The sequence below is a fragment of the Myxine glutinosa genome, chromosome 3 (genome assembly GCF_964187855.1).
Source record: "Myxine glutinosa chromosome 3, kmMyxGlut1.1, whole genome shotgun sequence".
NCBI lineage: Eukaryota > Metazoa > Chordata > Myxini > Myxiniformes > Myxinidae > Myxine > Myxine glutinosa.
The window spans coordinates 106,654,705-106,943,062 of NC_136263.1; the positions used below are offsets into that span (position 1 = coordinate 106,654,705).

Genomic DNA, 288,358 nt, shown 5'->3' on the forward strand with positions numbered 1-288,358 from the left:
ACGCGTACGGGTCGCACGTTGGGCCGCGCGCGCGTTGCAAACCGCGCTTGGTTTTGCCCCGTCTACAAGGACGCGTACGGGTCGCACGTTGGGCTTCGCACGCGTTGCAAACCGCGCTTGGTTTTGCCCCGTCTACAAGGACGCGTACGGGTCGCACTTTGGGGCCTCGCGCGCGTTGGAAGCCGCGCTGGGTTTTGCCCCGTGGCTTGGCAAGGAGGTGTGCGCTGCAGCAGCTGTCCCCGGTACGAGACGGCACGTTTGGAGCACGTCCGCCCGGGGTTCGTTCAACCGCCCGTGTGCGGAGAAGAGAGACATTGTGAGAGACATTGACCACGGAGGGAGTCAGGAGTGGGGCTCACGTGAGGAATGTATAAGATGGCCATCTTAGAGTATTGTAGATGAGTTTACATCTTTGTGATATTGATTGTTGATTGTTGATGGTTGATTGCTCGGGGAATATATCATTGATTATTCCGGATCCTTGGTGTGGGGTTTCCTTTTGATTGGAATTCCTATTGATTGCGTTACGAAAGCTCATATATATAATACTACTTGCTGGCGAAGGTCCTCTCACGGTCCGGGGGTCACCGAGACCAGGTAGTCACCGAGGGGACCACGTAACAATGATCAAAACATTCTTGTTCAAAACAGAAGTTATTATACAGAAAGATTATCAGTGACTTTTTGGAAAGACCATAGCACAAAAGAAACGATTTCAATCAGCAAACTTGATAGCACATCCAGACCTCCAGCTGGAATGAACCAGAGAGGTGTCTTCTTAGAATCCACCACATCCTTCTTAGAAAGATCCCTCACCCACTTAAAAAGTTTTTTCGGCTTTAAGCACCAGCGTTTCTTCTCTTCTCCAAGTGACCTGCTTCCAAAGTTAAGTAAACCGTTACGGTCGTGAACGATCGCAAGCGACTAGTAGTTCACTCACTGCCAATGAGTAGCTCACATTAAAACGTGGATAAAAATTTGTAAAAATACATAAATTAAAGTTACTTATATGGTGCAAGCAGCCTCGAATTTGGAATCATCCCATTTGAGTCAATAGGTGTCCTATATATGGAACTTCGGGACATCAAGGCTTGCATTTTTGCATGTCAAATTGAAATGTTAGCTTGTGGCTCTGTTGACATTTTTTAATTTTCAAACCTTTGTCATTGTGATCATTGTCTCAAACCGAATGGAAGAAGCCACACCATCAGAACCTCCCAATGGGGGTGTTGAACGTTGTGAGAAATGAGGAGTGGTCATCCAACTTTATTTGTAAGAACCTACTCTTGATGTCTAAAATGGAGAATAGTTTGGAATCGGGGATGCTACCTATTATCGTTCACATAGGCCATAGGGTAATGCTCTCCCTTGATTACCTTGTTCAGATCACTCGGGTCAAGACGATTTTGATTATGCCATTATGAATAGACACAATTTTAATGCCAAACCCACTTAGTGGGCCTCACCATTTTCACGATGAACCCATTTTATTTTTATTTTTTTTCGTATACAGAATCGAGGCTCGTGAAAGAGCTAACATTTATCACAAAAAGAAATCAAAGGGACAAACAAACAAAGTATATAAAAAGGGGAGCGGTCGACAAGATGGGGAGAGAAGGGGAAGCACATAAACACAACATTTGAGAGCAGGGACATCGGGAATGTGTGGGAGGGAGAGGGATTGGGGGAAGGTGGCGTGGGAAGGGGGGGTGGTGGGAGAAGTATAAACACAGTACACCAAGGACTTCCAGGAAAGAAGTTGGTATTTCAAAAAAGTGGATTTTGGGTGAAATTAGCAGGGGTAGAAAAGATCAAGATTTTGGATGGGGGATGATGGTGAACAGCTGTTTTAAAGACCTGGAGGGAGGAGTGGGATTGAAGAGAGTGAGGGAGTTTGTTCCAGAGGCGGGAGAAAATAGGAATGAAGGAGTGAAGGTGAGCAGAGAGTCTTGATTTTGGCAGTTTAACCATAAGAGGGTTGCAGGCAGATCTTGTGCGACCTGTAGGAATATTTCGGGGACAGAGCCCAGAGAGAGCTGGAGGAGCAAGGCCGGAGGAGTCGGTAGACAGAAAGACCACCAACCTGCCTGCGGTGAGTAAGTGAAAGGCCCTCGGAGGTAGCTTCATCGCTGGAGATTCCAATGATTCTGAAGGCATTCTGAAGGCATTTTCAGGAATTTCATTCAATTTCTTGATGATCCGTTTTTTAAAGATGCTGGCTGTCAATGGGCAGCATGCATTAATCATTTGGCATTGAATTCCAACTTGGGTGTAGGTACCCGGTAGTGTACCAGTTGTTTTACTTCGTTCTGGGAACTTGTCCAGCTGTTCTGGGAGTGCTTCCCTCTTCACAGATGACAGCCACACAAACAAGCCATGAGCGTCAGCTGTGCTTCCGGAGAGAACATTCTCTTCATGGATATTGATGATTTCAAAAGTCATAACATATTGTTACGTTTGTGGGAGGTAGGCATTACCTTATTCCAGGTAGAATTGCATAGCTAGTGTGCTCTGACTGCCGTGAAGAAGAAGAAACCCCATGTCTCATAAGTAGAGATCCGGGAGACCATATGTCATGGAACAGTGTATCTTTGTTCCCATCACGAGGGGTGGGGTTATGTTCATTAGTTAGGGATTATGGGTAGTTAATCCCCTGTATGTAATGGCCTCTGTTATTTTTCCTCTGTTCCTTATCACACCAGCACCACACACACCTAGACAGAAATCGCGCATTTATAGCACTAAATAAAAGTGACCGGAACCGGGACATTCAACTACCGCTGGCGCCGCAGCCGTCACATCGCAACACCAGCAGGCAGATCCGGGAGGCCACGCCCCGAAAAGCAGTGATTGGTCCGGGATTGATTGGCCCAACGACTGCCAAGATGGGACTATGGGATTGGTGGAGCAGGCACGGATGATGTCAGAGCCTTGAGTATAAAAGAACGCTCTCCCCGACATTTTGTCCTCTTGACTGCCTCTCTTGACTGTCCTTTTTGGCTGTCCCTCTTGACTTCCTCGCATCTTCTGGCTTTGGTGGTGAACAGTCACGATTTCATGTCTCGCTCTGCTTCAGGATTTCACAGCGAGCGGTCGGAGTTCATAGCGCTCCTGGGCGAGGGGAATTCATTGACGAGCAGAGACGAGTGGACGGGCGCGGCCTGCTTGCTGCACGCTTGACAGATAGAGGAGCGAACTGTGCACGGAAGCCTGGTTTCCGCTCGCGAGCTGCGCGGCAAAGCGTGCTGTTCCCGCTAAGGACGTGGGGGGATTTGACGATTCCTGACGAGGTTCAAGAGCAGCTGGGAGCTAAGTGTCCACAAAACAAACACACATTTTTTTTACTTTTGTTCTTTTATATTTCCCTTTGTATGTATATGAGTCTGTGTGGGGCCGCTCCAATTAGGAATTTAGTTTTACCATGCATTCTGTTGTTACTGGCATTTTCTTCAATAAAGCCGGTATTTTTGTACATTTTAATTCCGTGTCGGGTTTGAGTTGATTTATCGCAGGTTTGAAGACGTCGGGTGGAAGCCGTCCAGGTAAGTTCGTCATTCTCCTTTCCCTCACGTGTAAAGAATACCGTCATCATTGGATTGAACATCTTGGAGTTAAAGCACGTTTGGTTATCCGTGTCGCCCTGTGGCATTCACTACAGGGCAGACACACGACAATATGAAATGTCATTGCATTTCACAGGCAAATCAACAGCTCCTGTATGTCTGATTTTGTGATTGGAGTAGGTTGTGAGAAGTTTTGTGGATTTTCAGAGCTCTCCTGTACACACTCATTTTGACAATCAGACAAATTGAGTGTATTGCATTGAGCTCCAGTGTCAATACAGAATTTCACTATTGTGATTTTCCAGCACATGAACTATCTGTGTCCATTTGTCGTTTGATGCTGCATTATTGACAATGCGTGCTGAGTGTATGTTGAGAATTACATGATCATCTGGCTCACTGTCTAACCCAACATCCACCGAATGCAGGCCTTTCAGACGGCGATGACCCACTGCCAACCAGTGGTTGGGGCTTTTTGTAGTATAAACAGGTAGACCTAGCTCCATGAGTGTTGTGGGTTTTTAACCACAAATCGGGAAGAATTTTGGTTGGTTCAGCTATTGAAGGTTGCTTGCTGGTGAAACGTGTTTTTGGTTTTGACTCTCGACATGCGTTGCTTTTGTTCGACACAAGTGTCCTCATCATGCACAATATGGACCTGACTATGTGAGAGCTCCTACTACTGGCCTATTTATAGTGCCTTGACAAGTGACAGACATTCACCCCTGTCCAGAAGTCTTTATTGGACTGTTCATAAATACCATTGACAATAGCATCGATTAAAATGTCATCAGGATTTTCATATAAACAGTCCAGGAGAATGAGATGCAAATTTAGGAAAATAGCCGAAACACTCATTGCTGCCTTCATTGTGTTGTTTTAGCCTGCGTCGAGCTATGGGTTTTGCGTCTCATGGGCAGACACAAGCTACAAATTTATCAATACCTTTTTGAGGGTAGCCTCCTCATTGCTGCATTTGTATTGATTCTTTGTTTCATGTGCTCATTGCTGTGTCTTTTGCATGGCCGTTTGGTTATTTTGATCTTGTGTGGCTGCCTCAGTTAGTTGGTCCTACCCATTTCCTCAATGCCCCCACCCCCACTTCCCTACCTTGCAGACCACCTCCTCCAATAGTTTCTCAAGCACAATTCACACCCTCCCTCTAACTCCTTCCTTATACCTTCCATATTAAATTTAAAATCAACAAAAGGCCCTTTTTTGGAGTTTTTTGATTGTTTGTTTTTGATGGTCCATCCTGTTCCTTGTTGGCCACATGTTAGACAGGGCTGCTTCCTTATTTACTCCTTCTCAAACATCATCTTTCGTCAAACTTGTCCATTTCCACTCTGCCTCAAAACCATTTACTCGTTTCCTTCTCAAAACTGCCACAAATGATAACCTTAAAATCATTAATCATTCTTTCTGAGCTCATTCCTCAAGTCATTCAGTACCAAAACTATTTTTTTAATCTCCCCTTTTTGTCCTCCTCCTCCTAGCTAACTCTGTCAACTCTAATTTTTTAAATAACAATTTATAAAAATTTTCATCTGACCACAATCTCATTTCGAAATGTCCTTCTCCAATACTACTTCCTCATCTTCCCTTCCCTTTCTGTTTTATTCCTCGATCACTCGTAAATCCATGCCATGTCTTTACTTACTGTCTTTCTTCATCTCCTTAATTATCAGGGGTGGATCCGGGGGGTGGGTGGGCACAACCGGTGTGCACCTCACCCAAAACTTCCACTCCCATCAGAAGCTATCGCTTTTTTTTCACATGTATTCAGGTGTACATAACCAAAGACGTGGTCTCAGAATGTGGGAAACTGTCTTGTGAAGTAAAAATTTTCAAAGGATTTCAACTGTAAAGACTAAATATATAATAAGGTAGGTAAGCCTACCTAATATTGCATGGCGTTTCAAAAATTTCAACGTAACATCTGCAATGATTACATGACGAGAACAGCACTCAGCAGAGTTTCAGCACCTCTGCCAGGCTGAACAGTTTACGTTTTGTATCCCACTGATAAGCTGGATCTGAATCCGGACCTCCAAAATCTAATCGACTTGCTCGTCACCAAACCAACTCACCCACCAAGTTTCCTCTGAATCCAACAACAACAACAACAACAACAACAACAACAACAACAACAACAACAACAACAACATGCATTTTAAGGCCATTTTCCCTGCTACAGCGGGGGTTAGCCTTGCGGTCCCCATGACAATCTTTCCCATTTTGCCCTATTTTCTGCATCTCTCCTTGTTAACCCCCTTGCCCGCATTTCTTCTTCCACCATCTTTAGCCAAGTCTTTCTCGGTCTTCCCCGTCCTCTACTTCCTTCTACATTCATCTCCATCACTCTTCTCAACCAGTGACTTTCATCCTTCCTCAACACATGACCAAACCATCTCAACCTGTTCCTCTTCACAGCATCAATCACAGGCTCTATTCCCATCATCTTTCGCAATTCATCATTTGTCTTCCTCTCTCTCTCAACGATACTCCGCACATCCACCGAACCATTCGCATTTCCACCCTTTCCAGCCTTCGTTGCTGCTCTACGTTCATTACCCATGTCCCGCTCCCATAAATCATAACACTTCTCACACATGCAGCATACACCTTTCCCTTCAGCTTCAACGACACTCCCCTCCTCATCAGCACGCCACTCAGTTCCCGAAACTTCTTCCATGCACATCTCACTCTTGCAACCGTTGCCGAGTCTGATCCACCTGCTCCATTCAGCATGTCTCCGAGGTAGCAAAATGTTTTCACACCTTCCAGCTTCACGCCGTCTCCAAGATCCAACTCAACATTTCCTCCATCTGCAGCTCCCTCTGTGCACACAATACATTTGAATGTAGCTGCCCCACTGGTTAATGACCCTCTCAGACCACTACATTTTTGATGAACCCACTCAGCGCACATTGTACATTGAATGGAGTTCACTCCGACACCCTTCCTGCACACAGCACATGGCCACTTCCCAGTTCTTTCCACCTCACCACATGCTTTACCACTTGCCATCACCTCCGTCTTTCCTATATTCACCTTCAGACCTTTTGTCTCCATACATTCCTTCCACTTGTTCATCTTTTCCTTCAGTCCATCCATACTTTCCGCAATCAACGCCAGATCATCTGCATACAACAACTCCCACGGTATACCCTCCTTTACGTTCTGAGCCAGCACCTCCATCACAGCTACAAATAGTAGTGCCCTTAGTACCGACCCCTGATGCACTCCCACCTTCACCTCAAACTCACCACTGTTCCCGTCCTTCGTCCTTACAGCTGTGTGCGCTCTTTTGTACATTGCCATCACAACTCTGATCAACCATTCCTCCACTCCTAACTTCCTCAATGCCCATGTCAATACTTCGCGTGGAACCCTATCGAATGCTTTCTCCAGATCAACAAACCCAAGAAACAACTTCTTCCTCTTCTCCACGTACTTCTCCTGCAACTGCCTCACAATAAAGAGCGTGTCTGAATTCATTCACTACGCACTAATTTCCTCTGAATCCATCCACTACTTTTTGGGATGTCATGCTATATATCGTTTTTGGCCCTATATCTCTCAAAAGATCTCTCTTTTTGGCCCTATCTCAAAACATAACCTCTGCCCCTCCTTCAACGGCGGAGGTAAAAATTCAAAAAAATAAAATGCACCTGCCTTACACTTTGCATATGCTGAAGCTGTGTAAAGCAAGTCCTTCAAAAGCATTGGAATCCACACGTTGAAGCTGTCTCTGGACCTGTTACTCGAGCATTGTAGACAGGTCAGTGGCCTCTCTGTCTTATACCACCTTATTTGGTCTTCTACCACCTAGGTCTTGCACCCTCTACCCTTTCCTTGCTGTCGTCACTCCCCCTTTCCCCCCCCCCCCCCCACACCCCCTTCCCCCGCCCCCAACAAATGCACGATGTTCTTTTCTCTCTTACATTCTGGCGCATTTTGTGTTCTAGCTCTTCCACGAGCCTCTACTTTGGATACACAAAATGCCCTGCCCTTCTACAATGGTGGTATGGTCCCTGAAAATGCATGTAGTGTAATAAATTTCTTTCCAAACTGCCTGGACCCCATCTGCAATCGCTATTTTGGCTGGCAGTCTTGAAATGCTTGTCAGCAACACGTACCCAGGGGCCAGGGATGGGCGGAGCAAGATGTGTACGCCAAATAAACAATAGATGCATATCTGGAACCATTCATGCCAATGTGTACTCCCACCCACCTCCTTCCCTCTCTCCCCCAACTACACCCACCCACAGCTCCCAGTTAATGTCCAATCTCACTCACAAGTGCCTATTCTGAATTTACCTTGTACCCTGCTCCCTATATATAAATTCAAACAAGAGCTATGACATTACAATGACTCACCGCTTCTGTGTGGATAGGATGCACGGCAAAGAGAGCAGCAGCAAAGCGTGCTGCATGTGTTGGCACAAGTATGTAGCAGGTGGCCAGGTAGAGCAGACACACAAGCCAGTGCAGCACACAGTTTGCCAAGTGGTAAGGTGCTGGATTCAGTCCACTAAACAGGTAGTTGAGTCGGAATGTGAGCACTGTCATAGGTCGGTAAGACTTATGGCTGCGTTCCTGAGTAAAAGAAAGCATAGACAAAGGTATAGAATATGATAAGGAGCATCAAAATTCCTTATGCAATTGCTGCAGACAGCTCAGATTTATATATATTTATATGTATATTAACATATAATTTAGTGCTCCAACCTATGACTGAACGCTGTGACGTCACCGCCACAATGTCCACCCTGTCTGCGAAACTCCAAAAGTGCCATCCCGCAGTGCTACATCATAAACATGTTATTTCAGATGCTGTCACAAGTGCATGGAAAACTCATATACCAACCTCATTTCACCCTTATTGTGGCATCATCAGGGCAACGCAATGAGCTTCCACACACTTGTGACTGAAAACCTTTCGGTTATATACCAGTACTTATGCGACTCCATATTGTGAGTGAAGAAAGCGCCAGTAAGGTTTCCCATACAGCCCTTGCTGCACCTTACCAGGAGTGATAAGCACCACCTGCCACGCGGAACATTACCTCTCGCTTCCACCAAGCACACATGGTCATAGGTTGGAGCACTAAATTATACATTAATTCATTACTCCCAACCACATCCAGGCTGACTCCTCAATACAATGTATGTAAGGCCACAATAAACATGGGATCCATACTTGTATATAGATGATAAGATTGCCAAAAGTGATGAGGAAGTACTTTATGTGGAAATACGATTTACATCGTCTTCAGTTGATTTGGGGAGTTTGAGGTTATAAAATTAATTCTGAAACAAATGATCTCTATCACTAGTTTGGCTTCTACCCCAGTCGCTAAGGTCATGCTGTTGCTTCTGTTGGAAATGGTCAGAGGCCCAAAATCTAAAATAACAGTTTCAGAACCATCTCGCTGGACACGTCTCAAACATTCAACATTGTTGGCCATTCTGCTTTGCTGGCCAAGCTCACTGAGTGGAGTGTACAAAGCCGCCTTCATGACCTTCTCCAATCATGCAATTAATGCATTGCTATTACGAGATTAATCTCTTCTCCTTCCACTCCGCTACCAGTGAAAGCAGGAGTGCCCCAAAACTACACCTTAGTTCCAGTCTTGGTACTAATATACTGTTGTAGCTCTGGGTCGTCTCAGTTGCCTGGTATGAATCATGGTGGGCCACTCTAACAGCTGCTAACTGGGCAGGCTGGATTAGAGAGCTTTCCACTCCGATACCATGTCAAATGTGGGGAATGTCAAATCAGCCAATATTCTATGCCAAATGGTACCTCAAGCCCGGTCTCCAATGAACGAGTGAGCCAAGGAGATGCAGTCTGGATATATGTACAATCTGGATATACGGTGTTGATTGCCGTTGCCAATTAGTCCTCACCGGACTTTCTCCAATTGCAAATGAGGATCACCGTGGTTCAACTTCACCCCCCAGACCAGGTATATTTAATTACAGCCATACACGGGAAAAGGAAATACAAGAGGCAATGCAATGAATGAACAATAAAAACCACTTAACCCAACTTTATTTTTTTGCAAGGTCCGAATTCCGGGCACCCATTTTATGTTCGCTGTCAAGCGCTCAGCGTGGCATTACTCTGTGCCATTGTTGACTACTGTGCATCAGAGAAACAGGGAACAGAGAAAATCAGCGGGTTTATTTCAGTTAAGCGGTCAAAGTTTATCAACATTTTAAAAACATTGCACAACCCAACTGCCAACACATCGATGGTGTCTTGTTCAAAGTCAGAAAATGAACCATGGATAGACAATCTCGACCTGACGACAGAAGTCATGGCTGCGGTGCAGACATTTGGTGCTGGTTTTGTTCACTTAAAGTGCCGATGTGGTCACCAAGACACACAAGATGTCAGACCCATGAGGTCTGCATTTGACATACTTATGTCTGGCAAAAAACGGCTACCACCAAAAAAAAAAAAAAAACTAAAAGGTATGTTGTGAAGAGGAAGAAACTAATTGTGAACACAGGTCTAAAATCGAAAATACAACACACAACAACAGGCATTTTAAGGCCATTTTCCCTGCAAGAGTGGGGGTTAGCCTTGCGGTCCCCATGACAATCTTCTCCATTTTGCCCTATTTTCTGCACCTCCCCTTGTTAACCCCCTTGCCCGCATTTCTTCTTCGACCATCTTTAGCCAAGTCTTTCTCGGTCTTCCCCGTCCTCTACTTCCTTCTACATTCATTTCCATCACTCTTCTCAACCAGTCACTTTCATCCTTCCTCAACACATCACCAAACCATCTCAAACTGTTTCTCTTCAGAGCATCAATCACAGGCTCTATTCCCATCATCTTTCGCAATTCATCATTTGTCTTCCTCTCTCTCAACGATACTCCACACATCCAACGAACCATTCGCATTTCCACCCTTTCCAGCCTTGCTTGCTGCTCTACGTTCATTACCCATGTCTCGCTCCCATAAATCATAACACTTCTCACACATGCAGCATACACCTTTCCCTTCAGCGTCAACGACACTCCCCTCCTCGTCAGCACGCCACTCAGTTCCCGAAACTTCTTCCATGCACATCTCACTCGAGCAACCGTTGCCGAGTCTGATCCACCTTCTCCATTCAGCATGTCTCCTAGGTAACAAAATGTTTTCACACCTTCCAGCTTCACGCCGTCTCCAAGATCCAACTCAACATTTCCTCCATCTGCAGCTCACTCTGTACACACCTTACACTTGAATGTAGCTGGAACACTGGTTAATGACCCTCTCAAACCACTACATTTTTGATGAACCCACTCAGTGCAAATTGTACATTGAATGGAATTCACTCTGACACCCTGCCTGCAAACAGCACACGGCCACTTCCCAGTTCTTTCCACCTCACCACATGCTTTACCATTTGCTATCACCTTCATTTTTCCGATATTCACCTTCAGACCTTTTGTCTCCATACATTCCTTCCACTTGTTCATCTTCTCCTTCAGTCCATCCATACTTTCTGCAATCAACACCAGATCATCTGCATACAACAACTCCCACGGTAAACCCTCCTTTACGTTCTGAGCCAGCACCTCCATCACAGCTACAAATAATAGTGGACGTAGTACCGACCCCTGGTCCACTCCCACCTTCACCTCAAACTCACCACTGTTCCCGTCCTTCATCCTTACAGCTGTGCGCGCTCTTTTGTACATTGCCATCACTACTCTGATCAACCATTCCTCCACTCCTAACGTCCTCAATGCCCATGTCACTACTTCACGTGGAACCCTATCGAATGCTTTCTCCAGATCAACAAACCCAAGAAACAACTTCTTCCTCTTCTCCACGTACTTCTCCTGCAACTGCCTCACAATAAAAAGCGCATCTGTCATTCCTCTTCCTGGCATAAATCCAAACTGCATTTCGTCAATCTTCACTTTCTTCCTTATCTTCCTCTCCAACTCCCTTTCCAATACCTTCATTCCAGGCTCCAATAACTTTATCGCTCGATACGAGCCACAGTCCAGAGGGTCACCTTTCCCCTTGTATAGAGGGACGAGGGTACTCAGTTCCCAATCCACTGGAATGCGGCCTTCTTTCACCACCAGATTACAGATCTCTGTCATTCTCTTCACACCCCAAATTCCTGCTGCATTTAGCATATCTCCCACAACTCTCGTCGGCCCTCCCGCTTTTCTACTCTTCATTGCTTTTATAGCTTCCTCAACTTCCTTCTCAGTTATCTTCTCTGCCGGTCCTAAAACTGGGTTACTCTCGATGTTGACATCCCATTCATTCTCTGCATTCAACAGTATTTCCATATATCCCTTCCATCTTCCTTTAATTCCTAAATTTCTAAATTCCTAAATTATTTATTATTTTAATTCCTAAATTAATTCCTAATAGTACATTAATTCCTAAATTCCTAAATTCCTAAATTTAATTCCAAAGGTCTAAAATCGAAAATGAAGTGTAAATATTCGTTCTGAATATTTAAAAATACATAACTGAATTTCTTGAAAATTATTTTAAGTAAGAAAAAATTAAGTTCCAAAGTATGGAAAAATGCAAGATCTTGTCGTTTTCTCAGTTTTGTGTGTGTCTTATAGAGGGTACTGTACTTTGTTGGGGGAGGGGTGTATAAGGCCTTGGATAGGCCTGTTTATACTCCGCAAACAGTACTCATTTTATTTTATACTGGCAAATACCACTTGCCGTTTCGCTTCGTTGACAGAAATACAGGGGAAGAGGGGCAAGGGGGCTGGAGGGGTGGGGGTTGAGGAGGAGTGGGGGGGGAGGGGGGGAGCAAGTATTAAAGTTTCTCATTTTGAGGAGTATATATTTTATGGATGCCCCCAAAGGGCATAATCTAGCATTTTTGTCAACTGAAAGGGCCTAATATCTGGATTTACAAGATTTTCAGGGATGACAAATGGGAGATTAGTATTCTTCAATTCCTTCATATGTCCTGTTGAGCCATGTTAATGATATGCAGTCATTATCACTGCTGAGACCAGCTTCAATGTGTAAAGGAAAACTTACAGAGATACTAAGTTGGTGTCATTTAATCCTCTGACTTGTGTACCAAATACTGTTTTACCCCTAATTTTGTATCTCACGGTGGACAAGTTAAAGTTCATGATTCTATATCTTTCCAACCATAATCATACCGGTTGGAAAGATATAGAATCTGAAATACTGTACTGCTTCGATTTAAACACGTCCAAAAAATCCTCCCGCCCAATAAAATCCCGACCTACCTGCCCTATGCATTGAGCAGCATGTTAACGGAAACCTAACATTTTTGGGGGGACCATATAGGGCCCAATCATTCCACGGTGGAGAGACAAAGGGATTCACAACACACAAAATAGCAGATGCTTCCCGGCAAAACCCCACAGGATCAATCAAGGCACAATCCCAGCTGCTCTGGCTGAAACTGGCTGCTGCTCATAGTAGCTCGGCTCAGGAGGAGAGGCGAGGGTGACTCTGGCCGGGTGGAGCGGGGCTCTGGCACTGCAGTGCAAGCGAAGGTCAAACGTTTCCCCAAAGCTGATCCTGGGCTTCCCTTTGCTTCCATCAATTGCACCTGCTTTTATTGCCACAACCACCCACATCACCTATGACACACCGTGCCCCTCCCCTCTCACTCAGCATTGACCAAGGGTCCCATTTGATGGGTGGCCAAGGGTCCCAAGGGTCCCATTACGACCTGTCACTTGGGCAAGGTCCTCCCCCTTCCTCCTCGAGCAGGACTACAGTGGTTTCTGCACCTAAACTAGCACTGACGGCCTGTCAGATGCTTTAAAATAACATACAAGACAGATTTACAAGAGGTAGAGCATAAAACAAAGACACAGGAGGCTGGCGGTTTCCATCTATTACATGCAAGCAAAGGTACTCGGCATTGCTGGGAAACACGGAGTTGCTTCGCTGATGGGAATATTAAGAGAGGGGGTAGAGAGAGGGGGGGAGGGGGAGAAAAGAGGGGAATGGGAGTTAGAGAAAGAGGGAGAGGGAAGGAGGGAGAGAGGTGTGGGAGGAGAGGGGAGTTAGGAGGGGACAGAGAGAGAGTGAGTGTGGCTGGAGAAAGAGAGGGGAGGAAGAGAGAGAAAGGAGAAGAGAGGAGGGAGGAGAGGAAACAGAGAGAGTGAGAGATAGAGAGAGGTAGAGAGAGATAGAGAGAGATAGAGAGAGATAGAGAGAGATAGAGCGATGGGGACGGGGCAAGGGAGAGAGTGAGAGAGAGAGGGCGGGGGGGGGGGGGGGGAGATGAAAAAAGAAAAAAGAAAGAAAGGTGAGGAGGGAGTTAGCAAAGACAATGATATGTTATGATTAATGACTGCACATGTGCACACACACATATCTCCCGTATAAGCGCTTATGAGTGGACCATTGCAACCAAGGCACCACACGACACCAAAGGCCCCAACGCAGGCAGGTGAGGGTGGGAGATGCCTATGCTCGTCGATCGATGTACTTTCTACTTTTTCACATTTCTCTTTATTCATTCTAATTCTTGGGGCCATCGTGGAAAATCGCATCACATTAAATTGCTTGAATATCGTAATTTGAAAACGATAGTATCTACAAAAGTGATGTATACAGAGATTTGTAGGTATGATGATGAGACATTCGATGATGTGTGAGAAAAGTGAAAAGAAATAATGTTGACCTCAGCACCATCCCCACACACACCACTCAGGACCCAAGCCCTCCACCCTAATCAAAGTTTTAAATGTCTGGGGGCCATGCACCCCTCCCCCACCCCCACACCCCATCATATATCATCATTCATCACCATGTTGCCATAATTTCAGTTCCCCCCAATCATAAAGTTTGATCATTTGCCCCAACCAGGTATATGGCGTAATATATGAACGTTACCTAAAGGGTGTTGAAAGAAACATAACTGCCAAAGCCAAATGGTGTTACATTCTACCTTTCAGAAGTGTAATTGTCAGCTATAAAACTCTCCCAATATGTAGAATAAATATGTGAGAGACATACATACATACGGAGAGACAAACGCTGTAAACACAGGAACCAAACATCTACACCGTAAAAAAAATCGTTTGTTTAATCACGAATTTGCCAATTCTAAAAGCCTCTTTGTGGGTTAGAAGAAGAGGAAGAAGCGCTAATGTATGGTTTGTTCACACAGCAGTTTGAACGGAAACATTTATTATTCTAAGACAGTAGAAACCATTTAGAAGGACACGGAACGAGCATACAAAATTATATATACAACAGTGGTATTTTGCAAAGCAATAGAAAAATATATAAAACTACACAGAAAGAGCACACAAACAACAACAACCAGGGCCATGATAACAATCGAGTGTTATAAAAATATCCTTATTTTCACGTGTTTTACTTAATGTGTTTCACGTGTTTGTTTGTGTTTCACACTGAATAAAAAAACGTAAAGGTGGAGCATGCAGATTGTGATACATGACAGGTTCAAAGATATGTCCGGCCTGAACGTCATAGGAATCAAAATGGCGGTGTGTGGAGTCAGCCGCCGTACCACCGTAATAACATCACATCACCCCTGTCATGTGACCAGAACCTCAGCTCTGATTGGTGGACGTTTGAGGGGACATACATACATCCAAAAAAACCAAAACATACATACATACATACATACATACATACATACATACATACATACATACATACATACATACAGCCAAACTGTTCTACACGGCTTTGCCCTATGGGTTACGCTGTAAAAAAAAAAAAAACTCATGACAAAACTGACAAATTACTTTACGGCCTGAGAATTCAAGTTGTGCCTTCAGGACGAGTTACAAAATTAACCTCGTGAATCAATCACACTTATACGCTTTGACATTTTAGCCACCTAATTTTAATGCAATTCCAGCTCAAATTCTCGCTTCCAGCTCCTCCATGAGCCTCACCTTTGTATTTTTTTTTGTTTTGTTTTTGGAGTTTCCACTTTGTTTTTGGAGCAAAACTCTAAAAAAAAAATGTCAAGGTTTTGCGGTATTACCAGATTTGGTGACGTAATGATAAACTAGAAGGGCATTCGGTAGAGCGCATACCTCCACCAGCCTGAACAGTTTATGTTTTGTATCCCACTGATAGGCCGGATCTGGATTCTGACCTGAACCAAAATGTAATCGGTTTGTTCTTGTCGCCTAACCTAACCAACTCATCCACCAAGTTTTGTCATAACTTGTCCACAACGTTTTGCAATATCTTGCTATATATCGTTTTTGGTCCTATCTCACGATGGTAAAGAATCATTTAAAAGATTTGAAAATTATTGGATCTGGATTTGGATCTTCAAAGTCGAATCGATTCATCCCCATCACACCCAACCTGGCCACTAATTTCCGTCCGAATCCATCCCTAAGCTTTCAAGATGTCCTGCTGACAGACAAACAGACAGGGGTGAAAACAGGCCGGAGAGGAGTCGGTAGAAGACAGAAAGACCACCTACCTGCCTGCGGTGAGTGAGTGAAAGGCCCTCAGAGATAGCTTCATCGCGGGAGATTCCAATAATTCTGAAAGCTTTGGTTTCAACAGCGTGAAGCCGAGCTAGGTGTGAGGCAGGAGCACCGGCCCATAGGGGAGAACAGTATTCCATTGAGCTGCGGATGAAAGCCTTGTATGTGGTGAGGAGCTCAGGTGTGCCGAGGAAGGACTTCGCACGACGGAGGATGCCCAGTCGGCGACTGGCTTTGGAGGCCAGCTTGGAAATGTGGTTTTCCCAAGAAAGGTCATGGCAGATAGTGAGACCCAAAATCTTGAGCGACAGAACTTCTTGGAGAGGATTGTTGAGAAAGTAGATGGGAGGGTTGTCCAGTCGATCTTTTCGGAGAGACGTAGTAAGAGTGTGAGATTTGTCAGGATTGAAAGACATGTTCCACTTGTTTGACCAGTCTGTGATTTTGTCCAGGTCTTCAGAGAGTGAGGAGGCAGCAGACTGCCGATCTGAGGGAAGAGGAATGGAGCGGCAGAGAGTGGAGTCATCAGCAAAGAGATAGAGAGGATTTTCGAGAGAGTCAGAGAGATCATTGATGAAGACCAGAAAAAGCACGGGGCCCAGAACACTGCCTTGGGGAACTCCAGCCTGAACAGGAAGAGGAGATGAGAGAAACCCATTCAGGGCCACACGTTGACGACGACTAGAGAGGAAGTCCGCCAGCCATGCGTGGAGAAAAACTTCCCTGCTAATGTCTGCTGCTCTTCTTCTGCTCCAATCGGTTCTTCTGATCATGTGCTTGTCAAAGTGGACATCTCTCTGGCCATTCTCAGAGAGCCTCCTCAGCGTCGACGAGTCTGGCATTTCACTCAGGCCGACTGGGACGGTCTTCAAGCAGCCATCAATCGTCTGGATTGGTCTCCCATCTCCACTGCCTCTGACATCAATTCTTCCTGGGAATTCTTCCAAAGCAAACTGCTCTCTCTCATGCACAGATTTATCCCATCTCGTCTTCAGTTGTCTTACCCTTCCTCCCGTCCATGGTACACTGAATCTTGTGGTGAGGCAGTTGCCCTGAAACAACTTGCCTTTGCCTCTTGGAAGGCAAATCCAACTGAAGGCAATCTCACTTCCTTCCACCAAGCTCAGAGCAAGTGTGTGTCTACCCTCAGGAGTGCCAGGAAGCACTATCTCTCCACACTCAAGAATGAACTCTCAAACCTGTCTCCTTCCTCCAAATCCTGGTGGCGTCTGGTCAAATCCGTTTCTGGTGTTTGTTCCCACTCCATCCCCTCCCTTACCTCAAATGGCCACACAGTTGACATCGCACGTGACAAAGCCGAATGCCTCAACTCTGTGTTTGCCTCAAAATCTTGTGTCCCAAACCCATCTCTCTCTGTTCCCACCTTTCCCAGTCGAACCCAACTGCTCCTGGACTCTGTGTCCTTCTCTCCTGACAAGGTGGAGGAGTTTTTGTCTAACCTCGACTCTGATTCTGCAACTGGACCAGACGGCATCAGCCCACGGGTCCTAAAATCCTGTTCTTCCACTCTTTCACTCAATCTCTCTGTCCCTTTCACCCTCTCTTTTGCTCAAGGTCATCTGCCAGCATCCTGGAAATCAGCAAACATTACCGCTTTACCCAAAAAAGGTGCAAAAACAGATCCTTGCAACTACAGACCAATCAGCCTGCTCCCAATTATCAGCAAAGTCATGGAATCCATCATTGCTTCGGATATGAAATCTTTCCTCTTCTCCAACGGCTTGATCTCTGATCATCAATTTGGTTTCAGACCAGGTCACTCTACTCTGGACATGCTGCTTCTGCTGTCTCAACAATGGATGGAGGTCCTCAATGCCAAACAGGAAATCAGAGCTGTCTCCCTCGACATATCACGTGCCTTCGATACGGTCTGGCACCCAGCTCTGCTCACCAAACTCTCCTCCTATGGTATCCATGGAAATCTCCATGCATGGCTTGCGGACTTCCTCTCTGGTCGTAGTCAACGTGTGGCCCTGAATGGATTTCTCTCAACTCCCCTTCCTGTTCAGGCTGGAGTTCCCCAAGGCAGTGTTCTGGGCCCTGTGCTTTTTCTGGTCTTTATCAATGATCTCTCCGACTCTCTGTAAAATCCTCTCTATCTCTTTGCTGATGACTCCACTCTCTGCCGCTCCATTCCTCCGCCCTCAGATCGGCAGTCTGCAGCCTCCTCACTCTCTGAAGACTTGGGCAAAATCACAGACTGGTCAAACAAGTGGAACATGTCTTTCAATCCTGACAAATCTCACACTCTTACTATGTCTCTCCGAAAAGATCGACTGGACAACCCTCCCATCTACTTTCTCAACAATCCTCTCCAAGAAGTTCTGTCGCTCAAGCTTTTGGGTCTCACTATCTGCCATGATCTTTCTTGGGAAAACCACATTTCCAAGCTGGCCTCCAAAGCCAGTCGCCGACTGGGCATCCTCCGTCGTGCGAAGTCCTTCCTCGGCACACCTGAGCTCCTCACCACATACAAGGCTTTCATCCGCAGCTCAATGGAATACTGTTCTCCCCTATGGGCCGGTGCTCCTGCCTCACACCTAGCTCGGCTTCACGCTGTCAAAACCAAAGCTTTCAGAATTATTGGAATCTCCCGCGATGAAGCTATCTCTGAGGGCCTTTCACTCACTCACCGCAGGCAGGTAGGTGGTCTTTCTGTCTTCTACCGACTCCTCTCCGGCCTTGCACCCCCAGCTCTCTATGTGCTCTGTCCCCCAAATATTCCTACAGGTCGCACAAGATCTGCCAGCAACCCTCTGATGGTTAAACTGCCGAAATCTCGGCTCTCTGCTCACCTTCACTCTTTCATTCCTCTTTTCTCCCGCCTCTGGAACAAACTCCCTCAACTCCCTTCAATCCCACTCGTCCCTCCAGGTCTTTAAAACAGCTGTTCACCACTATCTCTTATCTTCCCCCATCCAAAACCTTGATCTTTTCTACCCCTGCTAATTCACCCCAGATCCACCTTGTTTGAAATTCCAACTTCTTTCCTGGAAGTCCTGGCAGTGTCCATATGTTTTATACCTCTCCCACCCCCACCCCCTTCCCATGCCCCCTCTCCAATGCCCTCTCCCTCTCACAAATCTCTCGATGTCTCCATGTCTCTCGGTCCCTGCTCTCAAAATAATGTTGTGTTTGTGTCCTTCCTCCTCTCTCCCCATCTTGTCTACCGCTCCCGATGTTATATGTTTTATGTGTCGGTTTGTCTTTCTGTGTGATTAATGTTCGCTCTTTCACGAGCCTCGATCTTATATACAAAAAAAAAAAAAAGAAAAAAAAAAGGTGTTAGCTCTTTCACGAGCCTCGACTCTGTATACAAAAAAAAAAGGAAAAAAAAAGGGACTTCTGACAAAGGCATACATGTGGCAAGGAAGTTATTTCATGTTACACTGGAGTTGCATGCCATACATGGACAGCACATAAAATTTCCCTCCATTGAAAAGCAAGTAAAGCACAGAAAGCCAGCTTCTTAGCACATTCACCAAGCAGGGATGTTTAGAAATGAATTTCCAGTGGGCTCAGAGCTGCTCAACCCACCTCTGACATGGGTGTTCCCCAGAAATCATTTCGAAAGAGGTTGACGAGAGGTGTTGTGGGGCGAAGATCTTTATTATCTTGTATGGCTGAGATGTCATCAAACACAAAGCCACCGAATAAGCTGTTAAAGTAGCAAATTGAGACCAGTGCGGCAAGACACAATGCCTCCTTGAAGGTCACAACTCCCATGATGCACTGCAATGGCAAGAGAAAGAACAGATCAGAGCAAGAGCGCAATGCCATCATAGCATTTATAAAGGGCACTACCAGCCACTAGTGAGCTATAACTGTACATATCAGACCATGGCCCAGCCAGCAATGTCAACAAATGCCAATCCACATGTGAAACATGATACCAAACATGAACTCAACAACTCTCAAGATAACTATTACAAATGTCTATGACGTCAAACAACACATCTCGTCAAGGGTCAAAATGAATCAAACTTTTCCCATATTAAGCTGTCTGGACGTGAACTCGCTTCCTTTGCTTCTCGGATCCGACCAAGGCAGCACGAGGCACTGCACATGCGTCACGTGGAATATTAAGCCGGCTGTCCATTTCCTCTTGTACTTCCTTCTGAACGTTAAACATCAAACCGCGTCTTTCTCAAAGCTGCGGCTTTCGAAGAACCTCGCCCGAATTAGAAAGTTTCTATTTCAGTGAAGGAGCATGGCATTTATTACGTTTGCCTCATACTATTACTAAGACCCTTTGTATTGTGACCAACAACCGCATTGGCGACCCTATAAAGCTAGACCAGGACAGACCTCTTACGATCCCCTACTAAAGTTGATCACATAACTGCGAGATGGTGTTCGAATATCAGTCAGTCTGGCCTTGACTTTGAGTGTCCAGAATAAGGGGCCGACCTGTGCGGAGACTGCTTGAAATGCGAGTACGAACAGTAAGAGCGAGAAACAGGGAGAACTGTCACTGAGGAATGCCGGGTCCAGGCAGAGCCTTGCCTTTCCCGACCGCTGTGCAAGCACAACGCTATCGTTCTGCAGCGCTAGCGCTAGGCCGCAGGAGCATGACGAGCAGCGAGGAGACTTTTGCCAGTTATAAACGCTCCAGGGGCAGCAAAGAGGCGCAACATTTCCGACGAAACATTTTAGCAGCCGCCCTCAGAACTAGTTACTATTATATAAATGAGACATAGACGAATGAGCTTATAAGCTATGACTATGATAATGATCAATGAGCAGTTCAGAAAAATCATGACATTGTTTACAATCAAACGCGGATTTATTAGAAATTTAGACCCAAATGGGAAAGTTAAAAAAATTATTGATGTGAGGCATTTGGAGTAGTCTAGTTTGTGAGGCATTTGGAGTAGTGTAGTTTGTGAGGCATTTGGAGTAGTCTAGTTTGTGAGGCATTTGGAGTAGTCTAGTTTGTGAGGCATTTGGAGTAGTCTAGTTTGTGAGGCATTTGGAGTAGTCTAGTTTGTGAGGCATTTGGAGTAGTCTAGTTTGTGAGGCATTTGGAGTAGTCTAGTTTGTGAGGCATTTGGAGTAGTCTAGTTTGTGAGGCATTTGGAGTAGTCTAGTTTGTGAGGCATTTGGAGTAGTCTAGTTTGTGAGGCATTTGGAGTAGTCTAGTTTGTGAGGCATTTGGAGTAGTCTAGTTTGTGAGGCATTTGGAGTAGTCTAGTTTGTGAGGCATTTGGAGTAGTCTAGTTTGTGAGGCATTTGGAGTAGTCTAGTTTGTGAGGCATTTGGAGTAGTCTAGTTTGTGAGGCATTTGGAGTAGTCTAGTTTGTGAGGCATTTGGAGACGTCTAGTTTGTGAGGCATTTGGAGTAGTCTAGTTTGTGAGGCATTTGGAGACGTCTAGTTTGTGAGGCATTTGGAGTAGTCTAGTTTGTGAGGCATTTGGAGTAGTCTAGTTTGTGAGGCATTTGGAGTAGTCTAGTTTGTGAGGCATTTGGAGACGTCTAGTTTGTGAGGCATTTGGAGACGTCTAGTTTGTGAGGCATTTGGAGTAGTCTAGTTTGTGAGGCATTTGGAGTAGTCTAGTTTGTGAGGCATTTGGAGACGTCTAGTTTGTGAGGCATTTGGAGTAGTCTAGTTTGTGAGGCATTTGGAGTAGTCTAGTTTGTGAGGCATTTGGAGTAGTCTAGTTTGTGAGGCATTTGGAGACGTCTAGTTTGTGAGGCATTTGGAGACGTCTAGTTTGTGAGGCATTTGGAGACGTCTAGTTTGTGAGGCATTTGGAGTAGTCTAGTTTGTGAGGCATTTGGAGTAGTCTAGTTTGTGAGGCATTTGGAGACGTCTAGTTTGTGAGGCATTTGGAGTAGTCTAGTTTGTGAGGCATTTGGAGTAGTCTAGTTTGTGAGGCATTTGGAGTAGTCTAGTTTGTGAGGCATTTGGAGACGTCTAGTTTGTGAGGCATTTGGAGTAGTCTAGTTTGTGAGGCATTTGGAGTAGTCTAGTTTGTGAGGCATTTGGAGTAGTCTAGTTTGTGAGGCATTTGGAGTAGTCTAGTTTGTGAGGCATTTGGAGTAGTCTAGTTTGTGAGGCATTTGGAGTCGTCTAGTTTGTGAGGCATTTGGAGTAGTCTAGTTTGTGAGGCATTTGGAGTAGTCTAGTTTGTGAGGCATTTGGAGTAGTCTAGTTTGTGAGGCATTTGGAGTCGTCTAGTTTGTGAGGCATTTGGAGTAGTCTAGTTTGTGAGGCATTTGGAGACGTCTAGTTTGTGAGGCATTTGGAGACGTCTAGTTTGTGAGGCATTTGGAGTAGTCTAGTTTGTGAGGCATTTGGAGTAGTCTAGTTTGTGAGGCATTTGGAGACGTCTAGTTTGTGAGGCATTTGGAGACGTCTAGTTTGTGAGGCATTTGGAGTAGTCTAGTTTGTGAGGCATTTGGAGACGTCTAGTTTGTGAGGCATTTGGAGTAGTCTAGTTTGTGAGGCATTTGGAGATGTCTAGTTTGTGAGGCATTTGGAGTAGTCTAGTTTGTGAGGCATTTGGAGACGTCTAGTTTGTGAGGCATTTGGAGTAGTCTAGTTTGTGAGGCATTTGGAGACGTCTAGTTTGTGAGGCATTTGGAGTAGTCTAGTTTGTGAGGCATTTGGAGTAGTCTAGTTTGTGAGGCATTTGGAGTAGTCTAGTTTGTGAGGCATTTGGAGTAGTCTAGTTTGTGAGGCATTTGGAGTAGTCTAGTTTGTGAGGCATTTGGAGTAGTCTAGTTTGTGAGGCATTTGGAGTCGTCTAGTTTGTGAGGCATTTGGAGTAGTCTAGTTTGTGAGGCATTTGGAGTAGTCTAGTTTGTGAGGCATTTGGAGTAGTCTAGTTTGTGAGGCATTTGGAGTCGTCTAGTTTGTGAGGCATTTGGAGTAGTCTAGTTTGTGAGGCATTTGGAGACGTCTAGTTTGTGAGGCATTTGGAGACGTCTAGTTTGTGAGGCATTTGGAGTAGTCTAGTTTGTGAGGCATTTGGAGTAGTCTAGTTTGTGAGGCATTTGGAGACGTCTAGTTTGTGAGGCATTTGGAGACGTCTAGTTTGTGAGGCATTTGGAGTAGTCTAGTTTGTGAGGCATTTGGAGACGTCTAGTTTGTGAGGCATTTGGAGTAGTCTAGTTTGTGAGGCATTTGGAGATGTCTAGTTTGTGAGGCATTTGGAGTAGTCTAGTTTGTGAGGCATTTGGAGACGTCTAGTTTGTGAGGCATTTGGAGTAGTCTAGTTTGTGAGGCATTTGGAGACGTCTAGTTTGTGAGGCATTTGGAGTAGTCTAGTTTGTGAGGCATTTGGAGTAGTCTAGTTTGTGAGGCATTTGGAGACGTCTAGTTTGTGAGGCATTTGGAGTAGTCTAGTTTGTGAGGCATTTGGAGACGTCTAGTTTGTGAGGCATTTGGAGTAGTCTAGTTTGTGAGGCATTTGGAGTAGTCTAGTTTGTGAGGCATTTGGAGACGTCTAGTTTGTGAGGCATTTGGAGTAGTCTAGTTTGTGAGGCATTTGGAGTCGTCTAGTTTGTGAGGCATTTGGAGTAGTCTAGTTTGTGAGGCATTTGGAGACGTCTAGTTTGTGAGGCATTTGGAGTAGTCTAGTTTGTGAGGCATTTGGAGACGTCTAGTTTGTGAGGCATTTGGAGTAGTCTAGTTTGTGAGGCATTTGGAGACGTCTAGTTTGTGAGGCATTTGGAGTAGTCTAGTTTGTGAGGCATTTGGAGTAGTCTAGTTTGTGAGGCATTTGGAGTAGTCTAGTTTGTGAGGCATTTGGAGTAGTCTAGTTTGTGAGGCATTTGGAGACGTCTAGTTTGTGAGGCATTTGGAGTAGTCTAGTTTGTGAGGCATTTGGAGTCATCTAGTTTGTGAGGCATTTGGAGTAGTCTAGTTTGTGAGGCATTTGGAGACGTCTAGTTTGTGAGGCATTTGGAGTAGTCTAGTTTGTGAGGCATTTGGAGACGTCTAGTTTGTGAGGCATTTGGAGTAGTCTAGTTTGTGAGGCATTTGGAGACGTCTAGTTTGTGAGGCATTTGGAGTAGTCTAGTTTGTGAGGCATTTGGAGACGTCTAGTTTGTGAGGCATTTGGAGTAGTCTAGTTTGTGAGGCATTTGGAGTAGTCTAGTTTGTGAGGCATTTGGAGACGTCTAGTTTGTGAGGCATTTGGAGTAGTCTAGTTTGTGAGGCATTTGGAGACGTCTAGTTTGTGAGGCATTTGGAGTAGTCTAGTTTGTGAGGCATTTGGAGTAGTCTAGTTTGTGAGGCATTTGGAGTAGTCTAGTTTGTGAGGCATTTGGAGTAGTCTAGTTTGTGAGGCATTTGGAGTAGTCTAGTTTGTGAGGCATTTGGAGTAGTCTAGTTTGTGAGGCATTTGGAGACGTCTAGTTTGTGAGGCATTTGGAGTAGTCTAGTTTGTGAGGCATTTGGAGACGTCTAGTTTGTGAGGCATTTGGAGTAGTCTAGTTTGTGAGGCATTTGGAGACGTCTAGTTTGTGAGGCATTTGGAGTAGTCTAGTTTGTGAGGCATTTGGAGTAGTCTAGTTTGTGAGGCATTTGGAGTAGTCTAGTTTGTGAGGCATTTGGAGTAGTCTAGTTTGTGAGGCATTTGGAGTAGTCTAGTTTGTGAGGCATTTGGAGTAGTCTAGTTTGTGAGGCATTTGGAGTAGTCTAGTTTTCTGTGAGGCATTTGGAGTAGTCTAGTTTGTGAGGCATTTGGAGTAGTCTAGTTTGTGAGGCATTTGGAGTAGTCTAGTTTGTGAGGCATTTGGAGTAGTCTAGTTTGTGAGGCATTTGGAGTAGTCTAGTTTGTGAGGCATTTGGAGTAGTCTAGTTTGTGAGGCATTTGGAGTAGTCTAGTTTGTGAGGCATTTGGAGTAGTCTAGTTTGTGAGGCATTTGGAGTAGTCTAGTTTGTGAGGCATTTGGAGTAGTCTAGTTTGTGAGGCATTTGGAGGAGTCTCGTTTGTGAGGCATTTGGAGTAGTCTAGTTTGTGAGGCATTTGGAGTAGTCTAGTTTGTGAGGCATTTGGAGTACCGTTTTCTGTCTTCTACCGACTCCTCTCTGGCCTTGCCCCCCCAGCTCTCTCTGGGCTCTGTCCTCCAAATATTCCTACAGATCGCACAAGATCTGCCAGCAACCCTCTTATGGTTAAACTGCCAAAATCAACACTCTCTGCTCACCTTCACTCCTTCATTCCTCTTTTCTGCCGCCTCTGGAACAAACTCCCCCACTCCCTTCAATCTCACTCCTCCCTCCAGGTCTTTAAAACAGCTGTTCACCACCATCTCTTATCTTCCCCCATCCAAAACCTTGATCTTTTCTATCCCCATTAAAACACCCCAGATCTGCCTCATTCAATCCCCAACTTATTTTCTGAAATTCCTCGTAGTGTTCATTTGTTTTATACCGTGGAGTCCTCCCTCTTACCTCCCCCCCCCCCCATCCCCCCATTCCTCAATGGCCCTCTCCCTTCCACAGATCTCCCGACGTCCCTGTTCTCTACTGTTGTTGTGCTTGTGTACTTCCCTCTCTCCCCATCTTGTCTCCCACTCCCTTAATTGTATGTTTCATGTGTTTGTGCATGTCTTCATGTTCAATGTGTTAGCTCTTACACAATCCTCGATTCTGTAAAAAAAAAAAAAAAAAATTTTTAAGGCCGCTTCATTGTGTGGTGCTTGCAGAAATGCAAAGTTACAGCTCTTTTAGTGGTCTCACCTTTAGGTGATGAAACTCAGCTTCATGAACATCACTATATTGCTGTAGCCGCGTGAGGTTGTTCCAGTTGCCTGGTGCGGATCCTGGTTGGTCACTCCAACAGCCAACCGAATCGAAGACCCCAAGCCAAATCACATATCCACTGTCATGATACCCGACCAATGGGATCTCTGAGCCGGCCGAGCGTTATGCTGATTGGTACCATGCGCCTCGACTCTAATTGACGGTTGAGCAAGCAAAGCAGATGCGCAGTACGGTCTGGGTGCACGATGTTAATTGCCTGTCCCGATTAATCCTTACACTGACTTATCCAGTCGCAAGAGTGACCAGAAAGACCCAAATTCACCCCGAGACCACGTGTGTTTAATTCTAATAATGAACACAGCTCAGGTAAAACACAACAAGCAACCAGAAAGAGCAATCAGAGATTGCAGACCTTCGCCAGGGACTTGTGAAATGTGAAAATAAATGGAAGAATATATTAAATGAAAGGTCGTTCATTGCAAATTAAAGGTCTAAATGTTCTAGTTGTAAAGATGTCAATGTCTGAAAAGTTGTAAAGGTGAAATGGTCTGAAAGTCTAAAAGTCTCAATGGGTTATAAGGGCTGAAATGGTCTGAAGGTTCTTAAAAGGTCGAAGGGGTCTAAAGGGTGTAATTTAAGGTCTAAAGGGAGGGAATTGTCTAAAGGGTCTTAAAATATCTAAAAAATAGTCTCAACTCTAGAGGTTAAAGGGTTCTCATGGGTAATAACCCTAGACCCGCTAAGACTATTTAAGAACCCTTAGACCCTTCAGAACCCTAAGACCCTTTAGAACCCTAAGAACATTTGAATCCTAAGTAAGACCTGTTAGATCCCTCAGACCCCTGAGACCCTTCGGGCCCCTAACAACCTTTAGACCTCTAAAACCCTAAAAGACCCTATAAACTCCGTTACACCCTTTAAAACCCTAAAACCCTTTAGATCCTGTTAGACCCTTTAGAACCATAGAAGACCCAATATACCCAATGAAACCATTTAGACTCCTTAGACCCCTTTCTACCCTTTTAGACCTTTACACCTTTCAGACCTTTTAAAACGTGTCTTAAAATCTCAAGTGGTCTAAAGGTATTGTCATGTCTGAGGCGCCGTTAACACAGTATACTTCAGTGCCGGGACCTTTAGTTTAGGGATATGGCCAAGCGGTATCTTATTCCACTGCATTCAATAAATTCTACAACTTTATTGTTCCCCAAAGATCATTCAAATGGCCCGAAATTGACGGCCAACACACACGAAAAGCAGATGGCTCAAACACTTTTTCTTACCGTTTAAAGGGTTTATTTGCAAAGAAAAGAACAGGGAACAGGGTTGACAAGATGCTGAAAAAGAACGGTACGAACCAAGCAAATCAAAAGACCCAAAGAGGTAAATGTAAACACTCAAGCTTATGTACAATTATGAGAAATAAAGCACAAATCCTAACCCACACTAGGCGCAACAGAACACATTAATTTTCAACAAGATAAGAATGAAGGAAGGACTTCCCTTTGTCTACGATGTGCAGGGTAGACGCAGGACTCAATCCAGCCCTCTTTGGAAACCAGGTGCGAGATGAGAGCCAGTGACAAATCAGTCCAAAGACGATGTAAAACTGCCACGAGCAGTGCCATCGACGAATAGCACCCAAGGTGCAGAAAGCCAAACAGAGCACAATGAAATGATTCAGCCATGAGGAAGGCCACCGCCGCGTAGCTCCTCAACCAGGCCTCGTGGCACCCTTTGTCCTTTTCAAAACAAGGTCCCCTCGTCTGCACTTCCTCTTGTTATGGTCTGTGACCTTTCTTTTCTTCTTCCTATGGCTGCCTACTCCTTCCTTCTTGTGCTGGCCTAATCTGGTTTTTACCTCTCTTCTTCTTTCTTTGTTTCCTCATTCTTTATGTATAGGAATAGATTTTGATTTTTCTAACCTATAAATAAAGCCGGTTTGATCGAATGCTTGGCTTGGTGTGCTCTTCAGGCCATAACAAATTGGGGGCTCATCCGGGATCTGTATTATATGATACCTGTGTTGGATTTTTTCCTTCTCATTATTAGGGTTTCTCATTGGAAGATAATTTGACTTTTGTTTACGGGGCTGGTACTTCTATATTTACTGCAGCCGTACACCATGGCTGAGGAGATGGATTTGTGGAGAAGGGGCTATCAGTGCAAGATGTAGAACTGTTACGTAAGGTAGAGTTACGAGCTGTAGCTGATCATCTTGATTCTTGGGGTTAGTGGGACATCTGGGAAGAAAAAGGCAGAGATTGTTTTGGCTATTGTCAGTCGCATGGGTTTAGAACCGTGGGTAAAGTTGAGGAGTGAAGCCTTGGAATTAGCCAGGATAGAATCAGAAGAAAGACAGCTCAGACTAAAGTTAGAAGACAAAGAAAAGCAAGGAATTTGAAAGAGAAAAAAAGAAAAGGAAAGGGAAAAAGAAGAAAAGCAAAGAGTTTGAAAGAGAAAAAGCAGAACAGGAAAGGGAATTTGACAGAGAAAAATAATAAAAGCAAAGATGGTTTGAAAGAAAAAAAGAAGAAAAGGAAAGGGAACAAGAAGAGAGCTTGAGTTAAGAAAATTAGAAATAAAGATGGGACAGGCCTAATCGGTTTCTGTTGATTCTGGTGGGGGTCCAAATGATCCTCCCGTTCCTTTGATGTGGCTCGGAACATTAGGCTTGTTCCCAAGTTTAATGATGAGGAGGTGGAAACGTTTTTTCTGTCTTTTGAAAAGATAGCCAAACATCTTCAGTGGCCAGTACAATACTGGACCCTGCTACTACAAAGTGTGTTCCTAGGGAGAGCCCAGGAAGTGTATTCAGTTCTGTCGGAGGATCAGTCGGAAAATTATGAGGCTGTTAAAAGGGCTGTGTTGTCAGCCTATGAGCAAGTTCCAGAAGCATACAGGCAGAAGTTCCGAACCCTGTAAAGACAGGCTGGGCAGACATTTGTTGAATTTGCGAGGGAGAAGGAATTTGAGTTTTGATCAGTGGTATCGTTCTCTGCAAGTGGATAGGACCTATGGTAATCTAAGGGAGGTTATCTTGATGGAAGAGTTTAGGAACAGTATTCCCTTGGACATTAGGACACACCTTAAGGATCATACGGTTGGTGAGTTGAAAAGAGCTGCCGTTGGTGCAGATGATTATGAACTTACCCTTAAGAGAAGCATTGGTCTTCCTCGTTATGGTACAACCTGGTATAACAAGAAGGGGGTTAGTGAGGACCAGTCAGAGGGGGAGTGGACAGATCAAAGGGGTCCATTGGTGTGGCCGTCTCTGGGTAGACAGTTTGAGTGGTCGAATCAGGCATCTCGCATGAGTGGACAGATCAAAGGGGTCCATTGGTGCGGCCGTCTCTGGGTAGACAGTTTGAGTGGTCGAATCAGTTATCTCGCAGGGGAAATGGCCCTAACGTGTTATTAATGTTAATAGAGGGGACATCTGAAGTCGAATTGTTGGAAATTGCAAAGGGAGGAGAAGCAGGGAGACTCCGCTAGACCTATCGCCTTGGTTAAAATCAAAGTGGACAGCCCCAATGATTGTGCCCTTTCAGTTAAGGCTGAGGATACTGCTGACCTTATGAGCCCAGTACTGGACCGTTATGAACCCTTTGGGGCAAGGGGCCAAGTGTCCTGGGATGGTGAAGCTAAGTCCATCGTTATTCTGAGGGATATTGGGGCAGCTCAGTCGTTGATGTTGTCTAATGTCTTACCATTGACTTTGAGTAGTTCGGTGAAAGCGAGTGCCTTAATCCAGGGTCATGCAGGTAGTTATGTCCTGGGCCCCTACATAGGGTGAACCTGAAGTCTGATTTGGTCACAGGACGAGTGATGGTAAGGATAGTCCCCACTCTCCCCATAGAGGGTGTTAGTTTCCTATTGGGAAATGATTTGGCTGGGGATAGGGTATGTGTTTCCCCAGTAGTTTCAATACATCCTATAGTTCAGCAAGAGACTGAGGATTTGCAAGTTCCTCTGGTATTTTACCTGCTTGTGTAGTGACGAGATCCCAAATGCAGAAAGAGAAGTAGGCTAAGACCCAAGCGATTGCCGATTTTCCTGTCCCCACCAATAAGCGAGAATTGCTTCGGCATCTCGGTATGTCCGGGTTCTACAGTAAATTTTGTGTGAATTACAGCTCGCTCATGGTACCCCTAACCAACTTGTTGAAGAAAAATACTAAATTTGTGTGGTCTGATTCCTGTCAAAAGGCTTTTGACAAATTGAAAGCTATTCTGGCCAATGAACCAGTATTGGCCGCTCCCGATTTTGGTAAGCCGTTCAAATTAGCTTTAGATGCAAGCGATGTTGGTGTGGGAGCCGTACTCTTTCAGGATGATGCGTCGGGTATTGAAAAGCCAGTAAGTTACTTCTCCAAAACGCTGAACAAATGTCAAAAGGCTTATGCTACTATTGAGATAGAGGCCTTGAGTCTGATTTTGGCTCTGCAGCATTTTTAAATATATGAAACAAATGGCTCAAGCGATGTTACCCTATATACTGATCACAATCCTCTGGTTTTTCTGGAGAAGTTCAAGATGATGAATCGACGCCTTTTCCGATGGGGGCTTTTAGTACAACCATACCCCTTGAAAATTTACATATTTTGGGTCGAGATACTGCCTTTGCGGCTGCTCTATCTCGAGCTTAAGAGAATGTCATGCACATGCATATTAGCCCTGATGCCTGTAAATGTCACAATGAGATGTGGCTGTTTGTTTACTGCACTGTTTATGCTGTGTTGAGACTAATCTGCCTTTGTAAAGGTGTGTACCTGCCTTTGTAAAAAAACAAACCTTGCTTGGAGTAAATTTTTCTTTATTAAGGGGGGGGGGGGTGTTACGGTCTGTGACCTTTCTTTTCTTCTTCCTCTTCACCCACCCACCCCCCCCCCCCCCCCCCCCCCCACCCCAGAGTTAGACCAAGTCGTTTGGCTCACGAGTAGGTGTAAAGCCTATGATTGGTTGTGGGGCAGGGAAGGGACCTGTGTGACAAACCATTTCCTATGGATGGCATCTTTCAGGGCTCCAAAGTGGTGGAATTCTGACGGAGCAAGATCTGGGCTGTAAAGTGGGTGGTGAAGAACAGTCCATCCGTGTTTTGTTATTGCTTCTTTTGTTTTCAAAGTTGTGTGTGGTCGTGCGTTGTCGTGTTGAAGGGGGATTTCAGCAACATTTTTGTGAGGTCGAACTCTCCTAAAACGCTTCTACAATTTTTTAAGAGTTTGAATGTACAGATCTGAGTTAATGGTTTGACCACGTGGCATAAAGTCTACCAAAATCACCTCTTCTAATACCAAAAAACAGTGGCCATGACTTTTCCTGCTGAAGGGGTAACCTTAAACTTCTTCTTCCGAGGAGAAGTTGGATGCTGCCATTCCATTGACTGTATTTTGGTCTTTGGTTCAAAGTGATGGATCTATGTTTCATCCCCAGTGACGATCCATGACAAAAAGCTTTCACCATCAGCTTCGTAACGGGAGAGCAAATCTGAACACACCTCTTTCCGCAAAGTTTTGTGATCGTCGGTTAGGCTACGTGGAACCCAAAGTGAACATACTTTTGAATATCCTAAGGCATCAATAATGTTGTTCACACTTTCCTTGCATATTGAGAGCTCAGTTGCAAGTCTTCTGGTTGTAATCCGTCGGTCCTTTCAAATGAGTTCATCAGTACGCTGAAGCAACGCTGGAGTGACTGCTGTTGTTGGCCGGCCAGAGCGAGGGGCATCACTGACATCCGCTTGGCCTTTCTCAGAACCTGCAATTCGTGAAGCCCAATGACTAACAGTGCTTTCATCAACAGCATTGGCTCCGCATACATTTTTTAACTGCCTGTGAATGTTTGTTACTGATTCCTTCTCCGCCACAAGAAATTCAATAACAGGCCATTGCTTAAAACGCTCATCACCACACAGCACCATTTTGACGACCCCCTGCGCATGTGCTAGAAAACGTATTGTTCCATGGCGCTGCAGTAGCAAGCGGGACATTCAAAATTAACGACAGAATAAGTTGCAGACATTTCATGTTGATTTTGACTGAAGTATAGAATGTGTTGCAAAACTTTTTGGGCAACCCTTGTATTTATGGGTGTAATGTAATTAATGCACCTACTTCTGTTATTTGCAGACAAACAGACAAACGGATCCAAATGCAATACCCTCTCCTCTGGTGGGGGGTTATAACAATATTCATTTAACAACAAAAACCCCATACCCACAATACCGATACATGCACGTTGAAGTGGTTGCTTGGAGTAAAGTAAAGATTTGAACCAATAATTTTGGGTTCAAATCAATGAACGAATGGGAACCTTAATTACTTCAGTCTTATCTGGGACCATATTCATTCCACAATAGAAAGACAGAAGGAATGACAAGACAGAAATGCTGTGAAGTGTCTTGCGGGGCTCCGCATGATGGTCAATTGGCCCAGACACCCTGGCAGAGACCGTGTAGCCATGTCCCGTTCGTCTGGCCCTGCAGGAGAGGAGAGGGCATGGTTTTGGTGCGGACGTGGTGTGTCTCTAGCCAGGTGCCACGAATGGAGCACATACCATTCTCTCCATTGGATTCTGGGGATCTCCTCAGCTTCTGCTCATCACACATGCTTTTATTGCCTCCACCCCCAATGTCACCAACTCAACATTGGTCAAGGGTCTGTTTGATGGTGAAGGACCACCTCTCTTTTCTTGGATATGACTGGCAGACGTTTTTACATCAAAACTGGTGCTTTGCAATATAAATGCTGTTACTTCTTGATTCAATTTTTTATGCCTCCACCGACGAAGTCGCCAGATGCATTATGTTTTCAGGTTGTCCGTCCGGCTGTCCGTCCATCCGTCCATCCATTCATCCGTGATAGGTTTTCGTTGCCGCGATAACTTGAGAACGGCTAAAGGGATCTTAGTCAAACTTGGCACAGGTATGTATAATGAGGTAAAGATGAACTGATTCGATTTTGGGGGTCACGAGGTCAAATCGCAAACGTCAGAGGTCATGTTTGGTAAAAAAAATACTGTTACCACGATAACTTGTGAACCAGTGATGGGACTCTGACCAAATTTGGTACACTTATGTAGAATGATGTAAAGATGAACTGATTAGATATTGGGGTCTTAGGTCAAAGGTCAAATCTGTAATAGGTCTATAACTTGAGAACGGCTGAAGTGATCTAATTCAAACTTGGTATAGGTATGTATAATGTTGTAAAGATTAACTTATGAGATTTTGGGTTCAAGAGGTCAAAGGTTGAAGGTCAAAGTCTGTAATAGGTCTATAACTTGAGAATTGCTAAAGGTGTCTAATTCAAACTTTGTACAGATATGTATAATGATGTAAAGATTAACTGATTAGATTTTGGGGGTTCTGAGGTCAAAGGTCAGACGTCATGTTAGTTAAAAATGTGAGAACTTGTGAACAGCTAAAGGGATTTCAATTAGAACTTGGTTCAGGTATGTATAATGATGTAAACATGAACTGATTAAATTTTGGGGTCAATAGGTCAAAGGTCAGAGGTCATGCCAGGTAAAAATGTGCTATAAAAATGTGAGAACTTGTGAACAGATAAGGGGATTTAAATTAAAACTTGGTACAGGTATGTATAATGATGTAAACATGAACTAATTACATTTTGGGGTCAATAGGTCAAAGGTCAGAGGTCATGTCAGGTAAAAATGTGCTAACTTGGGCACGGCTGAATGGATTTAAATCAAACTTGATACAAGTATTATAATGATGTAATAATGTGGGTGGAGGCATATCAGTCGACATCGTGACGTCAAAGAGTGCCGTTCTAGTTTCAGAAGTGAAGACAAGAGGTGTGTTTTGGCCTTTTCTAAAATGATGGTTACAGTTTGAATAAAAACATTTCTGGATTTTATTTTGATAATCCATTGTTAGATTGGGACTGGAAGGATAGCCTGGAGGTATGTGCACTCATGTCTGAGCTGTCTAGGTTGGGCTCGCATATCGACCATTTCCAACGAGTATGGTACAGTACATCATCACTGGGTATCAATATTACTTAGCTGTGATAATCCAGAACCTGCTTTCTTTGCGTATGAGTTTTGCAAGTTGTAAAAGCCACCGCATGTTTTATTTCCGTTTGAAAACATTTTTTATTGTGACTCCTATTTTGATGCAAAAAATTGTCATGTAACATGGGTGAGGCAGTCACTCGAGAAAATTTTGTTTGTTTAATATAGAGAAAAACAATAGAGAAAAACACTTAATTGTTTGTTTATTTGGTTAACATAACTACTGCATTATTTTGATTGGAGATCTCGATTAATGCTTTCTTCCATGATGAAAATGTATAAATATAAACTGCATCCTCGGTTGAAATGAGTGTTTGGAACTATAGGAGCTAATAATTATATTTTGAGGTTTATTGGGTGATCTCAATTCATGAGTTTATCTGAACAACCTTTTGAGTGTTAATGTAGCCCGTTTTGTAAACTTAAAATAGTACTGTACCCATGTCTAGAGACTATTTTGTCATTGGACCTTTGTAAGTTTATTTACCATGAAAGCAGCCAAACTCAAGAGACAGGATGTATTCTTTTCTCCATATAAACTTGTTTCCACAACAGCCTCCCAAGAGACAACCAGTAGCTCCTTAGGCTTTTCAAAACAATAGAAAATCTTGCCATTGGAAACCTACTGAACATTATATGATTATTTTTGCTGTAGTAAAATCCTGAAACATAAAGTGTCAGTCAAACAGAACATACTGCTCCAAACATCAGCTTCCCTCATTTCCTGTGGCACTAAACATACACTTATTAACCTTGTGTTGATAAAATCGACAGTTCCAGATGAACCAGTGACATCTATTCATTCAGAGTAAATGCCATCCTTACTGGTTATACTTCTAAAGGCCGCTGCGCACTAGTCGACACAACACAAGACCGTGTGCGACTGTTTAGTCTGTGAAAGTCTTTGATAATACGGGACTTTCAAAATGATGTATGAATGCTAACGAGGCCTTTTGCACATGCGCTGTATTTGCGTTTTCAGTGACTCAGTTCTGCTCGCCGGGCACGTTTAACCTGCTGTTGCTGGCGCAAAATGTGCACTTCAAATTGTCGTTTTAACATAATTTTCAGCATTTAAACAAAAAAGTGGCAATTTCAAAATGATTAATCATAATAATTGTTCTGCTCCTAAATGCAAATCGGACTCACGGAAATATAGGTAACAGGAGAAATATCCGTGGATGAGAGGCGTCAACTGCATATCATTTCCTGTTAATACAAACTAGTTGCAGCAGTGGATATAACACACATACACACCCACACAGATGGACACTTTTCCTTTTACCAATAAATGCAAAAATCTAATATAATTTCTCTTGTGGCCCCGGAACCAAACTATATATATATATATATTGTGGTTTTTGAAATAAAGGCAACCCCACCTTTTAGTTAGTTGCACCACAACATGTAGCCTCGCTTAGCCAGTTATTTCTTATTAAATGTGAAGTATAGTCTCCTTCCCAGTGTTAGTATGCGTTGAGGCAGGTAAGTAAGGGTAGGCCTCATTGGGCCTGGAATGGCATGTGGTGGGCCTAGGACAAGTCGAGGAGGCCCGAGGGAGGAGTCGGAGGGTGTGGCTGGTAAGCAGCAAACAGCCAAAGGGAGCTAAAGGGGAGTGGCCAATAACGACGGCCAATAAGAGCTAAAGAAGAGTGGCCAGTAGCGGGCAGCCAATGGGAACTAATGGGAGTAACTGATGAGGGGCTATCACGACACGTGACCCCCGGCGGCCAGTGGAGGCCCGTGGAACATTCTAGTGGGGCTCCGGGGGGATATAAGACCCGGCCCGGACCCCCCAACTAGCTCTCTGCTGCCCCCCGTTCTCCCTGGCTCTGGTTTCTCTTTTGCCTTCGCTCTCTTGGGATTCAGGCTCTCACAGGACGATCTCTCTCATTGGCCCTGTACTCCGACGATCTCCCTGCCTGGACTCCCTGCACGTGCGCTTTGCCTCGCTGGCTTCCGGACACGCTGCACGGATCCCGTTCGTGTACGACTGAGGTCGACGTCCCTGCCGCGAACATCACCAAGGGGAAACGCCCAACGAGCCGTCCAGGGCGAACTGCACTAAGCGGCCGCGCTTCGTGCACGTCTTCTTCTTCTTCCCCTTCCCCGAGCGAGTCAGAGGGCCCTTGTCTGGGAAAAAGGAAGTAAGGACTGTTAAGTTTCTCTTCTGTGTCCTTTTTCTCTCCCCAAGTGTACATTTGTGAATAAATCTGTGCTTGTTTCCAACTTGGCCGTTTTTGTCCTTTAACCATTGGCCTCGCATTGCACGAGTTAAAACCGCTCGATCGGGTTCATAGTAATTAACGGCACGAGTTATGCGACACGCAAACCGTTCGGCGTTAAAGACCAGCGTGACTCGTGTGAGGTCCAGCCCCCGTCCTCGTGGCGGCGTGTGCATCGAAGGTACTCGGGTTGTGACCGGAAACACTTCCACGCGGTGGCTGTGGGTTTGGCAGCTGGAATTGCTCAGCAAACCGCCCCACGAGTGTAGAGTGGGTAGCGGCCTCGTGGACTCGAAGCTCGAGGGGGAGCAGGGCTTAATCCCCCCTCAGTACGTCGACGGGCTCGAGATCCGCAACAAAATACATATATATATATATATATATATATATATATATATATATATATATATATATATATATATATATATATATTAATCATATTGGTACAGGTACCTGTTGCTCAGCCTATATATGTATATATATATGTAAAATAAAAGACAGTGCCGTCCGTCTGTCTGTCTGTCTCCTCCATAGATCCAAAACCATGAAACCTAGAGGCCCTAAACTTTGCATGCATACACCTGGACCTCCAACAGATTGCAATGATGAAAACTGAGTCTTTTGGTGTGTTATAGCCGCAATAAACGCATACGTATTGTTGAAAACCAGATTATGCTGGATCCCTTGGCTTGAGAATTCCGAAGCTGTGACGCACCAAATCGCTCAATGGAGGCCGCCATCTTGCGGATGCGTTTCTGCTCGAACAGGCTCGTGGCACCGATATAGCCAATCGATCTCCCGGAGCGGCCCAGAAATCTATCACATCTTAGACATTGTGCTCTTGCCTCCGTGGAGCCAAATACAACTGCTTGACATGGGAATTGATCACGTTTTCAAAATTCACCCGTGTCAAGAATTGGAAAATTGGATGCCAGACAGAATCCCTTCATTCACAGCATCTGGTAAAATGTGACGGGCAACATTTGTTGAAGTTTTCTCTTCGGTATTGAAAGAACGGGGAAAGGTCACCCAAGAGACAATTGGTAACAGCTTCACGAAAACTCTTTTCCTATCAAATGATGCTTCAGATGACTCAAATGAAGAAGATGATGATGGCGATGAACCAATGGACCGATAACTGACGGGGGCACACCATCTAGGGGCCAGAACATAAGGTATATGATTCACTTTCTCTTGATATTGCCAGGGATGACGTGAAGCACCCTTGGTTACCTAATTATCCTAAAGATAGCAATGGACGATACTTCAAAGCACATTTGTATGGAAGGTCCAATTGGCTGGAGTATTCTGTCGAGAGAGATGCTGCCTTCTGTTACCCTTGCCAATGTTTTGCTCTCATTGTTTCGTGGCAAAATAACTTTACTCACCCAGGATATAGAGCATGGAAAATGGCAATCGGTGATAAGTCAAAAGGATTTGAGAAGCATGCCAGCACGACGTGTCAAATCTCGGCTATGGCGATATGGGTTGTGAAGAAACAAGGGGTGGAAGGGATCGGTAGCATCTCAACCATGGTGAAAAGAGATGTGCTGCAGAGACGGCGATACTACATCAGAAGTATTGCAGAGGTTATGCAGTTTGTAATGCTCAATGAGCTGCCATTCCATTCCGGGGGTGGGGCTATGATTAGGGCCTACATCAAGAGTCTGACCTTGTTGGTTGATCAAAGATCAACTTTGAAACATTCAGAAGGAGATTCCTCAAAGCTGCGCTTATACCTCACCAGAGATACAAAATGGTGTCATTGCTATCATGGCTGATATAATTACCGAGTCTGTCGCCGAAGATGTCAAGTCAGCCAATGTTCCATTCTCCTCCATAATGGCAGACGGTAGCCGGAACAAAAGGAAAACATATCCACCACCCTTCGATACAGAAAGGATGGGAGCCACACAAGCCATTCATCAAATCGTAAGCACTTGGGGTGCAATGATCGACAGCAAATTGAAATGGAGCAGGAATTCCCAAGTGTTGGCCAGTAAAGCACACCAAAGATTGTACTTTTTAAGAAAAGTGAAAGAGTTTCATGTCGATAATACCATTTTGATTATTTTTTAGCAGTCCTTGGTTCAAAGTATTCTTTCTTTCAAATTACTATGTACATTTGGTAATCTGTCAAAAGGAAATGTGAAGAAACTGGGAAGACCCATGAAGATTGCCGAGCATGTGATACCAACAGATCTTCCGTCAATATGTACCTCGCACAAGAAGCATGCGTGTTGAAGGTCCACCAAATAATGCAAGGCCCATCACACCCAGATCACCAATGTTTTTGTTTTAATTGCAAGAAACATACTCGAGAAAAAAATACCTGCCTTATGTCCGACCGAGTGATGTCATTACCGACCGACCGAACATTGGAGACCGAGTGAACTCATTGATGCAACCCCCTGCCTTCGAAACACCAACCAAACACCAACCTTCAAAACACATCCCAGAGTTTATAGTGAAGTTGAGAATCAAACCCAGACTACACAGCTCAGCAGTAAATGTGCCACCTCTTTGCCATCCTATCGGATGTTAATGGTTGGTCAATATACACGTCCGACTTGCTGGAGCAGAGGAGAGGGAGAGAAGGTACCAAATGGCAGGTGGTAAAACACCAATAAGCCACCAACCTACCTACAATTATAAAACAGTAGCCCTTGAGACTGCTTCTGTCAGGGGAATCCTCAGTAATGTTCATAGGTGGAGAGGTTCATTATTTAAGGAGTGCCCAGTGGGATTTATTTTTGTTTTTTTGTATACAAGATCGAGGCTCGTGTAAAAGCTAACATTAATCACAAAAAAAACAAACGGACACATAAAACATATAATAAAGGGAGCGGGAGACAAGATGGGGAGAGGGGGAAGCACACAAGTACAACAGTAGAGAACAGGGACATCAGGAGATCTGTGGGAAGGAGAGGGCTTGGGGGAAGGAGGCATGGAAAGAGAGGGGGGTGGGAGAGGTATAAAACACGTGGACACTGCTAGGACTTACAGGACAGAAGTCGGAATTTCAAGAAAGTGGATCTGGGGTGAAATTAGCGGGGGTAGAAAAGATCAAGGTTTTGGATGGGGGAAGATAAGAGAGGGTGGTGAACAGCTGTTTTAAAGACCTGGAGGGAGGAGTGGGATTGAAGAGAGTGAGGTAGTTTGTTCCAGGATGAGGGAGTTTGAGGGATGTCAGAGAAACCTCTCAAAGCAAGTTCTTTGCATTGCGATTTTGCAAAGTTGTCCTCCTTTGCATTCTTTTGCATTGCCTAAAGATGCTTTGCATGTTGGGTATAGCTGATGGGTACCAAGGAAGGAGTTGGCCCCGTTTAATTAGAGAGATAAGGCCATGGCTTGTCTATTAATAGCTAAAGAAAGCATCTTCACAAAGCCTTATAGCAGAGCTCAGTGTGAATGTTTATTTCTATATAGAAGAAAACAATGGGATAGAGCGAAACAGGACACTGCGATCAGTAAATACTGCCACCGCATGGTAACAACAGAGAGGTACATATATATACCCATGGACCATGGTTGTGATGTAGGACGGCGGAAGCCCAAAATCTCAAAAAAATGGTTTGAGAGATTTTATGAAAACCCCCATCCACTTTGGGACACGGGCAGGAACCCCGAATGTTGCACAGATAATGTGGTGGGGCTAACCTCAAAACAGTGGAAGTAGTATTGTGTAAAATGAATGTACCTTTAATGATGATGATGATGATGATGATGATGATAACAATGACGATGGTGATTGTGATGGCTGGGAGGTGGGAATGGCTCTTATGTGCCATGATGAAGGAAGTGAGAGAGAAATCGCAAAAAGTGAACGTTTTGTGATGTTGACAAAAAAGTCTATACAGGAAAATGCCGAAACAGGAATGGCAAACCCCCTAATGCGGGTGCAAATGCAAAAATCTCAATTTGATTTTCTCAAATGCTGCATTTCCGCCCTGGGGGTGGAGGGGGGTGAGAGGCGGTGCTAGGGGTAACTGCTGAAGTCTATCTATCCGAGTTCTTATACCGACATCTTTGTTCGTTGTTACTTTCACACTTCTTTCTCCTTTTTCACATTTCTCTATAATCATTATAACTCTTGCTTTTTCTTTATTTCTCTCTTTCTTTATCTATCTGTCCAAGGAGAAGTTAATTCTTGCAGAAAGTTTTCTGGAAGGTTCACTTGGCTGCGCCTTGATGGCTTTGAAGGTTGTGGAGTAGCGGTGAACCCGAATCCTATCCAGGTTCCTCCTGATGACTCCATCTTTACTCTTTGCTTATTCGGGTTCTTTCTGACCACTCCAATGCACTATTTGATCTTCCATTTGATTGTATTGAGATATTACCAAAAACCAGCAAATGTTTCCACATACGGTAAATGGTGAAACTGCTAATGCCGATCCCGTGAATGAGTTTACACGTGGAGAGAGCAGCTTTGTTTCCATCAGGGGGAAACTCAAAATCGTAATTTTATTGAGAAATTTATGAAGCCTCTCACCCACCTTATGACACCTGCTGGGACGACAAAAGGTTCCACAGAAAGTTTGGTTGGGCTAGCCCCAAAACCGATGGAGTATGGTTAATGGGTTGGCAGACAGACAGACAGACACTCCTGCTTTATTATATACACAAGTGGGACACCTGTGGAAAACCCACGGGCAGAGACATGTTTGACATTTGGACATCTTGAGTTAGATGCTACACATAGAGTTTTCCAAATGGGAACTTGTAATTCATCAGATCCAGAAATGGTACAATTTTTTTTACTTCATATAATATGTGAATACATGTCCATGCACATGTGAAATACAGTTTGTTTATACAGTGCCTTTAGAAAGTATTCACACCCCTTGACTTTTTCACATTTTATTGCGTTACAGCCTGAATTTAAAATGGATTAAATTTAATTTTTTTGTCACAGATCTACATAACATACCCCATAATGACAAAGTGAAAACATGTTTTTAGAAATGTTTACGAATTTATTGAAAATGTAAGACAGAAATATCTAATTTACATAAGTATTCAACCCCCTAAGTCAATACTTAATAGAAGTGCCTTTGGCAGCGATTACAGCTTTGAGTCTTCTTGGGTATGTCTGTATTGGCTTTGCACATCTCAATTTGGGGACTTTCTCCCATTCTTCCTTGCAGATTTGCTGAAGCTCTGTTAAGTTGGATGGGGGAACGTCGGTGAACAGCATTGTTCAAGTATTTCCACAGATTCTCAATGGGAATCAAGTCTTGGCTTTGGCTGGGCCACTGAAGGACGTTCTCGTTCTTGTTCAGAAGCCATTCCAGTGTTGCTTTGGCTGTATGCTTGGGTCATTGCCCTGTTGGAACATAAATCTTCACCGCTGTCTAAGGTCCTTGTTAAGGTTATTCATGCTCTTTCAGAGACGCTCACGATACCCTGCCTATAACTTGGCTGATCACCACAAGACGATTTTCAATGCTGCTCTGAAAGATCACTGATGAAGCAGATTTCACATGTTTCATTCGTGTCTTCATTCAATGACCTTTCTTCCACGTAGATTCACTGGAACAAAACAAAATGCACTGCTAAGTTCCACAAACGAGACACACAGGTCAGCATGGCTTACGGGATGCATACAACAACAACAACAACAACAACAACAACAACAGGCATTTTAAGGCCATTTTCCCTGCAAGAGCAGGGGCTAGCCTTGCGGTCCCCATGACAATCTTCTCCATTTTGCCCTATTTTCTGCATCTCCCCTTGTTAACCCCCTTGCCCGCATTTCTTCTTCGACCATCTTTAGCCAAGTCTTTCTCGGTCTTCCCCGTCCTCTACTTCCTTCTACATTCATTTCCATCACTCTTCTCAACCAGTCACTTTCATCCTTCCTCAACACATGACCAAACCATCTCAAACTGTTTCTCTTCACAGCATCTATCACAGGCTCTATTCCCATCATCTTTCGCAATTCATCATTTGTCTTCCTCTCTCTCAACGATACTCTGCACATCCACCGAACCATTCGCATTTCCACCCTTTCCAGCCTTCGTTGCTGCTCTACGTTCATTACCCATGTCTCGCTCCCATAAATCATAACACTTCTCACACATGCAGCATACACCTTTCCCTTCAGCTTCAACGACACTCCCCTCCTCGTCAGCACGCCACTCAGTTCCCGAAACTTCTTCCATGCACATCTCACTCTAGCAACCTTGCCGAGTCTGAGCCACCTTCTCCATTCAGCATGTCTCCGAGGTAGCAAAATGTTTTCACACCTTCCAGCTTCACGCCATCTCCAAGATCCAACTCAACATTTCCTCCATCTGCAGCTCCCTCTGTGCACACCTTACACTTGAATGTAGCTGCCACACTGGTTAATGACCCTCTCAAACCACTACATTTTTGATGAACCCACTCAGCGCACATTGTACATTGAATGGAATTCACTCCGACACCCTTCCAGCACACAGCACACGGCCATTTCCCAGTTCTTTCCACCTCACCACATGCTTTACCACTTGCCATCACCTTCGTTTTTCCGATATTCACCTTCAGACCTTTTGTCTCCATACATTCCTTCCACTTGTTCATCTTCTCCTTCAGTCTATCCATACTTTCTGCAATCAACACCAGATCATCTGCATACAACAACTCCCATGGTAAACCCTCCTTTACGTTCCAATCCAGCACCTCCATCACAGCTACAAATAGTAGTGGACTTAGTACCGACCCCTGATGCACTCCCACCTTCATCTCAAACTCACCACTGTTCCCGTCCTTCGTCCTTACAGCTGTGCGCGCTCTTTTGTACATTGCCATCACTACTCTGATCAACCATTCCTCCACTCCTAACTTCCTCAATGCCCATGTCACGACTTCACGTGGAACTCTATCGAATGCTTTCTCCAGATCAACAAACCCAAGAAACAACTTCTTTCTCTTCTCCATGTACTTCTCCATGCTTATGGGATGCATGTTAATCATAATAATATAGGCACCAAATTCTTCTTCTTCCAAATCACTCATTATTAAATTAACTTACGGACATATGAGACCATTAAGTTGGTAAGCCCCAGGTGGGAGATACACACACTGGTAATGCATAGAACCTTATAATAATGCTCTGCAAATATTAACAGACTCAGTATAATAAAGAACATATCGAAATAAACCTCAGCAGTCACACGAAACGTACTTGCTTGTAACATCAACGGTTTAATCAGAAATTTGCAACCCAGCACAGCATGGCCATTAGGCCTCAAAACTCCGTGTACGCTCAGCTCCTCCCACTCTCCAAACCCACCTCACTTCCGTTTACCACGACGTCCCTACCGTTTCCTCAACATATGAATTATAACATGTGAATTCCAAACATAACATTTCGCTTCCCTTTTTAAAACAATTGGCCAACCACATAATCCTTCATCCATGTCGGCTGTTGCTTAGCCCTTTGAGGTAGCTGAACAACATGAGGAACCGTTGGAGGTGCAGGTGTGTCTGCAAGCCCGTTTTCAATCACTGTTGGCTGCTGCCAGGAAAGAAGAGGAGAAATGCTCCCCTGTCCTTGCCCGACTGGTGACACACGAACCTTTCTCAAGTGATTCGCATGCCATCATGATCCTTCGTGCAGGCGATAAGTGGCTGCTCCCAATCTCTTAATGATTTGCAATGGGTCTGACCATAGAGGATGTAGCTTGTTGCGACGCTGAGGCAGCCAAACACGCACCCAGTCCAGCTCCTGTAATGTCGGTGGTTTAGCCCTTTTGGACTGGCCAAACCTCAACTTCATACGCTGCTGCTGAGTCTCTACCTGCAACCGTGTAGCTGGCGATGTGGGATTTCCTTTGGCAAAGCTAAGCAGATCGAGCGGGAGTTGTAGTTCCCTTCCCAGCATTCGTGACGCTGGAGATACTCCTGTAGTTGTGTGCTTGGAGGCACGGAAGTGTAGGAGTGTTTACAGGAGAGCTTCTATAAACTGCCAACCTTCGGTCAGGTAAGCACGGATGCCGTTCTTTAGCGTCTGGTTGAGGCGCTCCACACCTCTATTAGCTTGAGGATGGTATATTGTTGTTCTAATGTGCTTGATAGCTCTCTCTGCCAGGTAAGTTGTAAAGTCAGTGGAAATGGAATGGGGCCCGTTGTTGTGGTAATGATATCAGGGAGACCCCACTTTGAATGGAGATCATACACCACGAGAAGGTAACGGGCATGGGCTGGTGCACCATGCAGTTCTCCACAGAGGTCCACCTGGAGATGTTTCCAAGGCGCGGATGGCCACTGTATAAGGGATAGAGGGGCAGGAGTTGGCTGAGAGGATTTTCCGCTGAGGAGACATGCAGTGCAATTCTTGACAATCAGTTCGATGTCGTAATCGATGGTAGGCCACCAGACAATGTCCCTGCAGCACTGTTTAACTTTCACTACTCCAAGGTGTCCCTCATGTGCCATTCACAAAACCTGCACTCTAAGAGACGCTGGAATCAAGGTGCGGTGACCCCTAGCGATACAGACATCCTCCCAGCAGGATAATTCTGCCCTCACTCTGTGGTAGGGTAACAACTCCCCTTCCACGTTGGACGGCCACCCCCCTCTGATGTAGGTAGGGAGCATGGTAAACAGAGCGTCATCCTGGGACCCTTTACAAAGCGATTCCATGGAGACGACAGTGGACAGGGGTTCCTGAAGCAGTTGCACTAGATCAAGTTTGGTGTCTGTTACCTGCTGAGCCATTGATGGTGAAACCACCGCTCTTGACAGCAGGTCTGCAACTATGTTCTGGTGGCCTAGCATGAATTCTAACGTAAAATTGTACTGATTCAAATGGTCAGCCTACCTGAGTAGTCATATTGGTTTATGTCCTGAGCTGCTGGTAGTCAATATTGCTGTGAGAGCTTGATGGTCAGTTCGCATCGTGAAGGCTCTGCCGTAGAGGTAAAGATGCCAGCGCTCGCATTCCCAAATGCATGCCAATGCTTCTATCTCACCCACCGAGTACTTTTGTTCAGCTGGAGTGAGGGAATGGGAAGCAAACGCCACTGGCTTCTCAACACTATTATGTAGCTGTGACAGTACAGCACCCAGTGCCACCCCAGAGGCATCACAGGTAACCATTGTGGATGCTGTGAGACTGAAGAGCGCTAGAGTGGGGGCAGAAGTGAGCTGATGCTTAAGCGTCTCTACAGCATGACTACAAGCTGTGGTCCATTCCCATGGCACATATTCTTTTGAGGAGGTGGCGTAGTGGGGCTGTAGTAGAGGAAAACTGTGGCAGGAAGCGGAGGTAATATGTGGCCATACCCAGGAAGGATGCCAGTAGATATACTGACTCTGGCTCCGGAAGGGTATGGATGGCATCAACATGTGATAAGATCGGAGTGATTCCTTGCCCTGAGAGCATGAACTCCCCCCTCCCCTACCCCCACACACAAACTCTAAATCTCTGAAGCCCCAAGGAGGCATTTCGCAGCGTTGACTGTGACGTGATGGGCAGAGAGCTGATGAAGAACCAGTTGTAGTCGAGCATCATGTTGAGGCTGGGTGGCACCATGCACCACGATATTATCCAAGTATATTATCCAAGTAGATTGACACCCTGGGTATGCGAGCTAGGAGAAGAGACATTATTTTCTGAAAACAACTGCGAGCCGAGCAAAGGCCGAAAGGCATACGCTTCTAACGGACCCCCATGTGTGTGACAAAGGCTATGAGGTCTCTGCTGGCTAGTGCCAGGGGCACTTGTAAGTAACCTTGCTTTAAATCCAGTTTGCTGAAAACAGTGGAGCCATGGAAATGTGTAGTGAGTTCTTCTGCGGTGGGCAAGGGATATTTATTTGGAATGATGGCTTTGTTGACTGCCCGGAGGTCGACACACAGTCGCAGTTCCCCAGATTTCATTCCATGCAACGACCAGGTTTGAAATCCCCAGGGGGAGGCATTGATGGATTTTGATGACGTCAGCGTCGCAGAGGCGCTGTAGTTCGGCCGTGACCTGGTCCCGGAGGGACAGAGGCACCCTCCGCAGGGGTTGAATGACCAGTGCAACAGCAGAATTAACTGTAGGCTGGTGTACAAAGTCAGAGATGCACTCCAGGCCTGTAAACAATGCAGGAAACATGTGTTGCCAGGTGGTCGTGACCTGCAGGACGTCTGCACCACAGGAATCGGCAAGCCGAAAGTGAAGACTGTGGAATAAGTCCAGCCCCATCAGATTAGCACCCGTTGTGGTGATGCAGAAAACTGAAGAAGCAGCAGTGTGGTTTTTGTCCCGCATCGGTCGGCTGACCATGTCCAGCACAGTAATGTTGGTATTGCCATAACCCAACAGAGCCACTGAAGTCTCTTTCAGGGGAATGCGTTAAAAATGTTTGTCATAAGTTGCCTAATTTAGAATTGAAACTTTGGTGCCTGTATCAACCAGAAGCAGTTTTAAAATGTCATTGACAGAGCATCCACAGGTTTTGAATGAAGTAACTGGCTGGGACACCAAGTTGATTGCGACTCGTGATTAAGTTGCTGTGTCAGAAGCGGCAGCCGATAGGACGGGTGAAGAGCGGCACCACCAGGCAAAGCGGTGCAGTTTTTGACAATTCCTACAGCGCTGACCATTTGCAGGGCACTCCGGGGACCGGACTGCATGTTTGAATGATCCACAGTTCGTGCAACGCCGGGAGGTATTTTGTACTTTTTGTACAGACGAAGAAGAAAGAAGAGGTGTGAGTGAGAAAAGAGGTTCTGAGTGGAGAAGTGGCGGGACGATATCGACCTGGTGGCAAGTGTGTGAAGGGAAATCTGGTGTACCCTCTCAATCGTTATCCTCAAAGGACTAGACAAGTTGGGCATGGGAAGAACCTTGGTGGGAATTGATACAGAGTAATCAGTAGATACGAGTTGCAGGATCAGGCCTGATCTGGGCTTGGCGTATAAGTATCATGTTTCCCGTGTTTACTGGGACATCGCCATTAGGCAGTTTGTGTGTCACGACTATTACCTGTCAGATGCTGAGGCAGTAGTTGTTCCATCCCCATCGCTGGTTGACAATGCTATGAGGCAATAATGTTTCAGAGGTTGACTGCAGGTACGAATGAATAAAAGTGTTGATTCATTATGTTCAAGTTTATTCCCATATAGTGAAATGCAAATGACTTGGACTTAGTCGAGTTTGCGTAGCTGTCCCTAATCTGTATTGTCAATTAATCTGTAGTGACATTAAATAAGTCAGACAAAGGAAGTTTATGAGATTTCTAGAGGGAAGAGAATACACTCTGGATGTGACGGATAATAAATACTTGAGCAAGACACGATTTGTGAAGAAAATCGATGATTGTTTGAACTTATGGTGTTTCGATACTCTGGCTGTTGCAGACAGGGTTAACAGGGTTATTTTTCCATTATTTTGTTCTAGAATTCCTGAATAAAATCCATATTTGGCAACACCTGGCACCAATACTACTTGATTATTGTCAACCCACCACCCCACGACATTAACTCTACATCTGTTTCAAAGGGCCAGATGCCTCGATCAGCATTTTGATGAACAGACGCCTTCTCCGCCAGTTGAACAAACTGGTCCCCTCAAACTGCTTGTTGATGAACAGATGTCCTCTTCATCAACCGAACAAACTCCTCATCCGGTTGACAAAGCCATGAGATTTTTGGTGTGAGAAAGGAAGAAAACTAGAAGACTAATTGAATAGTGTTGAACCTGTGTAGGTATATGCCAGGAGACTGTTAAATGAAAAATTGTCTCTCGTGATCAATGGGCTGGCATGATGTCCTCGAGATATGCACACTTGCCTCTAAGCCATCTAGTCTGGGTTTGAATCTCAGTCCCGCTACCCCCATGGTGTCATTCGTGAAGAGTAGGTGAGCTATCAGCAGCACCTTGGCCAAATTCTAAATTCCTGCCCTAGCTACTGCTGACAAGGCAATGACAAACCACCCAGTGTAACCTTTGCTCAAGAAGATGCTTCGACGGCGCAACTGCTCTGTGAAGAGTACGGTGCATAAGAGAGAAAGAAATGATAGACTTTCCAGTCATGAACTCTAGTATGGATGATGTGATTTACTACCAAGAGAGTCTTTTAAGGATTACTTTATAGATGAGATAGAAGGAAAAAACAATTTACTTCATGTGATTTTCACTGTAGTGTTTGGTTTTCTTGATTGATGAGTGCTGAGACCCATCATTTTTAAACGTAAACTTTGGCATCGGCCTCTTAAACTTTGGCATAGGCCTCTTAAAATTTGGCTTAGGCCTCTTAAACTTTGGCATCTGTTTTGTACCGAAGTTGATGACGGGTACGATGGGGGTTTGGAGGGCTCTGCACATGCACATTGAAGAGCTTAGGGTGCAAGAATAAACCCACATGATTCACCGTGGCGATTTATCAATTACGCACATAACATATTGTTATGGTTCTCTACGCCGTCCTTAATCCCCTTATCAAGGGGGGATTCATCCCCTTGTCTTTCTGGACTTGGCGGAACCGCGACTTGAGACGTCCCTCTCGGACACATGCGGAGTAGGGTTTCGGGACCACTCCTCGCTCGTACATAATTCCCCGCACTGCCCTGGGAGCGAGGAAACAAGCCTCGCACGAACCACGTGTGATGTGAGTATGCCGAGCGGATAGTGTACACGTGGTCCGCGCAGTTACCTAGATATTGGAACCCGATTGGAGTGATCTTATTCGTGCCACACTTAGTCAAATGAGGAAACCACAGGAACGGACGAATCAGGAAGATAGGAAGAACAAATGGTTTAATTATTTCCAACACGTATATACAAGTTCAAGGACGAAGACACACAGAGCAACCTTAAACAGTCTTAACTTATCCCTTGGACAATGGGCCCGTCTCACACTCACACATGGAATTGCAGATGGGCAGGTGTTCCCCAACGCGTCGAGAGATGGCCCCCGTCCGGCTCTCCACGGCCCCGGTACGTCCCGCGAAGATGGTGGCAGGCGAAGGCAGGGACTCGTAGCGCGTCTCTCGAACAAAGCAGATGTTGGGGCATAACGGCAAAGGGCGGACTTAGCGCGGCTAGCGGTTACTCAGCCATTCTCACTCGTGCGTCTCAAAATGCGTGGTATTCGGTTCAAGCGCGTCTGGCTGTGCCCGCGTATCTGTACCGCTCTCGTGCAAGTGCGTGAAGTTCATCAAGTTCATCAACTGCGGCGAGTTCTCCTTTGCTCTCAGCTTTCCCGCGCTAGTCCTTTATCTTTCTCTCTCGCAGCAAGTCCTGCGTTCCTCTGCGAGTCCTTCGTTTGCCGCAAGTCCTGTCGAGGGCTTTCGCGCAGCGGTTTTATAGCTACATCCCCCGAACCTTCTGGAACTCACTCGAACCTTCTCACCACACCCTCTGATGCCACGCCACCGTCACCACCTCCGAGCTCTGATTGGCGGCTCGTGCTTACCGTCAGCGCTTCTACCGCTCCACCCTCGACTCCGCCCCGACCTTCCAAGGCCTGCCTCGTGTTAACTCGCCCAATGATCAACCAACGTTTAGCAAAATGGATCGAGCCTACGGATGTAGAATGATCGGTAGAAGTAGGGCCTATTCTCCTGGCTCCTACTCAATGCAGAACTAACAAAGGAAAAGGACTAAGCTTACAAATACTAAGACATAACTATACTATCGCGAGCCTACATGTTGCTTGTGTGACTAACTATGGGGGGCAAACTTTAACCTTTATTAGGCTCACTTGACAGACTCAAAGCCGCAACAATATACAATATACATCCTTACAAGCTTCTCATACTGATCAAGATCAAGAAGATCAAGCTGTTCACATGTCATTTGCCCAATACATGTTGGACAATCAAGCAGGGTGACACTTTCAGTGATAATGCAAATCTTTATTTGGATGGCAGCATAAACGAGCATTTCATGCCCATTTCTGAGGAAGTATGGTAAAATTGTCCATGAAGAGGATTTCTCAAAAAGTTATTGACGGATTCGGACGAAATTTGGTGGAAAAGTTGGGTGTGTGACAAGGACGAAATGATTAGATTTTGGTGAAGATCCGAATATGGATCCAGACACGAGAATTTTTTGATTTTTAAGTGATTCTTCACCATTGAGAGGTGGGGCCAAAACAATATATAGCATGATATTTCATAAAGTTGTAGACTAGTTATGCCAAAACTTGGTGGATGAGTTAGTAATTCGACAAGAACAAGCCGATTAGATTTTGGTTGAGGTCCGGATCCAGTCTGGCCTATCAGTGGGATACAAAAGATAAACTGTTCAACCTGGCGGAGGTATGTGCTCTACCGAGTGACGTTTTAGTTTGTCATGTAAAAAAGTAATTTGGCACATTTTCAGTGGATGCTTGTCACCCTCGACTGAGGAGAGGGTATTGCATTTGAGTCCATTTGTTACTTGCCGGAAAAGATTCCGGCAAGTATGTTTGTTGGTTGATTTATCTGTCTGTCTGTTTGTCTGTCTATCTGTTTGTCTGTTTGTGTGCAGTACTACGGATACATCGTTGCACATAGAATCGTCATACTTTACACACATAACTGTTGGTGACATCTTCCCCAATTGTTGGTGACTGTTGGTGACATCTTGCCCTGGAATAGACTGTGCCCAATTTTCAACTCTCTAGGCCCAAGGCCTCCATTATAACGTCATAATTCGATAATTCGACAAGTACAAAACTTCATCCAATCAAGATGCAATTTCTTGAGTGCCATGTTGGCATAAACTGGTGGAGAAAATAAATAAATAATGATGACATCATCGGTCATGTGGTTCGGACGCCATCTTGGAAAAACCGAAAAATTTTGCACCTTTATATCTCCAAAAGTGCTGAATATAAAAAATTGAGACATGGCTCATTGTAAAGAACTCTCCATGGGAAATAAAATATGTTAATGATGATGTCATAGGTGCCTCCGTTATGACGTCATAATTCGACAAGTACAAAACTTCATCCGATCAAGATGAAATTTCTTGAGCATAATGTAGGAATAAATAAAGTTTAGAAAACAAATAATGATGACATCATTGGTCACGTGGTTCGGCCGCCACATTTGTCCAAAATGGCCGATAAAAAAGTACATTCCAGCAAGTCCTCTGTCCTCTGACCGATTTTTCATTTGTTTGTTTGTCTGTTTGTTTGTCCGCACAGAATAAATATGATTTTCTCTGCAACCGTTGATCCGATTGACAGGAAATTTTCATCATAGGTGCAACTCCACCTGTATAATTTTTTTAAATGATAATTATGACGTCATATGTCATGTGTTTGGCCACCATCTTGGAAAAACAGAAAAACTTTGCACCTCTATATCTCCGAAAGCACTGAATAGAAAAAATTGAGACATGGCTCATTGTAAAGAACTCTCCATGGGGAATAAAATATGTTAATGATGATGTCATAGGTGCCTCCATTATGACGTCATAATTCGACAAGTACAAAACTTCATCCGATCAAGATGAAATTTCTTGAGCATAATCTAGGAATAAATTAGTTTGGAAAAAAATAATGACGTCATTGGTTCACGTGGTTTCGCCCGCCATCTTTCTTTTAACACAAAAGCTTTAAAAACCACTGAAAATACATATGGCAAGGTTTTGCAATCTCTGATTGCTCTTTTTCTTGTTTACGATTGTTTATGGCTTCCTCACACTGTGAACCTCCATGACGAATAATTTGGCAACTTTCTCCATTAATTGTAAGCAGGTACTGGGGTAGATACCGGTATCTATCCGACATGTAGACCTAACAAATATAGGTTTTTATGTCTCCGCCGACAAAGTCGCCAGAGGCATTATGTTCTCCAGTTGTCCATCCGGCTGTCCAGTGTCCATGATAGGTTTTCGTTACGCGATAACTTGAGAACAGCTAAAGGGATCTTAGTCAAACTTGATCCAGGTATGTATAATGAGGTAAAGATGAACTGATTAGATTTTGGGGTCACGAGGTCAAAGGGCAAAGGTCAGAGGTCATGTTAGGTAAAAATACTTTTACCGCAATAACTTGTGAACTAGTGATGGGATTCTGACCGAATTTGGTACACTTATGTAGAATGAGGTAAAGATGAACTGTTCGATTTTTGGGTAAAGGTCAAAGGTCAAATCTGTAATAGGTCTATAACTTGAGAATGGCTGAAGTGATCTAATTCAAACTTGATACAGGTGTGTATAATATTGTAAAGATCAAGTGATTAGATTTTGGGGTGAAGAGGTCAAAGGTTAAAGTCTGTAATAGGCCTATAACTTGAGAACTGCTGAAGTGATCCAATTTAAACTTAGTACAGGTATGTATAATGATGTAGATATTAACATATTAGATTTTGGGGTCAAAGGTCCAATCTGTAATAGGTCTTTAACTTGAGAACGGCTGAAGTTATCTAATTCAAACTTGGTGCAGGTATGTATAATGTTGTAAAGATTAAGTGATTAGATTTTGGGGTCATAGGTCAAAGGTCAAAGTTTGTAATAGGTTTATAACTTGAGAATAGCTGGAGTAATCCAATTCAAATTTTGTACAGGTATGTATAATGACTTAAAGATTAACTGATGAGATTTTCGGTTCAAGAGGTTGTTGGAAGAATCAGATCGACAACATTGTCCCAAAAGTAGGTTTAATTCAGAATCGATCTCTAGCAATACCTGTAAGAAACCAACAAGCCACATATCAGTATACAGTAATCATAGAAGTAAGTAATGGTTTGCAATTAGTACAAGCAAGCTTAGAACCTAGAGTAACACGCACCATCTGAGAATGCTCTACATCAACAACAACAACAACAACAACATGCATTTTCAGGCCATTTTCCCTGCTAAGCGGGGGTTAGCCTTGCGGTCCCCATGACAATCTTCTCCATTTTGCCCTATTTTCTGCATCTCTCCTTGTTAACCCCCTTGCGCGCATTTCTTCTTCCACCATTTTAGCCAAGACTTTCTCGGTCTTCCCCGTCCTCCACTTCCTTCTACATTCATTTCCACCACTCTTCTCAACCAGTCACTTTCATCCTTCCTCAACACATGACCCAACCATCTCAACCTGTTCCTCTTCACAGCATCAATCACAGGCTCTATTCCCATCATCTTTCGCAATTCATCATTTGTCTTCCTCTCTCTCAACGATACTCCACGCATCCACCAAACCATTCGCATTTCCACCCTTTCCAGCCTTCGTTGCTCCTCTACATTCATGACCCATGTCTCGCTCCCATAAATCATAACAATTCTCACACATGCAGCATACACCTTTCCCTTCAGCTTCAACGACACTTCCCTCCTCATCAGCATGCCACTAAGTTCCCGAAACTTCTTCCATGCACATCTCACTCTGGCAACCGTTGCCGAGTCTGATCCACCATCTCCATTCAGCATGTCTCCGAGGTAGCAAAATGTTTTCACACCTTCCAGCTTCACGCCATCTCCAAGATCCAACTCAACATTTCCTCCATCTGCAGCTCCCTCTGTGCACACCTTACATTTGAATGTAGCTGCCACACTGGTTAATGACCCTCTCAGACCACTACATTTTTGATGAACCCACTCAGCGCACATTGTACATTGAATGGAGTTCACTCCGACACCCTTCCTGCACACAGCACATGGCCACTTCCCAGTTCTTTACACCTCACCACATGCTTTACCACTTGCCATCACCTTCGCCTTTCCTATATTTACCTTCCGACCTTTTGTCTCCATACATTCCTTCCACTTGTTCATCTTTTCCTTCAGTCCATCCATACTTTCCGCAATCAACACCAGATCATCTGCATACAACAACTCCCATGGTAAACCCTCCTTTACGTTCTGAGCCAGCACCTCCATCACAGCTACAAATAGTAGTGGACTTAGTACCGACCCCTGATGCCCTCCCACCTTCACCTCAAACTCACCACTGTTCCCGTCCTTCGTCCTTACAGCTGTGCGTGCTCTTTTGGACATTGCAATCACTACTCTGATCAACCATTCCTCCACTTCTAACTTCCTCAATGCCCATGTCAATACTTCGCGTGGAAGCCTATCGAATGCTTTCTCCAGATCAACAAACCAAAGAAACAACTTCTCCCTCTTCTCCATGTACTTCTCCTGCAACTGCTTCACAATAAAGAGCGCGTCTGTCGTTCCTCTTCCTGGCATAAATCCAAACTGCATTTCGTCGATCTTCACCTTGTTCCTTATCCTCCTCTCCAACACCCTTTCCAATACCTTCATTCCATGCTCCAATAACTTTATCGCTCGGTACGAGCCACACTCCAAAGAGTCACCTTTCCCCTTGTATAGAGGGACGAGGGTACTCAGTTCCCAATCTACTGGAATGCGGCCTTCTTTCACCACCAGATTACAGATCTCTGTCATTCTCTTCACACCCCAACTTCCTGCTGCCTTCAACATATCTCCCACAACTCCCGTCGGCCCTCCCGCTTTTCTACTCTTCGTTGCTTTTATCGTTTCCTCAACTTCCTTCTCAGTTATCTTCTCTGCCGGTCCTAAAACTGGGTTACTCTCTATGTTGCCATCCCATTCATTCTCTGTATTCAGCAGCTTTTCCATTTATCTTTTCCATCTTCCTTTAATTCCATCTGGGTCCACAACGATTTGTCCCACTTCATCCTTCAAGCAACTCACCCCCATCACATCACACCTCTCTTTCGCTATCTGCTTTGCAATCCTGAATACCGCTTTCTGACCCTCTTCCGAATCCAAGCGTTCTCCGAACATTTTCCTACATGCCTCCTGCGCCTTTGCTACTTCTTTCTTTGCAGCCTTCTTGGCTGCCTTATAACTTTCATGCTCTCCTTTTTCTGCTCCCGTACCCTTCGCCTTCTGCCACTCCTTGAACCTCTTCCTCATCTCATCAATCCTCTTTCCAACTTCATCATCCCACCACCATGTTTTCGAGTGCCTCGGTGGTACTTTTGTCCATCCACATACCTCACCAACGGCTCCCAACAGACTATCTTTCATTGACATCCAACCACGTTCAAGCTCAACCACATCATCCTCTACCCTACTCAGCCTCTCTTTTAATGCCTCCCTTACTGTCACCTCTTTCAACCTCCACACCTTCATTCTCGGTTGGTACTTCACCCGCCGAGCTCTCCTCACACCTTTCACCCTTATGTCGCAGACAACCAAGTGGTGCTGTGAAACAGCCTCCTCCCCCGGGATCACCTTTCAGCAAACTCCAAGATCCTTTCACCTTCTCCATTTCTCACACCATATCCGTAACCCCCATGAACTCCCTCAAAACCGTCCATACTCCTTCCCACATGTCCATTTCGGTCTCCTCCTACCACAACAACTTCCTCATCTTTCACGTTTTCCATCAGCTTCTCTATTGCACACCAGAACCTGTCCTTCTCTTCATCGCTCCGATCAACCTGCGGAGCATATCCCGAGATGACGTTCACCAAGAGCTTTCCAATCATTATTTTCACCATCATCAACCGATCACTCACTCGAGTCACACTCACCACACTGTCTACAAACTCCTCAGAAAACAGGACACCAACACCATTTACGCCCTCCGGGCACCCTTGCCACACAAACTTGTATTTCTGTCCCTGCCTACCCTTCACCATTCTCACACCACTTCCCTTCCATCTCGTCTCTTGCACACAACATATGTCCACTCTTCTTCTGACCAATACTTCCACCACTTCTCCTGATCTCCCTGTCATTGTCCCTACATTCCATGTCGCAAACCTCAGAAACCGATCTCCACTTCGGGCTGTACCCTGCCCATATGTAGTTGTAATTGTCATGGTTCTCTTTTTGAGGCAATGTTTTTATGGCCGGATGCCCTTCCTGACGCCAACCCTCTTTGTCACCTCTTACGACACGCAGGGATACGGTGTACCTATTCTGACCAAGGTACACACCGGGAAGAGAATGCACTACATCACAGAGTAAATGTCACAGGAATCATCGGAGCACTGTCCAGTCCGAATTCTTTCGGAGCCTCTCAGTGGACAGAGTCGGCATAACACCTGGGTTCAGCTTAGACACAATTTCATTACAGAGGTCAAAGGTTAAATGTCAAAGTCTGTAAAAGGTCTATAACTTGAGAATGGCTAAAGGGATCTAATTCAAACTTTGTACAGATATGTATAATGATGTAGATATTAACTGATTAGATTTTGGGGGTCCCGAGGTCAAAGGCCAAAGGTCAGAGGTCACGTCAGGTAAAAATGTGATAACTTTGGCACAGCTGAATGGATTTAAATCAAACTTGATACAAGTATTGTAATGATGTAATAATGTGGGTGGAGGCACAGGCCTATCAGTCGACATCGTGACGTCAAAGAGTGCCGTTCTCGTTTATTATTAAGCAAGTTTGGTACAGACGGGACTCAAACGAACGCCATCGCAGACTAACTATTAAGCACTGATCTCTACAACCACTGGATAGCGCATCGCCCACTGAACGTAACACACACAACTGACGCTGCCGCACACACAGGTCGGCCATCTTAACCACTCGCATCGTATGCGGACGCGTCAGGAGTCAGGGAGTGAGCAACACGTAATTTGTATGCAATTCCCAACTAAGCTCGCTACTTTCCTTCAGATCTGTACTTTATATCAAATCCCTTATACAATAGTTTCAAATTGTATTCTCGTAATAGAGGCCTACATCGACATCAACTTGTTTAATCATCAAAAAAATGTCCCCCACTACACCAAGTCCCAATCATTTGCTTCCTTCTTCAAAACAAAGCAATGCTATTAATGTTGCAGCATTTTGCAGACGAGATCAGCAATGGCGTCCACTAACAGTTCTTATTGAATGGTCATTTGTTTTCTTTGCTGAATAAAAGTAATTTTAAAAAGGTAATTACTTTCTAGTGATTTATTTCCATCATTATTTCTTGTCAGAAGTAAACTCTTTTCAGTAATAAATGAGGGGGGAGGGAGGTGGGGGGGGGCATGAAGGAATCTTAAAAATCATTTAAGGAATACATGTCCTGTTATGGCAATAAAAGGCAATTTGTAAGGCAAAAAGTACAGTTGTGGCAATGTCGAAACAGTAATGACGTATTGCATAGGACAAACTCATCGTCTGCATTACGATTTTAAGGATGAATTTAAATACCATCTTTCCTTTGTCAAAATAATAATTTAAGGAATACATGTGTAGTTGTGGCAATGAAAGGCAATTTGTAATTGATTGTCCTTTGGCAACGTTGGTATTTAAAGGAGTACAATTGTACTGGTACAATGAGCTATCAACTGAGGCTATTGACGTGCCGTGGTGAGGGGTAGCGAGTGCCAGCAGTGGTGAGGGTTAGCGAATGCCAGCCGTGGTGAGTGGGTAGCGAGTGCCAGCAGTGGTGAGTGGGTAGCGAGTGCCAGCAGTGGTGAGTGGGTAGCGAGTGCCAGCAGTGGTGAGTGGGTAGCGAGTGCCAGCAGTCGTGAGGGGTAGCGAGTGCCAGCAGTGGTGAGGGGTAGCGAGTGCCAGCAGTCGTGAGGAGTAGCGAGTGCCAGCAGTCGTGAGGGGTAGCGAGTGCCAGCAGTCGTGAGGGGTAGCGAGTGCCAGCAGTCGTGAGGGGTAGCGAGTGCCAGCAGTCGTGATGGGTAGCGAGTGCCAGCAGTCGTGAGGGGTAGCGAATGCCAGCCGTGGTGAGTGGGTAGCGAGTGCCAGCAGTCGTGAGGGGTAGCGAGTGCCAGCAGTGGTAAGTGGGTAGCAAGTGCATGCAGTGGTGAGTGGGTAGTGAGCACATGCCGTGGTGAGGGGTAGCGAGTGACAGCAGTCGTGAGGGGTAGCGAGTGCCAGCAGTCGTGAGGGGTAGCGAGTGACAGCAGTCGTGAGGGGTAGCGAGTGCCAGCAGTGGTGAGTGGGTAGCGAGTGCCAGCAGTCGTGAGGGGTAGCGAGTGCCAGCAGTGGTAAGTGGGTAGCAAGTGCATGCAGTGGTGAGTGGGTAGTGAGCACATGCCGTGGTGAGGGGTAGCGAGTGACAGCAGTCGTGAGGGGTAGCGAGTGCATGCAGTGGTGAGGGGTAGCGAGTGCCAGCAGTCGTGAGGAGTAGCGAGTGCCAGCAGTCGTGAGGGGTAGCGAGTGCCAGCAGTGGTGAGGGGTAGCGAGTGCCAGCAGTCGTGAGGGGTAGCGAGTGCCAGCAGTCGTGAGGGGTAGCGAGTGCCAGCAGTCGTGAGGGGTAGCGAGTGCCAGCAGTCGTGAGGGGTAGCGAGTGCCAGCAGTCGTGAGGGGTAGCGAGTGCCAGCAGTCGTGAGGGGTAGCGAGTGCCAGCAGTGGTGAGGGGTAGCGAGTGCCAGCAGTCGTGAGGAGTAGCGAGTGCCAGCAGTCGTGAGGGGTAGCGAGTGCCAGCAGTCGTGAGGGGTAGCGAGTGCCAGCAGTCGTGATGGGTAGCGAGTGCCAGCAGTCGTGAGGGGTAGCGAGTGCCAGCAGTGGTGAGTGGGTAGCGAGTGCCAGCAGTCGTGAGGGGTAGCGAGTGCCAGCAGTCGTGAGGGGTAGCGAGTGCCAGCAGTCGTGAGGGGTAGCGAGTGCCAGCAGTCGTGAGGGGTAGCGAGTGCCAGCAGTGGTGAGTGGGTAGCGAGTGCCAGCAATCGTGAGGGGTAGCGAGTGCCAGCAGTGGTGAGGAGTAGCGAGTGCCAGCAGTGGTGAGTGGGTAGCAAGTGCATGCAGTGGTGAGTGGGTAGTGAGCACATGCCGTGGTGAGGGGTAGTGAGCACGTGCCATGGTGAGGGGTAGCGAGTGACAGCAGTCGTGAGGGGTAGCGAGTGCATGCAGTGGTGAGAAGGTAGCGAGTGCATGCAGTGCTGAGTGGGTAGCGAGTGCCAGCAGTGGTGAGGAGTAGCGAGTGCCAGCAGTGGTGAGTGGGTAGCAAGTGCATGCAGTGGTGAGTGGGTAGCAAGTGCATGCAGTGGTGAGTGGGTAGTGAGCACATGTCGTCGTGAGGGGTAGCGAGCACGTGCCGTGGTGAGGGGTAGCGAGTGCCAGCAGTCGTGAGGGGTAGCGAGTGACAGCAGTCGTGAGGGGTAGCGAGTGCCAGCAGTGGTGAGGAGTAGCGAGTGCCAGCAGTGGTGAGTGGGTAGCAAGTGCATGCAGTGGTGAGGGGTAGCGAGTGCATGCAGTGGTGAAGGGTAGCGAGTGCCAGCAGTGGTGAGCACATGCATGTTTACCATCCATATCTGCAGAACAGATCGACGACTCCAAGGGAATCTATATGACAAAACAAAGGGTAACATCAAAATAATTTCTATGTATTATACCGACTTATTCCAGCAAATGTGGCCACAAATGATCAGGCTTCTTTACCACATCCATATGCATATGAATGTTACTGGTTCTACAATGTATGTACATATCTGTTATACAGCTGTCAACATACAATTGATATGCAATTTTATTTAGTAAATTTATTTATTCTCTATCTAAGTATTCCTTTCAGAAATTATAAATCATAACAAGGGAACTGCCTTAGCCCTTTAGCCTTTAAGGAATAAACTACATGCATGTACAATGTACATACAACATACTTTACAGTCATGTAGTGGCAGTGTTGCTTGAGCTCCGAGTCTAGACTCTTCAATGACAAGGTGACTAGATCAAGTCTAGACTCTAGATGTAGTCACATTGTCATTTGTGTAAAACTGTAATCAGATCTAGATCTGATTACAGTTTACACCGTAATTTTGTGCATTTTTTTTTACAGATTTTTATTCTTCACTTACAATTAAGTAATAATTCATACTTAGCTCCACACAAATCTGTGGTTTTGCAAGCTATTTGTTTTAAAGTAGCCTAACTAAAAGTTCGATTGTAATGTAAATCTAAAATATCGAACTTTTTTACACAGCAACGAACAAGGGAATCCACACATGGGTCTGTACAAACATCTAACTCGTTCATGTGTTGCACGCTATTAACTCTAAACAGTCTCATTTACAGTAACTTTATTATACTTACAGATGAAATGTTGGATTGCAACCCTTGAACTGCCTGTTTGTGCAGTTGACCGCAGCACATGAAGGCATCTTGAGTCCATTTATAGTAATAACGAATCAAAATTATATATGTATCGGCAGGAGCGTTAACGCGAGCTTTCTTGGAGAATCAATGCGAGTGGTTAAGATGGCGGCCGGTTCGTACGTTTGGCGTCAGATCGATCAGCCAATGCGCTATCCAGTGGTTGTAGAGATCGGTGCTATAAAGCCACCAAAGCTGGTTACAGTCCATCTATAGTATACAGTATACTCGAAAAGATGCAATTGAGGCTTTCATCAAAATAAACATAAACTGTATATAAAAAAATAAAACAACCTAAATTATTCCAACATGCAACATAAACGTTTATACAGACGGGACATTGAGATTTAGGTCCCCATACAAGCTCAGCATGCTCCGAGATGCAGCACCCCTTCAAAACAGACAACGTGGGCAATCTAACCGGAGTTAAAGAGGTCAACGGCAAGCACGCCACACAATGTCGAACACGGCGGTGGGATACCTGCCATACCCTTTGCTCGTGGACCCGTGGTCCACCTGTCCTTTTGCAGGGTCGTGACATGGCTAATCCTCTGTTCACCTTAACGTTAGCGTTAAATGTTTAGCATATGACTCGGCATTGATGTCAAGGTTAACAAGCGTTACGCCTCGGTCCCCCGTCGGGGAAGTGATGTGAGTTGACAAAGTGGAAGACGCAGAAAACATGCTATGATATGATATTTCGCTCACAAGGTTTAGACATACATGGAGGCGGCCATCTTGGATTTTGACGTGGCGATCCAATTTTCAATAGCGTTCTTCCTTGTGCCGAGATACACCCACACACCAGATTAGAAGTTGGTATTTGGCTTATTTTTCAAGATATTTCGCTCACAAGGTCCAGACATACATGGCGGCGGCCATCTTGGATTTTGACGTGGCGACCCAATTTTCAATAGCATTCTTCCTTGTGCCGAGATACACCCACACACCAGATTAGAAGTTGGTATTTGGCTTATTTTTCAAGATATTCCGCTCACAAGGTTCAGACATACATGGCGGCGGCCATCTTAGATTTTGACGTGGCGACCCAATTTTCAATAGCGTTCTTCCTCTTATGCCGAGATACACCCACACACCAGATTAGAAGTTGGTACTCCGCTTATTTTTCAAGATATTCCGCTCACAAGGTTCAGACATACATGGCGGCGGCCATCTTGGATTTTGACGTGGCGACCCAATTTTAAACAGCGTTCTTCCTTGTGCCGAGATACACCCACACACCAGATTAGAAGTTGGTACTTCGCTTATTTTTCAAGATATTCCGCTCACAAGGTTCAGACATACATGGCGGCGGCCATCTTGGCTTTTGACGTGGCGACCCAATTTTAAACAGCGTTCTTCCTTATGCCGAGATACACCCACACACCAGATTAGAAGTTGGTACTTCGCTTATTTTTCAAGATATTCCGCTCACAAGGTTCAGACATACATGGCGGCGGCCATCTTGGATTTTGACGTGGCGACCCAATTTTAAACAGCGTTCTTCCTTGTGCCGAGATACACCGGTACACCCACACACCAGATTAGAAGTTGGTACTTCGCTTATTTTTCAAGATATTCCGCTCACAAGGTTCAGACATACATGGCATCAGACATACATGGTGGCGGCCATCTTGGATTTTGACGTGGGTTGCACCCACTGAACTATAACACTAGTTCAGTGGTTGCACCCACAAACCAAATTCGAATGCGGTCCTTCGCTTATGCACGCACGCACGCACGCACGCCCGCCCGCACGCACGGACGGACGGACGGACACACGGACGGGAGGGAAAACCATCGTCCCCCTTTCGCTCCGCTGTGCGACGGGGGACAATTACGGCGTTTTAATCTTTTTGAATATGGACACGGCTGGCCTGGTCACTGTACAACCTGCCAGGTTGTACAGTTAGATCTTAGTACAGTATTAGTACAGTTATATCCAGGTCGCCAGCACATTAGATCTGCATGAAATGAGGATATATGTTAATTCAAGTGCGAGTTAAAGGGCCAGCCGCCAGGTACGGGATGTTAAATAAAAAGCAAGCAAATGGTGTATGAAGTTGATGGTTAAGATACAGCACGAGCACCAGCACGAGCGGTTTGCGGACCGCTGAGGCGCTGATCATCGCGGGACTATGTTGTTTCGCGGATGAGGTGGCGGTTGTGTGCCGTGTGGCGGTTGTTTGCCGCTTTGCCGTTTGCGTGCTCACGCGGAGTGGTTTGCCGTTTGCGTGCCCACGCGGAGTGATTTGCCGGTTTGCCGTTTGCGTGCTCACGCGGAGTGATTTTCCGGTGCTGTCGGTGGCGGTGGAGCGGGTTTGTCTCGACTCCTTTTTATCATTTCTTCCTGTTAGAGTAACATCATATTTTGATTTCTCTCGTTGGACTTTTATGTGCACTTGTCGTTCGGTACCTTCTAGGTATATGTCGCGAAGGTAGTTCGTGACGATATGGAACTCGTCATTAGGTTCGACGGTTTAGGCCTAGCTTTAGGATGGTGTTGTTTTTGGCCTATTTTGCGGCGCCTCGAGTTGGAATTTTCCTATAACGTCGATTCTTCAGTAAATGGTTTATCGGGCTGGGAAATATTACACGTGATGTTTAAAGTTTATTTCAACATAACGGGGGTGAAGACCTGAAGTTTAACACGCTGATAATGTGACGAGAAAATAAAGCCTTCGCTGCATTGAGTGTTTGAATCTGAATGTGTACCTGCACTTTAAGGATGACGTAGGCCTTACCTGTCGAACAGGAGGTAAATAAAGAATGCAGGAATAAATAACACGAATAAAAACAAATGTCTCAACAACGAGAACATTTCAACTCAAGTATCAAAGTATAACGAAATAACAATGGATTTGATTAAGCGTTCTGGCTTTCTGAGTTTCTGCAAAAACAACAAGGCTGTGTTCCTTTGACTTTGAGGAATAATATGATTACCTGACAATGTCTTCGGTAATGTAGTGTTTTGGGGGTGAGTGGGGTTCAACCTGATCCCCAAACGGCTCTGCCCTGCTCCCAAAAAGCCAAGATTCCCAGCAGTTGTCAATCGAGACCGTAACAGGTTTTCTCATTTAGTTTGGAGTTGTGACATTTAATATCAAGAGAGAGTGATCGAAGTCTTTTTGGGAGACAAAATTGTGTGTGCGCTCACTCGTGTTCATTCCCGTACACGTCACATGCTGCTACTGCTGGTCTTTTAGGGGGGTCACAAAACTCCTGCCCGCTCTGTGGTCACAGTGTTAACGGCTTGCCTGTGTGCCTCATTTCCACATTGTTAACGGGTTGCCTGTGTCCCTCATTTCCACATTGTTGATGTCTTGCCTGTGTCCATCATTTCCACATTGTTGACGGGTTGCCTGTGTCCCTCATTTCCACATTGTTAACGGGTTGCCTGTGTCCCTCATTTCCTCATTGTTGATGTCTTGCCTGTGTCCCTCATTTCCACATTGTTAACGGGTTGCCTGTGTCCCTCGGTTTGCCTGTGTCCCTCATTTCCTCATTGTTGATGTCTTGCCTGTATCCCTCATTTCCACATTGTTAACGGGTTGCCTGTGTCCCTCATTTCCACATTGTTAACGGGTTGCTTGTGTGCCTCATTTCCACATTGTTAACGGGTTGCCTGTGTCCCTCATTTCCACATTGTTGATGTCTTGCCTGTGTCCATCATTTCCACATTGTTAACGGGTTGCCTGTGTCCCTCATTTCCACATTGTTAACGGGTTGCCTGTGTCCCTCATTTCCTCATTGTTGATGTCTTGCCTGTGTCCATCATTTCCACATTGTTAACGGGTTGCCTGTGTCCCTCATTTCCACATTGTTAACAGGTTGCCTGTGTCCCTCGGGTTGCCTGTGTCCCTCATTTCCTCATTGTTGATGTCTTGCCTGTATCCCTCATTTCCACATTGTTAACGGGTTGCCTGTGTCCCTCATTTCCACATTGTTAACGGGTTGCCTGTGTCCCTCGGGTTGTCTGTGTCCCTCATTTCCACATTGTTAACGTCTTGCCTGTGTCCCTCATTTCCACATCGTTAACGTCTTGCCTGTGATCCTCATTTCCACATTGTTAACGGCTTGCCTGTGTTCCTCATTTCCACATTGTTGATGTCTTGCCTGTGTTCCTCATTTCCACATTGTTGATGTCTTGCCTGTGTCCCTCATTTCCACATTGTTGATGTCTTGCCTGCGTCCCTCATTTCCACATTGTTGATGTCTTGCCTGTGTCCCTCATTTCCACATTGTTGATGTCTTGCCTGTGTCCCTCATTTCCACATTGTTGATGTCTTACCTGTGTCCCTCATTTCCACATTGTTAATGGTTTGCCTGTGTTCCTCATTTCCACATTGTTAACGGGTTGCTGTGTCCCTCATTTCCACATTGTTAACGACTTGCCTGTGTTCCTCATTTCCACATTGTTAACGGGTTGCTGTGTCCCTCATTTCCACATTGTTAACGGCTTGCCTGTGTTCCTCATTTCCACATTGTTAACGGGTTGCTGTGTCCCTCATTTCCACATTGTTAATGGCTTGCCTGTGTTCCTCATTTCCACATTGTTAACGGGTTGCCTGTGTCCCTCATTTCCACATTGTTAACGACTTGTCTGTGTGCCTCATTTCCACATTGTTAACGACCTGCCTTTGTCCCTCATTTCCACATTGTTAACGGCTTGCCTGTGTACCTCATTTCCACATTGTTAACGACTTGCCTGTGTCCCTCATTTCCACATTGTTAACGACTTGCCTGTGTCCCTCATTTCCACATTGTTAACGACCTGCCTGTGTTCCTCATTTCCACATTGTTAACGGCTTGCCTGTGTCCCTCATTTACACATTGTTAACGGCTTGCCTGTGTCCCTCATTTCCACATTGTTAACGACTTGCCTGTGTCCATCATTTCCACATTGTTAACGGCTTGCCTGTGTTCCTCATTTCCACATTGTTAACGACTTGCCTGTGTCCCTCATTTCCACATTGTTAACGACCTGCCTGTGTCCCTCATTTCCACATTGTTAACGGCTTGCCTGTGTTCCTCATTTCCACATTGTTAACGACTTGCCTGTGTCCCTCATTTCCACATTGTTAACGACCTGCCTGTGTCCCTCATTTCCACATTGTTAACGACCTGCCTGTGATCCTCATTTCCACATTGTTCCACAATGGAGGACTTCTGATGCAACAAGGCATGTAATTGGATTAAATAACAGCAGATATACCACAGCAAAGTTTAACATTTAAAATAGTGCTTATATTTGTGAGTATTGCACAGCAAAAATTCCTTTGTGTGGTCATTTCATCATAACCAAGTCAAAAAAAACCCAACTTTAAGTTTAATTGGTTTCCTCACTTCTCCCTCCCCTCATCCTCTTCACTCTCTCCCTCCACTCTCTCCCTCCACTCTCTCCCTCCACTCTCTCCCTTCACTCTCCCCCTCCACTCGTCAACTCTCTCTCTCCTCTTCCCCACACCCTCCCCTTTCTTTATCCTCCCCCCTTTCCTCCAACTTGCGCACCTAAGGTGCAAAGCTGCCCTTCATGTTTCATTGTGGCTCATTGTGGTGGGAAGTATAAATAATGGGCAAGTGTACTCCATTTTAATGTACTGCAGTCGTTTGGTAGGGAGTACTAAAGTTATTGAGTCGTTGATGACCAACATGCATTTGTACATACAATGGTAATGATCCATAAAATGGATAACTTGACTTTGTCTTCTTTCTGTTGCAGTGAGTATCCCAGCAGGAAGTTCTTTTGTTCTGTGTTTGTACATTTTGTGGTGTGATTGGTTCTTTGGGTCCCTCCCTTACTTTTTTTTTTTTCCCTACTCCTCTGTATTTTCTTTCCTCTCATCCTCTGTTGCTTTGAGTTTTTTTTATTTTTGGGGTAGTGGCTTGTCTGTCTGCGCATATGTGCTGTCAGTTTGCTGCACTCTTGTTTGGCCGTGTTGTCCCTTGTATCATACCTTGTACTCTCGAGTCGGAGCCCACAATGATGGAGCATGGCGTGATGGGCGGGTCTCCGAGGGTGGAAGGAAAGATACCAGGAAGACCGTGGTCCAGCACATGCTTCCCTTCATTTGTAGTCCGTTGGCAACTCAAAAGAGGCAAATCACTGCCAAGATTTCCTGGTGTCCTATGTGAATTCAGTCAAGGCAGCAACCAATTTGAATTTGGTGGCAGTTGCAAACTACTACATCCCAAAGATCCTGCTCTCAACCAGAAGGAAGAATTTCGATCCTAATTGAAAGACTGACAGAAAAAGATTTTTGGCCAAGTTCTCAGAATATATCCTGAAGGAGTGTTGGAAAATCCCCCTGCTTTAATTCGGTGATAGCACAATAACGACTCGTTTCATTACAGAGGATGGCTGATTCATCTGGGCAGTGTTTTTTTCAACGTCACTGGTAGTGCAGGAAGGTCATTGGTGATTCAAAGAACTAAGTTTTGATGTGGATGGAATACCTTTACAGTTACAGAAGAGCACTGGATCGTCTCCATCCTCAGGTATGCCTGGGTTAACTTTTATGATATAAATGGGAATTATTTAAACATTGGAATATTTCATTGTGACATTCTACATTTGAGGCTGCTTTGTATATGTCAGAGTGCATGGCAGAAGGTTGAAGCATCATACTCATTGTCACTCACAATGCGGATGTATTAGATCTCAGAATTGTGTGTGTGCAGGTCACACACCACATGGTTACCTTGTGTGTGCTGCATAGTTACCTTAAATTGGCTGCATAGTTGCCTTGAATTTGCTGCACAGTTACCTTGCATATGCTGCAAAGTTACCTTGTGTATGTTGCATAGTTACCTTGCACATACACAAAACCACATGCGTTCCTTGCATATGCTTTGCATAGTTACCATGCGCATGCTGTACATAGTCAGGGTAGGAGCGACACATGTAGAATATTTTTATGATAATTGTGACATCATAGGTCACGTGGTATGGCAGCCATATTGTATTAAACACAAATAATTAAAATATATATTTCCCGGAAACCGCTGAATGGAAAAATTTTAAACTCAGCATATTGTCTTAGCAATAACTTAAATAAATTTTAAAAATCTGAAATTGCATGCACATGATCTATGACCCATTTGTATTGAAATATTAAATTTATGACACCATATATCACATGGTTTGGCAGCCATATTGAATAGAAAAACAAGCCTTATCTGATCAACACAAAACTTCACAAACGTGATCCTCTACCCATACATATGCAGGGCATACATTTTTGATGTCATATGTCACGTGGTTTGGCAGCCATATTAGCTTGAAAGCCGATATAAAAAAAAAAAAAATCCCTTCACCAGTCGATGTGAAACCTGTCATGTCTGGTAAAAATGTGATTTGTGAGAGCAGTTGAAGAGATACCAATCAAACTTGTTTATTTTTAGGACAGTCAGCGAGGGCATCTACCCGTTGTCAAGGGCAGAGACTACACGGAGGCATATTGGCGACGTGGTCGCATGGCTCTCGTTAACTTTTAATTGGCCAGCGGGGGACTCCAACTCACAGTGCATAAAGCACGGTACTGTATATTAGTCTGTATTAACGGCAGAACAGAATGTGTAATGAATTCTATAGAACACCCATTCTCTGCAGTTGTATTGGTTCACGAGTTATCAAGTGACCACTATATTCGTCATGTGTGTGCGACTGTGCGTCTGTCTGTGTGTCTGTCTGTCCACAGCATAACTACCCGATGATATCATCCGATCTTGATGAAACTTGGGTGGGAGGTTGATATCATGATCTAGTTGTGTCCTGCCAAGAGTGGGCCTATTGCGCCCACTGTGGGCGGAGCCACGCCCGAAAAAGATGTCTTTTTAGGGGGTAATCGAGTTCAAGCTACATCTTCTCCGAGGGGTTTGGTGGAATCTGACAGGGGTTTCGATATTTGGTTCGGCGAATGTCATGTGTCCAGCCCCACTGTGCTTGATTTTCCATTTTTTTTTTTTTTTTTCATTTCATTTTTCACCGAATTTTCGGTATTGTGTCACTAACTAACCTCATAACTGATAATACATTATTTTCTATCTCATTTCAAGGTCAGTAACCTTCGTTTTGACATTTCCGTGCCTGGCCTGTCCCGGCCTGTTTCGGTTATAGTCCGTCCTTTGTCATTGAATACCGCTCGATCGTGAACTATCGTCGTCTCCTGACTTGTAAATAATTTAAATGGATCTTCTATCAAACGTGTAATTAATTCTACGAGCAACGTTACCCGCCCAACGGGCGGGGCTTCATTTGGGAAACCGAAATGAAAAGGCAATGGCCTCTCCAATATTGTACCCGTTTGTGACGTTTGTCACATTGTCTCCAGTACCCGTTTGTGAGGATGTTTTCATTGTGACGAAAATATTCGAATTCGAATTTATTTATTCATATTTATTCGAATTGCACGAATATGTTAATTGTGATTGTGTTTCATTGTGATGTTTGTGCGGCGACGGGCGGTGTGTACAAAGGGCAGGGACTTAATCAACACGAGCTGATGACTTGCGCTTACTGGGAATTCCTCGTTCATGGGACACTGTCTCAAGCCCCAGTCCCCATCACGGATGGGGCTCAGCGGTTTACCCGAGCATGATGGCGAAGGGCGAGGTACACACTGACCTGTCCAGTGTAGCGCGTGTGCGGCCCCGAACATCGAAGGGCATTAAATGTTCATTAAAGGATTACGAAACGAAAAACATTACGAAATTACGTTCACACCGTCACGTCAAACACTACCCACGTCAAACACTACCGTGAACACATACATCGTCACAACATCGTCACAATGAAAACATCACAATGAACGTTATGCGAACGCGAATGTTATGCGGGAGTCCAAACCTGAGAATGCTGGAGACCAAAGCTGAAATTTGGAAAACTAAATAGCCTATTTTACTCCTGGAGATCCCAGGATTACCCACCCAAAATATTGTTACGGATCCGGGGGGACGGCACTCCCGTTAGCAAGGGGGGGTTAATCCCCTTGTCCTGTTAAGCTGGCCGTCCGACCGGTCCTGGGGGTATGACGTCACTTCCGGTCGGTGGTGAGCAGTGTTGTAAGCCCAACCCGTCTTACTACCTAATTACCACCACCAATCCGTAAGCGAGGAGATACTCCCACCCGGGCCGCAGCGTGATTGGATGCGCCGAGCTAAGCGAGCTGCGACTCAGGCCGTTAACAAGAGACTAACCCGACTCCGAACGTTGGTCGATTCGTGCCACAGGTACTCAATGGGAAGAAGGGACTAAAGCGATCGGGGGAGAATGAAACCAAAAGGGTAAGAAATAACAGACATTTATTAATTATGTACAATAGTGGGGCGGCTTAGCCCAAATATTCAAAAGAATTGTGCATTTTGTGATACAAGCACCAAATTTGGCACAAATGTACATTAATATGTTGCGAACATTTTCAGATATTGGGCCACTTGAAATTGCGTAATTTTTTTTTCAAATTTTTTCAAATTTCGTAATTTCAAATTTTTCGGGTGACACCGTCACAATTTCGGTCTTCGAGGCCGGCCGATAGGCAAAGTGTGACCGGAAGGGACGAGGTTCTCCTGACCACGTGGCCCTCGATCTGGGAAGCGAGAGGCGTTCCATTAGTGGACGCGCCCCTCACGCCCGACTTTTGGGCGGCCCCGGCAGGCCGTTTGTTTTGACGTTCCGTGACAGGCCCCGCACCCCCACCTCCGGGCCGACCGGAAGCTTGTGCTGAGTACATCATACCTGAACAACTCAGTGAGGCAGAACACAGCAGTGCACACCAGGGTGACCCCTTCAGTGCATAAACCAATTAACCTGTCCACTGCAGGGCATATAGAAATGAAGTTATTTTCTGCATATAATAATAATATAAGTTCAGTTCTATATAACAATTTCTGTTATCACCACTACCACTACAACTACCACTACTACAAGCTTTGTCTGGAATTTTGTGGACTAACAGACAAACAGACATACAGACAAGCTGGGATCAAAACATTACCTCCTTCCACCATTGAGTGTAGAGGTAAACATCATGGAAATTATATCATGCCCTAGATTTAATTCATGCTTACCCGTGTATTTGCTTCACTGGTTCACAAGGTCTTTTGCATACATGTAATTCAGACTCTCGTCTTCATTGCTGACCACACAATGTTCGCAACATATTAATGTACATTTGTGCCAAATTTGGTGCTTGTATCACAAAATGCACAATTATTTTGAATATTTGGGCTAAGCCGCCCCACTATATCGGCCGGCCTCGAAGACCGAAATTGTGACGGTGTCACCCGAAAAATTTGAAATTACGAAATTTGAAAAAATTTGAAAAAAAAAATTACGGAATTTCAAGTGGCCCAATATCTGAAAATGTTCGCAACATATTAATGTACATTTGTGCCAAATTTGGTGCTTGTATCACAAAATGCACAACAGGTTTGCTATGCTGCTACACTACAAAACCAAAACCAAAGAAGAAACAAAAGTAATATACAGAAGAAGAAGAAGAAGATACACAGGGCAGCCTTAAACAGTCTTATATTATACCCCAGGACAAAACACAGGCTTACACGAAAGGGGAATAGCAGGCAGGAATGACTGGAAGAGGGAGAAGGTCCAGGTGGGACAGCAGGGCTGGAAGGTCCGGGCAGCGGCACAGCATTGAGGTCCGCTCCAGGTCCACGCTCCGGGCTGGAAGTGAACAGCCAGCGGCAGCTTCTGGTCTCGTATCTCACACGGTCGGACAATGCGAATAAAGCGCGGGATTGTCGCCGTCAAACGGACCCCCACTCTCCTCCTTACAATGCTCCGTATCCTCGTCGGGTACCTCACTCATCTGCCGGATCACGTCTTCTTCTTTAAGCAGTCCCTCACAGCCGCTTTTATTGTCCGTCTAGGAATCAAGCCGCCGGCTCTGATGACACGCCTACCGGTTGGCTCACCTCCGCGCTGGTTGGTCGGTAAGGGCTTGCTGACTCCACCTCTTCTGACGAGTCGACGTGCCACACCTTGTTCTTGTGGCCCCGCCCTCTTCTTCCTCGGCTTCAGACCGCATGGCTTATGGCGGCGTGGTGCCAGCAAAACAGCCCAATGCAAACGGCAGCGAACGCTGCCATACTGTTACTGCGGAGATGATTGGGGGTATTTAAAGGGGCCGATCTTATTATAATTAATGCAACGCAGATTCAACTATTGGGAACAGATCCTTAACTGAAACACATAATAATGAAATAACTACGGAGAGGTCCTATGGTTCGCTACGTGTTGTACATGGACTAACTAGGGTGCGATCTTTAACAAAGCCAATTGATGGGGATATTTACAGGGGATCATTTATAAGGGAAACATTTACTAAAATGTACTAGTGAAGGTTCTAAAAACCGTAACACAGCAAACGCGTAGGCTCGCGCGTCCCTGGTCCGCCGGGGCTCCGCGGGTGTCCTACCGTGCCTGACGCCGCTATTCTCTCAACTTTCGGGAGTAGGCGCCGGTGCCCGGGGACGGATTTCGCTGTCTAAACATGGTAGCGCTAGGCCAGTGGGACCGCCGGGACCCACGTGCACTCACAAGTTGTGCTGCGCGTGGGCAGCAGTATCAGACCGGGGCGCCCAAACGCTCCCCGGCTAAAGTTCATTCCCCGCGAAACCAAGGCAGGGGACAGCATGAACATAAAAATCTCTGAAAGCCTTGTAGACAAACACAGATATAAAACACTAAAGTAATGAGTGCGACCAATAATACACAGCTATCTTTGGGATAATGACAATGAGTGTCATATTTCGCACAGTATTAATACCCCTAATTGTGGCTTGGTCCTATGTCAAGCTCTCTTCTTTATTTTTCAATAAAGAATTGAGCCGTGAAATAGTCACAAAGAACCACGAAGAGTTTTTCCTTAGCAAGGGTGCTGGGCTTTCACGAAGAACCACTGATATGGTGTACTGCCGTATAATTACAAAGCGGCAGGCAAATTAGATGCGATTTTAATTTATTTATTTATTTTTTAAATTTTTTAACGATTATTTTTATTGATGATTATACCACATGGATGTGGTGATGCAGGAAATGTTTGGTTTTAAATAGATGATTATGATATGACCATGATTAAAATAGTGATGATCATTATAATGATGATTTTAAAGTCATGATATGATTGACGAATACGATCATGAGGTTTTCGGTGTAAAATGATTGCACGGGCAATTTATAAAGTGTGTCCATGGTCCATACCAGGAGCACCCAGCAAAATTGTGCACAGCTGTTGTAAAGAAAAGGCACAGCCGTTCGCTTATAGCTCCATGCTGGCTCCCCAGAAGTTGGTGAAGTAATAACACCCGTCACCGCATCCCGTGGAAGTTGCAGGTAAACTGTCGTCGTCCTGCCATTGCTGATGTAATGAATGTAGGTGAACAAAGTAGGTGATTGCCCTTCTTTCATATGTTGCAGTGTGATCCAGGCCAATGATCACATATAGTAAGGGCATTTTATGAGATATTTCACAAATCTGTTAACTAAATTCTTACCAAAACATTTCTTCACCAATATGTTTGTAAAGGTGTGTAATAACATGTGTTAAAATGTTGAAGTTCAACTCCCGTGGGAAACCCAGAAAAAAAGCTGTTGAATTCGGGTACCGAAAAATTATTTTCGAGAATTTTTATTTTTTTAAATCGGCCCTTAAGTAACTTATGAGGGGTCAAATAAGGGTTTTTCATGATTCTGAGTTGATTGTTAACATTTATATTTTCATTAGGGTCTCCTTCAATAACTGGGAGGAACTCGATCTGTGTGCTCTGCTTTGCATCATTAGCATGGATTCTCTTCATCCAGCCATTCCAGTTGGAGTGTGGGAACTCAGGATCGTTGGCTTTGATCACCCACCCCGCTGCCCAGAGTGTGTCACCTGGAGTGAGGAGTGGCTGATCATGAGCCAGGGAGGAGGAAAGCTCAGCGAGGGGGAGAAACATGATCGCGTTCGTTCCTATCTGTTTCCTGTTCGTAAATGGAATAATCTTTACTTCAGTTCCTCTCAGGATCTTAGCTTTGTCGAGTGCCTTCAACTTCACCCGGGGGAAAGCTGCTGTTGTCTGTGGATCTGGCAAAGGTGGTGCCGGAGAGGTGACTTCGATCCAACCCATTGAGTGAAAGGGAGTGTTTCGGTGAATAGAGACAATGTTTAAATCTATAATGTCTCCAACAAACTGAGTGACTGCATTGTTTGTTTCCCCAACCTCCATAAAGACCACCTGATCATTACTTGACAATTCACTTTCACTGGCTGGCACTTTGGCTGTCATCACTGATTGATCCTCAAGCGCAGCATCAACCGCAACCTCATCATTGATCTGTTCATCGGTTTCCTCCACAATGGTGTCAAGAGTGCCAGAAGTATCTGGAACATCATCTCCACTCCTACTATTAAAGAAGCAGTATTTGTAGTTTTGTGTCTCAGTGTATCCCAGCTGGTGGAACTTGTTGAGCATCCATTTTGACCCAAATCTATGATCAAGTTGTATGGCAAGCCCCATTTGGTGTGGCAATACTCCAGACCGAGGTCGACAGGCCTTAATAAAATTCTGCCCCCAAACGGCAACTCTTTCGTCTGTCTTGACAATCGGTCTCAAGAACATCTGAAGGCTTGCAGGAACAAGTGTCAGCTGACTATCGATGTCAGTCATACTGTGTGTGGTGGGGTATGACTTTGGACCTAAATCAATCAAGGCAATATCATTGGATATGAACTTGAGTGCCGTCTTTATGATCTGAGTCTTCTCATCTCCATGGTCAAGATTAGCATGATGCGCTCGCAGAATATTGTCGGTGCCATCATTGAGACAGAGTACATCTGCCCTTCTTTCCTGTGTTGTGAAATACAAGGTGTCTTCGTATTTCTCTAGAAGTTTTATCTTTAGCCAATGCTTTGAATAAGAAAGGCTCTTCTCTGGTGACTGATCAAACTCCTGCAGCTTTTCATGGACTTGGTCCATGTTCATTACCCCATGCTCTAATTCTGAGTCTAACCATTCGCAGAATTAAATAAAAACTGCCTCTCGCTCCTCATCAATACTCCTCTGTCCTCTCTTCCTTTTTCCTTCCTCATCAGTCTTGGACAAACTGTCACCTCTCGCAAACATAAGTTTGCATCGCAAATGGTACAGTGTTTCTTCTGCTACCAAGTCGTTGATCCCTTCCAGGCGTCCAGTGACTTCAGTGCCCCAGTCATCCCCGCGACTCCGTGCTGTCTTCAGCAAGCTTGCCTTCAGTGTATCTGCAGTCAAATTATCTGGCACTCTGTATTTCTTTCTAGCTTGTGCTGGATTATTTTTGTCGAGCTGGGCTGGTTGGTTGCAAAGAATGCATACATCCTTATACAGGAGGTCAACTGACTGTGATCTTCTAGAACTGCAGCCAGTTGATGAACTGAACTCACAAGTAGTGCGTCTTCTCTTCAACTTTGATGACTCTTTCTCTGCCTTTGATGCTTGAGCTGACTTCTTGGTGGTTGCAACAAAGTTGTTGTACAGATCATTTTTACACTTCTGGTGGTACCTCAGTTTTCCTTCCTTTTGAGCCTCCTTCATACGTTCCACAACAGTAACATTTTCGACAGTTTCTGCTTGTTTCAATAAAGTTGAGTATTCCTTTGGAGTTGCCTGTATGAGCCTTTCAGCTGGTGTATCCGAGCGTGCACAGATGAAGCAATTGAGCACAGGTGGAGTAACGTCTTCATCCATATTGCTAGACTCCATGTCCTGCAAAGTAGAAAATGAGATATATTTAGAAATTATTTTTCCACAAAGGAGTGTCTGTGGTGAAATATAAATGGTAACAATCAACTCAGAATCATGAAAAACCCTTATTTGACCCCTCATAAGTTACTTAAGGGTCGATTTAAAAAAATACAAATTCTCGAAAATAATTTTTCGGTACCCGAATTCAACAGCTTTTTTTCTGGGTTTCCCACGGGAGTTGACCTTCAACATTTTAACACATGTTATTACACACCTTTACAAACATATTGGTGAAGAAATTTTTTGGTAACAATTTAGTTAACAGATTTTCATATGTTTCCCTTACTAATAAGTCTCCCTTGGTGAAGGGAAGCATCCATCTCCAAGTTACAAAGGAGAATGTCTTCATCATTCTTTGAGAAGGAGGGTGTATGCCAAGATTAACTTCATTTTTAGCCACAAATTTTCTTTTTCGAACTTCTTTCCAGTTGTCGTTATCACTCCATTTGAAATGGGACCTGGTCTTTCCTTTACTCAGCCACATTTATATCTGCTCGCCACACAGATTGAATCAGATGGGGTACATTGTAACATGAAATCAGTATATTTTAACTAATCATGTATATCTTATAACAGCTTCACACAAATAATATTCAAATCAGGTATATGTTTTATACTACTAAACTAAGAATAACATCCACAATTTCTTTCAGGTTCATATAATTCAAAAATTAAACTCATGCAGTTATTTTAACACTACTCAAAGAAATCTCATGCAGTTATTTTAACACTCAACTCACCGTTTGCCCTTCACGTGACTCGTGGTGGTCCCTCTCGGCTCTCCCCCCCCGTTGGTATTTTTGTGCACATAAGATTGTTCACGGTTCTGTTTAAATATTATTTAAATATGTATAACCTTTCCCCTTCAGTGTTTTACTCAGTGGTATTTTACAACACGCTGTTTTTCTTCCTATTTAAAAGGCTTTTCTCAATTTCCTCTCCAACTCATTCCACCTCAAAAAAAAGAAATTCAATATCTTACACGTCTCCCTCACTACATGGTCTAAATTCACATTCATTCCATCCCTCCTCCATCATTCTGAACCGGATTGCTAACTTGAAAATCACAACAAACCCAATTTGTTTTCAATGTTCGTCTTTCATTAATCATCCACTTTCTAAACTCCCCTCTTGCCCCTCCCATCCAAATCCCTCCCCTTGCACCTACACTCCTAAACTCCCCCCTTGCCCCGCCACTCTTAAACTCCCCCCCTACCCCTCCACTCCTGAACTCCCCCCTTGCCCTTCCACTCCTGAACTCCCCCCTTGCCCTTCCCCTCCTAAACTCCCCCCTCACTCCTCCCCTTCAAAACTCCCCCCCAACCCCTCCCATTCAAATCCCCCCCATACCATTCCTCTCCAATTCTCCCTCCTCTCCCCTCCTCCTCAAAGCTGCCTCCTCCCCACTTCGTCTCCCTTCTATCTCATACCTCCACCCCCCCAACCTTCTACTTTCCTCTGCCCCCCCTCAAACAACCCCCCACTGTGCCTCATCCCTTCACCTTCAAACCTTTCATCCTCCTCATCCTTCCCTTTCTTGGAACTCTTCTGCAATCGCTGACACACGAACAACTGCTCTCCCTACCTCCCCCTCTCATCCTTCATCTTACCCTACTCCTCCCCTCCCCTGTCCTGTACCCGATGCTCCCCCTCTCTCTTCATTAACGGTATGGACCTCAAACATCCGGGGCCTTCGCTCAAACCTGACTGATCTCTCCATACAGGTTGCTTCTGACAATCCAGACTTGATCTGCTTAACAGAGACTTTCCTCCTTCAAGATGTCTCTGATTCCTTAATATCTCTTCCTGGTTACTCCCTCCTCCGGTATGATAGACCTGAGCCTCGGCCTGGTGGTGGGGTGGCTATCTTTATCAAAAACTCTCTTCCTCACTCTCCTTGCACTGCCCTCTCTCCTCCTCACCCCCAGGAGTACCTCTGGCTACGGCTTCCTCTCCGCTCCCACCTTTTGTTCATACTAGGGCATGCCCGTACTATATATATGCCCGTACTATATATCTATCTAAAATTATATCCCCCCCCTCTATTTACATGAAATGGTTTGGTCCATTCGCAACGCCAAAGCGAACGGCGAACGGCTTGCGAGTACAGTGACAATCCCCCCCCTCTATTTACATGAAATGGTTTCGTCCATTCGCAACGACCACAGAACCCCCCCCCCTCTATTTACATGGAATGGTTTGGTCCATTCGCAACGCCGGCACACGCGATCGTTCGCTGCTCTCTGATTGGTTGAATCGTTTTTTGGACATAGCTCGGTAAGTAATTGTCCGATTAATATGAAACCTTGAAAAGGCACATCCTCGGGTCCCCAGCAATATACCTGGCAAGTGAAAAGTATATCGGACCCGTGGTTGTCGAGAAACAGCGGTCACAGACAGACAAACGTACAAACGTACAGACAGAGATTACTGGAATTATAGATAGATGTGTTCTGTACCGTCCCCCAAACAGTGATGACTCCATCTACATTTCACTGTCTGACAACATGGACCAACTTCTATCCACTCATCCCAACTCTCTCTTCCTCATATGTGGTGACTTCAATTGTCATCATGCCACCTGGTTGGGTGTGGGTTCCTCTCTCACCAGTCATGGCACCTCAGCAAAGGACTTCTGTGACTCACTGGGATTGACACAATCTGTCAATTTCCCGACCCGGATCTCAGCCAATGGAGTAATCTTCTCTTCTAGACTTGGTTATGACTAGCTTACCTGCTAATGTCTGCTGCTCTTCCTCTGCTCCAATCGGTTCTTCTGATCATGTGCTTGTCAAAGTGGACATCTCTCTGGCCATTCTCAGAGAGCCTCCTCAGCGTCGACGAGTCTGGCATTTCACTCAGGCCAACTGGGACGGTCTTCAAGCAGCCATCAATCGTCTGGATTGGTCTCCCATCTCCACTGCCTCTGACATCAATTCTTCCTGGGAATTCTTCCAAAGCAAACTGATCTCTCTCATGCACAGATTTATCCCATCTCGCCTTCAGTTGTCTTACCCTTCCTCCCGTCCATGGTACACTGAATCTTGTGGTGAGGCAGTTGCCCTGAAACAACTTGCCTTTGCCTCTTGGAAGGCTAATCCAACTGAAGGAAATCTCAGTTCCTTCCACCAAGCTCGGAACAAGTGTGTGTCTACCCTCAGGAGTGCCAGGAAGCACTATCTCTCCTCACTCAAGAATGAACTCTCAAACCTGTCTCCTTCCTCCAAATCCTGGTGGCGTCTGGTCAAATCCGTTTCTGGTGTTTGTTCCCCCTCCATCCCCTCCCTTACCTCAAATGGCCACACAGTTGACATCGCACGTGACAAAGCCGAATGCCTCAACTCTGTGTTTGCCTCAAAATCCTTAGTCCCAAACCCATCTCTCTCTGTTCCCACCTTTCCCAGTCGAACCAAACTGCTCCTGGACTCTGACCTTCTCTCCTGACAAGGTGGAGGAGATTTTGTCAAACCTCGACTCTGATTCTGCAACTGGACCAGATGGCATCAGCCCACGGGTCCTAAAATCCTCCTCTGCCGCTCTATCTCACCCTCTCTCTGTTCTTTTTACCCTATCTTTTGCTCAAGGTCATCTGCCAGCATCCTGGAAATCAGCAAACATTACCGCTTTACACAAAAAAGGTGCAAAAACAGATCCTTGCAACTACAGATCAATCAGCCTGCTCCCAATTATCAGCAAAGTCATGGAATCCATCATTGCTTCGGATATGAAATCTTTCCTCTTCTCCAGTGGCTTGATCTCTGATCATCAATTTGGTTTCAGACCAGGTCACTCTACTCTGGACATGCTGCTTCTGCTGTCTCAACAATGGATGGAGGTCCTCAATGCCAAACAGGAAATCAGAGCTGTCTCCCTTGACATATAACGTGCCTTCGATACGGTCTGGCACCCAGCTCTGCTCACCAAACTCTCCTCCTATGGTATCCATGGAAATCTCCATGCATGGCTTGCGGACTTCCTATGGTCGTAGTCAACGTGTGGCCCTGAATGGATTTCTCTCATCTCCCCTTCCCGTTCAGGCTGGAGTTCCCCAAGGCAGTGTGCTGGGCCCTGTGCTTTTTCTGGTCTTTATCAATGATCTCTCCGACTCTCTGGAAAATCCTCTGTATCTCTTTGCTGATGACTCCACTCTCTGCCGCTCCATTCCTCTTCCCTCAGATCGGCAGTCTGCAGCCTCCTCACTCTCTGAAGACCTGGACAAAATCACAGACTGGTCAAACATGTGGAACATGTCTTTCAATCCTGACAAATCTCACACTCTTACTATGTCTCTCCGAAAAGATCGACTGGACAACCCTCCCATCTACTTTCTCAACAATCCTCTCCAAGAAGTTCTGTCGCTCAAGCTTTTGGGTCTCACCATCTGCCATGATCTTTCTTGGGAAAACCACATTTCCAAGCTGGCCTCCAAAGCCAGTCGCCGACTGGGCATCCTCCGTCGTGCGAAGTCCTTCCTAGGCACACCTGAGCTCCTCACCACATACAAGGCTTTCATCCGCAGCTCAATGGAATACTGTTCTCCCCTATGGGCTGGTGCTCCTGCCTCACACCTGGCTCGGCTTCACGCTGTTGAATCCAAAGCTTTCAGAATCATTGGAATCTCCCGCGATGAAGCTATCTCTGAGGGCCTTTCACTCACTCACCGCAGGCAGGTAGGTGGTCTTTCTGTCTTCTACCGACTCCTCTCCGGCCTTGCTCCCCCAGCTCTCTCTGTGTTCTGTCCCCCAAATATTTCTACAGGTCGCACAAGATCTGCCAGCCACCCTCTGATGGTTAAACTGCCGAAATCTCGGCTCTCTGCTCACCTTCACTCTTTCATTCCTCTTTTCTCCCGCCTCTGGAACAAACTCCCACACTCACTTCAATCACACTCCTCCCTCCAGGTCTTCAAAACAGCTGTTCACCACCATCTCTTATCTTCCCCCATCCAAAACCTTGATCTTTTCTACCTCCACTAATTCACCCCAGATCCACCTTGTTTGAAATTCCAACTTCTTTCCTGGAAGTCTTGGCAGTGTCCATATGTTTTATACCTCTCCCACCCCCCCCCCCCTTCCCATGCCTTCCCCCCAAAGCCCTCTCCCTCCCACAGTTCTCTCGATGTCTCCATGTCTCTCGGTCCCTGCTCTCAAATGTTGTGTTTGTGTCCTTCCCCCTCTCTCCCCATCTTGTCTACCGCTCCCGATGTTATTTGTTTTGTGTGTCTGTTTGTCTTTCTGTGTGATTAATGTTTCGCTCTTTCACGAGCCTCGATCTTGTATACAAAAAAAAAAAAAAAAAATGCATTATTGGTTGAGTGTATATAAGTAAAATCATAAACAGGAATATCTAATTCCCAACAAATCTTGCAAACAGCAAACTATGCATAATGTATTATTAGCATAGTCCTCCCCACTTTTTATTTTTTATTTTTTATTTTTATATATAGGGTCACTTATGGTGGTATGAGTTCACTAACTTGTAAAACGGACACTTCACAATGGTTTGTTATGCCCTTATCTTAGCTCTACTGTACGCATTTGCAACATCACTTGATTCAATCTCTTAATCTCAGCATTTATGTTGCCATCAAAGTCTTCCTCTTGTGGTTCCACATGTATTTCCTCATTTGTTGCTTCATTTATTTCTGCACATGGTGCTTCATGCACTATCATAGTGTTATTTGTTATCTTATTCAAACCCACCATCACTAAGGCTTTCAAGCAAGCCATCACTAAAACTATTGCCAATATAACAACTAATCCAACAAACAAGTATTGGAGTATCTTAGCTGCCACTCCTCCCAATGAGTTTTCCAACCATGCAAAGGCACCCCCTTTTACATAATCGTGATATCTTGCTCCCTCTTGTCTTATTGTATCGGCTATGTTATAAATGTCTCCCGAATTATCAGGTATATATGTACAACAATCTGTACCAATCACTGCGCATGTACCTCCTTTTTCTGCTAACAGCATATCTAATGCCATACGATTTTGTAAGGCCATGGTTCTTGTCGCTGCCAGCTCACTTGTAAGGTTTGTCAATCCACTTGCCGTTTTATTTGCCAATGTTTCTATAGCCAATGCCATTTGCCGTAGCTCATGGCCTGCCTTCCAGGTTCCATAAAATGGAAATACTACCATTCCAACCCATTCTCCCATACTAACAGTTCTTTTCTGCCTAGCATGTAGGATGCGCATTGGTGACTCTGTTAACAAGCGCATGTGTGGAAGTACAAACCCAAGAAAGTACGATCCTGACCATGCCAGTGGGAGATACGCATGCGCCTTGTGTCCACATATAAAATATGTATTATTATAGGTCCATGTAGTATCTGTCATCCAAGTTCCTTCCCAATCCAAAGATATAATCTTTAAGCTAGTGTCCTTTACTGGGACAAGCAATCTTATATAGCCCAATTCGTAACTATACTGGTGGCAGGTGGAGTTTCCCATAAACTTATTATTCTCCTTGGTTCGATGTCGGACGAAACATAGGAGCCCTTTCATTTGTTGTTGAATAGTTACGGAAGGGGGCATAACTTCATTTTTATATTTAGGCCTATAACTGTCTGCAAATTCCTCACATTAATATCCCCCTTTGTCCCAATCAACATCCCCTAGCATCATCGCCATTGGTAAATAAGGTTTTGTTGCTACCAACCTCTTTGGGAAGCGACTACATAATTCATCCCAACCAAAGGGAACTGCCTCCAATGGTACTCCGTTCTCACTAGAATGTGGCATTTATGTGCATATCCAACAATTACTTTCATTTGCTATATCAGCCCTTGTGTGGGCTAAATGTAAAAAAGTATTAATCCCGTGTAATCCATCGGGTTCTAAAGGTGTGTCCCTATCTTCCATCAAACTTCTCCTTTGTTTATGTCGTACTGCATAATCATATATTTGTATGTCGGCCACCAATGTTGCGTTTTGTTCTTTCATTACCCCGAAGTAATGCATGCAACACAGAGTCCCCACTACTAGAGACCTCATTCCTAGGATGAATATCAGCATTTTCAAGGAGTATCTGAAGTAGAAGTCTTTGTTTTCCCCTGATTTGTCGCCTTGTCTTGATAAGGTCTTTCCCTTTGTCCCACCTGTATCCATCTGTAAAACATGTAAGCTATCCCTTGTATATGTTCATACCTATAACATAATTATATGTCAATGACCTTCAACATTATATATCAAACTAGCAAGCTTCCTAAAAGGTAAATAAAGGAAACCCCTTAATATTTAGCATAAATCTGATTACTTGCCTTACCCTGCTCCCCCTATCTCCCGGGGTCCATATTTGTCTCTATTCTTAGCAACTACCTATGGTCTGTCAATTCGTTCCAAAATACCACAACCAAAGGTTTTAACCAAAGCTCTACCAAACTATTTCCAATGTGAACTCAAAATACTAGTGAAACAATCAATTCAAAGAATTAACTTCAAAGGGTCAACAAATTCATTTTAGAAACAGATCTAATTTTCTTTCTATTGCTATAAGGAAGAACAATAGTTCTTATAAGTCGTTGTAATATCTCATGTAATTTATCCAGCATGGAAGAATTTATTTACTATCCATTCCCCTTCTGTTTACCAGTAACTTTGTTTACACTCCATAACTTAATTTGATAAATCCCATGTGTACAGCTACCACTTATTGAACCCCTATTTTTTGTAGAAAATATCCAAATAAGTGGTTTTACGCCCCCTTAACTGCTGCTTATCCATGTCATGCGCCTAGTGAATACTACTAACACCTGCATGCCAATATAGGTATGCCAGATTAACAACATATGTTGCAGGTACACGTAACATTGCATTCTGAAGTTAAATAACGTAACAGCGCGTTCACGTCTGCCCCTTGGTTTTAAGAGGCATAATGCATTCCGTTTTAAAACCTACAATAGTTCAATTCAGCAAAATTGTCTTTACTATTTGCCCATATCATCTATGTCTAAGACATATCCATACATACAGCACAATTTATATGCTGATAAAAGTCCAATTTATATATGTCAAAATCCATGAGCAGAGTACTCTGGGAAGTCAGTATAAGACCTCTCCCATATTTGGCTAATTTTGTACTCCCTCATTTTGTTACGAAGCTCATATCCATAAATATCTTTGATCCTCATATAAATTATATCAACAACGGAATCCCAAAACTACACAATTTTAGTATCAATTAATGGCTGCTCATAACCCAGCACATCAAATCTGTATATTCCATCTCCCTTGACAAAAGAGATAATGTTACGAATTCTCTGGGTATTTGATCCCATCCACATGAAACTATCTATCTCCAGACAAGTACATTGTCGGTTTCAACGACCTTGTAAGATTGACACCCAAAAACAAAAACACACACATTAACACACAAACGTACACAAATGCAAATAGTATGTATATTTGCTTGCGTTGGAACCATCATTAGCAGATCAAACTATGTGTCAATTTTATTTCAATTTCGTAAAATTTGTCCCTTTAATGTTTAACGGTAATTACACAAATAGACAAAAATTTGTTTTCGGAAAACCCCTATAACGTCGCATTGAAATTACCCTTTGGTTCCCACAATAATGTGTCCAAATTTGACAATACATCCATTTGCATGTCAGTCAACCACTGACCTAGCAATCATACAAAAGAATAGTCCAAGCTGCCCACGTTATAATCATGTAACGCTCGTCACTTGGCATCCCAAAAATTTGGAAAGCAATGTTCCACACTTTTATATAACAAAAAGTGCTTTGCCCAAAATGCTCCCTAAAACCACATTTATAATTGACAAATATGAAGCTTCCAGCAGGAACTTTAATTCTGGATCTTTTAATTCTATGTTCCAAAAATATCCAGTTTTGGCATCTGATCAATTAATTAGTAATTCACTAACAAAAAGTCATTGTTGCTCCGAAAATTCTTCAGACTTTTCAGACACAAGAAGCGTCAACAGTTATTCATGTTTGTTTAATGATTTAATCTGTTGAGGCCAGTCGTCCTTTTGGATCTGCAGCAATGAAGGCCTAATCGTTATTCGAGGTACCTGTAAGCACTGGTACCCTTAATCTTGGTCCTCCCTTACGAATTTGTCCCCCTTTAACATATGGACATCGTCTTCTCCAATGTCCCATTTGTCCACAATTTAAACATCGATTTTTGTCATTACTTGGTCTGTCCATCTGTTCACTTGTTTTGCTGGGCTGCATCCCTGGATCTCTGGGTTGCAACTGCGATCTCTGGTTATCTCCTGAAACATGAAAAAATTCTCTATATTGTTCTCGTTGGGGAGACGAATGGGAATCAGATGGGACAACTGTCACTTTTATTCCTATGTTCGAGGGCAGTTGTGCATCTATCTTCTTCAATGTATCCTGTATCGTTGTTGTTTTAAGTTCTAGGTCCATTATCCGTTCTTGCTGTTCCCTTGTCCTGGCTTCAACATCCCAATAATGGAATGCAAGCCAGTCTACTGTTAAATCCTGTTGCTGCCTGGCTTTCAATTCTTGTTGTAATCTCTCCAATCGACTTCGCTCAAATGTACCATCTCTTGGAAACTCCTTAGCATGTCCCTTTGTCCACAAATACCAATTTTCAACCTCTCTAATAGCCTCTCCACCATAATGGTCGTACATATAATATGCACAAGTACCTTTGTTTGGAATATCTGGTTGTCCTTGTGTATTCTTACAGGCTCCATTCCCCATTCTGCCTGTATGTGAATAACACTCAGTATTCATTCAATATATATATATATATAATAACCACCTTTAGAGGCCATTTTTCCCCGCAAAGCGGGGGTTGGCCTTTTTCGGGAACCGTGGTTGTTGTTGTTTTTTGGTCCCCTTTTTGAAGCAATGTTTTACGGCCGGATGCCCTTCCTGACGCCAACCATTTTTGCCGCCTTTAACGACAAACAGGGAATTACCAGTGAACTGGTACTCAATTAGCCGACCTCGGAAGGATGACAGGCTGAGTCAACCTCAGTATTCATTCAATGTACTAGGTAAATTACTAGGATCTGTGCTTTGGAATACACCTGTACACACCTGTACTATATGTACTGTAAATAAAATCTACAAGGGTTTGTTCTACCTTTTATCAAAGTAGCGTTGGATGTATTGTTGCCTAGCTTGTTTACTTAACGGTTCCAATCGTACTTCCAGGAAGGATCTCTCCACCTGTTCAAACGGTGATTTCCAGAGAATCTCTCTCACTTCTGGCTTTTGCACAACCCAATCTCACAGATCGGTATTGCAGATGAGCCAAATGGGTCAGTATGAAATGGGTGAATCCGCAGGTCTCCCGTTCTGTTGAAGGGGGGATCAAACAGAAAATAACCACATATATATATATATAATATATATCTCTATAAACTCACCACCTTGCTCTGTTTTTCCAAGGTTGTCTTCACAATAATGTCTCAAAAATAGCTCAAAAGTTCTTTCTTGAGACTTCACCTTTATCAATCAATCAATCAATTCAATTAAATCAATTCATCAACATTCATCAATAAATCACATTAACCAATCAGATAACACTATACCGAAGCGTTTCCCAATGTTGCCAGAACAGTTCCATCCTCCGATGGAGATATATGATCACTGGTCGTCACCTTTTGACCTATATCTATTTGTCAATTGACAAATCACCGTTCTGCTTCTGGATCATATCTAACATGTTGTTCAATCTTGTCTGATCAATATATCACAAAGTGAAGTTGAGCAACCACTAAAGGCAACCCAACCCTCCATTCGTGAAATAGTCAGCCAAGATCAATCAAACAGATATGAGACAGGTCACTGAGAAAATGTCCCAATTTAAATGGTACCAAAACTTCCTGACAATTAAAATTTCATAAAACTCCTGAAGTGTTCTACCAATAAATGACAATTAATCCACACTATTTGCCAATTATAATCTGAGTATGCTAAAATTTTGACACTTCATTTAACGCTATTACTTGTCATGCCTCATTAATCTTACAGGGCTCAAAAGTTGTCCTTTAAGCCCGTGCAATCATTTTACACCGAAAACCTCATGATCGTATTCCTGTCAATCATAACATCATGATTTTAAAATCATCATAATGATCATCACTATTATAATCACGGTCATAACATAATCATCTATTTAAAAACAAACATTGCCTTTATCACCACAGCCATGTGGTATACTCAACAATAAAAATAAAACTGCATATAGCAAAAGGCTACCTCCTGACCACTTAGCATACCTATTGACAAGAAGTTATAGCAATATCGAATAATCGTTAAAAATTAAAAAATTAAATTAAATTCACATCTAATTCGCCTGCTGCTTTATCGTACCAAAAATCGTAAAATATAATCAACAAACAAAAATAACAATAAATATTTCTCCCATTTAAAAGAACAAACATTCCAAAAAAAATAAGCAAGACAGGGCTTTGTGCATCTTTACATGCTATGTGGATTTCGCCCACCGACCACATTTAATTAATTGCAATAAACATTTCAAAAAAATAATAAGAAGCCGTCAATACAGGGCTTTGTGCATCTCTAGATGCTATGTGGATTTCGCCCACCGACCACATTTAATTAAAACAATAAACAGTTCAAAAAATAATAAGAAATACAGGGCTTTGTGCATCTTCACATGCTATGTGGATTTCGCCCACCGACCACATTTAAGTAAAACAATAAAAAAGAAGAAGAAGCAATCATTTCCAAATTAAAATCAAAATCAATCCTTTATTGAAAAATAAAGAAGAAGACGAAGAAATTAAATGAGAGCTTGACATAGGACCAAGCCACAATTAGGGGTGTTAATACTGTGCGAAATATGACACTCATTGTCATTATCCTAAAGATAGCTGTGTATTATTGGTCGCACTCATTACTTTAGTATTTTATAACTGTGTTTTTCTACAAGGCTTTCAGAGATTTTTATGTTCATGCTGTCCCCTGCCTTGGTCTATCTGTGCGAACCGTTACACTCATAATTTAACCATTTGAACTGTGTCGTATCATCGCACTCATTACTTTATCACTATGGGGCCATGGTTTGAGGGAGAGGGGGAAAAGAAAAGAGAAGTGAGACAAAAAAAAATTAATAAAAATAATAAGAGAAAAAAAGAAAAAATCACAATCATGCCCTCAAAAATCATCACAATGTTCTGATTGCAGTTCAAGGACATCAATGCTCCCTTTGAAGAATTCACTTTGAAACCAATTAAAAAGACAAACAAGCATAATCCCTTTCTCAATTTGGTCCAACTTCAATATTGAAAACTAACTCAAAAGGTTCAGCCAAAAGGTTCAACCGATAAAAACATTTGTCCAATCTGATCTATTTTCCCATCCAATGGAAAATCTGCCAATTTTAATCCGAATAAAATTTAATAAAACACCAGTCAGCTCAATGTACCAGATAACTACCAAGACTACACTTTAAATTACACTTGTACCCCCTGTCAATTTCCTAGCTTATTTCCTATAAGCTTGACTCCGTAATCATCCAGGAAGTGTCTCTCCACCTTTGCAATTGATGACTTCAAGTGATTGCCAGAGAGTCTCCCTGTTCCCACACCCCAATCGCACCGATCGGTGTTGTAGTTGGGTCAAATGGATCAGTATGAAATGGGTGAATCCGCAGATATCCCGTGCTGTTGGAGGGGAAATCACACGGAATAGTAACCACATATATATTATATATCTACTCACCACCTTGCTCAATTTCCACCCGTCTTTCCTCTAGGGCCGTCCCGGCCCGAAATTACTTTACTTAATGTGACACTCAGGTGTAGTAGCCCTCTACTATTAACCTTACCCTTGAGTGCGACAGTTTTAAAACAACTACGTATGTCCCGCCTGCTACATTACATCCTACCTAACAGACTCACGCCCACAGGATAACCGAATTGCGGAATGGTCTTCAAACTATACATACTAGGGCATGCCCGTACTATATATAAGCTAGGACGTGCCCGTACGTGGGTGCCCGTTCCTTGCCAAAAAAAAAAAAAAAAAAAAATTTGTGTAGGTGTGTGTGTGTGTGAACATCCTAGGGCGTGCCCGTACGTGGGTGCAAAAAAACATGCGTGCAAACAACAACAAAAAAAAACTTTGAAACCACGTGGCAGTAACGACCACAGAACCCCCCCCCCCCCCCCTCTATTTACATGAATGGTTTGGTCCATTCGCAACGACCACAGAACCCCCCCCCCTCTATTTACATGCAATGGTTTGGTCCAAAGCGAACGGCTTGCGGTGTTTGGTAAAGAAATCGCCATAGCTCGGTAACTACTTGTCCGATTAATTTCAAACCTTGAAAAGGCACATCCTCGGGTCCCCAGCAATATACCTGGCAAGTTGCAAGTACAGTGGGACCTCTAAATCCGAATTTAATTCGTTCCAGCGGCAGTTCGGATTGGGAAAAGTTCGGAATTAGAAACTATTTTCCTCATAAGAAATAATGGAAAGTGAATTAATCCGTTCCTGGACCCCAAAAACCCATTATCAAGACACTGTTAACTGCAAATACACATGATTCAAGGTAAAATGAGATGAGTAAATGCCCTAAATATCAAATAATAATAATTATAAAAACAAGAAATAAATGTACTAACATGAAAATAACTGCATTTACCTTAGTGGAGAGTTCTGATGGTGCATGTGGAAGCCGGAGAGGAGGAAGGAGGGAGAGGGTTTTATTGCTTGGAAGGTGAGGCACCTTCCAAGCTAACATCAGATGACTGTGCTTCTGGTGTTTGCTCTCTTTGTCTCTTAACACCACGTGTAGAGGGTTGGGGCTCACTAGGCTTGCTTTCTTTAGAGAACCACCTCTCCAAAGTTGCCTGGTGTTGGCGACTCTTCTCCTCAAGATAAGCCTTCACAGAAGGGGCAAACTCCTCATGAATCCACTCAGTGAAGAACTGCCTGGTAGCCCATGCTTTCATGTTTGCCCTCCACGTTCGGTTATAGAAATACATTCGGAATTAGGGACAAAATTTTCTCGAATTTACGGTTCGGAATTAGAGTAGTTCGAGATGAGGGGCGTTCGGAATTAGGGGTCACTACTGTATATCGGACCCGTGGTTGTCGAGAAACAGCGGTCACAGACAAACATACATACATACATACAAACATACAAACATACAAACATACACACAGAGATTACTGGAATTATAGATAGATACGGCGGGGAGCATTATTTACAAAACACTAATTTGTACTTGCACTGCAAACCCAGGACCTGTCATTTTGGGAGACAAAAAGAAAAGATCTTTTGCAAGAGGAAGGAGCATGCACTGCACTGCACCGATACACCATACTCATATGCCCGGGGATGCACAATTTATATTGCAGTGCACCCCCGAGCACAAGAGCATTACAAAGCACCAATCAGCACCAATCAGCAGCAAAGCATCAATAAATACACAAAGCACCATCCAGTGGTCATTGCACACATAAAAACAAACTGATGACCTGGTTGTCAGCTCCTGCTTCCCCTGCTCTGCTGGTCCGATGTTTCTTGTTGTTGTCTTGTTCTTTGTTTGCGGCCTATTTGAAATAATAAAAAGGCACACAACTCGTCCATTTTTATTTAGGGCCCACAGGGGCCAACTATGGGTGGTCCACCTGTAGGGCAAAAGGGGCCACCTCACCGTGGTCTGCAAGCCAACTCTTCTCTGGCCATCATGGCCGGTCCCAGCAGAGGGGCCAGGCCCCAACACGTGGGGTCCATCGGTGTGGTGCTTGGCCACAAAAACGTGTGGTCCATAAAGTGGTGCTCGGCCGCAAGTCGTGCGGTCCATAAGGTGGTGTACCGGTCCAGGCAGGCTGTGCAGCGGCGGCTCGGGCACGCAAGTGCGGCTACCTGCGCACTCCCCCCCTTACCCAAAATAAACAAGCCGTGAGTGGGGAAGGAAGGACAAAGCAAGCATCGGGGCAAGGTCACAAGGGTACACATTAATTCAAGGTAATGCAGAGGTGAGGTGCGCATGGGAGCGAGCGGAGAAAGCTTGTCCCTACCGTACGCCACCTCCCCCTGTCACCTACCCTACCATTGCCCTTACCCCGTATTTACAAAAACTCTACACATTTACAAATTCCGTCTCTACTGTCTCGTCTTCCCCATATCTCCCCCCTATACCAAATTCGTCAACAATTCCAATAATCCAAATTTGCCATCAAGCCCAATTTCTCATCAATTCCTCCTAAGGAGGAAGAGATAGAACAACAAGCACAATGTCACCCCCACGTCATGATGCGTCTCACCATTCCAAAACATTTGCAAAAATCACATGGTGTGGAGTCTTGTCACCCTAGTGAGTGGATGTATATGGTGAGAAGGGACTTACAATCCTAACTATCCTCTAAATGACTTAAACACTTTTACCCTACCCAGGGTCTTTCCCTGCCAAACCATTGGCCATCTTGCACTATGTGGTTCTAAGAACCGAACTCCCATTGACCAAACTGTGGTGCTCACCAATTTGGGGTCTCACTCCCCCGATTCTTCACCCTGTGCCTTCGCACAATTTCCGGGCTGGGTCGTGTGGCGCTCCCAGCAGGTCCGCTCACCTGCACACATCCGCCACTGCAGTTGCCTCCGAGCTAACCTACCTGGGGAAGGCCCTCTGGCGCTCTCACCCCACTACCGCCCTCTCTGGCGTCGGGCTACCTGGGTCCGTCCTCTGGATCCTCGGGCCCCATTGAACAACTCTACTGGCTCCCAGAGCCTACCTGCGGCCTCACCTGGCCGACAGACTAACAGTGGCGGAGTGCCCATTTAACCATACACACACTAACAGGCCACACGCCCAGCCATTTCACTCCACTAATGCACCCATCCAAACACCATTCTGCCACACGCACCACAGATGCCAATGTCCACCACAATTTACCTATACCCTCTACCTACTCTTAAACTACCCTCCCCGGGTACTCGTGAAAGGGTCCATCTTCCCCATCCACTCCTTTCGCACCAACCACTCCACTCCACGTATTCCACACTACTCACTCCACAACATCCATTCCATACTCCATATATTCCAGACCATTTATTCCATACTCCATGTATTCCATGCTCCATTTATTCCATACCAGCTATTCCACACAACCATTCTCCATACACCTGTACTCACACACCTGGTGTCACCTGTACACCTGGTGGCACTTGCACCCGTCTCTCCTCCAGGACCATTCATTCAATACAATTCACAATCGCACCTTTCACCATACTCTGCTCAATGCACAATCATGCCAATCATCATGCTCACCACAAAGAACTTCCTGCACACACATTGCATCATCTAAGCTGGCTACTCCCTTCTGAAACTCGTGCCCCCCGTCTTCCCTTATACTAATCGCGCCCACGTCATTATAATCCACTAATCTGCTGCGTCCCCTCTACAGGTACATGTCGCTACTTAACCCTACAGTTACCTATGGTCATCTTTCTAAATCCTAACAATTATCCAAACCCTCCCTGACTTGGTTTTCACCGCCATAACCCCATAAACTACTGCTCATGTGTCCGGGGTGTGAGGGATGGTGGATTTACCATCCCTCTACATCGGGCATCTCCCATTATCAATTTTGCCCATCCAATTTTTGCCAATCATTTTTACCCATCAAATTTGCCAATCAAATTCACTATCCCTACCATCGCCCATTCAACTTCGAGCTTTGGTGCGGGAAATTACATTCTCAAAGTGCGGCTTCGCAAAGCCGAGCAATGAATGTGGGTGGTTCGTCTACTGCGGTTGGATCCGTCCGGCACTCGATGCAGGGGAGGAGGTTTCATCGGGCCGAGATTCCGAGGTGCACCTCGGCGCGGAGCCTTTCGGTCTCCTGCCTGATGGCCCAATCTTGCCCGGCCGGAACGCCGCAACCACAAGGGGGCGCCGTTCCGACCCCTCCTACCTTCCCTCGAACCGGGCCGGTGGCTTTGTCTAGCAAAGCGCGGACGCGACCGTGCAGGACGGGGCCCGGCCCGAATCGTGCACGACGCTCCGAACCGGAGCGACGCGACACCGATCCCCGCCGGCTCCCGCAATACACAAAGCCCGGCACGGACCGAGGGCTCGCGTCGGCTAAATGTCGGTCTAACCGTTGTCCCGTTTAACATCGATGCCTCACTCGCATGCTCACATGCATACGCGACCCCTTTCACACTCACCAAACCCGGCGCTCCAACGCCGCTCGTACATCCCACGCACTTTGTTATTGTACTTTCTCTTACACACCACCCAGGTACACTCATTCCGCTCACAGACTTTGTTACGCACCTGACCACCGCACACCTCGGCGCACCCTCGTCGCTCGCACACTTCACTCATCAACACCTCCTCGCGCCCACTCCTCGGTCACATCCTCTGTGACAACCATGGGTGTGCACTCTTTTGCACACCCAATCACGCGCTTCACCACTAACTCAGGTGTGCATTCCCGCACATGCTCAACCATTCCAGGTGTGCATTCTTCCTCACTCGCCACAACCAACTCGCACTTCGTGTCACTCTCACCACCACACTCTGTCGTGCATTCACTCTCACTCTCGACAGCACACTCACTCCTCGGCGCACACTTTTGCCTCACACACCCCTCCATTCCACACCTTTCTCGCGCACCTTCTTGCGCACCCTCTCCCGCACCCTCTCCTGGTACATACTCCGTACCACTCATGGGGGTGCATTCTTGCACACACCCAATCACCACCGCACACCCTGGCTCATCAATACCTTTCGCACTCCCCATGGTCGGACATCCTTGCACACATCCTCTTTCCACGCACTCTGCACCAGCCGCACACCTCACCAGCGGCCTCTCACGAACGCCCGGGTCTAGACCAACACCCAAGCTCGCTGAATCTCCCCTCACACCATATACATTTCCGAGCATATCGCCACTCACCTCGGCGCCTCTTCTCCTTCGCTCCTCCTCCGCCACCTGCAAACTCTTTATTTGGTCAGTAAGGACATCATCACGCTGTGAGCACAGACCTTGCATCAATTCCATCACCTCCTCCTTTATCTCTTTCTTAGTCTCCCTCCGTCTCTTCTTAATTTCACTTACCCCCTCTTCCACTTCCTCTAATTTTTGTTTCACCTCGTTTATTTCCCGGTGCGGCCCTTCAATTTCTCCCTCTAAAGCCAATCTTGGTCGTTTCTATGTGCGTCCTGACTTCCCGTTCTTTCGTCTCCATTTCCTCTACCACCTCCTCTAACCTCTTCGTCAGTCCCTCATGTACCGTCTGACATTGCTTCTTCGTCGCTATTAATTCCTCCTTTATCTCTTTTTGCGTCGCTTTCAACCCCCCTATTACCGCCGTGTTCTTTTCTGCCTGCTCCCCTAACTCCTTTTGTCCCACTGTCAGCTGCTCTACTCGCGTCAGGTCTTATATGCCCCCCTGTAACCTAGCCGTGCTGTTCCTCACCTCCTTCTCCATGCGCTCCTCACCCCGCCTTACCTCATCGCGTACTCCCGCGACCTCTTCGCCCACTCCGCGCCTTATATCCTCCCCCATCTCTCCCATCTCTTTGGTAGATGCCGCCCTCATCTGCTCCAAATCATTCCTTTGGGCATCCAATTTACTTTCCAACCCTTTTTTTACCTCCTCTATCTGATCCCCCATCAGTTTAATTTCCCGGGCGGATTGCTCCCCCATCTCCCTCAATTTGCCTCCCATTTTGTCTTCTAGCCCTGTTAACCCATTCTTCACCCCTTCCATCTGGTTCTCCTGGGTGGCCATTCTATTTTCCAACCCCATTAACCCATCCTTCATTTCCCCAATTTGATTACCCACGTCCTCCAAATGGCCCCCTAATTTGCCTTCGAGCCCCCCTATTTGGCTTCCCATGCCATTTCTCAATTCCCCGATTTGGCTTCCCATCTCATTTCTCAATTCCCCGATTTGGCTTCCCATCTCAGTTTTTAATCCACTAATTTGGCTTCCCAATTGCTCACTGGTGCCCCTTGCTTCGTCCCTCATTGCTCCAATTTGGCCTCCCAATCACTCACAATCGGCCCTCATTCTGTTTTCCATTTCTTCACCCGACTTGACCATAAAGGCCCTTATTTGCTCCATGAATAGGCCCCAGTCCATCGGTGCCGCGGTCTCGGCCACCACGACCATGTGCGAGGCGCCATTTTGTGCTCCTGCAACTTCGTGCGAGGCGTCGCCTTCTTGTGCGCCTGCAACCCCCGCTACCGCACCTTCTTCAACCTCCTCCTCTATCTCCCCCATCTCCTCCCTGGGGTCCTGGGTCGACTCTAACTCCTCATCTATCTCCCCCACCGGCATCCGATCACCTTGACCATCCATGGCACAACTCAATTTGGATGTTTATAAAAAATTTCGGCCGCTCGTAATTTTGACCAAATTTCTCAGATGTTTAAAATTTGGTTCGGGTCCAATCCCACTCCTGACACCAATTGTTACGGATCCGGGGGGACGGCACTCCCGTTAGCAAGGGGGGGGTTAATCCCCTTGTCCTGTTAAGCTGGCCGTCCGACCGGTCCTGGGGGGTATGACGTCACTTCCGGTTGGTGGTGAGTAGGGTTGTAAGCCCAACCCGTCTTACTACCTAATTACCACCACCAATCCGTAAGCGGGGAGATACTCCCACCCGGGCCGCAGCGTGATTGGATGCGCCGAGCGAAGCGAGCTGCGACTCCGGCCGTTAGCAAGAGACTAACCCGACTCCGAACGTTGGCTGAATCGTGCCACAGGTACTCAATGGGAAGAAGGGACTAAAGCGATCGGGGAGAATGAAACCAAAAGGGTAAGAAATAACAGACATTTATTAATTATGTACAAAACCAAAACCAAAGGAGAAACGAAAGTAATATACAGAAGAAGAAGAAGATACACAGGGCAGCCTTAAACAGTCTTATATTATACCCCATGACAAAACACACAGTTACACGAAAGGGGAATAGCAGGCAGGAATAACTGGAAGAGGGAGAAGGTCCAGGTGGGACAGCAGGGCTGGAAGGTCCGGGCAGAGGCACAGCATTGAGGTCTGCTCCAGGTCCACGCTCCGGGCTAGATGTGAACAGCCAGCGGCAGCTTCTGGTCTCGTATCTCACACGGTCGGACAATGCGAATAAAGCGCGGGATTGTCGCCGTCAAACGGACCCACTCTCCTCCTTACAATGCTCCGTATCCTCGTCGGGTACCTCACTCATCTGCCGGATCACGTCTTCTTCTTTAAGCAGTCCCTCGCAGCCGCTTTTATTGTCCGTCTCGGAATCAAGCCGCCGGCTCTGTTGACATGCCTACCGCCGGTTGGCTCACCTCGGTGCTGGTTGATCGGTAATGGCTTGCTGACTCCACCTCTGCTGACGAGTCGACGTGCCACACCTTGTTCTTGTGGCCCCGCCCCCTTCTTCCTCGGTTTCAGACCGCATGGCTTATGGCGGCGTGGTGCCAGCAAAACAGCCCAATGCAAACGGCGGCGAACGTTACCCTACTGTTACTGCGGAGATGATTGGGGGAATTTAAAGGGGCCTATCTTATTTGATTAATGCAGCGCAGATTCAACTATTGGGAACAGATCCTTAACTGAAACACATAATAATGAAATCACTACGGAGAGGTCCTATGGTTCGCTACATGTTGTACATGGACTAACTAGGGTGCGATCTTTAACAAAGCCAATTGATGGGGATATTTACAGGGGATCATTTATAAGGAAAACATTTACTAAAATTTACTAGTGAAGGTTCTAAAAACCGTAACAATATCTTTGCGATCGGTTCAGCAGTTTTTACGGTACCTTCGAACAGACAGACGGACATTTGGTGAATTATAGTAAGATGGAACACCAATTCTCTGCAGAGTTTTATAAATATTTAAATGGATATTGCATATTATGTCCAATTAATTCTACAAAACATCCATTCTCTGCAGTGTTCTATACACATTTCAATGGATCTTCCATCGAACGTGAGCCAAATTCTCTGGAACAAACGACCTCTCATCGGAGTTCTATAAAATTAATTGGGGTGTATAAATATTGTAATGAGTTGTTTTGTTTTGAAGGGCACCATCGCCCACCCTTATCAATCCCCGTCGCCCACCCCGTCAATCCCCGTCGCCCGCCCCGTCAATCCCCGTCGCCCGCCCCTGTCGAGGCCCGCCGCCCTCCCCTGTCGAGGCCCGCTGCCCTCCCCTGTCGAGGCCCGCCGCCCTCCCCTGTCGAGGCCCGCCGCCCTCCCCTGTCGAGGCCCGCCGCCCTCCCCTGTCGAGGCCCGCCGCCCTCCCCTGTCGAGGCCCGCCGCCCTCCCCTGTCGAGGCCCGCCGCCCACCCCTGTCGAGGCCCGCCGCCCACCCCTGTCGAGGCCCGCCACCCTCCCCTGTCGAGGCCCGCCGCCCTCCCCTGTCGAGGCCCGCCGCCCTCCCCTGTCGAGGCCCGCCGCCCTCCCCTGTCGAGGCCCGCCGCCCTCCCCGGTCGAGGCCCGCCGCCCTCCCCGGTCGAGGCCCGCCGCCCTCCCCGGTCGAGGCCCGCCGCCCTCCCCGGTCGAGGCCCGCCGCCCTCCCCGGTCGAGGCCCGCCGCCCTCCCCGGTCGAGGCCCGCCGCCCTCCCCGGTCGAGGCCCGCCGCCCTCCCCGGTCGAGGCCCGCCGCCCTCCCCGGTCGAGGCCCGCCGCCCTCCCCGGTCGAGGCCCGCCGCCCTCCCCGGTCAAGGCCCGCCGCCCTCCCCGGTCAAGGCCCGCCGCCCACTCCGGTCAAGGCCCGCCGCCCTCCCCTGTCAAGGCCCGCCGCCCTCCCCTGTCAAGGCCCGCCGCCCTCCCCTGTCAAGGCCCGCCGCCCTCCCCTGTCAAGGCCCGCCGCCCTCCCCTGTCAAGGCCCGCCGCCCTCCCCTGTCAAGGCCCGCCGCCCTCCCCTGTCAAGGCCCGCCGCCCTCCCCTGTCAAGGCCCGCCGCCCTCCCCTGTCAAGGCCCGCCGCCCTCCCCTGTCAAGGCCCGCCGCCCTCCCCTGTCAAGGCCCGTCGCCCTCCCCTGTCAAGGCCCGTCGCCCTCCCCTGTCAAGGCCCGTCGCCCTCCCCTGTCAAGGCCCGTCGCCCTCCCCTGTCAAGGCCCGTCGCCCTCCCCTGTCAAGGCCCGTCGCCCTCCCCTGTCAAGGCCCGTCGCCCTCCCCTGTCAAGGCCCGTCGCCCTCCCCTGTCAAGGCCCGTCGCCCTCCCCTGTCAAGGCCCGTCGCCCTCCCCTGTCAAGGCCCGTCGCCCTCCCCTGTCAAGGCCCGTCGCCCTCCCCTGTCAAGGCCCGTCGCCCTCCCCTGCCAAGGCCCGTCGCCCTCCCCTGCCAAGGCCCGTCGCCCTCCCCTGCCAAGGCCCGTCGCCCTCCCCTGCCAAGGCCCGTCGCCCTCCCCTGCCAAGGCCCGTCGCCCTCCCCTGCCAAGGCCCGTCGCCCTCCCCTGCCAAGGCCCGTCGCGGCCCGTCGCCCTCCCCTGCCAAGGCCCGTCGCGGCCCGTCGCCCTCCCCTGCCAAGGCCCGTCGCGGCCCGTCGCCCTCCCCTGCCAAGGCCCGTCGCGGCCCGTCGCCCTCCCCTGCCAAGGCCCGTCGCGGCCCGTCGCCCTCCCCTGCCAAGGCCCGCCAAGGCCCGCCGCCCGCCCCCGCCCCTGCCAATCCCGTCTCCCGCCCTGTTCACAAAAAAATAAAATAAAGCACCCATGTTCACAATTGATTGAGCTATTGTGCTTTGTGTGCTTTCATGGCCAAATAATCAGGGTTAAAGCTTGTCCCGAAGCGTGGATATGTTGATACATGGCCACTTTGTCTTGTGAGTGATATTATAACAATACTAGCGGGGTCACCCGTGGGAATCCCACGGGCATGGATGTGTGTGACATTTCGACATATTGAGTTAGATGCTGCACCTGCACATTCAGTTATATAAAATGGTTACTGGCAATTGATCACATCCACAAATGATGTAATCCACACAATGTATGTACTTTACATAACGTTAATAGGAATACATGCCCGTGTAGATGGGAAATAGTTTGTTTGAAATAAATCGCAAATATCAGAAGAAAGTTTTTAAAATTTAGAACTATTCTCACTCAGTTAAACATCACCGTAATATTATGCGGTTGCTTCAACGTTTTCGGTGAATTATAAGTCATCATTGTGAGATTTTTTTGGAATTTTTTTTTTTTTAATGAGATTTTTATATTTTAAAAAACGGCAAAAAAGTATCAGAACAGCTGTGAAACAGCATCAAAACAGCAGTGAAAATGCATCAAAACACTATCAAAACAACAGTGGAAAGCGTCAAAACAGCAGTGAAAAAGCATCAAAACAGCAGTGAAAAAGCATCAGAACAGCAGTGAAGAAACAGCAGTGAAAAAGCATCAAAACAGCAGTGAAAAAGCATCAAAACAGCAGTAAAAAGCATCAAAACAGCAACAATGGTCCGGTGATTTTTCAATCACCGCAACTAAATGTGTCGGAGTAATTAACTATTTTCCTTCGTGCCCTCCTTTTGTTGCCTGAATGGTGTCACTGCAGGACCTCCGGGTAAACAACATTACGGGTGAAGAGTCCACTGTGGCCATCAATTTTTCCCTGTTGGCCATTACTGACTACCTTTACCTTGACATCCTCAAATCGTTTAGCATGCGACAATGCAACATATAATTGGCCATGGCTGAAGACGGGTTCTGGTAAGTAAATCCCAACTTTGTGTAATGTTTGACCTTGACTCTTGTTTATTGAGAAAGAGAATGCCACACGAACTGGAAATTGATGGCGTTTGAGTACGAATGGTAGTGTTGTATCGGAAGGTGCAATACTAATCCTGGGTATAAATGTGCGTGTTCCTTTGTGACTGCCAGAAATTATTTCTCCATCTATTATGTTTGGCAACAATCTTTTAACAACCAATCTTGCACCATTGCACAGTCCCTGTTTCAGATCAAAGTTACGGAGTAACATGATGACAGCACCATCTTTGAGACGAAGTTTGTGCAATGGCATTCCAGAAGGAGTTAATTGATTTAGGAATTCCATAGGATAATTTAGTGCCTCTCCAGGGTCATCACAGACAATGGAATCAGCACTGAAATACGTCTTTTCTTCCCCAGGAAATGCATCCAGTATCTCATCGTTGATCACAAATGTGGATTCATTCTTTGGACACAACACGGCTCGTTGTGCCAGCGCATCATAGTTTGAATGGATTTCGTTCAAATTACCGAAAACAGCCTCTGCTAAAGAAATGTTGTCTTCTACACAGATACGATCAGGCAGTCGTATTAAATCTGAGTCAGGAATTGTTTCCACAGTCCCATTTCCAACCGACAGTAACCATTTTGAGAATTCTTCGTCATCATTAGCTCTCATGTTTGATTTTAAGTTCAGCTGTTTGAACTTTGGCCACAACTTGCTACGCTTGATGCATGTGGCAATGATTGCTGCAGGTGCAGCGCGAGGTACAAAGGGCAAAACCTGCCTGAAGTCCCCACCAAGAAGTAAGACCTTTCCACCAAAAGGAATGTTGTTGCTGGTTACATCCCGGAGACATCGATCAACAGCCGCTAAAGCATATGCTGGAGCCATAGGTGCTTCATCCCAAATGAATAGGTTGGCCTTCCTTAGAGCATCTGCATCTTTACTCGAAGGTGATATGTTGCATGTGGAGTTTTCCAAAATTGGCACTGGCAATTTAAATCGATGGTGCGATGTACGGCCCCCTGCTAGCAATGTTGCTGCAATGCCCGAGTACGCCATTGGAAGAACCAAACGACACTGGCCTCGCAAGATGTGCAGAAGCGTATGATAGAGAAAGGTCTTGCCACTTCCGCTCGGTCCATCAACGAAAAACAACCGGTTGCCTGTGTACTGGTCCCTACAATGAACGGCCTGTAGGACCTCATCTACAATTTTGATTTCGTCATCATTTAGTAGTTGTCTGTTGTTTTCACCTTTTTCATGTTCATCTCCCGGTACATACTGATAATCATCGCTCGAAAGATCTTCAACAGTGTCTGGAGGTACTGGTAACTGAAATGCTTCCAAGGTCTGTCCATGTCTCAGGAGGAAGGACTGTATTTCTCACAAAGCCATGAAAATACTTTGTTCCAAGATATGGCCGCTGTGCACAAAATCTTCGCAAAGGTCGTTTTTATATTTTTCCCACAGTGCCGACGTGTCTGTTGGTGTGCAGAATATGCATAGGGTTGCAAAAAGAGATCTCAATTGTTGTGGCATGGCAAAGATAACTCCATCAGCTAAGGACCTGTCCCATTCTGTATCATCTTCTGCTAAATGTAATTTCCTGGCTGCATCCTTGTATGTTTCACAAACTGCTCCATCTACGGTTCTGAGATCTTCAAATGATGTTTTACCAGGGCAGTGCAGCAGGAGTACACGAAGATGAAAGCGCTCAATGTCCATAGGGCTTGCCGAAACCATGCGTCCGATAACCTTGTTGCCGCCCCGGCGTCGAAGTTTCCATGTCTTTCGTCCATCTTCAAATACGTAATATTTTGGAATGTCATGGTACAGATAACTTCGTGCCTCAGGGTCTCTCTGGTTTCACTGAAACCAAGCTGTAAGTGTTGTACCCCTATGTCGTACAATGGCTTCTTCCTCGTTACCATCCCTGAACACAACAGTCTGCAATTCAGGTAAGTGTACCGCAAGTCTGGTGATGGAATGGGACTGTTTGTGCATTTCAAATTCCATCAATCTCCATGCTGCCTCTGGGGCACTGACATATCTGCAGTCCAAATAGGTCTTTATTTCGTCCACCTCCACTCTCCCGCGCTCTCGAATTTCGATGCTGGCACAGTCATGTCCCTTGTACACATATTTAAATAAGTACTTTATACTCTTTATGCTTGCGCAAACCTCAATGTTGATGTGTGCTCTGTACTTCTTCAGTAAATAAGCATTGAATGGGACCACATATTGGCAATCAACATCGGTTCCATGAACGGTTATGGTGGGTCCATTTGGGGGACGCTTTTAAAGGGCATAGCCATCTATGCTCGCAAGTGTCTCTGCAGCATACGCTTTTGGAAAGCCTTTACTGCACACTCCATCTTTCACACAAATCGAATGGCGATTTAAAGTGCCACACGGACCATGTATCATGTGAGACTTCACCAAGGAATGGATCTCTGGTGACTCATTTGAATTGGGAATTTGTGCGGAAACAATTCTGTCAATGTCTTCAGCGGTACAAATTTTATCTTCTTGGCACAGCATGAGTAATATGTGGGCATGCGGTAGGCCACACTTCTGATACTCGACGACGTAGAGAAATGCACGTACTTTGCCCAACACGTGCTTCTTCGTTATATCGTCGATTAACTCTTTTAATTTCAGATGAAACACGCTTGCCACTAAATCTGGTCTGCCTTCAGCTCGTTGGTGTTGTCCGATGTTTTCTTGTATCTCTGTCCATTTTGGATTACACGTGAACGTGATGAAAAGATCTGGTTTTCCGAATTTGCGAACAATGACCATAGCATCTTGGTAGTTCTGCTGCATAGCTCTTGGACTCCCTGCAAAACTCGATGGCAAAATGATGATACGACCGACAGGACGTTGGTTATCAGCAGCAACGTTCTGGACGTGGTCCAGTAGTCCTCTGTATTCCATGGCTCTAAGGGTTTCCTGATTTTGTTTGAAGTATTGCAGTCGATTTGCTTCTGCCTTGCAATATCCGTCGACAACATACTGCTGGAACAATTTCCCCGAAGAATGGATAGTGCTGAAATCATTTCGAATAGCCAGTCGGTAGGCATAGAATTCACGATGAGTTACCTTGTTTCGAACCGCAGTCTGTCGCTGGTGAGGCAAGTTTATCATCCATCCAGGCTCGCCATGTGGAAAGAGAATGGGATATGTCATGGGATCAATGTGAGAGGAAAGTGGAGAGAGATTGTGTAAGCCCTGGTCATGCAAATGAACCTGGAAATCCCTGTTTGCAGGTGGTTCACCATCTTGTCCACTAACGAAGACAGCAGCAATTTCATCAGCAGTTGGTATGTTGTAACGTCTTTGGTCGTCTGCACACAGTCGACGAAAATGCATTTCCAAGGTAGAAGGGAGGCGATCTTCAAGGACAGCTTTCCTGATTTCTTCCTGTTCACGCTCGAACATAGTCTTGTAACATGTGACATAAGGATTAACGTCAGATAGTATGTTGTGCAGTTCTGCCATCAATTCTTGCAAACATCTGTGATTTTCAGGTCGATTCATATGTTCCTTTGTAGCTTGAGCTGTATCCAAAATAAATAAATAAATTTAAAAAACCACCTTTAGAGGCCATTTTTCCCCGCAAGCGGGGGTTGGCCTTTTTCGGGAACTGTGGTTGTTGTTGTTTTTCGGTCCCCTTTTTGAAGCAATGTTTTACGGCCGGATGCCCTCCCTGACGCCAACCCTTTTTGCCGCCTTTAACGACAAGCAGGGAATTACCAGTGAACTGGTACTCAATTTGCCGACCTCGGAAGGATGACAGGCTGAGTCAACCCCCCTGGTGTTAATTCAGCGATTGACCGGGATTCGAACCCAGGATCCTAGGATCCTAAGCCGGCACCCTAGCCGCTAGCCCAACACCAGGGACTCTGTGGATGTCCAAAATCCAAAATAAATAATTGTGCAAATTGTGCTTGTTCATGTACATGTGATGGATGTAATGGACCACAGCGATGGTAAATTTGACCGTGGATTTTGAAACAGTACGGTCCATTTCCTGGAGGAGATGAGATCTGAGCACCCATTGATGCAAAAGCTAATGCCGAATTGTAATTCCGGATATTGTCTCGGAAGTTGCGACATTTTCCATCGTCACCCTGATAAAGTTGTTGCAGTCGAGCAGGTACGGCAAATAGTGGAGGCAATTTAACTTTTCCCTTGGAACAACACAGTGTAAATCCATCCCCTTGTCCTGTTGATTCATTTGTGAAATGGTGTGCAGAACAGTACACACATGTTGACCTCATTGGACCGCAATTATGCTCTTGAACAATATTATCGGATACTTCGGCCGGATTCATTATGGCTGCGGTTGTATATGTTTGCTGAGCACTCCGACGTCTTTGTTGCTCATCATGCCGTGCGAGTCTGTGTTGGCGTTCATCGACGGTCTCGTTCTCGCACCTCATCGTTGTTGCAGCAGCATCCTGTGCGAATCTGTGTTCACGTTCGTCGAGGGTCTCGTTCTCCCTCCTCATCGTTGTTGCAGCAGCATCCTGTGCGAGTCTGTGTTCACGTTCGTCGAGGGTCTCGTTCTCCCTCCTCATCGTTGTTGCAGCAGCATCCTGTGCGAGTCTGTGTTCACGTTCGTCGAGGGTCTCGTTCTCCCTCCTCATCGTTGTTGCAGCAGCATCCTGTGCGAGTCTGTGTTCACGTTCCTCAACTGTCTCGTTCTCCTGTCTCATTCGTTTTCTTGCTGCAACCTGTTCAAGTCTGCATTGACGTTCGTCGACGGACTCGTTCTCCCGTCTCATTCGTTTTCTTGCTGCATCCTGTTCAAGTCTGCATTGACGTTCGACGACGGACTCGTTCGCCCTTCTCATTCGTTTTCTTGCTGCATCCTGTTCAGGTCTGCGTTCTTCATCGACTGTCATTCATTTTGGAAATGGAAGTTTCCACGCAACGCATGAATTGTCACGAGTCAAGAGGAAGTGTCTCGAAAGTGTATCAAGTGTATGAAGAGGAAGTGTATCATCAAATGACAAATAAATTACATTGTGAAAATTAAACATTTCAAATAAACCTATTTAAAGTGTATGCGCAAATAACTAATAAATAAAAAAACGAAGAAATATCTCTCGGTAATTTCCTGAATCATATTTTACTTCCGGCTAATAATGTTGAATGAAATAAAAACGAAGAAATATATGTCGTTTTGTGACGACTGTCATCAAAAGTAAACGGTGAATTCACTCGGTTTATTCGGTTCGGCTCGGTTCACTCGGTTTAAAGAAAAAGCGATAATGTAGAAATGTTGCCGTCTGTGTCATGTTGGGCGGTGTATGATACTTGTTGGCTGTTGGGCGCTGATATATTTCCTGAACCATATTTTACTTCCGGCTAATAATGTTGAATGAAATAAAAACGAAGAAATATATGTCGTTTTGTGACGACTGTCATCAAAGGTAAACGGTGAATTCACTCGGTTTATTCGGTTCGGCTCGGTTCACTCGGTTTAAAGAAAAAGCGATAATGTCGACATGTTGCCGTCTGTCATGTTGGGCGGTGTATGATACTTGTTGGCTGTTGGGCGGTGATATGGTGTATTAAAAAAATATATATCTCTGCATTTTCCCCGCGTTGCTGACACCGAGTCTAAAACCATGATGGTGAGTTAGATTGGAGATAAAGGCGTGAGAGAGACTCAATGGCCTTGAAGTTACAGGCCTTTGAGAATTCATTTCGTTCTATAAACGGCAACTTTCATCGGATTTTCTTCCCGTTTTTTTTCAACCGAGCCTAAAACTATGTTAACGACTGTGAAAAATGAAATGATATATCGAATTTTTAATATGTATCGACACGTTGCCGTCGGTGTCATGTTGGGCGGTGTATGATACACCATGATGCGATTTTTAAAAATATATCTCTGCATTTTCCCGCGTGTGTGGAATGTTCTCAATTATTGCTGACACCGAGTCTAAAACCATCGATAAAAATGAAATCATATGGTGAGTTAGATTGGAGATAAAGGCGTGAGAGAGACTCAATGGCCTTGAAGTTACAGGCGTTTGAGAATTCATTTCGTTCTATAAACGGCAACTTTCATTGGATTTTCTTCCCGTTTTTTTTCAACCGAGTCTAAAACTATGTTAGCGACTGTGAAAAATGAAATGATATATCGAATTTGATTTGAAATAAAACTGGGAGAGAGAGCAAGACACCACGGGCCTACAAAACAGGCCTCAAAGCTATGCGAGTTAATAAAATGGTGGGTATTTGTTTATAATTATATGAAGCCACTCCCAGAATGGGTGGAGCTATGGGTGGAGCTACTCTGCAAACCGAGTAAGCCACACCCCGGACAGACGCCCAACAGACAGACAGACAGACAGACAGACAGACAGACAGAATCATCTACGGCTATTATAATATAGATAGATTACAAGTGAATAAAAAAATGTATGCTAAATTCAAAAGGCAATGTAGGGACACTACAGGCTAAAAAATGTCCTAAACAAGATTGGATGATGTTGGTTTAGATTTTAGAGAGTAGCTAACAGTATTGCCATCACCTAACAATCCCTTCAAGCTTCAACAAACACTGCTTCAAGCTTCTACAAACACTCCACTGGTTACAACAGTACTTGATTACTCCTGTCGTGTAGCCACATACTGAGACTCAACAAATTAGCAGCCCGAGTACAATGTTATAATGTCAGTGCATGATCACCAACTTCTTACAAACTGCATGGACATCTCTAATAACAGCATTCAATAATTATCTCCATTTGTGATTGGTTACTCTAAGTTGATTAAAAAAAAGAAAAGTAGGTAAGACAACTGAAGCTGCAAGAAGTCCCTGAAATTATATCGGAGCTTCTTATACTTATGCAGAAATGAAATATAGGAGCTTCTAATACTATTAGCTAAGTCTCGCCCTAGACAATAGTCTGGAGCTATATCTCGCTTCGACCTAAAACGACTTTTGGGTGATTTGGGTCCTCGGGGGTCTTTTGGGTCAAGTGTTAAAGGGTCTTCCAAGGTCTAAGGGGTCTCAGAAGTCTAAAGGGTTAAAAGGCACATTTGAATAGTATGTAATTAATTAATAGACGTGAAAAAGTATGACACGCACACACCTCCATTTATAGTAGATTCAATTCGCGTGGATTCCTTGTTCAGGCTGTTTTATACGACGGCATCATTGATGCGCCGACGTAGCGAATTTGGCGCCAATAAACCGTGACTCGAGATGGTTTATTGATCACGTGGTTTGCTTTTGCCTTGACCCGCGACGAGAGGGTTCGTGATCACGTGCCCCCATGTGCGGTGTGTAGCACTGGTACCTCACTATTAATTTATTTTCATAAATGTAACTGAAAAACAAGGCATTTCCCAAGGCAGGATATTTCTGCTGATATTATTTGATCCAACATAACATTATCACCTATAACGCCGACACTGAGGCAAATGTGTCTGGCAGCTCCGCCCCCATCAAGCTGATTGACAGTCGTAGCCACACTTACCCCAGTCCAAAATAAGGGGAGCGGTAGACGATGGGGAGAGAGGGGGAAGGACACAAACACATTTATTTTATTTTTTTTATTTTTATTTTTTTTTGTAAACAGAAATCGAGGCTCGTGAAAGAGCTAACATTTATTTCACAAACAAATCAAACAAACAAAATATATAAAAAGAGGGAGCAGAAGACAAGATGGGGAGAGAAGGGGAAGCACACAAACACAACATTTCAGAGCAGTGAGATGTGTGGGATGGAGAGGGCTTGGGGGGAAGAGGCGTGAGAAGGGGGGGGGGGGGGGGGGTGCAAGACATATAAAACACAAGGACTTCCAGGACAGAAGTTGGTATTTCAAAAAAGTGGATTTGGGGTGAAATTAGCAGGGGTAGAAAAGATCAAGGTTTTGGATGGGGGAAGATAAGAGATGGTGGTGAACAGCTGTTTTAAAGACCTGGAGGGTGGAGTGGGATTGAAGAGAGTGAGGGAGTTTGTTCCAGAGGCGGGAGAAAAGAGGAGTGAAGGTGAGCAGAGAGTCTTGATTTTGGCAGTTTAACCTTAAGAGGGTTGCAGGCAGATCTTGTGCGACCTGTAGGAATATTTGGGGGACAGAGCCCAGAGAGAGCTGGGGGGGCAAGGCCAGAGAGGAGTCGGTAGAAGATGGAAAGACCACCAACCTGTCTGCGGTGAGTGAGTGAAAGGCCCTTGGAGTGAGCTGCATCGCGGGAGATTCCAATGATTCTAAACGCTTTCGTTTCAACAGCGTGAAGACGAGCTTGGTGTGAGGCAGGAGCACCAGCACCAGAGGGGAGAGCAGTATTCCATTGAGCTGCGGATGAAAGCCTTGTATGTAGTGAGGAGCTCAGGTGTGCCAAGGAAGGACTTCGCACGACGGAGGATGCCCAGTCGGCGACTGGCTTTGGAGGCCAGATTTGAAATTTGGTTTTCCCAGGAAAGATCATGGCAGATCGTGAGACCCAAAAGCTTGAGTGACAGAACTTCTTGGAGAGGATTATTCAGAAAGTGGATGGGAGGGTTGTCCAGTCGGTCTTTTCGGAGAGACATCGTAAGAGTGTGAGATTTGTCAGGATTGAAACACATGTTCCACTTGTTTGCCCAGTCTGTGATTTTGTCCAGGTCTGCAGCTAGTGAGGAGGCTGCAGACTGCCGATCTGAGGGATGAGGAATGAAGTGACAGAGAGTAGAGTCATCAGCAAAGAGATAGAGAGGATTTTCAAGAGAGTCAGAGAGATCATTGATGAAGACCAGAAAAAGCACAGGGACCAGAACACTGCCTTGGGGAACTCCAGCCTGAACAAGAAGAGGAGATGAGAGAAACCCATTCAGGGCCACACGTTGACTACGACTAGAGAGGAAGTCCGCCAGCCATGCGTGGAGATTTCCATGGATACCAAAAGAGGAGAGTTTGGTGAGCAGAGCGGGGTGCCAGACCGTATCGAAGGCACGTGATATGTCAAGGGAGACAGCTCTAATTTCCTGTTTGGCAATGAGGACCTCCATCCATTGTTGAGAAAGCAGAAGCAACATGTCCAGAGTAGAGTGACCAGGTCTAAAACCAAATTGATGATCAGAGATCAAGCCATTGGAGAAGCGGAAAGATTTCATATCCGAAGCAATGATGGATTCCATGACTTTGCTGATAATTGGGAGAAGGCTGATTGGTCTGTAGTTGCTAGGATCTGTTTTTGCACCTTTTTTGTGCAAAGCGGTGATGTTGGCTGATTTCCAAGCAGATGGCAGATGACCTTGAGCAAAAGAGAGGGTGAAGAGAACAGAGAGAGGGAGTGAAAGAGCGGAAGAACAGGATTTTAGGACCCGTGGGCTAATGCCGTCAGGTCCAGTTGCAGAATCAGAGTCGACGGTTGACAGAAACTTTTCCACCTTATCAGGAGGAAAGGACACAGAGTCCAGGAGCAGCTGGGTACAGGTGGGTACAGAGAGGGATGGGTTTGGGACACAAGATTTAGAGGCAAACACAGTGTTGAGACATTCAGCTTTTTCACGTGCGGAGTCAGCCGTGTAGCCGTTTGAGGTGAGGGAGGAGATGGAGGGGGAACAAACACCAGAAACAGATTTGAACAGACGCCACCAGGATTTGGAAGAGGGAGACAGATAAGAGAGTTCTGTCCTGAGAACGGAGAGATATTGTTTCCTGGCTCTCCTGAGGGTGGACACACACTTGTTTCGGGCTTTGTGAAAGGAAATGAGATTTCCTTCCGTTGGATTTGCTTTCCAGGAGACGAAAGCAAGTTGTTTCTGGGCAACAGCCTCACCACAAGATTCCGTGTACCATGGACGGGAGGAAGGGTATGACAACTGAAGACGAGATGGGATAAATAACTAATTTGAGAGCAGGGACATCGAGAGAACTGTGGGAGGGAGAGGGCTTGGGGGGGAGGTGGGAGAGGTATAAAACATGGACACTGCAAGGACTTCCAGGAAAGAAGTTGGAATTTCAAAAAAGTGTATCTGGGGTGAATTAGCGGGGGTAGAAAAGATCAAGGTTTTGGATTGGGGAAGATAAGAGATGGTGGTGAACAGCTATTTTAAAGACCTCGAGGGAGGAGTGGGATTGAAGGGAGTGGGGGAGTTTGTTCCAGAGGCGGGAGAAAAGGGGAATGAAAGAGTGAAGGTGAGCAGAGAGCCTAGATTTTCGCAGTTTAACCATAAGAGGGTTGCTGGCAGATCTTGTGCGACCTGTAGGAATATTTGGGGGACAGAGCACAGACAGAGCTGGGGGAGCAAGGCCGGAGAGGAGTCGGTAGAAGACAGAAAGACCACCAACCTGCCTGCGGTGAGTGAGTGAAAGGCCCTCGGAGTTAGCTTCATCGCAGGAGATTCCAAGGCAAGGCATCCCGAATCAGCAAGGTCTAGAACAAAGGAATGTAGTTTTACAGACTTTTCGTGGAATCCCTTCAAGCTATTAAAATTATAATACTAAAGGATGTTGCAAGAAGTAAAACTCGGTTGGATTGTCGCAGAATCATTGCCATTGATAGAGGCAGCTCGGAAATATGCCGTCTGAAGATTATTATTATTATTATGAACAAGAAGATGAATTCCCCGGTTTGACCGATCTCGTTTTTTCACTTTATTTTGCTTTTGCCTTGGTCTGGAGAACTTGAAAATTATCCCTACCTTGACAATCAGCTGAACAGACCAGGTAGGCTATCATATGCAGCATAAGCGAGTTTTTAAAGAAGATAATCCAACTTTAGTTTTGTATGTAGCAGATGGGACCGATATTTTTTTCCACGCCATCCCTACATAGAGGGTACTCGTGTACTCTCTGATAGGCAGAACAGATCCATATGAATTGCCGAATACAGCAAGGTCCAGAATCGCCAAACTTTCCAACCATTTTATATCCAGATTTAGTGAATTGTCTTCTGGTTACAAAAAATATTTTACACCATGGAAGACGTGAAGGAATGGAAAACTTTGGATACCTACAATTTGTTGAAGTCTGGGTGGATCACTGGATCAGTGATGTGGCTGTTCTTGGGAAGAATGGCTATCACGTTGTATGAGCAAAGTTAGGCCGTTGTATGAGCTGTATGTATGATGACACGGGCTCATGCTGTCAGAGCAGATAAGCATAACGTTATACATGTTTTAATCATGCCACTCTATTCTGCTATCTCCTTCAATACTCTTCGGTGTTTATCTGGCCCCAAAGTTTTATCTTCTTTAGTCAACTCCTAGAAGGACACCAACTAATGTAAAATATGACAACTAAAGAACTAATGCCGGCAGACGGGATGCCCAGTTTAACGTCCATCCGATGGACGGTACACACATTGATGAATCACCTGACCTGTGACGCACCGCAATGATAGTTTATAGTTGGGTCGGGATTCAAACCCAGGCTTGTCAGCTTAGAGGCGAGTGTGTGTACCTCTCGGGCCTAGGCCATTATGCCAGCCCTTAAAACATGATAAACAAGAACGGCGCATGGTAGAAAGCATAAATCCACCTGGCTGAACAGTTTACATTTTTGATCCCGCTGATAGGCCGGAGCCGGATTCGGACCTGAACCAAAATCTCATTTGCTTTTTCTTATCACCTAACCAACTCATCCACCTATAGTACAGTGGATAAGCTCTCATATTTTAACAAATTGTGCATTTTTTGAGAAAAGCATGAAATTTCTAGCATAGTTAGTATATACCATATAGTCTAGTAGGAAGACTAGGTCCCCCTGCACCCCCCGGAGATATACTTCTAATCAGTGTTTCTAGATTGAAAATAATGTGTAGAAAATGACTAGCTATGGCCCCAAGCTGAAAATATGTCCCACATACCATTTTTATGCAAATTACTGCTGCCATTATCAAAAAAAGACTAGGTCCCCCTGCACCCCCCCGGAGATATACTTCTAATCAGTGTTTCTAGATTGGAAAAAATGTGTAGAAAATGACTAGCTATGGCCCCAAGCTGAAAAAATGTCCCACATACCATTTTTATGCAAATTACTGCTGCCATTATCAAAAAAAACGATTTTTGACATATCTCAGCCAATATTGCAGATAATTGAAAAATGAAGGTGTCTAGACCCATGTTTTGAAGGGCATAGATCATGATAGAACTATTCATAACATGATTACATGTGTCTATGGTATACTAGTATGCTAATTAGTGCTTTATTTACAAAATAATCACAGTTTTACGAAATAATAGACTCATATTAAGGTCCGTCTACACAGACGTTAACACAAAGTTTTATTTTTCTAAATACCCTGTGAAATTCACCGAATGCCCTGTGAAACCTGGGATTCTTCTCCAGCTTTTTCAAGGGCCCGACTTTTCCCTTCCCTTTGAAGGCACTGGTGCAGTCTTCTCCGCTGAACACATAGTACCCCAGGAGAGTGGCACAGTAGTCCTCTCCCAGGGATTCTGCCAGCTCAGAGACGTTGACAAGTTGGCGATGCTTCCCTGACCCTGTATCCAGGTACACCGTCAGCTTGATGTTGTGGGCATGGTGGAGCAGGATCAGGAGGATGTCTGTGTCCGGTGTTCTGACTACAGCGTTCTTGTATCCGATGGTAGCAGCATGATGGAGGTACAGAACCACCCTGGTATCAGTCTCTTCCTGGTTGCTGTAGATCGTGGGGAGTTCACGTACCTCGACCTGAAACACAAAAAGGCACCGCATTTCAATCACCAGTCACTGCCAGTTTCAGTATATCTCCGGGGGGTGCAGGGGGACCTAGTCTTTTTTTGATAATGGCAGCAGTAATTTGCATAAAAATGGTATGTGGGACATTTTTTCAGCTTGGGGCCATAGCTAGTCATTTTCTACACATTTTTTCCAATCTAGAAACACTGATTAGAAGTATATCTCCGGGGGGTGCAGGGGGACCTAGTCTTTTTTTGATAATGGCAGCAGTAATTTGCATAAAAATGGTATGTGGGACATTTTTTCAGCTTGGGGCCATAGCTAGTCATTTTCTACACATTTTTTCCAATCTAGAAACACTGATTAGAAGTATATCTCCGGGGGGTGCAGGGGGACCTAGTCTTTTTTTGATAATGGCAGCAGTAATTTGCATAAAAATGGTATGTGGGACATTTTTTCAGCTTGGGGCCATAGCTAGTCATTTTCTACACATTTTTTCCAATCTAGAAACACTGATTAGAAGTATATCTCCGGGGGGTGCAGGGGGACCTAGTCTTCCTACTAGACTAATAAGGTTTATTTTCAGATGTGGAGAGAAGTCAGATTTGACCGCTGAGGACCGTGAGAGGTCAAATCCAAAATGGCCGCCAGTCCACCGGGTCGAATGTTCAAACGCGCTTATAGGTGTCGTTTCCAACTAAATTGGGGATGCCCATTCATTTGGTGATACTTTTGAGATCGCCAGAACTCAAGGACATGCATTTAGGTCACGGTCAAGGTCAAATTACGTTAAATATCTATTTTATGATACTGCAGTTGGAACTGCTATTGGAAAAAGTTCATTTGAACTTTTAAAACTTTATTTTTTCAGGTACAGGGATAGGTACAGAACACCCAAAGACCAGAAATGATGAAAAAAAAAGTGTTTACATTGCAAGGAATGATGCAATAACCTCTGAAAAAATAACTGTAGTTAACCAAGTATGTCCACCAAAGCTTACATTAAATCAAGTGCAATGATGAAAATTGGTAATGATTTAAATCTAACAGTCTCCAGAACAGAAGCACAGTGCAGTGCACTTGAATGCAGCTTTGGCACACTTGCAGCGTCCAGTGCACCCTTTCTTGCAGCCACAGTCGATCAATTCATGGCGCGATTTTGATGCTTCAGGAAGAGTGGTCCAAAGAGGCTGCCACCAAGTTGTCTCCTTTGTCCAGCCCCAGTCAGGTGGGTCTGGCATCTCTGGATCCATGACCAATGCCTGGTTACAACAGTTGGCCTGGTAGCAAGTGCGCTTGATGTGCTGCTTGAGTGTTGCTTGGGTTGGAGGAATGTTCTCTAGAGTTCTACACTTCTGTATGAAGAGCTGTTTCCTGGCATCATTCACTTCTGTGCTCTCACTGGTTCTATCGTACATCATTACCACAAATCGCTCTAGCAGTAACATTGAGCCTTCACTGACCTCACTTGGCATGCCTAGGAGTTCATTGAAAGCATCATTCACCTCTGGGCATCCCCAATTTAGTTGGAAATGACACCTATAATGTTTTTCTACACTATTTGGTTCCAAAATTAAGCGCGTTTGAACATTAGACTCGGTGGACTGGCGGCCATTTTGGATTTGACCTCACAGTTCTCAGAGGTCAAATCTGACTTCCCTCCACATCTGAAAATAAACCTTATGGTATGCACTAACTATGTTAAAAATTTCATGCTTTTCTCATAAAATGCACAATTTTTGTGTTTATCTGCTGCACTACTAGTTTTGTCATAACTTGTCCACAACTTTTGGAAATATGTTTGATATAGTATTCAGTATATTTTTGGTGCCATCTGTCAATGGTGAAGAAACACTTGGTGATTAAAAAAATTTCCTGGATCTGGATCTTCACCAAAGTCGAATCAATTCATCCTTGCTACACACACGACTTGTCCACAAAGTTTCGTACAAATCCATCCCGAACCCTTTGAGATATCCTTTTTAGCCCTTTCACTCAATATTGAAGAATCACTTTAATATTTTATTCGCCAGATTCAGATCTTTATGAAAATCGAATCGATTCATCCTTATCACATTCCCAACCTATCCACCAAATTTTGTCCGAATCAGTCCACAAAACTTTGAGCTATCCTCCTCGCAGACAAACATACAGGGGTGAAAACAACCTCAGTCAGGTGGTGGAGGTAAAAATAGCAAGAACTTAATTTTATTACATTTGTTTCTTAAAATATAGTCGGACCCCGACATTCGCGGTGGATACATTCCTGAACAATGTCAAATCCGCGAATGTCGGGGCAATGCTTCAATGGGAAAAGGGGGGGATCAGTTCCTTGGGGCTCGTGGATTCATAAGGGAAATTTTTTTATGAACGCCAATGCAGATCATTAGTTTAATCAAAAAATGCTTACAAATAAAAATACTGTAAGCCTTTCCAAAAGGGCATGAAGTGAAAATCAACTGATGTCCACAACAAACTCGAATAGTGAGCTTTAATTCACTTGAATGCAGCAACATCCATATGAAAGAACAAGACACTAATAAGCAAGCATTCTCAGTCACTTTAAGGCAGTGTCAGATATAAGGCATCCTAATAGTCATTCTCACCAACTTATAGCCAGGACAATTGCAAAGTAACCCGTCCCCCTTCAACCGGTGCTTTTATAAGCATCTTATCTAGAGATATAAAAGTATAAAAATAACATTCCTACAGCTTCTAGTCAGCATATCCCAGGGATTCCCCCCCAAGCACTGCGGTTTGCAAAGGGATTCCCTACACCCCCAAGCGCTGCGGTTTACGACACTCGCTCGGCACGAGTCCGGTAGCTAACAGGCCCGCCCTCTGAGGCCATTAAGCGAGGCGAATCCGAAGCCCCCTCATCAGAGTTCCCCAACAGCCCGGGAGTCGCGTCTCCATCAGGTAGTGCCGGGCCCGAACGTGCCTGCGCAGGGGATACGATCGGATCGGACGGGCCCCCGCTTTCGGTAGACGGGCCCGCGGTGCCCACATCATTACCCGGCCCTTCATCCCCCGAGAGAGGAGCTCTCTCACACGGAGCTAAATGACGGATTGACACGGTCGCCAAACGTCCGTCGGGCATCCATACGGTCGCATACTTGGGATTCGCCTCAACTATGTGAATGAGATCGACGGCCGGCTCGTACTTGCTTTGTCGAACCGAAAGCTTTAAGAACGCGGGTCCAGGCTGAGCCAACCACCCCGGCAGAGATCGGCCGCTTGCGCTGCGACGCTGGAAGTGAAACATGCGTTTGTGTGGCGTCTGATTAGTGGCGGTGCATAGTAAAGTCCGAATTGCATGCAAAGCTTCAGGAAAAACCTGAGGTCATTGGTGCAGTCTCAATGACCGCGTACGCAATCTCATCTCCACGGCCTTCCAGATCACTCCGTTAAATTTCTCCACCTGTCCGTTACCCTGTGGATTATAGGGAGTTGTTCGACTGGCTGCAATCCCTCGTTCCATAAGGAAGGTCTTCACCTCCTGAGACATAAAAGCGGCACCACGATCCGAGTGAACAAAAGCCGGATACCCGAACAGGAGAAACAGCTGATGAAGGCACCAAATTACCGTGGCTGAGGATATGTCCGGAAACGCAAATGGAAAGCGAGAATACTCGTTGACGACCGTCAAAATATACGGAGTGAGCCTGATGACGGCAAGGGTCCTTTGAAGTCAATGCCTAGTCTCTCCCACGTTAGGCCCGCCTGAATAAGGGTTCCCTGTGCTTCGGCGGCCTGTAGAACCTCGGCTTAAGCTCCGCACATACAGAGCATGTCCGACATAGCCGCCTGATGTCATCAACCGAGAAGGGCAAATTACGCCAGTGCACAAAATGGACAAGTCGTGTCACCCCTGGATGACAATGATTCATGGATGACCTTCAGGTGCTCAGAGGTCATGCCTGCACAAACCGGTCTGGATAAGGCGTCAGCCGCTACATTTTCACGTCTGGTCCGATAGACTGTCATAGCAATAGTCAGCCAGCTCCACCCTCCATCGTGAAATTTTCTCATTCTTTATGCGCTGGGGGTGCTTATGGCCGTACATGAAAGCGACTGACTGCTGATCAGTCATGAGATCATTCCTGCCCAGAAGCAAATGGCACCACCGTCTAACTGATTCGACGACCGCGTACGCCTCTTTCTCGATCACCGAGTGTCTGCGTTCACTCGAGGACAGAGTTCGTGAAAAAAAAGCGACTGGCCTACCCCCCTGCCTGAGAGTTGCTGCGATTGCGCAGTCGGAGGCGTCTGTCTCAACGAGGAATGTTTTTGTCGTCGATGGAAGTCACGCACGCCCCCGCGATATTTTCCTTCAGATGTTGAAAGGCGTCTGGCAGCTTGCGTCAGAAGAAAGGCCTTGCAGTCCACCAAAGGCCTTATCTTCTCCGAGTAATTTTGTACCCACCGGCTATAATGTGCGAAAAGCCCTAGGGCACGCCTCAAGGACGCCCGATCACATGGAGCTGCCATCTCGAGCAAGGGTCGGAGGCGCTCGGCGTCAGGTTTTATCTCATCCACGGTCAACGTGTACCCCAGGAGGTCTATTGTTGTGGTAGCATAGCTCATTGAAGGTCAGATTGTACCGTCGCGCCACGTCCAGGAATCGTTTCAAGTTAGCGTTGTGGCCCGCCAGGGTATGTCCGCAAATTGTCACGTCCACATCCACAAAGATGCCTTGTAACTGCTCCTTAGCCAAGATGTCATTGATCGCATGTTGAATGCAAGACACTCCGTTCGTTACCCCAAATGGTATGCGAATAAACTGATACAATCGTTGTCCGGACTGAAATCCCATACATGGCCTATCTGACTCCCTTATAGGTATTTGATGATACGTGGATTTTAGGTCCAAAGTACTGAAGATGCGGTACTTAGCTACCTCTCTTACTAGATCGTCCATCTTTGGCAGAGGGTACGCGTCTCATTGTGTGAATCGGTTTATCGTTTGACTGTAATCGACGACCAATCGTTTCCTGTGGTTGTCTGTGTGCATGACGAGCACCTGGGCTCTCCACGGAGACCGACTTGGCTCTATAATACCCTCCCGTAGCAAGCGCTTAGTCTCATCCACAATGTATTGAGTGTCGGCACGAGTATACCGTCGGCACTTCACAGTTTGGGGTTTGCAATCGGCTGTCAAGCTTGGGAAAAGAGCGGGCGGTTCGATGGCCATTTCTGCCAGGCCGCACACCAAAAGTGTATTTTCTCCTTGACCAAAATGCATTTCTAAACGCTCATGTCGGCGCAGGAAATCGTGCCTGAGTAGCACATCCACACATAAATCGGCCATGATCGCAAGTTTGACGTCGGAATATGACACATCATTTACTACCAGATTAAGTGTACACAAGCCCTTGGTGCGAAGCCACAGTCCCGAAGAAGCCAGATAGATGCGACGGGTAACTTGTCCCATGGGCCATCCGTTGAGGAGCACCAACGCTTGACTGATGAAGCTTGAACTACTTCCGGTGTCCACCAACGCGTCAGCCGGGATTCCCTCCACGAGCACTGGCAGCACGGCGCTTTGCAAACTGCGCTATATTCCCGGGTTTCCAGAGCGCGTCAAGCGCGAAGTGTTGGTTCCAGCGAGAGTCACGCTCCGTGTCTTGGTCGCGCGACATACCTTTGCGAAGTGACCTTTTTTCCCGCAATTATGACACACGGCATCTTTGGCGGGACAAGACGCCCGAGGGTGACTTATTGCCGCAGAAGTAACATTTGGCATTCTCTGAAGAAGAAGAAGTGGCGGCCGCGGCGCTCGAACTTTCCTCATCCACAGCGGGCTGCGTGGAAGCAGATTCCGAAGTAGCGGCCGGGAGCGTCTGCTCTGGGCGAATCTCGGCCACAGCCTCCGCAGTTAGGTAGGGACTTCCGTTCGCTTCTGCCCGAGTTTGCGCCAGTTGCAATATGCGAGCCTGATCGAACGCTTGTTGAAGAGTCAGAGTAGTCTGCTCGAGCAACCTTAGTCTGATAGCAGGCGAGACAATACCTGCCGCGAAGGCATCTCACATTAGATCGTCTGTTGACGCATGCAGTTCCATCAGGCAATCTTTCCCGAGTCGTCTCAACTGTATGTAATGTTCTAGACTCTCCGACGGATCCTGGCGTCGACTCGCGAGCATATGGCGGCCGTAGAGGGCGCTTCTTGGTTTGACGAAGATGTCCCTCAAGGTCTCCACGGCCGTTTCATGTTTCACAATGAGAGATGTAGTCATAAACTATATCGCTCACGTGACAGGTCAATACCGAGAGCTTTTGCTCCGCGGTGAGGTCAGGTACGACAGCGATGTAGTTCTGGAGGGAGCTATACCAATGTCCCCATTGGCCGGCGGCGTTCGTCGCCTGAGGATCCCCACAGAAGGTCTCTAGTCGTAGCAGCTTGTCCATCGCTCTAAGTGTAGAATTCAAGTGAATTAAAATGAAGTGAAAATCAACTGATGTCCACAACAAACTCGAATAGTGAGCTTTAATTCACTGGAATGCAGCAACATCTAAATGAAAGAACAAGACACTAATAAGCAAACATTCTCAGTCACTTTAAGGCAGTGTCAGATATAAGGCATCCTAATAGTCATTCTCACCAACTTGTAGCCAGAACAATTGCAAAGTAACCCGTCCCCTTTCAACCGGTGCTTTTATAAGCAGCGGTGGATAAAGAACGAACTGCATTTTTAATCAGCACTTGGAAGGAGCGAGTACTGCACGAATATATTATCCATAGTTTCACATCAGGGTAAGCTCACTCTTTTGCCGCAAGTGTCATGTTATGTTATCGAAAACGAACTGTTTGATTTGCTTCGATCTTGCATGATTCCCAAAATGTGTCTTGATCCCGGAAATAGTTGCCATTTTAACAACTCGGAGTTTAAGCTTGTAGAATGACACGGTATTCTGTATTATCTTATGCAGATAGATGTTGAGTTATCCAGTTCAGCATTGAGTGAAGAAGGAAGAGAGGTGGTATGACAGAGGGTCGTATCATCAGCAAAGTGATAGAGGATTTTTGAGGGAGTTTAAGAAATCATTGATGAAGATTAGAAAAAGCACAGGGGAAGAACACTGCCTTGAGGAGCTCCAGCCTAGACAGGAAGAGTAGATGTGAGAATTCTACTGAGAGCCACACATTGACAACGACAGGAGAGGAAGTCTGCGAGCCATGAATACTATAAGAAGAGAGATTGGTGAGCAGGGCGGGGTTCCAGACAGCATTAATAGCTTGAGATATGTCTAGGAGACGGCTCTGATTTCCTGTTTGGCATTGAGGACCTCCATCCATTGTTGAGTAAGCAGAAGCAGCAAGGTAGAGTGATCTGGTCGGAATCCAAATTGGTGATCTTAGATTAAGCAATTGGAGAAGAGGAAGGATTTAATGTCGGGTGAGATGATGGATTCCATGACCTTGCTGATGATTGGTAGCAGGCTGATTGGTCTGTAGTTGCAATGATCTGTTTTTGCACCTTTTTTGTGTAAATCGGTAATGTTGGCTGATTTCCAAGCTGATGGCAGATGACCTTGACCAAACAAGAGGGTGAAGAGAACAGAGAGAGTGTGGGATAGAGTGGCACAACAGGATTTTAGGACCTGTGGGCTGATGCGGTCTGGTCCAGTTGCAGAATCAGAGTCAAGGTTTGACAGAAACATATCCACCTTGTCAGGAGAGGGCACATAGTCCAGAAGCAGCTGGGTGTGACTGGGTAAGGTGGGTACAGAGAGCCATGGGTTTGGGACACAAGATTTTGAAGCAAACAGAGTTGAGACATTCAGCTTTTTCATGGGCAGTGTCATCGGTGGAGCCATTTTAGGTAATGGAGGGGGAACATACACCAGAAACAGACTCAACCAGACACAACCAGGATTTGGAGGAGGGAAACAGGTTTGAGAGTTCAGTCTTGAGAGTAGAGAGATATTGTTTCCTGGCTGTCCTGAGGATAGACAAGCACTTATTCCGAGCTCTGTGGAAGGAACTGAGAAGGCCTTAAGTTGGATTTGCCTTCCATGAGGCAAAGGCATGTTTCAGGGCAACTGCCTCTCCACAGGCTTCGGTGTACAGTGGGTGGGAGAAAGGGTTTGGCAACTGAAGATGAGATGGGATAAATCTGTGCATGAGAGAGAGAGTAACATTCTTTGAAAAAATTCCCAGGATGAGTTGATATCAGACACAGTAGAAATGGGAGACCAGACTAGAAGTTTGATGGCTGCTTGAAGTCCCTGCCAGTTGGCCTGAGTGAAATCCCAGACTCGTCGGCGCTGAGGTGGCTCTGAGAAAAGTAGAGAGATGTCCACTTTAACAAGCATGTTATCATATTGACTGTTAGGAGCAGAAGAAGAACAGCAGACATTTGCAGGGAAGTTAGTCATAACCAAATCCAGAAGAGATTGATGTACAGTTGACTGAGATCTGGGTCGGGAAGTTGACAGATTGTGTCAGTCCCAATGAGTTGTAGAAGTCCTTTGCTGAAGTGCCGTTGAGGGAAGCAGGTGTGGGGAGATCTTTGGAGAGGGGTGAGTTTTTCTTTCAGGAGGGAAGAGGAAGCTTATTTGAGAGGCAGATCGGTGAGGGAAGCTTGGAGAGGGAGGGGAGACTATGAGAGAAGGCATGGCGATGGGGGAGAATGAGTGTGAAATGGTGGAAGAATGGTGAAGTGAAGCCTGTGTTAACGAGGTGTGAATTATGGTGTGAAGGGGTAGTTACGATTTCTTGCATTTAGCACTTACTGCTCACTTTGCTCAAAAAAGCTGTTTTCTGTGAATGGATTGAACATTCGAAAGATTAAACATCATCTCATGAATTGTCGTTCAGACCTCTTTTGATTTGGGAGGACTCACCCCCCCCCCCTCCCCCCCCCCCCCATACGAAAGTGAAAGATCTAAAACGGGTCGATCCTGCGGACCATCGAGTGGAAGGGCTGTATCGGGTTTCGGTGCAACCAACTAGTAAATAAGGGCTGGGATCCGAAGTTGGAGGGGGGGGGGGGGGGTGGCTAACACTCCCTAGGATCCCCATGCTCCCACATCGAAAAATTGAAGCCTGCATGATTGTGCAGGCCATCGCGTAGAAGAGCTGTATCGAGGTTCAGAGCAATCTGTTGGTAAATAAGGGAGGAGTAGGGATCCAGAATTTTGGGGGGTGGGGGGGTAGGGAGTAGCGGAGGGAGGGTAAACCTCCATGATCCGAAGTCGAAAAATGGAAGCATGAGTGAATGTGCAGGCCATCAATTAGAAGGGCTGTTTCGAGTTTCAGAGCAATCGGTTGGTAAATAAGGTTCCAGGAGGGTTTCAAGGTTTCAGAGATAATCCCTCCCACCCTTCCCCTCCCCTTACTGGGAGCTCACATGATCTGAAATCGAAAAATTGAAGTGTAATAATAATAACTAGAACTGCCACTTTAAAACTGCTGGCAGTGATGACCGGTTTACTCGCACCCACTTTTGATGCAACCCCACTGTTGATACAACCCCACTTTTGATACAACCCCACTTGTGATACAACCCCACTTTCATTGGACATGCTTTGACACAACCCCCTTGGATACAACCCCGACACACACACACACACACACACACACACACACACACACACACACACACACACACACACACACATCCCCCCTACCCCCTCCCACACACACACCCACACCCCTCCCCCCACATGCACACCCCTCCAAACACACACACACACACACACACACACACACACACACACACCCACACCCACACATCCCTCCCCCCACACACACACACATCCCTCCCCCCACACACACACACATCCCTCCCCCCACACACACACACACATCCCCCCTACACACACACACACACACAACACACACACACACACACACACACACCAAGCCCCACCCCCCCACACACACACATCCCCCCTACACACACACACACACCAAGCCCCACCCCCCCACACACACACATCCCCCCTACACACACACACACACCCCACCCCCAACACACACACACACACATATCCACACACACACACACAAACACGCACACACCCCTCCCCCCACGCGCACACACACATCCCCCCTACACACACACACACACACACACACACACACACACACACACACACACACACACACACACACACACACACACACACATCCTCCCTACCCCCACCTACACACACACATCCCTCCACCCCCACAAACACACACATCCCCCCTACACACACACACACACACACACACCCCACCCCCAACACACACACACACATATCCACACACACACACACCCCACCCCCAACATACACACACACACACACACATCCACACACACACACACACAAACACGCGCACACCCCTCCCCCCACACGCACACACATATCCAGACAAGCGCGCATCCCCCTCCCCCCAACCCCAAGACACATCCCACACACACATCCCCCGACACACACCCCCATGCCCCCCCCCCCCACACACATCCCCACACACACACACACATCCCCACACACACACACATTCCCCCTACCCCCCACCCACTTACACACACATACACACACACAAACACATGCACACGTCCTCCCACCCCTACCCCCAACACACACACACACACACACATATATCCCCCCACCCCTAACACACACACATGCACACATCCCCCCCCACCCCCAACACACACACACAAACACACACACATATCCCCCACCCCTAACACACACACAAACACATGCACACATCCCCCCACCCCCCCCAACCCTAACACACATGCACACACACAAACACCCCCACACCCCTCCCCCCACACGAACACCCCTCCACACATACACCCCTCCACACATACACCCCTCCACACACACACATATCCACCCGCCCCTCACACCCACACACACCCACACACACATACACACACACGCACATCCACACATCCACACACACAAACACACGCACACATCTCCCCACCCCACTTCCAACACACACACACACACACACACACACACACACCCCTCCACACATACACACACACACACACACATATATCCCCCCACCCCTAACACACACACATGCACACATCCCCCCCACCCCCAACACACACACACAAACACACACACATATCCCCCACCCCTAACACACACACAAACACATGCACACATCCCCCCACCCCCCCCCCAACCCTAACACACATGCACACACACAAACACCCCCACACCCCTCCCCCCACACGCACACCCCTCCAAACACACACACACACACACACACACACATCCCTCCCCCCACACACACACACACATCCCTCCACCCCAACACACACACACATCCCCCCTACACACACACAAGCTTATTTTTCAAGATATGCAGGTTGCAAGGTTAGACATATATATGGTGGCGGCCATCTTGGATTTTGACGTGGCGACCCAATTTTCGATAGCGTTCTTCCTTGTGCCTAGATACACCCACACACCAAATTAGAAGTTGCTACTTCGCTTATTTTTCAAGATATGCAGGTTGCAAGGTCAGACATATATATGGTGGCGGCCATCTTGGATTTTGACGTGGCGACCCAATTTTCGATAGCGTTCTTCCTTGTGCCTAGATACACCCACACACCAAATTAGAAGTTGCTACTTCGCTTATTTTTCAAGATATGCAGGTTGCAAGGTCAGACATATATATGGTGGTGGCCATCTTGGATTTTGACGTGGCGACCCAATTTTCGATAGCGTTCTTCCTTGTGCCTAGATACACCCACACACCAAATTAGAAGTTGCTACTTCGCTTATTTTTCAAGATATGCAGGTTGCAAGGTTCAGACATACATGGTGGCGGCCATCTTGGATTTTGCCGTGGCGACCCAATTTTCAATAGCTGGCGCATGCGCAGATGGGTTGCACTGCGATGCCACTGAAAAGCGACTGAAAAAACCGCGCATGCGCACATCGCGGACATGATTCATTTCGATTTCTATCTTTATTTAATTTCCGAAAAGGCGTCTGCATTCGAAAATCGCGTGATGACGTCACGACGTAAATGCATTTCTTCATACTAGGGCATGCCCGTACTATATATAAGCTAGGACGTGCCCGTACGTGGGTGCCCGTTCCTTGCAAAAAAAAAAAAACTGCAAAAAAAAAAAAAACTGCAAAAAAAAAACAATGGTTTGGTCCATTCGCAACGACCACAGAACCCCCCCCCCTCTATTTACATGAATGGTTTGGTCCATTCGCAAAGCCAAAGCGAACGACCACAGAACCCCCCCCTCTATTTACATGAATGGTTTGGTCCATTCGCAAAGCCAAAGCGAACGACCACAGAACCCCCCCCCCCTCTATTTACATGAATGGTTTGGTCCATTCGCAACGGCAAAGCGAACGGCGAACGGCTAAATCGCCATAGCTCGGTAAGTACTTGTCCGATTAATTTCAAACCTTGAAAAGGCACATCCTCGGGTCCCCAGCAATATACCTGGCAAGTTTCAAGTATATCGGACCGGTAGTTGTCGAGAAACAGCGGTCACAGACAAACGTACAGACGTACAGACGTACAAACGTACAGAGATTACTGGAATTATAGATAGATAACTTCAGATCGGCTGGATGGATTGTGACGAAATAAACGGCATCATGTAGGGCATTTATTTGCACAAATTTCAAGACCAATTACGACCATGACAGCCATTTCCTTCTCGCACAGCACCTTACGTAATATGTGGATGGATGTTTGCATATGCGCAAATGGGCCACTGTATTTTCGTGTATTACGTACGCGCCTTAATGGGCTTACTTTCAGTGAAATACGATCGAGTTAAAAATAGTCAGAATTTGAGCAAATCTGTTTCATTCGTTTGTTAATATGCCTCATCTATTGACAAATCTGCGATTATAATTTTTTTTGAAGTTCAAATGACCGCGGGAGATCGCGTTATCATGAGCACGTTCTGGAAAGACAAAATGGTGTGTTTCTTCTTCTTTCAACAATAAAGACTTATAGCTTCGCGACCGTACATCCAATCATCTTGAAATTTTGCACACTTGTTACTCTTCATGACTTCTACTACAGTATGAAGTTTCACATCGATCAATAAAGCGATTCAAGAGATATCCATTAAAAAAAAAAAATTCGTTTAATTAACGATATCTGCCAAACCACGTGACCTATCGCAAATTCTAAAATGACATTTTAGTAGACTGACATGCTGAACAGATCTGTGAATTTTCTCCTCGATTGGATCAAAAATGAGGGAGGAGCTAGGTTTTAAAGGTTCATGCTTAAAAACGTCATAACTCTGAAACCATGTGTCGGATGATGTCGTGTTCGCTGACTTTTTTGTTCGTCATGGGTATGCGATCCTGCTTGCAAAGTTTGGCCTCGATCTGTTCAGCCGTTGCAGAGAAAAATGGATTTTCGTGTTTTCACGAAAAACAAGATGGCGGCCGAACCACGTCACCTGCAACGTCATAATTACCATTAAAATATTCTACAGACCGAGTCCCTCCTATGGTGAAAATTTTATCTCAATCGGCCCTATTATTGCAGAGAAAATGTTTTTTTAAGGAAATTAAAACTGAAAATGGCAATAGCACTCACTGTGAGACGTGGCCTGGCAGGACAAAATGGTGTGTTTCTTCTTCTTTCAACAATAAAGACTTTAGCTTCGCGACCGTACATGCAATCATCTTGAAAGTTTGCACACGTGTTCCACCCGATGAGAGCTACATTGCATTAAAAATTCAAGTCGATCCATGCAGTGGTTCAAGAGTTACAAGCTTTTTTAAATTTAACTTCCATTATTTATTGCGGCCAAACCATGTGACTTATCAAAACGCCTCAAGTAACGATGAAACATCCCCCCATGTGGAACATTTGTGTAAAGTTTCCACTCGATATCCACAAATTATGGAGGTGATTCCATTTCTAGTTTGAAATTTTAAAACGTCATAACTCTGAAACCACGTGTCGGATGACGTCGTGCTCACTGACTTTTTTGTTCGTCATGGGTATCCGAATATGCATGCCAAGTTTGGGCTCGATCCGTTCAGCCGTTGCGGAGAAAAAGGGTTTTTTGTGTTTTTTCACGGAGAACAAGATGGCGGCTGAACCATGTGACGTATGACTTCGAAAATTTTCGCATTCTGAGTTTTTTTAACTAAGCATCTGGGGAAAAAATCTCATTTTCGGGGGAGAAAAACTGTGTTTGACGAATTCTAACCTCTTAACGTTAGCATTTTTGATATACTCAATACACATGTTTTTTGTTCCCATTGCAGAGTTCTTTAGAATGAGCCATTCCTCAAATTTTTCCATTGAGCCGTTTCGGAGATACAGAGGGGCAAAGTTGAAGGTGTTTTACAAGATGGCGCCCATACCACGTGACCTATGACGTCATCATTAGCATTAAAAAATTATACGAGCCTAGCCGATCATTTGATGAAAATTTCCTGTCAATCTGACCAGCGGTTGCTGAGAAACTTAATTATGAAGTTTTCGGAGGTGCAAAATAGGGTGGAAGAAGAATAATAATAATAATAATAATAAGAAAAACTCTAGCAGTAATAATAGGTACTCTCCATTTCATTGAGAGTAAACCTAACTTGATGGTATTCATAGAATACTTACCCTGTGCAGTCAACTTGGTGCGAGCCAACTTCTGTTTTTGAACATTTTTTTTTCTTCTTTGATGCAATATGGCTGCCAGACCATGTGAGCGATGACATCAGTTTATAATTTCTAATATACAGTGCATTCAGAAAGTATTCAGACCCCTTCACTCTTTTCACATTTTGTTATGTTGCAGCTTTATGCTGAAATTGTTTAAATTCATTTTTTTCCCTCATCAATCTACACTCAATACCCCATAATGACAAAGAGAAAACAGGATTTTAGAAAGTTTTGCAAATTTATTAAAAAGAAGAAACTGAAATGTCACTTTGACATAAGTATTCAGACCCTTTGCTATGACACTTGAAATTTAGCTCAGGTGCCTCCCATTTCTCTTGATCATCTTTGAGATGTTTCTCCACCTTGAGTGGAATCCACCTGCAGTAAATTCAATTGATTGGACATGATTTGGAAAGGCACACACCTGTCTATATAAGGTCTCACAGCTGACAATGCATATCAGAGCAGAAACCAAGCCATGAGGTCGAAGGAACTGCCTGCAGAGCTCAGAGACAGGATTGTGTCGAGGCACAGATTTGGGGAAGTCTACAAAAAATTATTCTGCTGCATTGAAGGTGTCCAAGAGCACAGTGGCCTCCATAATTCTTAAATGGAAGAAGTTTCCACATATATATATATCTGGGAAGGGATTTAAAAAGATCTCTAAACAATTTGAAATCATTCATCGACTACCGGAAGATCATCTACAAGTGGAGAAGAATCCAAACAACTGCCAACTTGTTCAGGCCAGGCCGCCCCAGCAAGTTCAGCCCAAGAGCAGACCGCAAGATGCTGAAAGAAGTCTCTAAGAACCCCAGAATGTCATCACGGGACCTACAGGTAGCTCTTGCCACTGTTGATGTCAAAGTGCACGAGTCTACCATTAGAAAGAGGCTGCACAAATTTGATCTGTGTGGGAGGTGTGCCAGGAGGAAACCTTTGCTGTCCAGAAAGAACATCAGGGCAAGACCAAAGTTTGCCAATGAACACCAAGGCAAGGACCAGCACTTCTGGAGCAATGTGCTCTGGACAGATGAGTCAAAGGTTGAGCTATTTGGCCACAGTACCAGAAGACATGTTTGGCGAAAACCAAAGACAGCATTTCACCACAAGAACCTGATACCAACTGTAAAGCATGGTGGTGGAAATATTATGGTTTGGGGCAGCTTTGCTGCATCAGGGCCTGGGCAGCTCACCATCATAGAATCCACTATTAATTCTTCATTGTACCAGAGGGTGCTTGAGGATAATGTGAGGCCATCTGTCAGAAAGTTGAAGCTCAACTGAAGGTGGACCTTGCAACATGACAATGACCCTAAACATACCAGTAAATCCACCAAGGAATGGCTGAAAAGAAAGAAATGGAGGGTTCTGGAATGGCCAAGTCAAAGCCCGGATCTAAATCCCACCGAGATGTTGTGGGGGGATTTGAAACGAGCTGTGCATGCAAGAAACCCCTCAAACATCGCACAGCTGAAAGAATTCTGCACGGAGGAGTGGGCAAAATCTTCTCCCAGTCGATGTCAGAGACTGGTAGACAGTTATAGAAACGCCTACTTGAGGTTGTTTCTGCCAAAGGTGGCAATACCACCTATTAGAGCCAAGGGTGTACTTACTTTTTCCACATGCGAAATTTGCATTTATGTTTATTTAAATTATACAATGGACTACAACATGTAAATGTTTCATGATATTTCTTATATTATATCACCTTTATCTGTCAATATTGTTGAAATGAAGATCAAATAGCTGCATGTTGAAATATGTTGAAGAAGTCAAAACTTTACATGGGGTGTACTTACTTTTTCATGTGACTGTATATATATATATATATATATATATTATATATATATATATATATATACATACATACATACATACATGCATGCATACATACATACATACATACAATCATCCATACATACATACATACATACATACATACAATCATGCATACAATCATACATGCATACATACATACATACATACATACATACATACATGATAGACAAATACTGTTCTAAACAGCTTTGCCCTCAGGGCTACACCATAAATATATGGCTGCCGAACCACATGACCAATGATGTCGTAAATTTAATTCTCCCCATACGATTTTTTCGTAGATCCTGCTCAATAAATTTCGTGCTTATCAGATCAAGCTTTCTACTTGTCCAATTATGACGTCATAATGGAGGCACCTATGACATCATCATTAGCAAATGTTATTCCCCATAGAGAGTACTTTACACTGAGCCATGTTTCATTTTTTTCCCATTGACTGGTTTTGGAGATAGAGGGGCAAAGGTTTTTTTTTTGTTTTTTTTTCAAGATGGCACCCATAACACATGACCTATGACGTCATAATGAGAATTTGAAATTGCACAGGTGGAAATGCGCCTTTGATTAAAATTTTGTCAATCGGATTAACGGTTGCAGAGAAAATGAATTTTAAAGGGAATACACCTGCAAAATTGTGGTGGAATAATAATAGTAATTATAGGGGCAATAACCCTGGTGGTCATCTGGGAGAATAAACAGTATACTCCACTGACTAAAGATATTTTAAACCTATTTCAGTGGTTGCTGGAAGACGGCAGCATGTAGAATCATACTAACGTCATCATAAGACTTTAAACAAACAAACAAAAATACCTATTTTGAGGTCAACACACACCCCTCCACCAACCCCGTGTACCTCCTCCGCCCCCAATTGTTCTAATGCCTTGAACAAACATTGGTACATCATGGGTGATTAAGGTTGTGGTGAAGTTTCATCTAAATTGCGTGTGTTGTTTCTGAGAAGAAAGCAAATTCCTATTTTTGAGGGGGCAAACCTGGATCCACTTTGACCCCCCATAGATCCCCAAAGGGGCAGATTTTTTTTTTAAAGCCGTGAACAAACTTCGATACATCATGGGGGTGAAGGTTGTGGTTAAGTTTCATCGAAATGGTGTGTGTAGTTTCAGAGGAAAAAGCAAATTCCTATGTTGGGGGAGGGGGAGGGGGAGGGAGGGGGGGGGGGAGGGAGTCAAACCTGCATCCACTTTTACCTCAGACCCCGATTTTCTTCATGTCGTGAACTAAATTTAGTCACAACACAACAACTATCATTTGTGCCAAGTTTGGTCACAATCTCTTCAGCGGTTTCGTAGAAGAAGTTTAAAGTGTTTACGGATGGACTGACTGACGGACGATGCGCCATCGCTTAAGCTCCCCTGAACTTTGTTCCAGGTGAGCTAATAATAAGAATAATCCGAGCAAAAACATTAGGGTACCACAGTCTGGAAGGCATGTGGTTCCCTAATAATAATAATGATAATAATAATGACAAACGGGAACTTTTGGGTCTCATTTTTCTAGTTCAGCGATGATGTTCCAAATTTTAATGAGTGTTATTGGATGGGAAATTCTCCGCAGATGACTGATAGGTAATTTATGGGTTCATAAGTTTTATATTGGTAGTTTTTTTTTTTTGGAGGATTCATGTTTTATCTAGTCAGTGGAGTGTATGGGGGCCATACCTACAGAAGTCTATCGACTTATTGATAAGACGTCTACTGACTTGTTGATAGATGGTCAAAAAATGAAAAAAAGCCCATTTCGATTCACTTTGCTTCCAAAAAAAAATAAAGAACTGTATTGATCTGCCTATTTATTTTGTGCACGGAGAAATATTAAATTATCTGTTTTGAACTTTATTCACTCCCCACAGCTAATTATATTTTAGGCTGTAAATAATGCTGTATATTTTATTCAAAATATTTTGAAACGAAATATTGCAAGCTGTTCGTTAATTTTGTCATTTAAAATTGCAATTTAATTTCTTGCTGCGCTATGTGGCTTTTTCTTTCCTTGTGTATTCATTTGACAGAAGTTTATGCATTTATTTCCTTTCAAGAAATCGTTTCCCTTACGCATCCAGAGTGAAATAACACTGAAAATATGTACACAAGAGAGATCGGATGGGAAGGGTTTAGTGAGCATGGAAGTAGGATTATGCTACTGTCTTGTCTAAAAGCAAGGACGTATGAAAAATCCATAGTTTGCTTTTTATTTATGCTTATTCACCTTCAGTCTGTGTGTCGTTTAATTTCATTTATGGGAAATATATTTGCTAAAAAGTACTCGAGAATCCCTTTTGTTTGAAATATATAATGCTAAGTTAAAATGTATTGCAATAGATTGTCTTTGAGAAATTCCACTTTGTTCTCCAAGGTAGTGATGGTTTCAGAGCATATTGTAATTGCTGATTAGGTTTTTCATGTCTTCCCATTAAGTATTTGAATAGACAGTCGTTTGAAAATGGAATCAGCTGGTTTTATGGCTGAGAGCCTATTTACTTATTTGTCAGCATCTGCGTACGTGGCTCAATCACAAGTCGACATCTCACCAAGCCGTGCATCGCTGTTAATGAGAACCATGGTAATAAGTGACCAGAAGCCATTTTTATATTTCAAGTGTATTGTCGGCCCACATGGTAATGTCCCGTTTGTCTCGAGGCGATTCACCTTGGAACTATGATTTCTTTATTGCTTGACACATGGCGTGTGTACTGTTTATATCAGACAAGTGTGTGACATGCATTACACTTTTGTGCTTTATATTAGCTCACCTGGAACAAAGTTCAGGTGAGCTTATGCGATGGCGCGTCGTCAATCCGTCCGTAAACACTTGAAACTTCTTCTCCGAAACCGCTGATGGGATTGCACCCAAATTCAGCACAAATGATATTTGTTGTGTTGTGGTCCAAAGTTTGTTCACGGCATTAAAAACTTTGGGGTTTAAGGGGGTCAAAGTGGGTCCAGGTTTGACCCCCCAAAATAGATATTTGCTTTCTTCTCTGAAACTACACACACAGTTTCGATAAAACTTCACCACAACCTTCACCACCCGTGATGTACCAAAGTTTGTTCGCGGCATTAAAAAGAAAATCTGCCCCTTTCTGGGTCTACGTTGGGGTTGCCCTCCAAAATTGGTGTTTGCTTTCTTCTCAGAAACTACATACGCAATTCCGATGAAACTTAACCACAACCTTCACTACCCGTGCTACACCAACGGCCGTAAAAAAATCTGCCCCTTTGGGGATCTAGGGAGGGTTTCCCCCAAAAGAAGTATTTGCTTTCTTAGAAACTACACATGCATTTCTGATGAAACTTGACCACAACCTTAATCACCTGTGTTGTACCGAAGTTTGTTACTGGCATTTAAAAAATCGGGTTCGAAGGTGGTCTATGGGGGGGGGGGGGGGGGGCAGCATGCCTCCCAAAATAGCTATTTGCTTTTTTCTCAGAACCTACACACACATTTTTGATGAAACGTCACCACAACCTTCATCATCCATGATGTACCAATGTTTGTTCAAGGCATTGGAAAAATTGGGGTCTGAGGAGGTACACGGGGTGGGAGGGGGGGGGGGGGGGTGCTCCCCAAAACAGGTATTTTTTTGGTTTGTTTTGTTTAAAGTCTAATGATTATGCTAGTATGATTCTACATGCTGCCATGTCCTCTATCATGCATTTAAATTGGTTTAAAATACCTTTAGTTAGTTCAGAAAACTGTTTATTAGTCCCCTACCGGTGTACACCGGAGGGGACTATAGGTTTGCACGCCGTCCCTCAGTCTGTCAGTCCGTCAGTCCGTCACGCAAAGAACAGTTTTCCGGACTTCTTTTCTAAACGCTTTATGCTAATGATTTCAAACTTGGCACATGGTTTCCTCATGATAAGTTACAGATCGAGTTCGAACTTCACGACGTTTCGATCATTTTTGACAAAGTTATGACACTTTGAACTTTGGGAATTCTGATAATTCTGTTGATCCTTAACTCAGTGCCATTTTAAGTTTTAATTTCCTTTAAAAAAGATTTTCTCTGCAATAATAGGACCGATTGAGATCAAATTTTCACCATAGGAGGGACTCGATCTGAAGAATATTTTAATGGTAATTATGACGTCACAGGTCACGTGGTTCGGCCGCCATGTTGTTTTTCGTGAAACCACGAAAACCCCTTTTTCTCTGCAACGGCTGAACAGATCGAGGCCAAACTTTGCAGGCAGAATCGCATACCCATGACGAACAAAAAAGTCAGCGAGCATGACGTCATTCATCACATGGTTTCAGAGTTATGACGTATTTAAGCATGAACCTTTAAAACCGAGCTCCTCCCTCATTTTTGATCCAATCGAGGGGAAACTTCACAGATCTGTTCAGCATGTCAGTCTACTCAAATGACCTTTTGGAATTTGCGATAGGGCACGTGGTTTGGCAGATATCGTTAATTAAACGAAAAAAAAAATTTTTTTAAATGGATATCTCTTGAATTGCCAGTACCTCACACCGTGACTTGGTAATACATTATATAATTCACACAGTGCAATACGTGAAGGCTGCTCCACGGAGCGACCTTGTGGGCTTATCAACGAGGTGAGGCGTGACACACATGTGTCTCAGCATACCTCAGATCAAGTTTGAAAACCAGCATCAACCGTGCATAAATTTGCATATTCGATCATTTTTGACAAAGTTATGGCACTTTGAACTTTGGTAGGGGACATGTATTGCAGCGCAATACTCAGAATGCTTGTTCTACCAGGGGTATTGCTCCTATGTTTGGAATTGCATTGTAAAAATAACGAAGTGGACAGAAGGTAGACCTGAGCATAATATAATATTGTGTATGTGCAGTCCCTTGTTTACCATACATGCCATATATGTAGTAATACATGGAACATGCTTGTAAAGGGGCTTAAAAACAGCGAAGCCCTAAGAGCAGCTTTGTTGGATTTTAAAGCTTATTTTGACTCATGATGAATTATATGGGAAAAATTCTTCAACCTTGCCCTTTTGAAAGTCGCATACTAAATACTTCTTGAAATAATGACACTAGTGATTAATTAGGTGCAGTTGACTTATAAGGCCTTATGTTTGTATTTTTTTAATTTTTTTTTATGAAAAAAGATTCATTATATTGAATGCAGATTTTTTTTTTTTTCTTTTCTTAAAAATATATTCTCGTAACTCGTTTTAAAATATTTTTTGCTGTTGGAAGCAGAACTTTTGAAGCCTTTTCTGTGTACAGTCATTTAAGCTCATGCAAGAGTGAGGTGACAGAAGATAGCTGTCGATGCACTGACAATGGGGTTGGAGGATGGGATTAGGCCAGCAAAGGAAACGTGTAGCCGCATGCATATGGGGATATCTAGCAGGGTTAATGAGGTTAGAAAAGATAACAGGTAGGGTGGGGTGATCTGCGTTGGTGGTGTAATGCTGACTTGCAACCTTGAATGTAGGAGAGGATTAAACAGTGAGGGTGGGGGTGGAGGGTGGGGATGGGGGTGGGGGCTGGTTCACAAGTTCACAAGCTAAAGATTTGAGCAACTAATGGGTGAGCTGACCAGTGAGTCTTGATTTTCTTTTATTTTTTTGAGGGCGGGGGGAGGGGTGGGGGTGGGCTTTGTTGCTTTTTGGGAGATGCCAATGATGTTGAGTGTTTCTGATAACACAGCTCATCCAAGAGAGAAAGGTAATATATGTGAGCAGTAGCCTATATGAGATGGTGCATTACTCCATTGAGCTATGAACAAAAAAAGCCTTTGTAGGCTGTGAAAAGTTCAGATTGACCTTGGGAGGACTTGTCATGACAGAAAATAAGACATCTAGTCTGTGGCTGGCTTCAGAAGTCAACTTTGCTATATTATCAACCGAGGAGAGATTGTGGCTGATGGTGATGCCTAGAAGTTCAAGAGACTGAACCTCCTCCAGTGTTGGACCATGGAAGTAGGTTGGTTCATTTGAAAATCCTTCCAAAGCAACAGAGTGAGATGAGATCCTGATTACTACTGTTGGCAATGAGATCCTGATTGGGAAATTCAGAGATTGGTGCAGAGTTATGGAAATGCAGGTGTTGGCTGAGGGACAAGATGGATTTCTGAGAAATGTGAATGTTAGGTGCATTTTTGGGTAAAAGTTGGTACCTCACTTTATAACATAATTAGGGTATGCTGAATTTGATTAACCCGGTTCCCAAGCCGAAGTTTGAGTTTTTGACCTAATTAGCATAAACAAAATGGCCGCCAAATTTCCATTTTTGGACAATTTATTTGAACAATCATTTATATATCATGTATATACATGCAGCTCTTTTACTTTAACTTTACAACTTTTACCCCAAAATGCACCCAGAAGCTTATACATGGCCTTTTTTCATAAATCTTCTTCCTTTCCCTCGCGGTGCTGCGGTGCCTCGCGGAAGCTTTCCCTCGCGATGCTGTCTTTCCCTCGCGGTCCCCCTGTACTGTCTTTCCCTTGCGGTCCCCCTGTGCTGTCTTTCCCTCGTGGTCCCCCTGTACTGTCTTTCCCTCGTGGTCCCCCTGTACTGTCTTTCCCTCGCGGTCCCCCTGTACTGTCTTTCCCTCATGGTCCCCCTGTACTGTCTTTCCCTCGCGGTCCCCCTGTGTTGTCTTTCCCTCGCGGTCCCCCTGTGCTGTCTTTCCCTCGCGGTCCCCCTGTGCTGTCTTTCCCTCGTGGTCCCCCTGTGCTGTCTTTCCCTCGTGGTCCCCCTGTGCTGTCTTTCCCTCGCGGTCCCCCTGTGCTGTCTTTCCCTCGCGGTCCCCCTGTGCTGTCTTTCCCTCGCGGTCCCCCTGTGCTGTCTTTCCCTCGCGGTCCCCCTGTACTGTCTTTCCCTCGCGGTCCCCCTGTGCTGTCTTTCCCTCGTGGTCCCCCTGTACTGTCTTTCCCTCGCGGTCCCCCTGTACTGTCTTTCCCTCATGGTCCCCCTGTACTGTCTTTCCCTCGCGGTCCCCCTGTGCTGTCTTTCCCTCGCGGTCCCCCTGTGCTGTCTTTCCCTCGTGGTCCCCCTGTGCTGTCTTTCCCTCGTGGTCCCCCTGTGCTGTCTTTCCCTCGTGGTCCCCCTGCACTGTCTTTCCCTCGCGGTCCCCCTGCGCTGTCTTTCCCTCGCGGTCCCCCTGCGCTGTCTTTCCCTCGCGGTCCCCCTGCGCTGTCTTTCCCTAGTGGTCCCCCTGTGCTGTCTTTCCCTCGCGGTCCCCCTGCGCTGTCTTTCCCTCGTGGTCCCCCTGCGCTGTCTTTCCCTCGTGGTCCCCCTGCGCTGTCTTTCCCTCGCGGTCCCCCTGCGCTGTCTTTCCCTCGCGGTCCCCCTGCGCTGTCTTTCCCTCGCGGTCCCCCTGCGCTGTCTTTCCCTCGCGGTCCCCCTGTGCTGTCTTTCCCTCGCGGTCCCCCTGTGTTGTCTTTCCCTCGCGGTCCCCCTGTGTTGTCTTTCCCTCGCGGTCCCCCTGTGTTGTCTTTCCCTCGCGGTCCCCCTGTGTTGTCTTTCCCTCGCGGTCCCCCTGTGCTGTCTTTCCCTCGCGGTCCCCCTGTGCTGTCTTTCCTTCGCGGTCCCCCTGTGCTGTCTTTCCTTCGCGGTCCCCCTGTGCTGTCTTTCCCTCGCGGTCCCCCTGTGCTGTCTTTCCCTCGCGGGCCCCCTGTGCTGTCTTTCCCTCGCGGTCCCCCTGTGCTGTCTTTCCTTCGCGGTCCCCCTGTGCTGTCTTTCCCTCGCGGTCCCCCTGTGCTGTCTTTCCCTCACGGTCCCCCTGTGCTGTCTTTCCCTCGCGGTCCCCCTGTGCTGTCTTTCCCTCGCGGTCCCCCTGTGCTGTCTTTCCCTCGCGGTCCCCCTGTGCTGTCTTTCCCTCGCGGTCCCCCTGCGCTGTCTTTCCCTCGCGGTCCCCCTGTGCTGTCTTTCCCTCGCGGTCCCCCTGTGTTGTCTTTCCCTCGCGGTCCCCCTGTGTTGTCTTTCCCTCGCGGTCCCCCTGTGTTGTCTTTCCCTCGCGGTCCCCCTGTGTTGTCTTTCCCTCGCGGTCCCCTTGTGTTGTCTTTCCCTCGCGGTCCCCCTGTGCTGTCTTTCCCTCGCGGTCCCCCTGTGCTGTCTTTCCCTCGCGGTCCCCCTGTGCTGTCTTTCCTTCGCGGTCCCCCTGTGCTGTCTTTCCTTCGCGGTCCCCCTGTGCTGTCTTTCCCTCGCGGTCCCCCTGTGCTGTCTTTCCCTCGCGGTCCCCCTGTGCTGTCTTTCCTTCGCGGTCCCCCTGTGCTGTCTTTCCCTCGCGGTCCCCCTGTGCTGTCTTTCCCTCGCGGTCCCCCTGTGCTGTCTTTCCCTCGCGGTCCCCCTGTGCTGTCTTTCCCTCGCGGTCCCCCTGTGCTGTCTTTCCCTCGCGGTCCCCCTGTGCTGTCTTTCCCTCGCGGTCCCCCTGTGCTGTCTTTCCCTCGCGGTCCCCCTGTGCTGTCTTTCCCTCGCGGTCCCCCTGTGCTGTCTTTCCCTCGCGGTCCCCCTGTGCTGTCTTTCCCTCGTGGTCCCCCTGTGCTGTCTTTCCCTCGTGGTCCCCCTGTGCTGTCTTTCCCTCGCGGTTGTCAGCTTTCACAAGCCTCGACTCAGTATACAAAAAAAAATAATCCGTCTAGTCTATATTATGGTTGGCGACATATTGAAAGACATTCAAACTGATATTGAAATTGGACACTATAAAATGGGAAATGGTTTTAATAAGACTGTTTCATACAACTATTTATTCTAAAATTAAGTATACATACATGGCCATGAAGCACAAACATTCAGGAATGTCACACATGTTGTTTTGCCAAACTACATCAAATTCATACAAGGGGTCTGATCATTACTCTGTTTCTGACAGGCACACATTGATGTGCACCTCAACTCTGAATAGCGACATTTGCAGCGTCGAGTCTTGCATTGCTTCTGGCATGCACAACAAATCATCTCGAGACAACTTTCTAGGATTGGACTCGGTGACATCAGAATAGGCTCTGGTCCTGAATCACCACATTTCCATCCCATTTCCACAGGTGCAGGAAGGTCAGGTATGGAACAATGAGCATTTCTCCATACCATGGCTTGATAGTGTACTCACATCAAATGGAAATGAAGAGCATCACTTGTCGGTGACATTGCTTCTGATTTACCAGTCTTGGAGAACAACATATGTCGTGCTGAATCGAGAGGTTGTTCTGTGCACATTATACAGACGAACGTTTCTGCAGATTTGATTGTCTCCTCTGTGAGTTCACCAATGCCCAAGTTCTTCAGCAGTTTATTCAAAACTAAAAAAAAAACAACCTCAAAATTCGGCTTGGGAACCGGGTTAATAGAATTCAGCATATCCTAATTATGTTAAAAAGTGAGGTTCCCAACTTTTACCCAAAAATGCACAAAGAAGTTTATACATGGCATTTTTCCATCATTCCATCTAGTCTATGGTTGTTTCAGTGCCAAATGTCATGGTGGCAGTTAAAATTGCCACAGACAAATAATTGGTCGGATGGATGGCAATTTGTCAGTACATACTAGTGTACTAGTGGTTTATACGAGTAGTCAAGGTTTATACTCGTGGAAAGGAAAGCATATATGAAGGTGTTGTCATTGGGTGGAATGTGCATCACACACTGAACTTGAGTGGTTAAAGTAGAGAGGGGAAGGAACATAGGGAGCAGAAAGTTTTTACTGTTAATTAAAATGTCCATCCACCGCTCCCTCCTCCCCCCACTCTTTCCCTTTCTCTCTCTTTTATGTATATTTCAATCGGGTGGTTAGGTTGGGGTAGGTGGGGTATAAAGAGAAACAGAGAGACAGAGACACATAGAAATGTGAGAGAAGGAAAGCAGAAGCCAGGTAAAGGAATTGAAAGGGTTGACCGTTAACAGGTGTCAAGAACACACTATCTAGAAGAACCACACATTAAATCAATATGCAAACACAAAATAATTACATGGGAATACCACTTAACAATCCGACAGTTGGACAACCCAAATCCAACAATGGTTTGCTTACCTTTAGGGGATAGCTCTCAGAGCAAAGAGACGCATAGCCGCATGTAAAAGAACTTGTAGCTGGGAGAAACCATTCAAGCAACCACTAACTAATTTGGTGGTTCCTGTGTGGCCTCAGCTATCAATGTTGGAGTGAAAAAAAGATGAGCATCACCAACAGCAGCAGAAAAATCCTCGCTCTGCTACATCTGTTGAATTGAACCCTGGTACTGCACTCATCGACAGCTTTGTGGACACCATGGCTCAGCAGCAAAATGACTGCTACTTTTACTTTTACTCGACATGTGTCAAGGTTTGTTTTCTCATTGAAAGTATTCACATTTTGATAGTTAAAATATAGGAAACCCATTTGTTTTTCCATAGCGGTGTTTGCAAAGCATGTCTTTATCCTTATTAAAAGGTCACAACGTGGAAGCAATGGAGGCTTCTTGTAAGAGAATGCACACACAAATGTGAAGCTGAAAGAAATACTCCTGCACTGTTTCTTGCCAAGCCTGGTGTTGACTTTGCGGTTAGGGTGCCGGCTTGGGATCCTAGGATCCTGAGTTTGAATCCCGGTCGATTGCTGAATTAACGCCAGGGGGGTTGACTCAGCCTGTCATCCTTCTGAGGTCGGCAAATTGAGTACCAGCTTGCTGGGATGAATGATCACGGTGTGTACCCTGATTTAGAATAGGTACACCGTATCCCTGCGCATCCTAAGAGCGTGACCAAGGGTTGGCGTCAAGAAGGGCATCCGGCCATAAAAACATTGCCTCAAACAGGGAACCATGATTGTCATGGGGCCCGCAAGGCTAACCCCTGCTCTAGCGGGTAAAATGGCCTTAAAACGATCATTCATTCATTCATTCACTGTTTCTTGCCAGTTTGATGGCTAGGTCAAGGTTTATGGTGTATTTAAAACTCATTTCTGTCTAAAACTACGTCTGTACTAATGATAATTGCCAGTGAACATTTTTTATGTGAAAACATGCCAATTATCTATGTTTTGGTCAATAAAACATTTGTGTACTTCTGCTTTACTCTCCAATACTTCAGTACTTGTAACTTTGTCCTGTCGACATGGCACAGTCCAAGTGATTCACTGACATCATATTTTGATCCCAGTGGGAGCAGGTATTACTAGTTCCATGAATTTCAACCATCATCATCATCATCTGCTCAGGGAATAAACATTCTAAAAACACAAAATCTTGACACTTTTGTTAATTGTACGGTTGTGCACATTCTATACCTCATTGTTACAGGGGGACAGATGCCCATTTCGCCACTGTGAAGCAGCATTGGGCAGTGAGACTGTGTGCAAGCTTTGGCAGGAGGGTTGCTGCTTCCGTCGAGTTTGCGCTTTTCGACACATGGAGATGGATGTGAGTGAGATTATGCAATTTCCTCTAGCGATTGTAAAGGCCAGCAGGCTACACGACCCCTTAAGGGGCCCATTCATGTGAACTGTTGCATTCGATTTGATGTCTTTCTGAATCGTGCAAAGTTGCTTGAATGCTGATCAGTTCAATACATACCATGGCTTTTCAGTTTATTTTCTTTCATTTGCCTTGGACTTGTGTTGATGTATGTCCATAGAATCATGCTCCAATGTACTCATCCATAGATGTAATTTAATTAATCAAGACAACACCCAATAAATGAGTTGCAAAAGCTTGGGTGATTTGGCAATTTGTGAAATAAAAATTGTGTTGGCAGTTAATGTTTCAGTGTTATTTTAAAGCCTTTTTGGCATTTGTATGTGATGTGACCTTGGAGAGCTTGTGGATCCCACTGTGAAACAGTTAAAAATTTGGAAAGGCTGCAAATAATTCCTGTCTCTGTCTCTCTGTTTCTGTCTCTGTTTCTGTCTCTCTGTTTCTGTCTCTCTGTTTCTGTCTCTGTTTCTGTTTCTCTGTCTCTCTGTCTCTCTGTCTCTCTGTCTCTCTGTCTCTGTTTCTCTGTTTCTCTATCTCTCTAACTCTCTGTTTCTCTGTTTCTGTCTCTGTTTCTCTGTCTCTCTGTTTCTCTGTCTCTGTTTCTGTCTCTCTGTTTCTGTCTCTTTTTCTGTCTCTGTTTCTGTCTCTCTGTTTCTCTGTTTCTATCTCTGTTTCTATCTCTGTCTCTCTATCTCTGTCTCTCTGTTTCTGTCTCTGTTTCTGTTTCTCTGTCTCTCTGTCTCTCTGTTTCTCTGTCTCTCTGTTTCTGTCTCTCTTTTTCTGTCTCTCTGTTTCTGTGTCTGTCTCTGTCTCTGTTTCTGTCTCTGTCTTTCTGTCTCTCTGTTTCTCTTTCTCTCTTTCTGTCTTTCTCTGTGTCTTGCATGTCTGTCTCTGTCTCACCTGTCTGTCTGTCTGTCATGTTATCTCCTCCTCAACAGTCGGGCAGAAATTCGCAAAACCTGGTAGATATGATCATCACATGGCATGAAGGTACAAGAGCAGTATCATTTTTTGGCCCTGCCCCCCCCCCATCCCCCTTGGGTGGGGTCAAAAGGTCAAATGCCAAATTTTTTAATTACGTTCACATTTTTAATCAAACTTTGTTTGTGCGATCAATATTGTGGATGCATGAAATATGTAACGATTTATCTTTATTTGACTCTGCGTTCATTCCCCAGGAGGTAGGGACTTAGGGTCACAGAGTTCAAAACAAGAAAATATTTTAAACTCTAAATTTGATATTGGGTCATTCCTTGTGGAACCTTTTGCCATCTTTCAAATTTGCTTTAAGTGGAAAGCGTGGGGATTTGCGATGGCACCCCATCGACCTCACTCTCTGGTTTGTTCTGTTAAACGCTCAACTTACTCACATGCCAATGCTGTTCCTCGCTTGAAATGTTGTCCACTGATAAATCTCCTCTGCTTTTTTTTCCTTTTCCAGTGTTTTAAAGCGTGTAATCGTACACTGCTATGTCTGATCTATACTAGTGCTGACCTGAGGTTCTGGATCGTTAATAACACCCTCCATTTCACTATTGCCTTGTCTCATCTTTAGGTTGTTTTTCAATAAAGTGTAGGGCAGTTCATTTTGGTTATGTCTTCTCGTCCCTACGCTTTCCTTTTTCCACAATCATAAGCACAATATAGTAGATCCCTGACTTGCGAACACCTGGACTTACAAACGAACCACTATAAGATATTATTTTCTAATGTCTGAGATACGAACCTTCGCTCGAACTTACGAACTGAACATCGTGGGCATAGCAACTCCGAACTGGTCAGTTCGGTGAAGCATGAATATTTGTTCTGTGAGATGCAAGGAGTCTGAGCATAGAGTGGTCTACAGCAGTGGTTCCTAACCTTTTTCTCAACAGGTACAGGCAAAGGTTAGCGATAAATGGGAACCCACTTAATGGTCTGTACTGTCTGTACTTCAGCACGTCTTACATCTCTAATAACTTTTTATGTTAATACATATGTATTTTTATAATTACCTAATTTAGGAAATTGCCTAGTTTAGCTGCCTCCGATGTCACCCACATTTGAGTACACATGAAGTGCCTGATGGAATGACTTGAAAACTCGTCGTACTCCTGGCCATTAAAAAGAAAAAGAAATCCAGCTACTTGCACTGCCACGCCATGTGCTGTCATGGCACCTAAGAACAGATCAAACCTTAGGCTTGGGTGGGAGGCTTGGAGCGGGTTCTTCGCTCGTGTGTAAAATCTATATATATAAAACACAGTTTGTGTGTGTGTAATGTTACCGATAGACTCCTAAATGGAGAGGCTCATGTGCTTGATATTTGGCATAGACATGGCCATTGAGACTGGGAAGGACATGGCCTACCTAAAAATATTTGATGAGATCCATATTTTTTATTCATATTTACCTCAGCGCATTTCAGCGAGGAATATTATACACGGAATCTGAGCCGGTGGCAGAGCAGCGCGCTGATTCGCTCAGAGCGATGACGTGATGTTCCAGCCTTGCCACCATAATCTCACAGTTACGCGTTTGCACGTAATTCAGAGCGAAAAGCGATTGCGTTTTTTCACATTTCAGCGAGGAACATTGCCATTCACACCACATAGGTTTTTTTTCCTTTCATCTTTAGATCCATATTTTTAGCCATAACGTAGCGTAGCTGACGTAGCGTTAGCATAGCGTAGCGTAGCGATCCTCGCTCAGGATCTTCGTCAGGTTCGCGAGCGAGTTAGCCAAAACGTAAAGTGAAAATATATCGAATGCTGTTTTGATGCTTTTTACTGCTGTTTTGATTCTTTTACATTGCTGTTTTGATGCTTTTTCACTGCTGTTTTGATGCTTTTTCACAGCTGTTCTGATGCTTTTTTTGCCGTTTTTTAAAATATAAAAATCTCATTTCAAAAAAAAAAAATCCAAAAAAATCTCACAATGATGACATATAATTCACAGAAAACGTTGAAGCAACCGCGTAATATTGCGGTGATGTTTAACTCTGAGTGAGAATAGTTCTAAATTTTAAAAACTTTCATCTGATATTTGTGATTTATTTCAAACAAACTGTATTTCCCATCTACATGGCCATGTATTCCTATTAACGTTATGTAAAGCCGCTGTCACACCTTGACGTTTTAGCCAGCGTATGCCGACGTATGAAAAATTTGGCTACGTTAAGAGCACGCTGGCATACGTCGTAGTACGCCGAGCTCGTCGACAAATTTCGTGCATGCACAAAATTTGGCGACGTATGCCAGCCTATGACACACCAGCACTCAATTTTGATACGTCAGCATACGCTGGCTAAATCGTCAAGGTGTGACAGGGGCTTAAAGTACATAAATTGTGTGGATTACATCATTTGTGGATGTGATCAATTGCCAGTAACCATTTATATCCCTCCCCTCCCCTTCCCCGCTCCCCTTACCCCCTCCCCCTTCCCCTCCCCCTCCCCCTGCCCTTCCCCCCTCCCCTTCCCCCCCTCCCCTTCCCCCTTCCCCCTCCCATTTCCCCTCCCCTCCCCTCCTCCTCCCCTTTCCCCTCCCCTCCCCTCCCCCTCCCTTTCCCTCCTCCCCCTCCCTTTCCCCCTACCCCTTCCCCTTCGCCCTCCCTCTCCCTCTCCCCCTCCCCCCTCCCCTTCCCCTTCCCCCCTCCCCCTCCCCCCTCTCCTCCCTTCCCCCTCCCCCTCCACCCTCTTCTCCCCCCCCCTCTCCTCCCCTCCCCCCCCCGTTCCCCTCCCCTCCCCTTCCCCCTCCCCCCCTCCCCTCCCCCACCCGGCAATGTCGGACACTTCTGCTAGTATATATATATACAGTACATGTAAAGTATAACGAGGGCGGCTTGCCGTATATTCATGAACATACACAGTATGAAGGGGAACTGTTTCCGAATGTTACATAAGTTCTGGAACTGTACTCATGAATGTTCATGAACAATCCATCCTTGGAGGTCCTGAGATAATTCAGATACTTCGATTTAATTACTACAATAAATATGCTTTGTTGTCGGAGTAAATTGCAAAAGGCTTGTTGAGTAGTGGTGTCACTTTAAGTTGACAAAGCGACAGGTTCCATCTCAATCACGTCAAAAATAATGAAAAGGCAAATAAAATATACCAACTATACCCTCACGTAACATATGCGGCCTCGTGTTTTTGAACACGTTGATTCATATATTTCACTGTAAGCACCATTAACAATCTCGTTCTTCTCAGGTCTAACACTTAACAAGTCTAATGATGAAACTGTTGCAGGATGTGTAGATGGTGGTGTATATATAGAGGGTGGGGCCTGATCTTTGTCCATCGATCGATATATTCAGTGACAGTGCAAGCATTTCTCCCCCTCATCTAATGCATCTTTTAACCTGTTTGTATTGTAGTCCCAACATTGCACTTCACAATCGTGTTTGTGTGGAGTGCGGATGATATTTGGTGGAGAGACTCATCAGGGCTCCTCATCAATGCTGCGTACATATTCCCAATTGGCTCGTGTTCAAAAAATTTGTTCCCTACCAGCTACCACTCTGTCTGGTGTTTTGTGCTGTACCTTCACTTCAAAATATATGCAAATTGAGATCAATTAATATGGAATTGACATTTGAATGTTCTCCGAGCTCGAACAATCGAGTCACTGGAAAGACATGGTTCAATTGCATAGGAATTACAAGATTCACTAAAATGCATTTGGCATTTACCCCCCCCCCCCCCCTCCCATACCTCTTTCTCTTCCCATAATCCCTAATGCGAAGGTAACATTTTGGTAATCGGAGCTTAATGATTGTTTTATTTTTGTCCGAGTGTGCATTGCATTGCTTTGGAAGCCCTGTCACGTCATTTACTTGAACTAACCCGTCTTTTATAGAAACGACGTAGCGAAATTCCCTGCTTCTGGGAGAATCAGCCTTCTGGTTGTCAGAAGTTTAACTGTGCTTTCAACCATGTGAAGGCGCGGATTATTGACGGTGTGTTTCTGCAACCAAGCCGGGGTGAGTGTCCCTCACAAGCTTAGCAGAGGCTTCTTAAAAGCTGTTTTTTTATTTGGACATTTTAATTTGGATATGAAGTGTCGTTAATATGAACTCCTGGTTCAACTTTGAAGTTGCACAGTCAATCATCTTATCTTACAAAGGCCAAACTATTGTTTTCTCATGAAACTACAGTGTTGTATGTTCAAAGTGTAATGGTTAGAGTCTGCATGATAGTTTACGGTGACACTATTTATCATGCTGCATTGCCCTTCTCAGAAAGCGTGACGATGCTAGATGATACAGTGGGCTCTGTAGTGATGGGAGCTCCCAAAGGGCCAGTGCCACCCCAGCCAGCAACTTTGCCGGCAGCAAACCAGGTGGAGGCTTCGGTGACACCACAGAACCGCACAGTCATCAAGTTGGAGAATGCCGAGAATGTGCCCAGCCCCACGCATCCCCCAGTTGTCATCAACGCTGCTGATGATGATGATGAAGATGATGATGGTTAGTTGAATATTTCATGTCTGTCTAATAATTGTTATTTTTAGTTGAAGCCTGTTTTAAGTTTGGTGCAGGTTCGTTTCGGGGGTGAATGTGGGGGTGGGCGGGGAGTGGGGGGTTGGGGGGGGGGGGGGGGGGGAGGGGAAGGTGGGTGGGAAAATGAAAACATGCAAATCGTTGAAGAATATGTCATTACAGCCAGTTCAAGACAACTCATATGACTATCTAATCAATGTTTTTAGTGATCTCTTTCCATGGCTTCCAATTTCTTTAATACATTTGAAATGTTGTACAGTTATTTTATATAACTAGGAATACTTACATATATTAGCGAAACACTTTATTCCTCTGCTGACAAAGTCGCTGGAGCCATTATGTTTTTCGGTTATTAGTCCATTCGTGATAGGTTTTTGTTACCACGATAACTTAACAACGGCTAAAGGGATTTAAGTCAAACGTGTGGTACAAGTGTGTACGATGATGCAAAGATTAACTGATTATATTATGGGTTTAGGAGGTCCCGTTTGGTACAAATTCTGTTACTGAGCTAACATGTGAACCAGTCATGGGATTTTAACCACATCTGTATGTTTGTGAACAGGATATCTCAATAAGTTGGAGACTGTTTCGGACTAAATTTGGCAGATAGGTTGCGTATGTGACAAGGACGAAATTATTAGATTTTGGTGAAGATTTGGATCTGGATCCAAGAGTTTTTTTTTGAAGTGATTCTTCACCATTGAGAGGTAGGGCCAAAAACGATATAAAGCCTGACATTCCAAAACGTTGTGGATGAGTTGTAACAAAACTAAGTGGATGAGTTGTTTAGGTGATAAGAACAAGCCGATTCAATTTTGGTTTGTGTCCGGATTCAGATCTGGCCTGTCAAAAACCACCTTTCGAGGCCATTTTTCCCCGCAAGCGGGGGTTGGCCTTTTTCGGGGACCGTGGTTGTTGTTGTTTTTTGGTCCCCTTTTTGAAGTGGGATACAAAACATAAACTATTCAGCCTGACGGCAGTATGCGCTCTGTCATGTGCCATTCTAGTTAAGCATTGTGTGCATCCGACATCCTGGTTTGTATCGAAAAACTCCAAGCCGTGGGATATGGATGTTTGTTTTGCGATAAATATGCCCCCCCCCCCCCCCCCCACCACTTCTCCTCACCTGATTTCCCATACATAGTAAGCATTGTTATTGCAACTTGGCTGATGTAGTCCCTTCCTTGCCTCCTATTTCAGTTCTATGGACTTTTGGGCTGTGTGTTAGCAAATCTACACCAAATATACAACAGATGAGCAAGCAAATTATTGTAGACTTGTGATGCACGGTTCAAATGATAGCCATTCTCGCTAAGTAAGCCACAGATGATTGCTTGGGGAAAATCCACAGGTGCTATGCGGTTGATTGGTTACCATTGCTGTGTATCATCTTTTGTAGATGCATCTTCTGAAGAGGCGGAAGCAGCAAAAAGAATGTCTGAAATGGGTACTCAGAAAGGCAGGAAGTATGCGTCTTCAATGAGGAAAGTTACATTGATCGGAGCAATTACCGGTAAGATAGATGATTGCTTGGGAAAAATCCACAGGTGCTATGCGGTTGATTAGTTGGTTACCATTGCTGTGTATCATCTCTTGTAGATGCATCTTCTGAAGAGACTGAAGCAGCAAAAATAATGTCTGAATTGAGTACTCAGAAAGTCAGGAGGTTTGCGTCTTCAATGAGGAAAGTTGCAACCACTTGTGCTTCTGGTAAGGGCAAAGGCTTTACTCCTCTATTTTGTTGTGGGAGTGGCATTATTATTTTTGTTATATTTTCCCTTTTATGCTAAAATCACATCCATTTTTCAGTGTCTACTGGATTTGAGGTGAAAACTCTGGAACAAATCAAACGAGAAAAGGCCTTGAGGAGCCAACAGGGACTATCCGGTATGTTTGATCTCGGTTTGTCTTGCGGATATATATTGTTGCGGACGCGGTTAAAGATGTTATTTTACCGAGCGGTTGGTATTACCGCGTCCGAACAGTTACTCCCCGATTAGAACCCGATTCCACCCGACGTTGACCAGATCGCACCGCAGATATTCAATCGGGAAACCTCTAAAGCGACCGAAAGAGAAGGAAAAGAGAAGAAGACAGAGTACGGAGGAAGAACAGATTTATTATACACACACAAGTAAAAAGGAAGAGCGACCAAAATTATTTACAAGCAATGGATGGAGAAAGCAGTCACACAGTGCATCGTTAGCTTATTCTATTCAATTTACTTAACCCCAAGACAACGAGTAGGACAGACGACGTTCACACTTACACGGGGGATATTGCAGGCAGGTAGGGCTTGAGGTGGATTGCTGGAGAGGGAGGCAGGGTCGGAGGCAGCAGCTCTCAATTCCTCGCGTTTTTGGCGGGAAAACCCTCCGTCGCGTATCCGCTGCCGATACTGTAGACGTCACGCGCTGGCTCGGGCACACCTGCTCCTCTCCTTCTGGTGGAGCCGTCTCCCTCCTTTCAGCGCGTCCCTCCAAAGCTGGTTTCCTCTCCGAGTACCTCTCCCCTTTGGCTTGGAGCGTCTCGCATCTCACCGCTCCTCTCGTATGTCACCTCTTCGCTCATCTCCCAGGTCATCTGCTGAAGCAGTCCCTTCCCGTCGCTTTTATTACCCCGGGCGGAATCAAGCCGCCGGCTGCGAGGGCACGCCTACCGGGTCGCTCACCGCGGTGCTGATTGGCCAAGTGGGGTTGGCTCACTCCTCCCCTCTATGACGAGGGGGAGACACGCCTTTCTTCTCCGAGATTAGCACATGGGCAATGGCGGCTTGCGGGATTGAACACCACTCGCACCCTTTTGAAAGGAACTTTGGAGAGCGGAGATGATTGGGGAAATTGGAAGGGCCTACGCTTATTTTGTTTGATACAATGCAAAGTCAATCTAGTGGGAAACACATATTTAGCCTACATAGAATAAGGAAATACACTATTTAAAAAGATATATCGTGGCCTGCGTGTAAGTTTCATGGAATTAACTAGGAGGACGGCTGCGACCATTATTTACATTACCAGGGTGTTACCATACTTTTGTAACGTTCACATTGTAACGTTTTCACATTCGTTACACTTCCTCCAAAATTGTTACACTTCTCAAAAACCGTTACACTTCTCAAATTCGTTACACTTCTCAAAACCGTTACACTGCACCCTCCTTTCTTCAGGCCCGTACTCGGGCCTACTAAACTTTAACTTAGTGTGACACGTAGGTGTAATTCCCTCTACAATTAACCTGACCCTGAGTGTGACAATCTTAAAACACAAATAAGTATGTCCCCCTATTGCATTGCACCCTGTCTAACAGACTCAAGCTCACAGATAACCGAATTACCGAATTATTCTCAAACTATACATTTACGGTGGGGAGCATTATTTACAATGACGTGATTTCTTATTTACAACGCAACCCAGGACCTGTGTTTTTTTGTTTCTTTTTAGGGAACAAGAAAAAGAAATTCCTGTTGGGAGGGAGGAGACAGCACGCATTGCATCGATGCACCAGTACCAATACCACCAAAAGCACCACAAAGCACGACTCGGTGCACAGTCACCATGGTTCTTAATAAACACAACAAAACAACTGGTGGTGGTCTTCTCTTTCTCTGCTGGGCCGATGTTCTTCCCGACGTCTTCTGGCTTCATGCGGCCTACTTGGAAATATAAAAAAGCACAACTTGTGTTCGTTTTTTATTTAGGGCCTCAGGGGCCAACTAAGGGTGGTCCACCTGTTTGGCATAGGTGCCACCTTACCGAGGTCCGCAAGCAAGATTCCCTGGCCACTATGGCCGGTCTCCAACAGAGGTGCCCTGCCCCAGAACCTGGGGTCCATCAAGTGGTACATGGCCGCAGAACAGCGGTCCATAAAGTGGTACATCAACGCAATGCATGCTGGTTCTGGGAATCTTGTGCGCACAATGGCCACCTCACGCACGCTCCCCTCGGCACCCAATGGCGCACAGGTCATGTGGGAGACAAAAGAGACAATTGAGCGAGGGGTAAGGTCACAAGGGTACACATCAATAAGGTAATGCAAGGCGAAATGCGTACGGAGGGCGAAGTGAGAAAGCTCGTCCCTACCGTACGTCACCCCCCTGTCACCTACACTACCCTTGCCCTTACCCCATATTTACAAAATCTACCCATTTACAAATTCGTCACTACTGTCACGTCTTCCCCATATTCCTCCTACCAAATTCGTCTCCACAATCCCACTATCCAAAATTTGCCATCACCCAATTCGTCATCAATCCTCATAAGGAGGGAGAGATGGAATTACGCACAATGTCACACCCACGTCATGATGCGTCTCACAATCCAAAACATTTGCATTAATGAAAAATAATAAAACATGGCATGGTGTGGAGTACCTGTCACCTCAGGTGAGTGGATGCAGATGGTGCGAGGAGATCCTTCATCCTAACTATCCTCTAAATGATTTTAACACACTTTACACTACCCGGGGTCTTTCCCTGCCAATCCATTGGCCACTTACACTATGGGTTCTAAAAACCAATTCCCATTGACCAAACTGTGGTGCTTCTCAATTTGGGGTCTCACTCCCCCGATTCATCTCCCGGTGCCCTCGCACAATTTCTGGGCTGCGACGTGTAGCTCTCCCAGCAGGTCTACCCACCTGCACACCTCCACCACTGCAGTTGCCACCCGAGCTTACCTAGCTCCTCACCCTAACCTAACTAACTGGGGAAGGCCCTCTCCTGGCTCTGTCACCCCACTGGTGCCCTCTGGCACTGGGCTACCCGGGTCCGTCCTCCGGATCCTCGGGCCCCATCCACAACAACTACTACCGGCTCCCAGAGCCCACCTGCGGCCTCACCTGGCCGACATCCTCACAGTGGTGGAGCGCCCAACCAACTACACACACTAACAGGCTACACGCCCAGCCATTTCCACAACACTAATGCACCCATCCAAAGACCATTCTTTCACCCGCACCACAGATGCCAATATCCAACCACAATTTACCTGTACCCTCTACCTAACACTTACACTACCCGCCCCGGGTATCCGTGATGGGGGTCCACTCTTCCCCCATTCACACCTTCGCACCATCCACTCCACTCCACAATTTCCACCATTCTCACTCCACGACCATCCATTCCAATACTCCAGATATTCCACACTACCATTTATTCCACACAGCCACATACACCTGTTGTTGCACACCTGTGCCCTCACACCTGGTGCCACCTGCACCCTCCTTTCTTCCTGGACCATTTGGTCAACACAACACGCAATCACCACTACTCCCTCATACACTGCTCCACACACCTGTTCAGTTGCACACCTGTGCAATCACACCTGTTCAATCACACCTGTTCAATCTTCAAACACACGGCATAATCTCAGCTAACTACTCCCCTCTGAAACTTGCGCTTCCCAGTCGTCCCTTTAAACTATTGCGCTCCCACGTCATTATCATCCACACTAAACTACCTGCGTCCCCACTACAGGTATCAGTCACTAACTAAACTTAACGTTACCTAATGTCATCTTCGCTAGATCCCTACACACGATATATCCTAACCCACCCGGGCTAGTTTTCACTGCCATCAACCCCATAAACTATAGCGCATTTGCCCCACTCTGTGAGGGATGACAGAGTTGCCATCCCACCACATCGGGGGTCTCTCACTATAAATTTTGTTCGTCCAAATTCAATAAACCAAAAATTTTCCATTTACTGCCAATTCTACCCACTATTATAAATTTCGTATCAAATCACTATCACTATCACTATCACCATCATCACAGTCCACTATATCCTAGCCTCGGTGCGTCGTGACATCATTAAACTCGGTTCGTAAAGCTGAGCAATGAATTCGGGTGGTTTGGTCGCCTGCAGGTTGAATCCGTCCGGCTTTCGGTTCAAGGGAGGTGGTTTGGTTGGACCGAGGTTCCACGCACCATCTCGGCGCGGCACCTTGCGGTCCCGGGCCCGATGGCTCAATCTCCCCCGGTCGGAACCCCGTCCCCACGAGGGGGCACCGTTCCGCTTCCTCCCACTCGCCCTTGAACCGGACCGGTCGCCTCGCCCTACAAGGCCCGGACTCGACCGTGCGGGGCGGGGCCAAGCCCGAATCGGCAACGACGCTTCGAAGAGAAGCGACGCAGCATCGATCCGCGCCGGGCCTCGCACCCAACAAAGCACCCCTCGCACCGAGTGCTCGCATCGGCTATCCGTCGCCCTAACCGCTAACCCGGTTACCGTCGATGCTTCACCGGCATGCTCACAAGCATACGCTACCCCTTTCACCCTCACAAAACCCGGCGTTCCAACGCCGTCCGTACATTCCACCAACGCTCTCCCTGTTACACACCACACCTCTCGCGCACACTCTTGCGCACACTTTGGTCCACACCTCTCCTCCGTTACGTCCTCCGTAACACTCACCATGGGCGTGCACTCTTGCATCCACCCACTAACGCGCTCACATGGGCTCTCCCACACCCGCGCTACCACCAATTCAGGTGTGCTTTCTCGCACACGTTCCACCACCACCTTACTCTCCGTGTCACACTTCGTACACCCCGACGTGCATTCTCGCTCGCACTCGGTTTCACACTCGCGCTCCGATGTGCCCTCTCGCACCTGCGCCATCACCAACTCACTATTCGTGTCACACTCCGTACACCCCGACGTGCATTCTCGCTCGCACTCGGTTTCACACTCGCGCTCCGATGTGCCCTCTCGCACCTGCGCCATCACCAACTCACTATTCGTGTCACACTCCGTACACCCCGACGTGCATTCTCACTCGCACTCGGTTTCACTCCCACACTTTATAACACACCCACTCGCCGACGCACACTTTTTCCTCCCACGCGTGCCATTTCCACTCACACGGGACCCTTCACCAACGCCCGGATGCTTCCTCGATCCCAAGCGCGCGAAAATTCTTTTGTCGCTAAACATCCTCCTGCAAAATCTACCCGCACAATATACAGCACGACTCACCTGGGGGATCCTTTTCTCCACGCGAACCTGCAAACTTCCATTCGGGTTAAGCACAGCATCGTGATGTGAGCAGGGACTTTGTACATAATCCATTTCTCCCTGCAATTCCCGGGCTACCTCCGTCATCTCTTCAATTTTAATTCCCAGCACTGCTTTTTCTTTATTAACCTCGGCGACCGCTGGCTTTAATAAAACACCCTCCTCTACCTCAGCGGTCGCCGGCTTTTCCAAACCCCGTGTCGCGATTTCTACCCCCGTCATTGTACCCGTGCTTTCCTCCGCTTCGCTCAACCGGCGCTTCTCGACCCGCGTTACTTCCTTGTGCACCCCTGGGACCCTTTCGCCCAACTTGCGGTCTCTGTCCCTCTGCTCCCTTGCCTCTCTATCGGCCCTCATTCCGTTCGTTGTTGCTTCAATTTTGTTTAACAATCGCTCACTGTTAGCCCTCCTTTCGTCCCTCATTGCCCCCATTTGGCCCTCCAATCGCTCACCCTGAGCTACCATCCGGTTCCCCATTACCCCCATTTGGCCCTCCAATCGCTCACCCTGAGCATCCATCCGGTTCCCCATTACCCCCATTTGCTCACTCTGAGCCCTCATTTGCTCACTCTGCAGGTTGAGGGACGCCTGCATTTGTACCATACTGTCGTTTTCTCTCTGCATTTCCACCATGAATTGGGCCATGAAGGCTTGCATTTGGGCCACCGTTGGTAGTACCAAGGGTGCGGCCGCAGCTGCCCCAACCTCGTGCGCAAGAGCGCCATTTTGTGCGCCTGATACCCCCGCAACCACATTGCCATTTTTCTCCTCCTCCCTTTCCTCCACATACATTTCCCCGAGGTCCTGGGTCGATTCCACCCTGTCTATCTCTCCCACCGACATCCGATCGCCTTGATTGTCCATGGCGCGATCTCAAAATTCGGGTTTTATAAAACAAAATAAATTTCGGCAGCTTGTAATTTTGAGCGCGTTAAGCGCGCTTCGGGTCCGATCTCACTCCTCGACACCAATTGTTGCTTAATAACACAATTGGTGTTCCAAAATTTGGGCCTAACAAATTTAGTCCCAGGTCCAAATCCAACTCCTGACAACCAATTGTTGCGGACCCGGTTAAAGATGTTATTTTACCGAGCGGTTGGTATTACCGCGTCCGAACAGTTACTCCCCGATTAGAACCCGATTCCACCCGACGTTGACCAGATCGCACCGCAGATATTCAATCGGGAAACCTCTGAAGCGACCGAAAGAGAAGGAAAAGAGAAGAAGACAGAGTACGGAGGAAGAACAGATTTATTATACACACACAAGTAAAAAGGAAGAGCGACCAAAATTATTTACAAGCAATGGATGGAGAAAGCAGTCACACAGTGCATCGTTAGCTTATTCTATTCAATTTACTTAACCCCAAGACAACGAGTAGGACAGACGACGTTCACACTTACACGGGGGATATTGCAGGCAGGTAGGGCTTGAGGTGGATTGCTGGAGAGGGAGGCAGGGTCGGAGGCAGCAGCTCTCAATCCCTCGCGTTTTTGGCAGGAAAACCCTCCGTCGCGTATCCGCTGCCGATACTGTAGACGTCACGCGCTGGCTCGGGCACACCTGCTCCTCCTTCTGGTGGAGCCGTCTCCCTCCTTTCAGCGCGTCCCTCCAAAGCTGGTTTCCTCTCCGAGTACCTCTCCCCTTTGGCTTGGAGCGTCTCGCATCTCACCGCTCCTCTCGTATGTCACCTCTTCGCTCATCTCCCAGGTCATCTGCTGAAGCAGTCCCTTCCCGTCGCTTTTATTACCCCGGGCGGAATCAAGCCGCCGGCTGCGAGGGCACGCCTACCGGGTCGCTCACCGCGGTGCTGATTGGCCAAGTGGGGTTGGCTCACTCCTCCCCTCTATGACGAGGGGGAGACACGCCTTTCTTCTCCGAGATTAGCACATGGGCAATGGCGGCTTGCGGGATTGAACACCACTCGCACCCTTTTGAAAGGAACTTTGGAGAGCGGAGATGATTGGGGAAATTGGAAGGGCCTACGCTTATTTTGTTTGATACAATGCAAAGTCAATCTAGTGGGAAACACATATTTAGCCTACATAGAATAAGGAAATACACTATTTAAAAAGATATATCGTGGCCTGCGTGTAAGTTTCATGGAATTAACTAGGAGGACGGCTGCGACCATTATTTACATTACCAGGGTGTTACCATACTTTTGTAACGTTCACATTGTAATGTTTTCACATTCGTTACACTTCCTCCAAAATTGTTACACTTCTCAAAAACCGTTACACTTCTCAAATTCGTTACACTTCTCAAAACCGTTACAATATATTTTAAACAAACTAATGTTCACAGAAGCGCTAAATAACAGAGGGTAGCAGGTTCACACATTGACAGAAGGACAAAAGGGAACAGGGAGATAGACGTCGCACTTGCGTGGCAGAAAAGGGGGGGGGGGGGGGGGTTGTGAGGTCGGCAACAAGAATATCAAAGAATGCAAGAAAGCATGAGGTGATAATGGCTGAAAGGCTGAAAGGAAGGGCACAAGACAACAGACACACACACACAGCGAGTTGGTTCCACATGTGAGAGGATATAGGGATTTAGATTGAGCTTTAAAATGTGAGGGTAAACAGGTGTGTGGTTTTGGGGGAACGTGTGTAACCTTGACATGCTGGGTGATTATGGAGAGATGTGAGGAGTGAGGCCATAGGTACGGCAATGAAACAGAGTTGAGCAAAAAGCAGAATGAGGGACTCACCTCTTGTTGAGAGATGCCAATAACATGAGTTTTCTTCTCCATCACCTCCATGGGAGAAATGGCTGAAAGAGCCCAGATTGGGAACCCATGCATACTGCATGATACATTGGAGCTTTGAGCGGCTCAGAATACAGTACACGTAACTTTGTGGATGAGCTCTGAGCGAATTGGCCAGCCTTGGAGACTAGTTTTCAGAATTAGCATAATTTCCCACCCGCATTTCTCCCTCCTGCAGGGGTCAGTGGTTAAACCGCACCAGGGCAAAATGGAGAAGATTGTCATGGGGACCGCAAGGCTAACCCCCGCTCTAGCAGGGAAAATGGCCTTAAAATGCATGTTGTATTCCATGTGTGCAGGTGAAAGTTGCAAGTCGTCTTCCCACAGATTTATTTAAAATGGGGTGGTGGGGGGGGGGGGGTGGTGGTTAACTAATGCCCATGGCCTGACCCTGAGTTGTGTGCCCATGGCCCCATGGCCTGACCCAATCATGAATGCAAAATTTGGTGGGGGTCAACCAAGCCGTGTTTTGTTATTGAGGGAACGGACATTGTCTTAGTTTATACAATAAATAGGATGTGGTCCTCACAATACAGATTGTGTGACCCAAGACCTCCTGGGAACACTTCTGCTATTCGCCGAGAACCAAAACAAAATAGATGGTGGAATTTTGATTTTGTCCGATGAACATCTTATTTTTTTCTCTCTCTCTCAACTTTATCCAAGATGGTGCAAGTGGCCGTGTTGTGGATGATGACCTCGTGGAAATGGATTTGATAGCCGTTGCTGCAGGTGTTGAGGCTGCTGTGGCCAAAGCCAGACAGAATCGTGAGTTCAGCACATCGCTTAATATGTCCACACCAACTGTTTGTTTCACTTTGATTTTTGCTTAACTCAATTCTTAGAAGGTTGTTTTCTTATGTTGATGTATTTTTAAGCAGTGAAGCCACTTCAATATTTGGCAATGTCAGTCTGTCCATCAAAAACGTAGAAACCTTTCTTACTCACCATGTGTAATTCTAAAGGGTTCTAAAGGGTAATTCTAATGGGATTTGTTGGTTTCTCGGTTTTGCCTATTTCATATTAGAAATGCCAATCTGAACGCTTCCTTTGGACATGGGCGCATTTTTTTTCATTTTTATTTTTGGAGATGAATATATATATATATATATATGACGGATCCGTTGACTTAGGACTCAAGACTGATAGAAAGAGCGACTGATATATTTATTGGATTCGTCAAACACAAGCTTGTGGAGAGCAAAACACGTCGGACAGAAGCTCACAAAGACCAACGTTCCAACAAGATGCTCTGAAATAATTCGGTCAAGCTTTCACTTTATAAAGGGAATATTGGGGTGTGGTTTTAGCTCTCAAGACAAAGAGAAAGACAGAGTGGTCTCCTCGGTTCGCCCAAGGTCACTCATGGGTCAAACAACATGTTGACGACTTTCTAGAATCCTGTTTTTTGGGGGGAGAGTTCAGCGAGGGTGGATAGTCGTAAAAATGCCAAACATGAAAGTGATCTAACACAGTCAGGGAGACTGGAAAGATACGGTTGGTCTTCACAGAGTGAAGGATTATGCCATCAGGGTCTGGCTTTTATTAAAATATATAACTCCTTATAAGGATATAGCAAGTTTCAAAGGAATATTTCGACAGTAAGAGAACATGCCATCACAGTAACTTAACTCTTTAACAGGAAATATAATGGATAAAGTTGTATAAAGGGGTAAAGGGGATAAAGATAAAGGGGTCTAAAGCCGCACATACCGCCCTTTTGGATCTAAGATACAACGTTATCTACGAGCCAATCAAAGGCCTTTATTCAATCAAAGTAGGAAGACAGTAAATGAAAAATACCACGCGAATGCAGCCCAAGTGGGCATGCCCCGTACCCAAAGCACCCCGCATCGCTCCCAGAAGGACCATTCGTGTGTGTGTGTGAGTTGGCCATAGAGGCATGATCATCCAATGGCGCGTCAAATCCACAACGAGGACGTCTGGTTCGGCCGGGGTCCATACCCGAGAGGATCTCCCGGCTCACCCTTTGGTCTCGAAGGTGCAGCCAGGACTCCCCCCTAGCTGGAGCTCGCCCAAGCATTCCCAGGCGCAATCCTTGCAGATCTTCGGCGCTCAATCGATGGTCATGTTCATAAGGTCTTGTAGGTGCTGATGTTCTGGGGAATACATAACATCATCAGCATCTGACGGCATAGGTTTCTTGCCATAAAACAAAACATTACGATCCAAAGGAGGGAGAGAAACTTCCTTTGAGTTAAAGTCGAAGTTGTTCGAGTCGAAGTCGTCGTCCTTGGACGAACATACAGAGTCGGAATCCAGAGTATCATTGGTGTCAGGTCCCTTGACAACCAGACCCAGTGTTGCAGTCGGGTCCGGAGTTGGGTCGACATCCAGAGTCTAGTCAGTAATGGTTGAACTGCTGTGAGCTCGTGAGACATAAGTAGCACAAGAATCATTAGGCGGGGTCCGTGAGGACCAAATCAGGTTCACATCCGAATCCAAATCCAATTTTGCAGTGTAATCAAAATCGTTATCGGTAAAATCAATGTTGGCAGTAAAATCTTTATCGGGCAAATCAACCACGGAAGAACAATCTTCGGAGAGGAACAATCTTCGGAGCGGAGATCTCCTCATCCCAGCCCAGTGGCTCGTTCGGGTCGTCGTTCCAGGATCCGCAGTCCGCAGTCACGCAGACAGCCGGAGGTTCATTTGGATCCATGGTCAGCTTGACGGTCACCAGCCTGGCTTTTCCTGGTGCCTTCTGCATTGTCCATCCTGTGAAACATTTTCTCACACACGCAAGGGCTAAAGCCTTGATTAGTACACCACAAATCACAATTTCGAGGGTGCCCTCTGCATAACCATTGTGCGCATATGGACAACCGTGTCCAACACTTCGTCGTGTGCTATAGCATGTTGCGTCCTATCCTTTGGTTGGCGGCTAATCCCATCCTCGTCCGCCCTTGCGTTGCCCGAGCAACGTCAGTGTCCACCCTTTGGTGGCCGCGACATTTAATCACCGCAATAGCACGGGGAAGCAAAATGCTTTGGAGTAGCCCTCTTATCAATGTGCCATTTTTTTTATCACCGAACCTGCGGATGTGAGGAAACCTCGCATTTTCCAAATTCCCTATAAGAATTCCCTACAAGGTTATTTCAGCCTCTGGCCCAATGGCTGTCCATGGCATGTCTACAATGTCTACAAAGGCATATCTACAATGGATCCCAATATCCCAATAGAAATCCCAATATCCCAATATAAATCCCAATATCCCAATATAAATCCCATATAAATTGTAATCCCAATATAAATCCCAATATCCCAATATAAATTGTTTCAACTCGACTTTCAACCAAGTTTTACCACCAACAAACCACCATTAACCTCCCCCTGTTATTTATTTATTGTCGCAAATAAACAAATAATAAAAATAACCTGGTCTATTTATTGAAAATAAAAATAGTGGAAATAAATATTGAAAATAAAAATAGAATAATAAAAATAGAAAAATAAAAAAATAAAAATAATACAATAGTTCTCATATGTCTTACCGTCTGGTCAATTTTTCTCACCTACTGTGACTCACTCAAAATAGATTCTCACTGTTTGAGTGCAGGTGTCCTGTTTTACTCCTTCCCCTGTTGGTGTGCACACAGTCACTAATGCACCCATCCAAACACCATTCTACCACACGCACCACAGGTGCCAATATCCACCACAATTTACCTATTCCCTCTACCTACCTTTAAGCTACCCTACCGGGTATTCGTGAAGGGGGGGGGGGTCCAACTTTCCCAACCACTTCCTTCGCACCAGCCACTTCACGTTGTCCACCATACTCACTGAATTTTCATCAATTCTGAAATTCGTCTCATGAAAACACATCCCAGAGTCCAGTGTAACAGACAGACAAACACATAGACACACAGAAGACCCCAGGGTCCCATCAAACTAGCTTGTCCCCAGATTCACAAAACGAAACATGTAACTTACTAAAATGATCACTTACTCATAACTAATACTCATACTTACTAATTACTCATAATAACTCATAATTACTTACGTAATTACTCATATCACTAATAACTTATTCAAAATAATGTAATCCAGCTACCCATACCGATTTCCCAAAAACTCGTGAAACTTCACCCCCATTCTGGAAAAACCTAGACTCAACCCTGACACCCTAAATAATTTCAGACCCATCTCCAACCTACCCTTTCTGTCAAAGTTTTGGAACGCGCTGTAGCCACTCAACTCAAACATCACCTCTCTGCCAATAACACACCACATTCTAATCCGGATTCCGCCTCAACCACAGTGCTGAAACTGCTCTCCTCAAAATCACCAATGACCTTCTCCTCTCCTCTGACGCCGGCAACCTCAACATTCTCATCCTCCTCAAATTGACAACATTTACAACAACTCAATCACCGCAACCCGCTCTATCCTGACAAACTGCATCACTGAAATAAAATCCTGGCTACAAATCAACTTCCTCAAACTTAACTATGATAAATCTGAAATAATCCTCATTGGCCCAAAACGCTCACCAAATCCACCCATAACTTTGCCCTCAACATCGACGGTTTCCCAGTATCCACCCACCTCCACTCACATCCGGAATCCTGGCATCATCTTTGACCAAACCCTTTCTTTCGACAAATACACTAAACAGATTACAAAGACAGCCTTCTTTCACCTGAAAAACATCGCCCGTCTCCGTCCATCCCTCTCCTCCATGGCTGCAGAAACCCTCATCCACGCCTTCATCATCTCCCGTCTGGACTACTGCAACAGCCTCTCTTGTTCACCCTCAATAATCACCAATAATCACCAAACCTCAATAATCCAATACGGTCAGAACTCCGCTGCCCGTCTACTCACCCATTCCCGGACCGGTGACCGCATCACCCCCGTCCTTTATAAGCTTCACTGGCTCCCCATTCCCCAGAGAATTCAGTACAAAATCCTCCTCCTGACCTACCAAGCCCTCCATAACCTGGCCCCATCCTACCTGACTGACCTCCTCTCCAGACATACTCTTCACACACATGAAAGCTTCACGCCATCGTGGCCACACACACTGCATCATCTAAGCCGACTACTCCCTTCTAAAACTCACGCTTCCCAGTCGCCCCCCATACCATTGAGTCTCTCAACTTTTTGGAAGGTTTCTGCACTCCTGGGAGGTGCGCTCCACCATGCAGCACCTCCTCTTCCTGGTGCACAACCCCACCATCGGCAAGCTATGACAACGCACAATACACCTGGGCACACACCCGGACCGGTGACCAGCAATACCAACAAGAGGGTACCAACAATCTTTTTCTGTCCACTAATTACGTACACAATTTCAGTTTTAACCAACAATATATTTCCTTTTTCCTGATTTAAGTCCCTGTCATGGCGTTAAATTAACACCCAGTATATTGACTCAGCCTGTCGTTTAACAGCTTGGTAAACGGCAATCAGTGAGACTCCATTAGGCATTACAAATGCAACCACCCAATGTATGTACCAGACCAACAACCAACATTTTCATTATATATATATATATATATATATATATATATATATATATATATATATATATATATATATATATATACACACACACACACACACACACACACACACACACACACACACACACACACACACACACACACACACACACACACACACATACACACATACATACATACATACATACATACATACATACATACATACATACATACATACAATACATACATACAATACATACATACATACATACATACATACATACACACACACATATACACACACACACACATACACACATACACATACACACACACACACACACACACACACACACACACACATACATACATACACACACACACACACACACACACACACACACATACATACATACATATATATATTGTTGTGGATCTCCTGGTCGGCCTTCTCCCCTTACCAAGGGGGGGGTTAGTCCCCTTGTCTTTTACTAGCCGACGGGACCCAGGACCTATGACGTCACTTCCGGACAGCGTTAGGTAGGGTCATAGGATTGATCACTAATACCTAATTACCAACGCGGCCCAGGAAGCAAGGAAAGAAGCCCCGCCCAAATCACGGTTATAGGTGGAAACGCCGAGCGGTAGCGAACCGTGATCCGAGCCGTTAACAATGACTAAACCCGATCTGAGCGGTTCTGATCGTGCCACGCTTACCCAATGGAGGAAATCACTGATATGGTCGAATCAGGAAGAAACAAGGAAGAACAGATGGTTTATTTACACTATGCACGTATATACAAGGATCGGATGCAGAGACACAGTGCAGCTTAATACAGTCTTAACCTATCCCAGGACACCGGCCCGTTTCACACTCAGACATACTCACACGGGGTTGTAGATGGTCAGGTTTATGGTCCAGGGATGATGGCGTCCAGGCAGTTCGCTCCGGTCCTCGACTCGCACCGCGAAGAAGATGGTCAGGGCGGCAGAAGGTCCCCGCGGGTCGTTGGCACGGATCGGACAATTACGGGGCGAAAGGTAAGGCTGGCTGGGCGATTATGCTGGCGTGGCTGCGTACGTAATAGATGGACAGGCGCTATATGCGCTCCCAATACAAGTTCAATAGCGCCCCCAATACAAGTCCTTTAGCAAAGCGCCGCTCCCGCAGAAGTCCTGTCGCCACTGCCGTGTGCACGTGAGTCCTTTCGCATGAGTCCTTCAATAAGTCCTTATGCAATGCGCTCTCCCAACAAGTCCTCTCACAAAGCGCTATTCCTTGCAAGTCCTGGACAGTCCTCTCACAAAGCGCGATTCCTTGCAGGTCCGCTCACAATGCGCTCTGCCAACAAGTCCTTATCATGCGAGTCCTCTTTCAACGAAGTTCTCCTGGCCAGTCCTCATACAAAGCCAGCCTTCCCCAGCGAGTCCAGTTCAAGGGCTTTGTGCATGCGCTTATATAGCCTTTTCAGCGAACCTTCCAGCACTTGCTAATTGCGCCCTTACCACGCCCTCTCAAGCCATGCCCACTGAGCCCTGGTTGTTTGTTGCCCTTACCGTCACCCGCTGCCGTTCCCCGACCTCAACGCCGGCCCCACCCTCTCTCAGGCCTACCTCGTGGCATTTGACTGGTTTCGAGCGAAACCAAGGGCAGCGAACGCTGCTGGCGGCCAAAGCGTAACAAACTGCCGCGGGTAGCCCAAAGCGTAACAAATTGAGGGATGCCAAATGGGGCGCGGGATCGATTATGCCCATGATGGAGATTGGAGGGTGGCCGCAAAATGAAAAGGACCTAAGCTTATTATTTCTTTACACAACGCAGATGTCACTAGGGAAATGGCCTACTCTTACATATACGATGACATAACTAATTCTAATGGGCCTACGTGTTGCTTGTGGACTAACTATGGGGGCAAACCTTTAACCTTTAATGATGTTATATTTACACTCTCAAAACCATAACAATATATATATATATTTATTTATATATATGCGTTATTGCTTGGATACAGTGGTGGTTCAGCTTTCGCGACACCAAATGGCAAACCAGGTGTTTAATGGGATAAATGTAACAAAATTAGGTGCTATTATTGACTTTGATCCCATGCGTCTGGAAGCTGAGCTCGTCATTGGAGAATTCCCATGTTGCAACCACCTTGTTGGTCAAAAAAAACCGCAGCCGGCGTATGCGTATAAATAACCTTCAGAGAATAATCTTATAACGCTTGATACCCCCAGCATTTTAGTGTCCACCACACTTGGCCTTACATATAAAAAGGCAATGCCATCCACAGCCCTTTAGCCAAAGAATAAAAGCCTTATTTGCACTTTTGACGATTTTTTTGGAATCAAAGCTTAAGAAATATATATGTTTCTTAAGAAAGAAAGCTTTTAAGAAAGCTTATTTCAAAGCTTAAGAAAGAAATATATATAATTTGAAAGATTAGAGGCATATGGTGGTATCGTGCACATTATTAATAAAGTTTGGAAATGCTTCAGCACTACTTTAATTTAGGTACCAATTAAATTTATCTGTGGTGTTTTAACTATGCCCTGGAGATATGTATTTATCCATTTTGAAAACTGTGGAAGACAATGATTACGTCACAGGTCATGAGCTAAGAAGATGTAATTGCTGTGTTGTTTAAATGGGCACCAAAGGGCTAAAGCTGGTTGATATGGCTTGGGCTGTTGTTACCACAGACTCTGCTCCCAATGGACACTCTATAGAGCAACGCCTTGGCCAGCGCAGAATGGAGTCCGAGCTAAGGGCCAGGCTGGGAGCTGCAATAGGTTTGTCTTTTTGCCATTGGATGTATCTATCTATAATTCCAGTAATCTCTGTGTGTGTGTGTGTGTCTGTGTGTTTGTCTGTGACCGCTGTTTCTCGACAACCACGGGTCCGATATACTTGAAACTTGCCAGGTATATTGCTGGGGACCCGAGGATGTGCCTTTTCAAGGTTTCATATTAATCGGAGAAGTAGTTACCGAGCTATGGCGATTTATTTACCAAACTCCGCAAGCCGTTCGCTTTGGCTTTGCGAATGGACCAAACCATTTCATGTAAATAGAGGGGGGGATTGTCACCGTACTCGCAAGCCGTTCGCTTTGGCTTTGCGAATGGACCAAACCATTTCATGTAAATAGAGGGGGGGGATTGTCACCGTACTCGCAAGCCGTTCGCTTTGGCTTTGCGAATGGACCAAACCATTTCATGTAAATAGAGGGGGGGGATATAATTTTAGATATATATATAGTACGGGCATGCCCTAGTATTATTAATTTGACTAATTTGGGACACCCCAAACTATCCATGTAATGTGTGGGTTTGCCTCCCTAGTCTGAGTACATCCCTTGAAAAGACAAAGGTACTGACCAGTTTATTTTCATCCCCATACCTTTTGAAAAAAACGGGGATATTTTAATCGGCTCCAACTGTCTGTCTGCCCATCAAAATTTCTCCTCCAAAATGGTTGGACAGAAATTCACCAAACCTGGTTGTTATGATCTACATGGCAAGAAGTTGCAAGAGTGGTGCTATTTTTGGCCCTGCTCCCAACTCAAAATTTGATATTGGCTCATTCCTGGTGGAACTTTTTGCTATCTTTTGATGAAATATGTAACGATTTTTTGGGGATTTTACCCTCGATTCATGCCCCATGGGGTGAGGACTTCGGGTCACAGGTCAAAATGGGGGGGAATTTTTAAACTCAAATTTGATATTGGGTTATTCCCAGTGGAACTTTTTGCCTTCTTTCAACTTTGTTTTATGTGGGAAGTGTGGGGATTTTGTGGTGGCGGGCCATCGACTTCGCTCTTGGTTTTTCTTTTGATTATTTGATAACATCTACTTTCAGCACAAATAGGACCAAGACCATTTCCTTTTTTTTTGTTGTCCATGGTGATAGCACTATCTCAACCTCTGAATCACATAATTGCCTCAATTGGCATTTACTTTGAAGCAAATTGATACCTGATTTGTTTTTACACACTTTTATTTAACTTCATCTGAACTTTGTTTGTTGTCCCATTTCAAATATTTGAGCCGATCTTTTTATAGATTACATACGTCCTTTTGAGCTGAAATATGGCCCACGGCCCTCTTTTCTGGTACATTTTCATCTATCAAATTTGAATAAAAAAAAAATAATAATTTTTTTTTTTTAAGTTTAAAACTTAAAAAAAAAGTGTAGCCCTAAAACATGTTTTTCTTTTACTTGTTCCCAAATTGAGTGCATTTGTTAAAATCAAATCCCATTTATGGAGTGTGCTATGACAATGTGCCATTCAACTATTGGTCATTTGATATTTTATGTTCATTAAAAACATTTTTTCTGTCATCCCCATATGGTGTCCAAAATAGCAAAAGTTTCAAGTTATGCTGAAAAAGCAAACACTTTAAAAATGGCAAGGCTGACAAACCTCACACAATTTTGCCACTGTTCAAGTAAGGAAACGTTTCATGTTGAGCAAATTCGTTTTTTAATGGACATATTTTTGGGGTAATGTTTCTTGTTTGTCTGCTGTGCAGGGCAGGGAGTGTCATCGAGAGCTCAAATGAACCAATCAAAGATGCAGTGGGAAAAGTCATTGGGAATGTATTCGTTCCCTGACACACCTGGAAACTTGGTCCTTCAAGCCGAGCCCCCTGAACCAGAAATCAACGACCATTCGACCAATTCTTCTGCAGAGATTGCTTGCAATGATAATGCTCGGGAAAGGTGTGTCATTATTACTATGAGCTGTAACATCGTTGTATATATCCTCTGCCACTGTGGTGTGAGGTTGTGAATTGTGAATTTACAAACATTTAAAGAATATAATTTGTGAGAATCAGGTTGACTTCGCCCGCTTACCAATAGGTAGTCCTGCGGGCCACTAGGGTTTAGTGGTGCATTGGCTCCTTATCTTAAAATGATCAGTTTGTCCAGGTGTGGCGGACTGGGGGCGAGGTTCATGTGCCGCCCATTTCGCCCTATTGCGGCTCGTTCATTGGCCCAGGCAGGCCTCTTGCTGGTGTCATCCTGGCCACGGGTTTGCTGCGCTCACATTGTCTTCAGCGATGTTTGAACTTGGCCTCAGCTCAGAGCTCCTCACTTCACAGGGGGCGAACGCATTTTGCTGTGCGTTTGTGGTGCGAATGTGCACTCGGAACCCACATGGGATGGCAGGCAAGCGGAGGGGCGTGGCTGTCTGTAGGAGGTTACCGCTTATTTGCGCTTCCGGTTAGCGGGGTTTGAACATGATTGTACAAGGCATGTCAACACTGAATGGATTTGACTGCATTGAAAACGATATTGAGAGTGAAATTAAGTTATTGATGATGTAGAATGCTGAATTGTTCAGTTGATGGACAATTTCAGTGAGTCTTTCGACATCAGCAATTTTGTTTGAAACCTAGAGCAGAGTGCCTCGTGTTTGTAATTTAAACACTAAACTTTCTCATGTATTACTTTTGGGTTGTTCAAGCAATGGAATTTGGGTTGTTCAAGCAAGCGATTCAAGATGAGAGTGAAGGGGAAAAGAGTGTGACAATAGCATATGTCTCATCACTTTGAATGGCAAAGATTCGCTGGCAGGTAGTGCTGTGAGCTCACACGTTGTTTTGGGGTTTGCATCCACTGGAAATCTGACTTCTAAAATGCCTCTGCTTTGATAGAGCATCCCTTCCTTCGGAGGAGACGTTAATCCAGATTTCCAGTTAGGCCAAGATAAATGAATGTTTCTGAAGGAATGCCATGCAATTTTAAACCGACCACATTGGTTTTATTGTTGTTTTCAACAACCAAAAAAATTTCCACCTTTGTTTTGACAATTCATAACTTTGCCACAATACAACAGGCATTTTAAGGCCATTTTCCCTGCAAGAGCGGGGGTTAGCCTTGCGGTCCCCATGACAATCTTCTCCATTTTGCCCTATTTTCTGCATCTCCCCTTGTTACTCCCCTTGCCCGCATTTCTTCTTCGACCATCTTTAGCCAAGTCTTTCTCGGTCTTCCCCGTCCTCTACTTCCTTCTTCATTCATTTCCATCACTCTTCTCAACCAGTCACTTTCATCCTTCCTCAACACATGACCAAACCATCTCAAACTGTTTCTGTTCACAGCATCCATCACAGGCTCTATTCCCATCATGTTTCGCAATTCATCATTTGTCTTCCTCTTTCTCAACAATACTCCGCACATCCACCGAACCATTCGCATTTCAACCCTTCCCAGCCTTCATTACTGCTCTACGTTAATTACCCATGTCTCGCTCCCATAAATCATAACACTTCCCACACATGCAGCATACACCTTTCCCTTCAGCTTCAACGACACTGCCCTCCTCGTCAGCACGCCACTCAGTTCCCGAAACTTCTTCCATGCACATCTCACTCCAGCAACCGTTGCCGAGTCTGATCCACCTTCTCCATCCAGCATGTCTCCTAGGTAACGAAATGTTTTCACATCTTCCATCTTCACACCGTCTCCAAGATCCAACTCAACATTTCCTCCATCTGCAGCTCCCTCTGTGCACACCTTACACTTGAATGTAGCTGCCACACTGGTTAATGACCCTCTCAAACCACTACATTTTTGATGAACCCACTCAGCGCACATTGTACATTGAATGGAATTCACTCCGACACCCTCCCTGCACACAGCACACGGCCACTTCCCAGTTCTTTCCACCTCACCACATGCTTTACCACTTGCCATCACCTTCGTTTTTCCGATATTCACCTTCAGACCTTTTGTCTCCATACATTCCTTCCACTTGTTCATCTTCTCCTTCAGTCCATCCATACTTTCTGCAATCAACACCAGATCATCTGCATACAACAACTCCCACGGTAAACCCTCCTTTACGTTCCGAGCCAGCACCTCCATCATAGCTACAAATAGTAGTGGACTTAGTACCGACCCCTGATGCACTCCCACCTTCACCTCAAACTCACCACTGTTCCTGTCCTTCGTCCTTACAGCTGTGCGTGCTCTTTTGTACATTGCCACCACGACTCTGATCAACCATTCCTCCACTCCTAACTTCCTCAATGCCCATGTCACTACTTCACGTGGAACCCTATTGAATGCTTTCTCCATATCAACAAACCCAAGAAACAACTTCTTCCTCTTCTCCATGTACTTCTGCAACTGCCTCATAATAAAAAGCGCGTCTGTCGTTCCTCTTCCTGGCATAAATCCAAACTGCAATTTGTCAATCTTCACTTTCTTCCTTGTCCTCCTCTCCAACACCCTTTCCAATACCTTCATTCCATGCTCCAATAACTTTATCGCTCGATACGAGCCACAGTCTAGAGGGTCACCTTTCCCCTTGTATAGAGGGACGAGGGTACTCGGTTCCCAATCCACTGGAATGCGGCCTTCTTTCACCACCAGATTGCAGATCTCTGTCATTCTCTTCACACCCCAATTTCCCGCTGCCTTCAACATATCTCCCACAACTCCCGTCGGCCCTCCCGCTTTTCTACTCTTCATTGCTTTTATCGCTTCCTCAACTTCCTTCTCTGCTGTTCCTAAAACTGGGTTACTCTCTATGTTGCCATCCCATTCATTCTCTGCATTCAACAGTATTTCCATTCCATTTCCGCTTTCCGCTTTCCTTTGGCGTTCCCCAGGGCTCAGTCCTGGGACCTATCCTCTTTCTTTTGTACACTCAGCCTCTATTTGATCTTGTTGCCAGACATTCAGTTGATCACCACGCCTTTGCGGACGACAATCAGCTGTACAAAGGAAGCACGATTCAACAAATCGTGCCCACTGATGAAGTGTTAGAAGGCTGTATTGCCGACGTGAAGGCGTGGATGACCCAAAACAAACTTCAGCTGAACGATGCTAAAACAGAGTCTATGATTGTAAGATCCCACAGATGTCCTCCACAATGTTCACTTCCTACCACTATTCATGTTGGTGAAACCGATGTAAACTTTGTTTCGTCGGCCAAGAACCTTGGTGTGGTTTTCGACTGCAACATGACATTTTCCAAGCCAGTACTTCAAACTTGCAAATCAGCATACTTTCAGCTGTGAAAGATCGCATTCATTCACCACTTTCTTACTCCTCAAGCTGCTCTAACTCTGGTCTGTGCCCTTGTCCTCTCAAGGCTAGACTATTGTAATTATTTGTATGCTGGCTGCCCTCAGTTTCTCTTGGATAAGTTACAAAAGGTTCAAAACTCTGCCGCTCGTCTTGTCTGTAAGGCGAAGAAGTCTGACCATGTTACTCCGCTGCTTGAATCTTTACACTGGCTGCCTGTCTCTGCTCGTGTGCAGTACAAAATTTGCACACTATGTTATAAATCATTGTGTGTAACGGGACCTCACTATCTCTCCGATTTGCTCACTCTCTATGAACCTCGGCGACGGCTTCGTTCAAGCGACGACTCTATGACCTTAGAGCCGCCGCGCACCAGCACCAAGTCGTTTGGCAAGATATCCTTTTCCTTTGCTGCACCTCTGCTCTGGAATGACTTGCCTTCCTCTGTTCGACATGTTGACTCTCTTCCTGCCTTTAAGACCTCCCTCAACACCTATCTGTTTCACAAGTCTTTCAAAGTCTAAGTCCTGTTTTCTCTTTGGTTTGAGGTGGGACAGAGATCGAGAGTATGTCTGTGTACATGTGCGGGGGAGGGAGGGGAGGAGGGGGAGTACACATCTGTGGGTTTTGAATGGGGAGGGAGAGGAATAGGGCAAGAGTGAAGGTGTGTGTGTGTGTGTGTCTCTATGTTTGTGGGTGTGTGTGCGTTCGCATGATAATGTAAAGCGCCATGAGGGTCGTTTACTCTGCTTGATGGGGCTATATAAGACTCCTTTTTTATTATTATTATTATTATTATTATTACATCTCTTCCATCTTCCTTTAATTCCATCTGGGAGCACAACGATTTATCCCACTTCATCCTTCAAGCAACTCACCCCCATCACATCACACCTCTCTTTCGCTGTCTGCTTTACAATCCTGAATACCGCTCTCTGACCCTCTTCCAAATCCAAGCGTTCCTCGAACATTTTCGTACATGCCTCCTGCGCCTTTGCTATCTCTTTCTTTGCAGCCTTCTTGGCTGCCTTATAACTTTCATGCTCTGCCTTTTCTGCCACTCCTTGAACTTCTTCCTCTTCTCGTCAATCTTCTTTCCAACTTCATCATCCCACCACCATGTTTCCGAGTGCCTCGGTGGTCCTTTTGTCCATCCACATACCTCACCAACGGCTCCCAACAGATTATCTTTCATTGGCATCCAACCACTTTCAAGCCCAACCACATCATCCTCTGCCATACTCAGCCTCTGTTTTAATGCCTCCCTCACTGACACCTCTTTCAATCTCCTCACCTTCATTCTCGGTTGGTACTTCACCCGCCGAGCTCTCCTCACACCTTTCACCCTTATGTCGCATACAACCAAGTGGTGCTGTGAAACAGCCTCCTCCCCCGGGATCACCTTTGTGTCCCGGAGGTACCCCCTATCTCGCCTCCGCACCAGCAGGTAGTCAACGGTTGCCGTCGACCCACCTGACGTGTATGTAACAAGCTTATTATCCTCTTTCTGGAACTGAGTATTACAAATCAACAAATCAGCTCCATCAGCAAACTCCAAAATCCTTTCACCTTCTCCATTTCTCACACCACATCCGTAACCCCCATGAACTCCCTAAAAAACCGTCCATATTCCTTCCCACCTCTCCATTTAGGTCTCCTCCTACCACAACAACTTCCTCATTTTTCACGTTTTTCATCAGCTTCTCTATCGCACACCAATGTACTCGGGTAATTGCTTTCGAGTTGTGCTACCTCATTTTCACAGTAGGGTACTGTATTTACTTTTGTCATGGTTGGGTTGTATAGCTGACATTGTGGGTGGCTTCAGTTTGGGTATGGATTGTGTGGTGGAAAAGGCTTTAAAAGATTGTGGTTTTTGTCTCTTATGAACCTCTGAAAGTTTGATGAAGATCTATTCAGCCATCTCTGAGAACAATTGCAACTCACAGACCAACCATTCTCTTAAGCTTATTGTATAGATTGCAATCTGTTGAACGTAGTATTAATTCAGAGATAATTAGGGTCATTTGGCGGAGGTCTTCGACCTCCGGCTCACAGGGTCTGCGATAGCTGGACCTCTGACACGACGGTAATAAATGGAATGTGGATTAAAGATCAATAATTACCTCTTTTGTAGAAAGATCAAACTTTGTAATTATCTTTGTAATCAATCTTTGGTATTACTTCAATCTCTGAAAGCAACAGTTCATAACCTATGTGTGCTTGTTTCTGTGAATCTATTTGACTAATGACGTGAATGCTTTCAGGAAACCACGCACTTTCCACATTAAAACCTTATCTGAGGTTCTCCGTGATAAGATGCGACGACGGGGAACGGAAGAACCGGATGAGGTTCAATTTGGTTGTTCAGACCATATGAACGTAACTGCCACGGGCAGCAACCACCGATCTTCACGACTGCTCTTGAGCAAAACCAGTGCTCGCGAGGTTGGTGTTGTGTGGCATGCCATATGACTTTTACTTGAGCTTTTGAGTGAATCGCCATTTTGTAAAGCACAAGTATGCGTTTTTAACATGGCATTCCTGCATCGTATACTCAAGTGCTTGAGGACTGATATATGGACCTCAAATCCGATTTAATAACAACCTCACCCCAGGACAAACTGCCACTTGCCATGGTTCATGTGAAAACTTTGGAGCAGATTAGGTTGGAAAAAATCCAGCTTTGCACTGAGAGGAAAGGAGTCAATGATGATCTTGAGGTCACTGCGAAGACATTAGAGGATCGAGTGCCATTTCAGCATATGGAGAAACGCCCACGGCTGATTAGACTACCCAGGACTGTTATGCCAGGTAAATGTTATACCTGTGTGTGGTTATGGCCAACTCACATCATAAGTGCATTTGGAACTCTATATCTGGAGCCCGTTGTCATTGACCTTTTTGATGAGCAAAGTAGCCAAGACATATTAGGCTAGTGGCCAAATGAGGTTTTGGGTGGCATACCCCTACCCAAGGTAGAACAAGTCACAACCTATTTTTTCTTGAAGAGGGATGTTTGGGGAGTTAGAAAATCATGGTTGTGAACCTGAGATCATTGCACAACATTTTGAAAATCACGTTTACATATGTACCACTGCAGACTGCAAAAATGGATTTAATCGCCACAGATTTTGGCTCATATTGGCTCATATATTTGTTAATACTGGTGCTACAAACACAAATTTGGTACCAAAATGTGCGGAATGATGACATATATATGTGTAAAAACCATTTGTGATGTAACAAAGGCTTTTGTGTGACCTACAGGCAAAAATAGTGGAATTTTACTCAACAAATCAGCTTCGGGTTTACCAATAAATATCAACAAAAACATTAATTACTTCAAAAATATTGGACTTGCAGTCATACTTGTTACATCAACATAATCCAAGTTTATTTACCCTTTGAAAAATATATCTAATGATATAATTGTCACTGAAATGATATAGTTATAACTGAAATCATATGTCGCCCCACTGATGCTGACCGATAGAAATCCCGAAGCAGATATGCAACATGAAGAATTGACTTAAGATTCTGACACAATTGTGAAAGTGACTTTTATTGACATCATGTTGATATAAGCTATTTCACATATGACGATAATGAATTCATAACATGCACTGTAACTTATGTACATCTATTACATGAAGTAATACATGTAATACATTTAAAAGTTCAGTCACGCTCTTCATCAGTGCTGTCGTCAAAGACAACAGAATCATCAACATTTGGACAATCGTCTGCACTACACGAGCAGAATTCAGTGCAGGTCAGTCCTGCAGAGATACAATGACATGTTCTGCTCTGCCTACAGTCATCGTCGGTGCAGTAGAGATGCGTGAGATCTCGAACCTCCCTTGGGGCTGCATCCTTTTGGAACATGACAGGCTCAAGTTTGTTGTCTCTGACCTGCCATCCATTACCATCGGGGTTCCAAAGTACAGGCTTCGCTACATGGCTGTGGGTCCATATCGCCACCTGGTAATTTGCTCGCTTCAGATGTTGTTCGAAAGCATCGTCTGTTGGTGGGAAGAGAGATGCTGGTTTGTCACTTGTGCAGGCATAAACATAACGAAGTTGGTCGAGTGTGTGACTTGACTTTGAACCATACAACGACAGAGCATATTTTGTGGCAGTGCTGACGACATTGGTTGTATCTCTGGTTTGGCCTAACCATGACAGTGGTGCCAAGTGTGCAATGTTTTGCTTGAGTTTCGAATATGCAGTGCGTTTCCCGACTTTGAACAGCGAGGAGGTTGTGTCACAGCCACTTATAGCATGTGATGCTGGCAAGCAACTTGACGTATCCTGACCGATGTCGTCCGTTATTCTGTTGACAGGAATGAATCTCTGACGATTCGTTGTTTTTGTACAGTGACCTGCATTCATGTACACTTTGGTGTCCCCAAACATGCCTTTCCCACAGTAATAGATGAGTAGGACCAACACGTCAGTGTCATCACATCGTACAATGACCCTTGAGTGTGCTCTGGCGAGATGGATAGCATGTAGCAGGAGCCGTGTGTCAGCCTCCTCATGTGTGCTGAACAATTCAGGTAGTTCCCGGATGCCTCTATGATCCACAACTTTAACTAGCAGGCCATCGTTAAAGCCTCCTGCCAGTGTGACAGATTGGTTTTCCTCAAGCTGCAATTGGGCGGCTACTGTCAAGTAACTGCAGAGGAAATCGGCAAGCGCTGATTTGTTTGTGGTGTTCTTCAGGAACTTCCTGTAGTTTGGAACTGTGCGTTGTCCATCGATGACATATCTGGGTGTTGACTCTCCACCAGTGCAACGTTCTCTTTCCAGCTGCTTGATAGAGAGTGGTACATCATACCTGTCAAAAACCAATGTAACTGATGTCACACCTTGGTTACTAGCAAGCAGTGACTGAATCTTCTGCATTATGGTACGTCCGAGATCGTCAAATGTGTCAAACTGGGCTTCATCAAGTGCCTGAAGTAGTGCCATCCCATCAATGACATAAGCAGTATCATGTTGGTCAGAGGGTTCGAGCACCTGGACTTCCTCGCAATTAGCTTCTAACTTCTTTGCCAGATCCGCCTTGTTGGTTTTTCGCATTGTCCCATCATTGTTGAAGAGGGACGGTGGCACAGGAGCCAATTCATGTGTCAAGACTTGTTCCAGACTGACATCGCGTTTCTTTGAGACAGCAAGCAGCCGCCGGAAAAGTACTTCTGAATCCACCATCAATTTATCTCGTTTGTTGGTTTTCATGGGTTTTGACATGTCCGCAAACGTTGGTGTCTTTGTTCGTGAGTCTGTTTCCCAGAAACTCTTGGTTTGGTCAGCAAGAAGTCGCTTTTCGATAAAACTTTTGTTGCATTTCTGGGCGTCTGTTAAGAAATGTCCAAGTCTGTTTGATACTTCTTGTGAAGCAACCTGGCCTGTGGCGATGTTGACCAATTCGTCAGGTACAGTACGTAGGTCAAACGGATTTTGTGCGTTTGATACAAATTCCGTGATCTTGGTAACATCTTGTTCATCCCTTACCATCCTTGTCTTTCCATGCTCAGCGTGGTTTGTGGAAGCTACTTCAGTGTCCCCATCACAGAGTTCTTTAAAAGCCGTCCTCAGGTTGACAAATGGCGATCGTCCTCAGGTTGTTCTTCATAACACCTTCATCACTACAGCTGGTTACATTCGTGTGTGATTTCTCACTGGTGCACCACTGAATAAAGTCGTAGAGTGTATTAGGAACGAATTCTGCACAGTGCTGAATATCTGTTTCCTCGACAGGTGCATACATATTTCCAACATGCTCGATATCAGTCATGTGCTTCCTCAGGATACCAGCTGCAGCATGCAAAGTATGCATTTCACTATCTATGGCTGATGGTACATCAGACGGGATGTCTTCATATTCTGGTTCACCAGTCATGCTCTGCAGAATCGTGGCTTTTCTCAGGGCATCACCTAAGGTCACAGAAGAAGAGCATATGATGTCAGTGTGGCCATAAAATGTTGCACAGACTATTTGGTCACCATAATATTTAGTTAATCGCTCCTTCAACTTCCAGGTTTTATACTGTTCTGCATTCGTGGTACCCAGTGAAACCAAATATCCAACGTATTCATCTTTCAGATGAACGAGGGGTGTCACTGTCTTAGTTTTGGAGAACACAGTTTGTTCCAGATAACATTTCAGTTCATCAAAAGCTTCATCATGTAATGTGCCCATTGTTTCCTCTCCTGCTTTACGAATTGCAGCAGTGATGTTCCGTTCTGAAATATAGTGTGAATAGCATAACCTGTGGTACTTGGCATCATAGGCGAACAAATCTGGAAAGGCAAGCATGCGCATGTGTATTTTATTGTCTTGTCTTTTGTCAGCTGCTGCCAGAACTGTTTCTCTAGTGGACTGTCCAGTTCCTGTAGATACCGGTGTAAGCTTGTTTCTGGAAGTGTTGGATTTTCCACAAATGAAGCAGTTAGTCCTGATGTCAAACCCAGCTGTTTCATTTCTGCTGATTCTTGTGTGTTCTGTTGCCGCAGACGTGCATGGTTGCTGGTCACTCTCACTGGGGTTGGATGTGGAGATATTTGACTTGCTGGTATACTTGGCCCGACACGATTTGTGGAATGATACTTTCAAATCAAGACTCAATATGTCTTGTTGCAAAGGCCAGATACTTTCATAAACGTCATCTTTTCTGATTTGACTTGCTTTGAAGATTGCACTCAAACCATTAAATGTTGGGTTCTTTACAACTTCTTGCTTTTTAGGGTTGAGGGGTTTAAAGCATATGATGCAGTGGTCAGTGTCAATTTTACGACGCTTCACAACAGGTGGTTCCAGATCCATAATTGCAGATCAATTGTCAGCACAAGCATCTGAAATGAAATAATTAAAGATAAGTATATATCAGTAGTTTTAGAAAAAGGCAATCAAGCTCAAAATTGATTTTCTGCAACTGGATTTAAAATCATTCTTGTTTGGTTAATGCATATACATGTATTATAAATTAATCAATGTCGGTTACTTTTAGGGGGGGGGGGGGGGGGGGGGTGACATATGGTTTCGGTAATAACTCTATTAATTCAACTGATTTATCTTTATGAGTTATATTTCTAAAAAGGAGAATGATAGAGGGTTATTTTGATGTAATATGTAGTAATACAACTCAAATACTTATGAAGAAATTAATTGTTTTGTTGATATTTATTGGTAAACCCGAAGCTGATTTATTGCGCAAAATTCCACTATTTTTGCCTGTAGGTCACACAAAAGCCTTTGTTACATCACAAATGGTTTTTACAGATATATATATGTCATCATTCCGCACATTTTGGTACCAAATTTGTGTTTGTAGCACCAGTATTAACAAATATATGAGCCAATATGAGCCAAAATCTGTGGCGATTAAATCCATTTTTGCAGTCTGCAGTGGTACATAATTATGTAAACGTGATTTTCAAAATGTTGTGCAATGATCTCAGGTTCACAACCATGATTTTCTAACTCCCCAAACATCCCTCTTCAAGAAAAAATAGGTTGTGACTTGTTCTACCGTGGGTAGGGGTTTCTCACATTTTAGGCCCCTTTTTTAATTTGGCCACTAGCCTATATGTGATGTTCTGTTGCTCCGTTAAGGATGGTTCTTCATCATGGATTGGTCCAAGTTCTCACCAATCACAGTGCCCCCTGCCTTTCACGTATTTTGCGGCTTTTGTCAGTGTTGAAGTTGATTGCATAATGCTTTGTATATTGGAGGCAAATTGCCGTGTCCTTTGACGTCTCACAGGAATACCAAACCTCTATTATCTCACGGTTTGCCCTTGATGATCCTGTGACAAAGATGGTGGTGAGACAGGCAGACATTTGACTTTTTGTTCCTTTTTATTACCACAAAATCATTGAGTGCAAAGGAAACCAAGTAATTAAAGGCAGTTGTTGTACAAGGTTAAAATAAGAGCAAAGGTAACATAAAAAACAACAAAGTCACTGTAAGGACACTATCAACAAGTATGCATAAGGATTCCTTTGGATACCACAGCTCTGAAAACTGTGTATGATCACTGGATCAAAATTGAAGGTGCAGACGTGACTAAGGCTTTAAAAGGGTGAACAGCATCATAAACCAAATTACAGACATTTTGTGTTTCCTTGAAAGATACATGACAAGTTTTGCCTCAGAAGACAAATAGTTGGCTAAAAAGCACTCTTCTTTACACTGGTGGGAAATATTATAAAACCGGAAATATAAACACAATGTGTAAAAACTAGGCCTAGTTCCTGGATGACACACGATAAAATTGGAAGAAAAGGGGGGGGGGGGGGGGGGTGGCAACCTCAAGCACTCCAAGGATATGAAGAATGGTTTCACTATCACCGCAGAAGGGACACATTTCTGTGTTTTCAGAACGTATATACAACAACAACAGGCATTTTAAGGCCATTTTCCCTGCGTGAGTGGGGGGTTAGCCTTGCGGGCCCCATGACAATCTTCTCCATTTTGCCCTATTTTCTGCATCTCCCCTTGTTATAACCCCCTTGCCTGCATTTCTTCTTCCACCACCTTTAGCCAAGTCTTTCTCGGTCTTCCTCGTCCTCTACTTCCTTCTACATTCATTTCCATCACTCTTCTCAACGTCATAATACATTGAATGGAGTTCACTCCGACACCCTTCCTGCACACATCACACGGCCACTTCCCAGTTCTTTCTAACTCACCACATGCTTTACCACTTGCCATCACCTTAGTCTTTCCGATATTCACCTTTAGACCTTTTGTCTCCATACATTCCTTCCACTTGTTCATCTTCTCCTTCAGTCCATCCATACTTTCTGCAATCAACACCAGATCATCTGCATCCAACAACTCCCACAGTAAACCCTCCTTTACGTTCTGAGCCAGCACCTCCATCACAGCTACAAATAGAAGTGGACTTAGTACCGACCCCTGATGCACTCCCACCTTCACCTCAAACTCACCACTGTTCCCGTCCTTCGTCCTTACAGCTGTGCGCGCTCTCTCGTACATTGCTATCACTACTCTGATCAACCATTCCTCCACTCCTAACTTCCTCAATGCCCATGTCACTACTTCATGTGGAACCCTATCGAATGCTTTCTCCAGATCAACAAACCCAAGAAACAACTTCTTCCTCTTCTCCATGCACTCCTGCAACTGCCTTGCAATAAAAAGCGCGTTTGTCATTCCTCTTCCTGGCATAAATCCAAACTGCATTTCGTCGATTTTCACTTTCTTCCTTATCCTCCTCTCCAACACCCTTTCCAATACGTTCATTCCATGCTTCAATAACTTTATCGCTCGATACGAGCCACAGTCCAGAGGGTCACCTTTCCCCTTGTATAGAGGGACGAGGGTAGTACTCAGTTCCCAATCCACTGGAATGCGGCCTTCTTTCACCGCCAGATTACAGATCTCTGTCATTCTCTTCACACCCCAACTTCCTGCTGCATTCAGCATATCTCCCACAACTCTCGTCGGCCCTCCCGCTTTTCTACTCTTCATTGCTTTTATAGGTTCCTCAACTTCCTTCTCAGTTATCTTCTCTGCCGGTCCTAAAACTGGGTTACTCTCTATGTTGCCATCCCATTCATTTTCTGCATTCAACAGCATTTCCATATATCTCTTCCATCTTCCTTTAATTCCATCTGGGAGCACAACGATTTATCCCACTTCATCCTTCAAGCAACTCACCCCCATCACATCACACCTTTCTTTCGCTATCTGCTTTGCAATCCTGAATACTGCTCTCTGACCCTCTTCCAAATCCAAGCGTTCTCCGAACATTTTCCTACATGCCTCCTGTGCCTTTGCTACCTCTTTCTTTGCAGCCTTCCTTGGATGCCTTATAACTTTCATGCTCTGCCTTTTCTGTCCCCGTACCCTTCGCCTTCTCCCACTCCTTGAACTTCCTCCTCTTCTCGTCAATCCTCTTTCCAACTTCATCATCCCACCACCATGTTTCCGAGTGCCTCGGTGGTCCTTTTGTCCATCCACATACCTCACCAAGGGCTCCCAACAGACTATCTTTCATTGACATCCAACCACTTTCAAGCTCAACCACATCATCCTCGACCATACTCGGCCTCTCTTTGAATGCCTCCCTCACTGTCACCTCTTTCAACCTCCACACCTTCATTCTCGGTTGGTACTTCACCCGCCGAGCTCTCCTCGCACCTTTCACCCTTATGTCGCAGACAACCAAGTGGTGCTGTGAAACAACCTCCTCCCCCGGGATCACCTTTGTGTGCCCCCTATCTCGGTAGAGGTGCCCCCTATCTCGCCTACGCACCATCAGGTAGTCAACGGTTGTCGTCGACCCACCTGACGTGTATGTAACAAGCCGATTGTCCTCTTTCTGGAACTTTCTGGAGTATTACAAATCAACAAATCAGCTCCATCAGCAAACTCCAAAATCCTTTCACCTTCTCCATTTCTCACACCATATCCGTAACCCCCATGAAGTCCCTCAAAACTGTCCACGTTTTTATGTTCAATCAATATGGCTGCCGAACTATGTGACTTCTGACATCATAAATTTGCATCCTCCAATATAATTGGTGGGTAGATCACGCTCAAAAAATTTCAAACTGATTGGATTGAATGGTCTACTTGTCAAATTATGACGTCATAATGGACATACTGATGTCATGGTTAACAACACATCATATTCCCCATGCAGAGTTCTTTATGAACCATGTTTCAAATTTTTTCCATCGAGCAGTTTTGGAGATGTAGAGCTCCAAAGTTTTTCGATTTTTCCAAGATGGCACCCATAACACGTAACCTATGCCGGCATAATTGTAACTTCAAATGTACATGAGAAGGCGCATATTATGGTGAAAATTTCGTGTCAATCGGACAAACAGTTGCCAAGAAAATGAATTTAAAAAGGAATAAACCTGCTAAATCACGGCGGAAGAATAATAAAAAATAATCTGAACAAAAACAAGTAGTATCCCATCCTGGAAGGACTGGATCCCTAATATACAAGATTGCAGGCATAGTACATTGTCAGAAGTTCAATTTTGTTTTCACTCTCGGCCTAGGGGTGGGTGGCCAAACACTTTAAAACCTTGTGGCACCAGCTCAATTGCGAATGTGGCTGAGTTTTATAATATCTTGGATTGATGAATACTCCACTGTTCATTCGTGATTTTGAAACTTCGTGTGAAAGGTAATTTTAAAATAATTCACGTTATCGGCTGTGTTTACATCACATGTAAAGCTTTGTCACACTAAATATTTGAGCTATTTGTTTGTTATCCACACGCTTTTTGAAAAACGTGGGGGGGGGGGGGGGGGGGGGGGTGGAATTTTGTAAACTGCTTCATCTGTCCGTCACATTTCCGGTGGAACTTTTTGCCATCTTTCAACTTTGCTGAGGGTGGGAAGCATGGGAATTTGCGTTGGCACGTCATCGGCTTTTCTCTTGATTTAACTTGGTCCTGTAATGTTTTGTTTTGCAGATGGTGATAAGCATGAGGCAGTGAAGCCAAGCACTGCATCCAGCAGCGTTGATGCAGATGCACAAAGTTCCACTAAGGTACCAATCTAGAGACTTCAATCCTGGACGTTAACCAAAGACTACAACACCACTGGAACTAACCAAAGCATGCAACACATTCACCAAAGAATACGACACCTTATCATATGCACAGTGCACATACATAGATGAAAACATTGGCAAGGGAAAAGCTGCATTGAAAACATTGGTTCTTTGTCTTTCTTGTCGAACTATATCCTGTAGGATAAGCCTTTGGGGGAAAATCTGCGGGTGAAGAGCTTTGAGGAAATCATGAAAGAGAAACGACAGCGGCAACAAATACAGCATGAGCAGTCTGCACATGAGCCCAATGTGGACAGCCCTCCAGCTCAGGTCCAGCCTGAGGACAAATCCGGTAGGTGCACCTGTGGTTATTTCTCCTTGATGTTTTTATTCATTTTAAATCCTCGTGGAGAAGCTTAGGAGGTATCTTGTATGGCTTGGATTGTTCAGTCCATTGCAGCACGCAGTCGCTGTTTTTACGGCGTAGCCCGTAGGGTAATGCCATCTAGAACAGTGTTTGTCCGTGTGTCCCCACAAACGTGCACCAATCAGAGCTGAGGATCTGGTCAAATGACAGGGGGACGCGTTTAGTAACCATTACAGTTGCATATTTTACTAAAAGGAAATATAATAACCTTCTGTGGAACGCTTTAAGGTACCGGGGGTGTCGTAAGGTAGGGAGGTGGTTTCAGAAATTCCTCAATACAATTATGATTTTAAAATGTGATCGACACGGACCTTGCTCCCAATATGGAAGCGAACAGATGATGACAGTTCGCTGGTTTGATATCTCAATACAATCGTGATTTCGCATTATATTTTAATATATTAATACTGTTACGTTTGTGGGGGTAGGTGATGACATACTATAGTGGATATAGGGTTGTGTATGTAGTATTAGCATAGACCGTGGATGCGTAGGAGATATTTCGATTTACACAAGCAGGGAAAGTGTGAGCTTAAGGTTGTTTATGTGTTCTTCACACAGAGGGGAGGGTGGGGGGGGGGGGGGCTGAAGACATGCTCATTAGGTAGGGTTTAAATATAATTTCCCCAGTGTGTGCTTCCCCCTGTGATCAATCCCCTACGTTTTGACGGCTTGCCCTCAAAAATCAACTCCATTAACCAACAACACCAACATGTTGCCAACGGAAATCCAGCACATTCACCATCGGGCTAAACCCCGCCCCACCATGGCCGATGTAATCTGAATATTCCCGAAGAGACAAAACTCTGCCTCGAAGGGATCATAACGGACATGCCACGCTGCGAGCTTCATCATTGGTTGTGGAGACATGGGATGATTCGATAGAGCTCGGTGATTGGCCAGGGGTGACTTCAGAGCAAACAGCTCGGGCTGGTGGAGAAGAAGAATCTCTCTTTGTCCTGGTTGCGCTGGCGGACTGCTGCTTCGTGCCCGTGGCCGCTTGCGGAGCAAATTTCAGAGCCTTTGTGCCACTTGGAATAAACGTGGAAGGAGGTGTGGTTGATTTGTGGTGCTCTTCGGGGGAGCTGTAGCCGCGATGTGCTTTCTGGCGAGGAGTGAGAGAGGAGGACGTCTTGCTGCCACTTCGCGACTCGGGGTGCTTGCGTGGTTGACCTGCGCCATTGTGGACGGATCGACGCTCGGTTCTTTCGCCGACCGACCGGGCCCGTTCAACGACCATTAAGCGTCCAAAAGTCCTCTTTGAGGCCGGAGCTGAGTTTCGGCCGACTAAAAACATTTATTTTTCTTTTATCTTTCCCCTTGTCCGTATGTGTGTCAGTATGGGGAGGGTCCCTCGAGGTAGATTTATAGTTTTACTTTGGCATTCATTTTTATTGTCTTACTTTTATTTTATTAAATTTATTATTGTGGCATTTTTCATTGTCGTATTGTTGGTTTTCCGTGTCTCGTTTCTGTGTTTGTGGGTTCGAGGAATAAACCCCATGGCTTTCGTCCGTGCAGGATAACACCCTGGTTTCCTTCGCCCGTGCACGACGGACTGACCGCCAATTTTTGGCTTGACCGCCTCGGGAGTTAAAACTGTTCGGCTATCTGCCGCCCATGATCTTGATCACCGGCAACCCGACAATATCATAGTATTAATTTGTGATTGGAATGATGAATGATGCTTTTTATGTTTTGTAAATGCATCAAATGGACCTGCTGCATGGATGAAATGTATTGATCACTAAACAAAGCCAAGCCAAACAGTCCCTTTTCACCTTCGCTCTCCCCATTATCCTTCTTCTACTACACACCGATGTAATTGTACACCGCTCCTTTCCTATGCCATCTCCAGGCGCTGCATAACGTCATTGCCGGGCACCTAAGGGGGCTCGGCAATGACGCACGCTGAAAGGGAGTACTCAGTTTTCACTCTGGTTGTTTTCTTTCTTGTTTGTTTGTTTGTCCGGGTGATATCCCAGCCATCCTTCGAGCTCGGAGGCTGAAATTTCGGCACAATAGTGAGCAATTCCTTTGTCAAAAACTGTATTTTTTTTTTTGTATTTTTTTTTTGTATTTTTTTTTTTTTTTTTTTTGTATACTGAATCGAGGCTCGTGAAAGAGCTAACATTAACTTCACAAACAAATCGACCAGACAAACAAAATACACAAAAAGAGGGAGCGGAAGACAAGATGGGGAGAAAAGGGGAACCACACACACACAACATCCGAGAGCAGGGAGATGTGTGGAAGGGAGAGGGCCCGGGGGGAGGAGGCGTGGGAAGGGGGGGGGGGGAGGGAGAAGTATAAAGCACAAGGACACCAAGGACTTCCAGGACAAAAGTTGGTATTTCAAAAAGTGGAATTGGGGTGAAATTAGCGGGGGTAGAAAAGATCAAGGTTTTGGATGGGGGAAGATAAGAGATGGTGGTGAACAGCTGTTTTAAAGACTTGGAGGGTGGAGTGGGATTGAAGAGAGTGAGGGAGTTTGTTCCAGAGGCAGGAGAAAAGAGGAATGAAGGAGTGAAGGTGAGCAGAGTGTCTTGATTTTGGCAGTTTAACCAAAAGAGGGTTGCAGGCAGATCTTGTGCGACCTGCAGGAATATTTGCGGGACAGAGCCCAGAGAGAGCTGGGGGGGCAAGGCCAGAGAGGAGTCGGTAGAAGACGGAAAGACCACCAACCTGCCTGCGGTGAGTGAGTGAGAGGCCCTTGGAGTTAGCTTCATCGCGGGAGATTCCAATGATTCTGAATGCTTTGGTTTCAACAGCGTGAAGGCGAGCTAGGTGTGAGGCAGGAGCACCAGCCCAGAGGGGAGAGCAGTATTCCATTGAGCTGCGGATGAAAGCCTTGTATGTGGTGAGGAGCTCAGGTGTGCCAAGGAAGGACTTCGCACGACGGAGGATGCCCAGTCGGCGACTGGCTTTGGAGGCCAGATTTGAAATGTGGTTTTTCCAGGAAAGATCATGGCAGATAGTGAGACCCAAAAGCTTGAGTGACAGAACTTCTTGGAGAGGATTATTCAGAAAGTGGATGGGAGGGTTGTCCAGTCGGTCTTTTCGGAGAGACATCGTAAGAGTGTGAGATTTGTCTGGATTGAAAGACATGTTCCACTTGTTTGCCCAGTCTGTGATTTTGTCAAGGTCTGCAGAGAGTGAGGAGGCTGCAGACTGCCGATCTGAGGGATGAAGAATGGAGCGACAGAGAGTAGAGTCGTCAGCAAAGAGATAGAGAGGATTTTCAAGAGAGTCAGAGAGATCATTGATGAAGACCAGAAAAAGCACAGGGCCCAGAACACTGCCTTGGGGAACTCCAGCCTGAACAGGAAGAGGAGATGAGAGAAACCCATTCAGGGCCACACGTTGACTACGACTAGAGAGGAAGTCCGCCAGCCAAGCGTGGAGATTTCCATGGATACCAAAAGAGGAGAGTTTGGTGAGCAGAGCGGGGTGCCAGACCGTATCGAAGGCATGTGATATGTCAAGGGAGACATATCTCTAATTTCCTGTTTGGCATTGAGGACCTCCATCCATTGTTGAGAAAGCAGAAGCAGCATGTTCAGAGTGGAGTGTCCAGGTCTGAAACCAAATTGATGATCAGAGATCAAGCCATTGGAGAAGAGGAAAGATTTCATATCTGAAGCAATGATGGATTCCATGACTTTGCTGATAATTGGGAGAAGGCTGATTGGTCTGTAGTTGCTGGGATCTGTTTTTGCACCTTTTTTGTGCAAAGCGGTGATGTTGGCAGATTTCCAAGCAGATGGAAGATGACCTTGAGCAAAAGAGAGGGTGAAGAGAACAGAGAGGGGGAGTGAAAGAGCGGAAGAACATGATTTTAGGACCCGTGGGCTGATGCCGTCAGGTCCAGATGCAGAATCAGAGTCGAGGGTTGACAGAAACTTTTCCACCTTGTCAGGAGGAAAGGACACAGAGTCCAGGAGCAGCTGGGTACGACTGGGTACGGTGGGTACAGAGAGGGATGGGTTTGGGACACAAGATTTAGAGGCAAACACAGAGTTGAGGCATTCAGCTTTTTCACGTGCGGAGTCAGCCGTGTGGCCATTTAAGGTGAGGGAGGGGATGGAGGGGGAACAAACACCAGAAACAGATTTCAACAGACGCCACCAGGATTTGGAAGAGGGAGACAGATAAGAGAGTTCGGTCCTGAAGACGGAGAGATATTGTTTCCTGGCTCTCCTGAGGGTGGACACACACTTGTTTCGGGCTTTGTGAAAGGAAATGAGATTTCCTTCCGTTGGATTTGCTTTCCAGGAGACGAAAGCAAGTTGTTTCTGGGCAATAGCCTCACCACAAGATTCCGTGTACCATGGACGGGAGGAAGGAGGGTATGACAACTGAAGACGAGAAGGGATAAATCTGTGCATGAGAGAGAGCAATTTACTTTGGAAGAATTCCCAGGATGAGTTGATGTCAGAGGCAGTAGAGATGGGAGACCAGTCCAGATGATTGATGGCTGCTTGAAGACCGTGCCAGTTGGCCTGAGTGAAATGCCAGACTCGTCGACGCTGAGGAGGCTCTCTGAAAATGGTCAGAGAGATGTCCACTTTAACAAGCACATGATCAGAAGAGCCGATTGGAGCAGAAGAAGAGCAGCAGACATTTTCAGGGAAGTTAGTCATAACCAAGTCCAGAAGAGAAGATTCTCCGTTGACTGAGATCCGGGTTGGGAAATTGACAGATTGTGTCAGTCCCAGTGAGTCACAGAAGTCCTTTGCTGAAGAGCCATGGCTGGTGAGAGAGGTACCCACCCCCAGCCAACTGGCATGGTCACAGTTGAAATCACCACATATGAGGAAGAGAGAGTTGGGATGGGTAGATAGAAGTTGGTCCATATTATCAGACAGCGAGATGTAGATGGAGTCATCACTGTTTGGTGGACGGTACAACACGCATATGAACAAAAGGTGGGAGCGAAGGGGAAGCCGTAGCCAAAGGTATTCCTGGGGGTGAGGTGGAGAGAGGGCAGTGCAGGGCGAGTGAGGAAGAGAGTTTTTTATAAAGATAGCAACCCCACCTCCAGGACGAGGCTCAGGTCTATCATACCGGAGGAGGGAGTAACCTGGGAGAGATACCAAGGAATCAGAGACATCATGAAGGAGGAAGGTTTCTGTTAAGCAGATCACGTCTGGTTTGTCAGAAGCAACCTGTATGGAGAGATCAGTTAAGTTTGAGCGGAGGCCCCGGATGTTTGAGGTCCATCCTGTTAAGGAAGAGGAAGGGGGAGCATCGGATACAGAACAGGGGGGGGAGCGGTAGGGCAGGATGTGGAAGAGGTAGGGAGAGCTGTTGCAGGTGTGTCAGAGATTACAGAATAGCTTGGAGAAAGGGAAGAATGGGGCGGACAAAAGGTTTGATGGTGTTTGGGTGAGGCGCATTGAGGTGTTATTTGAGGAGGGGGAAGAGTGAGGCAGAAGGTTGAGGAAGATGAAGGTGAAAGTTGGAAGGGGGAAGAAGCGGGGAGGACGCTTTGAGGAGGAGGGGTGAGAGTGGAGTCTAGGAGGGGAGGAGTGAGGGAGAGTCTCGGAGGGGAGGGGTGTGGGGGGAGTTTAGGAGGGAAGGGGCAGCGGGGTAGATTTGAAAGGGATGGGTGTTTGGGAAGATTTGGGGGGGAGGGGCAAGGGGGAAGATTTGACAGAGATGGGTGATGGGGAAGATTTGGAGGGGAGGGGTGTGATTGGATTTTGAAAAGTGTATGATTTATGGGAAACGAACATTTATTGCAAAATGAGTTTCTTGAGACATTCAAGTCAAAAATACGTTTGAGGACGCTGAAGGGTGGGTGGAGTTCTGGAGAATTTAGGGAATGAATGAAAGATGCACTTTAAGAGATGGAATTTTTTTTTTTAATGAATATAATTGGTGAGCAAGTCGAAAGCATCCTTTTATAGAAGAAGTAGAAAAAAGTGTTATAGAATATGACATAATAATAAAGTTCTTCAGGGGACAGATGAAACATGTATTAACAACTTGATCACGTGATCTCGAACAACGTGGTCGAAGAACGAAAGAACAAATAACCAAGAACGAAAGAGCAAAAGAACGAAGAACGAAAGAACAAATAAGAACGCACAAGCGGATAAGAACAGGGAAGGAAAAGTTTTTTTGGGTTTTTTTTTAGATTTTAAAACAAGGGAGTATGGGTGAAAAGACCATGAAAAACAGAGACCGAAAGTAGATGCAGCGTGATCGAAGAACCGCTGAGACAAAAAACAAAAGCCTCAAGCCAAAGTCTGAGGCCACGGTAGCCGACTAGTACTACACTAGGCCTCAGAATACACGATACGAAAAAACCGACGATTCTGTACACAGGTATGAAAAACCAACACCGAGAAACCTATTAAAGTCACCCCAATAGGTACATACACCGAAAGAAAGATAAAGATACGACAAAAACACAAATGTGAAAGATCACTTAGCTTCGAAAGCGTGAGCGCATGGAACAGCTTCGAAAAGACGTGACCTCGCGTGATCTCGCGAGATGTTCAAACCATTTCATCATTTCATCAATTAATTGATGTGTTATTTAATTATTAGCGATTAATTAAGTACTTATACATTTCCTTTCTCGTCTGACCATTATCTCAGGCACCTTTTGAGTTAGGAAGCTGATATTTGGACATGCCAATGACGAAGTGATTTGGCTGCAAAGGCTATTTTTGATTTATGAATTAATCAATTAATCGATTAATTATTTGATTAATGACTTTTTCTTCTTTTTTTAGCTAGATTCGGATGAAATGCTGGTGGTTTATGTGTTCTATTAGCGAATTGATTATTTACTTAATTTTTTATGATTATTATTTATTTATTTTCATTATTAATTATTTATTTATTTTCTTTCTCATCTCGGCAATATCTCAGGCACCTTTTGAGCTTGGAAGCTGATATTTGGACATGACAATGACAAAGTGATTTGGCTGTAAAGGGTATTTTTTATTTATTGATTAATTAATTAATCGATTAATTATTTAATTATTCGATGAATGACTTAATTTAAATTAAAAAAATTAAGTTACAGATTCGGATGAAATGGTGGTGGTTTATGTATTCTATGAGCCAATTGATTAACTATTTCATTTTTTTATGATTATTATTTATTTTCATTATTAATCATTTATTTATTTTCTTTCTCATCTCGGCAATATCTCAGGCACCTTTTGAGCTAGGAAGCTAATATTTGGACATGACAGTGACCAGGTGATGTGGCGAGAAAGGATATTTTTGATTTATTGATTAATCATTTAATCGATTAATTATTTATTGATTATTCAATTAATTATTTAATTTTTTATTAATGACTTGTTTAATTAAATTTCTAAAAGATACATCTTTGGATGAAGCACTCGTGGTTTAGTTATGCTATTAGCCAATTGATTAAGGAAATATTTTATGATAATCTTTTATTGATTTTAATTATGCAATTAATCAATCAATTATTGTACACCTCTCCCTCCCAATGCACTCTCTATGAGCTGCACTGCGGTATTGATGGGCGCCTGAGGCGCCCCGGCAATGCCGCGCTGTAGGATACTTAATTATTTGGCATGGGGGCTGTGTACTTTGAATGTATCTTTACTTGTTCTTATTTATTGTCACTTCCCTTTCCATCCACACTGCCAAGTAGAAAAACCTCAGGTGAGTGTGCGACCATCGGTCGTAAGGCCAGTACTTCCAGCGGGACTTCTCGGGATGCTGCGCAAGAGAAAGGCCCCAGTAGTCCAGCCCTCTGCTGTGGCGGCTGTGAAGCCATTGCCTTTTGCCAGCTCGGAGCAATGGTCCACTGAGCTGAAAATTAAGCAAGAGGTGCAGGTGAGCTTGCTCTGGGGCCTGGAAATTGCCCAGCAAAGCAACATTTCTTTTTGGCCTTTCTATTTATTATGTACACGGTGCTGGAGTTTTGACCTCCTCCTTTTGCCATTTTTCCCTTGATCCCTATAAACCTTCTTCCCCCCTTCTTACTCATACTCATATCAAACTCATTTGCCTTCTTTCCTCTCTCTCCTACACTCCAATGCCCTCCTTTCTTATCTCCCATCTTTCCACTTTCCCTCTTCCACATTTAGTGCCTCTTTGCTCCTTATGTACATCATTATTAGACAGCCCTTTTGAGTAAACCCCATTGAGTGATTACCTGGATAAAGCATATTTGCTCCAAATACCCATGGATAATACTTGATGCATGTGTAGTCAATAGTGATGTTCAACTATTTGATGCATAAAATGTACCGTAGCGATTCACGTTTTCTTCCCTTTAAGACTAAGGAAGATGAGAGATTAAGGAATACAAGGCAAGAAGACGATCACATGTGAGTCACTTGATGAGGGTCTTACAGAACGGGTTTAAAAATTTTTTGATTCCATGGACTAACCAAATACAGGCAGTCCCTAGTTTACGAACATCCTTTCATATGAACATGTTACATATTATAATCATGTTTGTCTTTCGAGCGTTGATCAATTCACATGACCATGGTCTTTTTGAACATACCATGTTCCTTTTGAACTAAGCGCTAAATACAGGAAATCGGACTTCGAGATTTGATTATATCGATTCACACCTCATTCGCTTGAGCTTCACTCCATCACTCTTCCGTTATTTCACTTAACGCACGAGAGACAGCAGCCACAGCGGCCTGATTCTCTTTGCCCAGTCCTTCCAAGTTGCTTGTTATCCATAATCACCCCTTACACTCCACACATTTGATCTTCTCTAATATACTCATTATCAATTTTAAAAGTACAGTCGGATTCCAACATTCGCGTTTCCAACATTCGCCACCGTCTGCTTTGCGTATTCGTGGGTTTTTTTGCAGGTGTATTCACGGTTTTTCTGACCTGTTTCGACATTTGCAGACCTGTGCTTCATTCACGTATTTGCAAATTTTCGCGGGTATATTTTTGTTTTTTTGGTGGGATTTTTCATTTTCCATTGTGGATCACAAACTGCTGGGAACCAATCCCTTTTTTTTTTCCATTGAAGCAATGCTCCAACATTCGCAGATTTGACATCCACGGCTTTTTCAGGATCTTCTCCCCCACAAATGTCGGGGCCCGACAGTACTGTGTATAAATAACGTTTTGTGTAAAAAATTAATATAGGGTGTAATAGATTTTTCAAACACCGTGCTGAGTGCATAGGAAAATTGACGCTCAGCTAAACGACTATTGTGTGGGCACGGAGCAAGGATTCATGTCCCATGATGCATCTGGCCTTTTTGGTGGCACCATACTGAACTGTATCGTACTGTATTTGTACACGTTGAATAACATCAATTAATTTTTTTTAATACATATTTTTAAAGTGCATTTTTAAACGTTTTAAAAATGTACAAAGTAGGGTTTAACTTGTGTATGGGAACCAATGAATTACTTATTACATGTATTTAGTTGTCCGGTTTACGAACATCCAGCTCAGGAACACTTTGTGTTCGTAAATCGTGGACTCACTGACTAAAAATCCCTTTTATTGATGCATCGCTTTTTTTAGTGTCTTTGAAAGTAGTCCAATATAAAAATTGAAGCATGATGTTGACATTTATATTGAAAGCACTAAAGAAAAATTGTTGATGTTGTACCCACTCTGCCGCAGTGATGAAATTCCGCAGCAAAGTGTCGGCGATGAGCAAATGCGCATCCCACCAATGGAGCCATTTCAGTCCCAAATTGAGGCGGACTGTGAACAAACAAGGCCTGTGCAACCAGAGTGTGATTCTCTTGAGGTTAGCCTGTTGGAGCCAGATTCCGAGGCAAAATGCAGCCACACTGGCGCTGAAAATACACTGACAGGTGGCCTCGAGAGGGCCAAGAAATCCGCCCGCCGAGCCAGCACCGAAGCAACTCGTAAGAAAAGCAAAGACGAGCCTGGGTTGGCAATTCAGCGAAGGGACTCTGATGGCCCCGTGGACGAACTGGAGAAATTCATTATGGAGTTTTCCGAGGAAGGAGAGGAAGCAGAGCTGCAACTGCAACCGAATCAGGACGACGACGACGACACGCTGTTGCTGGAGATTGATGAAATGATCAACAGCTGAGAGACTACGGTGCAACAGCAAAAAATGGAAGGCACTTCAAATATGGACATGAACTTGCACTGTCATGCCACACTGGTTATTTATACTGCATCATACACAAAGTAATCCGCATTTTTATTGTAGCGCCAAGCAAGTTCATTGCAAACTGTCTCTAGCTACAGTAATATACATAGGACATGGAGTAAGGAAGTCCAAGCTGGTCCAAGCCAAGTTACTATCCATAAACCCAGAAACCTCAAGGATTATTGTTTTGAAGATGGTCAGCGGAGTGCATTTAATCTTTCATTTTTATTTTTTTCTTCTTTTCCTTCTCCGAAATCTTAATTATTGACTCGTGTAGGTTAGCTCAATATCAGATGTTTTGATCAATTAATACTTTCAAATTTTTGTTTAAAACTTAGCAAGTGTGCTTTCAACAGACCAATAGACCTTTTATTTGTACAGTGAGAGACAGTAGGAAGAGTTGAAAATAATCTTGAAAGTTCTCATGAAGATGCTTCACACCTTGTTCGGTTTCATTCCTTCACCGTTTACCCAAACCCATCATGTAATTTGCAATATTGACAGACGCAGTCTGCTCGACCATCATGCCGTTGAGAACGCGACCACGTGTTGATGGTAATGTTGACTCGGGTCCGCAGGCAGTTCCTCGAGATGAATACTGTCTGATGCAGCGGCAATGCGTGCGCCGCACTACATCCACCACATTGGCCTTTTTATTTTTTTTGCAGACACCAGAAAACAAATTGCCAACATTTATTTCAAACGGCAGTATAACTGGGAGAACACCAACCAAAATGATATACTTTATCATAGTTGTGTACAGTGGGCATGAAATGTCGCTACAGTGCAAATGTACAGATCAAGGTTATCGAGTGCAAATGGGTAATTTTGAAAACAACTCAGAAAATTATTTGTGCAGACACCATTGATTGGTTGAAACATTTTGTCAGGAGAAAAGGGTAATGCATCGAACATGTTTTGTTTCTTTTTCTTTGTGATAATAATCGCCCATCACTATTTGGAAAGGCAACCGTGTTGCTTCTGCCTCCCTTTCTTTTCTCTCTCATTAACATTGGCCAAGAGGCTGCAGCTTTTTCCTTTCAATTACGATTTTGTATCGACTCTGAGCGCATTGCTTTTGGATGTGGGTTTGTTCGTTTTATTTTATTCCCTTCAATTCTGATGCACTTTCTCTTGCATTTTGTGTGAATTTATCTCAGAGCTTCACCGTTTGTACGTCAAAACTGCACCCGTCATTGTTTCCCATACTGGAGCTTTCCAAATTGGAATGTAATGTGAGATGTGCTCGCCACAATGTAGGGATAGGGCTTAGGTGGATTTATAATCGTGAAAGACCTGCGATTAGCGATGTGCACGTGTAAAATTATTCTTGGTTTCAAAAGGAAGATGGGGGGGTTTTCCAAAAGGAAGATGGGGGGTTTTTCCGATTAATTGCTGGGAAGGACCTTTTAAATAAATTTTGCAGTGTCTTACAAGAATTTAAAAAAATGCATGTAAATGACTGCACATTCGTTTTTGAGAATAAAATGATTGAAGTTATCGATGTACATTTATACCGATCTTAACTCCTGTGCTTCATTTTTACTCCCGCCAGGGAGTAATGCATTCGATCGTGTCCGTCCGTGTGTGTGTTCGTGTGTTTGTGAACAAGATATCTGGAAAAGTTCTGAACGGATTTGGATGAAAGTTGGTGGGATGATTGCCCTTGGGATAAGGAAGAATTGATTCGTTTTTGGTGAAGCTCAGGATATTATTCCAGATCCAGGAATTTATTTTGGGAATTTTTTTTCCTGTTTTACTGCATTAAAGCTTTCATTCTTATTCTTAAATGATGTTTTTCTCCTCTAATTCCGAGATGTATCAAAATAAATTCTCTGACAGTTAGGGCCTACTTTCTTTTTCATTTATTGTTTTGAGGAGAGGGGATGTTAAAGAAAGACTCCAGACCCAAAAAAAAATAATATTATTTAAATCTTTAGATTTAGGTAATGTTTAATTTTTTAAAAGGAAAAAAAATTCGACGCTAAATTATTCGTAAAATGCGTTTTTAAAAAGGCACGATAAAAAAAAAAAAGCTTGTCCTGGAATCCTTGTGACGTCACACGAGGTATAGATCTCAGCTGATCACGGTGCACACAGTGCATAAACATGGCAGAAGTCGCTCGATATTTCGCTCGCTCGATATTTCCTCCGATCTGTCGGACTTTTCAGCCGATGAATACGTATCGGAGGCTGAGGAAAGTATTGTAGAAGAATTTAATATAGAACGGAGAAAATTTGCTGTTCAACCATATCAGTTTGAGTCGGAATACGCCGACAAAGATCCAGAGGCCAATATGGAGGTCGAAGTGGAAAACGACGAAGATGATGCTGAACGGGTCGCAGATTTAGATTACTGGTACGTATTGGGCTAGCCTACTTGTTGATAGTTTCGGTTAAATATGCGAGGAATATTTATATCAAGCGAGTGTTATTACAGTGGTGACTGTTTGATCGATAAAACGGCAAAAACCCGATCGCCTTGTGCCTGTATCATGCCATAGCCACAGACACACAGGCTGCAGCTGCTGAGTGCAAATGAGTACAAATGCACTCGTCACTGTACGTCGGCGTTTCGTAGAATTTTGGCCAATTTATTTATATTTATGGCAGGCATGTTCCGCTAGACCCCGAAATAAGTCGATACATAAACAATTATGCTCGCATCCCGGGAGGGGGGCGGGGGGGGGGGTATGGGCCACATTTTATACATGACACAAACGTCATTTACGATTTCGTGTAGGCCTCGGTCTATGCATTGCAAGTGTCTTTGAGGACACACGGTGACAGTGAACTCGCATTCGAGCCTGTGTTTATGATTATAATACCATTGTTTTTCTTGAATGAAAGGGGGGTTCATAATCTCTCAATTTATGGTTGCGTACATACTTTAAAGGGGCTCTTCAATCATGAAACGTTGTTTATACTTTACATTCAAATATTGGTATAAACCAGCAAAATAAATTGGCTACCTATTCTACATTACGTTTTGTTTCTAGGACTGCACTCCTAGTAGTAACACAGTGCCCAGCCAAATGTTATGGCCCTTTAGGCCACTTAAAGGTGCACTTTATTGAATCTTGCGCGAGGTGACGTAGACTCTGTTGCAGTGATGTCACTAGGGTCACATTGTGCTTGAACATGATGTAATAAAGCCAGCATGACGTCAAGTCACCTCTGGAGCCTCAAAATGACAGGATTTCGAACGTCAAAATGCGATAAGGATTCAATACAGTGCGGCTTTAAAAATCCCTTTTAAAGGCTCCGTGACTTTGCTGCACCCCTACAAAACACAACTATAAACCATTTAGGATCCGATATGCAGGACAATATAACTAGAATAGAAACACTCCACACTATTGTATTGTATTGTAAACCATTTGTAAAGTATTTCCGGCTTCCCCGATCACCTCGTGTGACGTCATACTGTGCATGGGCACGTGGTCTAAGATTTGTAGAAGCGTTTTCCTCGATGGTCTATTATTGGCGCATTTAAGGTCGGATTACATGGAACCGACTTCGCGGGTTGACTTTTTTATTTTAGATGATGTTATGTTCTGATCAAAGATTAAGTAGAAGCATTTAACTAACTAAAAATTTGGGGTATGGAGTGTGCCTTTAAACACAACTTATTCCAACTTGACCCACGGCGGGAGTATGCGCTCTACTGAGAGGCGTTGTAGTTTTTTTTCTTTTTCTTCCGGGGTTTAATTAGGGAGGGTTAATCTTGCCTCGATGTCGTGTTTTTACATTTGTTGAACATTACTGTGCTCTCCATGGAGGAGCATCAACTGGTTTATTTTGCTGATGTGTTCATGCATTCCTTTGCAAACCAAAGGACCGATGATAACCACTCTGTTTGAATGTCTGTGACTGCCCTCTGGTGGATGTCTTCAGTAGCCATTGACAAATTTAGCTACGCTGTACAGGATAGGGACGAAGTAGGTAATGGAATAATTCAGATTGTGTGCTTTGCTGGAATTTTGAGGATTAGATGCTTTTACCACTGTGCATTACACCCTCGTGACTCAAAATTGAACCTTTGACCTCATGTAGATGGTTAGGAGGATCGAGACTATGACCATTACCTTTTTAAGGCCCTTGAGTCTGCTCGCCAAGCTTGGCTGAGATTAGCCAACAACTAGGAGGTTGTAAATAAACAAAATGACCACCTCATGGGCAGAGCACTCGCAGATGGCCATCATAAACGAAATGGCACAGATGCTGGGTACGAAGGGTGTGCTTTTGGAGCAGCCATTCCCAAACCTTCGCCATATTCCATATCTACAACACCCTGTTGGATAGTAGTGCCCTGTCCAGAATAATTAATTTATAGAACAACGAGTAAATATGGATTAGGTGTGTTCGACATGTGAGCAGGGAGTTATTTTGAGGGTATGCAGGAGGAGATTGGTGAATGATCTGGTATTTCTAGTTGCAATGTGCGGATACGAGTTGTCGATGGTTTAAACGATTGACAGTTTTTAACTGTGGTGTTGTAGAGGAAAGTTAACAATTTCATCTACTGCAAGAAGAATAAAAATCGGTGTTTAAATAAATTAGACCGCTGTGTGCGTTCGATTCGAAGTGCTGTTACTAAAACAGAAACTGTCATACTTTGGACACATCATGTGTGCAGAAACTGACTGGAGAAATCAGGCATGATGGCAATGGTTGAGGGAAGAAGAGGAAGAGGCACACCATGTACGGTCCATGTTATAAACTAAAAATCATGGCAATGATGACGGGCTCCATCAAATCCTTGCACGATCATTGAACTACATTTAGATTGCACCAAGTAGGGTAAAGGCTGTAACCAGTGTCTCTGCTAGAGTCGTCGTCCACCATGTTTGATCAACTCTCAATAACGCCTTATAGCTGTTTGGTAGCGTGGATAACACCTTACTTCAAGAGGGTGTGGTACCTGGAATGGGGTCACATCTCGGATTCAAGGTAGGTGTTGAAGGTGTATTGGGTTCACAGGCGAACAACTGGACTAGTCCATCAGCTTTGGGAATCAAGATCCACTTCGACATTTTAACATGCACTCGCTGCATGTACCGGACGCGACGTGGGGACATGATAATGGGTCACCAAACCCTGCATCTTGTACAACCTGAACACTTCTTACCGTTAAACTAGACAACCATTGGTGGGTAGAGCGATTTACCGTCGTTCATTATGGTAAATCGCACACCAAGATTGTCCGAACACCATTATGCGCACACCAAGATTAAACTGTTTATTGTCTGTTATAAACCAAAAATCTTGGAAATGATGACGGGCTCCATCAAATCATTGAACGACATTTAGATTGCACCAAGTCGGGCATATAAATTAATCTGTGACGTCGCCGAGTTAATCCCGTACGTTCTTCCACCAATTTTGAGCAAATCTCGGCTGTCCATTAATTTGTAATTTGTTCAGGATGCCGGCGATTGCTCGCCTACTCATTGCGAAGGACTCCGTGGGGTTTTTAACGTCCACCAACTAATGTCGACAGACGAGATGCCGAGTTTAACGTCCGTCCGAGGGACGACACATTGATGAATCATCCTGCATGCGAAACATTGGAACGACAGTTTATAGCTGGGTCGGGATTCAAACCTTGGCTAGACAGCTTAGAGGTGAGTGTGTACCTCCAGGTTCGTCTAGAGGCCATCCTGCGAGCCCTGCTCGAATCTACAGGTAGTTTTAACAGGTAAAAACACTCCCCAAGGCTTCGTTTTTCGTCACGTCTTTCGCGCTCCCTTCTGAACTTCGGTCCGATGTTTGTGGCTACCAAGCGGCTAGCTATCGCTTGCCAAGCCAACCGTTCATTATCAACCTTTTGGGTGTAGTGCTTAAGCCACTTCATGATGCGCTTGTGGTGGGTGCATCATTTATGTGGGCGCGTCAGCCGCTCATGCAATGCCTTTCTGTAACCAGTTATGTGGTACTCGATTTGCCGACACCTCGGAAGGATGAACAGGCTGAGTCAGCCCCACCTGGCGTCAATTCAACGGGATTCGAACTTCAAGACCGTAGGATCCCCAAACCCGCCGCCCTAACCATTCGGCCAACACCAGGGACACGTGCAAACAAAGCTTTGGTGCAAAGGGCCAATGCTTGGGATTGGTCACTCTCGACTCTTGATGTACACCATGAATGTGACGTTCACCTGCATACCATGTAGCGTCCTCCTGTGTCACATTTACACCGTAACTTACATCTAATAAAAAACGTATTGTTAACTTAAAAGAAAGATACAGTGTAGATCGTTCTCAAGAAATAGGAATAAAAGGCAAATTTCCGCCACCGATTTCCCGAAGTAATGTGCGAAATTTTCCCTCTGACGCAATTCGTCGGAATATTTACAATATAATAACATTAGTATAACAATAATGTAATTAATAATTCAGTGATTACTGTTGTACTAATGATGGTGTTATTTGGAAATAAACATCATTTTTAAGTCGCAAACTAACAAAGCAGCAGATCACGTGATCAAAGCTAACACATCGCAGGTGGTGACTCGGACGGCGGATTCAAGATGCAATGAGATAATTTCGTGCGAAATACATTCGATTTCTGCATTTTAAAAACATCAATTCTACTAAAAGAAATATTTTTTGAAAAAAAAGTATCATGAGTGAAGTTCCAAGTGCAAAGGTTTTGTATCGGCGCCATTTTTCTCCTGAGGCGTGAGAGCGTTGGTTTTTTTAATTTGTTTTATACTTCAGTCCCTCAGGTCTCTGCTTGGTTTGCAGTCTTCTCGTCCTCTGATTCTCCTCTCTGGCAGACATGGCGTACCGCGGGCAGCAGAAGGTCCAGAAGGTTATGGTACAACCGATCGTATCCTTCATTGGACGTGGGTGGCCCTGTGCGGCTCGTTTATTGTACAAGATTTGTAGATGTACCTCAGAACGGGTTGATGAATAACATTTCCTGCTTCCTGCTGGTTTTTTCTCTCCGACTGGCGCCCAATGTAATACTTGCCTTGCACTGCTTTCTTGTGGCGTCTTCACTACATATTCCTAATGGTGTTTTCGGTAGATTGCTGCGTATTACGCTGCAGAACGTTCTCATGTGGTTTCACCAATCGTCATTATTTTCGATGTACCGTATTCTTTACAGATTGTCTGTGCTGGTGAAGCAGTCTCTTGGCAGCAAGTCTTACGCTGGGTGGTTTGCCGTTACTTTCCCAGCAGTTGGTCAACACGGGAATCTATCATTTGTTCAGAATGCCAGTGATAACTTGTCTACACTTCACGAGGTACACCGTAGGAGCTTTGACGTCCAACGTGCTGATGTTAGTGCAGGCAGACCGGTCCTACGGCTTAACGTCCTGATGGACGGTACGCACATTGATGCATCGCCTTCCGTGTGAAACAACCAGGTGGGGCAGTTTACACCTGGCTCTACATTCAAACCGAGGGTAGACAGCTCAGGCGAGTGCACATACGTCAAAGTCAAAGCCATTACACCAGCCTGATTACCTCCGCCACCGGCACCAAAGGTGGATGGAGGTTATGTTTTCACCCCTGTCTGTTTGTTTGTGAACAAAATATCTTACAAGGTTGTGGACGGATTCGGACGAAATTTAGCAGAGATGTAGCGTATGTGACACCGACGAAATGATTCGATTTTGGTGAAGATCCGGATCCGGATCCGGCTAGTAGAATGATTTAAATGATTCTTCACCATTGGGCGATAGCGCCAAAAACGATACGTAGCAGGATATCTCAAAAAGTTATAGATGGATTTGGACGAAACTTGGTGGACAGGTTGTGTGTGACGAGGAAGAATCGATTCCATGTTGGTGAAGATCATCAGAATATGGATTCGGATATGAGAATTATTTGATTTTTTAAGTGATTCTTCACCATTGAGTGATATGGCCAACCAGGCAGAGGTATGCTCTCTACTGAGTGCCATTCTAGTTCCACCATGTTTTTTGAATGAACTCATTAGCCCACACACATGAAGAGAAAAGTGGGGTTAAGCAATTGGTTCATGTCTGTCCTGTCATCAGTTTATGATCGAGGAACAAATCATTTATATTGAATGTTGAGCTCGAATCAGAACATGAATAGGAAGGCAAGTCTCGTTTTATAGTACTTTGGCTTTCAATTCATCATCACACGGGCTCAGAGAGGAGTGACTGGCAGTCAAACAAAATTGAAAATCACTCCAAACGGGAAACTTGCTGTTTTTAACAATGTTATAAAGGACACAAACAACAGGTACGAATAACTAATTTAAAGTGTAAGATAGGGTGGGTGTAAGAGACACTGCTGAACACGGCAGTAAAACCCAGAATTGATTAATTTATACGACTTTTACAATCTTTATTTTATTTAAAATTAAACGATATACCTGAACACTGTAGAACACAAATCCCCTGTCATAATACTTTGAAGAACCCCCAGTTTTGTAGTACTGTAGTTCAATTTTAAAAAGAGGTTCAATGGGGTGGTGTACAAGGGTGGTATTCGGGAATGCCTCTCGTCTACTTCAAAAGCATTAAACGTTCGGATTATTTTTTTTAACAAGCGTTAAAATCACTATTTTATTAAAATTTAAGTGCAATATTGTATCTACTTGATCACTGCACAGGGTATTGTGTTCTTTAAACCCTGTAGTTACCCTCGCCAGAGGAGAGGGTATTGCACTTGATTCCATTTATTGGTGTTTGTTTATCCGAACAGAATTAATATGATGTTCTCTGCAACAGTTGGTCTGATTGACAGGAAATTTTCACCATAGGTACACCTCCACCTGTATATTTGTTAATGATAATTATGATGTCATAGGTCACATGGTATGGGCGCCATCTTGGAAAAAACGAAAAACTTTGCACCTCTATATCTTCAAAAGCGCTGCATAGAAAAAATTGAGACATGGCTGAAAAATGCTGAAGAACTGAAAATCATAATGGAAGAGGTAAATTTGTATTCAAAAGATTGGGCTAAAAATATGGCCAAGACTAAATGTTCAACCTCTGCAAAAGAAGAGGAAATTCAAATTGATCTTTGCAGTTCAATTGAAGAAACCAGCAGTTATATTTACTTTGGTTATGGATCACAACTCACACAAATGGTTACAGATCACTTTGAAATATTGAACAAAACATTGATCACCACGATCCCCATCATGCAAAGAGGCATGGAATTATCCTGTGTTGGAGTAACTTAAAGAGACGAGAAGGAAAATTAATAGATATCAGACAGAAAACAAAATTCCTTCACATCCTGTTCACAACAAAAATAAACATGAATTTGAGTTTTGACGGACACATAGCAAGAAGAACGGGTAACCGGTGGACAACAAGAATTGTATAAAGCGATGCAAATTCTCCTCATTCATGTTATCATTTAAACCTAACTTGGAAAAACCTTGGTAACTTGGAACGACCTGAAAAACCAAGTCTGTCCAATTATATTATCCTGGTCTCAATTCAAGACTAAACTGGATAAAAAAAGCAACCACATGTCCACCCTGGACGATAAAAAAAAAATCATTATTAAAAAAAATTGATCATGTGCCGAGGATGCTTTAATTATGAAAAAGCCTTGGATGTGCTCAAAACACGTGTTGCCACACAAATTTTACCCCCTCCCTGCCCCATTAAACGGCATAATATGTAGATACCAATATATTAAGTGACGAAGTTTTATACAATGGCCATTGGTTTTATGCAATTTGCGTCCTTTCGCTCTCGAAGTGAAATAATAACATAAAGACCAGGTCTCCTGGAAATTTCGTGTCTCGTGGAATTAATAGCGGTTTCATGGTCTCCCGGGCGCACGGATAATACATTCAATCAAACTCAAAATGGCTTCGACTTGAGCTGAATATTCGTTGCGTTTTAATTTGATCCAAAAGAGCTGTAATTACAACAATTGCATTTTTATCTTTGCGCCACATTCAGCATGGGGATGGCCTGCGCCAGTTTATCAACAATTCAGACCAATCGGTCATTGAAGCTAACAAATGTGCTGTTCAGTAGGTTGTTTGCTGAAAATGATCTCCCCTTCAGCGAGGGACCACGTCGTGCTCCACCAGATCAAGATCTTGCTGGAAACGTTCTCTCAACCGTGACAAATCTGTAATAGTCAATTGATTTTCTTGGAATACAGACTGGATACTGCTTCCAAAGTTTGTTCTTTGGATGGTTCCACGGTCAGTAAGGCTTAGGGTCATTGCATGGGATTGTGTTTAATCCATGCTGCTTTTCCTTTGCCTGATCTATTTTAAACTTTACATGCCATATGCAAGTACAAACTGTGCACTGTCTGGTTTTCTTGTCCTTTCCTCCTGGATTGCATGTGTGTGCACATGCACGGCCAGAAATGTAATATCAGAGTTTGTGATCTTAACCAGATACATTACAGAACCTCATCTTCAGGTACCTGCAAAATGTAAGTTCATGCTTTGTGTAACCATTTTGTAAATTTATTTGAGCTTGTTTGCTGAAATGTAGATTGTTGATAAATGAGCATATTAATTAATTTTTATGATTTTTCTGAAGTTAGGACTTACTGATCTGATTTGATTTTTGTGTAGCGATCTCGGATCCAGATCTGGCTGTACGAGCAAGTGAACATGAGGATCGAAGGATGCATTATTGTGAGTGTCATTTGGTTTTTTTAATCTTTCATTATTCCTTTCTTTTTTAACCATTAATCCTAATGATCATTGGGTTGAAAATGGTGATGCAAAAAAAAACGGAAAAAAAAACTGTAGCTTGCCATACCGCAATTACACACTTCATTTATCTTCTATCTATATATATATATATACTAGCCGAAAGCACCCGGTGTTGCCCGGGTTCTTTTTGAATGAATTTACTACTATAATTCAGCTTTTACCTGCAGCCGTAGAAGATTGACAACTATAATTCAGCTCAGCTTTTAATTGCGAAATGGGCCTAGCCCGGCCGAGGCGGCCGTGTCCGGGCTCGCCACCTAGCCTATAACCTTCCCGGGGCGCGTCCTGACATTTTTTGTTTCAGAGGTTTCCTCCTATCTTTCACTGTTCAGGAGATTAGCGTGTGCAAACAAACAAACAAACAAAAACTTTCTTTTACAGACTTGGCATTTAATATGGAATATTTTTTTTCTGGGGGTGAACTTACTTTTCAAGATGTCTTAGAACCAAAATTTCATTGGAATTATGTTGAAATTATTCTAGATTATGTTAATGTGACCTTTAAAAGAAACAAAAACCACATTTGACATTTCGAAACAAATAAATTGATCCTTGAAAGTGATGTAAACTGATATTGAACTCAATTCATGGACAGTACTGTGTTAAACTTCTGTACGTTTTCCAGAAGTATCTCTTTATTTTGCACTTTAGCCCAATTTTTTTTTAACAAAAACAAAAGTTAAATTACGACTGGGATTACGGACTGTAAAATTACAGTTCAGTACTTTGTGTAACCCCCATGAGCATTCAGGAGAGCACGTACACGTTGAGGCATGCTGTTCACGAGATTTGCCAAGGTTTGGACAGGAATTGCTTGCCATGCAGTGACAATAGCCTGCTGTAATTCACGCACAGAGGTCGGCTGCTGGTCCAAGTGGTCGATTTGACGCGTTAATTCTGCCCACAAGTTCTCTATCGGATTCATATCCGGGGACATGGCAGGCCACTCCATATGCTCTACACCACGGTCAGCAAGAAAGTGTTGGATCATGCGAGCACGATGAGGCCATGCATTGTCATCTTGGAAGACAAAGTTTCCTCGAAAGGCTGCACGAGCAAATGGAAGCAATGTTTCTTCCAGAATGGCCCTGTACTTGAAATGGTTCAGGTTTCCATTCAGAACAACCAGGTCAGTTTTGCCCCCTGCATGAAAAGCAGCCCAAATGGTCACCCCACCACCTCCAGCTTGGACTCTTGGCACTATACAATCTTTGTTGTCGGCTTCATGCACTTGTCTGCGCACTCGGACGCGGCCATCTTGACGATAGACCAGAAATCTAGACTCGTCACTGAAGGTCATGTGATTCCAGTGTCCTGGCTGCCATTGGCGGTGCTCTCTGGCCCACTGCAATCGGCGCTGGCGGTGTTGTCTGGTCAGGCGTGGCTTTCTCAGGGGACGCCTGGCACGATAGCCTGCTTGAACCAGTCGATGGTTGACGAGCCTTCTGGATACAGGCACATTTGTCAGTTGCTGCCACTCAGCCCTAAGCCGATTAGCTGACTTGGTACGGCCATTGCAGACTAACCGGTGTAACTGGCGATCATCCCTCCTTGTGGTTCTGTGGGGACGTCCTGGCCTCGGTATTGGAGTAGGGACACCCCTCTGAGCATTTCATTTCAGGATCTTTGACACCTGACCTTGAGTGATGCCATACTGCCGAGCAATAGCACGCTGTTTCAAGCCGTAATTTCGTAAAGCCACCACTCCATGACAAACAGCATTGTCGAGTTGACGGACCATCTCCAGAGGAAGCGGCAATAACATTTGGAGACGTGCAGCAGTTGTTTTCCACTAATACAGAACGCAACAACCCTTGTATACCCGACTGTGAAGCCAATCATCAAATGCACCTGTCCGTACATTTTGCCACGCCACCTGTGATATAATCCTGTTGTTGACTTCTTGCTGTGACAGACAATCAGTGACATGGTTCTTTTAACAAATAAATCACCAAAGTGTAAAAGAAACTCACCAGATTGATATACTGAGTTAAGAAAGTAAACGCAAGTCAAGAAAAAAATATATATTCCATATTAAATGCCAAGTCTGTATCTAATATTGTTGCGGTTTTCGAACCCACACTTGTGTAAATATGAAACTCTTGTAAATATGACATTAAAGGTTAAAGGTAGCACCCCTAGTTAGTCCACAAGCAACACGTAGGCCACCATAGAACTTTAGTTATTTCATTATTATGTGTTTTAGATAAGGCCGTGTTTCCAATAGTTGAAACTGCGTTGCATCAATTAAATAAGAGTAGGTCCCAAATCCAATTCCGGCCATTTTGCCAACCTCTCTCTCCCAGCGACGCCATGACGCGCCTCTGCCAGCAGCAGCCGCCTCAGCGCTCGCTCAAGCCGCCATTAACCATGCGGTCAGGCCCGAGGAAAAAGGGGGCGGAACGCCAAGAACAAGGTGTGGCCTGTCAACCAGCCGTCAAAGGCGTGGCCGGTAAGCCCTCACCAGCCAACCAGGGCTGCTGTAACATCACCGACGGGCGTGGCTTTATGAAGCACGGAGTGATCTTGGCCCGCGTGATATAAGCGCGAACGCAAAGCCCTTTCACAGGACTCGTGCGAGAGCGGCGCTATTAACGGGACTTCTTTTGATGAGAGCGCGCATTGAGAGGACTGCGTGAAGAGAGATACGGCAGCACTCGAGTGGAAGGTTGGCGGTAAAAAGGACTCGGGTTGGAGACGCGCTCATACGAGTTGGTTGGAGACGCGCTTATATGAGTCTGATTGGGAAATGCGCACGAGTTTGGTTGGAGACGCGCTTATTAACGAACTTGTCCAGGTACGCACACGTACGGGACGCCAGCTCCTCCCCCACCCCCTCCCCCCCCCCCCCCCATTCCACGTCATGTAAAATTTATTTGCAAGACCTCAGCAATCGCACCCCCCCTCCCCCTCTTCCTCCTTCCCTCTCCACCCTCTCTGCCTACTCTCCCAACTCTCTGCCCCCTCCCCCCCCCCCCCCCAATTTCAAAGAGGTCCTATATGGTATTACAAAAGGTTTCAACATAGTTATTCCATAACTCCCCCCTATCTCCTCTCCCCTCCCTCTCTCCTCTTTACCCCTCATTTCCCCACGGCCGGGACGAGCTTTCAAAGGTCCTATATAGTATGCATGCATCTCACAAAACGGCAGCAGGGACATTCATTTCTACCCAGATTTTTTTTAATGTTCATTTTTCCCCAGATTTCTCCCAATTTTATTCAGAACACCTCGGCGGACCTCTGTAAATGCAAACGCACGTCGAATAGACCTTACGAATAAGCAATCCCCCGGTCCAAAAGCCACACATCCATTTAGTTATTATGCCTCCGGCGACTTTGTTTTCAGGATGTCCGTCCGTCCATTCGTGATAGGTTTTCGTTACCACGATAATTTGAGAACGGTTGAAGGGATCTTAGTCAAACCTGGTGCAGGTATGTATAATGAGGTAAAGATGAGTTGATTCGATTTTGGGGTAATGAGGTCGAAGGTCAGAGGTCATGTTTGGTAAAAAATCCTGTTACTTTGATAACTTGTGAACCAGTGATGGGATTCTGACCAAATTTGGTACACTTATGTATAATGATGTAAAGATGAACTGATTAGATTTTGGGGTCAAGAGGTCAAAGTCTGTAATAGGTCTATAACTTGAGAACGGCTGAAGTGATCTAATTCAAACTTGGTACAGTATGTATAAAGATGTAAACATGAACGGATTCAATTTTGGGGTCAAGAGGTCAAATCAGGTAAAAATGTGATAACTTTAGAACAGCTGAATGGATTTAAATCAAACTTGGTACAAGTATTATAATGGTGTAATAATGTGGGTGAAGGTATATCGATTTACGTCATGACGTCGAAGAGTGTCATTCTTGTTTAAAATGCTTTTTTGTTTGTTTGTTTAAAAGTCTAATTTTGTCCGATTTTCTTGGGATTTATTTTAGTCAAGTCTTAAAACTGTCAGTGACAGTCACAAATAATATCACAAAAAAAGGTTATCATCAGACTAAATTGTGGGATAGCCTGAAATGGTTTAGCTGTGTTTGGCCTTAAAGCACGGGGAATTTTAAACATTAATAAAACCAAACAAAACCCGAGACCCAAAAAAACATATCACTTACCTTGTTCTTCTCAGGAAACACTCATCTCTCCAAATATGCACATGAACACCCACTCACTTCATTATTTAATAATAGAAGATGCTTGAAATGTACACCAGAGGCCTATGGGACATCAATGTTATGTGAAGCAAACAAAATGGCGGCGCCTGGCTAATGAGCGTTGCTTGTGAGTCTGTGGGAGATGCGTGGCCTGTTCAATGGGTGGGGCTAGCACAGACATTTGCTCACCTTTTATAGATACAAACAACGGCTATTGAGTAAATAAATGCAATCGTGACATTGGATGTGAAGCATGTACTGTAATGATGTAATTATTATCACCTGGAACAACAAGTGGTGTGTGCGTGCTCATTCATTTTTCCCCTGGATCACCGCTTATTTCAAACACTGAATACATTTTTGTTCACGTGAAGGGTGAGCAAATTCGATGTAAATTAGTGTTACGTTTGTGGGGGTAGGAGGGATGAAATGATGAAAACCTTAGTCGAGATAGAATCGTGTAGGTTTAGAATGCTCCCTATGCCGCGAAGCCATCTCGATGTACATAAGTGGGCCGTCTGTCCGGGTAAGAGTGTTTGCATGTCGCCATAAGGAAGGTGGTTTTGTGCTAATTAATTTTAGGGGTCTGTAAGATTAAATCCCGTGTGTAAATGCTTCTTGTAATTTTTCCTCATGTTCTTACAAAACTCAGCCGGCCAGGCAATGGACGCAGTTGCTCACGGCGCTGCCAGGGCTAAACCAACACCCAGCACATTTGCTGATCAGCACGGTACGTAAATCCTGCCCCACGACCGCCGACCTCATCCAAACATTCCCGAACAGTGACTAGAGTCCGCCTCCGACGACTCGTAACGAGGAGGCCACGCCCGGCCTTCGTGATTGGTGGAGGCGCGATGGTATGATTGAGTGGAGCTCGGTGATTAGACAGAGTGTGACGTCATCGTGGAACATTCGAGAGTGAAGGGAAAAAAAGACGCCGTCACGCCATCTTGCTCTCTTGATCTGGATCTCGCATGAGGGACGGTCGCTTCACTATCTCTCCATTGGCTCGGCGGCGTGTGGTCTTTGGTTCGTGTGCGCTCTTGGGAAAGGGCTGGTGAGAAACAGCGGTTCGGGACAGTCGGTACTACAAGGCACAGGATCGACGTCGGCAGTGGACTGGGTCCGCGTCGTGTTTCCTCTGGAAGTTGAGAAGCACGACTCCGCGCCATTTTGTGTGTTTCCCACGTGGTGGTTCGAGGCGACGACCAGCAAGCCTTACCAGCCATTTGGGGACACAAAGCTGAGTGCCGGCCGATTACCAAAACATTATTTATTTTCTTTCATTATCTTTTCCCCTTGTTTGTATACAAGTCTGAGTGGTGACGTCTCAATTAAGCATTTAATTTTTACCTCACCTTTCATTGTTACTTGCATTTATTTTCATTAAATCATTATTTGTCGAATCTTACTTTCTTGTATTGTGGATTTTCCTGTCCCGTCTTTGTGTTTGTGGGTTCGGATAACCCCTGCGTGTGATCCCGATCAGGTAAGACTTTGAACCTTTCCGCGTATGTCACTACCGCCAAGTTGGGCATACGCCTCGGAGTAAAGCTTGTTTCGGTCATTCTTCCTCTTGGGGTCTTAACCTCAGGGACACGACAATAGACAGTCTGAAGGTTTAAAAATACTTAATTTGCCGTTGTCTGACATTCGTGATAGGGACGGATATTTTTGCTGGCTTTTATATACAAGTTGTGCTTGTGTGCTTCCCTCTCTCTCCCCATCTTGTTGACCCCTCCCTTTATTGTTTTATGTGTCTGTTTATGTTTTTTCTGTTTTATGTGTGTTTAATGTGCCAGCTCTGGCACGAGCCTCGATTGTGTATGCAATATATATATACATATATACAGTGAAACCTTGACTTACGAGTGCACCAACTTACGAGTTTTCCGAGATACGAGCCGTCGCTGGGGCGGTTTATTGCTTTGAGATGCGAGCCGAGATCTGAGTTACGAGCTTACGTCACCCGCCACCAGGTGGGTTCCGGTCACGTGGTTATCTTGCCGTGCAAGCAGCTCTGCCGTATATAGCTGCTGCTTTGTTTTCGCATTTTGGTTATTTTGGAGCTTACGTCACCCGCCACCAGGTGGGTTCCGGTCACGTGGTTATCTTGCCGTGCAAGCAGCTCTGCCGTATATAGCTGCTGCTTTGTTTTCGCATTTTGGTTATTTTGGAGCTTACGTCACCCGCCACCAGGTGGGTTCCGGTCACGTGGTTATCTTGCCGTGCAAGCAGCTCTGCCGTATATAGCTGCTGCTTTGTTTTCGCATTTTGGTTATTTTGGAAAATTTCTTAGTTTTAACCATGGGTTCTAAGAAATTGAGTGCCAAGGGCAGTACTGAGAAGAAGAAGAGGATGATGTGCTTGGATATAAAACACGCAATCGTCGAAAAACATGAGCGAGGTGTGCGTGTTGTCGACTTGGTGAGGCGGATGTGAAGGCAGCTGAAGATTTTATTATAACTTTTGCCGAACTGATAGAAGCCGAACGATACATCCCCCAGCAAATCTTCAACTGTGACGAGACAGGGCTCTTCTGGAAAAAGATGCCGAGGAGGACGTATATAACGGCAGAGGAGAAGAGCATGCCAGGCCACAACTTGTTCAGAGTGCCGGCGATAGCTCGCCTTCTCTTTGTGGAAAACACGGTGAGATCCTTAACATCCAACAACTAATGGGACGCAAACGGGGCGCCCAGTTTAGCGGTACACACATTGATGAATCACCCTGCCTGTGATGCACCCATGACAGGTTATAGCTGGGTCGGGATTCAAACCCAGGCTGGACAGTTTAGAGTCAAGTGTGCGTACCTCCAGTCCAGGCCATCCTGCCAACTTGTATGCTGCATACAGGTGAAATATAAAGCGCGAGATATTTTTATATATACTGTATATTTAAAAAAAAATTGGTGTGGTTTTTGGCGGGCTGGAACGGATTAATAGCATTTCAATGCATTTTAATGGGGAAATTTGATTTGAGAAACGAACAAATTGAGTTACGAGCTCGGTCACAGAACGAATTAAACTCGTAAGTCAAGGTTCCACTGTGTGTGTGTGTATATATATATATATATATATATATATATATATATATATATATATATATATATATATATATATACATACATATATACATATATACATATATACATATATACATATATACATATATACATATATACATATATACATATATATAGATAGATAGATAGATAGTCATGTGAAAAAGTAAGTACACCCCTTGTAAAGTTTTGACTTTTTCAACATATTTCAACATACAGCTATTTGATCTTCATTTCAACAATATTGATAGATAAAGGTGATATAATAAAACAAATGTCATGAAACATTTACATTTTGTAGTCCATTGTATAATTTAAATAAACATAAATGCAAATTTCACATGTGGAAAAACTAAGTACTGTACACCCCTACATTTATCACTACTTCAAATACCTAAAATTAGAATGAGGTGCACCAGCTCAGGTGCAAATGATTAGAACATCGTCAGAGAAGATCTTGTAGGAACCTGTCTTATTTAAACCTCAGACATTTAGTTTAGTTTGCTGTTTGTTGTTGAAGTGTGTGGCGTCACCATGCCTAGATCAAAAGAGCTCTCTGAGGCCTTCAGAAAAAAGGTTATAGATGCCTACGAGTCTGGGTAGGGATTTTAAAAGATCTCCAAACAATTTGATATCGATCATTCGACTGTCCGGAAGATCATCCACAAGTGGAGAAGATTCCAAGCAACTGCCAACTTGTTCAGGCCAGGCCGCCCCAGCAAGTTCAGCTCGAGAGCAGACTGCAAGATGCTGAAAGAAGTCTCTAAGAACCCCAGAATGTCATCACGGGACCTACAGGTAGCTCTTGCCACTGTTGATGTCAAAGTGCACAAGTGTACCATTAGAAAGAGGCTGCACAAATTTGATCTACATGGGAGGTGTGCCAGCAGGAAACCTTTGCTGTCCAGAAAGAACATCAGGGCAAGACTAAAGTTTGCCAATGAACACCTCGGCAAAGACCAGCATTTCTGGAACAATGTGCTCTGGACAGATGAGTCAAAGGTAGAGCTATTTGGCCACAGCACCAGAAGACATGTTTGGCAAAAACCAAAGACAGCATTTGACCACAAGAACCTGATACCAACTGTGAAGCATGGTGGTGGAAATATTATGGTTTGGGGCAGCTTTGCTGCATCAGGGCCTGGGCAGCTCACCATCATAGAATCCACAATGAATTCTTCATTGTACTAGAGGGTGCTTGAGGATAATGTGAGGCCCTCTGTCTGAAAGTTGAAGCTCAACTGAAGGTGGACCTTGCAACATGACAATGACCCTAAACATACCAGTAAATCCACCAAGGAATGGCTGAAAACAAAGAAATGGAGGGTTCTGGAATGGCCAAGTCAAAGCCCGGATCGAAATCCCATCGAGATGTTGTGGGGGGATTTCAAACGAGCTCTGCATGCAAGAAACCCCTCAAACATCGCACAGCTGAAAGAATTCTGCATGGAGGAGTGGGCAAAAATTTCTCCCAGTCGATGTCAGAGACTGGTAGACAGTTATAAGAAACGCCTACTTGAGGTTGTTTCTGCCAAAGGGGGCAATACCACCTATTAGAGCCAAGAGACCTTCTCCTCTCCTCTGACGCTGGCAACCTCAACATTCTCGTCCTCCTCGACCTCAGCGCTGCCTTTGACACCATCGATCACACCATCCTCCTCACCCGACTTGAATCCACCTTTAACGTTACCGGCACTGCCCTCTCTTGGATTAAATCATACCTCTCTGACAGACGCCAGTTCATCTCCATCAATAACTGCAAATCCCCCACTGCTCCCCTCCCCCAAGGTGTCCCCCAAGGTTCAGTTCTTGGTCCCCTCCTCTTCATCCTTTACCTGTCCCCCCTCGGTCACTTAATCCGCCGTCATGGTCTCCAATTCCACTGCTTCGCCGATGACATCCAGCTTTTCATCTCCACCAAGTCCGTCTCCACCAACACCCACTCTATCCTGACAAACTGCATCTCTGAAATAAAATCCTGGCTTCAAATCAACTTCCTCAAACTTAACTGTGATAAATCTGAAATAATCATCATTGGCCCAAAAACGCTCACAAAATCCACCCATAACTTTGCCCTCAACATCGACGGTATCCCAGTATCCACCTCCCCTCTCATCCGGAATCTTGGCGTCATCTTTGACCAAACCCTCTCCTTCGACAAATACACTAAACAGATCACAAAGACAGCCTTCTTTCACCTGAAAAACATCGCCCGTCTCCGTCCATCCCTCTCCTCCACGGCTGCAGAAGCCCTCATCCACGCCTTCATCACCTCCCGTCTGGACTACTGCAATAGCCTCCTCTATGGTTCACCCTCAACAATCACCAATAAACTCCAATACATTCAGAACTCCGCTGCCCGTCTACTCACCCATTCCCGGGCCCGTGACCACATCACCCCCGTCCTTTACAAGCTTCACTGGCTCCCCATCTCCCAGAGAATCCAGTACAAAATCCTCCTCTTGACCTACAAAGCCCTCCATAACCTGGCCCCATCCTACCTGGCTGACCTCCTCTCCAGACACACTCCCACCCGCAACCTCCACTCTGCTGGTACCAACCTCCTGACCCCCCCCATCCGGACCAAATTCAGATTCTGGGGGGACAGGGCCTTCTCCATCGCTGCTCCCACCCTCTGGAACTCACTACCTCACTCCATCAGAGACTCCTCCTCACTCACCACATTCAAAACATCACTCAAGACCCACCTGTTCAGCACTGCATTCAACATTCAACCCACAGCATTTAACCCCTGACTATCACTTCTCCTTCTCCCTCCTTTTGCTTTAAATATTTCCCGATTGATTCTTGTCTTTTTGCAATTGTTGTTTTCATGTTTTGTTATGCATTATGTTTTGCACTCTGTCAAAGCGCCTTTGGGCTTCATGAAAAGCGCTATACAAAATAAATGAATTATTATCATTATTATTATTAAGAGTGTACTTACTTTTTCCACATGTGAAATTTGCATTATGTTTATTTAAATTATACAATGGACTACAAAATGTAAATGTTTCATGATATTTGTTATCTTATATCACCTTTATCTATCAATATTGTTGAAATGAAGATCAAATCGCTGTATGTTGAAATATGTTGAAAAAGTCAAAATTTTACACGGGGTGTACTTACTTTTTCACGTGACTGTATATATATATAAAATAAGTGAATATAAATATTTTCAGTACAAGCAGTGTGATTATACTGAAGAAAAAATTGACATATTTGCACTGATTCATTGCAGTAACTTTATTGATTTGCTCAAAAAAGGTTTGCAATAACACTTTGTGTATGAAAGCATTTGTTGTGTGAGTATTTGCCATGGGATTGTTTTTAACTTTCATTTCGAATTGAAATTGTCTATTTTTAGTTATTTTTTATATTTTGATGGAGAAGGCAAGGAGAATAATGAGTGGATAATGAAATAGAAAGGAAAAATGACATTTTGTTGTGGAAGAAAATAAATGAACAAAAGTGGTTTTATATTGATCTGTTTCGGCCACATTTAATGTAGTTTGGACAACCATTGTCCATTATTTTGTGTGAAATGATATCAATGATGCCTCGATCGTGAAAAAGAAACACTTATTTCGGTCTGCAAATTTATACCCTCAAATATTTGTTCAATGTTGTTGTTTTGCAAGTTTAAAACAACCTTATTGAACAAATATGGTGCTCTCAGCAGAGTTTTGTTCAATGTCTGCACTTCCAGCCACATATTATTTGATATTTTCAAGTAATCTTGTTTGCTGAAGCAGTGTTCAGATTTATCTCAAGTCGAAGCATTTTCTTTCCTGTGAAGGTAATACTGTACTTGCATTTGAATAATTTCGATCTTCAGGTGAAGACTCCAAAAGTGAAGTCTTTAAAAACAAGACCGATCGTCTAAAAATGGCATAGCCGGGCTTGGATCTGCTGAGTGGAGTATCTGCTGTCCCCCGTCATGTGACCAGATCTTCAGTTCTGATTAGTGGATGGACAATCGCTGGTCCAGATGGCATTGCCCTACGGGCTACGTCGTAAAAATATGGATGCCGAACCATGTGACCGATGACGTCGTCCATTTTTTCTTCAACTAATTTATCCCTAGAGTACACTCGAGAAATTTCATACTGATCGGATCAAGCGTTCTATTTGTTGTACCAGAAAGTAATGTTTTTTTTTTTTAAGCTGTGACACAGGTTTAAAAATACATTACTTTCCAGTACACCTAATACTTGTCGATTTATGACGTCTTAATGAAGGTGTCTATGACATCATCATTAACATGTGTTATTCCCTCATGGGGAGTTCTTTATTTGGACAACCATTGTCCGGCCGATTACCAAATTTTCCTTGGAGTGGACATTTTCCTTGGGGTGGTTTCGGATATATAGAGGTGCAACGTTTTTCCAAGATGGCGTTCTACCATGTGACCTATGACGTCATAATTGTCACTGAAAAATTATACAGCCCTAATGTGCAAAAGTTTTTCATTTTTTCCAAGATGGTGCCCATACCACATGACTTATGACGTCATAATTGTCATTTTAAAAAGACCACAGGAGTGGGTGCTTCTATGGTAAAAAAAATCTAATGTCAATCGGACCAAAGGTTGTAGAGAAAACGGATTTTGAGTGAATAAACCCGCAAAATGCCGGCAGAAGAGACGTACATACAGTTGTGGCCAAAAATATTGGCACGATTGCACTTTTTTCAAATAACTCACAATTTTCTCTGAAAAAAGTGGAAATTCACAAAAGTACACTACATGGCCAAAAGCATGTGGACACCCTTCCAGTTGGTGGATTCGGCTGTTTCAGCCACACCCATTGCTGACAAGTATATATGATCAAGCACATAGACAAACATTGGCAGTAGAATGGGCCGTATTAAAGAGCTCGGTGACTTTCAATGTGGCACCGTCATAGGATGCCACCTTTCCAACAAGTCAGTTCGTTAAATTTCTGCCCTGCTAGAGCTGCCCCGGTCAACTGTAAGTGCTGTTATTGTGAAGTGGAAACGTCTAGGAACAACAACAGCTCAGCTGCGAAGTGGTAGGCCACACAAGCTCACATAACGGGACCGCCGAGTGCTGAATCGCGTAGAGCGTAAAAATAGTCCGTCCTCGGGTTGCAACACTCACGACCGAGTTCCAAACAGCCTCTGGAAGCAATGTCAGCACAACAACTGTTCGTCGGGATCTTCATGAAATGGGTTTCCATGGCCGAGCAGCCGCACACAAGCCCAAGATCATCATGCGCAATACCAAGCGTCGGATGGAGTAGTGTAAAGCTTGCCACCATTGGATTCTGGAGCAGTGGAAACACGTTCTCTCGAGTGATTAATCACGCTTAACCATCCGGCTGTCCGATGGATGAATCTGGGTTTGGCGGATGCCAGGAGAACGCTACCTGCCCAAATCCATAGTGCCAACTGTAAAGTTTGGTGGAGGAGGAATAATGTTCTTGGGCTGTTTTTCATGTTTTGGGCTTGGCCCCTTGGTTCCAGTGAAGGAAATCTTAACGCTACAGCATACAATGACATTCTAGACGATTGTGTGCTTCCAACTTTGTGGCAACAGTTTGGGGGAAGGCCTGTCATGTTTCAGCATGACAATGCCCCCGTGCACAAAGCGAAGTCCAAACAGAAATGGTTTGTCGAGATCGGTGTGGAAGAACTTGACTGGCCTGCACAGATCCCTGACCTCAACCCCATCGAACACCTTTGAGATGAATTGGAACGCCGACTGCGAGCCAGGCCTAATCGCCCTACATTAGTGCCCGGTCTCACTAATGCTCTGGTGGTTGAATGGAAGGAAATCCCTGCAGCAATGTTCCAACATCTAGTGGAAAGCCTAACCCAGAAGAGTGGAGGTGGTTATAACAGCAAAGGGGGGGGACCAACTCCATATTGATGCCCATGGTTTTGGAATGAGATGTTCGACGAGCACATACGGGTGTGATGTTCGGTTGTCCACATACTTTTGGCCATGTGGTGTATGTGGTCTCCACAATTCTTTATTTAACTGTTAATATTACAGAACCTTTGTTTTTTATTCAGAACTTACTATATCCTTTTAAATCAGAAAATAAAAAGAAATGGCATTGACAAAATTATTGACACCCGAGACTTAATATTTGGTAGCACAGCCTTTGGACAAAATAACTGCAGTCAAGCGCTTCCGCTAGCCATGAATGAGCTTCCCTACACCTCTCTACTGGCAGTGGCTCATTCTTCTTATGCAAACTGCTCCAGTTCTCCCAGATTTGAAGGGTGCCTTCTCCCAACTGCTGTTTTCAGATCTTCCCACAGGTGTTCAATGGGATTTCGATCTGGGCTCATTGCTGGCTGCTTCAGTACAGTCCAGGGTTTTGTCTTGAACCATTCCTCGGTGCTTTTTAAAGTGCGTTTGGGGTCATTGTCTTGCTGCAAGACCAAAGACCTTCAACGGAAACCCCATCTTTCTGACACTGGGTTGACCATTGCGCTCCAAAATGCCTTGGTAATCTCCTGATTTCATGATGCCATGCACACATTCAAGGCACACAGTGCCAGAGGCAGCACAGCAACCCCAAAACATCACTGAACCTCCTCAATGTTTGACTATGGAAGATGTTCTTTTCTTTGAAGGCTGCATTTTGTTTTCTGTAAACAGAGCTTATGTGCTTTACCAAAAAGCTCTAATTTGGTCTCATCTGTCCACAGGATATTCTCTCAGAAGGATTTCGGCTTATTCAGGTGTGTTTTGGAAAACCCCAATCGGGCTTTATTCTGTCTCTCTCTCAGCAGTGGGGTCCTTCTGGGTCTCTCTCCGACAATAGAACCCCCTTTCATTGAATTGGCGATGGATGGTTCGAGTTGAAACTGTCGTACCTTGTGTCTGAAGGTCAGCTTGAATCTTTTTGGCAGTTGATAGAGGTGCTTTCTCCACCATTCAAACAATCCTTCGCTTCAATCTTCGATCAAGTTTTCTCTTGCGGCCACGTCCAGGGAGGTTGGATGCAGTGCCATGGGCCTTAAACTTCCTGATAACATTGCGTACGGTTGACACAGGAACATCAAGGTCTCTGGAGATGGACTTGTAGCCTTGATATTGTCTTTGCTTGGCTACAATCGTGTGTCTGACCTCCTCAGACAATTCTTTGGTTTTATTTCTTTTCTCCATGCTCATAGTGGTACACACAGTGACACAAAACAGCAGAATGATTCATTTTCTCTATTCAAACTGGTTGAATATGTGATTTGTAATGTTGCAGGCACATGCAAGTCACCACAGGTGAGTTCAATTTCAAAGTAAAGGAGAATCACCTGCTTGAAATCTAATTGTTTCTAACAATTTCTAAAAGGTGCCATTAATATTGTCTGGGCCATTTTAATATTTCATTCATTCAATAAGCTAAGATTTAGTAATTTTTTCAGCTTTTTGTTTTTTGTTTTATTCCACTGCAACTAAAATATATTTTTTATTTCAACAATTTTCTGGAAGAAATGGTGCATTATTTGAAAAAAGTGCAAGGGTGCCAATATTTTTGACCATGACTGTACATATGGACTGACAAACCCTGTTCCAGATGGCATTACCCTGCGTCTGTGGGCTACTTTGTTGCATCTGTAACTAACTTGAATAGCAAGTGAATTTATTGAAGATTATATATTTTGGATTGTAGCATATTGCCCTGTTCTGTGTTGGCTGGACAAATGACCTGACTCCACCCCCAAATTGTCAGCAGGAAAATCATACGTCTGCCAATTTGGTGCTCTGTAAGCCTCAGACTTCTTCAAAAGTCTCATTTAACCTATAACCTTTCTGTTCAGTGTAAAAACAATCAATCTGACTTAACTTAAACTATCGAAAGGTTGGAGCAGATAGGCGTCATGGGCCTTGTGCCGGTGACACGGCTATAGGCTTCAGGCCAAAGGCTCCAGCCTACGGGCAGTGAAAGTTAAATCTATCCAAGCTATATAACCACAATGTATATGCACTTAAATAGTAGACATGTTCATGTCCATAACCCAGGTTATTTCACGTACCCAAGCAAAAGCTTAATGTGCTATGTCTGGGGCTATTTCTACTTTCTGGGCTGGCCCATTAACCTTGGTTATTTCTATTTTCGGGAGCGATCGAGGCAGTGGTCTGTTGCCAATACACCACCAATACAAATAAAGGGATGAGTAATATCTACAGACTTGGCATTTAATATGGAATATTTTTTTTTTCTTGACTTGGGTTTACTTTCTTAACTCAGTATATCAATCTGGTGAGTTTCTCTTACACTTTGGTGATTTATTTGTTAAAAGAACCATGTCACTGATTGTCTGTCGCAGCAAGAAGTCAACAACAGGATTATATCACAGGTGGCGTGGCAAAATGTACGGACAGGTGAATTTGATGATTGGCTTCACAGTCGGGTATACAAGGGTTGCGTTCTGTATTAGTGGAAAACAACTGCTGCACGTCTCCAAAAGTTATTGCCGCTTTCTCTGGAGATGGTCCGTCAACTCGACAATGCTGTTTGTCATGGAGTGGTGGCTTTACGAAATTACGACATGAAACAGCGTGCTATTGCTCGGCAGTATGGCACCACTCAAGGTCAGGTGTCAAAGATCCTGGAACGAAATGCTCAGAGGGGTGTCCCTACTCCAATACCGAGGCCAGGACGTCCCCGCAGAACCACAAGGAGGGATGATCGCCAGCTGCACCGGTTAGTCCGCAATGGCCGTACCAAGTCAGCTAATCGGCTTAGGGCTGAGTGGCAGCAATTGACAAATGTGCCTGTATCCAGAAGGCTAGTCAACCAACGACTGGTTCAAGCAGGCTATCATGCCAGGCGTCCCCTGAGAAAGCCACGCCCGACCAGACAACACCGCCAGCGCCGATTGCAGTGGGCCAGAGAGCACCGTCAATGGCAGCCAGGACACTGGAATCACGTGATCTTCAGTGACGAGTCGATTTCTGGTCTATCGTCAAGATGGCCGCGTCCGAATGCGCAGACAAGTGCATGAAGCCTACAACAAAGATTGTATAGTGCCAAGAGTCCAAGCTGAAGGTGGTGGGGTGACCGTTTGGGCTGCTTTTCATGCAGGGGGCAAAACTGACCTGGTTGTTCTGAATGGAAACCTGAAACAGTTCAAGTACAGGGCCATTCTGGAAGAAACATTGCTTCCATTTGCTCGTGCAGCCTTTCGAGGAAACTTTGTCTTCCAAGATGACAATGCACGGCCTCATCGTGCTCGCATGATCCAACACTTTCTTGCTGACCGTGGTGTAGAGCATATGGAGTGGCCTGCCATGTCCCCGGATATGAATCCGATAGAGAACTTGTGGGCAGAATTAACGCGTCAAATCGACCACTTGGACCAGCAGCCGACCTCTGTGCATGAATTGCAGCAGGCTATTGTCACTGCATGGCAAGCGATTCCTGTCCAAACCTTGGCAAATCTCGTAAACAGCATGCCTCAACGTGTGCGTGCTCTCCTGAATGCTCGTGGGGGTTACACGAAGTACTGAACTGTAATTTTACTCTCCGTAATCCCAGGCGTAATTTAACTTTTGTTTTTGTTAAAAAAAATTTTTGGCTAATGTGCAAAATAAAGAGATACTTCTGGAAAACGTACAGAAGTTTAACACAGTACTGTCCATGAATTGAGTTCGATATCAGTTTACATCACTTTCAAGGATCAATTTATTTGTTTCGAAATGTCAAATGTGGTTTTTGTTTCTTTTAAAGGTCACATTAACAAAATCTAGAATAATTTCAACATTATTCCAATGAACTTTTGGTTCGAAGACATCTTGAAAAGTAAGTTCACTCCCAAAAAAAAAAACATTCCATATTAAATGCCAAGTCTGTGTAATAAATGAAGGCTTTTATATGTAATTTTGGTTTTAGCCCGAGTTGTCAAGGCTGAAGAGTATGTAAATACAGAAGGGTCATCAATGAACATCATTAATGAACAACGACGGCAGGCACCAATTTCAGGATCACACAAAACGGTGCTAATTCCTGGCATTACAATGCAGCCCACTGACGAGTCTTTCCATTTGTTTGGAATTGACGTCAGTTACCAGTATAGCTTGCATTTGGCATGACGATAAATATGGCTCAAGATCAAACTTTGCAAAGAGTTGGACTATACCTGCATGATCCAATTTTCACACATGGCCAACTATATATTATTGCTTCCCACATTTGCCATCCACAAAATATGTGGTTCACAGTAGCAGCAGATTCAACGTTTTTTGTTTTGGAAGCAATGCTGCAACAAGTGGTCTTGTTTATATATTTATATAATCATTGCATTCACTTTTAGGGTTTTGACGAGTACATGAACCTCGTGCTAGATGATGCTGAAGAGATCCACATGAAGACCAAGGCGAGAAAGCCTCTGGGTAGGTGCATTATGCACAACTTTTCTTTAGTGTTGTGACACATTCTTGCCTTTCTTTTAATATAATGATTTGATATTCCACTCAAAAAAGGTTTGCAATGACAGTTTCTGCATGAAAGCATTTGTAGTGTGAGTATTTCTTATGGGATTGTTTTTAACCTTTATTTAGAATTGAAATTGCTTCATTTTAGCTTGTTTTATATGTCTGATGGAGAAGTCCTTGTGTTTTCTGCTTTCTGTAACTTTTCTGCTGTTGTAGCCACCTCCCCCTTTTCTCCCATTTTTATTCCCCCCCCCCCCCCCCCCCCCCCCCAATAATCATCATAAATATCAAGGAGAAAGGAGAATACAGCAGTGAACCTTGGTTCATGTAACAAAAGGTCTTCTCTTCGGCGATCACTCGTGGCCGAGTATGATCGTTTTCCAGATCATGAATTGTGGGTCCGCAGGTGGCTAAAGAGGCCGATCTTCGAGCCGCAAATCATGTTGCAGTGAGGGCACTTGTTTCCGGGTGGAAGGGGATCGGGTGTTCTGTTTTCTTGTCTTTATTTTCTCCTCCTCCTCCTCTTATCATCAACTGCTTGTCGACGTAATTTTTCAAAACGATGGGAGCCCTTGTCAAGCAAGTTGCGCCAAGCAGATCTATCTTGCGTGAGAGTCTCCCATGTATCTGTGTTGATCTTGCATGCCTTCAAGTTGCCTTTTAGTGTGTCTTTGAAACGCTTACGTTGTCTACCACGAGTCCACTGACCTTCTTTCAGCTAGGAGAAAAGAAGCTGTTTGGGAAGGCGATGGTCAGACATCCGGACAACATGCCCTGTCCAACGTAATTGGTTTCAGATGATCAGAGCCTCGATGCTGGTCATTTTAGCTTCTTCCAGGACGCTGATGTTGGTACGCATGTCTTCCCAGCTTATTCTAAGGATCTTCTGGAGACAACGTTGCTCTCTCCAGAATTTTCTGGTGTCTGTTTGTGGTCCAGGTTTCGCTTGCATACAACAATGTGGATAGGACAACAGCTCTATATATCAGAAGCTTTGTCTCTGAGTAGATGTATTTGTCCTCAAAGACTCTGCTTCTGAGGCGAGCAAAAGTAGCATTGGCGCAGCTGAGTCTGTGTTGTATCTCTGCATCGATATCAGCCTTCCATGCCCCCATACTTGTTGGATAGATGGCTACCAAGGTAGGGAAAAGTGCTCGATGTTTTCCAGAGCCACTCTATTGATGTTGATGCATGGCGCTTGTACAGTCTCCTTTGGGGAAGGTTGGTGGAGCACTTTCGTCTTCATGATGTTCACAGTAAGGCCAAGGCTTTCATATGCTTCAGTGAAGGCATTGAGGATGGATTGAAGATCTTCTTTAGTATGGGCAGACACAACATTGTCATCAGCATAGCCTACTGAAGCTCAATGACAGAGGCGGTTAAGATCTTACTTTTTGCCTTGAGTCTGCTTAGTCGAAATAGCTTTCCATCTGTTCTGTGATGCCAAATAAGTTGATGATGCCACTGCTCTCAGCCCCTCAAACCCCCATTTTCCCTCAACCAACTGGAAAGAGCATCATCAGGTATGTATTGAGAGTCAGCTGCAGTGATGACATCGAAAAAGGCACAACTGATTAGCCAGATTCTCCATAAAAACTGAAGAGGTGGAACAAACCCTTAACTGCAGATTCAAATACATTTCTAGGGCGGAAGTGGGTACATAACCCCATTTCTTCCTGCACGCATACACAAATATGTTGATTGGAGATAATGTTATATTGAGCACTTTTGCTGCATCACGTAAGCCTGCCTTCCCAAGGCAGTTTGACTAACTGGCAGCGATAACTAGGTTCCAGTGTATTCTACCAACCCTATCCCTCACCAGTGTCCCATCCCATGCCCCCCCCCCCCACCCCCATACTCCCTCCTTCCACCATTCCATCACTACCTTTCCCCTACCCCTCCCCTTAAAAACTTCCCTCCACTCCTCCCCCTCCAACCTTCCACCTTACCCCTCTCCAAAGCTCCCCCCCCCCCCTCCCCCTTCTCCCTCAAATCTCCCCTTTTCCCTCAAATCTTCCCCCTCACCCCTCACACTTCCATAAAGCTGCCTTCTCCACCCGCCCTCTCTTTTCAAACTTATTCCTCCACCTCCTCCAATCTTCTACTTCCCTCTGCCCCACCTTATATTACTCCTCGCTATGCCTCATCCCATCACCACCCCATCTTTTGTCCTCATCCTGCCCTCTCTCCTAGCTCTTCTGCAATCTCTGATACACTGTCATCAGCTCTCTCTACCACCCGCTCTCATCCCTTGTATTACCCTTCCCCTCTCATCCCTACTCTTGCACTCAACGCCTTCCCTCTTCCTTGAGGGTATGGACCTCAAACATCCGTGGACTTTGCTCAAACCTGAATGATCTCCCCATAGAGGTTGCTTCTGTAAAAAACCAGACATAATCTGCTCACCTACTCCTTTTTTTTTTTTTTTTTTTTTTTGTACACAAGATCGAGGCTCGTGTAAGAGCTAACATTAATCACAAAAAAACGGACACATAAAACATATAATAAGGGGAGCGGGAGACAAGATTGGGAGAGAGAGGGAAGCACACAAGTACAACAGTAGAGAACAGGGACATCGGGAGATCTGTGGGAGGGAGAGGGCTTGGGGGGAGGAGGCATGGAAAGGGGGGGGGGGGTGGAGGTATAAAACACATGGACACTGGCAGGACTTCCAGAAAAGAAGTTGGTATATTAAAAAAGTGGATCTGGGGTGAATTAACAGGGGTAGAAAAGATCAAGGTTTTGGATGGGGGAAGATAAGAGATGGTGAACAGCTGTTTTAAAAACCTGGAGGGAGGGGTGGGATTGAAGAGGATGAGGGAGTTTGTTCCAGAAGTGGGAGTAAAGAAGAATGAAAGAGTGAAGGTGAGCAGAGAGTCTTGATTTTGGCAATTTCACCAGAAGAGGGTTGCTGGCAGATCTTGTGCGACCTGTAGGAATATTTGGGGGACAGAGCACAGACAGAGCTGGGGGAGCTAGGCCAGAGCGGAGTCGGGAGATGACAGAAAGACCACCTACCTGCCTGCGGTGAGTGAGTGAAAGGCCCTCAGAGTTAGCTTCATTGCGGGAGATTCCAACGATTCTGAAAGCTTTGGTTTCAACAGCGTGAAGCCTAGCTAGGTGTGAGGCAGAAGCACCAGCCCAGAGGGGAGAGCAGTATTCCATTGAGCTGCAGATGAAAGGTTTGTATGTAGTGAGGAGCTCACGTGTGCCAACGAAGGACTTTGCACGACGGAGGATGCCCAGTTGGCGACTGGCTTTGGAGGCCAACTTGGAAATGTGATTTTTCCAGGAAAGATCATGGCAGATAGTGAGACCCAAAAGCTTGAGTAACAGAACTTCTTGGAGAGGATTGTTGAGAAAGTAGATGGGAGGGTTGTCCAGTTGGTCTTTTCAGAGAGACATGGTGAGAGTGTGAGATTTGTCAGGATTGAAAGACATGCCCCACTTGTTTGCGTGATTTTGTCCAGGTCTGCAGAGGGTGAGGAGGCTGCAGACTGCTGATCTGGGGGCTGAGGTATGGAGCGGCAGAGTGGAGTCATCAGCAAAGAGATAGAGAGGATTTTCCAGGGAGTCGGAGAGATCATTGATGAAGACCAGAAAAAGCAAGGGGGCCCAGAACACTGCGTTGGGGAACTCCAGCCTGAACAGGAAGGGGACATGAGAATCCATTCAGGGCCACACATTGACTACGACCAGAGAGGAAGTCCACAAGCCATGTGTGGAGATTTCCATGGATACCATAGGAAGAGAGTTTGGTGAGCAGAGCGGGGTGCCAGACTATCGTGATATGTCAAGGGAGACGGCTCTGATTTCCTGTTTGGCATTGAGGACCTCCATCCATTGTTGCGACAGCAGAAGCAGCATGTCCAGAGTAGAGTGACCTGGTCTGAAACGCCTCCACCTCCTCCAATCTTTCACAACTCGGTTGTATGAGAGAGAGCATATGATCAGAGATCGAGCCATTGGAGAAGAGGAAGGATTTTATATCTGACGCAATGATGGATTCCATGACTTTGCTGATAATTGGGAGCAGGCTCATTGGTCTGTAGTTGCAAGGATCTGTTTTTGCACATTTTTTGTGTAAAGTGGTAGTGTTGGCTGATTTCCAAGCTGATGGCAGATGACCTTGAGCAAAAGAGAGGGTGAAGAGAACAGAGCCAGGGTGTGAAAGAGCGGCAGAGCAGGATTTTAGGACCCGTGGGCTGATGCCGTCTGGTCCAGTTGCAGAATCAGAGTCGAGGTTTGATAGAAACTTCTCCACCTTGTCAGGAGAGTAGGACACAAGATTTTGAGGCAAACGCAGAGTTGAGGCATTCAGCTTTTTCACGTGCGGAGTCAGCTGTGTAGCCGTTTGAGGTAAGGCAGGGTATGGAGGGGGGACAAACTTCAGAAACGGATTTGACCAGACGCCACCAGGATTTGGAAGAGGGAGACAGGTTTGAGAGTTCAGTCTTGAGAGTGGAGAGATTGTGTTTCCTGGCTCTCCTGAGGGTAGACACACACTTGTTCCGGGCTTTGTGAAAGGAAATGAGATTTCCTTCCATTGGATTTGCCTTCCAGGAGACGAAGGCAAGTTGTTTCAGGGCAACTGCCTTACCACAATATTCTGTGTACTATGGACGGGAGGAAGGGTAAGACAACTGAAGACGGGATGGGATATATCTGTGCATGAGAGAGAGCAGTTTGCTTCGGAAGAATTCCCAGGAAGAGTTGATGTCAGAGGCAGTAGAGATGGGAGACCAGTCCAGATGATTGATGGCTGCTTGAAGACCTTGCCAGTCAGCCTGAGTGAAATGCCCGACTCGTTGACGCTGAGGAGGCTCTCTAAGAATGGCCAGAGAGATGTCCACTTTAACAAGCATATGGTCAGATGAACCGATTGGAGCAGAAGAAGAGCAGCAGACATTTGCAGGGAAGTTTGTCATAACCAAGTCTAGAAGAGAAGATGCTCCATTGACTGAGATCCAGGTTGGGAAATTGACAGATTGTGTCAGTCCCAGTTCGTCGCAGAAGTCCTTTGCTGAGGTGCCATGGCTGAAGTGAGAGGTACCCACACCCAGCCAGCTGGCATAATGACAGTTGAAGTCGCCACATATGAGGAAGAGAGAGTTGGGATGAGTGGATAGAAGTTGGTCCATATGATCAGACAGCGAGATGTAGATGGAGTCATCACTGTTTGGTGGACGGTACAACGCACATGTGAACAAAAGGTGGGAGGGAAGGGGAGGCCGTAGCCAGAGGTACTCCTATGGGTGAGGTGGAGAGAGGGCAGTGCAGGGAGAGTGAGGAAGAGTTTTTTAATAAAGATAGCAACCCCACCTCCATGACGAGGCTCAGGTCTATCATACCGGAGGAGGTAGTAACCAGGGAGAGATTTAAAGGAATCAGAAACATCTTGAAGGAGGAAAGTTTCTGTTAAGCAGATTAAGTCTGGTTTATCAGAAGCAACCTGTATGGAGAGATCAATCAGGTTTGAGCGAAGGCCCCGGATGTTTGAGGTCCATACCTTTAAGGAAGAGGAAGGGGGAGCATCGGATACAGGACATGGGTGTGTAGGGGTTGGGTAAGAAGAAGAGGAGGAGGAGGAGGTAGGGAGAGCTGTTGATAGTGTGTCGGAGATTTCAGAAAAGCTCGGAGGAAGGGAAGGATGAGGAGGACAAAAGGTTTGATGGTGATTGGATGATGTACAGTGAGGTGTTGTTTGAGGGGAGGCAGAGCAAGGAAGAAGCTTGAAGGAGATGGAGGTAAGAGTTGGAAGGGAGAGGAAGTGGGGAGGAGGATGCTTTGAGGAGGAGGGGAGAATTGGAGAAATATGGAGGGTGGGGAGATTTGAAGGGGAGGGGTGAGGGGGGAGTTTTGGAGGGGAGGCGTGAGATTTGAAGCGAAAGGGTTAGGGGGGGGGGGGTTAGTCGGTGAGGGGTGAGGGAAGAATTTAGGAGGGGAGGATCAAGAGGGGAGATTTGAAAGGGAGGGGAGATTTGAAAGGGAGGGGTGATGGGAGAGTTTAGGAATGGAGGGGTGATTTTACAAAGTGTTGGACGATTAATGGAAAACGAACAATTTTTGCAAAATGAGTTTCTTGTGATTTTTGAGTCGGAGATCCGTTTGAAAACGTTGGAGGAGGGGTGGAATGCAGGTGAGTTTAGGGAATGTGGAAAGGCAGAACTGTATGAGATTGAATTTTTATTTGTAGTGAAGAGATTTGGTGAGCAAATCGAAGACAACCTTTTCAAGAAGAAGAAGAAAAGTGTGTTGTATTATCCTTCATAATCCTTCAAGACATCTCTGATCCCTTAGTCTCTCTCCATGGTTACTCCCTCCTCCAATAAGATAGACCTGAGCCTCTTCCTGGCGTTGGAGTTGCTCTCTTTATCAAAAACTCTATTCCTCACTCTCCATGCACTGCTCTCACTCCACAACACCTCCAAGAATACCTGTGGCTGACTTTGCAGACCAGATTGGAAATGTGGTCTGCCCAAGAAAGATCATGGCTGATAATGAGACCCAGTTAAGTGTTGACAGTTAATCGGCCATTCAGAGATGTTTGAAAGGTTTTAACTTTTTGCTTGATGGTTCGACGGTCCTCATTGAGCCGTCAGACACATCAGGCTGCCTCAAGTTAAATCTCTTCTTCCCCTCCTTTTTTCTTTCATTTTTCAGCTTCTTGTACTTCTCAGTTTCTCTGTTCATCTTTGTATTTTGCTTTAAATATTTATTATGCACCATTTTGTGTTAAATGTAGTGCGAACAAAACGAGTCAATTTCTGTAATGAAGGCCTGAAACCTGAAGGCTTCTTGTTTGAAAGGTGTTTTCTTATATATATATTTGGTGTTTTTGGTATGAATTGGCAGGTACAACCTCAATTTACTACCGTTTGTGGCAGACATTTATATTATTGTTCATGTTGTCTCAATGTATTCGGTAGGTCGAACCATGCTCAAAGGTGACAACATCACTTTGATTCAGAACGTCTCTTCCTCCTGAGAAGCTTCCTTGTATGAAGAGGGAAATTCTTTGTTTTGGGATTTTTATTTTTATTGTTCAAAAAATATTTTTTTGGATGTGCTCAATTTCATCTGGAGCTTTAGTTTGGTAATTCATGGGTTGTTGTTAAGGGGGGAGGGGGGAGTTTCGAAGCGGAAGAGTTATGGGGGAGTTCAGGCCCGAGTTGTCAAGATGTTCCTGAGAAAAAACGTTATTTTTTCCTTTTTATTTTATTTTATTTTTTTGCAAGAAATTTTTTTTCCCAAAGTTGCGACCAAACAGGTAACAGTGCTTTTGTGTTTGAAATATTTAAGAGCCTGCGTCTTTGAGAGCAGTCGTCTCGATACAAATTGCGAAAACACTTATCTATCATGTGGTTCTGCTAGAACTGTTATTGTAACAGCTATAGACAATTCAACAATAAAAGTGTAGCCAGTCCTCCCATCCAATTCTGCTTTTATTTATATTTTGGCATATTTAACTTGACAGTAACCCATAAAGTTTCCTCAGGATGCACAGGCTCATCCTCCACATTTGCAGCTTTGCTGTCATTGGGGCCGTCCAATGTGTTTCTCAAGTTTTCGGAGCGAGTTAGTTATATAATGTGGTCTGGATCGGCAGATGTTAGGAATTTTCTATTTTTCCTCAGGAGAGAATTGAGATATCAGAGTGAATTACATGCAGTGTTCCAATAGTTCTACACATGAGGTAAAATAGTCCAAAATATTCCAAACAAAGTAGAATGAGTCAATCATATCTAGTATATAAAAATCTTTCTAACCACTCACTTACTTGCTGATATAAATGTTTTGTGCATTCTAGGTGGGCTATAAATCTGGAATTTTGCATACTGATGTAACTCTGAGCGAATATTCCAGGGAAAATTACAAAACTTTTTGAAAATGTCCATAAACAAAAATATCCATAAATAAAGAGCCGGGGCAGCCTCACTCTGCTTATGATGGGTCATACGACCCAAGACAATTAGACATCATGGGATCTTGCACAGGCACAGTTGCTCCCTGAGGGAGCTGGTGTTTCTCGGTTTTATTGCAGTATGACTAGAGAGGTACCTGTGGGTTTGTATATATCTAGAGAGGTAGACGTCTTTCTATCCTGACAAATCTTACACGCTCGCTATCTCTCTCCGAAAGGACCATCTGGCAAATAAAATACATTTACTTCTTCATGCAGCTGCATGAATCAAGTTGGCACCCCTTTATATGAACTTTTATAGAGCATTACTTGGTTCCTCATAAGATCACAAAGGTAGTCCAGCATGCACACGAGATTTTTTTGAATGTCCCTTCTTTTCTATGGTTTGCCACATGGCACATACGACATAAAGGGGCCTTTTCTATGCCACTGGAATTTTCCCCAAATATTTCCCTTCTTTTCTATAGTTTGCCACATGGCAACTACCAAAAGGACATTTTCTATGCCCCTGGCATTTTCCCCAAAAATTACTACCAGAGTCGAAATTTTTCTATGTCCAACTTTTTGGGGATCACCCCTATGAGCCAAGTAAAAATAGGACCACGGGTCCTGAATCTCACCTAGATCAGGAGCAGCAGTTACTCAAACCGCCCACAGACCCCCTTCAGACCCTGATATTTTTTATGCCATGAACAAGCATTGGTACATCACGGGTGATGAAGGTTGTGGGCAAGTTTCATCAAAATTGTGTGTGTGGTTTCGGAGAAGAGAGCAAATAACTATTTTGGAGGGGTCAAGCCCCCACACAGACCAGCTTAGACCTTGGTTTTTTTTATGCCATGAACAAACTTTGGTACATCATGGGTGATGAAAGTTTTTTTGGGGAGGGGGGGGGGCGGAGTCCCAACACTCCGACATCAAGGGAAGGGCGCTTTTCGCCTTCTTTGATTATTATTCATGATTTACATTAACGAGTTGGATAGTGAGGTGAACAGTCGGCTTTCCAAATTTGCAGATGACATAAAGCTTGTAGATAATAATTACAGATACATTCGAAGTACACCACCCCCATGCCAAATAACCAATTAACATCCGACAGCGCGTGACATTGCCGGGGCGCCTTCAGTGCCCGGCGATGCCGCCGTGCAGCGCTTGCATGGAGACGGTATTGGGAGGGAGATGTACAATAATTGATTGATTAATTGCGTTATTTAAATAAATAAATGATAATCGTAAAATAATTAATTTCTTAATCAATTGGCTAATAGCACTCCTTAACCACCAGTATTTCATCCGAAGCTGTAACTTTTTGTAAATTAAATAAATAAATAATCGAAAATAAATAAATAAATAATCTATTAATTGATTAATCAATAAATCAAAAAATATCCTTTATAGCTAAAGCACGTGCTCACTATTGCGTCCCATTTTCAACTTCCTAACAAAGGATGGCTGAGATATTGCCCGGACAAACAAAAAACAAACGAGAAAGACGTCATGAAGAGCACTATACTTGCAAAATCCAGCCTTCCCCCCAAAAAAGCTGCCATGGATACATGAAATTGTCGATTTCATTAGGATTAAAATTGACCATCTTAATCAATGCTAGTTGGCAAGTTATCACTGGCATTGTGAACAAATTACAAACTCCTGCCCAAACATTCTCCCCGACCTGCACTTGACAAGCATGTCGAGTATATCAATCTCCCCACCCCCAAACCCCTCTCCCCACCCCCACGCCTCTGTCCCCACTCCCACCCTCACACCCACCCCTCACCCTCAACCTGAGGTGAGGGAGACCTTCGTCAAGTAGTGGACTGAAAACAAGCTGATGATAATGAGTGTTTGTAGGTGGCCTATGAACTTGTTAGATTACATTCATTGAGACGTGTTTTGCTATGATTTTTATGATATTAACCAAATATGACGCAATAAAAGCTCTGGTTATACAATTTTAATTGTGTTCACAAAAAATTATGAAAACTCCTTCCAGGCTCCGTTTGTCTGCCATAATTTCGTGCCGACTGCAGCATTTTTCAAACGCATTTCTTGGCTCGTACACACAAAGGTAACATTGTCATGTCAGGAAGTATCCCGGGCCTCGAAAGATCATTCAAGTTCAAGTGGACATGCTGATGGGACAGTGTAGACAAAGAGCCACATGACTATCATGGAGCTAGCCAGATAGGTGCTTCATCTACGACATGATGTCATGCAAAAAAGTGAAAATTGGGTTGGGAACAGGGAGTGTGGCTCAATAAATATCAAAATATCTCATTAATGCAAATTTTAAAGAATCCTTCCACATTTATGTTCACACATAAATGAGCACCTGGGGACAATATTTCAAATAAAATATGAATATGTGCTGATGATTGTGATTTGTGCACAACTCATCAAATACCCACCCCCTGCCCACTCCCTCTTGTGTGTACCATTGATGCACCGACCAGACCTCGCTCTCTTCCACATACAGGAATAAATGTGTGCAGGAATAAATAGATGGATTTCAAATGTTGCTTCTACAGCTCCCATTTCAAGAATACCAACTGAATGGTCAAGTTCACGTTGTGTCAACTATTGTCGACCCAACAATCTTAAGGTAAAGTATGGAATGAACCACAAAGTCTGCCTCGCACTTTCTTGTTTTGTATGGGGTTTTTTTTACATAATTTTTCAGCATATGCTGAGTCACTCCCTTCCCATTCGTGTGGAACAGACACCCCAATATGATTTTTGTCAGCGGTGTGATTTGTACATGTGAGAGAATTCAACCAAATGCTTGTGCGTAGCTTCTTTGCTGAAAGACTGTATCGTATTGGCCGGCAGTCTTCGACCACCAACATGTCTGCCGGGCATGGAGGTCCCACGTCGACCTGCAAGTTGCGTGCGAATCGGTGTTTATAATCTTAAGACCGTGGGCGAACCCACCTGGTCAAATGGCCGAGCAAACCATGACAGGTGTCCCGCTTTTAATACCGCTTTCTTGCGCTAAACCCAATTTACCCACTTAAGGAGTTATTTGCCAATTAACTATTCTGCTGTGCAGTTCCCATTCCATGATTCCCCAAACAGGTTCTTATTAACAAGGAATTTATCAACAAGGCAAAGGAGAGAAGAGAAAGAACATGACACACTCGTGGTAAATTAACTGTGACCAATGAACGGAAAATAACCCCACATGCACACTATGTATGACACTGGAACTTCATTCCCTAGACCGTAACCATTAATTTGGGGGGTGACCAGACAAATATCAGAGAAGACAGGACCTATAAGAACATGTCGTGAGGGAGGCTTTGCCCACGCGTGGTTTTGGCGCCGACCTGGCTGGCCCGCAGGCTTCGGGGGTTGTTCCCCTGGCAAACACCAGGGAGGTGGTGTGGTTGAGGTCCAGTGATCTGTGTTCGTTACTGTGAATCTCATTCTGCAGGTGACCCTCATTACACATACCACCAACTAAAGAACCAACGGTGCCGAGGAACCAACAGTCAGAGAAGTAAAAGACCACAGGAAGAAACCAATCTTCTCATGCGGTGCGTGTCATATTTTATCGCCCCGCTCAGTCTGCCTGTGGTGTGCTCATTGGCCACATGCGGAAGAGAAAGCGGCCCCCACTCCCAGCAGCTTTAAGGTATCCCATGTCCATCCCTTATGTAAGCCACGTGTTCGCAAATGCCCTTGGTATCGCTTGAGACACATGGCCCCACACTTGGGTCACATGGACTCCTGACACTACAGAATGGAAGTTTACACACAGACAGATCACAGTGGGGAATGTTACAGAATGCATAAAAGGGAGGGGAAGATGGGGTTAGACACCAACACTCAGGAGAAGGGAGACAGCTTATGAACACCCCTCAACACTGCCTCCTCAAATACATTAATTACATATGCATACTCTAAACATGCATTAATAAATAACTATTCTAACTAAGCCCATTTATTCCCTAAGGCAAATCCATAAAAGTAAGTATGTGATAATTTTAATAAACCACGCTCTACTATGTACAGTACTTAACAGACACATTGTATTACATACTTGATAGACATACTCAAGTCTTGCTGATTTGAGGGTGGATTTTAGACTGGGTCCACGCATTTGCCTGAAATTTGTCCTGCCAATTCTGCCCAAGATGGATCGATGTAGTCGAAACGTTATGCAGACCGAGTAGGTATTTTTGGGACATGCCTCAAAGCTGTCTGGTCTGTGTTTGAATCCCGACCCAGCTATAAACTGGTATCCTGGTGTTTCTCAGGCAGAGTGATTCGTCATTGTGTGCCATCCCTGGGATGGCCCACTGACGTCCTGTCTGCCGGTATTCGTTGGTGAATGTTAAAGATCCCATGGTGTCATTCACGAAGAGAAGCCGAGTCATCACCGGCACCCTTTCAAAACAATCTTTTGTCGGCGGAGGCATTATGTTTTCGAGTTGTCTGTCTGTACGTACGTACATAGCGTCCGTGCGGGCTAAACCTCCTTTTTCTCAGCAACCATATGTCCGATTGAGACTAAACTTTCAGGGTCGGAGTGACACACAAGCACAATGTTTTATGATAATTTTGCATCGGTCACGTGGTATGCCAGCCATCTTGGATTAAAAGCAAATAATGAAAAAATATTTCTCGGAAACCGCTGAATGGAAAAATTTGAGATTTGGCACATTGTCAAGTACTCCCAATGGGGAACAAAGCATGATGATGACATCATAGGTGAAGTGGTATACCAGCCAAAAATGTTTTAATCAAATCCCTTTCCCTAAAAATCTGAAATTGCATGCACATGATCTATGACCCATTTGCATTGAAATATTAAATTTATGACCATAGGTCACATGGTTTGGCAGCCATATTGGATTGAAGGAAAATATGAAATAATTATATCTCTGAAACCGCTCACCCTATCGATGCAAATTTTTACAAATATCATCTAACAGCACTGTTGCATATAGGTTGAAAATGATGATGTCATCGGTCACGTGGTTTGGCAGCCATCTTGGATAGAAAAACTAATCTTATCCGATCACGAAACTTCACAAACATGATCCCCTACCCATACATATGCCAGAATGATGTCATCTACCCGTCGTGGGACTATGTGGAGGAATATTGGCAACACAGTCGCGTTGTTCTAGTTTTATAGATTTTTGGATATAAATATGAGGATGTAGCGACCCATGGGTCCCCCAAAGCTCGAGACCAGCAACAGAATCTCCTGGCCCAAGCCGGTGACGTAACCGGCGGCCAAACCGCGGCGCCGAGGTTATAATCCTTTGCACCTGTCGGTCTCATGACCACCAAAGCATGCCTCGCCTGAGAGGCGGGGCTTTGGTTCTGATGTATGCTTTTTGGTTTGGATATATATATGCGAACCCGATAAACGGGTTTTCAGAGTTCCCGAGATGATTATACAATAAACATCTTCTCGGACGAGTTTGTGTCTTGTCCGTCACTTCGTCCGTCTCAAGCAGGAGCGCTGCTCCTTCACTGGTGACCCCGAGTTTACGACACGCGATGGACACGGCAGTGTCTTTCAAACTGCCCACTTTCTGGGAAGCACATGCCGCCGTCTGGTTCGCTCAGGCGGACTCCCAGTTCGCCCTGCGTGGCATTACGGAGGACACCACGAAATACCATTACGTGGTCGCCGCGCTCGGCTCCGTGACCGCCGCCCGCTGCCTGAGCCTCCTCCAGAGCCCGCCCGCTGACGGCAAGTACGACGCCATCAAGGCACTTCTTCTGGGCGCTTTCGCCCTCTCCCCGGCTGAACGCGCACGACGCCTGCTCGACCTTCCTGAGCTCGGTGATACGCGCCCGTCCGAACGTATGGACTACATGCTCGCGTTGCTCGGCGAGCATCCCTCGGATTTCCTTTTCCAAGAGCTTTTTCTCCGCCAGCTCCCGGCCCAGGTCCGGGTCGCCCTGGCAAGCACGACCATCACGAACCCCCGCGACCTCGCCAGGGAGGCCGACAAGATCGATTCGGCAAGCCAGCTCGTCGGAGCGGCGAGCCAGCTCGTCGGGGTGGCTGCCGGGAGCCCGCCCGCAGCCCAGTCGGCGCCCGCGGTGCGGTTTCCCGCCCGCCCGCGACGCAGCTTCCTTCCCGGAGGCCGCCGGGCCGGCGCGACTGGCAGTGGCGACGCCGCGTCCCCCGGTCCCGACGCGTCGACTGGAGCCCCCGCCAGACCCGGCCTGGTGTTATTTCCACGCCAGGTTCGGGCGGCAGGCCCGATCATGTCGACCCCTGTGCACATTCGGCAAGTCGGGAAACGGTCGTGCCGGCGCTCACTACCAGCCATGAGCGCCGGCCGTTCCGGAAACCTGCTATTCATCGCGGACCAAGCGTCGGGGCGGCGTTTTCTCTGTGACACCGGCGCTCAGCTGAGCGTCATTCCCGCTTTGGCGGAGGACAGGCGGGCCGCCATTTGCGGCCCCTCTTTAATCGCGGCCAACGGCTCCGCCATCCGCACCTTCGGTCCACGCACCGTCGCCCTCCGCTTCGGCAGCCAGCTCTTTCGCTGGGAGTTCGTGATGGCGGACGTCCCCATGGCTTTGCTCGGGGCCGATTTCCTTTGCGCCCATGGGCTGCTGGTCGACGTTAAACGTCGGCGTCTCGTCAACGCCGAAACTTTCAGCTCGCTGGCGTGCGCCTTGAGCCGTTCCGCGCCCACCGAGCTTTCCTGCGTCCTCCCGTTGGCAGACGACTTCGCGCGTCTCCTCGCGGAGTTCCTGGCCCTCACGCGACCGACGTTTTCGGCCGTCGCGGTGTGTCACGGCATCGAGCATCACATTCCCACTACGGGCCCGCCGGTGTACGCCCGAGCTCACCGTCTCGACCCAGCCAAACTTGCCGTCGCCAAGGCCAAGTTCGCCGCGCTGGAGCGCCTCGGCATCGTGCGGCGCTCCGACAGCGCCTGGGCCATGCCGCTGCACATCGTCCCGAAGCCGGGGGGCGGATGGCGGCCATGCGGCGACTACCGCCGCCTCAACGACGCCACTACCCCCGACAGGTACCCCGTCCCGCACATCCAGGATTTTTCCGCCCGATTGGCGGGGCGGACCATTTTTTCAAAAGTGGACCTGATTCGGGGGTACCACCAGGTGCCCGTCCGCCCGGCCGACATCCCGAAGACGGCAGTTATTACACCTTTCGGCCTCTTCAAATTCCTCCGGATGCCCTTCGGCCTCAAAAACGTGGCACAGGCGTTCCAGCGCCTGATGGACGGCGTGCTGCGCGACTTGCCTTTCCTCGTTACCTACCTGGACGACATCCTCGTCGCCAGCACGTCCAGAGCCGAGCACCTCCTCCATCTCCGGACGCTGTTCGGTCGCCTCAGCGAGCACGGCATGATCGTCAACCCGGCCAAATGTCACTTTGGTGCGGCGACAATCGACTTTTTGGGCCACCACATCACCCGGAACGGCGCCATACCGCTACGGGTCAAAGTCGAGGCCATCGCCGCTTTCCCGCGCCCACGCTCCGTCAAGGCGCTTCAGGAGTTCCTCGGGATGGTGAACTTTTACCACCGCTTCGTGGCCCGAGCTGCGCAACTCATGCGGCCCTTCTACACCGCCCTCCGCGACCAGCCGGCGAAGCGCGACGTCGTCTGGTCCACGGACATGGACGCTGCTTTCACCGGCGCGAAACGGGCCCTCGCCAATGCCACGCTGCTGGCCCACCCGGTACCCCATGCTCCCATCGCCCTCACCACGGACGCCTCTGACTACGCCGTGGGCGCGGTTCATGAGCAATGGGTAAACGGGGCCTGGCAGCCGCTCGCGTTCTTCAGCCGGCAACTCCTGCCCAACGAGTTGAAGTACAGCACTTTCGACCGCGAGCTCCTCGGGCTGTACCTGGCCGTCCGCCATTTTCGCCACCTCCTGGAGGGCCGCCCGTTCACGGCCTTTGTCGACCACAAGCCATTGATTTTCGCCATGGCCAAGGTCACGGAGCCGTGGTCGGCCCGCCAGCAGCGCCACCTCTCCGCCGTGTCGGAATACACCACGGACATCCGGCACGTCGCCGGAAAGGACAACGCCGTGGCCGACTGCCTTTCTCGAGCCGGCGCCAACGCCGTCCACCTCGGCGTCGATTTCGCCCTGATGGCGACGGACCAGGCCACCGACGGCACGGTGCAGGTGCTCCAGGTGGCGGACCCGGGCCTCCGCTTGGCTGACGTCCCCTTCGCGGACACGGTCCTGCTTTGTGACGTCTCCCAAGGCCGACCTCGCCCCGTTGTGCCGGTCACCTGGCGGCGTCACATTTTTGCTTCGCTCCACGGCCTCTCACACCCGGGCCGGAAGGCGTCCCAGAGGCTGGTGTCGGCACGTTTCGTCTGGCACGGGTTGCGACGGGACGTCCGCGACTGGGCCAACGCCTGCACACCCTGCCAGCGGGCCAAGGTCCACAGTCACACCCAGGCTCCGCTGGCTCCTTTCACCGTGCCCGAGCGACGTTTCGACCACGTCCACGTGGACCTGGTGGGTCCCCTGCCCCCATCGCAGGGGTTCACCCACCTGCTTACCATGGTGGACAGGACCACCAGGTGGCCGGAGGCCGTGCCCCTCGCCTCCACCACCACCGCTGACGTGGCCCAGGCGTTCATCGCCACCTGGGTCGCGTGTTTCGGCGCACCGGCGGACATCTCGTCGGACCACGGCCCACAGTGCAAGTCCGAACTGTGGGGTGCGGTCGCCCGCACGTTGGGCGTTACCCTGCACCGCACCACGGCCTACCACCCCCATGCCAACGGGTTGTGCGAGCGGTTCCACCGCTCCATGAAGGCCGCAGTCATGGCCGGCCTCCAGGACGACGGCTGGGCCGACCGGCTCCTGTGGGTCCTTTTGGGCCTCCGCACGGCTCCAAAGGAGGACCTCCAGGCATCCACCGCCGAGCTGGTGTACGGCCAGGCCCTCCGCGTCCCGGGCGAGTTCGTGCCCGACGCCACCAGCCCCCGGTCCGCCGCGCGCCAGCGCATGGACTTCCAGGAGGCCACCCAACGTTTCGCCCCGGTGCCCACGTCCCGCCACGGCGACCCCCAATCCTACGTCCCCCCAGCACTCCGCACGGTGGAGTACGTCTTTGTGCGCCACCATGCGCACCGGGGGCCGCTCCGGCCACCATACAACGGACCCTTCCGGGTCCTACGACGGGACAACAAGTCCTTCGTCGTCAGCATCGGCGGCCGGGCGGACCGGATTTCGGTGGACCGCCTCAAGCCGGCCCACATGGACGTCGGCCAGCCGCCACGGCTGGCTCTCCCACGGCCGCCCCCCGTCCACTGCACCCCCCGTCCGGCCACCCGCCACCACACCGGACCCCCCCCCCCCCCCCCCGCGACCAGCCAGGGGTCGTTTCGGTCGGGTCATCCGGACCCCCCTCAGGTTGACCTTCCTGGACCAAGTCGATTCTGGGGGGGCGTGTGTAGCGACCCATGGGTCCCCCAAAGCTCGAGACCAGCAACAGAATCTCCTGGCCCAAGCCGGTGACGTAACCGGCGGCCAAACCGTGGCGCCGAGGTTATAATCCTTTGCACCTGTCGGTCACATGACCACTAAAGCGTGCCTCGCCTGAGAGGCGGGGCTTTGGTTCTGATGTATGCTTTTTGGTTTGGATATATATATGCGAACCTGATAAACGGGTTTTCAGAGTTCCCGAGATGATTATCAACAATAAACATCTTCTCGGACGAGTTTGTGTCTTGTCCGTCACTTCGTCCGTCTCAAGCAGGAGCGCTGCTCCTTCAAGGATATATTTTCTGGGGCCTTGAGCCCTTGACTTGCGTTTGGAGTTTTCTGGGTTTGGAGCTTCAACTAGTGCTGCGGAGATGGACCGTTTGGTGGCTTTACCTTAATTGATTCAGTTATTAAGGTACAATATTTTGACTAGCCTTTCCAAGTTTTGGTTATTCTCCTGCAAGCGTGAGGTGCATAAGGAGCTACCGAGGCAATTTATTGGCTAACGATTACAATCCTAGTGGACGGGTCACCACTGACACATTGACTCGACTGAGTGTGCAGGAATTTGTAATTTGTTCAGGGTGCAGCAATAGCTCGGGATCTTTATCATCCACCTGACCAATCAGAGCCGTATATATAGACTATACAGAGAGTTGCGGCAATGGCTTCCTCGGTTTTTTTCAACATCACGTGACTTATGGACACCATTTTGTGTCCACATCGGAGCAGAGACTCCGATGCAGAGCAGACACATCAGAAAGTTTAAAAGGTACACAAAAAAATTTAACAATTTAGATGTCGAGAAAAATGACAGGTTGTTGTATCTGGAAATGTAGCAATCACTCGGAAAAAAATGTCAATGTATAGTTTTTCCACAAATACAACAAGAAAGATAACCTGGGAAGCTAAAGTCAATGGACGGAAGTAGGCAAGCATCTGCATCTTCACGGTTGTGTGGAGTACACTTAGTTGTTACCCCGCGCACGTGAAGCGACAAACTGGGTTAAAGCAATTGGTTCATGTTAACACATTTTCCATTGATCTATTAGACGAGTAACACATTGTACACCATGTTCTTTATTCGAATGGACACCAACCTGGACATGTTACCCAAATTGTCTCCCTGTTGACGACACATTCAGGTACAACGCACTTCGGCTTGTGTTGAAAACGTTGGTTATTGTTTTCCCGGCAGAGGGCACTCATTTATTTTTACCTGTTGCGTTCGAATCATCTATTTATTACATACGCAAGGTTGGCGGAATTGTTTTACAGACTCGTGCCACCGTTCCCAGATGCTCCAACCGGTACCCCACTACCTTTCCTTAACTTACCCCCACTCCCCAACCCTCTTTCCCCCATTTATTCCCACTCCGCAAACCTTTCTCTGCTATTAATCTTTCACGTCTTCCTTTAAAAATGCTTTAATTCTCAAATTTTGGCATTTCGTGCGTATGTATTAAGTCGATGGCCTCGCTTTTTCTTTTTCTTTTTAAACAACAAAGATAACTCACAAAACTTATTTATGATCCCCCAAAAAAAGCTTTTATTCGGTTATTATAACGTAATATAGCCCAGCAGATATGTGAAAAAATTGTGCTTTTGGTGATACAAGCATGAAATTTTGAACACTGATAGAGCATACTACTAGGAAGATTTTTGGATATAGGGGCATTCAAATCTTTTCCTAGGGACAAAATGGCGGCCATTTAAAAAATGGCCGTTTACGGATAATAAGATACACAGTACCGATGTCTATAAAACTAGATTTACTTATTGCTCAAGCACACCTATGATGTTTTTTTCACGTAAACAGGTTGTAAGATCATAATTAAATGTCAACAAACTCACATAACATTTATTTGGTCCTTATTCTTTACAAAAATAATTACTTTTTGAGCTATTTTGAGCAAACTCCAGAAACACAATGGAAATGAAGTGAAAATGCCACATTAACGCTGTGGAAGTGACTTTCACTATAAAACAGTCTACAAAACAGTCTTCCACATGTTTGTGTATATGTAACAGGTGTGTTATTCCTCCTGTATACTATCGTGTGCACTCCCCTGCACAGTGACACAGAGCTGAGCACTGGAGTGCGGCCTTAACACACTTGCACTGTTTCCTGCAACCCTTCTTGCATCCACATCTAATCAATTGTCGGCATGCCTCAGTTGCCTCTGTGAGGGTTGTCCAATATATCCCCCAGCCGTTATTACTCTGTTTCCAACCCCATTCACTTGGCGATGGGAGCTCAGGTGCGCAAATCATCATCTGGCCCCAACAAAAGCCGGCTTGGTAGGCAGCTCTCTTGATGTGTTGTCTGAGGGCTTCTTGCGTTGGTGGGATAGCCTCTATTGATCTACCAGTCTGGGTGAAGAGATGCTTGCGGGCATCGTTAACATGTTCCTGGCTGCTTGTTCGATCGTAGAGCAGAACAACAAAACGCTCCAGTGGATCCATGTTGTCATTTGCAGTTGAAATGGTTGGTGTGGCAGCCAGTGCGCAGAAAGCTGAGGTGACCTCATCATAGGCTTTCCATGTTTCCCATGCTGTTTTCTTCCCCCTTCCGCCGAAGCAGGACACGGTGTCACACCCAGTGAAGGCGTGGAAGAATGGCAACCCTCGGCACTTGTTTGGTCCCAGTGCCACAGCCATCTCGTGAGCTGCCAAGTGCCTGAAATTCTTCCCTGTGCCAAAAGCAACCCAGAGTTCATCGATGTCAAGATATCCAGTTGCTGCCACTGCAAGGATCAAAACATCTGTGTCCACTGTGCGGATTGACACCTTGGTATAGCCCTGTCTGACTGCATCTTGGACATGGAGTAGTATCCTTGTATCTGCCTCCTCGTGACTACACGGGGAAAGACCAGTAACATCTCGTGGCTGTGTACAAAAAACTTCTTTGTGGTTTGTGGTGACGATTTGCTTGTCAGTCTCAATGTTTGCTATCCTCGTTGCTAGAAAGTCAAACAACTCCACCTTGTTCTCGTCTATGCGAAGGAAGGCCTGCCAGTTTCGAGGGATGGAACTAGATGGCTCAACTCGTCTCCTTTTTTTTTTTTTTTTTTTTTTTTTTTGTATACAAGATCGAGGCTCGTGAAAGAGCTAAAATGTTTGGTGCCTTTACCCCTCGTCTTCCTGGTGTCGGCTTTCAAACTGTCTGGGAAATATTCATCCCAGATAATATCAACCCTGCTCTTATTTTGTATCTGAGATGTGATGTATGGCAAGAATACTAGTGATGCATACTCAGAGAAGGTCTTCGCATTACGAGGTGCCAGCATGTTCACGATGGCTGCTCCATCCAGGATCATGACTTCAACAGGGGGGCTTACATCATCATTTTCCCATGAGGTGATCAGATCTTCTAAGCACCCAACCAGATCAGACTTGGTTCCAAGCCGGATTTTGCCCATTTGTGACAATGCAGGGGGACAAGCTTGGTTTTCATGTGCAAAGAATTCATCAAGATCTCCATTCCGTGTCTGGGATGCAATAAACAGCCTGGAGAACAGAACGCAGTCATTCTTCAGAGATACCACCTTCAACTCTGTTCTTGACTTCTCTCTGACTGGGGGTCGGCTGAAGAGAGGGAGATTGTTTCTTTTTATTGGGTCAGTGATAGGCTTTGTCTGATGTACAAGCCTCTCGTTCACATATGTGTCATACTGTTCTTTTCCCAGCTTCTCGATCTGGTAAAGGGTGTTGATGACTGCTGGGTCTGCCAGGTCTCTGCTGTCTAGCACCAAGAGATCTTTGCTGTCGTCACAGAATGGGTTCCCCATCTCTCCTATGACACGGGTGAGTGCTCTCACATCTCGAGCAAAGGCTACCTGCGTGTGCTTTGTCTGTTCATGGTGTTTTAGTTCAGTTTTCCTAATTCTTTTTTCTGTTGTGGCCTCGAACTTATAGATCAGTTTGGCCATCTCTGGACCAGACACCATCCATCGGCGCAAAGCTGCAGCATTCTCCGTAAGACCTACAGCCCCTCCATCACCTTTCACCAATGCATTATTTTGCTTGTGTGCCTGGTCTAAGGCTATGGCAGAGAATGCACGTGTAGTCTTCTTCATGGTGAAGTTTCCTGCCAGAAACTGTGCGTATACAGTTGGATGCTTTGTTGCAAGTGTCACCATGTCGCGCAAGTGAACTGGGATCCACCTGGCATAGTTTGTATGTCCCAAGGCGAAGAACCATGGTACAAGCTTGGTCAGAGCATCAGTGTACAGTTGGAAGTTTCCTTCACGGACGGATCTCACATAGATCAGGACTGCCAGTTCTAGCTGCATAATTAGGAACCAGAACTGAAACTGTGGACTTGCATTGGCTTGTTCACCGCACCAGTCATCTAGTGGTATCGTATCCTGTCCCTCATCTAGTCCACTGGTGTACTGGCTGTAGGCTTCCTTCAGGAGAAGATAGAGAGTACTGGCTGTGACTTGGTGTGCTCGTCGTGTGCGTGTCACATGGGTCACTTTCAGGAAGGAATCAGCAGTACCACTTGTAGCAACCCCTGCAAGCATCAGAACGCCTGTCCACCCACTGCTATCCAGAAGGTCACCGAGGGTTTTCCATGCTGCCATCTCAATATGGAGTCCACCAAAGACCATGACGAAGTGATCTTCTCCGTGTGTTTCTGGCCATCTCCATTGGATCTGTTTGGCAAGTGTGTACAGTGGCTGATCAAGTGTGATTACAGGGATCTGACCTGGATTCAGAATATCGATTGCTTTCTTGATGACATCCATGGAGTGACGAATCATTGCCACAGATTTTGCCTGGTCATAGAAGAGAGGCAGCAATGAAGTTAAGGCCACACTACACTCTGGTTCTTCTGGAATAGACTGCTTGCTGGCATGGTATCCAGCCCATGATACTGTCTCGTCTCCCTTAAGTGGTGTGTCAGATAGCACTGTCTTCTCCATCTGCTCCAGCCACCTGTCAAAATGCAAGATAATGAACACAATTAAGAACAAACAAGTCCACACAAGTTAACAAGTCTTGGTTATTTAGGTACACATATAACTGTCCACAGTTCAAACACAATAATCAGTTACCTGTACTCAATCTGCATTGCTTCAGGGATGAGTTGGCAGTTGCTTTTGTTGGGACCCGCTAGCTTGGGTACAGGTGGGTCACATTTACCCAGAACAACAGGAGGTACGATGGTGTATGACTGTGGCAGGTGTGCATCTGTTGTTGATGTGTCATCTGGGTTTACCCGTTGAACTCCACGGCTATCGCTATTTGGGTGCTGGAAAAGTGAAATGCCAGTGCCATGGAAGGAGTCGTGGGCACTTGTTGAACTGGGGTTATGATCAATGTTATCCACTGCCCCAGTTGTGAAGAGGTCACTTTTTAGCTCAGGGGGGCAAACTGTACCCTCATTTTGGAAGAAACGGCAGATTCTGTTCCCCAAGTCCGTGGAGATGCTAAGCACCCTGTCATAGGAGATCGAGAGACCCAGGTTGAACATAGTATCAACCAGGTCTCTTTTTCGAGTCTTTGTGTGGATAAGGGTGCCCAGGTACACAGGCAGGGGAGTCTCCCGATTGTGACTGTGCCTCGTGGACGTGGTAGTACTGCTACTCTCTCTGCGGCGTGAGTAACTGTTGAACATAAGGAGTTGTGAGATTGTGAGAGTAGGTGTTGATACCGACGAGTGGCTTGACTGCTCTTGGATGTTAGGACCATTCAAGATCATAGAAACTAGTGATACAAGCGAATTAGGTACCGAATGTTCTTGGCAGTGGGCTTCAAATGAACCACTAAATGTTGAGTTCATTTTCAACATGTCTCTACGAACTATATTTGCGGCTCTAGCAAGACAAACTCCATCACTGTCAGTGTCGTGATCACATGCCTTCTGAAGGGCTGAGCCAACATCCTGGTTGAAAGCAAGCAGAATATCTCGACCGGACATGTGCTCCTCTAGGTCTGGAAAATATGTCATGATTCGATCTTTGAGTTTGGTGGAGTGGACACGCCTGGTCAAGACTGTTCCAAGCTGTTCCAGCCTGGTGGTGTATAGTCTTGCTAGGTCTACCAGCTTGAACACTGGTGTCACAAGAGCATCTGTGCGGGCATCATCGATGTAGGACACTAGCTCTCCAAGTGCTATACCGTGATTGATATCATCTTGTTCATTCAGTGTTGTGCTTGTGGCCCTTGCTTTGTTATAAAGTGACACCAGACACTTCACGTGGTACTGTGCATCTTGTGCTATAAGGTCACCTGCACTCAGTTTAGCAAGAAGTGCCTGATCTCCTAGTTTCAGGGCAGCTGTCCTGACATGTTTATCGAGGTCGAAGGTGGAAGCTTTTCGCAGAGAATTAGTACCCGCTGGTTTGTCACAAAAGAAACACTTTTCAGGCTGTGGCTGTGTGTGGTCTACATGTACTCTGTGACGGGTGTACTTTCTTGAGACACTTGCGGTTTCTTCACTAGACGTTTCTCTTTTTTGTGCCCGATGCAGTTCAGTTTTGTTGTATTTCAGTCTGCATGAATCATGCCACTTAGCCTTGTGGCTCTGGAAGGTTGACTGGATACCTTCACCATCGTCCAGGCGGGACAGTTCTAGAGATTTTGGCAGGCAGCCCATCTGGCTGAAGGTGAGGAGATAATCTGCAAGAGTTTGGTATCCGGACCCTGTGGTTCGCTTGGAATCAGCTGGACAGGCAAGGGCCTCATCGGTGACCTCCTGACATAACACACACTTCTCCCAATCTGTCAGATAAGGCATGTTTGTTCCAGATGTACTAGGGCTTTGGGGGTCTAATAGCTTGAAATTTTTGTTGGCCATTGTCAATTAAGCATTATCCACCACCACCATCCAATCAATATACAAATTGGGAACCAAATCTAGGTAGCTACTACAGTCAATGAGCGAAGGTGCAGTGCAGTCGAGTTATCATCTGAAAAAGAAATACATACATTATTATCATAAATATAGTAATTCGCTTTCGTAACTTTTCACTAGCCTTGCATTGTTCCTTATAGTCACCTAGTCTATGATAGGAAAGTTCATAAAGCTACATCAAAGTTGTTCATATAAAGGTATTGAACCAAAATTACACCCAGGAGAAATCAGATAGTCATGCAAAGTTAAATAATTAAACCGCTAGACCAGTCCTGTCTATTGCAATGGTAAACCATTTGTTCTGCCCCTTATAGGCCACCGTAGATTCCAATTTTGAACCCAGTATGAAGGTATTGCATAGCATGTACATGACAATTTATAATATGCTCATTACATTGTGTTTCAATAGCAGCACAAATGACAAGTCTGAAATAATAGGTAAATATGTCCTTCTTAGCCGCCATTTTGGGCCAAGGAGAAATCTGGAATGCCCCTACATCCAAATTTCACTGTAAGGGTATGCCCTAACTGTGTGCCAAGTTTCATGCTTGTATCATCAAAGGCACAATTCTACCACAATTCTTCACATATCTGCCGGACTAATAAAAACAAACCTTAATTGCAAGCTTAAATCTTTGCCGTGGGCATCTCATTTCTGAGAATTGCAGTTGTTTCTGAAAGGGCAAATGACGATCCACGTTACTGTTACGGAAATGAAGATCGCGTGTTTGATGCAAAAAATAAAGGTCGGGAAATTTAATTGGTGTTTCCGTTCACATTCTTTTTTTACCCCTTGACATGAGACCAGGTTCAAATTAGCCCCATTCACCCGGTGTCCTCCAATGTCATTTTAAGTTGTATGAAGGTGTGAGCTGTTTACCTGCCCGACAGGTGGGTGTCGAAGCCGAATTTGAAGTGGATTAAGATCTTGGCTGAAGTGAAATAACTAAATTAATTGATACCGCTATCATTTCGGTGTCTAAGGTGGTTTACCATGTGTGATGGGAAAGACCACCTTCACAGCAATAACGACATTGTAGTACGTACTTAATAGACATACTCACGATGTACTACATACAGACATACTCACGATGTACTACATACAGACATACTAAAGATGTACTACATACAGACATACTAAAGATGTACTACATACAGACATACTAAAGATGTACTACATACAGACATACTAAAGATGTACTACATACAGACATACTAAAGATGTACTACATACAGACATACTAAAGATGTACTCTATACAGACATACTAAAGATGTACTACATACAGACATACTAAAGATGTACTACATACAGACATACTAAAGATGTACTACATACAGACATACTAAAGATGTACTACATACAGACATACTCATGATGTACTACATACAAACATACTGTTGTGGATCTCCAACGTCGGCCCTCCCCTTATCAAGGGGGGATTAATCCCCTTGTCCTTTTACTGGCCGACGCGATCCCGGGGGCTATAACGCCCTTCCCGGGCAGCGTTAAATAGGGTTGTTGGTCGAATTGGTCCTATTACCTAAGTACTAATGCTGACCGGAAACGAGGAAATAACTCCTGCCCGAACCACGGCGTTAGTGGACACGCCAAGCAAAGCGAGCCGCGATTCAGACCGTTAACAGGTACTAAACCCGATTCTAAGCGGTTCTAATCGTGCCACGCTTACCCAATTGAGAAATTACTAGGACGATCAGATTAAGAGGAAAACCAGGAAGAACAGGCAATTTATTCACACTTTGTACAATTAGAAGAGGAAAAGAAGAAGAGAATGTACAGGGAAGAGGAAGAAGTAGATACACTGGGCAGCCTTAATAACAGTCTTAACTTATCCCTGGACACGGGCCCGTTCACTCTCAGACTCACTCTCAGGTTCACTCACACGGGGTTTGTAGATGGTGGTGTTGAGGGTCCAAGGGTCCACAGCTCGTTCGGTCCCCGACTCGTACCGTGCAGATGGTGGAAGACGGCCAGCAGCTCTCCGCATGGCGTAGGTGCGATGCGGACAGTTATATATCGGGGAAAAGTAAGCTGGCGATTAGATATCGTACGTAATACTTGTACCGGCGCCTTTATACGCGCTCCCGGTATTGTTATGATCGATCCAAGCGCCTTTCACCAACGCCCTTCTCACGTTGCAGTCCTCTGCAATGCGTGCGGCGCGCCAGCCCTTTGTAAAATGCTTGCCACAGCGCGTCTCTCCCGTAACTCAACTCAATTTTGTTCAACTCTCGAGTCCTCCCCTCATAACTGAGGTGGGGGCCTCGCGCAAGGTTTTATATTGCCACGCCCAGCGAACCCTCTCAAATCTCAAGCCACACCCTGTCAGGCGATCTCACCTCAGCCCTGACTGGCTGTCGAGGGCTTACCGGCTCCGCTTGATGGCTGCTTGACGTGGCCGCACCCCCACCCTTGCGCTCCGCCCCCCTTTCTGGGCTTTACCTCATGGCATTTGGGCTGGTTTGAGCGAGCCCAAGGGCAGCGAAGGCTGCTGGCAGCCGAATTGGCGAGGGCGATGGAGTACAGACTAGTTCGCGCTTAATGGCATCGATGGAAGGGAGGCTGCAAAATGGACGAATGGGGCCTACTCTTATTTGTTTTACACAACGCAGATGCAACTATTGGGAATGGCCTTATCTAAACACATACTATGAAATAACTAACGTCCTAAGGTGACCTACGTGTTGCTTGTGGCCTATCTATGGGGTGCAACCTTTAACCTTTAATGATGTTACCTGTGTGGGTTCTCAAAACCGCAACACTGCACCCCTCCTTTCGCCAGGCTCGTCCCGCGCCGAACCACATACCAGTGAGGACGGCCGGCTTCGATACCTGGGTCAGGACTACCTTTTAAATTAGTGTGACACTTAGGTGTGGTTACCCTCTACTTTTAACCTACTACCCTGAGTGCGACAGTTTTAACACTAGATATGTCCCACCTGCTGCGTTGTGTACTACCTAACTGACTCATGCCCACAATTAACCGAATTACGGAATTATTCGCAAACTACACATAAAGCCGGTGGGGAGCACGTTATTTACAAGACACATTATTTACAACTACAACCCAGGACCTGTCTTTTGTGGGAAAAAGAAGGATGTTTTGAAAAGAGGAAACCCCACTGCCATGCACTGCACCAATACACCATACACCCATATGCACCAAATAAATAAAAAATGCACAAAAACACCATCACCAAAATGCACCAAAAACATTTCAATAATTTATTAATGATGCCTTGTGCTTGACTGCTGGGCCGATGTATCTTCTTGCTTCTGGCTTCATGGTTCTTCGGTGTGCCATCGTTAAAGTTTACCATCTTTTTGTCCGGGCACACCAAAGATTAATTAATAAAAAAGGGCACAAACCGTGTCTGCTTTTTATTTCTGGCCAGCAGGGCCAACTGAGGTGGTCCGACTGCTTGGCATGTGCGCCACTTAAAAACAGTGGTCCGCAAGCAAGATGCTGCTGGCAGCAATGGTCCGCTCCAGCAAAGGTGCCAAGCCACAGAATGTGTGGTCCATATGGTGTATCAGTGCAGGCAGCAGGGTGCAGCGCAGAGTGCGGCCGCACGGCTCAGGACACCTGCACACTCCCCTCGACAAAAGACCATGGGTCCATGAGTGGGGAGGAAGACAAAGCAGAGGTTAGCGGGGGCAAGGGCGCAAGGGTACACGTAATCACAAGGCAATGCGATATGAGGGGCGCGGGGGAGCGAGCGGAGAAAGCTCGTCCCTACTCGTACGTCACCCCCCCATGTCAGCCTACACTACCCTTGCCCTTCCCCGTATTTACACAATTTACAAATTTCGTCTCTACTGTCTTGTCCCCCATATCTCCCCTAAACCAAATTCGTCCCCAATCCCTCCCAAGAAGGAAGGGATGGAATCACACACAATGTCTCACCCACGTCAAGATGCGTCTTACATTCCAAACATTGCAAAAAACCTGGTGTGGAGTCCTGTCACCTCGGTGAGTGGATGCGGATGGCGCGAAGAGATTTTCCTCCTAACTATCCTTCTAATTGACATTAACTCACTTTACACTACCCGGGGTCTTGCCCTGCCAATCCAATTGGCCACTTTACACTATGTGGTTCTAAAAACCAATTTCCATTGACCATACTGTGGTGCCTCCCAATTTGGGGTCTCACTCCCCCAATTTTTCTACACTGTGCCCTCGCACAATTTCGGGGCTGGGTCGTGTGGCTCTACCAGCAGGTCTACCTACCTGCGCACCTCCGCCACTGAAGTCGCCACCCGAGCTTGCCTAGCTCCTGCGACTACCCTAACTTGGGGAAGGCCCTCCTGGCTCTCTCACCCCACTAATGCCCCCTCTGGCATTGGGCTACCCGGGTCCTCTCCTCGGATCCCCGGGCCCCGCTGAACTCTACCTGGCTCCCAGAGCCTACCTGCGGCCTCAATTGGCCGACAGACTACCAGTGGCAGAGTGCCCCAATAACCATACTTACCAACAGGCTCACACACCCACTAACTTACGCACCCATCTAATCAATACTCTGCTACTACACGCACCACAGATGTCAATATCCAAACAATTTACCTACTCCCTCTACATAACTTTAAACTACCCTCCCCGGGTAATCGTGAAGGGGTCCATCTTCCCCCATCCACTCCTTCGCACCATGCACTCCCAACCACTCATTCCACACACCATTTATTCCACACTACTCACTCCGCACCATTACACTTGTCCACAGTACTCTACTCATACACTTTCACACACACACACACACATCATTCTCAAGCATTGCCTCATTTGCTCACCATCACCACCAAGACTCTCATTCGCAATTTCTCATTTGCGCCTAAAACGCATCCTCATACTCACACACACAGCATCATCTAACTAACTATTTCCCCTAATACTAGTGCTTTCCCTTTCATCCCTTATACTAAGCACATCCCTCGTCATTATCAACCAACTAATCTGACTACGTCTCCACTACTTGTACAATGTCTCTACTTAAATCTCAAGTCTCCTATTGTCATCTCTAAGTCCCTACTAATTATCCTAGCCCACCCTGGCTAGTTTACACTGCCAAACCCCATAAGTCGACTGCTCCTTTGCCCCAATGAGGGATGGTAGAGCTACCATCCCTCTACATCGGACACTATCTCCCACTATCACCCCCAGTCCTCTCGCACTATGAGCCCCCGTCATGTGAGGTACTGGGTCCTGCCTCGGCATCGAAAGCCGAGGCGATCCATGAGGGCGCCTGCTCGCCGGTGTAGGGTCTTAACCTGTCGGCGTGGATGATCCGAGGGAGGGCTCTTGGCCCCATTTTGATCTTAATGACCACGTCACAGACTTGCGACAGGACGACCCCCGGGCCTTGCCAGGGAGAGGTGAGTTTGGGACACCTGCCCTTTCCCCTCCGGGGATTGAAGAACCAAATCTTCATCCCCGGAGCGTACTCACTCCCCTGGCTCCGGTGGTCATACCTGCGCTTCATCTTGGCACCCGCCAGCTGAAGCTGGTGGCATGCGAAGGCATGGACCCTCTCCATGCCTTCCTCCAAGTGACGTGCATAGCCCTCCCTCGGCGGTGTATCATTGGTGTCTGGCACGGGACCGCATAGCAAGTCGGCGGGAGCCCGCAACTCCCGCCCATACATAAGCAATGCTGGACTGCATGCGGTGGCCCCGTGCTGGCTGGTTCGCTAGGCCATTAACAAATACGGGAGATGTTCGTCCCAGTCGTCCTGACGGGTGGTGGTGAACAATGCCAATTGTTGGATCAAGGTTCGGTTGAACCGTTCCACCATCCCGTCAGACTGTGGTCTTAAGGGCGTTGTCCTTGTCTTTCTAATTGACAGGAGTCTGCACACATCTTTTAACAATTGACTCTCAAAATTTCGGCCCTGGTCGGTGTGCAGCTCCTCTGGAATCCCATGCCGACATACAAATCCTTCCACGAAGGCCTGTGCGACCACCCCGGCTTCTTGGTTGGGGAGGGCATAGGCCTCCGGCCACTTGGTGAAATAGTCCATCACAACGAGGATGTACTTGTTACCTTGGCGGTTGCGGGGTAGTGGTCCTAGAATATCCATAGCCACCCACTCAAGGGGGGCCCCACCTGGTGTAATTGAAGGGGGGCCCTCATCCTCCGTGCTGGTCCCTTTTTAGCAGTACAGGCGTCGCATCTCCGACACCAGTCCTGTATATCGCGCCCCATATTTACCCATTAGAACCTCCGGCGGACCCGAGATGTTGTCTTTGTCCTGCCCAAATGGCCGCCGGAGCGGGTACCATGCACCTGCTGTAATATGATGTTCTTAAATTTGTCTGGGACTATTACCAGCCAGGAAGTTCTCTCAGAGGGAACCTCCACCCATTTGCGGTACAAGATGTTGTCTTTCAATTCCAGGGTTTGCCACTGAGCCCAATATGCCTTTGTTGGTGCCCTGAGGGGGTTACCTCTTCCCCATTAGGTCTTTGTCCCAATCAAACCCATTCGTACACCGGTCCCAGTACGGGATCCTCCCGCTGGGCCGTGCTCCAAGCCAATGTTCTGAATTCTTCATCTGCGGTTAGTGGCAAAATTGGCCCACTCACCCGGGTTGCACGGACTACGAGGGGAGGGGTGGAGTCTGCCAATTGTTCCCTCTCCTCGTGTCTCGCACAAAATTTACAGTTTTCCCCCAAACAAGGACGTCGAGAGTGCATCGGCATTCCCATGGGCCTTCCCGGCCCTATGGGTCACATTAAAATCGTACTGCTGCAACTTTTCCAACCACCTTGCAATTTGGCCCTCAGGTTCCTTGAACCGGAGGAGCCATTGCAAGGAAGAATGATCAGTTCGAACCAGAAATTTCTGCCCGTACAAGTACGGGTGGAAATGGCTCATGGCAGCCAGCATAGCCAATAACTCTTTACGAGTGACGCAATAATTTCGCTCGGGCCGACTCATGACCCGACTATAATACGCGATCACTCTCTCCACGCCCCCCTGTGTCTGGGACAAAACTGCGCCCAATCCTTCCTGGCTTGCATCCGTGTCCAGGGTAAATGTCCCGTCACTAGTGGGGTACGCTAGAATGGGTGCGGATGTCAAACACCCCTTCAATGCTAGGAAGGCCTCTTGGCCCTTCCTTGTCCAATTAAATCTCGTCCCCTTCTCCTTAAGCCGGTGAAGGGGCCAGGCCAACTCTGCAAATATTGCCACAAAGTGCCGGTAGTAGGAGCAGAGTCCCAAAAATCCCCGCACCTCCTTGATGGTACGTGGTGCGGGCCAATCCTCTACCGCTGTAATTTTGCCTGGGTCTGTTTTTACCCCCTCGCGACCGATGACGTGACCTAGATAGGCCACCTCTCTAGCAAACAAAGTGCATTTACTCGGACTCAGCTTCAACCCTGCCTGTCTGAGGCACCCAAACACCTGGTCCAAATTAGCTATGGCTTGGGGGAATGTTTTAGCATGTACCAGGACGTCATCCAGGTACACCAGGCATGACTGCCATGGCATGCCGCCCAGTACATGCTCCATCAATCGTTCAAAGGTGGCGGGAGCGTTACACAAACCAAACGGCATCACAGTGAACTGATACAGCCCCTTACCTGTGGAAAATGCCGTTTTCTCCTTCCCTGCCCTGTCCATCTCCACCTGCCAATACCCACTCTTGAGGTCCAAGGTTGAGAACCAATTTGCGCCCGCAACGGCATCGAGGGTATCGTCAATTCTAGGCAGGGGATACGAGTCTTTGAGTGTCACGTTGTTCAGCTGACGATAGTCCACGCAGAAACGCATGGTCCCATCTTTCTTTTTGACCAGCACAACAGGTGACATCCAAGGACTTCCCGAGGGCTCGATGATACCTGCATCGAGCATTTTTTCTACCTGCTCGTCAGCTTTGCTTTTTCTACCTGCTTTTTTCTACGTCGTCTACCTGCTTTTTCTACCTCACCGGTGTGGATCTGATGTTTTACCAGACCCATACGTCCAATATCCTCGGAGGACACGGAGAAGATATCCAAATGGGATTCAATTAATTTGCGTAAGGCCTCCCTCTGGGTACCCTCCAACTCTATGCTACTTCGATTTACCATTTCACAAATGGGATCGGGCCAATTCCTAGTACTTCTTGAAGACTCCCTCTGGGGCCGGCTCGGCTGGACGTTATCGCCCCTCACTGGCGCGACTTCGTTAACTGGGGTGCAGCCGGCTATCTTCGTGCCCCGTCCTGTAGTGCGTGGTTCCGTACTAATATTAATTACTCGGACGGCCACCACCGGCCCGTCCGTTTTTACGAGGGTGCGGCCCACGACTAAACCCGGGATGGACTGCGCTGCCACCGGTTCGACAAGGCCGCAGGACTCCTGCCATGTTGGGCGAGCTAGCCATCGGGCCGGCACTATGGCCTCTGCCCTCGGGGGAATGGTCACGGCCTCAGAAGCCTCCAGCTCCGTCCTCTCGGCCGTGCTCACCCCCCTTAATGGCAGCTCAGCTACTCCCACTTGCAGGGTCCCCTGGCACAAATCGATTTTACAACCGCTGGCAGTCAACAAATCCAACCCTATTAGGCATGGGTCGCACACCTCCGCCACCCAAACTTCTATCTCCCTCTTTACCGACCCCAACTTGAGGGTTACAAAACCACGCCCTATGATGGGGGCCGTTACCCCGGTAGCCAGCTGCAAACTATGATTTTCCAGACGCTGGCTTTTATCCCAGCCGTCTGCACTCGAATTGAGGATCACAGGGCTGATGATCGTGGCGCTAGCTCCTGTGTCCACTACGGTGTCTACCCCACGCCGGCAATTTTGCACCGAATTGTCAAGCTACCTGTACCAATTTGGCCACAATGAATGACCTGTCGCGTCAATGAGGGCGCTTCACCATCCCCTACTACCGAGCACGGCCCTATATGCTAGGCACTTACTAGTTTCCCGGGCCCTGGCGGGGGGGTGTCTGGGGTCGGCTAGTCCGACCCGTGCGAGGTGGAGTTGATGGTCTCGGCTGCCGGGGTCCATCCCGGTGCGGAGCTCGACACTCCCACGCACGGTGACCCAGCCGGCTACAATGAAAGCACCTCACCTGGTAAGGTGCTTGCCTCCGAAATTCCAAATTGCCCCCCCTGAAAGTCCTAATTGGGGCATTTGTCCGGGGCCACCTCCGGAGCCGCCTGCCATGGTCCAGGTCCTGCCAGGCGCTGGTCCACCAGCCTTCGGACCATGCTTTCCAGGTCAGGGCCCCTTTCGGGGGCGGGCCCCCTCGGGGGGCCGCCACCAGCCATGGGCCCTACCTGGCGCACCGCCACTGCGTGGCGCTCGCTTCCCCGGGCCAGGGGCCTCGCTGCTTCCCAACGGGCCGCAGCGTCGGCCGCCTGGCTCAAAGTCTGCGGGCGCCACATGGCGAGCTGTTACCGAAGCTCGGGGTCCGGGAAGGCCTGGATGAAATGATCCAGCGCCAGGCTTTCCTGGGAGGCCGCCGCCATGTCTGCGTGTGCAATCCCTACCACACGGCGAATGTCATAGGCAAGCTCCCCGATGGTCTCCTGGGGCTTTCTCTTTCGCACCGCGAGCTGAGCTTTAACAAGCTCGCTCTGCTGTTCAATGCCGAATCGATTAATTAAGGCTGCGCGGAGTTCTGGCAGGGTGATAGCACCCGGTGGTAAAGCTGTCAGCACCTCCGCTGCTGCGCTGCGCAGTGCCCCCATGATGTGTACTCCACCTTCGTCCAAATTCCAACCATTCCCCCTACACACATGGTTGAATTGCGCCAGGTACGCCCTCAAATCACTCTTGCCGTCATACGGCGCGAGTGGAACCTTATGGCTGCCCGAAGGCCGGACCCCGTGCGTCGCTCCTTCCGGAGTTAGCGCGGGGACGAACCGTTCGGGCCCCCATAGTACACTATTCCCGGGGGGCTCGCGTGTGTCCCCCGTCCCTCTAAAGACTACCCCTGTCGGTGTCGATGCTTGGGTCGCCTCGTCGCAACCCGCTACCCACTCCATACTCGCACACCCTGGTTCACCAACACCTCTCACACTCCCCATGGTCGGACATCCCTGCGCACACTCTCTCTCCAGACACTCCGGACCAGTCGCACACCTTACCATTGGCCTCTCACGAACGCCCGGGTCTATACCAACCCCCAAGCTCGCTGAACCTCCCCTCACACCATATACATTTCCGACCATATCGCCACTCACCTCGGCGCTTCTTCCTCTCCGTTCCTCTTCCGCCACCTGCAAACTCTTTATTTGATTAGTAAGCACGTCATCACGATGTGAGCACAGACCTTGTACAAATTCCATCACCTCCTCCTTTATTTCATTCTTCGTCTCCCTTCTTCTCTTTTTAATTTCACTCACCCCTTCTTCCACCTCCTCCAACTTTTGCTTCACCCCCTCTATTTCCCGGTGCGCCCCCACAATTTCTTCTTCTAAGGCCACCTTGGTCATCTCTATAGGGTTCCTGATTTCTCGTTCTCTCGCCCCCAACGTCTCTACCACCTCATCCAACCTCTTTGTCAGCCCCTCGTGTACCATCTGGCACTCTTTCTTCGTTGCTATAAGCTCCTTTTTTATTTATTTTTGTGCCGATTTCAGCCCCCCTATCACGGCCGTGTTCTTACCCACTTGCTCCCCTAACTCCTTTTGTCCCACCGTCAGCTTCTCTACTTCCCGCGTCAACTCCTCTATACCCCCTTGTAACCTAGCCGTACTCTTTCTCACCTCTTTCTCCACACGCTCCTCACACTGCTTTACCTCGTCGCGTAACCCCGCGACCTCTTCGCTCACCCCACGCCTTATATCCTCTCCCATCTCTTCCATTTCCCTCTTAGATGCCACTCTCATTTGTTCCAATTCGTTATTTTGGGCGTCCAATTTGCTTTCCAGCCCGTTTTTGACCTCCTCTATCTGATCCCCCATTTGTTTGATTTCCCGGGCGGATTTATCCCCCATTTCCCTCAATTGGCTCCCCATTTTGTTTTCTAACCCCATTAACCCGTCCTTCATTCCTTCCATCTGGTTCTCTTGGGTGGCCATCCTGTTTTCCAACCCCGTTAACCCGTCCTTCATTTCCTTCATTTGGCCACCCATGTCCTCCAATTGGCCCCCCAATTTGCTTTCTAATCCCCCAATTTGATTTCCCACATCATTTTTCAATTCCCCAGGTTTCCCACATCATTTCTCAATCCCCCAATTTGGTTTCCCAATTGCTTACTATCGGCCCTCATTTCTCACATCTCCTTACTCAATCCCCCAATTTTTCTATCTAATCCCCCAATTTGCTCCTGCGTTCTGTCCATCTCCAATTGTATGGCTGCCTGTAGCTGCGCAATGAGGGCCTGCATATCCATCCCCCCCATTTGCGCAGCGGGCGCGGCCCTCGTCGCCATGTGCGAGGCGCCGCCATTTTGTTCGCCTGCAACCCCTACTGCTGCACCCTCTTCAATCTCCTCTTCCATTCCTCCCAATTGTCCCACTTCTTCCCGGGGGTCCTGGGTTAATTCTAACTCCTCCTCATCGGTACTCGGTGCTTTGGAGCTTGGAGCGAGGGACCTCGTGGTGTGCCGCTGAGCAGACGAGGCCGGGGCAAGCGGATCGCTCGAAGCCTGGTGGCGCACAAGCGGGGGCCAGACACCAGCCGCGTTGGTCGACCGACGCCAGACGACAAGACAGATAAGGACGCACCATTTCACAAATACACTACGAACGTGTTTCTTTGGTAATTCATTCCTGTGTCTTGTTTCCGAAGTGAGGTGTGTGGGATCCCAATATAGGATTTAGTTTAATTGATTGCCGTCGCGTCCCTTGTTATCGGGTCCGTGAATAAATCTCTATTTTTGTACATTTTAATTCGGTGTCGAGTACATTAATTTTCCTGCAGCTGCCGTCTGTTCGCTGAAGATAAGCGCTTCTCCCACTTCTTCCTCTTCCCTTCTTCTCTTCCCGCGTTTGATAGCACAATCCGTGTCTGGTCGTCGCCTCAAGTAAGTCCGTTTCGGTCCATCCGCGAGCCCTGGTATTAACCGAAGGGTCCGCGCGACAGTACTTAATAGACATACATTTGTAACATGTTGTGCTTTCTGGTAACGGAATGGAGCATATCGGACAGACAATCGGACAGACATCCCTGATCGGGAGCAAGGTTGCACTTCCGGGAAGGGGCGGGGTGAGCGAGAGATCAGGTGCGATGGCGACTGGGTTGGAGCGAGTGTTGAACGGTTTTGCCTTTGCTGGACTGACCTTCACGTGATATGCTTCAGTTGGCGACGAGGATAAATCCGCAAGTATTTGCCGATTACATTAACTTTCTGTGAATTACTTCGGGGTGAATCATGGCGCAATTCGGCAAGATTAATGAATTCAATGCAGATGCTGATGACTGGGCCCGGCTAGGCCAGTACTTCATTGCTAATGATATTGAAGATGCCGGCAAACGACAGGCTGGTTTACTCGGTGTTTGTGGATCTCAAACGTATGGGCTCATGCGTAGTCATGTGTTGCCTGCCATCTGACAAAACCTTCAAAGAACTCTGTGAGCGAATTCAAGAACACCTTCATCCCAAACCGTCGGATTGTACAAAGATTCAATTCGATGTTTCGGAAACCGGGACAATCAATCACAGCTTTTGTTGCTGATCTGAGGCTCGTGTCGGTGTTCTGTGAGTTTAGGGCGACACTGGAGGAAATACTCAGGGATAGATGGTGTGCGGGATCCAAGATGAGCGCATTCAATGGAGGTTGCTGTCAGGAAAGGATTTAGATTTCAGAAAAGCAAAGGGCTTAGTGCGAGGCATGGAGGTTGCTGCTAAAAATGCAACAGATATTCAGGCAATGAATGCCTCTGTTTTTCCCCAAGGGTGAGAAGGAAAAGTACATAAAGTTCAGGCCTACAACCACAAGTACAAGCAGTTCAGAAGTATGACCAGCACTGGCAAGCGGGGTAACGGGGTCACCCAACATGAGAGCAGGGGCCAAAGTTTAAAGGGAAATTTCATCGATGTTCCAGTACATTTCATTCGCCCGATGAATGTCAGTTTAAGGATACTGAGTGCAATTACTGTTACCCTGTGGGGCATATTGCCAAGGCTTGTAGAAAGAAGAGGTCCCGGAAGCCAATTGGGAAACAGGAAGGGCAACATGCAACAAATGTGGTGCAACATGATTCTGAAGTCGAGGGTGGGGAGGTTTCAAACGACGTTTATTGCATTTGTAATGTCAGTTCTGGGAATAGAGGAATTCACCCCTTGGAAGCAGATTTTGTCATAGATGGGAAAATTGTTAAAATACAAATTGATACCGGAGCCTCCATTTCAGTAATGAATGCCTTGTCTTTCAAAGACCATTGGTCTAAAGCTCCAGTGGTGCGCAAATCCGGGGCTGTTCTACGCACTTACACCGGGGAGCTGATCAAAGTGGTTGGATCTATTGATGTTGATGTTCAATACGGGGGCCAGAGATCCACCGTACCTCTCATGATCGTGGATGGTATCGGTCCAAGTCTCGGTCCAAGTCTCGTGGGGCGGGACTGGCTGAGAGTGTTCAAGCTGAATTGGGCCGAGATTTGTCACATTGGGATATCAGCATCCCACAAGCCCGTGGTGGATCAACACCCAGAGGTTTTTCAGAGCAGACTAGGCAGAGTGAAGAACATGACTGCAAAATTCATATGGATCCATTAACTCAGCCTAAATTTTCAAACCGCAGCCGGTGCCCTATGCCATGAAGGAGAAGGTACAGTCACGTGAAAAAGTAACTATACCCCATGTAAAGTTTGGACTTTTTCAACATATTTCAACATACAGCTATTTTATCTTCATTTCAACAATATTGATAGATAAAGGTGATATAATCTATCTATAATTCCAGTAATCTCTGTGTGTATGTTTGTTTGTCTGTGACCGCTGTTTCTCGACAACCACGGGTCCGATATACTTTAAACTTGCCAGGTATATTGCTGGGGACCCGAGGATGTGCCTTTTCAAGGTTTCATATTAATCGGACAAGTAGTTACCGAGCTATGTCCAAAAAACGATTCAACCAATCAGAGAGCAGCGAGCTATCACGTGTGCCGAACGTGCCGAACAGACTCTGCCTCGGGCGGCACATTTGAGAGCGTATTCATTTATTTCACGTTGGCAAACTATGTTGGCGGTATGTTGGCGTTAAACTATGTTTTAAAACTAATTAAAACTAATTTGCGATTCTTTCGCTTTCCTGCGCGTTTGTGCACGCTATGGCGATTTCTTTACCAAACTCCGCAAGCCGTTCGCTTTGGACCAAACCATTTCATGTAAATAGAGGGGGGGGGATTGTCACCGTACTCGCAAGCCGTTCGCTTTGGACCAAACCATTTCATGTAAATAGAGGGGGGGATTGTCACCGTACTCGCAAGCCGTTCGCTTTGGACCAAACCATTTCATGTAAATAGAGGGGGGGGATATAATTTTAGATATATATATAGTACGGGCATGCCCTAGTATAACAAATATCATGAAACATTTACATTTTGAAGTCCATTGTATAATTTCAATAAACACAAATGCAAATTTCGCATGTGGAAAAAGTAAGTACACCCCGACATTTATCACTACTTCAAATACCTAAAATTAGAATCAGGTGCACCAGCTCAGGCGCAAATGATTAGAACATCGTTAGAGAGGATTTGGGGGGAACCTGTCTTATTTAAACCTCAGACATTTAGTTTGGTTTGCTCTTTGTTGTTGAAGTGTGCGGCGTCACCATGCCTAGATCAAAAGAGCTCTCTGAGGCCTTCAGAAAGAAGGTTATAGATGCCTACAAGTCTGGGAAGGGATTTAAAAAGATCTCCAAACAATTTGAAATCAATCATTCGACTGTCCGGAAGATCATCTACAAGTGGAGAAGATTCCAAACAACTGCCAACTTCTTCAGGCCAGGCCGCCCCAGCAAGTTCAGCCCGATAGCAGACCGCAAGATGCTGAAAGAAGTCTCTAAGAACCCCAGAATGTCATCACGGGACTTACAGGTAGCTCTTGCCACTGTTGATGTCAAAGTGCACGAGTCTACCATTAGAAAGAGGCTGCACAAATTTGATCTACATGGGAGGTGTGCCAGGAGGAAACATTTGCTGTCCAGAAAGAACATCAGGGCAAGACTAAAGTTTGCCAATGAACACCTCGGCAAAGACCAGCACTTCTGGAACAATGTGCTCTGGACAGATGAGTCAAAGGTAGAGCTATTTGGCCACAGTACCAGAAGACATGTTTGGCGAAAACCAAAGACAGCATTTGACCACAAGAACCTGATACCAACTGTAAAGCATGGTGGTGGAAATATTATGGTTTGGGGCAGCTTTGCTGCATCAGGGCCTGGGCAGCTCACCATCATAAGAATCCACTATGAATTCTTCATTGTACCAGAGGGTGCTTGAGGATAATGTGAGGCCATCTGTCGGAAGGTGAAGCTCAACCGAAGGTGGACCTTGCAACATGACAATGACCATAAACATACCTGTAAATCCACCAAGGAATGGCTGAAAAGAAAGAAATGGAGGGTTCTGGAATGGTCAAGTCAAAGCCCGGATCAAAATCCCATCGAGATGTTGTGGGGGGATTTGAAACGAGCTGTGCATGCAAGAAACCCCTCATACATCGCACAGCTGAAAGAATTCTGCATGGAGGAGTGGGCAAAAATTTCTCCCAGTCGATGTCAGAGACTGGTAGACAGTGATAAGAAACGCCTACTTGAGGTTGTTTCTGCCAAAGGGGGCAATACCACCTATTAGAGCCAAGGGTGTACTTACTTTTTCCACATGCGAAATTTGCATTTATGTTTATTTAAATTATACAATACAACAACAACAACAACAACAACAACAACATGCATTTTAAAGGCCATTTTCCCTGCTAGAGCGGGGGTTAGCCTTGCGGTCCCCATGACAATCTTTTCCATTTTGCCCTATTTTCTGCATCTCTCCTTGTTAACCCCCTTGCCCACATTTCTTCTTCCACCATCTTTAGCCAAGTCTTTCTCAGTTATCCCCGTCTTCTACTTCCTTCTACATTCATTTCCATCACTCTTCTCAACCAGTCACTTTCATCCTTCCTCAACACATGACCAAACCATCTCAACCTGTTCCTCTTCACAGCATCAATCGCAGGCTCTATTCCCATCATCTTTCGCAATTCATCATTTGTCTTCCTCTCTCTCAACGATACTCCGCACATCCGTCGAACCATTCGCATTTCCACCCTTTCCAACCTTCGTTGCTGCTCTACGTTCATTACCCATGTTTCGCTCCCATAAATCATAACACTTCTCACACATGCAGCATACACCTTTCCCTTCAGCTTCAACGACACTCCCCTCATCATCAGCACGCCACTCAATTCCCGAAACTTCTTCCGTGCACATCTCACTCGAGCAACCGTTGCCGAGTCTGATCCACCTTCTCCATTCAGCATGTCTCCGAGGTAGCAAAATGTTTTCACCTTCCAGCTTCACGCCGTCTCCAAGATCCAACTCAACATTTCCTCCATCTGCAGCTCCCTCTGTGCACACCTTACATTTGAATGTAGCTGCCACACTGGTTAATGACCCTCTCAGACCACTACATTTTTGATGAACCCACTCAGCGCACATTGTACACTGAATGGAGTTCACTCCGACACCCTTCCTACACACAGCACAGGGCCACTTCCCAGTTCTTTCCACCTCACCACATGCTTTACCACTTGCCATCACCTTCGTCTTTCCGATATTCACCTTCAGACCTTTTGTCTCCATACATTCCTTCCACGTGTTCATCTTTTCCTTCAGTCCATCCATACTTTCCGCAATCAACACCAGATCATCTGCATACAACAACTCCCACGGTAAACCCTCCTTTACGTTCTGAGCCAGCACCTCCATCACAGCTACAAATAGTAGTGGACTTTGTACCGACCCCTGATGCACTCCCACCTTCACCTCAATCTCACCACTGTTCCCGTCCTTCGTCCTTACAGCTGTGCGCGCTCTTTTGTACATTGCCATCACTACTCTGATCAACCATTCCTCCACTCCTAACTTCCTCAATGCCCATGTCAATACTTTGCGTGGAACCCGATCGAATGCTTTCTCCAGATCAACAAACCCAAGAAACAACTTCTTCCTCTTCTCCATGTACTTCTCCTGCAACTGCCTCACAATGAAAAGCGCGTCTGTCGTTCCTCTTCCTGGCATAAATCCAAACTGCATTTTGTCGATCTTCACTTTCTTCCTTATCCTCCTCTCCAACACCCTTTCCAATACCTTCATTCCATGCTCCAATAACTTTATCGCTCGGTACGAGCCACACTCCAGAGGGTCACCTTTCCCCTTGTATAGAGGGACGAGGGTACTCAGATCCCAATCCACTGGAATGCGGCCTTCTTTCACCACCAGATTACAGATCTCTGTCATTCTCTTCACACCCCAACTTCCTGCTGCCTTCAACATATCTCCCACAACTCCCGTCGGCCCTCCCACTTTTCTACCCTTCATTGCTTTTATCGCTTCCTCAACTTCCTTCTCAATTATCTTCTCTGCCGGTCCTAAAACTGGGTTACTCTCTATGTTGCCATCCCATTCATTCTCTGTATTCAACAGCATTTCCATATATCTTTTCCATCTTCCTTTAATTCCATCTGGGTCGACAACGATTTGTCCCACTTCATCCTTCAAGCAACTCACCCCCATCACATCACACCTCTCTTTCGCTATCTGCTTTGCAATCCTGAATACTGCTTTCTGACCCTCTTCCGAATCCAAGCGTTCTCCGAACATTTTCCTACATGCCTCCTGCGCCTTTGCTACCTCTTTCTTTGCAGCCTAAAAGGTGTAGACCGTGAGCTGGAGCGCCTTCAGAAAGAAGGAATTTTAGAACCAGTAGAGTTCTCAGACTGGGCAGCTCCAATTGTGCCTGCCCTAAAAGGTGATGGCCAAGTCCACATATGTGGTGATTATAAGCTTACTGTAAATCAAGCGGCAATTTAAATTGTACAATGGACTACAAAATGTAAATGTTTCATGATATTTGTTATATTATATCCCCTTTATCTATCAATATTGTTGAAATGAAGATCAAATAGCTGTATGTTGAAATATGTTGAAAAAGTCAAAACTTTACATGGGGTGTACTTACTTTTTCACGTGACTGTAGACCGTGAGCTGGAGCGCCTTCAGAAAGAAGGAATTTTAGAACCAGTAGAGTTCTCAGACTGGGCAGCTCCAATTGTGCCTGCCCTAAAAGGTGATGGCCAAGTCCACATATGTGGTGATTATAAGCTTACTGTAAATCAAGCGGCAAGACAAGACAGTTATCCGATTCCGCGGATTGAGGATTTGTATGCCACCTTAAATGGAGGACAGACTTTCACAAAACTTGATCTCAGCAGTGCTTATTTGCAATTACCTTTGGAAGATGCATGAAAGGATTGCACAACCATATATACTGACCGCGGCTTTTACAGATATACCCGCCTCCCAGTGGGGATCTCCTCATCACCTTCTATCTTCCAGTGCAGTATGGACACCCTATTACAGGGCATTCCACACATTTGTGTCTATATTGATGACATTTCAATTTCAGGGGAGATAGAGCCTGCCTGACCATGTGAAAAATCTGGAGGCACTGCTTCGGAGGCTGTCAGAGGTGGGGAAGGAGCTGTCGTATCCAAATATAGTAGTGTAGCAGAGGTCACCAGAGGAGGCGGATCCACATGCTTGCCAGTACAGCCGGAAAAAGGGAAAATTTTGGGGGAAATTGGTTGGCCCGAGGGAGTGCATGACATGATGACATGCCCATAAGAGGGCCTAACATCGGAGCAGGTGGGGACATTGCACAATTTGATTGGTAAGAACTTGGATGTTTTCTCTCTCCTTCCCGAGGATGGTGGATGCACGAGCCTTGTCAGGCACCAAATTAGTACTGGTGAGGCTCGGCCTGTTCGCCAACCGCCATGGCGGCTCCCTTTCGCTAAGAAAGTGGAGGCCGATGTACAGGTGAGAAAAATGGAAAATGCGGGAATTTTCTAGCCCTCGGTGAGTCCTTGGGTGTCACCCATTGTGCTGGTGAAAAAGAAGGATGGGACCACTCGGTTCTGTGTGAATTATCGCCAGCTCAATCTTGTGACACTCAAAGACACGTATCCCGAGTTCAGACTCAAAGACTTCAGTAGAGCTCTGCGACTAGTCGTATGACGTCAGAGAACAGGGAGGTTAAAAAAAAAGAGGAGGAAGCATGTGTGTCTTTCTCTCTCTCTCTCTCTCTCTCTGGCTGACTTTCGTGGTGGATGGTCATGCTTTGTCTCACATGTGCTTGTGAGGACAACTTGTGGGGCTGGTGAACCTTTGCAACGTCAGAGGAGGGGGTGTTGGTCCATGGTGGTGCTCTTCGGAGACGGAGGAGGTCATGAGCAAACCAAAGAAGGCTATCCTGCCTGCATGCCTCACGCGGCGGATTGCTACAGGCGCGATTGCACGCCATCTTGTGTTCTTCCCATGCGGCGACTCGGGTTCGAGACCAGCAAGATCCTACCAGCCATTTGGGATGCAAAGCTAAGTGACGTCACCCCGGCCAATCGCCAAGTTCCACCCAATCGCTCCATGGTCGGGCTCAACCAATGACGAAGCTTGGGGCGTGGTCTGCCGGCCATGATAGTTTCCATGCCCCTTGTCCCACTCTGGGGGTGTGGCCTTGTTGATTAGTCGATTGGTGGGGCGGGGTTAATTGTCCATTACGATCTTACGGAGGCGGGGTTTGTTTATCGATCATAATGTCCGGGTCTCTGTCGGCATTATGTCGGTTGTTTTGGTTAATGGAGCTGATTGCATGGCTGGCAGAGTCAATGTAAAAATACATAAGGGAAAATCACAGGAGGCAATAACATACTGGGAATTATCATTAAGCACTATTTAACTAACACAAAACCTCCCTCCGTGTGGTGACACGTAAACACTCTTAAGCTCACAGTTTCCCTGCTTATGTACATCGAAATGTCTGCTATGCGTCCACGGTCCATGCTAATACTACGCAATCCTATCTCCACTATGGTATCCTTTCAACTACCCCCACAAATGTAACAATAGACATACTCACATTGTAGTACGTACAGTACGTAATAGACATGCTCATGTTGTAGTATGTTCTGGTACAGTAATTAAGACATTTTCACATTGTAGTATGCCGAGTAATTAATAGACATTGTCACATTGTAGTATGTACAGTACGGTAATTAATAGACATTTTGACATTGTAGTATGTACAGTAATCAATAGATATACTCACATTGTAGTACGTACAGTAATTAATATACATTTTCACATTGTAGTACGTACAGTAGGCTACCTCATAGATATTCTCACATTGTATTAATGTATTATGTACAGTATTTCATCGACGTATACTGACAATGTACATTTTGGGTTTTTTTGTATGCTAAATCGAGGCTCGTATGAGAGCTAATACATTCATAAAAATAAACGGCAGTGTCCGTCCGTCATTCCGTCCGTCGGTCTCCCCCATAACCCCAAAACCATGAAACCTAGCGGCCCTAAACTTTGCATGCATACACCTGGACCTCCAACAGATTACATGGATGAAAACTGGGTGTTTGGGTGTTATAACATCCTTTTTGAAGATGATTAACGAGGTGCTCATATGAAAAAAAAACCGATGGAGGTGGCTTCCCAATATGGCAGCCCACAATCTTGGTCAGCCCACTTCACCTCGCTGGGTTCTTAAGCCGCCATTTTGTTTTGGCTTACTCAAACGCGCCTTGCCTTGGAAACACGATCAATTTATCATTACATAATTGAAGCATATCATCAAAATCTGGATTCGGATATGAGTATTGATTGCTGTCGACGAAATAATGTCCAAATCTGGAGTGAAATCTGACAAAATGTACCATATCTCGTGATTGGTGAACGCTATTCAGGCTGCTCTTGCAATCCATGGCGTTAGAGTAGACCGAGCTCCCTTTTTGTTTTTCGTCACAAGGCCGGGGAAGTTTGGGTGTGTTACAACACCCTTTTTTGAATTTGCTCTCAGTGGTTTCCACATGATTTGCTGCTTGAAATCGATCTGTTTTTAAAATTCCTCGGCCATTTCAACCAGAAGCAATCAGCTTGATACCGCTTGCCAAGCCAGCCGTTCCTTATTACCCATTTCGTTGGAGTGCTTGCTAGAGTGCTTAATGCGTTTCTCCGGGGCTCCACAAATGAAGTGAGAAATGCCTGTGTACTTAATTAATTAGTCACAAGGCCGGGGAAGTTTGGGTGTGTTATAACACCCTTTTTGAATATGATGAACGAGGTGAACCACCACTTGGTGAACACTATTCAGGTTGCTTTTGCAGGCCATGGCGTTACAGTGTAGTAAGTTCAGGACTCTCCTTCAATCAAGTTGTTTATTAAAGACGGTACGCAGCTCTCACAGAACACACAGCCATCATGGCGTGCCGCCACTGCCAGTGCCAGCAACCACAGAAGCCACGCCCCCAGACGTCACTGCGCAGTACGTAGTACCAATCACAACATCTCCCTTTCATTGAAATTACTAGGGCATGCCCGTACGTGGGTGCCCGTTCCTTGCCAAAAAAAAAAAAAAAACGCTACCCGTACGCTCTACCCCGCCCGTACGCCCGTAAACAAAAAAAACAACGCTCTTCGCTTCCGCCCTTCGCTCTGACTGAATTGGGAGAAATAATGCGCATAAGAAATCGAGAAATTATTATTTTCTCCGGAAGAAATCGAATTACGTACCGTAATGGCGCACGCGCTGGGCTCAGCTCGCTCTCACATCGGCCACGCCTACGCAATAACGCGTTCTGTGATTGGCTGCCGGAAGTGCAGTCCTCACTGTCCGGAAGGTCGCAAATCGCAGTTACGATGAATCGCAAATTAGTTTTAATTAGTTTTAAAACATAGTTTAACGGCAACATAGTTTGCCGACGGGAAATAAATGAATACGCTCTCAAATGTGCCGTCCGAGGCAGAGTCTGTTCGCCACGTTCAGCACACGTGATAGCTCGCTGCTCTCTGATTGGTTGAATCGTTTTTTGGACATAGCTCGGTAACTACTTCTGCGATTAATTTAAAACCTTGAAAAGGCACATCCTCGGGTCCCCAGCAATATACCTGGCAAGTTTCAAGTATATCGGACCGGTAGTTGTCGAGAAACAGCGGTCACAGACAAACATACATACAAACATACAAACATACAAACATACACACAGAGATTGCTGGAATTATAGATAGATTATGTTGTATGCAACAAAACACTACTAAACTAAATCAAAATACTAAACAGACACAACTTGAGCCACACATATATGGGATCTGGGGTTACTGTTATAACTTAACCAAAATGTAATTGCTACTCAGTATTTATTAGCTAAAATACAGAATGATTCAAACACAGAAAACACAGAATCATTCAAACATAGAAAACACAGAATCATTCAAACACAGAACACACAGAATTGTGGGGGTTACCCCATTGGGACATAATCCACAGGCATGGGACCAGTGGGGCTATTGATGGTATGGGCGTGGCGTGCGCTCGGTTGTTGGAGCCACGCCCCCTTAAGAGTGATTTTGTGTTATAAAAGATGCATGAGTTCCGGTCGCGAGTTAGTTCTGTTGGAATAAAGGAGCTTTGAACAAGCTGAGAAGTCTGTCACCCTCTCGTCATCCGCAACTCCTACATTGGTGACCCCGTCTTGCTCTCGAACGTTTTCGGAGCTTCAAACGAACATGGCAACAAGCGCCGTTTCGATTAAACTGCCGGAGTTTTGGGAACGACAAGCTGAGGCCCAATTCGCCATTCGGAGCATTTCTGCTGACGACACGAAGTATTATTATGTCGTGTCTGCGCTCAGCGGCTCCACTGTCCACTGCGACCAGAGTGGTGAGCCTTCTCCGGGATCCTCTGAAGGGCCGCAAGTACGAGACGCTAAAGGCGCTGCTGCGCGTAACCTTCGAGCTCACTGAGGCCGAGCGTGCCAGCCAGCTACTTTCTCTACCCGGGCTGGGCGACTCCAAGCCGTCGGAGCTTATGGACCACATGTTGTCTCTCCTGGGCAGCCACCGACCATGTTTCCTCTTCAAAGAACTGTTCCTGCAACAGCTGCCAGGTCAGGTACGAACAGCCCTGCCCAAATCATCTGTTAAGGATTTCCGCGCCCTGGCCAGGGAAGCAGACAAGTTTTTCTCCGCAGACAAGACAAGTCCGCAGACAAGACAGCAATGTAGTGCAGCTGCATGGGACCCCGGCTCCGTCGAGCCTACGCCGCTGGCGGACACCGTTGCGGCCACCATTACGGCCCAGCGGCAGAAGGCCCCAGGCTTGTGCTTTTACCACTCAAGGTTTGGGCCCAAGGCGAAGGCATGCCGGCCACCCTGCAGCTTCAGAGAGTCGGGAAACGGGATGGCCGGCGCTTATTAACTGCCATGAGCGTCAGCCGTTCGGGCAGTTGTTCATTTCGGACACCGACTCCGGACGTCATTTCCTCTGTGACACAGGGGCCCAGATGAGCGTTCTACCTGCGTCGGCATTGGACCAGGAGGCCGGGAGTCATGGCCCCGCCCTGGAAGCCACCAACGGCAGTGCTATTTAGACTTTTGGCAAACGGACCGTGGCACTGTGCTTTGGCGGGCAGCGGTTTGCATGGGATTTTGTCACGGCGAAGGTGTCCACCCCCTTGCTGGGCGCAGATTTCCTCTGCGCCAACGGCCTATTGGTGGATGTTAAAAATCGGCGGCTCATTAATGCGGAGACATTCAGTTCTCTTCCATGCTCGCTGAGCGGGTCCGCTTCGATGAGGCTTGCATGCACGCTCTCGACCTCTGATGAGTTCGCCCGCCTCCTCACCGAGTTCCAGGCCCTTACACGGCCCACTTTTTCGGCTGTTGCCGTCAGGCACGGGGTGGAGCATCACATTCCGACCACCGGCCCGTCTGTCTACGCCGGGCTCGACGCCTTGACCCGGCGAAACTCGCTATCGCAAAGGCGGAGTTTGACACATTGGAGCGTCTTGCCATCGTGCGACGGTCCGACAGCCCGTGGGCCTCGCCTCTCCACATTGCGCCGCAGCCGGGTGGTGGTTGGCGCCCGTGCGGGGATTATCGCCGCCTTAACGACGCCAGTACCCCCGACCGCTACCCAATCCCGCACATCCAGGATTTTTCCACCCGCTTGGCCGGTAAAGTTTTTTTTTCTAAAGTGGACCTCGTTCGTGGTTACCACCAGGTCCCCGTCTGGCCGCAGGACGTTCCTAAGACCGCGGTGATTACACCGTTCGGGATTTTCGAATTCCTCCGTATGCCTTTTGGGCTCAAGAACGCGGCCCAGGCTTTCCAGCGCCTGATGGACAGCGTGTTGCGGGATTTGCCACTTCTGTTCGTCTACCTGGATGATATTCTCATCGCCAGCGCTTCCAGGACGGAGCACATGCTTCACCTCCGAGCGCTCTTTGAACGCCTCAGTCAGCACGGCCTGATCATTAACCCGGCCAACTGCTTGTTCGGGGTGGCCTCAATTGACTTTCTCGGCCACCGCATCACGAGGGAGGGGGCCGTCCCACTGCCATATAAAGTGGAGGTTGGGAAGGATAATACGGTCGCCGATTGTCTCCCCCGGTCCATAACTGGCGTGGTTCACCTTGGCATTGACTACACCCGCATGGCAGCCGATCAGATCTCCGAACCGGATGTCCAGACCTGCAGGGCGGCGGTCACGGGGCTTCGACTGTCTGATGTGCCATTCAAGGACATGGGCACCACGCTACTGTGCGACGTATCTTTGGGGCAGCCTCACCCCGTCGTACTCACCGGCTGGAGACGGCTGGTGTTCGATGCCAACCACGGTCTTTCTCACCCGGGCAGGAAGGCGTCGCAAAAGTTGGTGGCGGCGAAGTTTGTTTGGCACGGGCTCAGGAAGGATGTGTGCAACTGGGCCAACACCTGCGTCGAGTGCCAACGCTCGAAGGTGCATCGCCATACCCAGGCCCCATTGGCGCCATTCACAGTGCCCGAGCGACGGTTTGTGACCATGTTAACGTGGACCTGGTAGGGCTCCTCCCCCCCCCCCCCCCTCGTGGGGATTCACCCACCTCCTCACGATGGTTAATAGGACCACCAGGTGGCCAGAGGCCGTCCCGCTCACATCTACAACGTCCGCCGATGTGGCCCGGGCATTCATCGGCACTTGGGTTGCCCATTTTGGCGCCACCTCGGACATCTCTTCAGACAGGGGGCCCCAGTTCACTTCAGAGCTCTGGAGTGCTGTCGCCCAGGGGTTGGGGGTAAAGCTCCATCGCACCACTGCATATCATCCCCAGGCTAATGGATTGTGTGAGAGGTTCCATCGCTCTATGAAAGCTGCTCTCAGGGCCAGCCTCTGGGATGACAGTTGGGCCGACAGACTCCCGTGGGTCATGTTGGGCCTCAGGACAGCCCCTAAGGAAGACCTCCAGTCCTCATCCGCGGAGCTCGTCTATGGCCAGCCGCTGCGGGTTACCGGGGAGTTCATGCCTGATGCCACAAGCCCCTGGTCTGCTGCCCGTCAGTGGTCGGTTCTCCAGGAGAATGCCAAGATGTTTGCACCAGTGCCCACATCTCAACATGGTTTGCCTCAGGCCCACGTCCCGCCGGATATACGTACAGCGGAGTACGTCTTTGTTCGCCATGACGCACACTGGGGGCCGCTTCGGCCGCCTTACGACGGGCCTTTCCGCGTTCTGGAGGCCGGGGACAAGTCCTTCGTGGTCGACATCGGCGGCAAACCGGACCACCTTTTGGTGGACCGTCTCAAGCCGGCTCACTTGGACCTAGACCAGCCCCCTCGGTTGGCTCAACCCCCACGGCGGGGCTGTCCCCCGTCGGGTAAGTCCCCGGTTGGCCCACCCACCGCCAAGCCGCAAACAGTCCCTGCTCGGGTCATCAGTCGTTTCGGCCAGGTGGTTCAGGCCCCCCGAAAACTGACATTGCCCGTGCGAGTGAATTCTGGGGGGGCACATGTGGGGGTTACCCCATTGGGACATACTCCACAGGCACGGGACCAGTGGGGCTATCGATGGTATGGGCGTGGCGTGCGCTCGGTTGTTGGAGCCACGCCCCCTTAAGAGTGATTTTGTGTTATAAAAGATGCATGAGTTCCGGTCGCGAGTTAGTTCTGTTGGAATAAAGGAGCTTTGCATAAGCTGAGAAGTGTCTCGCCCTCTCGTCATCCGCAAGTCCACAACTCCTACAGAATGATTCAAACACAGAAAACACAGAATGATTCAAACAGAAAACACAGACTCATTCAAACACAGAAAACACAGAATCATTCAAACACAGAAAACACAGAATGATTCAAACACAGAAAACACAGAATCATTCAAACACAGAAAACACAGAATGATTCAAACACAGAAAACACAGAATCATTCAAACACCGAAAACACAGAATCATTCAAACACCGAAAACACAGAATCATTCAAACACAGAAAACACAGAATCATTCAAACACAGAAAACACAGAATCATTCAAACACAGAAAACACAGAATCATTCAAACACAGAAAACACAGAAGGCTTCAAACACAGAAAACACAGAATCATTCAAACACAGAAAACACAGAATCATTCAAACACAGAAAACACAGAATCATTCAAACACAGAAAACACAGAATCATTCAAACACAGAAAACACAATCATTCAAACACAGAAAACACAGAATCATTCAAACACAGAAAACACAGAATCATTCAAACACCGAAAACACAGAATCATTCAAACACCGAAAACACAGAATCATTCAAACACAGAAAACACAGAATCATTCAAACACAGAAAACACAGAATCATTCAAACACAGAAAACACAGAATCATTCAAACACAGAAAACACAGAATCATTCAAACACAGAAAACACAGAATCATTCAAACACAGAAAACACAGAATCATTCAAACACAGAAAACACAGAATCATTCAAACACAGAAAACACAGAATCATTCCAACACAGAAAACACAGAATCATTCCAATGTCCGCCATTTCAATCAACGGATTGTCTCTGCACCAACATTACAAGGGCCGATTTCTGATGGTCGTTATTCACCATCACAATATCTCAATGGTTGTCGAATCACACGGCCTGATCTGGTCGAGTACGTAGAGTTGTCCGGCCTTGTTGTCTCGGCCTTGTTGTCTCGGCCTTGTTGTCCGGCCATGTTGTATCGGCCTTGTTGTCCGGCGTTGTTGTCCGGCCTTGTTGTCCGGCCTTGTTGTCTCGGCCTTGTTGTCTCGGCCTTGTTGTCTGGCCTTGTTGTCCGGCCTTGTTGTCTCGGCCTTGTTGTCTCGGCCTTGTTGTCTCGGCCTTGTTGTCTCGGCCTTGTTGTCTCGGCCTTGTTGTCCGGCCTTGTTGTCTCGGCCTTGTTGTCTCGGCCTTGTTGTCCGGCCTTATTGTCTCAGCCTTGTTGTCTCAGCACTCTTGTCATCCTTGGAGCTGGAGCAGCCGTTAGTTTCCATTGCTGAAAACTAACGTTAGTTTCCATTGCTGAAAACTTTCCCCGGTCATTGTTGAAATGTTTGTGTCGAGCAGTTGTTCAACTTTACTGTGTTGGTTGGGTCGGTTCGTCCTTCCAATTGGCGCCACAATCGGGTGGATGAAGTTCACGCAAGTGTGCCCTGGTTCTTCGAAGACGCGTCCCGTTAGGCTTCTGTACTATATATGAGTGGGGTTCGTTACAGCGAGCTACAACTTTCCCGGGGTACCATTGGTGTGTGTCCTTGTTCAGAATCCGAACCCGATGTCCAATAGCCAATTCAGGTAATTGCGGCCCAGCCGTTCTGTTGTATTGCTTCGCCATCCGGTCTCCACGGTCCTTCAATTGTTCCTGAATTTCCTGATGCCTTTGTTGTGCAGGAACCAACAGACGGCTTGGTAGGTTGGTGCGTATAGGCCGGTTGAACAGCATTTCGCTTGGACTTTGGAGGTGGGAATCTACAGGTGTGCACCTCAGGTGTTGTAGTGCAATATCTATGTCACTCCCTGATCTAATACACTTTTTGATCATGTTCTTCACTGTTTGAACTTGTCTCTCAACCAATCCATTACTTCGTGGATACCTCGGCGATGTTGTCATGTGTTTTACATTCCATTTGGTACACATATCACGGTACGGCTTACCCACATATTGAGGTCCATTGTCCGATATGATATCCAGAGGTGGGCCAAACATACTGAAACATTCAGATGTGATCTTGGCTACTGCACTGCTCGTCGTGTATTCCATTCTCTTCACAACTGGGTACTTGGTGTAATAATCCGTCACCAAGAGGTAGGTCTGCCCGTGTAGCTCACACATATCACTGGCTACCTTTGTCCATGGTACCGCTGGTATCTCATGAGCTATCATAGCCTCACGTCTTTGTTCTGGTTGGTTCTCTTGTACCTTTGTCCATGGTACCGCTGGTATCTCATGAGCTATCATAGCCTCACGCCTTTGTTCTGGTTGGTTCTCTTGACATGCCTTACATGTTCTGACAACTCTCTCAATGTCCAGATATATGCTTGGCCTGTAAACACATTCGCGTGCTAGACGTTTTGTCTTTTCGATCCCCATGTGCGTCTCATGGAGCTGGTCGAGGATATCCTTACGTAGCTGCTCTGGAATTAGTACCTGCCGACCTTTGAATAGAACACCGTCACAAATACCAATTTCATCACGGTATGGCCAGTATGGACGTAGGTCCACAGGCAGCTCTGTAATCCTAGCAGGCCACCCTCGATGAACAACCTGCTGCAATGCTTGAACACTTCTATCAGCCTTTCCACACTCTCTGAGTTGGTCCTGTTTCCTTGAGCTGAAATCAATGAGGTCAAAGCGATGATGATCATCCACATCATCAAGCTCGATACCATATACATGTGTCTCCAACTGCAGTTCCTGATTGTTCCCTGGGTTCGGTAGCCTCGACAGCGTGTCTGATAGCATCATCTCACGGCTGGCCTTATACTCCAGATCAAAATCGTAGCCTTAGATTTTCACAAGAAGGCGCTGAAGCCGTGGAGGGGCGCTTGTAAGCGGTTTGCTGATGATCATGACCAATGGTTTGTGATCTGCGTACACCTTGAAGCGTTTCCCAAACACGTAAGTATGGAACTTCTGTATGCCAGCAACAAGGGCCAGGGTTTCTCGTTCAATGTTTGAATATGCAGACTGAGTGGGTGTCAGAGTTCGTGATGCAAAAGCAACAGGCTTGTCATCCTGCAAAAGACATGCACCCAGTCCCTTCTTTGACGCATCTACTTCCAAAACTGTCTCCTTGTCATGATGATAGTATTGTTGCAGTTTGAGTTTTTGCAATAAAGGTTAATTTACCCCCTCATAGTTTAGTCACACTACAACACGTAGCCTCGCGATAGTTCAGTTATTTCTTCGTAAATGTAAGAATAGTCCTTTTCCTGTGTTAGTTTTGCGTTGAGTAGAATAATGAGAGTTAGGTCCTTCCATTGCTTATGCCGCCTCGATACTTTGGCTTTGGCGTGAAATGCCACTAGGCAGGCCTGGACAAGTCGAGGCAGGCCGAAGGAAGGCGGAGGAGAAGCCGACGGTAAGCGCGAGCCGCCAATCAGGGCTCAAAGGGAGTGGCTTAGCACTGCGTCAAAAGGCGTGGTTAGAACATTCGATGGGGGCTAAGGGCGTGGCAATAAAACCCTTTGCGTAAAGCCCCCACCTCAGTTATGGGGAGAGGCGCTTGAGAATTGAACAAGTTCTGAGGAGAGGTGCGCTGAAAGAAGTCAAACGAGTTTTGAGGGGAGAGGCGCTTGAACAAGTTGAATGCTTGGTTGAGCTTGAGGCAGATCCTCTCTATTGAGTTACGCACGTGAAAGCGCGCCGTTGATTAATAGCGCTGTGAGGAACCGCCTAGTCGGGCGAGTGACGCGCATATTCGCCAGCCTGCCTTTGTTCGAGAGACGCGCTGCAAGGATCCCTCCAGCCGCCTGCCTGCCATCATAGAGGGACGTGCTGTGACCGTGGAGGGCCACGCCAGGCGAAGCTGTTCCTGAACAACGGAGCCGGCGCGTTCAGCGCCTGACCATTTCCTTTCTTCATTTCCCCCTGTGAGTGTGAATGGGCCCGTATCTGGGGAATAAGTTAAGACTGCTTAAGTGTCTGCTCTGTGTCTCTTCGACTTGTCCAGCTGTAAATAAACCTGTGTTCTTCCTTCTATTTGATCGTTCTCGTCATTTCCTTCTATTGACTAAGCGTGGTACGAATTATCGCTCTAATCGTCATCGTCCGTCGTGCGAAGTCCTTCCTTGGCACACCTGAGCTCATCACCACATACAAGGCTTTCATCCGCAGCTAAATGGAATACTGCTTTCCCCTCTGGGCTGGTGCTCCTGCCTCACACCTAGCTCGTCTTCACGCTGTTGAAACCAAAGCTTTCAGAATCATTGGAATCTCCTGCGATGAAGCTAACTCCAAGGGCCTTTCACTCACTCACCGCAGGCAGGTTGGTGGTCTTTCCGTCTTCTACTGACTCCTCTCTGGCCTTGTCCCCCCAGCTCTTTCTGGGCTCTGTCCCCCAAATATTCATACAGGTCGCACAAGATCTGTCTGCAACCCTCTTATGGTTAAACTGCCAAAATCAAGACTCTCTGCTCACCTTCACTCCTTCATTCCTCTTTTCTCCCACCTCTGGAACAAACTCCCTCACTCTCTTCAATCCTACTCCACCCTCCAGGTCTTTAAAACAGCTGTTCACCACCATCTCTTATCTAGCCCCATCCAAAACCTTAAACTTTTCTACCGCTGCAAATTTCACCCCAAATCCACTTTTTTGAAATACCAAATTCTGTCCTGGAAGTCCTTGGTGTCCTTGTGTTTTATACTTCTCCCACCCCCCCCCCTCCTTCCCACGCCTCCTCTCCCCAAGCCCCCTCCCTCCCACACATCTCCCTGCTCTCAAATGTGTTGTGTTTGTGTGCTTCCCCTTCTCTCCCCATCTTGTCTTCCGCTCCCTCTTTTTATATGTTTTGTTTGTCTGTTTGATTTGTTAGTGAAATAAATGTTAGCTCTTTCACGAGCCTCGATTCTGTATACAAAAACAAAACAAAACAAAAAAACATCGGGTTCCAATACAAGATAACTGGTACGCCATCCGCTCGGACATACTCAAATTACGCGTGGTTCGTGCAAGACTTGATCCCCGCTCCCGCGGCGGGGTAGGTACTTAGGTACGTGCAAGAATTGTCCCGAAACCCTGTCCTGCGTCTGCCCGGGAGTGGCGATTCAAATCTCGCGGTTGCGATGACCAAAAAAGAACAAGGGGCTTAATCTCCCCTTGGTAAGGGCAGAAGGGTCGCGTGTAAACCGTAACATTTGGTGTCAGTAGTGGGATCGGACCTGGAGTGCGCTTCACGCACTCGAAATTACGAGCGACTGAAATTTAGTATTTAAATCCAAAATTTTATTCGTACCATGGCTGGCCAAGGCGGTCAAATACTGGTGGGGGTAGAAATAGAGGAAGAATTCATGACCCAGGACTCACAAGAGAGACAGTTGGTAATGGAGGAAGCCGAAGAGGGGGCGGTAGCTGGCGAAGAAAATGGCGGCGCCTCGCACGTGGCAGCGCAGCCGAGCCCGCTGTGCAAGCCGGGATTAGCCTCAAACTACTTTTAGCTCAAATACAGGCATCCATGAAAATGGAGGGGGACAAATCAAGGAGGGAAATGAAAGAATTGAGGGACGAAGCAAGGTGTAACATGGAGGGGTTGGAAAACAAAATGGGCCAACAATTGAAAGAAATGGGAAACAAATCCACCCGGGAATTGGAAAAATTTAGGGTGGCGTCGAAGAAGGACATGAAAAAGGCAGGGGCGGACATAAGGCGCGTGTTGAGCGAGGAGGTCGCAATGGGGCACGACGAGGTGACGTGGTGTGAGGAACGCGTGGAGAGCGAGCTTGGGCAGAGCACAGCCAAGTTGACCGGGGATATGGAAGTCGCGACGTGAGAGGAGGGTGTAGAAGAGCCGACGGTCGCCAAATTGGAAAAATAAATTTCGGGGGCGCCGACGAAGGTCGAGTTGGAGGAAGAAATTTTATGGGCGCCGGCGGTCGTCGAGCTAGAAAAAGGAATGATTGAAACCGAAGAGATGGTAGAAGCGGGAAATAAATCATGGGAGAAAGTAATGGGATGCGCACAAAGTCTGCATTTTCACCGTGATGCCGTGCTTGCTAACGAAATAAAAAGTTTGCAGGTGCTGGCGGAAAAGGAGATCGCTGAGGTGAGTGGAAAATATGGCGCGAATGTGTTTGGCGCGAAAGGGTTTTTGGCGCGCTTGGGAGAGAGACGAAACCCGGGCGGTCGCAGAAGGTCCATTGTGCGGTGTACGAGGGCGACTGGTGCACGGTACGAGAGAGAGTGTGCGCCGAGGTGTGAGAGAGAAAGGTGTGTGCCAGAGTGTGCGATGATTGGGTGTGTAACAGGAGAGTGCACACCTGAGGGTGTTACGGAGTGTGTAACGAGAGAGTGTGCGCCGAAGAGTATGCGAGAAAAGTTTGAGCCGGAGAAGTGTGTTACGGAGTGTGTAACGGGAGAGTGTGTTACAGAGTGTGTGCAGGAGTGCACACCAGAGCGTGTTGCAGAGTGTGTGCAGGAGTGCACACCTGGGGGTGTTACGGAGTGTGTAATGGAAGAGTTTGTGCCAGGGTGTGTGCGAGAGGGTGTGCGATAATGAAGTGTGTGGAAGGCGCGTATGTGCCTGGTTGTGCGGTAGAAGAGTGTGTAGAAGAAGAGTGCATACTGAAGTGTGTGAGGGGCGTGAGTGAGCCTAGGTGTGCGGTAAGGGAGGCGCGGGGACGCCTGGGTGTGCGAGTGCAGAGTGCGTCACGAGTAGTGAGGACGCGGCTCATTCATCGACACAGACCGGGGGGGGGGGGGGATAGCGCGTAGGGGGGACGGGTAGCGTACGTGAGCCCCCGGTGAGTTGTGTGCAGCAGGGACCGGCTGGGATCGGTGCCGCGGCGGTTTCACAAGGACCGCCGTGCACGACCCGTGTCGGCCCCCGCACTGTATGGTTGGTGCCAAGCCGTGGCGGAAAAGGCAATCGGCGAGGTTCAAGGGGAGGTAGGAGATTTCGGAGCCGCGCACCTTGGAGGGTGCGGTGCTCCGACCGTGGGCGGTTGGGCCATCGTGGTTGGGACCGCGAGTCCCCGCTCAGGGATGGGGCCCTGCACCTTGGCCCATCCATACCTCCCCCTTTGGATCGAAAATGCCGGACGGACACCCCATACAGGAGACAAACCACCCGCATGGATCGCTCGGCCCGTTGAGGCCGAGCCATGACAAAATACATCCACATGGAGAGGCACAAGTGTAGCGGACAGATGAGAGTAGTGTACCCTACGTGGAGGAATGGTGGTGTCACCATTCCTCACACGCGAGGGCCCATGAGCATTAGTTTAGGGGGATGGCAGTGATAGGCACATGGGGGTGCTAGCAATGGTTACCTCCATGGGGCACCGAAGCTAGCTGAGGGAGGGCTAGGATAATGAGAGGGAATTAGAAGACCTTAGGGACAAGATTTAAGTAGTGACATCTGTACTGTAGTGGGGACGTAGACAGTTTAGGTGGTTGGTAATGACGAAGGGAGTGTATAGTGTAACGGGACAATGGGGAAGCACGAGAGTAGGGGAAGTAGTTAGATAGATGATGCTGTGTGTGTGAGGAATTGTGTGTGACAATAAGTGGAATTGTGTTGAGGTGTATGGAAAATAGTGTGTGAGCACAAAAGGTGTGTGAGAAAAGTGGTGTGCGACATAAATGGTGTGTGAGAATATTTGGTGTGAAATGCTTGGTGTGCAATAGAAGGTGTGGAATGCATGGTGCGAAGGAGTGAATGGGGGGAGATGGAACCAATTCACGGATGCCCGGAGTGGGTAGTGTAAAGCCAGGTAGAGGGCATAGGCAAAATTTGTATGGATATTAACACCTGTGGTGCGGGCAGTAGCAAGTAGTGCTTGGTTGGGTGCGTGAGACTGTCGAATGGCTGGGCGTGTGGTTTAATTGGTGCGTATGGTTATTGGGGCACTCCGCCACTGGTAGTATGTCGACCAGGTGAGGCCGCAGGTAGGCTCTGGGAGCCGGTTAGTTGTAGTGTTGAGTGGGGCCCGAGGATCCCAGGAGAGGACCCGGGTTGCCCAATGCCAAGGTGGGCATCAGGGGCTAAAGAGCCAGGAGGGGCCTTTCCCAGTTAGGTAGTCACAGGAGCAGGTAAGCTCGGGTGGTGACTTCAGTGGCGGAGGTGCGCAGGTAGGTAGACCTGCTAGTGGAGCCACATGACCCAGCCCCGAAATTGTGCAAGGGCACAGTGTGAAAATTAAGTGGGAGTGAAACCCAAATTTGGATGGCACCAGGTGGGCAATGGGAATTCGGGTTTTTAGAACCACATAGTTTAAAGAGGCCGATTGGCAGGGTACGAACCCGGGTAGTTTAAATGAGTTAATGTCAGTAGTGTAGTTAGGAGATGAGATATCCCTTTGCACCATCCACAGCCAATCACCAAGGAGGATGAAGCTCCACATCGAGGCTCTGTAAGCTGTTTGAGTTGTGAGACGCATCATGACATAGTGTGACATTGTGTTTTGTTCCATTCCTTCCTTCCTGGGAGGGATTGGGAGACGAATTCCGAGATAGAGGGGGATATGGGAGACAAGACGTAGAGACAAATTTGTAAATACAAGGAGGGCTAGAGTAGTGTAAGCCGACGGTGGGGGGTACGGACGGCTAGGGACGAACCTGCTCTGCTCGCTCTTCTGCGCCCCTCGCGTTGCATTATCTTGTTTTGCTGTGTGCCGTTACGCCCTTTCCGCTTTGCTGGTCGTGCTTTGTCTCTCCCCCCACCCCAGGACCATTTTGGAGGTGGAGCTGTGCAGCACCATCGACCTGTGCAGCAATATTGCTGCACCTTGCTGCATATTTGCAGCCGAACTGTGCAGCACTTTGCTGCCATATCCTTCTGCTGCACCCTTGTTACATCTGTGCAGCCGAACTGCATGGCCTTTGCTGCCATATCCTTTTGTTGTAACTTTGCTGCACCTGTGCAGCACTTTGCTGCACTTTTTACACTTATGGACCACAAGTCTTGTGGCATTGCACCTCTGCTCTGCAGCACCTTGCTGCAGCATCACCTTGCATCTTCGGACCACTTGTTTTGAGTGGCATTAATGTCACGCAGTCGGACCACATGAGGTTGGCCCTGCTTGGCAAAGAAATACAATAAACGCTTTTTTTGTGCATTTTTATTATGGTGTGCTAGGGATGAGAAGATTTGTAAGTTAGATAGACCTGAAGATCAGGAATGGCCTGTATGCTGGTCCGGGGGCTAGCCGGTTTGACAGGCACACAGAAGAAGCAAGAAGCAAGATGCAAGAAGCAAGCAGCAAGTGTTATGAATTTTTGAGTGTGTTTTGGTTTTGCTGTGCTTTCTCTCCCCTCCAATCTTCTCTTCAAAAAGGACAGGTCCTGGGGTCATAGAATTGTAAATAAATGAAGTTTTTTTGTGCTTGTAAATATAAAATGCTGCCCACCGGCTATGTGTTTAGTTTGACAAATTCCGGAATTCGGTTAGTTGTGGGCGTGTGATTCTGTTAGATAGCTACTCAACGCAACAGGGGGGACATATTTAGTGTTTTAAAACTGTCGCATACATGGGTTAGAGTAAATGTTAGGGGGAACCACACCTATATGTCACATGTAAAAGTAAGGTTAATTTTGCATATTATTCTCAAAACCGGTCGTTTCGTTTGTTGGTTTCGACTCGGGGACAAGTCTGACGAGGGAGAGGGGTAGTGTTGCGGTTTTGAGTTTTTGCAATAAAGGTTAATTTCCCCCTCATAGTTTAGTCACCCTACAACACGTAGCCTCGCGATAGTTCAGTTATTTCTTAGTAAATGTAAGCATAGTCCTTTTCCTGTGTTAGTTTTGCGTTGAGTAGAATAATGAGAGTTAGGTCCTTCCATTGCTTATGCCGCCTCGATACTTTGGCTTTGGCATGAAATGCCACGAGGCAGGCCTGGTCAAGACGAGGCAGGCCGAAGGAAGGCGAAGAAGAAGCTGACGGTAAGCGCGAGCCGCCAATCAGGGCTCGAAGGGAGTGGCTTAGCACTACGTCAAAAGGCGTGGTTAGAACATTCGATGGGGGCTAAGGGCATGGCAATAAAACCCTTTGCGTAAAGCCCCCACCTCAGTTATGGAGAGGCGCTTAAGAGTTGAGCTGAAAGAAGTCAAACGAGTTTTGAGGGGAGAGGCGCTTTAACAAGTTGAATGCTCGGTTGAGCTTGAGGCCGATCCTCTCTATTGAGTTATGCGAGTGAAAGCGCGCCGTTGATTAATAGCGCTGTGAGGAACCGCCGAGCCGGGCGAGTGACGCGCATATTCGCCAGCCTGCCTTTGTTCGAGAGACGCGCTGCAAGGATCCCTCCCGCCACCTGCCTGCCATCATCGAGGGACGTGCTGTGACAGCGGAGGGCCAGGCCGGGCGAAGCTGTTCCTGAACAACGGAGCCGGCGCGTTCAGCGCCTCACCATTTCCTTTCTTCATTTCCCCCTGTGAGTGTGAATGGGCCTGTGTCTGGGGAATAAGCTAAGACTGTTTAAGTGCCTGCCCTGTGTCTCTGCTTCTACCGATCCTTGTGCATAATAATTATTAAACCTGTGTTCTTCCTTCTATTTGACCGTCTCATCCCTTCCATCTATTGACTAAGCGTGGTACGAGTTATATCGCTCTAATCGGGTTCCAATATAAGATAACCGCACGGACCACAAGGTACGCCATCCGCTCGGACGTACTCAAATTACGCGTGGTTCATGCGAGGCTTGATCCCCGCTTCCGCGGTGGCGTAGGTACTTAGGTACGTGTAAGAATTGTCCCGAAACCCTACCTTGCGTCTGCTCGGGAGGGGCGACAAGTCTCACGGTTGTGACGACCCAAAGAGAACAAGGGGCTTAATCTCCCCTTGGTAAGGGCAGGAGGGTCGCTCAAAACCGTAACAGTATGTTAGACAGGCGTCTGCATCAACACTCTGTTTCAGTTGCTCAAATGCAAACTGATGGTCTTCCTGCCACATGAATGGCACTCCATTCTTCAGTAAATCTCGGAGGGGTGCCACCTTATCCGCAAAGTGGGGAATATGTGGTGACAGATAGTTCATCAGTCCAATGAATCGGCTCAAGTCTTCCTTATCCTGCGGTGACGGCATCTTCCTGATTGTTGCAGATCCTCCCAGGATCAGGTGAGATTCCTTGTTTGCTGTACATCGAGCTGAAGAAGTTGATATGGTCGGTCTTTATGATACATTTCAAAGAGTTGAAAATCAGACCCTCTCTTCGTGCTACTTTCATCGGGTTCAGAAGATTACGATCATGCTCCTCTTCAGTTTGTCCTGATACAGCCACATCATCGGAGATACCAATACAGCTTGGTGCTTGCTCGAGTATGCGGTCCGTGGAACTGATCTGGATCCTGGCTGACACATAACCCAAAAGGCAATCTCTTGAAGCACCAGCGCCCAAAAGGTGTGCGGATTGTGGTCAAATCCTGGCTTTCTTCATCCAGATGCACAGCCCAATAGCCAGCTTGAGCATCTAATTTTGAGAATATTGTGGCGTCAGCAAATTCTGGGTTCAGCTCGTCTAATGTCGGTATTTTATGTGGACACCTCTTCAGCCAAGAGTTAAGGCATTTCGGATTGAGACATACTCTTAACCTCCCATCTTTCTTTACACTATTACAGATGGAAGAGCACCAATCCATATGATAGTCCACTCTCCTGATGATACCCTGTTTTTCCATTTTCATTCGTTCCTCCTTCAACTTCCCTTTGATGTGAACACTGCACTTCCTTGGTGCGTCAATCGATGCCTTTGCATCAGACTTTAGATGAAGCCTCACTTTTCCTTTAAAATTCCCAATGCAGTCAAACCTGTCCCGGAACAGCCTTTTCAAATCATCCACGGAATTCACCTTGTAGGCCTGTTCCTCATGGCGCATTGGTTTCGGAATCCTTGATGCTGGAGGTGCAGCCTTCAGCAATGTCCTCCGTTGTCCAGCAATGCTGTTTATGGTGACAATGTTGAGCCGTTCACACGCTGGAAGTCCAAGTACTGCAGGTCCAGGTACTTCAACCACATAGAACCTGTACTTGAACCAATCTGAGTCTTTATATCGACACAAGAGCTTGAGGATTCCATGACACTTGTTCTCACTGATATTGTAAGCAGTAAGCTTGGTCCCACCAAGTGGAGTCAGTTTTGACATCCATTTGTTTCCATACATGTCCTTCACAATACGCGTTGGCAAAGTATTCCCTGACACACCTGTATCCACTTTCAACTGCAGTTTGTATACACCTTTCATGTTAGGGCATACAATGTTCAACAATGTGTACACTTCATCCCTCGTCTCCTTCATACACAGTGCGGATACCCTGATCACATGAAACGGCTTGGTGTGTTCATATGTGTCAGTGTCACTTTCGTAACTGTCTTTATCGCCTTCAGTACAATACCCCGACACTTCATTCACCAAGGTCCCATTATTGTTACTTCCCTGAAGTATACCTCTCAACTTGCTTCTGCTGACTCGACGGCCTCTTCCACCTATTGGCAGGACGGCGGCTCCACTCGTATCCATCAGCATATCTCGTGCTTCGTTTGGGATTTTCACAACAACGGGCCCAGTGTCCCAGTTCACCACAATACTTACAATAATCATTGTATGCTGGGCAGTTCCGTGGTGGATGTGATAGTCCACACTTTTTGCACTTTTGTCGATGTGTCATGGCATTCACAGACGATGAAGGCCCTTCCATCTTCTGGATGGCCTGCTTTCCGATTACCATTGCTTCGTACTTGCGTTCCTCACTTAAAACCAGGTCCATGTCGTACCCGACCTCCTGGTCGAGCAGATGCTTTTGAAAATCATCATGTGGGGTGCTCGCAACAATCAACTCGATAATCCGTTCCGAGAGTTCTGCTTCGGAGAAATTGCACAACCTTCCCTTCCGTCGGCATCCGTTGACGAAATCATCAATGGACTCTCCTTCTTGCTGCCGGAATCTCATCATTTCCAGCCGGTGAATCCGAAAGTTTACATGAATGTACAAACTGATCTTCGAATAATTTATATAATTTATCCGGATCCTTTTTATCATCCTCACTCAGAGTCGATGCATTGATCCGCCTCAGTCCTTCGTCTCCCACAGCAATCTGAATCTTGATGGCCTGCCTGGCTTTAGTATCGATGCCCTCGTCCGACAGCACCAAGTTCATTCGTTGCTTGAACAACTTGAAAGTCTCCGCCAGGTCCGAGCTGGACTAGTCCATTGTCGGGAACTTCGCCATGTTGAAAAAACACGGAACGTGCCGCCGTGGTAATCCGCAAAGAAAACAAGACCAAAAGTCAAACTGCTTGTTGATCTTCAAGATCCCGCGCTGTCACCATGTAGTAGGTTCAGGACTCTCCTTCAATCAAGTTCTTTATTAAAGACGATACCAAGCTCTCATAGAACACACGGCCATCATGACGTGGCACCAGCAACCACCGAAGCCACACCCCCAGACGTCACTACGCAGTACGTAGTACCAATCACAACAGACAGAGCTGCCTTTTTGTTTTCACGTACCCATTTTTTCATTGACCAACATTTTTGTGCGATATAGTCACTCTGCCCTCCCCTCCTCTTCCCCGCTTCCTCGCTCCATCCTCCGTCCCTTCTCTCTCGCTCCTCCTTGCTCCCCACCCCTCCTCGACCCTCCCTCCTCTCTAACCCTTTCTCCCTCCACCCTCCCTCTTCTCTCTCCTCCTCCCACCCCACTCACTTTCCTTCCCCCTTCTTCCCTTCTCCTCACCGTTTCCCTCCCTCCCTTCTCCTCCCCTTTCTCCTTTCCCCCCTCTCCCTTTCTCTCAATCCCCTCACTCCTATCCTCCCCCTTCCCCTTTCCCCCCTCCCTCCTCCTTTCCCCCCCTCTCCTCCCCCTTTCCCCCCTTCTCCTCCCCCTTTCCCCCCTTCTCCTCCCCTTTTCCCTTCCCCCTTCCCCTTTCCCTTCCCCCTTTCCCTTCCCCCTTCTCCTCCACCTCTCCTCACCCCTTCCCCATTCCTCCCTCGCCCTTCCTTCCCCTTCTCCCCCCCCCCCTTCCCTCTCTCTCATCCGCCTCCCCTTCCCTTCTCTCCTCCCCCTATCTGTCCCTCCCCTCCTATCTCCCTATCCCTCCCTCCTCTCCGCCCCATCTTCCTCCCTTCTCCCTCCTCCTCCCCCTCCCACCCCTCATTCATATTCCCGTCAGGAAGCGACTCATTGTTACCCAGAGAGAGAGATAGAGATAGATAGATAGATAGAGATGGTGTGGGGTACACGGGATAAACAAGATGGACACTACAGGAGATTTCGGAAAAGAAAACGGAATTTGAAGGAGGTGGATTTGAGGTGGATGAACGGGGGTAGAAAAGATCAAGGTTTTGGATGGGAGAAGATATGAGATGGTGGTGAACAGCTGTTTTAAAGACCTGGAGGGAGGAGTGGGATTGAAGAGAGTGAGAAAATGTATTTAGTAGACATCCCTCAACTCAACCCCCACCCCAGCCTCCCTCAACTCAACCCCCACCCCAGCCTCCCTCAACTCAACCCCCACCCCAGCCTCCCTCAACTCAACCCCCACCCCAGCCTCCCTCGACTCAACCCCCACCCCAGCCTCCCTCGACTCAACCCCCACCCCAGCCTCCCTCGACTCAACCCCCACCCCAGCCACCCTCGACTCAACCCCCACCCCAGCCACCCTCGACTCAACCCCCACCCCAGCCTCCCTCGACGCAACCCCCACCCCAGCCTACCTCGACTCAACCCCCACCACAGCCTCCCTCGACTCAACCCCCACCCCAGCCTCCCTCGACTCAACCCCCACCCCAGCCTCCCTCGACTCAACCCCCACCCCAGCCTCCCTCGACTCAACCCCCACCCGAGCCTCCCTCGACTCAACCCCCACCCCAGCCACCCTCGACTCAACCCCCACCCCAGCCTCCCTCGACTCAACCCCCACCCCAGCCTCCCTCGACTCAACCCCCACCCCAGCCTCCCTCGACTCAACCCCCACCCCAGCCTCCCTCGACTCAACCCCCACCCCAGCCTCCCTCAACTCAACCCCCACCCCAGCCTCCCTCGACTCAACCCCCACCCCAGCCTCCCTCAACTCAACCCCCACCCCAGCCTCCCTCAACTCAACCCCCACCCCAGCCTCCCTCGACTCAACCCCCACCCCAGCCTCCCTCGACTCAACCCCCACCCCAGCCTCCCTCGACTCAACCCCCACCCCAGCCTCCCTCGACTCAACCCCCACCCCAGCCACCCTCGACTCAACCCCCACCCCAGCCTCCCTCGACGCAACCCCCACCCCAGCCTCCCTCGACTCAACCCCCACCCCAGCCTCCCTCGACTCAACCCCCACCCCAGCCTCCCTCAACTCAACCCCCACCCCAGCCTCCCTCGACGCAACCCCCACCCCAGCCTCCCTCGACTCAACCCCCACCCCAGCCTCCCTCGACTCAACCCCCACCCCAGCCACCCTCGACTCAACCCCCACCCCAGCCTCCCTCGACTCAACCCCCACCCCAGCCTCCCTCAACTCAACCCCCACCCCAGCCTCCCTCAACTCAACCCCCACCCCAGCCTCCCTCAACTCAACCCCCACCCCAGCCTCCCTCAACTCAACCCCCACCCCAGCCTCCCTCGACTCAACCCCCACCCCAGCCTCCCTCAACTCAACCCCCACCCCAGCCTCCCTCGACTCAACCCCCACCCCAGCCTCCCTCGACGCAACCCCCACCCCAGCCTCCCTCGACTCAACCCCCACCCCAGCCTCCCTCGACTCAACCCCCACCCCAGCCTCCCTCGACTCAACCCCCACCCCAGCCTCCCTCGACTCAACCCCCACCCCAGCCTCCCTCGACTCAACCCCCACCCCAGCCTCCCTCAACTCAACCCCCACCCCAGCCTCCCTCGACTCAACCCCCACCCCAGCCTCCCTCAACTCAACCCCCACCCCAGCCTCCCTCGACTCAACCCCCACCCCAGCCTCCCTCGACTCAACCCCCACCCCAGCCTCCCTCGACTCAACCCCCACCCCAGCCTCCCTCAACTCAACCCCCACCCCAGCCACCCTCGACTCAACCCCCACCCCAGCCTCCCTCGACTCAACCCCCACCCCAGCCTCCCTCGACTCAACCCCCACCCCAGCCTCCCTCGACTCAACCCCCACCCCAGCCTCCCTCGACGCAACCCCCACCCCAGCCTCCCTCGACTCAACCCCCACCCCAGCCTCCCTCGACTCAACCCCCACCCCAGCCTCCCTCAACTCCCCCTATAAGCCTCAAGAAAACGAAAAACATTTATGTGCATCTGAACAACCCAGATCATCCACTTCCTTCTGGCTTCATTTCAAAAAATTTCTGTGTTATCAAAATGATTCCGAACAAAAGTCCAACAGAGAGCAGTTTCTGTGCGTCTAATGTACCTGCACCCCCACAGGGAAGATGGCGAGTGCAAAATGCATTTACAAAAGCAAATCCCCTTCATGAAACAAGTCAGAAACTGTCAGCAAAGCCTGCCACTTTCATGAAATGGTGCAAATACCTGGGGTAATTAAAAGGTGTTTCTCACTTGTTAAATCTCACAAGGAGGCGAGAAAGACGTATCTGGTGCTACAATGTCTGAAACACAATACGGTTTAACCCTCACACGACCAAAATGAAACGTTTACCTTTTTGAGAATAAAGACCAGAGTCAGTGGTCTCATGGTCACAATGTCCAATCTGATTCTGGAAGTTCGGCCTCTTTACCCCAACTACTTCAACATACCGATCGAACTCAAAGAGAGTACAGAGGATGCAAGACCAGAAAGGAGGTAGAAGAGGACAGGGTGTGTCAAGGAAGGACGGATGACCTTTCAGTGACGAGAATTACACCTGGCCAACTTTGAAATGGTCTTTGCCCAATAAAGATCATCACTGACAGTGAGACCCAAGAGTTTGAATCACTGAACCTCCTCAAGAAGATTGTTGAGAACGTAGATGGGAGGATTGCCATGCAGTCCTTTTGGAGGGACAAAGTGAGAGTGTGAGATTTGTCTGCTTTGAAAGACATGTTCCACATGTTTGAGAATCTTGTGATGTTGTTAACGTCCTGAATAGAGGGAAGAGGCTGCAGCCTGTCTGTCTGAATAGAGGGAAGAGGCTGCAGCCTGTCTGTCTGAATAGAGGGAAGAGGCTGCAGCCTGCCTGTCTGAATAGAGGGAAGAGGCTGCAGCCTGTCTGTCTGAATAGAGGGAAGAGGCTGCATCCTGCCTGTCTGAAGAGAGGGACTAGGCTGCATCCTGCCTGTCTGAATAGAGGGACGAGGCTGCATCCTGCCTGTCTGACGAGAGGGAAGAGGCTGCATCCTGCCTGTCTGAAGAGAGGGAAGAGGCTGCATCCTGCCTGTCTGAATAGAGGGAAGAGGCTGCATCCTGCCCGTCTGAAGAGAGGGAAGAGGCTGCATCCTGCCTGTCTGAAGAGAGGGACGAGGCTGCATCCTGCCTGTCTGAATAGAGGGAAGAGGCTGCAGCCTGCCTGTCTGAATAGAGGGAAGAGGCTGCATCCTGCCTGTCTGAAGAGCGGGAATAGGCTGCAACCTGTCTGTCTGAATAGAGGGAAGAGGTTTTGTGGAGGAACAGACAATAGTGGAGTTGGTCTTGGATGCTACAATAGTGGAGTTGGTTGTTTCTCACGTTTGACCTGTAGACAGTGACAGAAACGGGACAACAGCTTAAACCCTAATGATTGTATTTAGAACTGGACTTCAAAAACACCCTACAGGTGTTTTCAGGAAAGAAAACGGAATTTGAAGGAGGTGGATTAACGGGGGTAGAAAAGATCAAGGTTTTGGATGGGAGAAGATATGAGATGGTGGTGAACAGCTGTTTTAAAGACCTGGAGGGAGGAGTGGGATTGAAGAGAGTGAGGGAATGTATTTAGTAGACATCCCTCAACTCAACCCCCACCCCAGCCTCCCTCAACTCAACCCCCACCCCAGCCTCCCTCAACTCAACCCCCACCCCAGCCTCCCTCAACTCAACCCCCACCCCAGCGTGTCTTCATAAACAAGGATATGGGCGGAGTTACCGAGAGGCAAATTTGATTGGTCTGCAAGCAGCAAAACTGCCCTAATATTTTGTCCAAGGACTGTTAAATTAAAAAATTTTGAAAGTGCCAACAAGACGATTTATGTTCTAGTGTTCAAGTGCATAATTCAATTGAATAATAATAGAGGTTTTAAAGGTTGTAGAAAAGAAACCCGGAAGTTAACCGCCATTGATGCAGCGGCTTTTACACCACCTTATTTAACACGTGACGAGTTATTCATGCCTGTTGTTTTTGTCGTTTATGACGTCCTTAAAACAGTCGGTTTCCTGTTTGGAATGATTTTCAATTTGTTTGACTGCCAGACAGAGAGTAAAACAAATATCATCTCACTCTGCGCATGCGCGATCGAGACAAATTCAGACAGTACTGCAAAACTTAAGGTTCGTTTTCTGATTCATGTTCCTGCCAAGCAGCCAAAGTGCTGCCAAAGCAGTCTTGGTGAGGATCATGATGGGGTGGTTTTCCCCTACCTTCGCAGGAACCAGTCATGACAGGACAGTAAATACACCATGCTTGCAAAGCGAAAAGCAGGGTTAGGCAATCGGTTACATAGGTACGTGTGGCGTACGTGTGTGTCTGCATTTTAAAAACTAGTGAGATACCCGTGCCACACACGGGTGGGAGGCCAGAAGCAAACAGGCAATGCAGATACGGCGAATGCTAAAGCATGAAACCAATAAATTCCACATTCCTGTAGCACCCTCAGTCACACGTCAGACATGGACAGCAAGTTCGTGAAGGACTTCCATGAAAAACGTACCCGTTTGCAAACAAATGGGTACATTCACGTATAGAAACATCGATCGTGGGTCCGTGGCGAATCTGCATATGGCGATCCGCGAAGTTCACGTTCAGAAAGTAGAAACCATCACAGCATGTCGTCATTCACTTGAACTCGATATCTCTTTTTTCATTCCAAGCAACATAACTCCAATCACAAATTAATCACAAAATAAACTTTTAACAACATTGTTAATGTTTCCTTCATTGTAAAAACTACCAAGTCAACAGTTAAAAGGATTTGGAGCCGATAGGTGTTGCGGCCTCGGCAAGATCGATGGAGACAGCGATCTGTTGGCTTATACACCGCCCAAATAGCTATGTGGAATTCTCTCATGTAGAGATTAAACCCACATCTTATTTAGAGATTATTTACTCTTAATGATGTGTATATACGAATGAAAAAGAAGATAATTGGTTTTGGGTCATCCTTTCCGCATATCTCGTGGGATTGTGAGTTGCAGAGACGGCCGTGATGGAAGGGAGGGGGTTGGCATTCTCTCAAGCAGGGATTCAACCCATGCCCTTATAAAAGGTCTTTGTCTGAGGTCATTGAGTCCGATCGGTGCAGCCGTGCAGCCATCGGTGCAGCCGTGCAGCCATCGGTGCAGCCGTTTGTGCAGCACCCGGGAAAATAACATTAGGCGGGAGTCCAAACCTGAAAATGCTGGAGGCCAAAGCTGAAATTGGAAAAACAATATAGCCTATTTTACTCCAGGAGATCCCAGGATTACCCACCCAAAATATCGTTGCGATCGGTTCAGCCGTTTTTGCGGTACCTTCGAATGGACGGACAGACAGACGGACGGACATTTGGTGAATTATAGTAAGATTCATTTTCTCGGCAACCGTTGGTCTGATTGACACAAAATTTTACCATAGGAGTAGTGCCTCTGCCTGAAGAATTTTTACGGCATAGCCCACAGGGCAAAGCCGTCTAGAACAGTGTTTGTCCGTATGTATG

General features: G+C 46.2%; 3 protein-coding genes and 1 long non-coding RNA gene across 12 annotated transcripts in view; 2 read left to right on the forward strand and 2 right to left on the reverse strand.

Annotated features, from left to right (window-relative positions):
* TMTC3 (transmembrane O-mannosyltransferase targeting cadherins 3) overlaps positions 1-20,625 on the reverse strand; it is a 254,285-nt gene extending 233,660 nt beyond the window's left edge. The window contains exons 1-3 of one of the 4 annotated variants that reach the window (XM_078774384.1): positions 20,464-20,625; positions 19,591-19,785; positions 7,947-8,165 (exon numbers count right to left, since the gene is read on the reverse strand). In XM_078774384.1, coding sequence (XP_078630510.1) covers positions 7,947-8,165; positions 19,591-19,779 — 408 coding nt within the window. In that variant the 5' untranslated portion in view covers positions 19,780-19,785; positions 20,464-20,625. Of the gene's footprint in view, positions 1-6,298; positions 6,365-7,946; positions 8,166-19,590; positions 19,786-20,361 lie in introns of those variants that run through there. The other 3 variants (XM_078774385.1, XM_078774386.1, XM_078774387.1) reach the window with 3 other exon arrangements.
* A 20,149-nt stretch (positions 20,626-40,774) lies between these two features.
* On the reverse strand, positions 40,775-59,164 carry LOC137423982 (uncharacterized). Its single transcript, XR_010983855.2, has 2 exons — positions 59,123-59,164; positions 40,775-41,565 (listed from the first exon to the last, which is right to left on the reverse strand). It is a non-coding gene; the product is annotated as an uncharacterized LOC137423982 (long non-coding RNA).
* Positions 59,165-62,228: 3,064 nt separating this feature from the next.
* LOC137423282 (zinc finger CCCH domain-containing protein 11A) lies at positions 62,229-191,319 on the forward strand. 6 transcript variants are annotated; one of them, XM_078774389.1, is made up of 20 exons: positions 62,229-62,288; positions 65,692-66,467; positions 67,374-67,507; positions 137,615-137,788; positions 138,744-138,863; positions 143,762-143,885; positions 144,144-144,371; positions 145,807-145,920; positions 146,007-146,117; positions 146,217-146,294; positions 154,861-154,962; positions 162,373-162,462; positions 164,203-164,392; positions 169,978-170,158; positions 170,329-170,524; positions 179,181-179,257; positions 179,462-179,612; positions 187,336-187,520; positions 187,968-188,017; positions 189,301-191,319. In XM_078774389.1, exons 4-20 carry the CDS (start codon positions 137,735-137,737, stop codon positions 189,740-189,742), a joined length of 2,493 nt encoding a protein of 830 aa, XP_078630515.1. In that variant the 5' UTR covers positions 62,229-62,288; positions 65,692-66,467; positions 67,374-67,507; positions 137,615-137,734; the 3' UTR covers positions 189,743-191,319. The 6 variants fall into 6 exon arrangements, with proteins under 6 accessions (XP_078630515.1, XP_067966345.2, XP_078630514.1 ...); XM_078774390.1 differs by having other exon boundaries at positions 62,247-62,288; positions 66,324-66,467; XM_078774391.1 differs by having other exon boundaries at positions 62,249-62,288; positions 66,434-66,467.
* Positions 191,320-196,299: 4,980 nt separating this feature from the next.
* SNRPE (small nuclear ribonucleoprotein polypeptide E) lies at positions 196,300-225,562 on the forward strand. Its single transcript, XM_068110243.2, has 5 exons — positions 196,300-196,639; positions 200,182-200,208; positions 200,354-200,416; positions 218,013-218,091; positions 225,066-225,562. Exons 1-5 carry the CDS (start codon positions 196,589-196,591, stop codon positions 225,122-225,124), a joined length of 279 nt encoding a protein of 92 aa, XP_067966344.1. The 5' UTR covers positions 196,300-196,588; the 3' UTR covers positions 225,125-225,562.
* Positions 225,563-288,358: the final 62,796 nt, after the last annotated feature.

Bases quoted from the DNA above. Each gene is read 5' to 3' on its own strand.
- LOC137423282 (XM_078774389.1), top strand. From the start codon at position 137,735: ATGGCTCAGCAGCAAAATGACTGCTACTTTTACTTTTACTCGACATGT. The intron at 170,525-179,180 runs GTAAATGTTATA...TTTGTTTTGCAG, and splicing joins ACCCAGGACTGTTATGCCAG to ATGGTGATAAGCATGAGGCA. The intron at 179,613-187,335 runs GTAGGTGCACCT...ACTGCCAAGTAG, and splicing joins CCAGCCTGAGGACAAATCCG to AAAAACCTCAGGTGAGTGTG.
- SNRPE (XM_068110243.2), top strand. From the start codon at position 196,589: ATGGCGTACCGCGGGCAGCAGAAGGTCCAGAAGGTTATGGTACAACCG. The intron at 200,209-200,353 runs GTAAGTTCATGC...ATTTTTGTGTAG, and splicing joins TCTTCAGGTACCTGCAAAAT to CGATCTCGGATCCAGATCTG. The intron at 200,417-218,012 runs GTGAGTGTCATT...ATTCACTTTTAG, and splicing joins GGATCGAAGGATGCATTATT to GGTTTTGACGAGTACATGAA.